The sequence below is a fragment of the Sceloporus occidentalis genome, unplaced genomic scaffold (genome assembly GCF_023333645.1).
Source record: "Sceloporus occidentalis isolate IW3139 unplaced genomic scaffold, rSceOcc1.0.p SCAF_51, whole genome shotgun sequence".
Taxonomy (NCBI): domain Eukaryota; kingdom Metazoa; phylum Chordata; class Lepidosauria; order Squamata; family Phrynosomatidae; genus Sceloporus; species Sceloporus occidentalis.
In genome coordinates, this window is record NW_028317031.1 from 1175648 (window position 1) to 1464005 (window position 288358).

The window sequence follows — 288358 nt, forward strand, 5'->3', positions numbered from 1 at the left end:
GCTATGTGTGACCAACATTAGACACACATATACACACGCAATCATTAAACACACATATATCAACCTCTCATTTTGACACCAGCTGCCCATTTCTATGCCTTTAATATGAGCTTGTGCTGTAGAATTTATTGTATGTTTTAGTTCAGCTCCCTTAAAATGTTCTGTGTTTATTCTCCTGTCTGCCCCCTCTGGTGTGTGTATATGTGAGCTCTCTCTTCGCTGACTGTCACTGATTCGTTTTTTCACTGTGTGGGCAGGAAACTGATTTTAACTGTCTTTTCTGGCTTTTCTTTTTTCATTCTATTCTTCCCCCCCTCCTGCTCTCCTTTCTCCTCCTTCTTTTACCATCTCCCCTCCTGTTTTTATATTGAAAATTATTTCCTTTTGGAATAGCACACTCCCTCACCAAGCCAACTGCAGAAGCCATGCACTGAATCAAGGTAAGATGCTACCTTCCTTTTTTATTGTCTGTGAAATCATCCAGATCTCCTTTTTCATATGATCGTCAGTAGTAGATGATCAGAATTAGTGTTTTCTTTTAAGAACTGATGCCTTGTGTTCTCCAAGCTAGAAATAAGCTCTTTTTGGCTGGATCTGGTATACTACCTGTTGTGGAGACACAGTCCAGGGAATGTCTCTTAACAAATCTTGTTGACAAATTCCCCCATCTCAACATTTCTCTCTCTGGCAAAAACACCCCAAAATGTATTTTTTCCCTTCTTCTAAATAATCATCATTGTAGATTTTCTTTAATTAACAATTTTCTTTCCCCTACATTTTCAACCATTTAACAAGCAACCTCTGGCATCCCGACTACTGATTACTACAACTCCTATCACGCATGATGGGAGTTGTAGTTATCAGCTGCTGGAATACTAAAATAAGGTCTGCTTTCGGCTATTGTTGGTAATATTGGGGATGTTGACTATAGATATGTGTTCTGGATTAACATGATCATTGGTAGAAAGGTGATCGAGTAGATGACTTCATGAAGCAGTTCAGTCCCATTCCTTTATTTATTCTTGTTTTGAAAACAAGACATTTATATATTTATAAATAAAGCTATTTGTTGTCTATAAATAGCTATTATGTTATGAAGAATGAATTTACCTTATGCTTAGTGTTATATATTGCATATACACTTTACATTTTAAGAACAGAGATGAGGGCTCTCAGGAATAAAAAGTTCTATTGAAATCTAATTTCATAGACAATGCCTGGGTTTTATTAAACTTTATCAATGTGGCTGTTACATGCTTGCAGTTGTTCAGTTACTGGAAACTAACAATGTATCCTGGCTTTTCTGATTTTTCTTTCCTTTGTAATTAAAACGATGTAGATTATTTTAGCAACTTTAGTGTTGGATGTTAGGTGCTATTTTTATTCTTGCAATGTGATTTGCATTCATTTAGTGAGTTCATGAAAAGCTGTAACTAAAGAGCACAGTCCTTCTATTCAGGTCAGAGAAACCTGCATCCACCCCCCGAGGTTGATGGACTGTAGCTCTCATAACTCTCAGCTCTTTTGAGGGCATTGGGATATGCACTAGAGCAACCTTGAGAACAGATGGCTGTGCAACCCAAGAGTGGTATAATTCTAGCAGGGTTTGCCCATATATTTTACCCCACTTACAGTGGACTGAAATTCTCATCATGCTCAGCCAACCTAGTAGCCGGCTGAACATTAGATTACATGTATTCCAAAGGATCCAGGATTTGTCTGTCTCTGATCTAAAGTGGTCTTTTTGTTCTACAGCTCACTGTGTTTATGACCTTTCCAAAGTGCTTGCTTGAGCTTATCATTTTTATTCTGGTGTAGTGGTTTGTAGTATTCATTGCTATGACAACCAATTTTTTAGGGGTGCAACAAAAGGCAGACTAATCGGCGTTTTCTTAATTCTGCTCCATAAAAATTCTCCAGCCAGGCTGACTGTATATTGCCTTAGGTTTGGTATAAATAATAAGTTGTTGCTTCAGTCCCAATTAATCACAGCCAATGACTAAGTGAAGGTGCTGGTAGTGAAGTAGAAAGTGCTTAGAATGACAGCTTCCCATGGAGTACAATGAACAGTGTGCACAGGTGTATCCCTATCATACTGGGGATTGTAGTCTATATTTTGTCTAGTTTGTCTCTTATATCGTGGGGTAAATTCACATGGCAGCATGTGCAAGCATCAGCTGTGAATGCATCAGCTATCAGCTATTAGTATTATTATTAGCTTTTATTTATACACCGCCGACAATTTACACAGAGCTTCTTACAGCCCATACATTCAAAGGGTATGACAAAACCAGAATTCACAGACTAGGTAAAGAAGGCCCTGCTCGCACGCTTACAATCTAGACGAAATGTGGAGATACCTAGTTATAATAAAGCATTCTGCATTTGAGATGGGTCCTACAGGTTGGATAATTAGCAGACTCCAGTCTATTTTTTACTTGCAAAGAGTTAAATTATGATTGATCAGAGTCAGCTTTCAGTAACTGCATATTACTAATCAAATTACCTTGCAGCCGAAGCACCTTTATAATATCCATGACAGGCTTATTTGCTACACAGGTATTGCATACTAATTTGACAAGCATAACACTATTGGATAATTTGGCAAGTGTTGCTTTTGCTTTTTGATTCTCTAAATTGCTCAGTTGGAAAAAAAAAGATTAAAACTAGCCAAGACATGAGATCACCACAAACACCAACTCTGTATCCATGTGCAATGTATGTATAGAACTACATAAACATTATATCTCACCTGTGCCCTAATTACATGTAGTCATATGTGTTCTCATTAGCACATTTCTGGTTATGTTATTATAAACCTTGTATATTCTATAAATATGTTTAATATTTATGAGAAATCCCAAACGCAAAGATGTGCGTAATTAGAAAACATTTGCGGTTGCTGAAACTCTTATTGCTATCTTTCTGCATGTGGTCCCCTCCCTTTGTGCGACCACAATTTTGATAGTGACCCTTTAATTAGTGAATATAAAAGAGACAATCATTGAATTCAGTACAGCTTTGCAGTTAAATATTATTCAGGCTCATTCCAAGCAAATAAATTCATATTGTTGACCTACATGTATATGTGTCCTCAAAAAGTGATTGATAGGCACTTTACTGCACGGCCCTATCTGATGGATAAATCATTCTCTGGATCAAATCAGTAATTAGAATCAAAGTAGCCCTCCTGCCACTTGCCCCTATTCTCCGTTTCTGAATCACCACTATATGGCTGATTGTAGTGGGTTCTAAGAATACCAGCATCTATTATACTATGGATTACTCTCTTCCTATAGGTTCCCTATCCATTTCTATAGTGTTATATGGCAGTAAGCATGAAGCACACATTGTACCCATTTAAACATTGCGGAATATCACATTATATATATATATATATATATATATATATATATATATATAATGTGTGTGTGTGTGTGTGTGTGTGTATAATCACAGACTAATAAAAAGACCTTTGGAAAGTGCCGTGCAACGTGTATTATACCTGAATATGGGGCAGACATAATATCAACCAGGGCTCTGAGCATGTGTGCATGGCAACTGAGAATTACAGGGGATAATGTGCATACAATCAATACTTTTTATTCACGTGGAAACAGAAGGATGGTTATCGGTGGCACCTGGAATGCCCTTTAACCATTTGGCTGCCAACGTGTAATGCTAAATTGGGGGCTATTGAAAACTGGAATACAGTGTACAATTTGCACAGGTGTACGTCCATCGTACTGGGGGTTGTAGTATCAGTATTTTATTCCTAGATACTGTTTCTAAACGGGTCTAAGAAAGCGATAATAAATTACTATAGATATGAATACCTGGCTAACACTGTAGATATGTTTGGAAGTACATAAAGCCTGTGGCCTTGGTTAATAAGCCTCACACTAACCAACCTCATATTTTCTCTGTGGTGAATCACTGCCTGCTTCGTCCGTATAGAAAATGTCACTTTATAATGAGTTTTAGTAATATTAGGACTTGTATAGTATAGGGGATTGTAGAACAGGTTTGACAGAAGCAGAGATTAACTCTATGTTACCTGTAAGCATTTAGTATATATGTGAAAAAATAAGTATACATGCACATTTTGTTGGAATTGTCTTTTTTTTTTTTTACTTGTTCTTCAGGGTTTGTATTTTAAAGCAGACATGGGGCTGTAAAGTTACATTTTAAGTGTTTATTATTACTATATTTTAATATTTTTATATGTCCTGTATTCTGATTGGCCAGAGTGGTCTTAAGATATATATATATTTTCTCCCATTTTTAAGATCCAGTTTACATGTGAGAGTGTCTTACCAAAGCCTTAAAGTGAACCAGTACATATCTTATGCAAAAGGCGGAAAAGATTCTCTGAATAACCTAATTGCACAAAAGTGTGGTTTTGAAACAAATCACTACTACAGCCCATATTGTAAATGATATGGGAGAATTATTAAATCAAATCTGTATATATATATATATTTTTAAACATTTACACAGAATTCCTATTAAATGTTTTTTCTCTCTCTACATTGGAAGTTCCACTCTATCATGTGCTGCAAAGCAATATATTACATACAAAGAGAGATTTTCATTGGAAATATGACACACATTAATGCCCCATTGCTAACTACATGGGCTCTTTCATTCTACTTGCTTGGCAAGTTCATTTTTCTCTTTGTCAACTTCACAGACTATAAGATGATCAACGTATTGAACCCTGGAAACTTGAACTTTTTTTTTAGAAAAGCTCATCTTTCCACGGAATCCTTTTAATGTTTTGAGCCAGTCAATTAATGTAGACAAATATTACTATTTAGTACAATATGTATGCTCAGATGTAACTGTGCACTGCCCGTTCGATGGATTTCCAGTAAACTAGGCGGATTTTATTTAATCTAGGCAAATCAAGGTAACTGATGAAATTGTCATCACAGGCAGAATATTAACCTTTGTGTATAAAATAGATACAAGGCTTGCTCACAAATTTGTCCGCTGGCGCACATGGAGAAAGAACAGCAATTTGATCCATCTTGATGCTTTGGCAGGTTTATGTGCAGCTCTTATTATGAGATGGTAGCTCGCCCATTAATCTACACGCTTTACATAGACAAGTACTCTAAAAATGAAAAAAATCTCATGTAAAAAATATATAATTGTGTTTTAAAACTAGATTCATACTCAAGGGATAAAATATTATAGTATTCTTTATTAGGGAAGTGGCAGGATTTGTACCATACATAAAGTTTTGTGGTGTTTTATTCATGTTCCTTGCTGTCTGTTTAATTCAATCTGTCCCATGCCTTATTACTAATCTTGATATATAAAGCTTGAAAATGTATTAATGCGACCATAGGAGAGTTGTGTCTCAGGCACCACTGAACCTCAATGTGCCAACCACTTGCACAAAGAATTGATGTGCCGCATGGGACACGTGGGGTAACTGTCGTGTATTCACTGTGACAAATTGTAAAGGTTGTTTCCCCAAAATAAGGATTTGGGTTTACGCCCCAGTTGCCCATCTGTACAATTTTTTTTGGATCCCATAGACATAATATAAATAAATAGATCATTAGGTATTTTGCATTGTGGATCATACTAGTCTTAAGACTGGATAGAGCCAAGTGGAACAGACATTTAGCCACATCTACTTGCCTCCGGTTGGAAAAGTGTTTTTCTTTAGTCAACTGTGTTTTCATGAACCCCTAAAAAATCCATGATGGACTGGATAATCCAATGGTGTTTGATGGAAATTAAGTTCTGCAGAATACAGACTTGTAGCATTATAAGATCATAGAATATTGATGAAGGTCATCTCTAGACACAAAGCCTAATGCGAAACCATGTCCTGGTAGCAACTTCCATTCTTATTCGCCCTCCCATTTTTCTGCTGTGATGGTAGATTCACCCATCATGTTAAAGAGTAAACATCCCTAATTGTGATTGCTTATGATTGCCTTAGTATCACCTATGTGTTCTTGTAAACCTCATCCATGCCATTATGTACAGGTTTAGGAAGCTGTTAAGTAAAATCCATTATTAAATGATATAATTAGGGTTAGTCTAGAACTGCTCTATGTAGCTGGCATCTTGTTTTCCAAAACACTCTCATGGAAGCGTGCTGATAATTATTTGAAGTGTCTGGTGGCCCTTTGCATCAGATGGGCTCGGCAGGAGAAGCAGGATGCATCAGCAGAGGTGACATCTGGACCCCTGTGAAAATCCCTGCTCCCTGCAGTTAATTGCACACTGTTTGTACTGTGTTTGCTGCAAGAAAGCAGCTCTCTGCTCCCTACAGCTAATTATGGAAGGCTTTATATATGTAAGAATAAAGGCTAAGCCCCCATCTATTTTATTCATACTATACACTGGGACAGAGGAACCTACACACTTAATAGGGAGGATGCAGCACAACAGCACAATGGCTATGATTTCTTTGTATGTATGTATATATATATATATATATATTAACCCTTTTTATATTGTAACCACACTTCTATTGCCAGAATCAAACATACTGGTTAAAAAGTAGATCAACGTTTCACACCTATTGCAGGATCTTTAACAAATACAGACTACTTTTTCATGCCTATTTTCATAAGGTCCTGTATTCTTGCTTAGTTTCTGAAACAGAGTGCTAATGAGCCTGTCATTCCTTTCAGAAGTCATTTTAGAAATGTCTAAATGTTAGTCCTCTGGAAACAGCAGATTTTGGATAATATTGTTTTTTACAATAAATTCATTAAATACATACTGTTTTTTATTGTTATTTTACTGTGTACTTAGGTTCCTACATGGTCACTGAAGTCCATTGTTCAATAAGACCACAGGGATGCTGAGGAACTCTTATGAACTTCAACCATCCTATTTTGTCTAATAATGGAACTATATTGTAAACTTGGTTTAACTGAGATGAACAGCAGCCATAATCATTTGTAAAAGCTTCAACAAATGGGGCACAATTGGCAGCCTGCCTTATGCTGGTGGAATCATATTATGGAGTTGTTATTTTTGCCATCTCCCAGGTTAACAATATTCACGCTTAGTGTTCTTAACCTACATTGATGTATATATATTATTGATGTGACCACAAACATCCAAGTCACATCAGGCAAATAATAACTCAAAGTCAGAATTGTGCAAGATTTACAAAAAATTCCTGTACCAAACGGAGTTTGCCTGTTAAACATCTTCACAAATGAGACAACATAACAACTTAATATTCCTTGATGAGTTTTCAAACTCTGCCATATGATACCTTAGTAAACCATCTGCTTCGTTGTCTACAGATGTTTTCATTTGAATTCTAAAAAGGTGCCCACCTTCTGGCAGTCAGATGGCTAAATGTACTTACCAATGATTGCCTATCCGTATGAGCATTTTCAGCACAGGGTAATACTCTTACCAGACTTTATAGGCTATAAAACCTTCCCTGTTGGTAATTAAATGGTAATTAAATGAACACATATCCATATTAACTAATCTCCAGTATCGTTTGGTAAGCAACACTGTGACCTCACCAAATATTTATTAGTAGCTAGAGAGTATTTTTAATGATTTGCTTTTTTAATCTCCCTCCAGTCACAAAGAATAAACATGTTTCAGAGCTGAACCACAATGTCTATTCTTAATTGGGATATTTATCAGTCCCTAGCAATATTTAACATTTTCACACTAAAGCCTAAGGCTAATTGCATTCTTAATGGAATCTTTCGCAGAATACATAGTTTTAAGTAAATACAGTATCTGTAAAATAAATGTATGTTTAATATAGGCCTTTCTAACCAGTGAATACTAAATAATTCGAGTTACTCTGCTCAATAAACACATTTAAAGTCTTCAAGATCCTTCGACATCCTAATTTAGATGGTTAAGATAGATAGGTAGGTTTTAGATACATTTTACACTATATATTTAATTTTTAACATTTTTAACCTAATAAAATGCTATCTAACCACTGATTAATGACTCTTTTGGTCACTGATCATTGATCGGTCTCACCGATCAATAGTCAGTGACGTAACCTGTAGACTTATGCATTTGGATTGGTATGAATTGCAAATTTAACACGAGAGAGAGAGAGAGTGAGTGTCAAGAGTGAATGTATACGAATTTCATGTCCAAATTTAAAAAGCCCACCCATTTCCCTACGAAACAAATTGGCAGAAAATGGAATTCATCGCCGGAAAACAAACGGGGCAAAAACAAACTGCCAAATTTGTGTGAATCAGTTGTGGCCCATTTACATGTTTATTAATCAGATCATCTACCTAGTATCTAACGTACCTTACGCTATCTCAAACACCTAAACTAACTGCTAGGTATGATCTCTAAGCTGATCTCTCTAGGTTAGTTATTTGCATGCTAAAAACACATTAGTCCCAAACAGGCAAGGAGAGGCGCCAAAAAAAAATAAAAAAAATGCACTGAAACCCAGGGAAGTAAAGACACCAAAAATAAATAAAAAAATTGCCCCGAAATCCAGGGAAGGAACTTTTGCAAAAACCATGCCATATGTACAAGAAAAAAAGAAATCTTGATATTCATCCTGATAGATGCAAGAAATGTCTAAATGTAGAAGAAAAAACCTTAATCTCTTGTGTTCCTGTTTGTTTGTGTTTGTGGCGGTCCAATTAGAAAGGTAAGTGGGGTGTCTTGATGTGATGATGTATGCCTTCCTGGTTCAACTGTAAAAAAAAAGTGAAAACCTCTGTTGCACTCTCATGATTTGTGGGTCTCTTGTGGCCGTGTTATCCTGACATATCACTTATATGTGGTATCTATGTGCCTATGAGAAATGGGAGATTATTTTTTTTACTGTCCTAGGTATTCCAGCGTGCAGGATCCATCCCAAAATGTGCCTGGCATGTGAAAAAGTAGAAATCTTCAAGGGGTGCGCTTTTAGGGAACATATAGCTTTACGGGTTAAATTGAAGTATGGGACCACTACTGTGTTTCAAATTAGATGTGGGCCCAGCAAAAAAACTGTGCGCATGTCCCAAATTTGACCCCAAATCTGAGAAACATGCATAGAATGCTCCGTTTGTATATTACATGTTTAAAAATTGGAAAAAAAAATTACTGCAATGTTTGGCACAGATTGGAACTAAAATGGTTAAATAAAAAGTGTTAAAATGCCCATGGTAAAATACTTTGGGTTCTCAATTTAAAAAAAATCTATACTTTTGTTCAGCAGTGCTGCTTTTTCTAACCCGTATTGGGGCCCAACTCCCAGTATATTACATTTTTAAAAACCTAGTTTGGAAACAGCAATGCACGCCATTCATATTTAGTCCTGTAGCTACCAAAATAGATGAAAATACTAGTGAAATTAGGGGTTTCTAAACTCAGGACAAATACCTAAATACATTTTTTTAATCTCATATGCACTGGCTATGTTTGTATTTTATAATGTGGCTTTTTTTGTAAATTTTTCTATTTTTTTTCATATAAAATGATGGTTTATATATATATAATTATTTTTTCAATTGCCCTGAAAGTATAATTTGTGGGGATGCACTAAATGAATTAGTGGGAAATCACAGTTGAATAAAAACATGTAGTAGAAACATCATAAAATACCCCCATCATGAAGGAGTTAAATTCTCTATTCTGTCACTTCTGCTAGGATGCTGTTCTACTGTTCTCTCCGTAAAGTAATGATAGTAAATGATCATTTAAAAAAAACCTGGCCCTTACCAAGTGTTCTTTAGGTAAAATCACTATGTTATTTCAATTGAATTTGCTGTAATGAGTTTAATGGACTTTGAACTTCTCCATGTGTGTCTTAAGTCATCTGGCTGCTTGTAGTTCATTATTCCATTAAAGAGGCAAGTAGTTCAACCAAGAGCCCTTAAGAGAAGTGTGTGTTCTTGTCCTTCCATTGCATTTTCCCAATGTGACTGAGCTCAGCAATGAACCCAGTGGCACGTCATCCTCATAATTATCATTGTTACATTGTAGACAGGCATCATTGTTTTATTTAATACATTTAACGGTTAAAAAAATAAAGCACTTGCCTATCAACTTGATAGATACTTTGAATCACCTACAAGCGAGACTGTGTATAATATGACCAAGGCATAGGTAAAGCATGGGAGGCACGAACTCAATCTAGACTGCTGACAGATGTCCCTAATCATCCTTTATACTCACTGTGCCCTATTTGAGGTTGGGTTTGTACGCTTTTAATGGCTACGGTTAGTTGATCATGCAAAAAGAGCAACAAAAAGTGCATTCCCACTGTAAAAAAAGCTCTCTAGAAATACAATCCTTTGAGGAATTTATCTAATATTTGGACTAAAATTACCTACATCCTACACAGACCTGATGTTGCCTTAATGTTTCTACAAAACACATTAACATCCAATATGTTAAATTGGTTTATTAAAGAAAAAAAAAACCCACATTTATCAAAACACTAAAGAAGAGAAATGAAGAGGGTGAGTGTGCGTGTTTAGTAGCAATAGTATCTTTATAGCACTGCCCAGGGGCCACAGGAAAGGTCATCTACACCCTTCTGGGTAAAAACATCAGCAATGTAAATTAGCATTACAATAAATGTCTAACGAATCAAGACATCTAACTTTCAGATGCCCTAATTTGCCTACAAGATGAGCTTTCAATATGTGAGTTAAGCTCCCAATGAAATAAATGAAAAGTTTATTTCTCCAACCAACCAGTCTTTAAAGAATCCACACACTGCAGTATAGTAATTTAATATTTCATTCATATACAATAAAGTTCATGCAGATATTTAGCTCTAAGGTTAGAAGCCCTGTACCGAGATGTTTAGGAAGACCATACATTTACATTTAGAATGAAACCAAAGTCACAAAGCATGTCTATACCATTTTTTCAGGAACGTCTTCTTTCAAGAGTTATCTATTTTTGGTATCGCTAGAAGTTTAGCTTGAAACTTATTGCAGTAGAATAGTTCATGTGCCTGCTAAAGTATACCCATTATATGTCCGTCAGAGTAAGAGGATTTCTTGTAAGTCAGTCACACATTAGTCTGGTCAGAGGGGAAATATTGGAAATGATCACTTGGAATGTTTTCACTTTTAACACTGGTAGGCCAGAGTTTCCATAGTCATTAAATGCCCTGTGAAATACAGTGAAATAGGTTTTTGTAGCTCTGAACACAAATTAGACTAAACCATGCTCTCATCTGAGGAATTCCTGATAACCTTCCTCGCTGGGGATTCTTTAGACCTGATATGTGCAAACTCTGATAGGACATGATAGGATATATTTTGTAAACTGATCTTCCTCCATATTTAGCTCCTTTCACCTGAACTACTCTTCCCACAACGCATCCTTTGATAATATAACTATGTATGTAAAAGTGAGCCATTAACCACTTTCTGGGGCATCTTAACAGGAGCACGGGGAATGTATGATGCTTCTCTGGAAGAACCATTTGTCCACAAGTGACCAGACCTTAATAATCTGCTATTAACATCATGAACCTAGACCTTCTGCTGATCCATTCCATAATCCCGGTGGCTGCTGTTTTATGGTAGCTTCACACACGCATATACAGAGGACTCACATTTTGACTGTAGAAACCCATTTTTCCAATGATCTGCAATGTAGTAACTCCTGATGAACATTAATGAGACTCACAAAGGTCCAAGTATATGACAGATCAATGCAAGCTTCTCTTTTACTAGGGCCAAGCTCGCCTTTCGTAGAGTAGACCTAATGTGGCATATCATTTGTATTTAATTGGGATTTAATTGTACATAATAATAATGCCTTTTGGGACATCCATGCAGCGAATGGGTTAAAGTCAGCCATTACAATATATTTTACTTTCAGTTTTAAAAGCTTCAGAGAGATATAAATTCTTTCATTCGCGTTCTGTTGATGACATTACTATCCATTTGCAGCTCTCCCTATTAAAGACCTTGAGTCAGCCCTCCTACTGAAAGACGTACACTGAGTCACTGCCTTTTCATATTATATTTTTTTATATACTCTCAGCCATAGCGATTTCAAGGGAAATTCTTGACAATTAAAAAAATAATACAGCCTTCATATTTTTTTTTAGTGGAGAGAATAAGGATTTTGTGTTATATTCAGAGCTTCGATTTCTAAGCAAAATAAAACACACATATAAGACCCTTGTATCATGCTGCCACCAACATTCAGTCTGCACCTCCTGCTGCTGCTTCATTTTCTTGGCCCTGTTTTGGCCCCATGTGGCACTTCTCCACACGTGGACTTCAAACATGGTTTTCTGACCTTTGACGTCAGCACAGGACTTTTTGAAAAGTTAAGAAGACACTCACTGGTAAAGCTGCTAGCAGTGTTTTCTGGAGGAACATGCTTAAAAAAAAAAAACTACTGAGTTGGGACATGAGAAAAAAAGAAGAGGGCACATGAAAATTAATATAATATATAACAATAAGAAATATGAAAAAAGCCAGGGGCAATGTAGGCACACATGGATCACAGCTAATACAAAAAAATAAATATAAAGGAAAGTGACAATAAAATAAAACGAGTCAAGATGAAATCCTGAAATAAAAAGTATATTTATTGAAAATAAAAGGTACTTACAAATATTAAGCAAACCGTTTTAAAGTGTTTCACAAAATCATACAGTTTATCCAAAGCCCAATGTCTATTACAGTAGCATAATATTTTCTCTTTATATTCATTTCTTAAAATGCCGCCCCCCCCTTATCTACCCTTCCTCTCCCTCCGTCCCTGCCCCCCCCATTATCTACCCTTCCTTTCCCTCCCTATTATCTACCCTTACCACCATCCCCCCCTTGTACTTACCTTTCAGCAGTCCTGTGGCGAGTCTCCCTGTTCGGTCTCGGTGCCGGCTTGTAATGCTGAGCGCCGGAAATTAGGTAATCTTCCGGCACTCAGCATTACTAGCCGGGACCGAGACCGAACAGGGAGACTCGCCGCAGAGGAGAGAGAGAGGGGCGCCGTGCTGGTACTGACAGCTTGGTAAGCGAAAACCACTCGGTGCCCCTTTCTCTCTCTTTCGCTTAAAAAAAAAATAAATAAAAAAATAAGAGTTTGGGGGTTTCCTTTATTATCAATATTGTCTTACAGTCAAGCAAATACAGTATATGCAAAAAGATAACATAATCAATTGATATAAACATAATGGATTGTAAGTTTGCAAGGACAGGGCCCCCTACCCTTTTCGTATCAGTATGATATGATGTATGTCAATGTTATTGTTCATTTTGCATATTGTCCATTTTGATGTTACTCATTTCCACTTGTCTTTTTAACAGCCCTATGGAATCTGCTGGTGCTCCGTAAATACATTGTAATGCAACGTAAAATCTATATACATGTATTAAGACTGTAGTGCATTATCCTTAAATTCGTTATCCCCATCTGTCCTCCTGTTTCCCCTGATTATTGTTTTGACCTCCCTCTACACCATCACACTTTTTGGGGGATTTGGTCAACAGAAACATAGAGTTAGACAGCAGATAACATCCAATCCACCCATTTTCGTAACATAGGGCTAGGGGGTGTGACTCTGAGTGATCAGACACCGGTATCCATGACCTATGACGTAGCCAGAGCGGTCTGTGGCTTAGACAGTCAAGAAAAAGGGCAAGAAGGGCATGTGCACTGAAGGGGGGGTAAAAGAAGAGGAGGTGCCTGCTAAATGATTGACATTATATATACAGAACAGCAGCAATGAATGGGCCAACAAGACTGGAGTTCCATTTCTGTGCAAAATAAAAGCAGTGATCTAAACCTGCAAGAGTGACTGCTCTGTGCTAATATTTAGTGCTCTGTACTAATATTTACTGCCGCCTGAATGAGCTGCCCTTCATCTACCGACATGACTTACTGTCCTACAGCCGTCAGAGCGGCGGGTGGTCTAAAATCATACCATTCCGTACAATTCCTTGACTTTCCCGCTCACACCACCTCCCTCTGCACCGGCAAGCCTCATTTGCATCTATTTTTTGTGTAATATTGGACAACTCGTGCAAACTAAGGAAAATATCGGTACTGAGCTGTGTGTGTTTACAGACTGTTTTACCTTTTGTTAATTAATATTCTTTAAAGCCACTGCTCGGAATAAAAGTGTTGCATGCTGATTTGCAGGCAGTGTCTCATGGAGATATGTTAAACAGTGACAACCACTGAAACTGAGCTCCGCGCTGCATACTGCTTTATTTTTAACCAGCGATTGTTCCTTTTTTTAGCTTCGTTTTTCATACATGTACATCTCGGGTGTATGCTGTCTTTTCTTACTTCTTTTACTTAGCCCTCTGAAACTCAGGGAGTTAAAAACCCCATGCTGCTGTTTACAGAAGAATTATTAACGAGCATATGAATTAATTACACATTCCTGCAGAAGGATTTATATTGTGAAAAGTTCAAGCTGGACTAATAGACCGATCATCACCTTGAAATTAATTGTCTTATAGACAAAAGAACAAGAGAATTGAATTTGAAATACCTTTTTTTAATGTTCCATTTAAAAGGAATATTAAGAATATCATTAAGGACTATTATAGTGTTCCTAGTAAAACTTCCTAGCATCCCATATTCATATTAAATAAAATGTTTCATGACCGGATTCATTTTAAAGGAAAAACACATTAGCTACAAAAATAAGAGGACCAGTGATTGATTTTGTTTTTATTTTACTTTTTATCTGAATCTACTTGAGTTACACTCTGCTGATTCTTACTGATCTGAGTTTTAGCTCCATGTCAGGAAGCTGGTATTAAGGGCAACTCACCTTGTGCAGAACCAGGCACTGTGGAGCTATACTCAACTTTATTCAATAATGGGACAGCTGTGGCTGTCTCACTACAATATTAACCATAAAGGGTCAACACACAGGCAAGTTTCTCCAACCAGGGGGCCTGAGCTGGCCCAGCATAATGCATAATTAGAAAGCAGAACTTGATAACCAATAAGAACCATCTGGTCCATCTAAGCTACCCATTTTTCCTGACGTAAGTCCTTAACCCCTTAAGGGCAATGGGCGGTCTCTAATCCCATTGAAAACTATGCATTTTGACATTAAGGGGTTAATCAATCTTGTCTTGGTCTTGTCTAATTTAGTGTGTAAGGAGACTTTGAATTATGCTTTATACGTGGCAAGCTAAGCTCTTCTTGTAGCAGAAGCTCACTGGGGTTGGACCTTATGATGTTTAATGAACTCAAGGTGTTGATACCACAATTATCCTACAAAATTGCCGCTTGTTTTAGTTGGGATACTGATGTTCAGATTCTCTAGGTATACATACATAAAATAGATGTGGGGACCTGGCCTGTTAAGCTGTGTACTGGCCAAACCAGCTCCATTAACCAGGTGTCCGAGAGCATTTCCTAAAAAAATGGAGCCTCTGCACACAACCTTTCCTACGATTGGAGGAACCGTGGGTTTTTCCTTTTCGTTTTCCTAGAAGCCAGAATAACAAGAAAGAAAAAAACAAAAAACATTTAACCATTAAAGCACTAGTATTTTGCATGCAAGAAAAAAATTGAAGAAAATTATCTATCATTTTTTAACTATTGCATGATGAACCGTTTTGTGAGAAAATGTAGGTTTACATATTTGTTTTTATAATAAAAACACACAAAGTGATTAATAAGATTATTTTTTTATTAAATGTTTTCTTACAGCTTTACAAATCATTGCTTGCTACACCAGCTAATTTACAATTTTGTAAAAATATCTCTAGCAAAAATGAGCAATCATAAAAATCAGAACCTATTAGGCATTTCCCCAAAATACTCTGTCACATTTCTTCATATGTAGCCAAAATCAACCTCTCATTTAAGCATTTAGGCTTAGCCTGAGAACCAGCATATAAGACTAACATAACTCATCATTATTTATTGGTTCAGCAACAACTATAACACTAGTTGACTTGTTTCATCCTGAGGGTGCTCGAGAAGAGACAATATACCTTGATGCCTCTGTGGAAAAAACACAGGCCTTGTAAATATTCTTTATTATTACCTTAAAAGTAATTCAGATTGCATAGGGCAAGCCCGTGGCTTACATGCCACCATCTACAGCCATACAGCCTGTAAAAACTGTAAAAAAAAAACAGAGCTTGTATAGATATGTAGTATATTATCATTATTACCGATACTTATGATATGAAATGTATATGCACTATATGGACAGAAGTATTGGGACACCTGACCATTACACCAGAGACTTTTATCATATTGCATTCTAAATACATAGACATTAATATGTAGTTGGCCCCCTTTGCAGCCATAACAGCTTTCCACAAGATGCTGGAGTCTTTCTGTGGGATTTTTTGCCCATTCATCCAGTAGAGCATGGGCGATGTCAGGCACTGCTGTTGAATGAGAAGGTCTGGCTCACAATGTCCTTTCCAGTTCATCTCACAGGTGTTCAATGTGGTTAAGGTCAGGGCTCTTAACGGCCAGTCAATTTTTCTACACCAAACTCATCCAACCATGTCTTTATGGACCTTGCTTTGTGTGCTGGGGCACAATCATGCTGGAATAGAAAAGGCCCTCACCCAAACTGTTCCCACAGCATTGTCATGAAATGCTGAAGGAGACATACCAAGACATCTTGGACAATGCTATGCATCCAACTTTGTGGGAATAGAAAAATATGGTGGGTCATCATTGTGTCTCCATCTATCAAACAACTATATGTAGGTATAGCTCGTTGTCTAGTAACTATCATAGTCTCTTCTGTAGTACATTTATTTTGTTTATTGCAACAAAGCTAATGGTATTTGAAAAAAACAGCACACATGTGTTTCCAGAATTAGAAGTGAATTGAAGTTAGTTTATTCTAGTTCAAGCTTCACTTGTGCTTCAACTCATTGTAATAATACATTGAAAATACTGGATTGAAAACATGCTGCTTTGTTTTCAGGGTTTCTACAGGCTGTGATTGAGATGTGGAAGTGAAACAGTGAGAGTCTAATGTAAATGTTTACTTGAGACATTTACTGTTACTCTGGAATATCAGCATGTTGGAAATATTTAAGGTTTATTTATGTTGTGTTAACTTTATTTTTAATCACAGATTAACCATGTATTTACATATGACATTTGGAACTTAATTTGAGTGGCCCACACCATGTAATAACTGTAGACATCTGAAAAATCTACAGTTGTCACATGGTTTAGAACATGTTTGGGCTCAGGATTTATGTGGAGGTCCCTGCCTGGGTTAATTTGCTATGATGGAGCTTTGGTTTCCCTGTTGTCAACATTGCCTTTGTTCTAAAATGTGTTATAACTTTCTTGGGTCTGTTCTTGAGGGTTTTACCTTCACTTCTGCAGCAGCTGAATTTTCCCCCCCCATTGACTGACATTGAGAGCCTCTGTTAGAAAGAATACAGTTACTATCACTGTAGGCTCTTCAGTATCAGATTACCACACATCCTGTAATAACAGGTCATATTTAAAAACAATATGAAGGACATCTACTTAACCCCTTAAGGACAATGATCAGCAGTCCTTAAACCCATTGAAAACAATGCATTTTGAGCCCGTACATGTATGGGCTTTGTCATTAAGGGGTTAAAAAAAACAAGTTTCAAAGAAATAACTTCATGGTACAGTATTGTCTAATGTGATTTGCATACCTGGGAACTTTCCAGGGTTTGACCTGGAGAAGCAGCGGTTCTCCAGGTCAACACCCAAACCCTCATGGTCGCCGAAGCGGGGTCTTGACATGCCCCACTCCCTGTCCATTTCCCCTTTAAGCGGGGGTTGTTTCCCATGATGTCAGCAGGAACGCCCACTGACATCGGCGGGCCAGGCCGTGTACCGCAACAGAAGGCTCCGGGTAGCCGGAGCTCAGAAGTTCCCAGGTATGGTGATGTGTATCCTAATGTCATATGTTTTGTTGTTGTAGACAGGGAACCATTTCTTTTTGTATCTATAAAAATTCTGACAACTCTGGCCTTCTCTTGATTGTCTTTCTTCTTTCCTTGAATACAAACGTGAGGGAGTTTTGTAAAAAAAGTGCAAAGTTTGAAAAAGTGGTCTTAGTTGCTATGGTGTTAACGTCACTCTTCAAACTTTGCTCAAGAAAAACTTTTTCTATTTAATTCAGTATTACCAGGATTCCTGTTTTTGCATCAGTCGTACCATAAACTGGCATAGCCTTGTCCTTCATCGCTTTTCATTATTGTAATGCAAAATATTCAACCAAATTAGTTTTTTAAATGTGTTTCACTTCTAGACAGTATGTTTTCTGCCAGAGATAAATAGATCTTCTTTTTGTTTTTAATTATCTATGGGTCACGAATCAATATGGATGTTGTATTTAAAACAAGATATATTTGAACGAACATTAACAAATGCACATTTTGGCATGGATGCTTTACACAAAAGTTATCGAGTTAGAACTCATGGAGGACGTGACAATGTTATTTCCTGTGCAGGATAGTATATATCCGTACATGTGATATACCAGCCAGCTCCATCATTTGATTTCAGTGGGAGCGCTTTCCTGACATTCACCGCCTGTGGACCACCGAGGGGGCATCTGCAGTTTCCAGCTGAGTTTTGATAAGAGTCTAGGCACACAAGAAGTGAGTCTTGTTGCAAACACTTAGATTTGTATGGGGTAGGAGAGTAGGGTGGGAAATGGTTCTGTCTGAATGCCAAACTCATGACTCTCGGGAGCTAAGCACCCTGACCCCGAGAATCGGAAAAGCTGCACTTTACCCGACATCTCCAGACAAAACACAGAGAGTTCTCCAGTATGCCTACTGGGCGTCTGTGCCTCTTTAATTATAAATTAACCTCCTCATCCCTTTGCACATGTTGGGCAAATATGAGTGGGTGACTGTCACTCCCAACCCCCAGCGATAGGGGTCTTGGGCACCATGTTTTACTTTTTAATTTAATAATTTGTAAAGTAGCAAGCACCATTAACAAGTTGTTTTGCCAGTATTAGCAATGTAATCTCAAATCAAGTCTGTTTGAGTCTGGTAAGCTGAGTAACTGCATAACTTCTTAGTAAATAGACCCAAGAGTTTTACCCCCCCCCCTTTTGTGTCCATGTGCATAAAACCAGTTATGACATTTAGTTATGTTTAGAAAGTGATATATATTACTTTGTTTATTCCTTTCCCTTTTCCTGATAAAAAGGTTTACCCAAGAGGAGAGAAATCAGAGAACCAAATATATTTTGTCCACTTATCACAAAAAATAGACATGAATGTTGTTTTAATTTAATCATAGCTTTTATAAATTGTAGTTTAAATGGTTTACTTTTTTCTGACTCCATATGGATAATACCCATTGCAAATTTGAATTGTGAGCTTTATATAAATGATGATTTTTTAGTGTATGTGTGCCCAGCGCCAGACTGAGGATGATGAGGTGATCCTGACACTTTAAGGACAGTTTCTGTGCTCACGGCCGGGCAAATCCAGCGGGTGGCCACACACTACAGCGCAGCACTCCCGAAGATCGGGAGAATGTATGGCGCTGTCTGCCAGTGGCCCAAGTGTCACAGGTCCATTCCAAGCCTGTGCACTCTTCTGGTAACTCTTTGTATTGATACCTACCATGCAAGTTATACTTCTTCTGTGTTTGAAGTTCAGATATAAAGCTGCTAATTTATGGTACTATAAAAAATAGATACATACATTTTAAGGCTGCTAGTGTCACCCCCTACAAAAGCGTGGGTCACTTTATTAATTTGCCCTGTGAGAATGATGTATCGTTATGTTTGCAGTGTTAATAAAACTAATGATTTCTTTTTTTTCCGGCTTGACCAAATCAAGATTATAGGTTTTATATAGGAATGCTGTTTTTTGTTAAACTTTCATTCCTGGTAATTTCTGACTTTATTATATTCTGCATGTTATATTCAGTCTCAAGAAAGTAGCCATTATATCATCTTCTGTGATTGCCACAATAGATTATTCAGACATTCCAGCAATGAGAATGTTAAAAAAGAACTCTAAAATATCCAGTATGCACTGGGCTTGCTCTATGTAGCTGAATATTAATTTTTAAACATCTCCTGCTAATTTAATCTCATTTGTTAAGCCTGATACTTAGCATCTTGATAGAGTGACAGTTAGAAGGAAGTCCATAACCATAATTGGAGTATCTCTACACTGCACATATTGTTTATTACCCTTTAAACATTGTCTAAAATGTTGCAAATATTTTTTATTGATAGAAGTGTTGCATATATTTCTTCAGCTGGTTTTATTTTTTTCATCTAAAAGAACACGTTAACAGAGCCAGACTTGGGAAAATGGCTATGGCTGGTTTTATCTAGCATGGGTGCGGCTATTCATATCCAGCCTGTGGCCCACCTGGCATTTGCCTGGTGTGTCAGATGGCCAGTCCACACTGGCCTGGAAACCATTATGGGGAAGGACAGCATGACTGGGCTAGATAGGATGAGCGGACAAGGTTAATGGGAATAGGGGGCTAATAAAACATACCATGCCTTGGTAGATTACTGGATGTTAGGATAGGGTTATAAGGGCCTCTTAAAGGGTTGAGGAGCCAACACAGACCACAATGATAATGTTGAACATTGCGAGCGGCTGCAGTAGTGAATCCAGTAGAGAGTTGCTGTCACCTGGAACCAACTCATGTGTCATCTCAGAGCTGTGGTTCACCTCCCTGATCTGGAGGAGGCTGGGATGTTAGAGCAGGCACATTGAGGAGAGCAGTAAGACATCTGCCAGGCAGGGCTGCCTAGGAGGCTTCAAAGAAACAGAAGAAAGCGACAATGGACTGTTGAAGTGGTGCAGGTGTAGAGGCCAGCCCAGGTCAGCCCAGGTCAGCCCAGGATTTCCGTCACAACCTGCAGTGGTTGTGCAGAGTGCTGGCTCTTTGAAATCTTGTACTCCAGCTTCAATGCAGGAGCAGGGGGACTTGCAAAGCCCTGCCTTGGGGAGGTTACAGGATGTCAGGATAGGGTTATAAGGGAGTTGGGGGGCTAGTACAGGCCTCAAGGATAGTGTTATATGTATATGTGCGCTTTGAAGGACCCTTAGGGAGTATTGTACGTTGCCCATTGGGGGGTTAGTAATATGTACCCAGTTGACGAATGGACAGATTATCCTTCTTTCTTTTGCATGAGGATGGTTCTTGGTTGTCCCGATTTGAATTGGTAGCTAGCGATCTTTCATAGATGTTTGGGAAATTTAGGAATGACGGTTCAGCTATTTGGTTCCCATTCTTTCTGTATCTGGGCAGCGACTGCAGGTTGGTTGCTCCAGAGGCAGTCATCAGAAGGATTGGTGGGAGTCCCACTGCTTTAAATCGTGTGTGTGCTTTCACCTGTTGCCATGATGTCAGCATCAGTAATGTCTTCTTTTATTTTGAGTTGGTGATGGGCGATTAGGAGGCTGGAGGAGCGTCTGGCTTAGCTAGGACTACTCTACTGGGTGGAGTTAAAAAGTAGCCAGGGGTGGCTATGGAAGCTTCTTGGTTGTCTTTAATGCTCATTATAATATGTGAATGCATGTATTCACACATATTAGTTTGTTCATTTAGTTTACGTATTTACGTTATTTATGGTAATAAAATAAAATAGAAAAACATGCACCTCTGGTATCTTATTGAGGAAGTTAATAAGAGAGGGAAACTTATTTGACATAATTAACATCAAACACCAGGCTGTTTTGTCAAATGGTATTTTTTAACAGGTACATTTTGAAAGTAAAAAAAAAACAGAGACCAAGGTAGCTGAATGTTAGGAAGACTGTTCCAAAGATAAGGAGTAGCTTACAGAGAAAAAAAAGCCTTGTAAGAATAAAAGGGATGTGTTATGGAAAGAGTATAGGTATTCGTCACTACGCAGTGACAAAAGCTTTTTAAATGACCGTATCCTTTTAATTGTGCAATAAAAAATGTATATACTGTGTATTAAATACTAGACTTGGGCACCAGGGGGCTCTTCGTGTTCGTCTTCGTGGGGAAAAAAATCTTCGTATTCCGCGAATATTCGCCTGTTCCTGTCTTCTCTTCGGGCGAATATTCGTGGACATTCTTCGTGTTCGGTTATTCTTCGTTTCCCCGGTTAAGGGGTTAATACGGGGTTAACGCAGCTCTGGCGCCAGGAGTTTAAATGTACGTATGAGATGGTTTTAAAACCCCAATGCTGCAACTTACCCGGCACATCCCACTGGTCTCCCTCCCTGTTCAATTAGTTAAATGTCCGTACGAGAGACTTTAGTGGAATGTGCCGGGTAAGTTGCAGCATTGGGGTTTTAAAACCCTGCAGATGCCACTGGTTTCCCTCCCTGTTTATTGGTCGCTCGTACGGACATTTAACTAATTGAACAGGGAGGGAGACCAGTGGGATGAGCCTATTGGTCACCTGCAGGGTCTTCCTCTGGCATTAACCAATTGGTTGATGCCAGAGGAGGTCCCTGTAGGCGACCAATAGGCTCATTCCCTGTAACCCGTGACGGCGAACCTGCGGATTTCCACTTCCGGGAACTGCTGCGATGCCGCGAAGACAAGGTAAGTTAGAAGGGGGGGGGAGAATGGTAGACGAAGATGAAGACGATCACGAAGATCTTCGTCTTCGCCTACGTTTTACCGCCACTGTCTTCTCTTTGGCGTGTCTTCGGAATGAACACGAAAACGCACTCTTCGTGTTCGTTTTCATGTTCGCCCGAAGACGAATGCACAAGTCTATTAAATACCCCTAAATGCTAGGGCAAGGAATTAAAAAGTTAAGACATACAGAAGATACGTCTGATTTGGGGATGTCTGCGCAGGTTTCAGATTGGCACGCAAGCAGGAGCATAAGGGCCATTATGCAGGCAAATTCATAATAGTCAAAAGCAGATGGCAAAATAACGAAATGGGTAAATAGGCCATGCATGAAAACAACAACACAATCCACGTAAGAATAGCAGCCCTGTAGAGGAGAAATCCGAAAGCGGCTGGCTGCTGATGGCTGTTGTCAGCAGGTTTAGATACCTTCTTCCAGGGCCTGATAGGTTAACAGGTGTTATGTGAACTTACTAATACTTTTTTCAGGGAATTTCATGTAAAAACAAATCTAGATATATAAAGGCTAGGCAGACTAGATGGGCTGGGTTCCTTTACACTGTCAGTTATATGCCTCTATTGACAAACACAGAAAAAAGGAATATTGTTTGATTTTAATTATGTTTAATAACCACTATTGTGATCAGGATGTATAATATAGCTGTTTGTTAAGCATGCTGTTCTTCTAAAGCATGAATAAAAACTATGAAACAGTTGAACTTGTTTATAGTCCTCACCCCTACTAATGTATTAATTACAGACTATGCGTTTGCCACTATTAAACATAAAGGTTATGTAATTTCTTATACAGTAGCTTCCAGGGAAAATACACCATAGAAGTTATATCGGTATACACTAGACTTGTGCGAATGGACCAGAAATGATTCAGACAAATGTTTGTTTAGTTTTTGGTCGGTTCGTTTTCAGACACCGAATTTCATTTCCTGTCCTTTTGGTTTGGAGAAAAATCGGAGAGCATTTTACATTCGGAAATTAAATTCACCCTCATTTACTCTCTCATACTCTCATTCATGTTCTCTCATGATCTCTCTGCAATCCATTTCCATGTCCCAGTCTCCTTGCCACGCAGCACCACTTCTTCTCTTGCATCTGCTTGTTCTTCTGTCTTCTTTCTTCCTTTGCTTCTCCTTGTGTCTTCTTTCTTTGTCTGCTTCTTCGTAGACACGGCCTCCCGGCGAACTTCCAATTGTTGGACCGTGGGAGAGGCAGCCCCCATGAGGTGCAGAAATGCTTCCCTTTCTCAGCAAATCTATCTGCATTATTCTGGCCTCTCGGTGCTGCTGTATGGCTTTCTTAATTACCTGAGCAACAATGGCTGAAAAAAGACAGATTTTTACTATAAACTATTATTTTTACTATTTAATATATCTTGTCTGTGTTTATGGATAATGGTTAAGTTACCGCTTCATATTGAGACATGGATTTCAAAATCCAGTATTTTGTTTTAATAATCGTGCATATTTTAGGATAAAGGCGCAGTAAAACAATATATTATACCCCTGGGTGCATCATCTTTGAATACAAAAGAAAAGTAAAAGAACACATGGATTTTTAAGGTGCAAAAAGACTTTTATCCCTTCATAAACTCTTATCAGGCTTATCAACAGCGACTCTATCTTCTTTTGAACCAATGTTTTTAATAGTCAGTTACATTTTTTGTTCTTTCTTTTTTACTGGTATCATAGCTTGTTTGCTCTGTTCTTCATCGCAAGTCACATGGTGTGGGGTTGGCGCTTCCCCATACCCTTTAGTGTAGTTGGGTTCTGAAATGTAACATAAATGCAGCTGGAACAGTGTCTTCAGAGGGTGTGAAATAAAGCCAAACATTGCAATGGCTTCCTGCCATCACACTCTCTCATCTCAAGCACCTGCACTTTACTCCCTATGTCGTCCAATAGATAATAGTTATTTTTTGTTTTAAAATCGAATATGAATTAGAACCACTAGAACAGTTGACAGGGTTTTGGAACCTCATGTCTTGGAACTGAAGTTTAAAAACACTTTGTGCTGTCAGGAGATGCATTGAATGTTTAATTGCTTCTTCTTGTGATGGTTTAGTAAGATGTGATTTAAGACAGCTGAATTAGCATCTCCTTCTTTGGAGATTGTCAATGTCATCCTATATGTAATTATTTTAGAGCAAGGTGCATACTGCAAATATTCTGGTTACAAGAAAAATGTAAATATTTATGTTTCATTAATATGGTTAGAGCAGGGGGGGGTTTATTAGTAATGGCAAACCTCTAAGTGGTAGGAAGTATTTTGCAAATGTATGGTACTCTATAGCCGCCACTTATCCTTAGATCTAACTTTTAAAAAAAATAAGAAAACAAAAATGTATGAATTCCAAGGCTACGTATTTTACTCCTTAGCTGAACTCAGGGGCATGCTAAGGTGGGTAAAGGGGGTGCAGCAGATGCACGGCACTCAGGTGCCCAGTAAGTATGGTGCTCAGCAGGGTCATGTTAAACATGTTTAAAAGTGACCCTGCAGTAGTAGTGTGGCAGCTTGCACATAGAGAACAAGCTTAATGAAGAGAGGACTGCAAGGTAAGAAGGACAAGGGGCGCTATGGGCACTGAAGATGGGAGAGGCAGGAGTTAGGTTACTCATAAATAAGTTTCAATAGCCCTTTTAACAATGTGTTGAGTGTTTACACCTATATAAACCATATATCTAAATGTGTGCATGTGTAAGTGCATGCTGAAAGAGAGTGAGTAGGTGTGAGTTTATGGTGTTAGCATGTGTTTATGTATGGTGTTAGTGTTAGAATGTATGTGTTACTGTATGGTGTTAACACACGTGTACGTCTATGGTGTTAGAGTGAGCAAGTGTGTGTTAGTGTACAGAGTTAGAGAGTGTTGTACTTGGAATGAGTATGTATGTTAGTATGTGTTTGAGTGCGTTAGTTACGGGAGACGATGAAGTACTGCACCCAAGTGCCACTAACCCTAGGCTCATCACTAGCAGAACTGCCTGATTCCCTTATAACGACACACACAAGTGCCTCTAGATAAGTGATTAAATTAGCCCCATTAACATATCCGCCTCATCAAACCCCATATTAAGGGCATTTTGTAAAGATAAGTATTTTTTAGAATGCCTGGGAGGGTCAGTATTGTCCACACATGTTTCCTTTAAAGGGAGCCTATTATATGAGACAATATTCAGCAGCTAGTCTGTTTCATGTTTGTCTTGAATACTGATCTCTTTCAGGGAGAAAAAAACAGGCACTAATTACATCTTAAATCTGTGTTCAATGGGTAGTTTCTTACTTGCTATTCCATAAATTGTCATGATAAATTGTACATTAATATTATGAATAAACAATTTGTACAGCTTCTCTGATATGTCTGTGATTTGGAGCCTTGTGTTCCAGCACTGGCATTAGCTAGACACTCTAATTAGGCAGGTCATTCATCATGTCAATGAGCAAAACAAACCCATTTGAACTTTATTTGTCACAATGCATCCACACTTCCTTGATTTGTTTAATGCCAGCAAAAGCCTGTCTTTTACAATTGGCCTTACCCGCAGTATATTAGCTTTCATAGAAAATACACGTTTGGAGTAGGAACATACCTAGAAACCTATCTAAAAATCTTTACATAGCCTATAGAAGCTGCCTAATCTATAATGATACTCAAAGGCATAATGCACATCATATGCGTAATAGTCACATTAACATGCATTCATACAGAGATATCTCTGAATTAATTTGTACACACCTGCATACACACTAACCCGCAGACCATGTCTATTACCGTAGATGGAGCGTCTAGGCTGTGGCATCCTGATACCTGGCACCGTAACTCTGAGCCTTGCCTTTTTTGCAAGCAGAGAGCCATGCAGCTTTCACACGTACTGATTGTAACATGTGACTACAGACAGAAATAAGAAGCTGACCGATACCTATTTTTGTCTGTGCAAGTACCCTTGCTGCAGGAGAGAGGCTTCATGCACCAAGGTGGTTCCTCCATAGACTCCATAGACTAGTAAGAGTGTCCTGCTAGACGACTTTGAGCCCTAGTATTGTTTACCACAGGCAGTCTCATAAGATATGTGTATGCTTACTAGTTTGATTAAGCTAACAGAGCTAGAAAGTAGACTTGTGCATTTGTATTCGGGCGAACGTGAAAATGAACACGAATAGTTCGTTTCCGTCATTCAAATCGAAAAACAAAGAAATTACGGTGTCAGCGGCAAAACATAGACGAAGATAAAGACACACAACATGAAGAATCTTTGTCTTCGTCTATTAATCTCCCTGGTCCTATCCCCATCTAGCCTACCTTATCTATGGAGGATCGCAGGGGTTAACGGGAGTGGAAATCCGTAGGTTCGCCTTCAGGGGTTAAGGGACCGTGCGAACAACTCTATTGGTCACCTGCAGGGTTGATGTCAGAGGAGGACCCTGCAGGCGACCAATTGGCTCACTCGCACGCCCTTTTTAACTCCTGCCGGCGAACCTACGGATTTCCGCTCCCGTTAAACCCTGCGATGCTGCGTAGATAACAGGAGCAGAAATCCCTAGGTTTACCGTCAGGGGTTAACTTGGTGCAACTTGGCCGGCAGAGACCAATAAAAGTCTGTACGAGCGACTCTATTGGTCACCAGCAGGGGGCTCGTCTGCCATCAACCAATGAAGTCTACTAGAAAGCATAGAAATGGCTAATATAAGACTGCCTAAAAGTTTAAAAAAAAATAAAATGGCTAGATATTTTTGAAAATGTTGTTTTATCTGAAACTAGTAATAAAGAAAATACTTAGAGTTCCCTTTAATAACACTCAAACCACCTGGAATGGAGTTTCTTGGGCCGAAGTGTCTATGCATAATATACTTAACATTTTGAGATAGTTTTTTCCTAGCTACAAATAAACACCTTTGTAGCAAATATATCTTGATTTCAGTTTTGAATACCTTATACAAAGAGACTGATTATGTACTATATATCATTTGAAAAATGGTTTCATATTTCTGACTGTGCCTCATAATTATGCTAGCATTTGCTATTTTCTCTTTCACTGCCAATACATTTTACCAGGGTGTGAAAATGTTGTATTAGCAGGTTTAATACAATCTGAGTTCTGGTCTTATCATTCCAATGACATATTTAATATTAACATAATTGTGTAGAATACAATGAAAAAAATTATATTTTTGATTTTTTTCTTATTCGATCATAAACAAACAAAATCTGTACTTGATAATGTACATAAAATGACAAGACCCTGAATAACCAAATGGGAGTCTGATGTTTGTAATCATAATTAAGAGGCAGTGCAATAAAATAATCACTCAGGTTAATACCAATATTTAAAGTGGACATGTCACCTTCAGGAAATCTTTCTTTATAGCTCATAAAAGTAAGAGATTAATTAAAAACCACCACTTAAACATACTTAAACTTACTTATTTTAGGTCTCTGGCTGCCTTTTAGCCATAATTAGGCAGGGGCAGCTGGTGGGAGACATAGATTTGTAATTACAAATAAAATTGTTCTCCCAAGATTCCATTTCCAATCAAAACTCATTTTGGAACTTAAGTTGCTTTTTGACAGTTTTTCACAATATTGAATTATGATGCTTCACTGTTGCCTGCAAACAGCTATTCTTGTACCGCTCTCCTGACCTTTAGTGAGTAAACTGCGTTTTGCTACAGCCAAATATTTGAAATTTTGACTAATCAGTCCACAGGATCTGCTGACATTTTTCCTTATCCCAGGTACTGTGTTTTTCTGAATAGTTATGTCGCTTGGCCTTGTTTCTGCGTCTTTTGCGTATGGCTTTTTGGCTGCAAGTCTTCCATGAAGACCACTTCTGACCAGACTTCAGACAGTAGATGGCTTTACCATGGTCCCACTTTTTCTGCCAATCCTGAGCTGATGGCACTGTTGAAATCTTCAGATTGTGAAGGAGAGTACACATGATGTGTCTTCCATCTGCTGCAACAAGTTTCCTTGGCTGACCACTGCGTCTATGGTCTGTTTCTTTGTGCTTCTTCAACCCCCTGTCTGGCTTGAAATTTCTGCCTATGAGAGACCTTGCTGCTGCGGTATAACAACCTTGAGCCTTGTTGCTGTGCTCAGTCTTGCCCTGATGTGGGACTTTTGACATCAAATGGCTAGTGGCATGGCTAGTGAGTTTGGCTATTCCTCATCCAACTTTATTCCTCCTACACAGCTGTTTCTGTTTTAGGTAATGATTGTGTTTCAACCTACATATTAAATTGATTATCATTAGTACCTGTTTGGTATAATTGTTTAATCATTCACCTAACTATGCGCCTACAAAACCCCTGACTTTGTGCAAGTGTTCCTAGAAGAATGCATGCTGTTTTAAAGGCAAAGGGTGGTCACATCAAACATTGATTTGATTGAAATTTTTCTTCTGTTCACTCACTTTGAATTTTGTTCAATGATAAAAGTAATCTATGAACTATGTCTATTTTTTGACAGTATTCTTACTCTAAAGCATTTTTCACACCTGCCTACATTTTTTGCACAGTACTGTTTATACTAGACTTGGGTGCCGGCCAACTCTTTGTGTCTTCATGGGGGGAAAAACATCTTCGTATTCCACGAATATTCACCCGTTCCTGTGTTTGGTTTGGGCGAATATTTGTGTACATTCTTTGTGTTTTTTGTTTTTTTTTGAAGGGGTTAATATGGGGTTAACGCTGTACGCAACAGCTTTGGCATCCGTATGAGCATCTCTATTTGTCGCCAGCAGGGGCCTTCTCTGCCATCAACCAATGAAGTGCAGCTGCTCATCATTGGTTGATGTCAGATGAGCCCCCTGCTGGTAACCAATAGAGTCGCTTGTGCGGACCTTTAACTCCTGAAGGCGGAACTTGGCCATCAGAGGTTCCAGGAGTTAAAGGTCCATACGAGCGACCAAGAGAGAGTGAGAGATATGTCAGTGGGCCTCTTAAATAGGGTTTTCCTACACCCATTCTTTGAATACCCAGACCTGACCTCTAATGGAATGTCCAGTTCCAAGTGGCCATTTTTGGGTCGGAATTCCTGAACTGGCCCTGTATATCCATACATCCATGGAAGACTGGCCTAGTTCTAGCCCAGAGTCCAAACTAATATTAATATTGAATTGTTGGCCAAATATCTATAAAACAATTACATTTTTTAATAAGTAAAATAAGAAAGCTGTTAAAAGTTTTGATTAAATAATATGCTTACATTTAAAGCTGCAATGGAGATATAGATTCAAAAATCTTTTTCAGATTTACACATTTGTTTGCATTTCTGTTTATACAAAAATACGAATCAATGCATGGTAATTTATCAGTATGCCACTACAGTGTTTAAATCATTTAATTAATATTAGATGTACATAACCATGGAGCACAAAACATAACTCAAAAACAACCTCTTATACCTTAGTTCATCGCTGGGCCATAAAACCTAGCAGGTGCCACTTTGCCTGTTCACGTACTGGTATGGTAGGAAAAAAAAGATGTATTTAATCTGAATATGTCCACAGTAAACTTGAAGCTGTGGGCACAAATTCCCCCCCCCCCAATGTAAGACTGCACAGCAGAGCACAGAATACCTGGTTATGGTGGAGGTGCGCCAAAAAGTGTCAAATGGAAAGCAATTAGCATTTCAATTGATTTAGCATGACAATAACTGCAGGTAATTATGCTATTTAACAGCTGGTAGGTAGTGTTAATTAGATGCTATATACCACAGTTGTACAGGTTTTGTGCATACAAGCAAATTACTTATGCACACATAAAACAATTATCCATAATGTAGTGTAGGTAACAAAACAATGGTAATACATTAGAGTACACAGGGTAACAAGGAATTTCATTGTAGTTACACAAAAACAAAATAAAAGAAAAATATATACGGCGTGTAATAGATACCAAGAGACAGGACCCAGGAATATATCAATTATTTTAATAGCATGATCTGGGCTTCCTTCCATCACAAGATGTGGTGACCCCAATTAATAAGGAATTCTACTACTCATTTGTTTTTTTATTTTATTTTAATTTGGGTGACAGTCATCATTTAGTTCCATTGTGTGATCATTCAATTTTTCTCCACGGCTGACCAAGAAACATGACACATATAGGAAACTGGAAGTTTGACAAAGCCTGTAGAAAGCTTTGGCTTGTGAAGTGTCTGGTAAAATGGAGCATTTGCATTCAAGTAGCTAATGAGTTATTCTTTAACAGAAAATGCATTGTAAATCTCTTATTTTGCTTTAGTTATTAAAGGGGCAGTCAATAGAGCTATTACTAAGTTCAGAAATTACCATGGGTTTAACACTCAACAAAAAGGGGAGCGCACAACCTAAAACGCATAAAAGGCATACGGATTCAGATTCTGGGTTTCTGCTGGAATAATAATATTCAATAACTAAACAATACAAAGCAAGAATTCAGCGCATACTCAGCACATGCTATTCAAAAATAACCCATCTAAGGCAAAAATGTTGGGGATTCCATCACACTATATGGCCGTTGTAACAGGTTCACCAATAGAGCTGTAGTAACTCCCAGAGATCACCCAGATGTATCCTCCTGTTGTCCCCGAAATCACTTCCAGCACCAGTCAGCATGCACATGTTGGAACCCTGATATGTGTACCCAATAAGTAGACACAACTACCTTGAATTGAGTACAGCAAGAATGAACATTTTATTGTTGACAGGTCATTCCGTCACATATCTCCCCTTTAAAAACAAGACTGAACTGGGGGCAGAACCCAACCAGGTCTGCAACCAGTTCAGCTGTGGAGCACAGCTCCGTCGCTCCTAGAGTTTTGAATGCAGGGGAGCTAGCAAGATGCACCTGTCCCACTAACCAGTACTGGGGTGCACTTGAAGACTGGGGAGTTTGGGTCCGAGGTGAGGACAACAGTCCCACTCACCAGGGCAGGGAGACAGGGTCCATAATCTGTGGGTAGCAGGGTTGCTTTCAGTCCTCTCCAGGGGCCCCAGTGACGGACAGTTTCGTCACACACTCCATCACATATCTTATTTTTCTGGGGGGAGACTGATGTCAGAGAAGACCCCAGACAGTTTGACTGCAAAGTCAGTCTGTAGATCTGGACCACCACTGCCAGCCACAAATTGGTACTCCTCAAAACAATTTTTCAACATAAAAAACAGTTCTCACCCAGCCGCACTCTGCTTCTCCCAAAGGTCCCCAGGTGCTATGTTTGTATGATCCACCACAAGGGGAGGGAAGCCACATGCATCCCCTCCTGTATACTCCATCTGCTGGGGAGAGATGTCAACCTGCCTCTCTCTCTCCCATTATCAACACTTCTGCTGGGGTTACAGGATCCATAGAAATCACCGCCTCAAGGCAACATTGCAGGGGTAAAGCCAGTGGAGCTGGGGTCACAGAAGGGAGCGGGCAGATGGAGTTCCTACCTGTCCTATCTTTGTTTGACAGCCAGGCTGGAGCCATCTCTGAGTACCTTGAGGCCCTGTATGACAGGTCATTCTATCACAGCCATGTGTTGCTAAGCCCGTCACTACGTCAAAGTACTCTAAGTTTGGCAAGTCCTATCTAATCTTTCATGGCTATGTTAAGCAAGCTCTATATATAACCTTGCTGCAGCCCATATGACACATCATTATCATACTTTCCATGTTTCTGGCAAGTTGGTTAACCTATCCATCTGACTTTGAAGTATTGCAAAAATTGGGGAATGTTTTAAAGATTCCAACTGCAAACAGCCAATTAATACTCAGAATTAAGACCAGTTTGACATTTCCTGGAAACATTTGGTTAAATATTCATCACTAGGCAACCTGCGGAAATGTGGCAGCCTGTGATCATAGACTAATCACGGCAGCTATAGTTTACAACGATTAGAGTGCCCCATGTTGCCTGAATGGAATACTTCAATACGATCCTTCAATATGAACATTCTAGGAATCGTAGCTGAGTCCCAATAAGAGTAACATTTGTTGCCTACGTCAAACAATGAGTATGGGTACATATGTATAAATGGGCAGATATATTGTTCAGTGCCTCTCAACACTTCATGTAACACTCTATAGCAAAGGTTTATCAAATTAGAGGCTACAATGAAAATACATGGTCATTCAATTACTCCTTCCATGGGCTGCATAGCCAAGTTTGCTTTGATATTAAGCTTACTCTGAATAAATGAATGACATGTTTCTTCATTATTAGTTTTGTGTTTCCACAATATACATGTACGCTTACATCAAAACATACCCCTGAATGTATATGAATCCTCATACACTGATATGTGTAGGTAGTTTTGATAATTACAAATGTAATCACTTTAAAAGTAGTCCCTGTGACTAATAAAATATTCAGACAATGAACTTCACCACTCAAAAATCAGTTTATGTGTGTAAAAAACATAATTATTTTAGACAAAAAAGACATCAGTTTTGCTTTTACATTCCACATACAAATTTGTTTTTGGAAAGGCGTACTGTGTGAGCTCAGTATATCTTGTAGTTGACAAGGACCACTGGGAAAAAAATGAATTTGTTTCTCTACTTTAGTAAAGCCTCTGCTCTACTGGGAGGCTGTTAAGATCCAAGGTCCAAGTTGGCTTGAGATGTAATAATTCATCATTATGAAGCAGAGAATTATTCACTAAATGACCCCTGGATCCAACTTGAAATAATTCTCTAGGTAAAATCATCAGGGGGCCTTTTGGCTACTCAGACCATGAAAAATTCCCCAAGAGCTTTAAGCTTGTTCTGGAAAAATAATTAGGAAAATTGGCAAGTTGGTGCACGTGTGGATTCAGCTGGTACCCCTGTGATAGAAGCCTGAAATGTAAAACAAAATGTGGCAGCCTTAGCTAGTACTAAAGCTTCTTTGTTGAATCTAAAGTCATCACTGGTTACATTTGCAGGACTGAGGGCAGATAGATTTGATTAAAAGACACTGGAGTTTCCCCATTAAAATAGCTTACATTTGGGGCATAGTACATTGCTGTTACATTTCTGAGAGAGACAAATGTCGTTCCTAAATCGTAAAATGCACCTCAGTTTTTCTCCTTACCTATAGCTGTGCTCAACTTTAGCCCTCTAATCACTAAAAAAGTGTCCTCTAAAATAAGTACTTGCCCACTTCACCATTATTTCCTTACAACCTTTAAATTCATTTTTCATCTTAAACATCATTTTACCACCAGCACACCCCCATGATCCCTTAAACACACTCATCTCACGTATCTTGAAGAACCCTTCCGTAGAGCTTACATTGATATTCCTCACCAAATCTTGCCGCCTTCTCCTGAAAAACATCTCACAAGAACATTCGCACAAGAGGAACAACAGAAATATTTATCCACTCCCTTGTGATATCCCGCCTATCTCCTTACTAACTGGTCTCCCCATCTCCTGCCTTTCACCGCTCCAATCCGCCCTCAACACTGCAGCTAGATTATTCTTTCTCTGTCACCGTTCCTCATCTGCTGGTCCTTTTGTGCCAATCGCTCCACTGCCTCCCCATAGCCTTCAGAGTCAAATTCAAACTCCTGACCTACAGAGCCCTTAACAACCCGAGAACCCCTTATATCTCTATCTCCACTATATTGAGTTCCTGATATTTCCATCATGATTGACAATTCTACTATCTACCACTATCTACCACAAAAATATGAAATGATTTGCACCTAGATTATTTTGATTTATTGGCCTCCCTTCTCCCACCCTGCAACACCCCAATCTAATCCCCTGTCACACTGGTTTTATCCCACCTCTCTTCACCTGCTGTGCCACTGTGCTTGTCCCTTCACTGGTTTACCATTCTTTCCAAACTAAAATACAATCCTTACTTACAAATTCCTTAAGAACACTATAATCATCTATATGCTTGGCTTGTTTCCAAATACTGCCCTCTGTATTCTAACCCCAAGGTGCTTCTTTTCTGAAAAGTTGTCCCTTCTTACCACTCATGTCTCAAGGTCTTTAACAATGTAGCACCTATTCTACCAGTATGTCTTATGATCGTTCATGTTATTGCATTCTCCTCAAACTGTAATAGCATTACAAAATCTGCTTGGGCTCTTTAAATAAAACGTCATAATAATAATAATACATTCACATGTGTGCCTGAAGTCACGTATGCACAGCAGAACAATGTAAATGTTCTGGTCTACGCTGGATGAGTAATGGTATGCCAAATGGGGAAAATTAACCATGCGTAAATAAAATTGTCACTTATATAAATGTGTTTACTGCCGCTTATATCATCTTGTCTACTTTTATCTTGCTAGTTTTATTTATTGTTCTTCTAGACATGTAGTGCTAGACTGGCTGTTAGCACCATGCAGTAAAATGTTTCATAGTGAAATGATTCCCCAGACATACACACTCACGCAACCAACATACAACCACACATATGCTGGCACCAAATACAAACACGTATTCATGCTAACACCACCATACACTAACATAAACACACAATGTAAAACCATATGCTGGCATGCACACTCACACAATACAGCAACATGCACACGCTCATGCTAACAGGATGTACTTTCCCATGCTAACATTATATGCTCACACACATTACTGCCATACAATAACACATGCTCACAATAACATACTTATACACATATACATACATGCAAGACTGCAAGCTGCCACACTGCTGCCTTCCTACTACCATAGGGTCACGTAACGCATGTTACACGATCCCGCTGGGCACCTCGTTTATTGAGCCTTTTCCCTTAAAAATACTTAATTTGGTTTTACAAGAAAATATGTATTAGCCTTCAATTATATTCACTTTGATTTGAGAAGTCTGCTGATCAGCCAGGTGATCAGAGAGTTCATCACTTTATATACGTATTATAACTGCACTGATTTTAAGACATTTGTATCTTTCAAAGAGTCTGTTATACTTAATACTGTTGCATAATACAAACTTTTCACCGTATGAGAGTTCACCCTGTGGGGACCACACAGTCTGAATAAGTCTATGTTATTTGAATGTGCATGAACTTATACACCGTAAATTATAATAAATCAAATAGATTTTTTTATTACATATATTGCTTTTGAATTGATAAAAGGAGGTCGATACTCTCTAAAGTGTGTATGTATGTATGTATGTATGTATGTATGTATCATGAAGAAGTACATTAACACCCCATAGTGTTTTTATTCCATACCTGGCACATTTTGTGTTAATAACAATATGTGTAGCAATATGTATCCCACCCATTTCTGGAAGTGCATGCTGATCAGTTAATGAGCAAGGCGGATGCTGTTTTTCTGAATACTGTGATAACTGGTTGGCTGCTGAGCCAAATGGAGCACTTTTATCTGCAAAAAAGGTTATTAATAAGATGCATGTCACATGGCTTTAGAAATTACATAAGTGGTAATACTCACATGTACGCACACATTCATTTACATGCAACGCATTATTTTGGTTCTTGCTTAAAACAATAGCTTCTAGAGTTAGTGGCTTTTTTGTAGGAAATAATGGGCCTTCAAATGTGTTCTAATTGTAGATCGTAGCCTATAAAAATGTAAATCAAACGTCAGAAAGAGATGTAGTGTATTAGTTAAATACATATTGGTTTGTTTGACTGTTAAATCTACATTCTTTTTCTAAAAATGTATCTGAGCCCCCTTTACATTTCTCTGTGTAGCAAAGACCAACGTCAATGTAGAGCTAGGTTAGGTACTAAATTAGGAGTCATTCAAGGCTGGACTGAAACAATAATTAGAGGCTAGTCTAGCCTTTTAGCTAAAGCTCTCCCTGCTAGCCATCGCTTGCTGTGGCCATTGGAAAGCATTGAACAACAGAAAGTAGGGGTGCTGAAAATCTACAGATTGTGTCACATGTAGACATCTGCTCACTGGCACTGAATCTAAACATACATATTTTGGTAAGCCTTATACACTGTAGACTCATCTTTACCATCACTCACATATTTTAAATAGTATTTGGCATTGTGGACTTTTGTACATTGGAAAATTTGGCAAGATAGCTTAAGTGTAAGGTGGGGGGTTCACACCTGGACACAGAGGTCTGAAGTCTCCTGGAAATTCCCTTTCTCTCCAAGTCTCCCTACCTTCTCCGTTGACCACTCCGACGTACCTGTCTCCCATCCCCCAGCTCAGCTTCTTTAGCTCTTCTTATTCCCCTGTCTTCTGCTTTTTCCTGCATCTTCTCTCGTTGTCCAGTTCTCTGTGGAACAGGCCTTCTGGAGTATTTCCGCTAAAGGCCGGAGGCCCTGGGGACACCGTTTCATTATCAGCAGCAGAACAGGCACCACGTACGCAAATCGGGACTGTCCCACACAAAGCAGGACAGTTGGGTCAAACATGCATATGCTAGTGTCTACTGCGTTTGTATATAGTATATCTGAGTAAACACATTTATACAATTTGTTTTTATGCCAATATTTAATAAACCTGTGTTAACAGACAAATCCGTTTGTAGTGGTATTTTAAGTGGTATTCTCTGGGTATGTGCTGAATTCTTGCTTTATGTACTTGTTGGTGTTTATTATTCTAGCAGCGACCTGGGAATCTGAATGTGTACGCCTTTTATGCTTTTTAGGTTATGTGCTCCCCTAGTTTGTATTTTTTGTTGTTACTTAAGTGTTTTCTATAGATTTTTTTAAACTAGGATAGAATAATACATTTAGAAATTCCGATGTCCTATTCCTTGTCCGATATTCTATTAGTTCTGATTTATCTCCATCTAGTGGAAGACAGCTTATTTTCCATTGCATTGTCATTTTCTGTATTTCCGCCCCATAAACTGCAATTGTGTATGGTAAGATTCAAAGCCGTTGCAGAGAATAACACCCATCATGCTCAACCACACCTTACACAATGTAATTATATTATTCTGATTTATGACTTATTCCTTCAGGGTCATCATAAAGCTGCACTAAAATAAGGCACATATTAGATAAGTATTTTGTATGTATTATTATTCCTGTATATTTATGCAAGGTAACAAGGCAGCCCCTAAATTTGAGAATGACAAACTTGAACAATGATAGACAACATTCCAAACTTCTTTGTAGGAATAGACTAATCTTTCTAAAAAAAAAAAAAAGAAAAGAAACAATTTCGTAGTACTATTTAAAAAGAAAAAACCTGCCATACTATATTTTGGATATAAGTTTTGGATATTTTGATTTCCTATTTTAAATTTGATGTTACATGACAATTACACATTCCTGAAATAGGAAATTATTTTAATTTATTAGCAGCTCCTACTTCCAAAGCACAGTATACTGATTTACAGCTGACATTATGAACATACCTGGGGCTATGTAAATGAACTGACCCTGAGAGCGTTAAAATACTTTTTCGTAGATCATCAAACGTGAAAACCAAATGGCTCTAATACTTGAATGAAGTAGCGTCCAGTTTCGGTACCTCTTTCACAAATAAAACAAGAGACACTTCTTTATTTCAAAATTTTATTAACGTCAGAATGGAATTATTTGTCCGCGGTGCGGACTTAAACACCTCAGCACCGCGACACTCAACCTTTATTAATATGTCATAAAGTGTCAAATATTATAAACACAACAAATTTGACACAACATATATCAATAATTATTGTCAAAACGAAAGACAACATAACCAATTGTAACCATTAATAACCAAATTAATAACCTGCTGGTATGGGCGTGCCCACCTGTATCTCTGCTGGAACTGCCGGCGTCCCCTAGCGCGGCAGTCACATGACCTTACGATTCACAGAGGCGCATGCCCCTGGAGTGTCCTGCACTTACACCTCTGTGCACCACAAGTAACCATACCTAGATGGTTAACTCCTGCACCGTACCAGCTTAACCAAACCAGAGTACCCGGCAGAGCCAAAAATTAGGGGAGGGATGGGCGGGAAAAATCTCTTTGAAAATAATTGCCCCTATAGGCCACGACCCTTCCTTATATATCCCCCAGGGAGGGTAATTACCCCCTCCCCTCTGGCCCTGCACGTGCCTCCAAACTTAACTCCTTCCGTGCTAAAATTTCCGCTTAGTCATGCCTTAACCCCTTAAACCGGCTTGACCATGGGTACCTCGTCCGCACTACATTCATGGGGCCCCTCTGTCCAATTCTTTCCCTCCGGGGCTGTTCTAGAAAACTTGACTTGTCATTATTTAAAGATATAAAGAGTTTTTTAGAAGAGTCACCTGCATTCAAGCAGGGATATCAACCATACTATACTGCTAGCAAATGCACTAATTGAGAGTCATATGTGATCACAGCGGTGTGAGTTTACTGTGTGAGTTTCTTAACTATTTTATCAATACTAACATTACACAAAGTTGATTTGTTTTTAAGATTTGATAAGTGAATATATATTTTATTTGTATGGTCACCCAGGTCTTTTTGCTATTTTGAGAAACTACTTCTAGTTTTCTTCTATTTAAAGAGACATTTGTGCAAAATTGATTTTTAAGTAAACAATTCTTAGGTTTGTCTTTTCTGACTGGTAAAGTAGTGGATTATTTATTGCATTGTAAACGAGAGCCATTATTCTCGGTAACCGATTAGAAGTGTTGGATCCCTTTGTTTCAGTCTATTCTATTCTGGAAAGGCTTTGACTCATGTGTGTAGAATGAGAGGACTTGTTTTTGATTATAAATCAAGGATTGAAAACTTGCTGAATTCATGCAGGAAAAAAGGGTGAGAGGAAGAAAGAGGAAAAACATTTTAAAGCGCGAGGGGGTCGGGGTCCAGTGGCAGGTTGGGTCCTGCATTGTGCGGATGTATAAAAAAAGTATATTTCATTTAGTGTTGGTATAGACCCAACTTTTAAAACAACAGTTACTTTACCCGTTTTTATTATTTTTTTTATTTATTTAAATTACTAGAAATACTTTTCTCATATATTTTTTAATGAACAGGCTAACAAATGTGCTTTACAAAGTTTCATTTTTTTTTTACTTTTTATGATGTTGCTTTTCATGAAATAACTTGTAATAACTGTTAGTAATATAAGTGTCATCTTGATATATTTTTTAAAAAAATGTAGAAAACAAAAAAAATGTTACAAGGCTCATCTTTGCAAAACGCTGACAAAATAAGCGCAAATATCCACTGATATCAGTCCTTCAACGTACATCCTGGAAGAAACGTAGTACATTTACTGCATTTAATGATGTGGCCTTGGCTGAGATATGCAGCTTGCCCTGTAATGCTTTGACAAAATAAGATCTTCTCTAGCGACGGAACTTTCTCCTTTTCTACTTTTATATTATTCTGAAATCTGTATGATTGACCGAGAAAATATCAGCCTCTTCAGTAAGATCCAATTTGTACGTTCTCACTAAAAAGCAACCTTTAATTATCTTTCCTTGTTTTAAAAAGACATAATACTTTGTACAGTTCTTTCTTAAATTCAGGAACATTCTGTACCCAATGGAGTCATTGTGAGGTATTTAATAACACTTTCCTCCATTTATCTATTGATTAAAAAACATACTGCTTTTGTAACCTTCTCTCCATGGATATATCTATATATATATATATATATATATATATATATATATATACAAATTATATTATATATATATATTATCATTGTGATTTATACTTATATACCAAAATATGTATGTATATATATATATATATATTATGTATACAAGCAGATCCATATACCCATCTATCTAATTATTATTATAAATACTATTAACCGATAGACAAGGATTATCCACTGCTCCTCCCTTTTGATTTCAAGGGATTAAAAGCAAATGCAATTGCAAACATTTTGCCAACCATGGCTTTCTCCATACGTCTGAAGAAAGATCGCAAAAATGCACTCAAAATAAAACCTCATCTAAGCTTAAAACAAATACACTGGAGTGACATGGAATCAAAGCATTTCAGCAAAACTCTGGAAAAGACTGCATTTGAAATGCACAATCTGCCTCTCTTCCTCTCAGTTTATTTGTCTGGGGAATATCTCCAAAAATACATTCTTCAAGTCTAAATGCTGGTGAATTGTGGAAGGAACATCTCAGCAGTTTTCTTAAGGGGATTGTGTAACAGAACAAAGAGAAAAACAACGAGGGAAGGATACAGAGGCAGCCTAACTTCCAAGTTCATATACACTTCATATTTAAAACAAAAGTGTCAGTTACACATTTTAGCATCATTACATTTTCCTTATTTAATGTACCAGTAGCTGATGCTTTTCAATCACCTTAATAATTCTGGAGACATTTGCATCAGAAATAAGACTATTTTGAATAAAGAAAACTGTGATTAGTGGCATTATGTGACAAAGCTAGAATAACTAATTTCTACCCTGTTGTGAATTCATCTCCTTTTTTCTGGTTCAAATGTTGCCAATTTCCACTAAAGCAGCAGCCCATTCATTGGTTAAAGTTAGAGGAGGCCCCTGCCAGGGACCAATAGAGTTGCTCTTACAGACCTTTAAATCCTGAAGCCGGGAGACCAATGGTGTCTGGAGTTAAAGGTTCGTACGAGCGACTCTATTGGTGACCGTCAGGGAGCTCATCTGGCATCAACCTTTCATCTCGGAGTAACTTGGCCTGGGGAGACCAATGGCTTCTGCATGAGGAGCTAAAGGGCTGTAAGAGCGACTCTATTGGTCGCCGACAGGGAGCTACTCTGTCATCAACCAATGAAGGGCAATGCAAATATGAGGGCAGGCAGAAATTCCCTTGAATTGTTTGAACATCTAGGAATTTGCTTAAATTTCCTACAAAGTATGTCAAATGAGGCTTACATGAACAGTAAGTAGATGTATTTAGGATGAGCATTTAGAAAATGCTATAACAGATTTGAAAAGACCAAGTGGCCTTAGACCTGTAATTTACTTCTATAGATATAAATCTTCAAGAAGACTCCAAGAAGAGAAAATGTTAATTCCAGCACAAGGCTGCTTTAATCTTTTACTGAGTGTAACATGTTTGATGGCAGTGTAAGGACATAATTCCCTGTTTTTTCACTTTTTGCATTTAATAAAGGGTCTTGCTGGAGGTTTGTAGGTGTCAGAAGGCGTTTAAATTACCGTGTATAGAATTATGAAGAGTGAAATCCAAATACCGTATTTGCTCGATTATAAGACGAGGTTTTTTTCAGAGCAAATGCTCTGAAAAATACCCCTCGTCTTCTAATCGGGGTCGTCTTCTAATCAGGCCTCAAATAGAGGTCTGATTATGAGACTAAGATCCAGATCCCCCGCACCGCTGCAGGGGACCTGGATCCTCCTGTCTCCCCCCACACACACACACACTTACCGGTGCTTCCTGCTGTATTGCCGGGGCAGCGTGTAGATGTCTACGCGATCTGCATAGACAACGTCCGCTGCAGCCGGAAGGAGGTGTGGCTAGCAGCTGGGGTTGTCTGCGTCCGTCGCGGATACCTTCCCTGACTGTCAGAGATCAGAGTTCCCCGCACCGGTGCGAGGAACTCTGATCTCTGACAGCCGGGGAAGGTATCTGCGACGGACGCCCGCTGCCAACTCCACCTCCTTCCGGCTGCAGCGGAAGGAGACGTCAACCCGCTGCCCCGGCAATACAGCAGGAAATTGGAAGCACCGGTAAGTGTGTGTGTGTGTGCGTGCGCGTGTGCGTGTGTTAAATGGGGCATTTCTGGAATGCCTTATACCCCTATATGCCACTCTGGCACTTAGGGGGTTAAAAGGCATATTATGGGGAAGAGTGGCATATAGGGAGGTATAAGGCATTTCAGGAGGCAGAGTGGCGTTAAGGGGGCATTTAATAGAGCACTCTGCCTCCTGAAATGCCTTATACCTCCCTATATGCCACTCTGCCCCATAATATGCCTTTTAACCCCCTAAATGCCAGAGTGGCATATAGGGGTATAAGGCATTTCTGGAGGCAGAGTGCTCTATACAATGCCTTTTAAGTCCCTTAATGCCACTCTGCCTCCTGGAATGCCTTATACCTCCCTATATGCCACTCTGCCCCATAATATGCATTTTAACCCCCTAAATGCCAGAATGGGATATAGGGGTATAAGGCATTTCTGGAGGCAGAGTGGCACATAGGGGGTCAAAAGGCATACCATGGGGCACAGTGGCATATAGAGGGTTAAAAGGCATATCATGGGCCACAGTGCCATATTGGTGTGGCAAGCCTGGGGGCAGATGTGCGTAACTGGGGGACAGGTTGGAAAATACAAGGAAATAAAAACAAAAAAAATATTTTTCTCAATCATAGCTTTTATTTAAAAAAATAGTTTACATGAATTAACATTTACTGGTAAAACTTTTTTCCTTTAGGGTTGTCTTATATTCAGGCTTTTTCTTTTTTTCCTAAGTTAATATTCAGATTTTGGGGGGTCATCTTATAATCAGGGTCGTCTTATAATCGAGCAAATACGGTAATAGAAATCAAATAACTTCTGTTTTTAAACTCCCACCTAGATCAGGTACACGTGTACATTATCCTATTTTAAGTAGGCCTTAGTTAGACTAACCCTGATCTCGCTGACATTAATACAGGGTACTCTTTATCAGCTTCCTCTCAATTCTGTGTTCAGTGATGTGTGCAGTTGGTTCTTTGTGCTTCTAGAATAATTAATCACAATACAAAAACAAAAACTATAATATACACCGATGCAGCCTCTGCTTGTTGTGCCTGCACCCGCATTGAACGGGTTGGATAGGGGGGTAGACAAGTAGCTTTGCAAAATGTATGAATGTTAATGATATTTGCATTCATCCAATATATTAAGACAATCTACCAGCATCATAATTTCCATCTCTCAAACAAACATATTAAAACATAAAGTTCGACCTGGGTGTGTAAATGCCCAAATAATCAGTCTGGAGCATAATTCCTGATATGACTAGCAAAGTATATACCAGTGAGCTATTAGGAGGTTTATGGAAAATGAATGTTTTACTTTATGAATGTTTACTTTATGTGAACAACTTAAATGAAATGAAAATGAAAGCATGTTCTCACTAGGTATGGCATGTATGGTGTTGACTTCTCCATATCACTGGTGGTCAGTCCTGCAGCCCTAGGCTTGACCCAGGGCAGCACTCTCAGCATTTTGGATATGTGGTTTGTCAGGATGCATATGTCATAATACTTCAACAAATAATTAAGAAACTATGTTGAGAAATATACTAATTGACTATGCTCACCTTGGGTTTATGTTTACCGATCGGACAACATATAAGGAATCTATATACCGGTTAACCTGTAGCAGCTTTATAGTCTCCAAAATCTGTGTTCTATTGTTTTATGTATTGCATCTTATATGTTCATTAGCTGTAGATGTGCACCGAGTCATATATTATTTTTTTTTGTCCTTACAGGGGATTTAATGATATCTCTGTGTGTATTGTTTTTACTTGGAAGCAACATAGTGATATAGTATTTTAGATTAAAAAATGGCCATCATTTCAACCCAGCTGTTGATACAGAAGAAGACAAAACCCAGACATTTAAACAATTTCTAATTGTGCCTCTAAAAAAAGAGGAAACATTGCTTCTTTAAGCTAAAGAGGCAATTTCATTACACACTGGATCAATAAACTATAACTAATCATGTCTTTATAACTGTTATTTCCCTGTATATTATTGATCCCATATCTATGGAACTTGATAGCACAAGTCTGCGGGTAGTGGATTCCGCATCTTTATTATTCTTGCTGTAAAGTATACTTTTTGTAGCTTTAGGTGAAAATTCCTTTCTTCAAGCCTGAATTGATGACCTCTTGTTCTTTGTGCAGTTCTACTAATGAACAGGTCATCCGAGAGCAGTTTGTATTATCGCAGTATCTATGATGTTATATCGTCTGTAAAATGCCTTTTTTCTAGTGTAAAGATATTGGCCAGGAATTTATATCAGGTTAATTTCAGTAATTCTAGATCATTCAGAAGGTAGAGTTTTATAGCTCTAAAGGTCACATACCAGGATGATTTTTATTGCTCTACTTACAGAATTAAAGTGGTTCTTACACAGACTTCTTTCTATGTTTGGCTGTTATTTTGACATATTCCAGCTATGCATCTGATCTATGCCTCATAGATACTTCATATACTTACTGGTATTTGTGGTGCACTAGATGATTAACTGATTGGCTGGTGCAGCAGCCAAGATTTTTACATCAGGCAAAATATACCATGCCATGGATTGCAGATACCCTGGGCCCAGGCTTACCTTGTGTCCATTGGGCCCCCTCAACATCCACCATACTTCTTAAGACTTTTTTTTATAGGCCCTGACTGGCCATGAGAAGTCTGATTTATAAGAAGTCTTAATTGTAGACTCCAGATTATATTTGTTTTTTGAAATTCGTATGGAAAATTGGGGGAAAATTTTTGTTTTTTTTAGTGTTGGTATGGTATTTTCAGCATTAAATATCATTTTTGATCTATACTGTGTATATTTTCTGATTCATGCATGTGTTTCCTCACACATTTTAAAACACGCACACTTCCTTCACTTTCTCTCCCTTTCTTCCTTTTCTCTCTGTCTCCTCTTCTTCTCCCTACTGTTGCTTTAATTCCCGGTGATTAAAGCCCAAGGTCTCCTTTAAGTTCTCCCTCTCAATGGTGAGCACTGGGATGTGACATCGTATCGTGGTACTTAGCATCGATAGCCAGGACACAGTGAGAAGGAGCACTGAAGTGAAGGTCTGTACGGACAAACCTTGTGCTCCTTTCATTTTGGGTCCAATTCACCCCGGGGACAAGCCCTTTAGAGGCCACAACAACTAATTATTCCCGAAAACTCACTTATCACATAAACTTCATACATAGTACAATGCATCCTGGTCTGCTGTATCTAACCAGCACTAATCAGAGAGCCAAATAGAAGAAGCATGAAGCTATGTTGTATTCCAGACGTGAGTTGTATATCAGTGGTCTATATGGGGTCTATGAAGCAAATTCGCTGCCTTAACTCTCGATTATTAAGTGTTACCCACCTCTCCACCGGAAGAACAAATGTTGTCCAAAAGCTCACCAATGAGCTGCAGATTCTGTAGCACAAATTAAGATATGTCTTCGAACTGATAACATAACTAAACTTAAACTAGAATTTGTGTGAAGTACAATTGGATTTCCTGAGTAATAAGCAGTTCATTGTTTATCTCACTGCATTACAGCTGGTTGGAAACAATCAACTTGTTCATTGAAGTGACAGTTAAGACTAATGCAACATTAATAAATGCAGTGTTGTGTTTGTCGTGAAACCATTTTACATGTCACATAAAACTCAGGTGTCTCTTACCTCTGCATCACGACAGCTTGGGGGAACATTTAGCCACTAAGCTCTGTTTTTAAACAGCCTTCACCTCCTGTCTGATTCAGCCAAGCAAAGATGAGTTCTGTTCTATCCTATTGGTTTGCGGTAGAATCATACATTTTTAACCCTCTCCACCTCCTACATCACATTTTTCCTTTCCTTTTTAATAGCAGTTTTTGTCAAGCTGGTATTTAGAGGGAGAATGTGTTAACCATGATTTGGAATAATTTGTTTCAGAGCTGTTAGCCACTTACATACTGTTCTGTATTGTGTTTTCTTGCAGAGAGATGCGTTCGGATGGTATTAAAGATGTTGGGATTAAGCTCCTGTTCAACCAGTGCTCATACCCTTACCGAACCTGACCACTCCAGCACACTAGGGATATCAGCACTTGATGCTGACACACAAAGGTATGTCTTAGCCCTTCCCGAAGCAGAGACATGGCGCAAGCACAGATTGGGTTTGACACAGTCCACCCACTCCTGTTCTCTTCTGGAGCCTGAGACTCTTTCAGAAACTCTAGTTTCACGCACAGCAAGCTATGATGCGTTGTATGACCTCCGTGCTCGTGAAGCAGAGACTAGCTTCCCTTTTGAGGGGAGCAGTATGTTTGAGGTGGCCACTGGAATGGATGCTGATTTTCCATTGAGCCCACATATAATAAAGCGAAGACGAGGAGGCCTCATAGAGCAGAAGGATATCATCAAAGCCCATGAGGCACATAAAATGCAAAGCACGCCCCAGGCACGGCGGAAGGAGTGGGAGTAAGTACTATCCTTTCTTGTCTTAAATTATAATTTAATTAGTTTGGTTTGTTGCATTATGTGTGTATTCTTTAAGGGATCTGTTTAAGGCAGATTCTATTTTACACATATTGTACTATGGATAATTATTCTGATAACATCCAATAACCTCACCATGTTCAACATGCTATCAGGTAAGTGTTACTCATTAAAAACAATATTTAAAGAGGTTCCCAAGATTGGTCTCAGTTTGAATTATAATTGTGATTGAACATTATTGTGAATATTGTTTTGGTGGGTACATGTATATGTTTCATAGTATAGAATAGTTCGATTCAAACACAATATTGTGCTTAGCTTTTTATATACGCTTCATAAATATATGATACATTGGGCCAGATTTAATGACATATATAGTTTTTGCACTCTTGCTGGAAAAAAAGAATGTTACCATGTAATCATTGATTCAGCTTCCCGGACACACAGTCAAGTTACATATGCTAATTGTTCAATCACAGATACACATTCAAGGCATGTATCAAATGAACACTGTTTTCAGTTAAAAAAACCTGCTTGACCAAGCAAATCAAAGCAAACCTCTGGGTAATCAACTGAGATTAAAGTAGCTAGCTTCAATTAAGATAAACTAGTCATCAAAATCTGTCCAGATACCCTTGATTCAAAACGAAGCTAAAGTACAACCTATAGACGATTACTGATAACAATAATGATAAAAATTATCATTACTATGTATATGTATATAATTTAATAACTACTACTAATAATACATGCATAATACATTAAGGACTGTATGGATCAAATTTAGCGCAGCCTGTCAATTTTCATTGCTGGAAGCCCCCTTGTAATTTTCATAGATACATTTGTAAGAAAGCCTGTAATAAAAATTACCAGGGGTAATAATGAGTGGGGGGAAAGGGGAACAATTTCACTCTCTATCCATTCCATTTGTTTTTGATTAGTTTCAAGCAAGGGCATGTGAGTTTCCATTCAACTCACTTTCCCGCCTGCAACCTTCCAAATTAAAAGTTGCAGGTAGTCCTATCCACTCATAAACAAATAATATATTATCAAATACATACATACATACCAGAAGAGATCATGAGCGGAAAATCTCAACACTGGATCACAAGTTTATAGGTTTCTTGCACAGGAAGCCAGACATGGGGTTTGTATAGTTTCTATATGATTTACCAGCTTTAAAATGAAGATGATAGCTTGTTATATGTAATTTTTCCATGTATTAAAGCATTCTATAAAAGAAATGCCTTAATCTTTACCATGGACGGTATGTTAGTGTTAAATGTTAGCACCATTAAAAATATTCTGGAACTGTTCCAGCACTTCAACACTCTGCGATAATTCTCACTGAGTTGTATAAACCATTTGGGCAGGCTGACAGAGTTTGTATTTCCAGTACAGTGGAAACAATGAATTACATTAGCATGTGTGACTTGAGGCCTTGTTTTAACAAGTAGGAGAAGATGAAAGATTGTAAATTGCCAGATGAGAATTTAAGCAATTTTGCAACAGATTTCTTTTCTTTTAACTTATTTTCTTTCACAATGCACAAAGTATCTCTGAGCTGTTGATATCAAGCGTTTTGTATTAAGACACAAGAAAAACTTAGACACTAATGTGTTTTCTTTAACAAGGGCGCTTAAAAGATTTCCATAACTATAAGTGGTACTCATGACAAACATATAAAAATTGCATTGAATTAATTTAAAAAATTAAAATTAATTAAAACTGCAGCAGTGTTTTTAATTAGGTTTACTTAAATTTAATAGAAAAATACTACTTTTTATAGTATGAAGGGCTGAAATAATTTGAGTTGAAGTTGTATCGTCATTTGATAGGAAAATAATTAAAAGCCAGCTACACTTTCATAACATACGTAATACACAATGATATAGAAAGGTGTCTTAGAAGCTCCCCCAGTACCTGTATATAAGTGAATTCCCATAAAAGCATTTTCAGATGGCTGACAAGAGAGCGCTTGTCTTTCTGTAGACGAGGAAATATGCAAACCATATCATATTTCCAACTATGTTTCTATTTTTTTACAGCACTGTATAATAAACAGAACAAAGGCATGTCCATATGGACAATTGCTATTGCCTGACTTAGACAGGATCATTAGTGGGAAAGGAACATACGACAGACAGAAACTAAATGCAGAACTCATCCTCCTTCTCAATAACGTTTTCTGTACGTTCTTTATAAATGGCTCTCTTGAGGACTTATGTTGATTGAGGGCAAATTGGCTGGATGATCCAAGGTGGGTTCATGCCTATGATCCTGTCAGCACACCCACCTTTACTACGCAAACCTGTATTAGATCATTTGCAGTATATTGGATTCAACAAAACATTTGAATAGGACATCCAAATTTGGATAAATACTGCCGAAATGTGGGTGTCCTTTTCCTAAATCAAGTTTAATGCCAGCATTTTAAAGGTGAAATTAGACAGTTGTGGTCACCCATTATGAATTGTAGCAAACTCCAGATAAACATAGCATTATTTTCTATCTACTATAGAGATCATCTTCACCACTTGGTGGTCTCCAACTCCTCCTTGTTTTATGGAGACCTTTTATAGTGTTTCAGCATACTTGGCTGCTTTGCAGGTGAACAGAATGAAGATGAATTCCAAAATGTTGGATAATGAAAGATTTTTATCTATCTGCAAGAGGAGACAGATTATCTTCGCAGAATTAGAACGATGAGCCATGAGTCCTATTACTACTGGGCTGAGTGGTTAAACGTGTATTTAACTATGTCACTTCGCACAATACAAGGCTATTGTGGTGAGTTAGATTGTCCTTTATTAGATTATTGCTCAGGACCCAGGTGTATGCAGGGATGAGTAAGAGGCAAAAAGTACAGTCCAAAGTTAATAACCAGGATAATAATTTATAATAGTAATAAATTAGAGTGGGTAAACCCTTCTACTTAAATTTAAAATAGTATAGACACACATACAATTATCACCCTTTGCCTCTATATCTACTTTACACATGGATCCTTTGACAGTAATTGCCTGCTATACAGGACAGCCTTTAGACAACAGCCAGACCATCAATCATTGATAGCTGTTTGGTCCTTAATGAGACTCCTCAGTATGAGGTTGTTATATTGGGTTAATACTTGAGGCTTGGGGTAGCCGAGAAATACCATTACATAAGTTATGGTGGGTAAAGGTGACGGAAATCCCTTCCACTAAAATTAAGGGGGTAGTAGAAGCATTATTAAACACTCATCTATAAACACCAGACAAGCCAGAAGGCTTGTTTTCCCCTCAGAAATCTCATGGTGCTGCCACAACGACAAGGGATTCTGGGTAGGCACATGCAAATAAGGTCAATTACTTTCAAGGGATCCATGTATAAAGAGGATATAGAGGCAAAGGTGATAATTGTTGAGCTTATTTGCATGTGCCTACCCAGAATCCCTTGTGGTTGTGGCAGCACCATGAGATTTCTGAGAGAAAAACAAGCCTTCTGGCTTGTCTGGTGTCTGTAGATGAGTTTTTAATAATACTTCTACTACCCCCTATATATATATATATATATATATATATACATATACATATATATATATATATATATATATATATATATATATAGATAGATAGATAGATAGATAGATAGATAGATAGATAGATAGATAGATAGAGAATATATATAGATATATATATATATACACGATAGACTATTTTATTTTTTACCTTTTAAATTGTCAGATTAAGGTCATTTATCTGGATCTTCCATTTACCATGCATTCTATTCATTGAGGCCAGTTATGGTAAAAATGAATACATGAATTGGTTTGATTCACTTTTAAGGTTGTTTCTGGGAAACAGTAAGCACATGCTTAAATTGAACCCTGAGACACAGTATTAACGCAAGTGATAATCCAAATAGAATCATATTTGTCACGCACGGCTGATCAGTTTACAACAGACTACTCAAGATTTAGCATCCAGAAGGTAAATGGTTTACAGTCTCCAAGGTAACTGGGAAATTAATACTCACGACAGGAATGGAAATTCTCTTTCAAGAAAAAAAAACCTTGGACATTGTTAGCCATTGTATAGTACAAACGAAATGTATATCTATGTATTCTTTAACCTAGAGAGGATATGCTGAGGTCTGTGAATGAATTTGGAATTTCAACAAATATTCATCTAAAATTAGGGCTCCTATTAACAGAATGTAACTATGTGTAATACCATATTCTCCATGTCCCTTGGAAATTATAATTATCTTCCCCATATACATTTGCCCATTTGCCTGCACCCCCTGTAATTTCCATACAATGATGGACATATGGCTATTGAGAGTGTGCCTTGATGTGGCGGATGAGCTTAATTATGCTTTGGCCAATTCATATAACCAAAACCTCTCATTTATATCATGTTTATATATTTGTTGCCAACTTTAGTAGGGTGAGAAGCGCAGACAGTTTTTGTTTTTTACCCACACACCAGGGATTAGAGTTCTATTAGACAAAGGAACAGAGAGTCCCATTCAATGCCATGAGTGAAAAATGTGCATTTTCCCTTTTTCTTTTACTTACATATGGTATAATCTAAACACACCTAGATAGTTTGGGACAAAATATTACAACATGTTTAACTCTTCATTTCTATAAAACGATTTAAGATGATAATAAATTACCCACCACTTGTTTATTGTAAGGTTAAAAGACCTTTTTTGTGATGATTTACTTTACAGTACTAATTTATTATTTCACAGGTCATTAATAAAATAACTAGAGCCACTGGCTAGTCTTATTTTGAATCCAGAGGTTTTCACAGCTGGAGACGTGCTGTGGTGATCTAGTTGCTTGACAACTCTCCTACCTGTTTTATCTCTTTTATAAAATAGATCATTGGAACTAAAAATACTCAAAATACCTAGAACATTTCCGCATACGCTTGGGGTTCCTACTACACTCCATGCATAAAGGATAAAGCTGAAAAATGTCCTTCTTATTAAACAGAATCGGAGTACTGACTTCAGTTACGTATACAATGCCCCCCCCCCCCCAGCAATTGTAATGAATGCATATTTTTCTTTGATGTTTTGGTGATAGATTCACTCTAAGCCTTCCTACTGGAATCCTGATCTTGACTTCCTAAATTAAATATTTGATGCTTTGTTCTTTGGCATCACTCACACTTCCCATCTGTTTCTCGCCCTGGCGCATAAATAAATAACGTTTCCCCATTTTTTTGTTCCGCCATCATAAATCTAGATCCCTTCTCTCCTCTTTCCATTCTGATACATTACAACCCACTTAGCAGTGTAGCCATGCAGATAGCACAATATTTTGAAAAGTAAAATAACCATGATCTGTCCTTGGGCAGTATTTTGTTTTCATTCAACAAATACAACACATTATGCTTTGTTGAATTTGCAATTAAAAAATATTGAATCTCATAAACGAGCCAGTGCACACCTCCGAGTACTGTTTCTATGTCTGCGTGAGGAGAGCCGTGTTCCTTTTCACATGGCTGCCTTTAATACAAATTACAGCTACAAAGAAAAAATATCCACTGTATTCAGTGCATTAAAGTTTAAAACGTTTCCAAGGATAAACTATCACTCCGCTCCTATAAATGTATTTATTCTTTCTACATTTAAAAAGCAGAACAATCAACAAAAGAGCAATATTAATCATCTTTGTCAAGAAACCTAGATATATTAATGTATGGTGTCTAGCTGTCTACAGAAAAACACAAAAGTCTAGATTGTAAGCTCGTTTGAGCAGGGCTCTCCTCTTTTTTCTGTAAGTCACATTGTTATGTTATATACTACTGGTTATGTCCTGTCTACCCATTGTACAGCGCTACGGAATATGATGGAGCTATATAAAACAAAAAATAATAATAATATGATATATCTCCTGCATCTTTTGCAAACACTCTCTCCGATGGCATGACTGCACTACTGCACCTTAGGGATAAACGTATACGTGCCACAAACGTTCATAGACCCATGAACACAATGGTCAGCACCCACATACTCTCACAAAGACACAAGCATTCTAGAATACAGTCTTCAAGTGCATAGAATTCATAGGCACTGAATGTAACTGGAAAGCAACTTCAAACCGTGAAAAATAAACACTAAAAGCATATGAACAGAGCACATGTTTTTATTCTCTCTGGGAAGATGCTGTTGAAGTTCAGTCATCAGTGGTGACAGAAACCCAAGGCATTTATTGCCATGGATGTACAACCTTTTCCTACCACATTAATTAAAGGTTGCCCTATCTCTCTATTAAAGGGTACTTGTGAAAGGCATATTGCAATCTAGTGTGCTAACGATTGCATTAAGCGTGTTCTGTAAATTTAGGCAACTCTAATTATCTACATGCCAACAAGAGCATTTCATTCTAATTATATTCAATACACGCTATCTAGAGAATTATCCACATTCTAGACACACTTGAGAAAAATGAATTTTATCTCTCTGTGAGGAGTTAGTATTATGTCACAATAATTTACTTAGCAATTCTCTGCCGAGACCTCAGCTGCAACGCATAACAAGCAAGTAAGCTTTTACGATATCATTAATGACATCATAGCAGGGAAACTTGACAGTTATCCCAGACAAGAAGTAAGGATTATTGAATGACAGGTAAAGAGCAAGTCCTATGTATCCTATGTTTCTATCCTAATCAAGGACTTGTTGGGATAGATGATAATGAACTTGTCTAACACAATTTCTTTAACTTGTTCACGAGAAACGACTCTCCTTCTCTACACCATTTGTGCAATTACCCTGTTCATTAAATATTATCCCAAATATTTTTCTTATTTACTTTGTTGACCCAGTAATTGCTCATTATTTTCACCTGGGAATTATCACCTGGATCTTTGTGAATAGGTCCTTTCAGCATATAAACCATTGTTTTTTTCTGGCATGACACCATAGTGTGAGAAACGCCTTGGATCTGTTAAAATACTTTTTAAAAGCAATTCTGTAGTTCTAAGAACCCCTTAATTTATATACCGTATTGGCTCGAATATAGGCAGCACTTTTTTCCCCCACTTTAAGTCTTTAAAGTGGGGGTGCGGCCTATATTCGGGGTCGGGCGCCGGGCAGGCAGCGGGGTTAGGATACAGATCCCCCGCAGTGGTGCAGGGGACCTGCATCCTACTCCCCGATACGCTCAGACAGCCTCCCCTGCCAGCACTTCCCACGGGGGGGGTGCCGGCACGGGAGGTTGTCTGAGCGCATCGTGCTGACCGTCCGCACGATGCGTTTTACCTCTGCCCCCCCCCCGACTTACCGGAGCAGACTCCCGGGTGTCTTGCGGGGCCGGCGGGGGACATCTACGCAATACGCGTATACAACTTCCGGTGCCGGCACATCCGCTGAGTGCCGGCACCGGAAGTTGTATACGCGTATTGCGTAGATGTCCCCCGCCGGCCCCGCAAGACACCCGGGAGTCTGCTCCGGTAAGTCGGGGGGGGCAGAGGAGGACAGTGGCAGCATATTCCGGGGGGGGCAGTGGCACCATATCTCGGGGAGGGAGGACAGTGGCAGCATATCTCGGGGGGGAGGAGGAGGACAGTGGCAGCATATCTCGGGGAGGGAGGACAGTGGCAGCATATCTCGGGGGGAGGACAGTGGTAGCATATCTCGGGGGGGAGGAGGACAGTGGCAGCATATCTCGGGGGGGAGGAGGAGGACAGTGGCAGCATATCTCGGGGAGGGAGGACAGTGGCAGCATATCTCGGGGGGAGGACAGTGGTAGCATATCTCGGGGGGGAGGAGGACAGTGGCAGCATATCTCGGGGGGGAGGAGGAGGACAGTGGCAGCATATCTCGGGGAGGGAGGACAGTGGTAGCATATCTCGGGGGGGGGGAGATAGAGTGGCAGCATGTTTTTTTGGTGCTTTTTTAAAGAAAAAAACTTTTTCTTTAAAAAAGCACCAAACTTTTAGGGTGCGGCCTATATACGGGGGCGGCCTATATCCGAGCCAATACGGTACCTAAAAAGAAAAGCCAGTGGGAAAATGTAATATTTTTCTTTTGAGCATTGGAAATAGCACTGTATAAACTAATGTGGTTTGGCATTGAAGAAAACTTGGTTTTATTTAATTTTCTTCCAATAAATGTCCTTTATCTGCAGACCTGGAGGCTGCCATTGTTGTTAGTTGAATAATAATTTGGGAGACTTTCCCTGCTGACCACACTGAGCTAATCCTTTACAGCAATGCTAATGTTATCCTATTTTTACAACGAAATCCGTTCCTCCATAAATTTTCATTTCGCTCAGTGTCCCCCTGGGTCATTAAGACTGAGCCATTTCTTAAACCTTAAAAATTCACATATTATGACATACAGTAGGAGGTTGTTTTACAAGATCAATCATCCTTCCAATACACATCTGTCCCAGAGCATCTTCAAGTCAAAGGCTAGCTCATTGCTGATAATAGATAGATATAATAAATCCCCATCCATATTGGAGACAGAGAGATTCTATAGCTTACCACAAGGCAGTATGAAGAGGAGTCAGGGTGTTTGCGTACTAGATTGGGTTTACATATACACATGACTAAAATGACAATATTATATTCTGAAAAAACTAAAATTGTTTAAAAAAAAGAAAACAGCATAGTATGTTTAAAAAACAATTTTAATGTGTTAATGGTATTAAGAAAAAATATACACACATATGATAGATACAGTTCCTCGATCCTTTATTAATGAGTATGTAGCAGGGGTACACACTATTGAATGTATTATATTAGGGCATAATATAGTTCTTCTCGATCACTACTTCTTTATTCTACTTGTCATTTTTTTATTGCAAAGTAGACCACACATTGAGTTACACATACAATGGCATGGCGATTGGCTCTTGCGGCACCAGAGTTTGCTGTAAGTTCTTCTAGGTCCAGTAATTAGATTTTCAAGGCAGCTCACAATTCACTTTCCGTAGGAATTGGCAATTTCCCAGGTGACGTACTTGAATTCATTAGTTCAATGCTGTCCAACTTTTTAATCTGAACAGCTGCATGCATTTCTGAAGCTTTTTCTGCAGGCAAAAGTAATTCACATTTAATACAGCAGAACCTTTCGGCTACTTAAATAAGAGGAGGGCCATACACAAACATTTAAGTGCTGCATCTGGCCAGGGATCCCATTTGGACAAAAGCACTAATGTCTTTGTTGGGAAGTCACCCCCAGAATAATCACTTTTCACTTATTGTCTGCAACCACTGCTCTTTTTGTACATAAACCACAATTTTAATTTGATTAATAATAAGACTATTAATAATAATACTTCCTTTTATTTTATTATTATTATTATTAGTGTTGTGTTGTTGTTGTACAATTAATGTTACTTCTTGCTACTTAATATCTTGTATTTAAAACAAAATGTTTCCAGCAACCACATTTTTCTAGTTGTATATAAGAACACTTGAAAATTGCAATTGACAAAATTATAGCTAAGATGAACTTCAGTTACAATGTAACTTTTAAACACATAAATATCATCCCATGACAATGGAAAAGTCAGCTACGGCAGTTTCTGGGAATTTAAACTTAGAGAGGCGCTTAGATCCAGAGACCTACAAATGAGTTTGATTATAAAGGAGTTTATGTTACAGAAACAAACCTAGATATTGAAGCACAAACCTGACAGCCTGACAGATCCCATAATCTCTAAAGGAGAGCAGAGGGAGTTTAAAAAAATATATATAGAGAAATACTGTATATATAAACAAAAGTAAAACATGTCTAGTTCTCTTTACCTTTTATAGAGATCAAGGAAGACTTTTCCCTTTGAACACATGGTGATATACCACAGAATTAAATTTTTTCCCCGTGAAAACAAACGCTGCTTTTTTAAGATCAATTGTACCCCCATAGCAGGCAGCCCACTGGAAAATTTCCCCGTTACCCGTTAGACCAGTCTGGCATTGATCATCCAAATCTTGTGGCTACTAACTCTTTGGTCACTATTGCGAAAATAAATAAAGGGTTAATAACACTTCATGAGACTATTATGAAGACTGCCCTGTAGCTCCATAAAAAAAGCTATGCAGTGATAATTATTCATACCTTTTAAGCCATTTTCTAGTTTTGTTATTGTGAAATATTAAAGTACCTGATTGAAACCTATTAATTATGGAGCAAATGGCAAATCACAATTAGGAAGAAGATAAACAGAGGCAATTTGCGAGCATTTAAAAAACTTCAGCATAATCAAAAACAAGCAAGTTTAAAGACAACATAATTATCTGAATGTCACTTTACAACATAAAATGACTGAATGAATATTCACTACAGGTGCAAGGAATCAAAGCACCCCTGGTGGGTGCAGGAGCCTGAAGTGCATACATTTATTTAAGCAGTTTACTTTATTCTATCAGAAAACCTTTTTTGCTTAAATTTGGTTAAAATGTAATTTATTCAGGAAATGGGATTGTGCAGCAGAATTTAGACAGCACACGTATAGACCAAAGTGCTAAATCCAGAGCAGTGTCACCTTGGCACCACTTATAAGGGACTGAACAATAAAAAGTGCAATATTGCTTCCAGTATAACCAGGATCACTGAATGCAGGCAAAGATATATATATATATCAATATTTATATTGATAAAACAACCCATACTTTTAGCCATATGTCTTGAGACTGGGGATACGTGGATGTTCCGATCTGATGATTTATTTTGTGGCATTTTGCTTTCTGTAATTAAATTTGGCATCAAATAATTAAGGTTTTGCTGCACAAACAGCTGAACTATATGTTTAAATGCCCATTCTCAGACAGTGTATGAGATTAAAATATAACAAATACATCTGTTGATACAGATGTTACTGACCATCTATCCCTCAATGCTCTTCCTTCTAGCTTGACTTGAAAGGCCAATGAAATACTTGAACATCTGCTGTTATGGTTGGCATATTTGGAGTCTGAACATGTTCTCCCCAAGGAGAGTGGATGTTTTTAATATTACAATAGAACCAGTTATGGTTGAAAGCTACATACATAACACAAGTTGCACATCAGGATAGAGAGTCCTGTCACTCTGCTCAACTGTCTTATAGGATTGATAAAGAGATATCATGTTCTAAGTAATGGCCTGAACATTATATGTTTTCATCAGCACGGACAAAAAATATAGGAAGGATGCTCTATATGAATACAGTGCATTACCAGCACTCTTCATTTTGTAGGGTACTCACGCTTCCTCCAGACTGTCTATGACTGGCAGAGGGTCGTGGGACATTAGGTCAACAGCAACAGAAGGGAGTTCAATATTAGAGTGAAGTTCATTTGATTCCTACAGTTGCTGGCCTACAGCTCCCAGAACACGACATTTGTCATTACATGGGCTCTAGTATGCAATGAAGGTTACCAAACCTTCGTACACTACGGTGGATGAACTTTTGATTTTGTTAATATGTCTTAGACTGAATTCGTTGGAGAATATGGATACTCATGGTTCATTGATAGTGCAGCCAAATTTTCATACGATGAGAGATATTGGGTACGTCAGAGAGTGTTGTATTGGTCAATGTTTCCATAGACAAGATAACTACACCTGCTTGAGCGAAAACCTTTGATGAATCCTGTCTTGTTGGACATTCCGACTATCATGTTGAGTTACACCAAAATTGCACTTACATTCAGCAATGTCAACTTTTAACATTACTGAGAGGGAGATTGTTAAGTGAAACAATCTTCCACCAACAGTGTTGGATCGCCATGGGATAGGCATCTAAGATGAGACCAAGGACTGATTAATTATTATTATTATCCCTTAGATGAGTTGATAGACAAATTGGTTGTCAAGTTTGGGAATTGAGTTTAGTGGAGTTCATCTCCGACTTATGACTCAAATTGATTCTGTAAAGTTAGAAACATTTTTTAACTCCATTGCTAACTTAACTCAAGTTGAATTACTGTGAATACATTTTATAGGCTATTGCTATGTGCTGGCAGGGTTACATTGAATAGATTTAGCTTGGACTGTGGTCAACCTGGCAGTCAGTTTCTCTTTAGTGAATGAAAAAACAGTTCAGTTAAGCTAGTCTTGGAACTGCCTATCACAAATTGAACCTTTGGGAACAGACCCCAGAATGTGCCAGTGAGTGTAGGTTATAGTGGAATTTGTAATTCCCATGTGAAAAATCCCAAATGTCTATTATAAGGGCTATCAGGTACAAAATACAAGATATTACATGGATCTTGTGTGGAATTATGGATGTCACTGCAGTTGTAGCCACGACCAAGCCAACAGTAATAAAGAGCTAGGTGCACTGAACCACCTGCATTCTTTCTGCTCATGGTCTGTTGACATCTGTAGAAGGTCTCTGCTTTGAGATTATGTAATTTGTCATTTCTGCACAAACACACTTTGAATACTTAGTTATAGGGGGCATTTAATTAGCCTGATTGGTAAACATGTTATACATGTGCTAATAAAATCCTTAATAGAATTTGATTCTGGAACTAAAAAGCAGATCTGAGGCTAAATTTGAAACAATAACTAGTGTGCCAGGTTGGGTGCTAATAGTACATGTCTTGGTCTCATGCTACAGCTTATTGTTTCCAAGCACAGGTGGTTTCCTATAGTGTCCATTCTTCTGTAGAATCATCTTACCTACAAAACCACAAGACAGCTCTGATTTCCAGAACCTTTTTCCAAAAGCATATCTGAATGTGCCCTTCCACCTGTGGGCTTTCTACGGGGTTCTGTTTGAGTTGGTAGTTGCCAACACTCTGTCCTGGACCTTTACTTATCATATGTAGGCAGTGTTGATGTTGGAATATATAGCACAGAATCTATATAGCGAGACAATATGCATCTTCAATGTTTGGTAGAACAATTTACACCTTACTCATGTGCCAGAAAGGTGTTTGATGACGCTATGTAATTAACTCTTTCAGGGAGAAAATCTAACGTGGGTCAATAATCTGGGAGTGAAGGGTGTCTTTACCCATACAGTTTTCCTTTTTGACTGTATCCCTGTTACAGTTTTCTTCAGAACCTACCAGATTCATTATTTTCATCTTGGAGGATCAAGACTGCATTAGAGACTTTGGTAGTGTTAGAGTTAATGTTGTAATTGTATAACCTTCTATTGTTCGGTTATAGACAACAATGGTATAATTACCATAATGTATAATGTATTTAGATAATATTATTTATAAAGTCATTAAAATGATTTAAGTAAAAAAATGTTTTAAGGTGGGTGGAACAAGGCAAAGTTCTTTTTAGTGTCATTTTGTAAGAATATACTTAGTATGAATATTCCCCAGCAAATCAATTTGTGAGCTTGGTGTTAGCGGGGAAGGTATTCTCTCTCCCACTTGACAGCTGTTAAATGTCATTGTATATTTAACATGTCTATTAGCTTGTTGCAGAGATAATTAGTTTGGAGTTCTTTTTACTTCTGGGACTGACTACTGTGAAGGAGGTCAGCTACCCAGGTCTTCTGGGTATTTAATGAAAGACATGTGCTGGTGAGATGCAAAAAGTGTTACTCCTGGTAAAATGAGAAACCTGTGTTCTTTGGTACTCATTGGGTTAACAGTAATGCAATATTGAACATAATTTCCCTATGCCGACCACATAATTCCTGAATATTGATGTCTGGCTGGCAGGGGACAGGTACTCTGTAAAATGGATTATTAGTCGTCATTTGGGTCATTGCAGGAAGCCATTGGTACACTACATAGACTAATGAAATGAGCACAGCATGTAGGTTGCTATCTAGCCCCCCTGGCAAAGTGAAGGCCACTGTTATGGGCTCCTCAAAGCATTACTGCATTACTAACTGGCCCACTTTTACTGTTAATTAAGTGTAAAAATGCTCACACGTTAGGATCTTATTGGTTATCCTACATAGGACATAGGAATCTTGACCAAGTTTTGTGGAGCTTTTGCAAAAATGGTGGTGTTGGCCCTGCGTGATACAGGGTAAAGTCAACGGACACAACACACCAGAAGTATGCATTATACATGGCAAACACAGCTGTAATTGCGGCACAGGTTTACAAGGCTGCGTGTAGTTTAATGTTGGTGAGCTGAAATGCAGCGAATTGGCGACCATATGCCTTTCCTCTGAGTGGAAGCTCTCTCTGCAAAAGGCTGGTGGCTCCAAGAATCAAGAAGTGTATGACAAATGACAAGCCAAAAGAATTTGACTTTCCATGCAGAGAATGTGGTTGTGGTTTCTATATGGGTGCAAGAAGTGTATCTAGGACAATGTTGGAAAAAGAGGTACTTTGCAACACTTTCGCTTAGGGTTGAATATTTTGAAAAATGCTAAATATTTAAAGGTGCCACTCTGAATTTCCTAATCTGAAATGGCTGAAAAACCTGAATTACTACAAAATTACTACAAAAGTCTGATCTTTGCCACTGGCATGATATAAAACTCAACAAAATAATCCAAGACGGCCTAAGAAACTAAAGCATTTTTTTTAAGGAAAGCAGCCAGTTTGTGATCAACATCTTAACAGAGAAGAACTCCAAAAAGTAGAGTATATTTTAAGCCAACTGCAGGATTTAGTGCACTGGCCTCTTTTGGATGAGAAGCTATGCATGGTGCCGGAAATGATTAAGCTTATTATTATTATTATTATTATTATTATGTTTTATTTATATAGCACCAACAATTTACGCAGCGCTTAATACAATACATATTTTCAAGGGGTCTGACAAGACAGACTAAAACAAACCGATACATTAGGTGGAGAGAGCCCGGCTCACAAGCTTACAATTAGACCAATCCTCATGCTGACCTGAAATATGTATTACACTAATTAGTAATTATTAGCTTATGTAAGGAGTCACAGTCAATGCTGTATACAAAAAAAAGATGGATTGACAGCTTTTCTATCAACAGCCTTGAATTTAGTACCTAGTCCAGGTGATATATTCACCATCTAAAACGTATTCCTGTTTACAATCCATCAAATTCAGTTTTTCTAAAATGTAAAGGACTCTGACGAATATCAAAACACTTATCACATGATTTTTTTTAAAAAAATCCCATGAGCTAACGATTTTGTCATCTGACAGTAACCATGTATGTTACTCACTGTACAAGTAATCACATGTGCAGAAATGTGAGGATCAGATGTAGAATGACCACTCAGGACATGGAGTGGTCAGGAGCAGCAGTACCCCCAGCAATTGCATTAATTCCAGTGACATGGGTGCAGTTTGAACCTTTGACATACTAGGTACATCATGTAGGGACATTTTTTATTACCTACCTGGGATGTCATCAGTTGTGAATGGGTTAATTGGCCTCAACAGTATAACAAAAAACACACTAAGCAATTCAACAGCCTGACTAAAACTCATAAAGCAACTCTATATTCCACAGTATGACCACACAAAAAATACTACATTGAAACCATAGATAACCTTACTAGACCTGATTGAACTATGAGGTAGACAGCCAAGACCCAATTAAACACACTGCACATGTGCAGTCAAGCAAACATAAACCTTACCATGGGCGTTTAACCCTTTCAATGGTGACACGTTATGCACCATAAGATATCTATCACACCGCTAACTCCTACACTACTTACATATTAATAAGCAATTACAAATGCTGTACTGACTGTAAGATGTACAAAATGTGTTTGTTAATGTTTGAAGATGGGTAAAGAACGGCATAGACATGACTTATTCAGGTAAAAGAATCAAGCCCATTATCTCTTAAAATGAGACCTGGGTAACACCACATACAACTATTTAGATACATATTATGGGATTAGCTTTAACATAGAGGCTGGCTGAAGGTCAGAATTCCCTTTGTACTTGTTAAACAGACGTGACCTATGTGTTTTTAACTAGGTAATTTCTCTTCCCGACTGTAACCAGACATCGCAGTTCATTCCTTTTAAACAACTCTGGATAATATTTTTGCAGACATCTTATTACTCTAAAGTTTTCCTAAGTCAACCACGTGACAGCTATATGGATGCTTTGATCATCACTTCACTAAATATGGCAATGTTTATAGAAATCGGTTCGAAGAGCAATGTGTGGCTCTAATTATTTTGGAAGAAGGGCAGTTCTGCGTTGTCACGCGGTCATTGAATGATGCTAAAGCACTACCTGCTTATAGCATATGCTCAAAGATTTGAACCTTGCCATGGAATTTTGGGGAATATATTGCTGGAAGCCGTGAGGGTGAGCTAAAGATGCTTGATTCTTTTTTATGCTGTTGGGTAGAAATTGTGTGCCTGTTGCTGTGTGTGAGTTTGGGGAATCAGATTTTGCATGCATAGTTACTGCTATGCAATAAGGCACTTTGCACCTTTTTGGTTCTACTTCCACCGGGAATTTTTTCCATGTAGGTTTTCCATGTAAGGACATTTGGATCTAAAGGTTTCTAAATCCACTGTATTTCCACAGTATTCTCAAGATCAAAGTCTTTCATATTTGTTTATTGGGTGAACAACTCTTCTATATGTACAAAGAATTCAGATTCAAACTTATACAATTTATTGTATATAAAATTCATTCTTCTGTGCAGAGTATGTGGGATTTATAAAAAATGTGTCTGATTTTTATATTTATTGTAAATGTTTGAAATGGACTGTGTTACAGATTTAGATATTAATCTGATATCTTTTTGTTTTTAGTGTTTTAATTGCTAGGCTGCAGAATCTCAGTGCTTTAGAGTTAAAATAATATAAATATACACATTGATATATTGGAATCTAGCATTTGACATTCTTACTGCTAATACTAGGGCACCTGAAAGGTCAGTACCATACGGGTGGCATATGGCATAACACACAATTCTGTTTAAATTGTATTGAATGCCCTAATCTATTTCTACATATTCTGTCTTTAATCCACAAAGCTTTTAAATTGTATTATGGAGGAATTAAACATAAAGCGGGACGTTTTGCATGAAAACAACACTGGTGCATGCCTTGTATTAAATAATTAGAGAAGAGATCAGTAACATAAGATAATGATGCCAGTATCAAAGGACCAACTTGTGCAGCCAGAAGCCAAAGGGTCTTTAAAAATCCTGAAGCCCCGACATTCATCAACGGTGCTGCAGGTGCTACGTGGCAGGGAAGTATTTTCCAGTGAAAGTAGCATTTTGTGCGGTTGTTTCATATAAAAGCTTGTGTGCTGCATATTAAATACCCCCACTGATGAAATGATGATGGTGTTCTTCAGGCTGATTAAAAGATAAACTGTAGGAATTGCAGATCTTAGTATTTCAGAATAGACTCTCAAAGAGTGACTCTATTAGGGGGGTGTCATTGTATATACAGTTACAACCATTATTCATTTTACTCTAGTTTATCTAGAGTGCAATTTGTTTGGATAAGGAGTAAATCGCGGCTGTCTTTTACCACGTGTTCTTCAGGTACAGAATCAAACTTTTTCTATGCACTGTAGCAAAACCTATGACACATATGTAGCCTTCTTTCACAGCTTCGTATATATTGCATTATATGTTATTAGTGGTGGAGATGTAAGAGGCATTTGTCTGTCAGTTGGCATTATATGGTGGAACCAAACGTTGTGCAATAAATTTGACTTCACTCTTCCAATATTAAAATTATGGGGTAGGGGTTGCTATTTCAATTCTTAGGCAAAGTTTTAAATGCGGGACAATTACAATGTGCCTGCTGAGTGCCTGTAGGACACTTGAGGCCAAGCATCTGACAACATGAATGGAGAGCTGACATTGTGTGAACCAATATCTGATTCATGAATCTACCGGTATATTTCCTTGATCTGGTGCGGGGACATTTAATATAAACACATGTACTGATAAACTGTAAAAGTTTAACTCGTTGGATTGGCAACCATGGATTGTTGTGCTATAATTTGCAACTGGTCTTTCTTCTGTATAAACATTATTTGCTTTGTGTCCATGTAGGGAGGGTGACCTGGGTACTAAGACAATTAATACTTACAGAGCTGTGCCAAACAACCCACTTTCACCATCTAATGTTAAAATTTTGATTTAGATTTTGCTTCCTGACTAGCAGCATTGCTCAGTGATAACACAAATGTTTGGTTAAATGTTAATTTTAAAATACCGCTACTAATATTTTAAAAGTACTGAAGTCATGAACTCAATTATCCTGGGATGGTAATTCTTGGCTCAGGTTACTGCCTAACCAGCTCCATTCTTGAGCAAGTGACATCATGGCTGCTTAGACCCATAACATAGCCCAACCCGACGCCACCTGACCCAATAAAGACACTCAACACCAATGTACGGGTAAGGCATTGACCACAGCTTTAGTTACATAGGCTCCCCTCCCCAGGCCAACAACACCAATTGAATACCAAATGTTAAACAACATGCCGGCTGCCAAGCTATGGAGCCTGACAGGCAGATCTTCAGAGAACACCTTGAACAAGAGTCCTAGTCCTAACCACTGGTACCATAAGCCCCCTGCAAGACAAGCCTCCCCAAGTCCTTTTGGGCAATTAGTTTTATGGGCGTTAAACTCTACCAGTCAACCCCAAATGGGAACCATCACCGCAGCTGTGACTACAAAAGAACACTGACCTAGACAAAGCCAGAGATTGGACAGTGAACATAACTCCCAACATAGTAGACAAAAAGGGCAGGTGGGGGAGCAGGTGTCACCTAAGTGATGTCCACTTTTCCCAGCTTCATACCCCAAAGCTGCAACATACCGGTATTTGCAGCCCCTCTCTAATAGCGAGTAGCCATGCGACTAACCTGTTTGTGGGCCAGCAGTAATGATTCCCCTTCCCTTTTGGTCCAGGGGGCCTCTTCATTTGCTTTATGCTTCCATAAAAATGATGAGGAAAAGACGCTCCTACAACTAAACTGTATGTGAAAAATATAACAATCTTCCTCAGCTCATTAGAAGTAAATCGGTCTTCAGTAATTACAATTTAAATCAGTGAGGTGTTACTGCTGGTAACTCTTTAAAGTTATGACCTCTATTCTGTGTTCTCCTACTCTGCATCTGTAAATGTATTATGTGTATGACAGCGTAGCATTTGACAGCAGATAGGAACCTTTTAGCCCATCTAGTATGCCAATTATTTCCTGCTGTACTTGCCTTCTATTCAAAGTATCTTTATATCTATCCATGCATGTTTAAATTCCCTCACTGTATTAACCTCTATGTGTTCTGCTGGGAGGCTGTTCCACTTCACTACCATCCTATCATCAGTGAGGTAAAACTTAGTTTAATTACATCTTAACATCTGACTCTCTAGTTTTACTATATGCTCAGGGCCGGCCCTACAATGGAGCCGAGTGGGGCAATTGCCCCAGGCGGCACTTTTGAAGGGGCGGCACTTTGCCGCCCCAATCGCTTTTTTTTTTTTTTGAAGCAGAGGAGAGAGAGGGGCGCCGAGTGCTCGGTCTCGGTGCCGGCTTGTAATGCTGAGCGCCGGAAGTGAAGTCAATTTCCGGCGCTCAGCATTACAAGCCGGCACTGTGGCAGAGCAGGGAGACTCGCCGCAGGACTGTTTAACGGTAAGTACAAAGTGGGGAGGGTAGATAATGGCGTCAGCGAAGTTTAAAATGACGCCCCCCCACCCAGCGTCGGCGGGGGGGGGGGCGTCATTTTAAACTTCGCCCCAGGCGGCATTAAGTCTTGGGCCGGCCCTGTATATGCTTTCTTCTTTTAGCTAAACACATGAGACACTCTAGTTCCTCCTGATAATCTTTAACCTGAATACTATTCAACCAAGGCCATAAATCTCTCAGCATGAATGAAGAACTGGCACAGAAGCATTACGTGCATATGTACTGTTAACTGGTTATGCCTGTTTAATGTTTATGGACTAAACTGACAGATACATTATGACATCATGACCTGTAGTGCAGATAAGAGATGTGGGGCCTTCTATTTACCTTAGAGCATCTTCTCCTCAGTGTGTTTTTCCAAATGCTCATCAAGAATGTATATATTTATTATCCACTGTCTTTCATTAATACCAACATGCCCCTTTTAGGCTATTGGCCAATTTATCCTCTAGACCAGGCAATCACAAAGTCTGATGATGTAGGTGCGGCTGATGGCTGGATATAGGCACGCTGAAGCAGCAGATCCAGTGAGTGTGCTGATGGCCAGGAGACCACTGGGCATTTCCAATGTATGCATTAACCCATGCTGTACATTAACCCATTTTTTTGTGTTGAAGTTTATTTATACAAAACTGTTTATGATAAAACAAACATTTTGTGCCTGTTTTGACAGAAGACATTATTCAGAAAGTCGATTAGCAGTACTGCAACGCAGCGCAATACACGTTACAGTACGACTTCAGTTACGGAAAGCTCAGTAATATACAGTAAAAGCAGTGTACAGTTACAATTCCAGATATGGCACATGTGGTTAGCACATTAGTGGAACACCGCCTGGGGAAATGGGATGGTCGGGGTGGGTGAGGGGGAGAGAAATAGGGGGTTGAGGAAAAAGGGGCTAGTCTTCAGCCTCTAGACTGTCCTTGAGAGAGTAGTCTCTCAGCAGGCTGTGGATGAGCCTGCGGCAGTCTCGGACTGTGACCTGCTCCCTCCTCAACACCAGGCGGTTCCTTTACACAGCACATGAGACTGGAATTTAGGGGGTAGTAGAAGCATTATTAAACATGAGATTTCTGAGGGAATAAAAAGTCTTCTGGCTTGTCTGGTGTATGTAGATGAGTGTTTAATAATGCTTCTACTACCCCATTAATTGTTTAATTAGTTGAAGGGTTTTCCATCACCTTTACCCACCATAACTTATGTAATGGTATTTCTTGGCTACCCCAAGCCTCAACTATTAAGCCACTATCACAACCTCATGCTAATAAGTCCCATTAAGGACAAAACAGCTGTCCATGAGCGGTGATCTGGCTATTGCACCTCTTACCCGAGTTTTGGCTAAAGGCTGTCCTGTACAGCGGGCAATTACTTTCAAGGGATCCATGTATAAAGTGAATATAGAGGCAAAAGGTGATAATCGTTGACCTTATTTGCATGCGCCTACCCAGAATTCCATGAGATTTCTGAGGGAAAAACAAGCCTTCTGGCTTGTCTGTTGTCTGTAGATGAGTGTTTAATAATGTTTTCTTTTTTATGCATATTTATGATGGGTACAGGTGCCAGACTCAGCCTGGATCAGAAGTAGTAGGAGGAGAGCTAGACATAATGTACTAAAAGGAAACTGTAGTAGGGCTATTCAACATTCGTATGGACATGTGCTAGAATCTGATAACTTAAGTAGTAGCCTCATTAGTTAGTCAGACTTTTTGCATCTGTCCCACACTGGAAGGTTCACCAATCGCTTTTCCTTTTTTGCTTGGGCTATTCCTTGGCTCGAAGCTAAAGCCCTACCTTTACCCTTGGACCTGACAAGGTCACTGCCTACAAATGATTCTATCTGAACAGTACAATAGGATCATATTTGTCATAAACTCCCATGATGAGAATTGAATTATGCTTTGTGACTTACACATCTGTGGCTTTTCAAGGTTCATTATCACCTCCTATCTGAGCACCTCTAGGGATTTCAATAAATGAACAACACTATATATATGCCTCATTATGCAGATATGTAAATAATAATCTTTCATGCATTTTACCCTCCCCATTGCTGTGATGCAGGAATAGATTTGTGTGATTATTTTATGGGAAACTTGAGGAAAAAACATACCATGATCAAATATCATGTTGCAACATACATGCAAGACTATTCTGTGGTCACTAGTGGATTGCATTGGGGCTAAATTAGGTGCATGGCCATAAGCATGGGGGCTTCACATAATGGGGTCTATTTCATTAGTAGAAAAGTTCATGTTGAAGACAACATTTACAAAAAATGGTGTGTGATTATTTGATATCTGGAATGACATTACTATCAGAATGCTAGAACTAATATCATGAAATAACTTCCTGTTTTGCTTAAAAATAAAATTATGCTTTAATTAAATAGACTGCATTATCAAGAAGCCTAAACCTGAATTAAACCCCCACTAATTTGGGCAAACACTACTAGAATTATCTGCTTATTATACTTTCAACATACGTGGATATGGGCCCTAAGATGGTATCCTTCCCATGGCACCCATAAATTCTCTTTTTTTAGTGATCAGACCTACAGATCATAGAACAGCTCCACAAAAATACACAAGTGCTACATCTGTAGCTGCAGATATACAAACCTTTTTTACTAGATACGGGGGGCAATTTTCTAGTAATGCTTTCATAGAGTTAGAGACTTGCATAGGGATTTCCTGCCTCATAAACATCCTATTTTCCGTTCTTCCCTGCAAAGATGTTTGCTTTCTATTTTCACAGTTGGATTCCATATTTAGAATGTGAGAAACAAATGTTTCACCAACATTTTAATGTAGATCATGCATGCTTAAAACCATCAAAATATTTATCTCATGGGAAAACGTATCCAGAAACCTTACAGGTTAAAAACATATCACCACGTGGAGGTAGCGTCCCCTTTTAAAAATCCATCTTTTACTTACATCTTGTTATATAAATATCTCATTACCAAGATGTAGATTATTTTACTTGAACAGTAAGCACTATAAATAATGTTGAGTTATATTGAGTGGTTTGTTAATAATATTCAGGATCTTAATACATGTGTAAGCGTATTAGTCACACACCTTTCTTCCATCTTCTTGTAAATCAGATTAATTTTTTCTTATGCAGGTTACTAAATTATGTTTCCATCATATTTACACCCATACATGCCCTACATCTAGGTTTCTTTGTGGTCAATCCCCTTTATGTCTGAAACACCTTTCACTTTAGGAGAAAGTGACTGGGATAGGGTTACCTGTTCTGCTGCAGCATCCAAGACCATGAAAGACTGGAAACCAACTGGTTTTGTCGGTTTAAGTACATCCACTTGGCTGGGCTCTAGTACATTAACATAGCAAGAAGACTAACCTAAACATTGTGCAAATTAAAGTTAACCTTGTACATGAAACTGTAAATTCACATATAAACTTATGTTGCTTTAGAAGTTGAACTTAATATTGTTTGTAGTTTCACCAAGCATTAACAGATTTAGCTTCTTCTCACCAAATAACAATGCTGATTTCCAGGCAGGCTGATGACACATGTTGGTTTTAAGAACCTATCTTGGAGGGGTAGTGGATTATGTGCAATATATTTCTCTAGGCATCCTATGAATATATGGCTGATTAAAGGTCCACTCAACAACATGGAGCCTCATCAACGAAGAATGCATATTAAACTACTTTGTAAGTGCTTTAATATGCATTCTTCATCATGTAAAAAATCACTTACCTTTAGGAAAAGCTGCAGCTTTAGGGCAATTACTTCTCCATGTTCTTTTTTTTTATATGCAGTTCCTATTAAAGCAGTCAATCAGCAGCAGGGAATCGCTCCCTTTGAAATCAAAGAAATAATTTTAATAAATCTCCTCCAAGCCAAATAGTTAGGAAAGGGGGAAGAGGCAAATGCATGTAAGAGGATTCCGCACAATCCTTTCATGCATTTGCAACAAGGATCACCTGAACATTTAAATGGGCTACACAGCTATCATACGCATTGATGTGCATATGATGGCTGGAGTGTTTCTTTAAACATGGGATGTCACACTGTAGAGTATAGCAAGTGCAAAACAGAGAACTAAACTCTTAGTGACAGAAAATAATAAGTAACATGGTACCTTTGTTTCCTAAATATCATCCCTGCCTATCCTTCACATCCTGTTGGAGATCAATCAAACATAACATATACAATAAAAGCCTCAGATTAACAATACATGTTCTATCTGAGTAGATCCATCAACTCTGCGTGAACTTACATTCATGACTTGCTGGTTCCTGCCAATACACTTAATTACTTTCCTCTATTTCTTTTTTCCTTCAACCTAAACAGTTCAGTTACCCCATTGAAAATTAGGAGACAGAGGAGGTTTGGCTGGCATAGATACTCGACAACCACTAAACTAGAGCTCTGCAAACTGTTCCTGAGGATATTGCTTTGTGTGCAACCACATACCGCAGTTCTGCTTGGTATAAACAACTTACAATCTAATTTATTGCTATTTAAATTACACACGTATAAAAGTAACTATTTAATGTTATTTTATTTGACCCAAGATCATGCATTATGGTTATAACCGTCAGTTAATATAGCTTAAGAATATTTTGTTAAAGGAGCTTGAAATAAAATGACTGCTAATGAAGACAGAAGAGCATAAATGTTTTAGCTTAGCAGAAGGTAAAAGTTCTAGAGCACAGAATACCTGAAAATTATGGTAAAGCTCCTTCTATGGGCCTCTGTCCCCGATTGGTGCTTGATGCAATGAGGCTTGTATGATATCATAGTCCTTGGACATACCCTGGTAACCTGTGTCAAAAAGACAATGGTTCATCAACATTCCTGTAACATACCCAGGGGTAGACCCTAGGTATTATCTTCTGCTTCTTACTTGACACAGAAGGATGTGTATGAGGTTGGAAAGGCAAGTTAAGCGACATACGCTGGTAGGGGATGCCTCCTGTAGGTGCGTAAGCAGTCAGAAAGTAGGCAGAATTGGGGTAAGAAATTGACAAACCTAATTGCCTATCCCCGCCTAGAGATTAATGGCTGCCCCAGAGGCAATGTAGATCTAATAATATTTCTGGATTGTTCACATGGAGTTATAATGATTTACCGAAAGCTTTCAACTTCACATCTGAGTAATGTATTACATGATTTCTGATTCATTCATGATCTCATTGTTATCATACCTCCTGATTTTTGTGGAAAAGCGCAGATTTTCTAGCACTGTCCTACCAAGCACTCCCACTGGGATTATTGGAGAGATAGTCTCCCCTGAATGACCAAGCAAGCTTTTGCAGTTCAAACCCCAATCAGAGCTTCCACGTGACCACCTTCCAGCACATTTCAGCCTGGCACTGTGAGATGGCTTGATGGCTAGGATAGGTGGATGGTTCTGTTATGGTCAGCACAGTGACTACCTTGCTATAGACAACAATGTATATTTTAGATGTTCAGACTTCCATCAGATACAGAAAGTTACATTTGGCATGCGTGTGTATGTTGTAAACTTCCTAAAGGTGCGTGGGCACAGAGGTTCACAACTCCCTCGCCTTCTGCTTGGAACAGGTGGTTTGTGTTGTGTGTATGCTGTTTAATCTTCTCTTGTGTGTGGGAGCTGTGTTTGCTGCTACTTCTATGCCTACAGTTCCCTCCATAAGAGCTGTTGTAGCCGAATCTAATAAATATTGTATAATCACTACTATCAAAGTCTCTTTCATGTTAAGTGTGTGGCCAGTTGCCCTTATGTATTGCACACAGAGGCGTAAAAACAAGTATTGCAGTCCTGCTTTTCAATGAACTGTTTAAATGTCAGTGAGAATACAACTAATTATGAAACAATGTATTTGTCACTCTTGCAATCTAATGGTTAATACAGATGACTCTAATACAGATTAACTCTTGAGTTATGTACAGTATCAGGATGTTCTTACTTAAACATTACCGAGTATGGTTCTTAGCTTTTTTAATGAGTCATTTATGAGTGCGACACCTTGGTTGGGGCAGTGGTTAATTTTTTTTTAAACGTACCTGTTTGGACCACCTCGCAACACATTAAAGTGCTCCATAGGTCTCCACTTGAGTCTTCACTTCGATAGGTCATGGTTGGTGCTGCTAATGCACAGATCTCCATGGTTTCTATAGCTTTGTAGGCCAGTCTGTGAAAATCATTTGATATCCCCAACCATTCCATGATTACCATTGGCCATAAAAGGGCGATAGTGGGGCGGCTTTTATGTAAAGCCAGGAAATCTAGAGTCCTCCCTCATAAATTGTATTGGTTGAGGGGTATGAGATGGTGATTATGGTTCTTCCAGTCTGTCCAGAATGCTATGCGGCCACATGCTACATTTTTATGTTGACATAGCGTGGAGCTGGGTGTATCCAGCCAGCGGCCGCCCACTATAGCACCTGATCTGCTGCTGGACAGGCTAATTAAACATGTTTGTTTTAATCTGACTTAATCTTATTTAATCATGTCAGAAATCTGTTTACATTAAAACCTTTGAGGCTGTGAGTAGCAAGAAAGTTGGATATTTATAATCTGTTACAAGTAACAGATCACAAGAGTCAGTGAAGAAGGGGCTTTAATATTTGACATGTACTACTTGTTATGTCATGCTTGCATTGTGCATTGCTTAATAATTTGATGAAGTTATGTAGGCCAATAAAGAAAAATAATATATAATATTAACTGGCTTCCTAATTGTAGACCAATGTACAATGCACAGACTTATGTTCTCGCTTGCTGTCTGATGCCCCATGTACACCAATGTCTACTGTGTGTTAGAACTGCCAAGTGGTCCCTAATAGGAGGTGGCTATCCTGATGGAAAAAAAATACCAAAAAAGATCAAAAAGTAACGTGCTGTGTGTGCATTTATATTGCAAAGAGTCTTCCACAGAGGAGGGCCAGGGAACAGGAACCTCGGGCTGGAGGTGAAGCCACCTCCCTGAAATCACTTTTCGCAGGATGGGATGTCTGCTCGTTCCGTTGCAGTGAGCTGCCGCCGGGTCCGTCCTCCTTCGAGACGCGCGTCCCCGGCGAGTTCGAGGGATCTTGACGGGGCGCGCGCCTCCACGTCGTGAGAGCTAAGCTAATGAATATTCATGTCACTCTTAAAGTGACATAATTTTTTCTCCTCCCCCTAATCAGGAGGATCTGTATTGTTGGAGGGATATTTAAACCCTCATTTGGCACTACACCCTTGCCTGTGTTAGTGCCTTTTTGCCTTCACTAGCGTTTGAATCCTGATTTATCTTTCCGGTATTGACTCCTGCTTGAACCTGACCTTCGTTGTTTCGCTGCCTGCCCTGACCTTTGCTTGTGACCCCGGCTACTCTATTGCCTGACCCCACGGATACTGTTATTATTTTTTGTTCCTGAGTTTCACCCTTACATTGCTCTCGGTGGTGAACGGCCCGTATCTCCAGTGCCCTGGTGGCAGTGCGTCGTCTCTCCACCAGGAGAATTCTTCCCTCACTGTGCCGTGTAAAATGTGTAGTGTTAGGTTACGCTTAAGAGTTTAGTAAACACTGATAGCTGGATACCCTCCAGCTTTTGGCCAATGGCTGTTTGTCTTTAAAAAACATTCCATTTTGGAATGTTAGTCACAAAATGCCGTACATTTAAAGTATAGTTAAATCTCCCTCTAGCTACAGCAGTTTTATGACATATTCCAATAACAAGAGCAATATATGTTGGTCATACATAAATTAGACCTTAAAGATTAACCACAACAGCCTCTGGGTTCTAATATTAAAAATGTATTATACATGCCACGTATTAAAACGTTACCAGAAGATTTTTTTAGTTTCAAAATAAATAAACTCATCTACATTTCCCAGACTGGTGACTTCTGGGCAAATATTTACCATAACAGAACTGATATTTTTATTATTTGCAGTTGACGGTACACAGGCAAATTTTTCATTTACATACTAATGAATTGAAGCATTTTTTTATATAAATAGATTATCTCAGCAAGGAATGTTTCTCATGTAATTAAGAATGCTTAATGCGTCTCTCTTTTAACTATTGTAATGAACATAGGATAGAACAGACTATAACTACAAATACCGTATTGGCTCGATTATAGGCCGCACCCTTAAAGTTAAGGGCTATTTTAAAGCCCCCTAGAAATGCCACTCTGCCCCTGTAGATCTAGTTCAGTTAAACAATGTTTAGTTGATATGTTATTTTGCATAATCAATATCAATCCAATACAGAGCATTTAACTTTTCCACTTTTTTACATTCAATGAGCAGGCCAGAAAAACAAAGCTCATTAAAGAGTGCTTGATCTAGACTATAGTGTGATGGAGATTAGAAAAACTCTAACTCTACACATATCTGAGTTATGCCCAAAATTTGGTTACCAGGTCTTATGTTTGGGAAAATCACCCATGCGAGCAGAAAGTATATTTAAAAATAGTTACTATGATGTATGACTATTTGCACCATTCCATCATCATATGATTTAGTGCTAGTTTATTGAAATTCAGTACCAATATTTGTTCAAAAATATTGATTGTTTTTACACTTTTATTATTATTATCCTTTATTTATATAGCGCCAACAGTTTACGCAGCGCTTAATACAATACATAAATTCAAGGGATATGACAAGACAAGAATTGACAGACTAAGACAAACCGATACATTTGGTGGAGAGAGCCCTGCTCGCAAGCTTACAATTTTAATAGTTTTTTCCTTTTTATACGTAGAAATGTATGCCAGCAGAAAATTGTGTTATTAAATGATACACATTCTGTACATATATGAAATATCATTCTGTAATGTAATGTAATAGAACTTAATGTTTTGTTATGATTTTTCACATCAGTGAAAATGTGGTTAATTTTATCAGCCGGGGAAATACATTTTTTAAGGGTGGGAGGTAAATTACAACAATATTGACTGTCCAATTGCAAGAACTAATAGGGTCACAATATGAAGGCTTCAAAGCTATCTTTCGCAGTTATAGTAAAGTGAGTTGATCAATTGGCACTTTTAAACTTTTAAAATCACTGTGGCTGTACAGTGAAGGGTATTTTAAACTGGTAAAAAGTACCAGTACTCTAAACTGCACACTTTGCAGATGAGTTTTAACATGTAGACCTTGCACCTTTTAAATATAAGAAGCTGATGCATAAAAAGAGCAATGTATTTAAAAGTTATGGAACATTTATATGACCAAAAGCATGTGGACACCTACCATTAACCTAATATGAGCTTTTAGACATCTTATTCCAAAACCGTGGGCATTAATATGGAAGCCTCCACTGTTCTGGGAAAGCTTCCCCAAGATTTCACATTGTTTCTCCCAAAAGAGCATTTTTGAGGTCAGACATTGATTTTGTATAAGAAGGCCTGGCTCACAATCTCCATCCCAAAGGAGTTCGATGGGGTTGAGGTCTAGGCTATGTGAGGCCGGTCAAGTTCTACCACACCAAACTCATCCAACCATGTCTTTATAGACTGTGCTTTGTGCAGTGGGGCGCAGTCATGCTCTTCAAACATCCCCATCAGACATGCATATAGTGAAGTGTTATTTATCACTCTAAAGAACATGTTTCCACTGTTCCAGTGTGTGGGATATATTAATACCACCAGGATAATGTGCCCTGCCACAAAGCAAAAATAGTTCAGGAATGGTTTGAGGAACAAGTTCAAGGTATTGACTTGGCCTCCAAATTCCCTAGTTCTCAATTCAATCGAGTATCTGTGGGATGTGCTAGACAAAAAAGTTCGATACATGGAGGCCCCACCTCGCAACTTACAGGACTTAAAGGATCTGCTGCTAACGTTGATGGGTCAGGAATGTTCTGGTGGCAAAAGGAGGACCTACACAATATAAATAAATAAATAAATAAATATATATATATATATATATATATATTGTGAGCTGGGATCATGTAACCACACAGTCTTAAGGTTTGAAATACCACATAAGGCTGAATTATTTTTAGAATTGTAGTCCTTTTTATTAAAAGGTCTGTAAACAAACATAAATAAAACAAACAAAAAGAAAAGCCTTGCTCTCTGAGCACTTACTGACAAACAAACTAACTATCGTTGGACGGCTTACCCGCTACCAACAAAAAAACATTTAGCACAGACCTTTTTCGTTTAGGAACCGTTCAGCAGATTTGTTTAGGAGAAAATGCAGTCTCACTCACTGCTTGTATGCTTCTCACCTGACTAACTTACAGGGCTCCTTTTTGTAGCAGCCCCCTGCTGCTCATTGGTAACAGGTGAGTAAATCTCTGAACCAGAACTCCTGGACTGGCTGCATCACCTGCTGCAAGTAAACTGTGGAGTGGAGCACTGGCCCTCCCTTCTCTCCAAATGCTCCACCCCAGGGACCCAAACATAACTACAACATTACCATTACTTTGCTGGTAACAAAACATTCTCCCTGGGGTTATCGAATACATTGCACTGCAGTATTTTGTGGGAAATGTACATGTTATCCACCACAATGCCCTGTTCCCTGTCACAATATATATATATACACACTTACAGGTAATGTATATATACTACATGAATTATATGCATAAGCTGTATGTATTTTATATATGTATTATATTTAGGATAGCCATATGCATGTCTACATTTACAATATTTAAAAAAAAAAGCTTTTCCGAAAGTAATGCAATTCACTCAAATATACAATACTTGATATTTTATTACATTAACTATCATCAAAATTGCATTCTTTTAGAAATGTTTTTTTTCTCTCTCAGAAACGAGGTATTTACAGATACAAATCTTTTGGCTGTAAGGAAAGATCACAGGTTTGTTCTTTCTGGAAGGAGAAGGCTGCGGTTAAGTGCGTAACACATCTGCCCCCTTCATTTAGCAAAGTGTATAATGGCTGAAGACTTATTTTACAAATAGATGCATGATTTTTTAAAGCACAAAGCTTTTTTTTTATGGTAAAGGATTAAAATAATTGAAAAAAAATGATTTTTTCCCTGTATTATTGTATAGAATTGGGGGCAATACATTTCCTTTTATAATTAGAGCATTCTCAGTTTTTTTAAGTAATGTATACAAGCATGTAGTTATCTATCAATAAAAAGAATGAAGCAGAACAAAGAAGCTGTCACAGCCCACACAATGACGCAAGCTGTTATTTTGTGCATAGTAGGTTAATATTAAAAAAATCCCACAATTGTACATTTACCAGGTATCCAAGTCAGACAACCCAGGTATGTTAATAAAGAAGCAATCCATGTACAGGATTCACCCTGGTGACTGCTACACAGCGATTTGTCTTTGTGAGTTAACTAAGCCTAAAAGTCCTTTGAAAAGGCATCCATTGTAATGTGTAAGCTTAATGTGTGTCTGGAGCAATTTAGGTTGCAGAAATTGCTCTGATCCTTGCTAATGTTTCATTTGTCAGTGTTCTCCCTATTGTGAAATGTTGTGTATGTGGGAGAAGTATTCATGTTTTAATAATGGCCTATATGCTGCTAGTTATATGAAAACCCTAATGTAAATGGCAGGGTTAGTTCCAAAAATATAATTCTGTGTTTCAAAGTAGAATTTATAGGTTTTGATGTTTTTGAAGGAAAAACCAAAAAAAATTGGTTTTTGTATTTTTTTTCATATGAAGTAAGTCACATATGTGGCTTTTGTGCAGAATGCCGTTTTCTAATCATTGACAGCGTGTGTCATTAATGAACGTGGAAAGAATGGTGGCCACTCATCCCTGATGATTAAATCTTCTTAAAGTGCTGGAATCTTGGATGGGTTATATTTGAGTGGAGGTGGATAAAAATAGACTGATCTCCACTTCACAGCGTAGTATAGGGTACTGTCCCCATAGACCGGGAATTCTGACTTAAATTCTGGAGCCTTTGGAGTAATTTCCAGGTAATGAAATGATGATCTAGTCCAGAACCCCTGTGTTGTGTTAAAGTTGACAAATTCAAAAGGTAAAAACTGGTCTCAATACAGCATATTAGTAACAGTGCCCAAAGGTTCTGTATTGCAGCCATGGGGCACATTGTTTAAATTATGCCATCATACACCCAAATAGTGCTCCCAAGTCTGCTCCCAAGCTGGCTTGGTGAACACTGCTGGTGGGGGGTCTGTTAAGACCCCCATGTGCATGTGAGGAAATCTACCCCATTGAAATCAACAAGCTTACTCTTTTAAAAATGGTCAAGTGCCAACCATTTATCTTGCATTCACTTGCTGTCAGTATAGGAAAGTACCCCTACCAGCTCCTGTTGGTTCCTATACCGATAAGACCAGAGTCATATTTACATAGAGAGCATGTAGACAAAAGTAGGCTTTAACTACCTAATGGAACATTTGCTCCAAACGGTATATTTCATCCTCTGTACACGCACACACTGTATGCTCTTGCTTTGTTTCTGATCCATTTCACTTTAAACATCCTGTGGCAATAATGCACTTGGAATAAGGTACTGCAGATGTAAATTATAATTTCCAATCCATCACTTGGTGACATTCCAAAAGCACTAGTAACTATGGAGACCATAATGATATAACAAATGTAGAATATAAACATGTATATATATATAGCCCTGTTTAACATATACACAGTATGGGCCTAATCACATTTCTCTTATGAAACTTCCTTTCATATGTCCCCTCACCATTCTGTTCATGGTTGAGTTACCAATTTCTGTTTTTCTTGCAATACTCTTTACATGGTGCAGAAATGGAAACAGAAATAATACGTACACCTTTATGTAAAAATAAATTTGCTCCTAAAAAAAAATACTGGCATTAAATTCAGGAATCCTGAAAGTATGCAGGAGATTTCTACATTACCAGTGACTGACTTTAGTAAGAATCAGAGCCATAGCTAGCAACTTTTGCGCCCAAGGCAAGAATGAAAAATTGTGCCCCCAGCTATTTTTTTACAGACGTTGTTTTATTTACACTGCCCTTACACATTGCCTGTGCACACACCTGTCCATAAACACACCCATACACTGCCTTACATGCTGCCTCTAAACACACACCTGCCCATTAACACACTGCCTGAGGCAAGTGTCTATCTCATCTCACCCTTCCTACAGCCCTGGTAAGAATTATCATGGGCCAACCCCATAGAACTTCTTCTGAGCTGGCCATGGATAATATGGGAATTATTAATAATAATAATTAATGACACACAGTAATATGGAGAGATTCCACAGATGTGATTTTGTAGGAAAATTTCTGAATCAGGTAAAATGTACAACTGGCTAGCAAATTCTTAGTTTACTGAACACACCTCATAAAGGTATGGTCCATAAAACAGCCTAAGGGATATCATGCACTTGATAGCTTCATGGTCCCATTACATTTTAATCTTTGTTACCAAATGCATGGGGGTATTCTGCATAATCCACTAATATGCATTTGCCCCTTTGCCCACCCCAGCTATTTTCTGTGCAAGAGATGTGTTTGGCTGAGGATATATTATCTCCAGTCAGTTACAGGGCTGGCTCTGTTCAGACAGCATTCCTATTGATTTCAATGGAGACACTTTCATGACACTGGCAAGAATCCTCAGAGCAAGAGAGAAAAGGGTAGCTGTAGGGCTGCAGATTCTACCTCAGATAACTAACATGAAAACGAACACGAAGGGTGCGTTTTCGTTGTTCAGCCCGAATACCGAAGAAATGAACATGATGGCGGCAAAACATATACGAAGACGAAGACACACAACACGAAGAATCTTCGTGTTTGTCTTTGTTTACTAATTTCCCTGGTCTAGCCTACCTTATCTACGCAGCATCGCAGGGGTTAACGGGAGCGTAAATTAGTAGGTTCACCGTCAGATATTAAAGGTCCGTCCGAGACCTTTAACTCTTGGAACGGGGAGACCAGTGGTCTCCCCCGGCCGAGTTTCGGCACCAGGATTTTAACAGTCTGTACGAGCGACTCTATTGGTCACCAGCAGGGGGCTCGTCTGCCATCAACCAATTGGCCATTACACCAACAGGGACTCTTATGACATTGCATTCTACATACATAGACATTAATATAACGTTGTTCCCCCCTTTGCCGCTATAATAACTTCCATTCTACAATATTTTGGAGTGTTTCTGTGGGAATTTCTGCCGGGGAGAAGCATATGAAGACAGAAGAACAAGAAGAGGCTAGCTGTAGTTTACAACCGGCTTATGAATACATGCCAGGATTACTTGCTACAAACCGATTGAGGTTCCTCTAAAGAAAAACCCCACCGTGATGAGAGTATTTGAAAAAGAATGAGGTGTCATTAGATTTTGTTAAGAAATCCAAGAAATGTCAAAAAGTAATAAAACACACAACACGCTCCATTTCACTAAAGATTACAATTAAAGCATGAACGTTTTTTGCTGGGTTTGTCTATTCAATTTTCATAAGGAAAACTCAAATATTACCCTGGAAAAGGAAAATTGAATGACATGATCACCCGTGTACCTCATCAACCAGCAGATGGCGATATCTGAGTGTGCAGAGACTGCAGATCGAAACATCTTGGTATGAAGAATTTAAAATGAATTTTAAAGTTTTCACGTACCATACATTATATATATATATATATATATATATAATGTATGGTATTTTTTTTTTTAAGTATTAGCTCAGTCTTTATTTGCTTTACATAGAGAATAATGGCTATGGACAGTGCTTTCATTTCACCCAGTCATAGCAATTTGAATACGCACATTATCTCTGTGAAGAATGGTGTAAATTTAGCTCCATACGTCAGCGTGATTACTACGGCCCTGGGAAGTGATTTAAGAGTACCATCACTTTTGATTAAGCTGTTGTGTTCACCATGGCCTCGGGATGGATTTAGTATGGTCTTTTTTATAGACATTATATAATTATATATATGGAATCCCACAGTAATTGGTTTAATAAGGTGTGATATATATGCTGATTACTTATATCCATAGTAACTTAAAAACTTTCCAAAATTAACCTAATAAAAATCCTAGCATAATGTGTAGAAGATTTCCTGGCAGGGTTACCTTTGTTTGTGCAGGTTCCCTAGACAACAAAGCAGTAGTTGGTGGGTGCCTGAAAAATCAAATCATGAGACAGGATAGGGCTGACAAGGGTTCATGGGGGTGGGAAGACTATTGCCTCCAAAGCTGCTCTAGTTTAAACATTTGGGGCACTACCTGAAGCTTTTTTGTGTCATACTTCAGATTCCACATGTATCCACCAGAACGCCTAGGGTAACAAGGACATAAGGCAACATTTAAAGCCTGACCTGATCATTTCTGTGCTCCCTTTATTGCAATTCTATTAAATCCTTTGCTGTAAATTTGTTTCGGACAGAACTGGAAAGCAGTCATTGAGCTTGTCTGACAGGTGTGTCTCAGGGTACTTTATGACTAGGTCACTTACCTGGACTTGATCCCGGGGTTGAATGCCGCCAACTCTCCCTTGAGTGGAGGTGGAGGTCTGTGCAGCCGCTGGCACAGAGCACCCCTACTACCTTCTCCATCCCGGTGCGCCCCAACAGCAGGGGGGCACAGTACACAAAATAGGAAGCATTAGGACACGGCTATGCTGGCTGGTACACAGACATCTCTTTCACTATGGCGGTTGTTGGAGGGGAGTTAAGAGGCAGCTTTTTTGGGCACCTAAATTATATCTAGGCCTTTCAAGGTCCAATTAAGGCTGTGGGATTTATCCATTATACGGGCTGATTAAACTACACATTATTCAGGACCTACTCATCTCTCCTTGCGAGGAAAAAAATACTGGGGTCGGTGCTTAACTATCCATAGTGAAGTCAGGGAATGCTTTAATGGTTAAACATCTAGTGATAAACTTGGTTCATTGCTTCTGTCAAATGATTAATAGAAGACCATACTGACGCCCCAGATCATTGAAGCTTTATATGCTGCTCTGTGATAAATCAAGACCTGTAAGTAATAAAATAATACAGGTATAATAGATTTTAAAATGTAAAATATATTATATTGGTTCAAAAGAGCATCTTTCCCAAAAAGGTAGCCTTTTTAAAGCTGGGATGAGGAAGGGGGGATACATTTAGGACCTGTCACATACCTGGCTGCCGGTGCTTCTGGGTCCTCGGACCGGCAGCCACCGAGGAGAAGACCTCCCACCGTGCCGCGGCAACCGCAGCCACCACGGAGAAGAGGGAGACCCCCCACCGTGCCGCAGCAACTACAACCGCCGCGGAAAAGGGGGAGACCTCCCGCCTTGCCGCGGGAGCCGCAACCGCCGCAGAGGAGAGGGAGACCTCCCGCTTCTCCGAGACAGCCTCCGCCGCCGCGAGGAAGGGGAAGACCTCGCGGTTCCACGCGTCGGTCGTCCTCTGCTGGAACCAGGTCCGGTCCTGCTGCGTGTACGCGGTCCTCTGCACGCCACCTAGTGGCGCCAGCCGGTACTACGACTCCTTTTAGGATTTTACGATCCGCCAATCCCTAGATGGCCGCGAACCGGAAGTGACATAACGGCACTTTGGATTTTTGGCGGGAATTCGGTAATTGATGCCTGGACTTCCTCGGCCTATATAAGAGCCTCAGAAACATCCCAACCTTGCCTTCTGATGGTTGTACCTATCTTGTATAGTGTCTGCTCAGTACGCGTTTCTGTTGATTTCCCGTTACCGACCCGGCTTGTTCCTGTTACCGATTCCTGGTGTTTGACTCTGGCTACCCTCACGACTACTCTGACTTCTGGCTTCCTGACCTCGGCTTATCCTGCAACGATCCTGACTTCTGGCTTCCTGACCTCGGCTTGCTCATCGGCTATTCTGTGCTGGACTTTTTGTGATCTGTCTATTGGACTTGCACACGCTGTTCTACCTGATTACAGGTTCTATTCTACGCTGTGCGTGACAGGACCAAGGCTAGGTTTGTACCTTCTGTCACAGATCCCACATCCCTTAAGTAAAACAGTTCCTTTATTTTAAACTAAATATCCCTTAAACAATTATACAGATAAAAAAACTGAACTTAAAGAAAGAGTTGAAGCCCATGACTTCTTTTTGCTTACTCTTAAGATGGATAGGAACAGCTTGGTTAAAAAAAAGATATTACTATTGTACAAAGCATTTGAAATAATGATCTACAGAATGTTCCTCATTAGTGATTATATATTGTCTTGGATCAATCCAATCCACCTAGAATTTATGTTAATTAAACTCCAGCAACACTTTTGTAAGAATAAAACTTTTTTTGATCTCAGAGTATGAAGCTTTTGGGAATGAAGGCCAAGACGTAAATGGTGTACTATGCGTAAAAGCAGAGCCTCGTTACTTTTGTGATACCCCATGACTTATTATTTTTACAAAAGATGATAATGATTATGATGACAATAAGCGCTCACTGGAATGAAATTATAGCTTTTCCAAATTATAGTTATTGTGTAATTGCTATGATCGACCGATAAAGAAAAGTGCAAGTAAATTATGACACAGAATATGTCAGAGTCTCTGTAGTCCCCGAGCATTAAAATCATTTTGCTTACAGTGGATTTCTAAGAAGTCTAAGAAGTTCCTTGAAACACTTATTATGAATGACTTATAATATTAGAACAAACCAAAGTGCAAGTGAAGTGCCTTATATGCTAACAAATCTGCGTTTCAAAAGAATTATTTTCTTCTTTGCTCTATACTAAAATGAAAAAAGGAACGGATATATTGTCTCACAGACCCCAGCCTAGTTTAAAAGCAGTGCTTCATTAGGTTATAATTACTATATAGCAATGGTCCCCTCGCCTCTCCTTGCCAGTCCTTCCCTACATCACGGCAGTGGTTCTTGATATAGAGGACACTAAAGGTAGCTTTGACTAAGTAATCATTGTTAGCAATAGGGTTGCCACCTGGCCGGTATTTAGAGCACCTCCTGATTGGCAGGAGGGGGAGCATCCAGAACCAGGGGTGGGACGAAGAGCTCAGGCACGGCCATTGGGGGGCACGGTGCATGCACGCCAGCCCCTTTAACTTCATGAACGCCGGCCTCCACCCGCTGCCCCCACCAGGCACTAGGGAGTCAGAAGCAGTAGTAAATCGGGGGGCGGGTAAATGTTCGCATGTGTTTTCTTTTGCGATTAAAATGATCAAGACTCGAGACAAATTTGTTATAGCTCTCACCGTTTCCTCCAGAATGTAACACTGTGGATTTTCAACTCGGTAAAGAAATAGTAAGTGTTGTATGTAAATGAGCCAATTACATATTTTGATGTCAATAATGCTTAGGATACTGTATGTTAAAATAAAAAAATATTGGTTCAGGTTTTATTAGCATCGCCCACCACAAACTGCCTGTTGGAAGGCTCTTCCCAATGCCAGGCATTATAAATTTCATCATACCAGCCTTGCACGGGGAAGTATATGTTTTACACAACGTCTTCATGTAACAGAAGTCTCAACACCAATCCAACCAAAGCAGTTTATGGTACCGAAGAAATGTCAATAAGTTCTGAATGCGGATATAAAGGTTTGCATGCACACTCAAATTTCCCCCTAAAGCCAAAATGAGTCTTCGTTGGTATAACTAAGGATAACACAGTGTGCCAGAGTGTCCATCAATATCTGAAGATCCATCTTGCCACTATTCAAAGAAAATAAGTTCACGTATTCACCACGGATCGGTTCACTTAGGAATTTACAATTCAAAAAGAACTACATTTGTAGAACCAGCCAAACGTGAATCTAATCACCCATGTTCTATGACATGGTGTATGTAGCACTTCACCCTTCACCCTTCACTCATGTTCTCAAAGTGAGCAATTTTGCTCATGTCTGGTTCTATTAGTTATACATAATAATAATGATTGTCACCATATAGTTTCCAGAAAAAAACCCAGATGTGAGCTCGAAAACAGATGTTTTGTTGCAGTGGAGGAACCGTAGCAGTTGTTAAAAGATATGTGATCCATCTACTAATTCCACTTCCATACAATTGGGGCTAGAGGTCAACAAGGTAGTGTCGACCCTGTTAATTAACAATCAAAACCAATGAGGTTCAGTGGGTTTACAACTTAAATATTGTTGCAGAGCAATGAAAAAGGCATGGAAACCCATCCACGAAAACTTACATTTATTAAATCATAAACTATAGGGATAATCACTTAAATGTATGTTACCTGCTTTTGTCCTGCTCTTATAATTTTCCCATTTTTCTTTTAAAATGCGTAACAGATGAAATTCCTGTTGGCAATCATGGATAGTTGTAGACATTATTGCTCAACCCAGCTTACCCCATAGATAGGTTTCTGTGGTTCTGTCTCACAAGCCCTAAGCAGATGTTGACATTTTATAGTGGAAATCTAAACTTGACCCTGTGCTGTTTAATAACTCCAGGTGAATGTAGTTTTGGAGATGACATATCAGGTATGTAATCGAGGATTTTATCATGTATGTATGCATTTCTGTCCTATACATTTCTATACAGTTCTTTTCATTTAAAAATACCCAAGCACTCTTACCCAGTTATTTGCATTTGTTTGTGGGCTATTTGAATGTTGCAAGTCATACACATACAACTCAGCCTCTCTTGCATATAAAGCTCAATGGAGTTGGCCCTTCATAATAATGCATACAGATAACTGGAAGCTGCAACATTCAATTATTGTGCATGCTGCTAAATAGTGAATACAACTCAAAGTATACCGTTGCCTAGGAACCTGAAAGTAAAAACCTTCTACAATGAGTGATGCATACAGATTTCTAAGATACAAAACCAGTCCGAAGAAGAGAGTTTGGAAGTGTAGCGTGCACACGTTCACCAGACAATTCATAGTGCCATTGGTAACATGGCATGGCTTTGTGTTGTATGTTAATTCCTAAAAAAAACATGCAAAATGCTAGCTACCTAATATCATTAAATATTAAGACAACAAATTTTCTCCAATAAATCTGTTTGACATTTTCAAAATAAAAACTTACTATTAATTTGTGGCTTTTTGTGCTAAATGGTAGGTTTCATGTAGGATCAAATTTTCTGACAGACCAAGGGAAGATTGGCATCTTTTAATCCAGAGGCATATCGGCCGTTAAGCAGCTGTTTAGGGTCCCCACTTAGTGAGGGTTCCCTAGCAGCAGTTGCCACTAATTTATGTATATCCCTAGTTAACTTTTTGGTTTGACCCAAAGTCTTCAGGTGAAGAGCTGCTTCCCCAGGACTCCACATCAGTTCCTTCAGTCTGCGGGCAAACCTACTATCCACCCAATACTATCTACTACCTGTTCAGTAAAGACTGGCTGGGGTTAACTCTGCCCCTACATGAAGCTACCCCTCACTGACCCTCTCGAGACCAGGAGTGGGCTGGTCCAAGGGGACAGGGAAGCAATTGCTCCTGCACCCGTACAAAATTCTTCAAACAGTGGGGTCACGTAATGTGATGTTATGTGACCCTGCAGTAACAGCACAGCTGCTTGCACAGTGTGCGAGTAGTCATAGAAGAAATGTTTCAGGGAGGGTCAGGTGTGATAGTGCGAGGTGTGGAGTGAGTAAGGATGTTTTGATGTGAATATGTGTCAGAGTAAGTGTGTATGTATTTTAGTGTGCTAGTGTCAGTGTGTTAGAGTGTGTAACTGTGTATGAGTTTGTGTAAGTGTGTGTGTGTTCGTTCGTATATTAGTTTCCAGGAGGGGAGCCAAGGTTTTGGGGTCACTTGGCTTTGCCTGCCCCCGGGCCTGAATGTGCCAGCCCTCCCCTGCTAGAGACAGAACTGGGACTCACTACCGGAAAGGGAGGGATGAGTTTAGCCGGATCTGGGGCACCAGGTCATGTGCTTTCTGCACCAGCGTGCCCAGTCTTAGTACATGTACTACCCCTGTACAGACCGTCTGGATATCCATCCTTAGCGACTTCATTATTACGTTCAAACTGATCAGACATATTCTCTTTGTAACATTTTCTTATAGGTTGCCAAGCAACAGCACATGCTGTAATGTAAAGCATTAAGCATTATTGTCTTATTTAAAGGGCAGGTGCTATGAGGGAATGCTGATCTGGTTTCTTGCCAACTCATTACATCATTTGGTTGTTAATCTAATTAAATCATGTAATGTTTGGTTCTCTCCGTATGTGCGCCTTAAATCTACATGCTAACACTTTGCAACCCCTATATGGTCCCACATACATTATGGATGTGCTCTCATATATAATGGGAATACTCACGAAAAAGTGGTTACTTGCTATGTGGTTCATACATCTCTTAAACACACCTGCAGAATGAAACCTTCTAAACTTTTAGTATGATATCCTATCTGGATACATTGCCATTGTGCTGTTTACATGCTTGCTAATGCATTTGCTTGAGTGTCAAAACATCTTGCAGATGCTAATGATCTATGCTTATTAATATGTACAGGCTTTCACAGCCTGAATCTTGCTCACTCTCCTGGGGAGATATGAAAGGGTGGACGACTGGAGACAAGGAGACAAGGAGTGTAAAATAAAGACTAGAGGGGAGCTGCTTCTGGCTGCAGGCAGCATTATACAGCCTACAAGAAGCACCTTCAATTAGAGGAGATGAAAGAGGAGGGGGTGGGGTGTGTGCACATTCTGGAGTTGTCTCCATGAGGAAGTGTGTGTGTGTGTGTGTGTGTGTGTGTGTGTGAGAGAGAGAGAGAAAGAGAGAGAACATTTTGGCGTCAGGACATCTACATGTTAATACTGCCTGCAGTACACAAGCAGATCAGCACGGGAGAAAGCACTAAAGACCTGCTGCACAATGTATGTTGCCTTTCTTTCTTTTTCCCTGTAGATTATCTTCATTGCATGAGTTACATGTGGTTTTTCTTTTATTTTTTTCCTTTTCTCCGTACATTGTCTTCATTGCGTGAGTTACATGTGGTTTTGTTCTCTGCTTGCATTGCGCTTCGCTGGCTGCCTAGCCCATTTTAAACTGATTTAATTATGTCTGATTTCCCCACCCAAGGCTGCAAAGGCTATTTGGCGTCTCATCGTGTCTATTCCACGCTGCCAGTGTTTTTTTTTTACATCCCCTTTGTGATTTGTTTCATCTTGTATGAGTGCGTACTAATTCTGCCTGGACTCCTGCATGTGGTGGTTAATCTCAAAATTTCATTGTCAGGAAGTTCATCTCTTTGCGCTTTTGAGCTTTGCCTTTCCAGGCTGCTCTCCCTCACTGCCTGTGGTCACCTCTCAGGATTATGGAAGGGTCTTATCGAGACATTTGGACACAGTCTGCTTAAATGTTTTCAGGCTTAAATCTTCTTTGTGATATTTTTATGAACTGATCACCCCTTGGGCATTTGGGATACATCTGGATGAACCGGACTGGGTTTTTCCTTCAATGAAATTACGGTAACATTGTTAAACCGGGGAGCAGTTTTATGTTGCTTGAAATTGCCCGTTAATTAATTAGACGCTTTGGCTACTTATACTGGATCCACATCCCTTCTTGTAGCAGGGTTATGGTGATCGTGTATTCTTATACCTTAGGAATTCTTGATTTCTATCTGCTTCAGTGTTGAGAAAATTCTATATATAACTCTATACATATCTTCCAAACAGAGTGAGTATGATAAGCCTGGTGGTTATTGGATTATCATTTAATAGCCCCCTTCCCTTTTGTCAGTCTGGCTCCTCTATGTGGATTAAGCCTCTGTTTTTCCCTTAAACTTGTAGGATGGCTCGTTTTGGAGAGGCGATGGCTGGCAGGTTGGGATCTGGAGATGGAGGATCGGAGCGAAGCAAAACACTTCAAGGGTCCCCAGCTGCCCCAGTGGGCACCCAAGCAGCATTCAAACAATCCAAAGCCCAAAGAGCAAGGACTATGGCTTTATACAACCCCATCCCAGTCCGACAGAACTGCTTCACAGTAAACAGGTCTCTCTTCATCTTCGGAGAAGATAATATCATCAGGAAATATGCGAAGAAGCTAATTGATTGGCCATATCCTTTACACTGTGCCCTGGAGAAAAACCCTGTTTCATTTCTATGGTATCTGCAGCATCTATGACGGGTATCCATCAATACCCTGATAGCATAACTGCAGATGCAATGAGAATATCTTTAAATCGTAAATAAGGTAAGACAATCGGTACAATGCAATAATCCCATTTGTGAATCCACACACACACTGCCACTCAGGCTCACATTGTCTTTCATTTCTAATCACAAGATTGTTTGATCTGCTCTTTAATTAAGTTGTATACTCTGTATGTTAGTGTTAGCATTGGTGTTTTTTTTTTTTAAACATACCTATGATTACATACAGACACAACTCCCTTATTTCGTTTTAAGTTATTCCCTGTCCTGCTTGTCAGTATCTGCATACATACAGGCCATTAAACTGCTCCCTAGAAGAACTTCTCCTGCCCCATGCATCACTGATGCATCTCCAATGCCTGTACTATAGCAGGGCAAAAACCTTCATAGCTACCCCCCTTCTTCTTAACGCAATTATTAATTATTAAAAGCCTGGTGCTCGCAGATATCCACCGCAACAGAAATAACAATCACTTTTAGTACAGTGATGACAAATTGTCCGCTTTCCAGATGAAATCATGCTTGACAAGTCTTTGAGATACTAACGATACACTGAAATGATAGATACAGCGAGGAGAGGGTGTTTGTTAGGCTTCTGCGTGTGATGTGTGCCAGGAAAACATTTTCAGCACCACAGACAGCAACTAGTGAGAGGCTAGAATTGTACATCTGCCGTAGAGTATCTCTGAACCGTGCATGGAGATGCTGAAGTTCTACTGGGGAATGACTATGGGAAGTATGATATGATTGTCTGATAAATTATATTATTATTATCTTTCATTTATATAGTGCCAACAATTTCTGCAGAGCTTCTTACAGTCCATATGACAAAGCTAGAACTGACAGACTGCTGCAATTGCATTAGGTAAAGGGTGGCTTGCTTGGAAGCTTACAATCTAAAAGATTGCATTTATGTGCTTGCTAACCTATTTTTATACTGGAGAGTGATTTATACTGCTGCGCAGACAAGTTGGTTGTCCCTGGAACATTTACTGTACATTTATCCTTCCCTTCCTCAGACTAATCCTCTTTGTCACTGTCCCACGCAGCTCATTTTGTATACAGCACCCCAGGCAAAACCAGTAACTGCTCTTCCAGTATCCCCGCCTATTGGTCAACACTCACGAGCCTCCCGTAATTATAAATATTCCATATGGAGCACGTTTTTAAAGAATCCCTGGGCAAACACGCTTAATGAGAAAATAAGGTCAATTCAGTTTTCTGTTTCGTGATAGCTGTACTGGCAGTAATGCTAACCCTTGCTGTGTTAATGTCACACGTTTTATTCCCACCCCAATAGCTGTATAGTACAAAATAACCTAACTACGGCACTTTTCCTAAGTAATGATGAAGATCACATCTACCAATGAAAAAAAAACACGGTGTTACTATTTGGAATAATTTTAACGGTTTTAATGGGTTATTTTTTTTTTCACAATTTTGACCAATGAGATAGAAAGGAAGTATATACTTTGGATAACGAGGCAGCCCTGGCACTTTAAGGCCAGCGGCCACCTAATGCCGTAAACACAGACGACAGATGGATGTGGCAGGCCACACATGACATTTTATGCTCACGTAGCGTGTGGCCAAGTGTATCCAGCCTATGGCCAAACACTGCAGGTGCCTATGGAGCAATTTTGGGCAGTGCCCAGTATGCCAGTTGGCCAGTCAAGGCTTGTGTACATATATATATATATATATATATATATATATATATATATATATATATAAAATATATAATATGTATGTATGTATGTATGTATATATATATATATATATATATATATATATATATATATATATATATATATATATATATATATATATATGCCATACACTTTTGCTTTTGTTTTCTGCTATTGCTAGTGAGCTCACTAACAGCAGTCAATATTTTCACTTAATTATCACACTGTATTATGTTTCATTACATAATGACATGTATGTAGTTACATGCATATTCTAGTTCATTATTCTTTTATACAATATGATGCCGCACTGTTCCCTGGTTAATAGGGCATTTTTTTTGTATGGGTCATTTTGCTGGCAGCAATATGTGAGAAATAAGCTAAACTGTGTTCAGAATGCATTAGCGTTGAATACGTTGAGGATGCAAATATTTTGCCGTAGGAGGTAGAAGTGTACATTTCACTAAGCCATTTATAGCGGCTCCTTCTTTTAAATTCCTTCTCTTTCCGCATGGATTTAAGGAAATTCTACTGGATATAAATAATTATGTTCCAAACACCAGGGATCTTTCTGTCCTGGAGTACTGTTAGAAACAACAGGCTAAATTAGGACAAAAATAACTAGGAATTATTTTCTACCAATGCCTTAAAACAAAGAATACTAATCACTGACTAACAAAGTTAGGTATTAACTTGATTAGAATTATGATATATTTAGGTTACATAGTAACTGTTGGATCCATACTGTTTCCATTAAAAAAACTGATGTGGCTTATAGAATACTTTATTTTGCCTTTTGTTGTCATTAAGGTCTGGTTTCATAGCACATTGTAAGAGTTTGTGAGACCAGAGGACTACAATATCCATTATAATCCTTGTCTCTTCATCCAGGCAGACGTTTAAAGCAATCAAAAACACATTAGTTTTTAAAATCTTTGAGGAAGAATAGCAGCTTATCATTGCTGTTAGTCTTAAAGGTTATTCCATATTTTGTATCCCAAACTTTTGAAGCAAAATGATCAGTATGATCCCTTCTGCACCAAAACAGGAATGTAGAAAATTCAATTCCCTATTGTATTTAGTTAAATTTTTATTCTAGAAATCCTGCATGTGTTGGGTTTCATTGTATTTCTATATAAGCGACCCATTGTCCACTCTCTTCATACACTACCCACATGAAAGCCTGATGATGCAGGTTGTAGTGGCAACTACAAAGATGGCTTTCTTTTGAATAAAATAAGCCAATACAATATAATCAAACCTTTTTCCATCACAGTAAGCCCTACTTAATATGCTAATGTATCAAGGGAGAAAAGAACCATTTACTGAACCATACAGAGAACTTTATACCAATAACAGTCAGAATTGACCCAAAGTAGATGCTATCTATATCACTCCTGACATCTTGGCCAGTTGGGCTCCCCAATGCTGGTGCCTCTATCCTCGTCCCACATTGTTTTATTTCTGGCAGGTTACTTTTATCTACCAGGACACTTTGCTTTTTTAAAGTGCTGGAGGAGCGTAAAGGGCCACTTGATGTACATGTGCGTGCCGGCGCATTGGGTCATCTAAAGTCGCGTGACCTCAGGCATTAGTGTAATGCCTGTTAAGCAGAAGTTGTATTCAGAATGAAATCATAGTCACAATCATATACCTCACTACAACCTCACATGTAAAGTTATGGAAAGATAAGCAAATGGTTGGGGCGCAGGTACATGTAAGGGAAGAAAATAAATATATAGTGTGAAAAGTATAAATACTGGAAAATTAGTATGATTGTGGTTACACTCACAAACGGATAAGATGCTTCAGGCCCTTCAAATTGTGTTGAAAAGAATCTTTAATACATCTTCATACAGAATCTAAAAGATAAAACTGAACATGGTTCAGTATCCTCAGTAAAACAATTATTGCTATTCAGAATGCACTCACAGTTCGTCCATACACTGAGTGCATATAAAAGCGATGGGTTAAAAGTCGGCCAAAAAATCAATCAAAGGGGGGGTCCCGTGTGATCCTTCTGACGCGTTTCGCCATATAGGCTTCCTCAAGAGAAGAATTTTTGGTCCGACCCGAAGACGTCCGAGCGCGACCGCATTGAAGACGTCAGAGTATGCGACGGGACACACATACGAGGGATATAAAAGAACAGCGATACCGAACACGGATGAATACCGACCAAAAATTCTTCTCTTTATATGCATGGACGAACTGTGAGTGCATTCTGAATAGCAATAATTGTTTTATTGAGGATACTGCACCATGTTCGGTTTTATCTTTTAGATTCTGTATGAAGATGTATTAAAGATTCTTTTCAATACAATTTGAAGGGCCTGAAGCATCTAATTCGTTTGTGAGTGTAACCACAATCTTATACTCATTTTCCAATATTTATACTTTTCACACTATATATTTATTTTCTTCCCTTACATGTACCTGCGCCCCAACCATTTGCTTATCTGTACATTTGCACCCTGAGGAAGAGTGCCTTTTGGGCTGCTGCGGTCATTTGGGAAGTATATCAAATTTTTTCTTTTTCACTTTTACACACCACACTTATAAACACGAGAACTAAGCATATTGTATCTTGTCTATAAAGTTATGGAAATGCTCAAACTGTAGGAGAAAACTTTAGACTTAAAGTGAGTTCACTAAAGGTAGAATTGGCAGCATCAGTACAGTACTGGGCACCAGTGTACAAGAAAGATATAGTGGAGCTGGAGAGGGTTCAAAGACGGGCAACCAGAGTAATAAGGGGAATGGGAGGACTACAGTACCCAGAAAGATTATCAGAATTGGGGTTATTTAGTTTGGAAAAAAGACGGCTTAGGGGGGACTTAATAACTATGTATAAATATATAAGGGGACAGTACAGAGATCACTCCCAGGACCTATTTATACCCAGGACTGTATCTATAACAAGGGGACATCCTCTACGGCTGGAGGAAAGAAGGTTTCTACACCAGCACAGACGGGGGTTCTTTACAGTAAGAGCGGTGAGATTATGGAACTCTCTGCCAGAGGAAGTGGTGATGGTAAACTCAATAAAAGAGTTCAAAAGGAGCCTGGACGTGTTTCTTGAAGGCAATAATATTACAAGTTATGGATATTAGATTAATAGGGACAGAACGTTGATCCAGGGATTTATTCTGATTGCCATATTTGGAGTCGGGAAGGAATTTCCCCCTGGTATGGGGCAATTGGCATCTGCTTCATAAGGGTTTTTTGCCTTCCTCTGGATCAACACAGTAGGGACACAATATGTATATAGGTTGAACTTGATGGACTTTGGTCTTTTTTCAACCTTATGAACTATGTTACTATGTTACTATGTTACTATTCATTATGAAGAGAATTCTAAGCTGGCCCTGTATGCTCCATTATTTTGTGTAGGGAGAGTTTGAAGAAATTCTATCACTATACATTATGCAGGGCCAGGGATGCAGCAGGAGGTTGTTGGCTTTGAACCATCATAATATATATATAATAAAGTGATGGAGCTCAACTATAGCTCTTCTGCAAACAATTTGCAGGAATGGGTCAACTAGCATTTATATTATACTTTTTGAGCCACATGTTAAAAAAAACATAATAACACAGACCAACATTACTCATTAACAAAATACTTTCAGTTATTGTAAGCATTTTTAAAAGATAATTAAGATCCACTTATTGTTTGATCATTTCCCCTTAAAGTTGCTTGTTTATGTTCTAAGGATTTTATAGTTGATTATTTATAATCTGCATCTTTTTGAGTGACATCTTTTCTGCATTTCATGATGTCTGTAACATATGCTGTTCTGTATAACAATCTGTAAGGTTTAAAAATGCTTCATACTTATTATTCTTGAATTTGGTGTAAAACATCAAACAATAACACAAATACTTGTATAGGATTCGCAATGGCATAACCAAAGGATTCACAAGCGTTGGAAGTTGGGTCTCGATGGCTTTTTTGAGATAATCTACATTGATTGCCAATCCACTTTAGATGCAAGTCAGTGCAAGGGAATTTGACATAATACTCCAGTATCCTTGGTTACCTCTGGACCCTCAGATTCCTCTCTTCCTCTTATTAGGCCATCAGAAACTAGAAGCCGAGGGCAGCAAGAAACTTGAATTACTTAAACTGAATTACTGAATGTAAACTCAAGGTATGCCTGGAACAGGATTCAATGAAATCATTAGACAGTATTTACCATCTGGTGGGGCCAGACATTAATCTCCATGCTATCTATTTCATACTAATGATGGGTTGTAGAATGTTCATGTTCTGTTTGTCCAGTAATAAGTAACAATAATAATAAATCAGCTCCTTGACTTCTCTTTTACATTATGAAGGTCTAACCTAAGTGACCTTCTGAAGCTGGAAGAGCTTGGCTCATCCTGTATAATGAATAGTAGAACCAGTGACATTTCTTCAGCCTCTTCATCCATAGGAGCAACTTGCCTGTATTGGTTGACTTGTGCACATGGACCAAAATAATTCAGACTAATTTTTCAGAAACAAAATGTGTTGTCAATCACCTTCACTCGCTCAATGTCTCTCTACCTTCTCCGTGTCTCCATAGCTCCGCTTCCTGTTCTCTGCATCTTCTCCTTCTTTTTCTTCCTGTTCTCCACTTTGTTGTTCTTCCTTCTGTGGTGATCTGCTTCTCCTGCTGATCCATCTGCATTATTCTTGCCTCCTGGAGCACTTCCGCATCAGGTCGGAGCCTTGGCTCACATCATCCGGCCAACCCTTCATCCGGATTAGAGGTTGTGTCCATGGTGCATGCCAAGGCTCCGAACTGATGCGGAAATGCTCCAGGAGCCAGGAATAATGCAGATGGAACAGCAGAGAAAGAGAAGTGCAGAAAAGAGTTGCTAGCTGTCGTGAACTCAACTGCAGCTTACGTTTTATTTAGTCTGCTTCAGGCTAAGTTAATGGAGGTGATTTTAAATACATGGCAAGGTGCACCAAATTACCTTACTGGCATTTTCATAAGTAAAATGAAAATTTAAATTTACAGTTTCAGGACAACATATTTGATTAATGTGTTCAAGCGAGATGAACACTAACAATAATGCTTCTTCTTACGTCAATCCGTGCTTATCCTGCATGTATCTTCTAGATTTATTACACATAATTTTACGTAAAATAGACGTGGTATTTTACTGTAAAGTATGAATTCTTCACTGCACATCTTTGGATTTTGCTTTCCTTAAAAATAGAAATAAGAAACACAGATTTGGGAAAATAAATGAAGCATTTTTATGCCTAAAGTCTCAAATCTATTAGCTTCGTGCTTTAGCTCCAGTGCTGTTAATCTTTCAGACCCACATGAGCACCCATTTATCAAACATGGACGTAGCCACGTACTGCATACAGCAGGACAAAGAGGTAAATGGAATGGATGCAAAGAGTGTTAAACATGGCGTTAAAAGCACGGATGAGGCTTTGCATTTGCCTGTAGTCTTAGGTTCCAGCATCGTTAATGCTGGGTCAGTCTGTGTAACTTGTACAGAAACGCCATAGATTAATCAGATGAGTGTTTAATTAGTAAGTAGAAAAGTAAGAGTGCTAAGTATTGTATCTCACATCTAGAAGGTGTAAATATATCTGACTCGTTAAACGTGATTTAAATTTTGCTAAAGCAATCCGTTTGCTGTACTCTAAAATACTTAACAACTTCTTTGTGCTGTATGTGTGAATAAAAAATGTTAATAACATTCACTCCACTTTATAGGCAAGAGGTGAGGGAAATGTAAGATGCACAAGATCGATGATGCCTAGAAATATGTTATCTTCGTAAATGTTTGTCTCTGGTTAACAAAAAGGCTGTATGACTCTAAAAGCCTGCCTTGAATCTGCTTTCAATGGCTCTGGTGCTGGAGTACTTATTGCAAAGAAGGGATAGACATGTTGCATTCTGGCTGCCTTTGACAAAGCATCTTGTAGCTATCTATCAAAAGCTGGAATGGCATAGATTGCTCATGCCAGGCTTACAGGGAGTAGTTAGCGGAGGATCATGGGAGCTGTAGTTAACAGATTGAGAGCACCTGGTTTGAGGGATTAGCTGTTTTACTTTTAAATCCGGCTTTCTGGAAAGGTTTGGGAATTAGTGTAGCCTATCACCAGTCTTGTTTGAAGGCGGAGCCAGATGTGGTTGAAGGTGGTACCTGGTTGGAGTGGCCAGAACCAAGTTGGAATAAATATCTGGAACCCAGGAGTTTTAAAACTGATGAGTTATTGCGTGTGACTCATCTCTGAATTCTGCCTTGTGCATGAAGATAACACAGCAAGATAACCAATAAGTAATGCTTTACAGATACCAAAAGCCTTTTTAGGGGCATTATAGGATATGGATGTGGCTTTGCACTAGTCTGTAGTCTTAAATTGCAAAAGATGCGGAGAAAATAATCCAATGCTGCAAAACTGCCAAGCCGAACTCAAATTCAAATAACTCCATCAAAATCCAGCGTTGGATTATTTTTTCTGCATCTTCATTTTGCATTGGTTTTGGCTTGGACGCCGGATCTGAAGTCTGCCCCCCCTATATTTGGAGCGATATATATTGTTTTATATAGCTTGTTATAGTTTGGTGCTTTTCCAGTTTTTTTGGTATAGTCTTAGGTTCCAGCATCCGGAATGCTGGATCAGCTCTGTAATATGGATATATATATATATATATATATATATATATATATATATATATATATATATATATATATATATGTATAAAGATTTGCGAGTGGGCAGTACATACACTCAGCTTTACTGACTAATGTCATGCTTTATAACTAGGTTATCAAATATTTTACACACCCATTATATGTCATAGTCATTAGCAAACCTCCTGGTCCATCTTCTCCATATCAATGTAAATGAATAACTGTAGCAAAAATGTCAGATGTGCAGATGAGGATCAAGGTACGTGCAGTAGGTAAATTAAATATTCTTAGACCTGGTATGATGCGAGACCATCAATGGATAAACAACATGCTCTTTAGCAAAACTTATGGAAATTGTATTGGAAACATTTTTTGAAATGTACGAAACTAGGTGCTCTTTAGAAACAAAAAATAGGCCTCAATGTACATTTCTCCCTTGGAATTTGCATTGCTCTTATTTATACCAATTGCTTACACTATTAATAATTACAAACCACTGCAATACACTAGTAAACCAGATGTAAGAAGAATGAACCATTGTTCTCTACTCCATATCTTAAAACAAACAAGTTTGATGTCCTTGTGGACATCAATATTTCAGTGGAATGGATGTCCCTGGACAGGTCCAGGTCTGTCCCAGAACATTATCCTTTTTCTCTAACCAACTTTTGTTTTTATCCTATATGCTCAATTTTTATTTAAACGAGTAAAAATCTATATTTGAAAGGCAAGACACTCTAAGAGTTGTTTTATTGTGCCTTCTGACATGTTTTATTAAATACTGTACATTGTAGTCATTGAGTGTGAGTTTCTCATCAACCAATAAAATGTAAGTTTTTACAATATATAGGTCCTATCTACTTGTCAATAAGAGTATATGGATGGCAAAATCTTTGTGTTTTCTTTCACTATCGTATTTAATTTGTAGTGTATGGTCTATGGTTCAGTTTACTTGAAACACGTCCAGTAGCCTGATGCCCCCACTGTTTTTCTCAATTAACTTTTAACAGTTTTAGATGATTAGCATTGATGTTGCATTCATTTGTTCTTGGAAGCGATGTGTTGGTCTTTCCAAGCTTGAAATGTTCATTTCTTGTAAGAATAAGGGTGGGGCAGTTAGTTCTGCATTGTATGATTTGCAAGTGGTTTTACTTTGCTGCATAGAGACTGCTACATGAGATTAGGATTCAACCCAAACTACTCCAAAGAGATCATTCAATTAACTTGTGCTAAAGCTATAACATGATACATAAGTCATCAGTTCAGTTAGAAACAGAAACAGCTTTCCTCTAATATGATCAAAACAGTTAAGATGTATTTCATTGTAGCCATTGCTGCATCAAGAAACATCTGTTCTAGTATTTAACCCATTTAGTGCTAGATGGCTAGACAGCAAACCCTTTTACTCATCCCTTTGGCACCCAAAGGCAATGGTGTTCATAAGTTAAAGAATAGATAACCAAAGACCATTGTTAAAATGTAATTGTGGGTGTTATATAGTTATATATATATATATATATATATATATATATATATATATATATATATATATATAGGAGCTAAAGCCATCAATAATAAAGAGAGATATATTTGTTCTTGGCGATCTTCAACTGCATTTTCCTAAGGTATATCAGGTGCAACCAGAGAATATCTACCTCTTTCTGTTTTTCAGTTTCATAGAGGTTTGCCCATAGAATCTAGGAGGTTCATGCAATCAGGGCATGACATCTATTAGGGATATAGGGCTGATTGGCAACGTTTTGGCACAGTTTGAGCTTAAGAGCAAATTAAGTAACATGTTTATTGATATGAAATTCATCTGATATTAAAGTTTTGTTCATTCTCTCAAAAGGTTAAAATATGTTACTGTCTATTTAATGGCACTTAGAAAAATCTATTTTTGCTTATAGGGTAATATGATAAATGCATTTCAGAGGATTTTTATGATGTTTTACCATGGTGATTTATATCATTACTTATTTTTATAGATTTGTATAATACCACCTTGACTTCTATTGTATGGGCAGCTCCATTAGCCTCCCATGCACAATGGGATAATGGTATATCCTTTCTAATACACTTACTTGCTAGCTTACAAAAGGAATGCATGACATATAAAGACAGCCATCTCTATCATCAAGAAATTTAATCGTGGAATGAAAGGTCACTGGGAACATGAATATTTTGGGGTTTTTTTTGGGGGGTCGTTATGTATATCTTGCACAGGTTAGAACAAAACTGTATGTAGAAAGCGGTGTAATTATTCCTGAAGGTTATTACTCATTTCTAGAGTTTTATTTAGAGTTCAAAGATGATGTGAAGTGTCTAACAGCAGGAAGATCACACAGGTTTTGTTCTACACTAAATTATTCCCGGCAGACTTGTAACATATCACAGGGCATGTGAACACCAATTTGTATTGATGTCTATTTATTGCTGTCTTATGGAATCAAAGGAAGATATATGATGTTCTTTTCATTGTATTGTTTTTACCTACATAAGAAATCCTGGTTTACTACAAAAAATATATATTGGTCTTGTTCAAGTATAGAACAAATAAGGCAGTAAAAGCCAATATTCAAAAGACAGTATACTCATTGTAACCATGACATAATTAACAATATCTTCTTATGGGATGGAAAGTACATATAAAGAGGTATCCCCTTCATGTCAGTTACTGTGGTTGGCAATAGGCATTTTGACTGTTAATCATTGACTTAACATTGGTACTGCACACATGCATGGGGTAGGCATAGGTTTATCCGAAGCATATGATAAGACTAGGGCAAAAATAGTGTTTTTTACAGCAGGAAAAAGTGTAAAGACACTTATAACTGAAGCAGAATCTTTGTAGGCTTTATCCAGCCAGCAGACGATTAGTTATAAACATTTTCTTCCTGATATATCATGAGTTAATAGACCATTTGGATTGGTTCTCTGATAGGCTTACCATCCTTGCCATTCTCTTGGTACAGTCGTGGCTCACAGTATATAACAAAAAAAGTAAGGGTTATCAGCCTGCTTTACATGCAATAAAAGAAAACTGGCCTCTGAATATATGGATGCTGTGTGGGTGTTTGTGAGAAAAGAAGCCATTCTCTGTTGAATTTCCGCTATGACTTGTTACCGCGCTTCTACCGAGTGTAAGAGCATTGTGAAATGCAATTGTATTCCTTGATATACAAACTTCAGATTTTTTTTATGTTCTGGGCATTTCTAATTATTTTATGAAATCGTATTTTGTATTTAATCAACAGCTGTTTCTCATAATATCCCCTCTCACCAATTTTTTGTATCATCCCCTATACCTATGTAATAATATCCCCGTCAATCTCCTGTATCTACACCCTTCAGTTTCCTGCATTCACCTGCCTCCTACCCTACAGAACCCCTGCTAATCCAGTATTGAATTTTTTTGAGTGACACACAAAGTTTTTTCCCAGCTGTGCAGGCTTTACAGCGATACTGCCCTTTCTTTGTTCTTTGATGAACACTATTTTATAATGTCACCATTGCTGCATATCTCTATGTATTGTTTTCTGTGTTTGCATCCAATTAATGTATGCTTTTACGTGTGAAATACCGGCGTATCACGCATGGATTAAAATGATCAATGTGCCAGTGAGATCTTTTTTGTTGGGAGGACTGTCGCCTCACAACTGATCAAGGTCTGCAGGGTGTTTCTATGTGAATTGCTCTGCAAAGCACCTTTATACTTGATGGACTGTTAGTCCGTTTAGCATGCAACCGTGTTGACTCTATGCCAGCAGAGTTCAATCTTGAACAAAGCTGGTAGGAAAGTCATGTTTCTGACTTTCACTGAAAGACAGCTATTAGTAAGGCAAATAGTGTCTGCGCCACTCATCCCTAAAATGAATAAAGCGTTGCTGCCCCTTTAACAGTAGTGATTAGAATTATGGTTAAAAATACATTTTGTGCAGATGATGCTATGTAAGAAACAGCATTTTCTCAGGAGCGTTCCTGTCGTTATGTAGTCATGAAAGTGTAAGTTTGTCTTTTATTGAATGATCTCACCTGCTCTTTAACAGCACAGATGCTGTCGAGTGACACAATGTCAACTGTTATTCTGGGACAGGCTGTGAGCTGTTGCTGTATGTGATGTGGAGGAGGCTTAGAATTGGGTCACATCTTATTTTTTTTATGGTATATTACATATTGCTCTCGCCATTTGTTATTTGTTATGTACCAACAGGACTGCTTATGACGTTAAAGAGGCAATGATGATATAAAGGTCTTTGATACTTTCCTAAGATAACAACTGAAGCAGATTTGTCTAGAACAAAAGAGAATTAAAAAATATTAGAAATTCCCTATTTCTTTCCTTCACTTTAATATCACTATTAAAATTCAGCCCACATTTTACTTTAGTTCTCTTTATTTTCTTTGATTCCCTTACATTTATTTACTACAAACCATCAGATGGGTATCTATCTCCATTATCTGGGTGCAATCATGAATGAGTGATCTTGGGAAATTATGGACTATATGTAAGAAATGTTGGAAGCCATGTGTGTCCAATATGTTGTCTTATTGATGATACACTTCTGGGTGCATCCCCAACATCTCTCCATTCCTTGTAAAAACATTATTAATCTAATGTCATGATATATGGTATTGCTACAGCAGAAATGATATCTAAGTATTGGACTGTCTAGATAAGAACACTTGCCAACGCTGTATGTACCAGTATGAGCATATGTAAATGGGAAGCCTTCAAAATGTCTAGTTGTGTTTCTATGGGCTCTATTCCGTGTGTCAGCCAGTAACCATGGTGACATAGAATATTAAGATGTGATGATTTAAGTGCTTAGAAATCATGCATTAGATATATGTTGTTGCTCTGAGTTGAACACAATTTTAAGGGATTTGAGTACTTAATGGAATGGTTTGGAACATCTACATCAAGTCCCCCAAAAAACATTTGTTCTGCTACACAAAAGTTGAATGAATGAATAGTAAATAAATATTTTTTTGTGTAACTATACATCAGGCACCCCAAGCTGTATATTCTTATATCATTTTCCCTGTGTGTGTGTGTGTGTGTGTGTGTATATATATCTCATCCTTCTTTTCTTCTACCTTTTTTTTCTTTTAGGATGCTAGTCACATGCAAATCTGTGCTTTAAATCTCTTAGAAAGCTATTACACTGAATAGCCACTCAACCCAAAAAAAAAAATAATAGTTATACTTATTATTATGTCAAGCTTATCATGAAACTTCATACGAGTAGGCTAATAGGTGGTGAGTACTATGAAGATCTGTCTCTGGGTTATGGCATAATTGCAGGTCAGTCGCACTGGTAACCTGTGTGCGATATGATCAATTAGCAATTACCGCTATGAAGGAGTAGAGTTATTCGCTTAGGCCTCTAGATATAAGACATACACCACCACCTTGTGTAAGTGGCTGCATTACAGCAGGCTTTTTGGTGGAGTTAAATTCTGTTGGTATGTTTGTCTTCAGGGTGATCGCTGATATTGTATAAATCTCCGGATAGTTCTAGGGATCTAAGGAGTGCTTCCATGCCTGGGACACATTTATAAATCGTCTCAATAGTTTAGATCAAGCGTTATTTGGTATGTTGGGTTCCTGAATTTCCGTTTCATGTACGTTGTGGGCTGCTATTAAAGACAATAATCTACGGGTGACATGCTAGTAATTTGATTTTAATTTACTTTTTGCGCCTTTATAATTATATAGTGCATGTAAAATCAAGGTGTGTAAGCTACTGTAGCACTACAGTTAGAATTCTTTTAGTGTGATCTTTGGAATGGAGCACTGTGTTAGCTTTTAAAGGTGTTAGTGTGTGTGTATGATACTGTTTGTGTGTAAGTATGTTAGAATTTTACTTGGACAGTCTGTGTAACTATATTACTGTGTATATAAGTTTCCATGAGTGTGTGTCTAAGTATGTTACTATGTGTGTGTGAGTTAGTGTTAGTATGTAGGTATGTGTGTTACTGTGTGCTTGCAGGGGGTCTCCGGCATTTTTTGTTACGCCACTGGAGGTCAAATATAGGAATGGAGGTGGGCATTGAAAAAAGCCTTACAGGTAAGGAGTAGGGGTTTTTTTTTTTAAAATCAACTTTATGTTCTCTATAAATTGCTTTTATAGATTAAAATACCTGGATACATATTGTTGGCTTTTAACCTGGCTCCTTTTGGGGGGGGGGGGGTGGTCTCTCAATAGTTGCAACTTTATTATCTTGCCTTGGAATATGCTCATGCCTGCTCTTTAGCACACATCGTAGTTGGGGACCCTAAACCTAAGCAGCTGTGAGCTATGGCTCAAAATTGGGTCATCTGGAACATCTTGTTTTAGAAAATCTACCCTCAATAGAAAAGTGATTCTACCAGCAGTACAAATGCAATTGTAATTTCATGTGTATGTATAACATGTCTCATAGAAGGCTATGAATACTTAATGATAGCTAATCAGTTGAGCACTCTAATTCCAAAAGGGAAATAATTCAAATTTAAAATAAAATACACTGAGGTATAGCCCATTTTAGTGAGCCTGGGCCTCACTCCACTACATAAATAATAAATATTACATGGCAGCCTGCCTTATATACAAAATAAGTAAGTTATCTTATCCTTATATGCACTACTGCCCCTTAATTTAATCATTCACTATTGATGTGTCTGAACTCCCTAAAGAAAAAGAACATTCTGTATGCTAGATACACTGTGCTACTTTTGTGAGGACTGTAGAGCTGGTGGGTGACGTCGGAATATCTGCAATGACTGATTTGCAGATGTGCGGCTGGATCTGAGGTCTCACGGGAGTACAATATTGTCATTTCCAGTAGGCCAACTGCAGTGCCAGATCCAAACGGTAAATTGTTCTCACAGCAGAAGCTGAACTGTGCCAGACAACCCCTGAGAGATGATCCATTAACATGAGTGCTCACTAAACGAGGCTCACTAAACCGAGCAGTGTCTTATCAGTCCTTTCATCCCCAGCAGACCTGTGCCACCCCCTAGCAGGGTGACCAAAAAAAGCAGGCAAGCTTCAAATGACTTAGGACAGGTACTGCTTAATAGGTCAACAAACACTATATTACTGTAAGATAAGTGATCACCAGAAATGTACACTCATGAACTTACCTGTCACAAGTATGCAGTTAAGTTCTATGCAGAATTTCTCAAGGTTGGTGCTCTTAGGAGGCAGGAGGGTGCATTCAAAACAATAAAGGGGTAGACCTGGCCCAAAATCACCTTAAAAATTATGCAAAGAATAAGTTGAACCTGAGCATACAGTAGGTATGGCCAAATGCTTCTCCCCAGAGTGTAAACACCCTAACCCAGACACCCAGTAATCATTTACTTTGATCTGTGCCAGGGAAAATCTAGAGCGTTCACGGGTAAGCTAGTAACTAGTTAAGCAGACCGTTAAAGTGCAGTGCTTTTATTTAAACATTCACTTTTTTTTATTTAAACTTCTAGGAGTGAAAGGACAGCCTAAATGTGGACCCTTGCTCACAGTCAATGAGCTTGCTTAGGATCTTTCCAGTGTAGGCAATCTGGTACACAACTCTAATTCTGTGCAGCTGGCTGCCTTCAACACGTGGGTTTGCTTAACAGTAGTGAACAAGTGACTGTTAAGTAGTGAATGTGGCTTCTACTTCCCACCACAAAAATATACACACTACCCTGGAGAGATCCCGGGTAGGGTGAGGTAGAAACTAATTGATTCATTAGCTATGTGACAGACTAAATGTGCATGTAGAGCTTTGGGTTCTCATGTATTAAAAATATTTTAGTGTTTTAAAAATTCTCACGATTATTTTTTACCTCTGTAATCGTGCAAGTAAGTAAACAAATTGCGTCATTCCTTGGTGGACATCATCCTGAGGGAGTCTATACTATCCTGTCCTACTATCCTAAGTCCTGTCAGGTTTTTTTGGTGAGCATATCAGAATAATTTGTGAATTATTTATTCTTGGACTGACTAATATATAAAGATTGTGTATTTAAAATGAGATTGCCTCAAAGTTTTGTAATACGGTATTAAAGTTGGAGTTACCAGATGACAATACCCTCACGCTTGCATAGATACAAGTAAATGTGTAATTTGAATCTTATGCTTGAAAGAACATGCACTCTGTAAGACTACTGCTTAAAAAATCCTGAGCACCAACATATACAATCAGTTTCAGTGTCTGTCTCTAATTTATCAGGGAACCATGGAGCACTTAACCAATAAATACTCCTTTTAGAAGAAAATAATGGCAAACTAGCCATAATCATATCAGAGCAGAGTCACAATTGAATGGAAGTTCTCCCCCTTGCTAGACTATGGACAAAAACAAGACATTTTATATTATGTTTTGTCATGGAATGGATGTTTTCTTTCACAGTGTAAGAGGTCTGATATTGGTGATTTTTTTTATTTTCAGTAGTAATAAAGAAAAGCGTAGTCTTACTCACCAACCTGGACACTTTATGGAAAAATAGGCTTCATTAGCTTTGCAATGGAGAATCAGCACAGTATAGTGTTTGGAAAACATGTTGCAACCTTTTAATGAATAACAGATCTAGATCTTACATCATAATGAGATTCATTCACTACATTTTTTAGTTTGGGTGTGATATTTAATCTCCCTGATTAAGCTATTCATTATTCAGGATCAGTGCTGCAAGCTTAATGAGCTTAATGACTGCTGTGCAAACTAGTCTCCCTCGGAGAACCTTTCCTTATCATAGTTATGATAGCTTAGGTCTGACCAGTAAGCATAGGCTTAATTTAATCTACACATTTGCTTGTAATTGCCGCAACACAAAACTAAAGAGAAAGTTCGTAGGAGAGTTGTGGTTTCAACTCCCTCACTTTACTATTCATTATGAAGGACAGAGCTGGCCCTGTATGATGCATAATTGAATGAGTAATGAGAACTCTCGCTGATGTAACTATACATTATAGAGTGCCAGCCAATCTCTTTAAGTAGAGATAAGCTTGTCAGGGGGGGACCTCTCTCTCTTTAGGAAATAGATCCCGATGTTTAGATCCCATTGTACCTTACACAAAATGAAGACAAGTTCTTTAGTGTGGGTGACACTTCTCGAAGTCCACTTTGATCTCCTTTTTAATAACATATCAGACCTGTGCACATATCCAAGATGTTCAAATAAATAACTTTAATTATTTTCATTGGAAATATATATATATATATATATATACATATATATATATTTCTATTCATATTTCATCCTGTTGAGAGTTTCACAATGTTTGACATATCAGATTATGAAAGGACACGAACATTCTTCTCTACATTGTAATTTAAAAGCATACATGTAAAGGCTTCAAATCCCTCCTACGAAAACCGATTCTTTATGAACCATTGAATATATTCTATCTCTACAAAATAGGCAGATATTCATGTTAGCGGTTATGAGAAGAATATGTTCCACGATGCACCAATTATATGCTAACATCCTTTATGACGCCTGACGGCCATATTTACTGCTCAGCAGTGGATTCCTCACGACCTCAGCGTCTTTTCTAACCCCCTCCTGCTGTCTCGCATTTTTTTAACTGGAGGGCATTCACATCCTTGCTCAGTTCCTTGACGACTAAAGAGTGTTTTAGCAGTGAGGTACTGAATTTAAACTGTCAGGTGTTGTCACGGCAACTCTGTGTTGCATCTTGCTGCCATGGAAACCAAAGTTAAGGAATCTGATGTATCTACAAAATCGCACAGACTGGCTTTGTTTCATAAGTTTGCAAAATTATAGAGAAAATCTCATATATCTAAGCAAATACCTAGAGAAAAAAAACATATTTTTATGACAATCCCACTGATATTTAACACAAACAAAGAAACCTGAGGTAAACCAAGGTTTTTTGCCAATAACAATGCAGTTGAGGTCACAATGATGATGATGCTTGTGATGCCATAATACAGTTTATTCGTTTTAGCTAGATCTAAAATAGTTTTTTTCAATACTAGAACATTTCGAATTATAGGTATAACAATAATGCTAACTGTGCGATTATTTATGGAAGCTACTGCCACTCTATAAATAAATGCATTTGGTTTTCGTTGGTAGGCCTGATATGATGAAAATTATTTGAAACAAATTAAGAAAATAAATATTCACAATCTAATAAAATGTTATATTGCTTATAAATGACCCTCCATATTAGTCTTTAATCCCATATATCAATGCAAAAGTATTATTCACATTTGTAATGTCCATTCATTAAACACACCTCAAAATCAGATCCACACAATTTAAACAAAAATCTTATAGGATTCAAAAGTTGCCTGGAATATACAAATAGCAATCCCTAAAATATATTATTATTGACCAAAACCTGATTTTGTAAGATAATTTACATTTGGCCTTTTTTTTTCTAAATATACTGCATTGTTAATCATGCTGCTTTTTCTTCTGTCCCATAATATTCCCTGTATCTTTGTTTTTAATGCCCCTTGGCCATATGTCTTCTGACTATAATGGTTATGGGATTTAATCCAGAAACCTAAAGTTCAGTTCTTTACTTCTTCAGTCAAGAAATGGTTCTTGAGATTTTCTTGTAGGGCTACAGAGGGACACCAGGTCCCCAACCCTATTCACGTGCCACACTCCCCAGGGGGATATGAAGCCCCTTCCTTCCCTACCAAAGCCAAGGTAGAGAAAGATCTTGTTGGGTGGTAGCCAAAATGGCTGAAGTGTATTAAAGATAAAACATAATCCCCACATTTAACTACATTCATCTGATGTTACATGCTGCTTGCGTCTGGAATTACCAACAATCTTGGTGGGCCAACATAGTTAACTAAAGGCTATACAATCATTCTACCTTAATCTATATGATAAGTAACAGTTTCCAGTAGTAATGTGTCCGTATATTTATGGAAATGTAACTTCTAATTTAAAACACTTTGCATATCATGCTCAATCGTTCTGAAAAGGAGATCGTATTTCATCAAAGTAATTGAATCACTTGGGAATATTTAAATTAGTGCATTGATGAGGGTTTTATGTATATAATTTCACATATTTAAGACTGATATGGCCATTTTCTTCAAAGCACGTATGCAGAAGTGACTAACATATTAACAATTGGGAAAGTTTGAGCACTTTATTAGCTATTTCATCAGGCTGCAATCTGTGTGATTAACATGTTGCATCAGATCCAATCTATAGTATTCAATTTTCAAGCTCCATCACTGGCATCAGTTTATGGGTCACTCTAGGGAACCACAAATCTGATTTAATTCCCACCAGTTGGTGTTCACTCGCACACTTATTATCATCTAAGAGAAAAACCAGAGTATACACAAAGGAAGGCAACTTTGATTTTGCCATGTATGGGAAAAGACACCATATCCTGCAAATGTTTGGGTCGCTACCTGTTTAGTATTTGAAAGAGCTTCTCAGAGATTTCAAAGAAACAAAGTAATCTGAATACTGCTCAATGGAGAAAAGGCAAATATTAATAGTGGTTCAACTCACCCTGAGTGTAAATTTGAATCCAAACATAAACCTCCTCTCTCAAAGTTTGCTTTGGGACGGTCTTTATTTGTAGTTCGGTAATTTGTATATAGTGTCCACTCGATTTATGATTCATTGGCTCTTTATGTGTGCATGTTCGCAAGTTCTTTAAAATAATAAATGAGTAGTAATTAAGCAACCCAGAACTTTTCTTTTTACTTATGTGGGGATAATCAGATATGTTGATAGAGGACTAGTTCTATGTAATGGCACAAGAGAATTAAAACTTGGGATGTCGTTGAGCAGGGATGCACTGTAGGGTAGGCTGTTTAGTTACTGCCTGTCCTCGGTTGAGTTCTTCTCATACCTTTTTGTATGCAAAAGCTACAGTATTAGCATTGCTTGTTCAGTCAAAGCACCATCAGGGATATTTGCATATTCCCCTAAGACAAATATGGTTTGAGCTTCTATGAATGGCTTACAACAAATTCCCAGGTTACATTATATGTATTAATTAAAAACAGTCAGGAAATGTTCTTTTTTCTGCTGGTTCTAAACCAGGAAGGGATGTACAAAGACATAGCAATGGTTGACAGACACACAATTTTACCAGAATTCAGGAGTAAATTATTTGCAGTAGTGCCAACCGTTGTTAGTTTTATATAGCAACAAAGGAGTAGTATCAGCAACTCAGTACATTTTTGTGATGTATGACCTTTTTCGGGTGAGCTAGTCTCAAAATACAGTTAATTCTCTTTGTTCTGTAGGTTATTCTAAAGAACACATTAAATATGTCGGCCAAAACATGGCGGTACTTCCCGAGTGGGCAACAGACTGTAACTCAGAGTATTTACCCTAGTATTGTGAACAAATATGGAATAATAAAGGTAAATAACCTGGTTTACCAGTTTATATATTCCAGGGTCAGCCCATTGTGTACATTTCAATGTAGACTGTTCAGCAGTCATTATATAAACTGCCTGTGTCTAGGAAAACACGTTTATACCATAATCTGCTTTCAGAGCACTTGGGGATAGGTACGGGACCTTGTACAAGTTTTTTTTGAAGTTTTATAAGAACCTATCCTGATCAATAGCCATGTTGAGGGTTTATATCTAATTATCCTTTTAATCAACATAGAGCGGAATATAATAATGTTGCCATAAGAACAGCAGATCTATTGTCCTGTTTGTAAGGTTCAGACCACAATTAACACTTTCATTGTTAGAACTGTGTTCAGTATGTTGCTCCACCTTGAATTTATACACCGTATTACAAGTGTTAAAATGTTTAGAAATGAAGAACGAGGATAGGAAGTAGACAAGTGGTGATTTAAGTGTTGACGTCATGTGCAGGTCCCTTTTGTCTCAGCCGACACGTATTTCTCAAGAAAATATGTAACTAACTCACTTTTGAAAAGCATATGAAGGAGATTGTCAACATGCATCAGATTGGAGTTAATGTGTTTTTTTATGCTGTATGAAAACTAGAGATAATGACTCCATGAAAAGATAATTGATTCATTGTAAACATAGAGGGTGCTGTCACTATATTGGCTGCAAGACTTTTGTATATTAAAAAGAAATATTATGTTGGGCAGGAATTAATAAGCTTTACGAAATTAAGAATGGTTTGCACTATTGCAAATACTATATTCCTGAACGCGGGTGTTCCAGGCAAAAGGCTGTAGCTGCAAACCATTGTTATATCTTTACACAGCGAGGTCTCCTAGACAGGCTACTTTAATATAAATGGCCCATAACATTTCTGTAATTTTTTTTTGGTTTTAACCTTTTAATATGTTAATTGATATGCAATCATGTCTGCTTCCTTAAAGCCAAAATAAACGCCTCATTAAATAGAGCAAACGAAAAAAAATGCCTATATGTTGTGCTATCATTTTTAACACACCATATGGCACTTTTTGATATGTTCATAATAAATCGTTTCAGTCAACCTGCTTGCAATGTACAAGCAATTTTCTAGGAATCAGGGTGATGTCAGGTAGTCTTCTCTAATTTTTGGGGCTAATATGTTCTAGTTTTTGATGATATTGTCCATTGAATCATACCTGTTTAATGCTGTAAGTTAAAAAGGTATAAGGTAGCCTCTTTCCCATAAATATATTCTATTGGTGAATGTTTCATTCTGAATTGCAGCTATCTTAGTCAATCTTGAAGAAGCTAACTTGGTTCCCTTGCTTAAAATGCCTGTATAACTAATTAGTGTATGTAGATTTATTGGCAAATCCTGGTAGTGCGTAAAAAATAACGGATGTCTTCAAGTGACTGTGGGAGCCAACCGGTCAACCCAGATCCTCGAACAATAAGGTCTTCAAGGACCTGGCACCACTGTGGCATTTCCAGCGTGTGCATCGAGTGAATAGACTCAATCAAGCAGGTAGTAGTGCACAAACAAAAAGCAAAAAAAAGTGACATTACCACCCCAGCCTATGGGTGTAACAATCACCAGCCAGCCATAGACTGGATAGATCCAAGTGCTTTGGGTGTGCTTACCAGCCCAAAGGTGTGCTCAGGTATACCCTTGTCACAGAACACCGCAGTGGTGAGGACTCAGGGGGATCCAACCCCGATACTCCAAAAACACCCTAGGCTTCTTTCCATCCTATAAATTAAGGCCAGATGATCAAGCTTCCCCCTTGAACAGGTACTCAGGGATTGAAAGAATATTGCCAAAATAGCCCTTTGTGTGCACATCAGTTTGTGAGGTTTAAAGAGACATGAACGTTATACTAAGATCAGTTGGCATGTCGTACATTTGTCATTCCCTCTATCTATAGTCTTTGTCTGTGGAGGCAACTGGGATATTTATGTTGTTTTTGTTTTTAATGTTATTTTTGTAGGCATAGTCATGTAGGGGGAAAGCAGCAGAAATTATAGATATGGCAAATCCCAAGCTTTTAGTGTTGATTAAACGGGTGACTGCTCACAGCAGAGTATGTGAAGTCCCAACAAGTTATCCGAGGGTAGTCCGTATGTGGTGAGGCATTTAGTATAGTGACTCGGTAACAGCCCTTAATGTTCTCAATGTCTGGTGTGCTGTCAGGAATATTTATTCTCTTAATAAAGAGTTACAGCTAATGTGATGTTCTATCCTTGCTGTCATTAAACAGAGCGGCAGCAGTAGTCGATGCTGGGGATGTCTGATGGCACCAGGTTATTACGCTGCAGTCTTGGCTCGACTTTCAAATAATTTACCTCATTTTCCATTGCTTGGGTGTAGACACTGCACTTGCTACTGCAGTTGTAATAATCTTTTCTGTTTCACATTTAGTGGATCAATTTAACATGCACTGTATTTCTGATCCACTTGGTGTTATTTTAATAGACAAAATTTGTCTTTCTTTCAAAAACGAGTGTATATCATGAGTCGTTTTTATATTTGAGTAAACTCATCTTTTTATAGCTTTACATACAGTAATCCATTTTTAAAGAAGTCAGAAATGCTTATGCTATTTATGGGGAGAAAGGGGGCATTACTTTTATTCTATATGATTGTCTGGCCTGGTGGGAGTCCATGGGAGTCCATGTACAGGGGCAGGATTGGGACTGTGCTCAGGACAGACAGGTATTGCTGTGTCCAGTTGCAGGGGGCTGTCTGCTTTAGCTTTTGGCTTTCTCTTTGGCCTCATCTGTAGACACTAGCTTTTGGGCACCAAGGGATCTGTAGAGCAGGCAAGTATGAGCAGACTGCAGGTGGTGTCTGTAGCATGGTACCAGGGGATGATCCAGAAAAGTCAAAGTCCGCAACAGATAGGTCAAACTGCAGGTGATCCAAATCAAACGCAGTACAAAGGGGCAACGTTAGATCAGAGTCAAAGTCCATGCCAAGGGTCAAATCCAAATAACAAGCAGAATTGTTATAAGCCACCAAATACAAGTATGGTAGATATCCAGTCAACAAGGAAGCCTCAGGTATTGTGCCTAACTTTGGCGAAAAGGGTCTGTTAGGTGGCTGTGCTGTTTAACGGCCACATTGTGTGCCCATTGTCTAATTGTCCTTCTTCTGGGGCCACACTCCCCGAAGAAATATACAGCCCTTCTTTCCCTCCCTGGCAAAACTAAAGGAGGGCCAGTTCTTCTGGAGCTTCAGGGAAACCATTGGGGTCTTCAAGTTTGGGATCCAAACCATTAACCTACATCCTCTACCAAAAAAAACCCCAAAGTCTTCAGGGACCCAGCACCACCGTGGTATTTCCAGTGCAGATGTTCAGTAAATATACTCAAACCAGCAGATGTCACACATATACAAGCAAAAGAGTGCAGCATGTGTATTGTGCATATAGGTGTATGAATAAGTATCAGGGATTGTATAATATGTAGCCATTTCCCTTTACGGGCAGCAAAACACCAGCTCTAACGAGTATGTGAATCATAAAAAAGTTGCAATCTTCATAACTTGCTCATAACTTGTCCATGTCTGTGCGATGGTGTATAACACAGCTTATTTAGACTTCCAACAGGCTCAGATTGGTAGCTCAACATCCAACCACCAGAGGTCTCAATGGTATACTTACTATAGCCAAGAAATCATAAGTTAGAATTACTTCTCTCCCTTTAACCCCTGCTTTGACACTCAAGGTGTTGCTGCTTCTGGTTTTGGTTCTGGTTTTGACTTTGGCTCGGTTTTTCATTATGGGGTTTCTTGCTCATTTTGGCTTAGATGCTAATGTTTCTATATTGACAGGTGGATTTCAGTGTTATCAAAACTTTGGTCAACAAATCCTAAGTCAAAGTGACATATGATTGCATGTGGCACTGCTGCTTTTGAGCTACAAGTAACATTATCCTAAACTAGCATGTGATGACATTTTCTCTCGTTTCTTGTTTAATACACAAAAAGCAGCTTCTGAGAGGCCGAAGTTTGTGTCGCACAGTTTAATTATATGGTGTTTCCCTGCTGTATTTTCCCCCCAGATGTCAAACGATTTTCAAGAAAAATTGTCTGTCATGTGAGTCTCCTTTGGACTACAGCCAAGAGCAATGTTAAGATTATTTTGTTCACAATGGCAGACGATTCACACTTCATGACTAAAGATGTTGAATTGTATTTATTGGATTATATCTTTATCCGAGTACACAACCTTAGACTTTTCTTGGCTATAACAGAAAAAATACTGTATATAGGGAGGACACAACCTCTCCATTTGTTGTTTAGCTGCAGATTCAATCCATAATAAACCTTTTATTAACCAAAGCTGACTAAAAATCATAAGAGTTATAACTACATGTGTATTCTATATCTGTAGCCAACTAGTAGATCTCCATGCTTTTCAAGGAAACCTCTGAAAACTCAGATGTTGGTATAGAAAGTGATTCTCGTGAAAGGTAGTCTTGTCAGATATTTTATGATAGAAAACATGTATTTTATATATTCTGTATTTTACATGAGCACAAAATGGAGTCAGAGCCATTTTATTTTACTTAATCATATAATGATTATTTCTTTCTATCTTTGTTCCCTCTATAATTGAGAACAAAGAAGTATTCATGTATATAGATGTTTCAGTATATATGATCCAATTAACGTTATCTTCCATGAGAAAGTTAAGGAGTAGACACTACATATCCTTAGGAATGTAAATTGGAATGGGGGATACGTCGTAAAACCACCAAAACCTAATTTACTACCTAGGAGGCAAGCTCTGGAGATATGGGTGACTACAAAGACCTGATTTACTATCTAGGAGGTAACATCTAAAGATAAGGTGACCAAGGATAAATTCCTAACACATATGTAATGGTCTTAAGTTATTTCTTAGACCAGAGCGTCTCTCGCAGGTAAATTAAGAAATTACAACGATGTAAATACGAGTAAAAGTCCTAATTATAATGGGTAAAACCCACCATTATGATTGGAGAATTCCAATCAAGAGGTGGAGGCTATGATAATAAGCCCTGTCTTTAAAAGCTTAGGTTTTTAATAATTAAGGGTGGGACCTTAAAAAAGAAACGGACCTGAAATAGACAGACCCTGACGGACTCATTTAAATTTACCCCAGAGAATTGGAATCTTAAGATCCTGGCACCATAATCTTACTCTTAGAATTACTTTGAGTCCCAACCTATATAACTTTTAGAAAGTATATTTCTTTCCACTTAATTTCTTGCCACTGAACCTGGATTAACTTCTACAAGGACCAGTAGGACAACAGCAACAAGTGGTGGTAAATATAATTGTTTTATTATGCTGAATAGAGATAAATTTTGTCTTCTTCATATAGAATTCCCTGTTTCTGGGAAATAAATAATATATTGCATTATTGTATATGACGGCTTGTGAGACTGCAGCTTATAACCCGTGATAGTGACAATAATGAAAAGGTATTTTTACCTGTAGATGAAGTTTGACATTATTTGCATCTATTAGGAATTTCACTAAATACTCTTAGACATTATTAAATTATTTTAATCTGTCATATTAGTTGAACTAATATATACAGAGTTAGTGATCTTTTTATTACTGCCCTGATTATCATTTTGGTTGCTGAGTGGGATGGAAATTAATTGTGCGTGTTAGACTCATAAAGTAGTAATTCATATTGATAATATCGATAATATATTGTAATTGGAACTGATTCAATTTGACATGTTTTAAGAATTTTGTGTTTTATATCATGCACTGTATGACTCATATATATATTTTATAAATTGTGTTTACAATAAATAATATTTTTGATTGATTATTATTGTGATATATATATCTAATTTGAATTATAATTTTCGGCGATCTGAAAGGATTTAGGATCGGAGATAAAATATAGGGTATCTCCTTAAATTAACATTGTGGATGTGGTTCTACAATCTTTGGTAGCGTCGTTATTTTGCGTGTGTGATAAAATATTGGTTTTACCTATTTTGTCTCATTAATATCCCTAACATACTCACCGACATTACAACCAATGGAATTCTCCAGTCAGTAGTAAATTCCATTGATAGATATGACCATACCTGGGAACTCTCAGGGTTTGACCTGGAGAACTCCAGGAGAAGTGCAGGTTCTCCGGGTCAACACCTGAATCCTCTGGGTTATGTGAGCGGGGTCTTGACACTCCCCCCTGCCGCCCATTTACCCTTTAAATGGAGGTGTTTCCTGCGATGTCGGCAGGAACACCTTCTGATGTCAGTGGGAACGCCCCCAAAGTATCGAGACCACCCCCACATCAGGGTAGGCTCCAGATAGCCGAAGCCCAAATGTTCCCAGGTACGGATAAGGCAATAAGACCATGTTTAGTATCAAAGTCAAGTCTTACACATAACTTTCCATATCTATGATATTAGATACAATATCCTAGCAGAGATAGTTGAACTAGCAGGTGAAACAAAAAAAAAGGTTTTTGTGATCTTTACTTTTTCTTTACTCCGTCAAGATTTTTAATTGTCCTCTAAGCAATAACCATTTCCCTGTTTCTGATTCATTCTGTTTATTCACATTTAACCCGGAAACACAAAAATATTAACGTCTGTTCCTCCCTTGTTTACCCTCAGTTTAAAACTAGGTATTCTAAATAAGAACTTGGCATTTGACAAACATATCTTATAACATACAAACACACCAACCAATACAAGGAGGCAAAAAGCGAATGGTTATTTGGGTTAGAGTCTATGGATGGAGAATAGAATTGAAAATGTGCTTTCATTAGAACGTGGGCTGCCACCTCTCCAAGACCTAAACCTCTATTACTGACAGCATGGGGTTAAGGTCTTAAGAGAATAGGCTCTGTATATAACTCTTCACACTGCCCCTACTAAATAAAGAAACTGTCATTTATGGTATATAGGTGTAAATGCATTATTTTTACTTAATGAATTCTAATCTTTGATATATGTAGATTTTGTTTTTCTTCTATGCCATCTGTGTACTTACATTTTCACAGATGTAAGAAACATAAGAAACTGCATAGGTCTATCTTTACCAAATGGGAGGAAAATAGATTCTGTTGGGGGGAAACTTATGTTTTTCCTTAGATACTTGCTGTCATGGAGGTCTGTCTTTGGAAACAGAAAGATTATGTCTAGAAAAAAAAGGTCATGCTTCTGGATTTGACTTTGGCTTGGTTTTTGATTATGGGATTTCTTTGTCCTTTGGCTAAGATGCTAGTGTTTCTATATTGAGGTGGCTGCAAACTGGAGGACTTTTGTTATCAAAGCCAAACAGAAAGATTATGTCTAGAAAAAAATAAAGTATGGAAGTATGGATTATGATTAACTGTTGTACATGTGAATGTTTTAATAGATTATTAAAAGTGTAGCAGCCTATTGTCTGTATTGGGCACCGGCCCCCAGCGTCTCACCGGACTAAGTTGGCCAGTCTGGGCTTGGTTGCGTAACACTGTCTTTTTTTGTTTTTGTTCATAATCACTTTTCCATTTTAATGTCTGCCTATTCTTGATTCATTAAATACATTTTAAGGGGAAAAAAATGATGCAATGCAGCAGACTGCTGCCATCCAACAGTAAAACTACAGCCTGCCAAAAACAGGATAAGTCTTCTATTCCTGATATACTTTGAATATTTTTGTATTTCGTATTTATGTATCTATTAAAGCTTGGAGGCAATAAAGTATCTGAAAAATCTCACCAGTACCTCAGAATTAATATTTGATGTTTTACGTGTTGATTTTCTGCTATAGTGAATTCGATCTGTAGCCATATGTAGTTGCTTTGGTCTTTCAGTCAGCTAATCAACATGTTATCTGTCTTTGCTGCTGCTTCCACGGCCCTGAATTTATTGGATTACAATAAATTACCAGACCATGCGATTTCCAACTATATTTGTCATCTATTACTTATCATGTTGTTAAGGTTATCCCGACTTTTGTTTCTGCTCATGGAAAAATGTAAACATGCTGCCTTTGTTTAGAAATTAAAGGAAAATCACTACGAGGGGTTCCAAATCGACACGGTATCCATGCTACTGTAAACTACATAGCCGGCCACAGGTTCTGTATCATTTAGATTATCTGACATTTGGAACAACCAAACATATTTTGTAGCCTAAAGGGTTAATCGCTGTATAATGCCAGTAAAATTGCCTCCAGCGTGACACTGGTTATCAATCAATATTCAGCAGTGTATTTTACTTTGAAGGTAAGCGGGCATTTCTGCACTGGGTTCTTCCATTCGAAAACAATGCGACGTCATACTGCATTACTCAAGTCTGTGTTATTATAGAGATGTAGGTGCTTATACAGAATATCCACCGTGATTATTTATAGGATTCTTCAACAGAACACTGAAAACTTATAGTGAATGCCTGTTTATAGCAGAAGGCACCGAGCTTGTAGGATGGCTGTTTGGCGGACACATTGTTGTAACGCTGTACGTTGGGACATATGGAACGACTTATTCCTTCTCCTCTGGGCTGAATAAACCTCACAGTACCAAATATCGACTTTTGCCCCTGGCTTAATTAGCATTTTCACAGCCTTTACATATATGACAATTTCTAGAACATGTACAGGGGAACATTACTGCTGGTTAGTCTTTCATCCACAAGTAACTAGATGTTCAGAATATTAAAGAAATGGCCTTCAGGATCCCATACATAGCTTCACTTTTATAGAAAAAAAACATTGTTATGAAATACAAAGTAACAATTAAATTGTCAAATTCATAAAAGGAGAAGAGAACAATGTTATGCACATGTAGCAAAAAGACTAATGTACTTTTCCTTCAAGAATAAATATTTAAACCAGTGATACATTTGAGGGCAGGTACTGTTATAGGAGGAAAAAATATAGGAGAGTTGGCAGCTATGCTCCTATTTTTTATTATCTTCAAGGAGACAAACAGAAAAATAATATGTATTATTAATAACAAATAGAGTAAATGGCACCACGACGCATAGAGATGAAAAAAATAAATTACAATTTACTGTAAGCAGGAGTGGAATTTTAAAAGGCTATGGTACTTTTTCCAATGCATCGTTTACTCCTTTGGCATTTATATTTGTGGATAGTTCAAAACCCGTAGAAATAGGCGATTTTAATACATAGGTTTTTCCTCTTATAAAATCATAAGAGGCCATTAGCATCTAAAGTTTAATTTACTGGCTCACTCAGCGCTCTCTCTGATTCATGCTGTCCTGCTGAAACTAACCATTTCAGTTGGCCTAAGCCTCCCCCAACAGCAGTTGAATAAACCAAACACTTTAAATTATTTCCTACTTTAATGGGGATTTTAGCTCATATCCATCATCGACAGCTCAAAGGTAAATCAGAAGCACCAACGACCATCGCTTACTCAAACACACAGCATGGAAAGAGAGTTGGGTGGTTATTAGTAGGGAGTGAATTGGCTGCCTCTTGTAGGTCTTGCTAGCATAACCTATTAACCCTTTGCTCATCTCTCAGCACTTCTCATTTAACATAAAAAGAAAGGGGGAAAAAAAGACTTGCGCAGGTGCAGTCATTGAGACTCCATTGCAGAGACTTGTGTTGCTAAGGGAAACTAACGAGACAGATGCAGCTAGAGCTAGTGCGAGCGCACCTTTACTGGGAGAGAACAGATCAATGTGGGGGTCTCTTTATCATCACGCAAGCAACTCATAAATCTTTAAAACCACAAACAGGGAATTGCTTGGAATCTGTAAAGTCGTTTGGTTTGAATCAGAGGAACCGCAGTTCTTCAGCTGTTTTTGAATTCCAACCACTATCTGCATCAGCCTAATGGCTGAGAGCTATGGGAGTTAATTAGAACATTAGGTAAAGTGAGGACATCCAGCTTAGGTCTGAAAAAGGTAATGTTAAGATTATCCACAAAGTAATTTAAGATATTACCCTAAAAAGTGGAGTAATGTACTATGGACCACTCTCAATGTTTTATGGCCATGCATTAAGATTGCCGCTGCAAGCAGGGGGGGTGGATAGGCATGGGATAAGCATAAAGTTATCCTGTGTGTAAGAGAAGACCGAGGACTAATTAAGGTCTTTACATCAAGAAAAAAGGGCAGGCTAGATCGGCCAAATGGTTATTTTCTGCTGTCGTATTCTATGTTTCTATGAATTACAAGGGAATTTACAGACTAGATGAAGTCGCCGTTTTAATTCCATGAGCATATACATTCCACACACCACAAGGCAGCACTATAGGAGTAGGTCAGCAACCTGTGAAAATGAGATGTGTCCTGGAAGAAATGGCCGATGAGGTTAAATCCCAGTGTAAAATATCTACATTAAATATCAGTTCTGTCAACAATAAGTGTAGCCCCTTCGTAATCACCGGTAGCCCCCTGCTACATTTATGGCTGTGAGTGCAGAATACAGTAAAAAATCATAGGGATACTCTGAAATTCATCTATTATTGTGTGACAGCCCACTGAGTTTACACTGGGATTTATTTGTAAAGTACCCTATCAGCAGAATGGATAATATGCAAGAAACTTGTTGAAACTTGGGAGAAAGGTACAATTGGAGTGTGAAATATCATATAGAACATTTTTACTGGCTCTGGTATCAGACCTCATAGGATAATTATATAATCTGTGTCATTTAATAAATCTCTCTTCCTAAACCAGATATTTAACTCCCAAATAAATTGGTTAAAACATAACGCAATTGAGTTTGGACAGAACTCAACTGGGGTTTCCAAAAAGCAAACAAACAAAATCTTCAAGGAACTTGCGCAATCCAGTTACACCGAGCACCCATTCACCTATATACAGACTACCAGTTCAACGAGTTAGCAACCTGTAATAAATTCTCTCATCAGCTCTTTGAAGACTTAATTCTGAGTGAAAAACAAGCTATTATTGGATCCCACTTAGTCCTATTACAACCGCTGAGTGCACTTTTGTGAATAAGAACTCAGAGGAGAGACAGGTACCCACATAATTATTGTTTAAGTAATAAGGTATGGTAAAAAGTGGTTAAATTATATCACATTCATATTTAATCCCTTTAACAGAGACCCATATAGTATGTCGGCCACACTGTCAGCACCCCTTTATTAGGAAGATGTATGATGGCTTTGGCAAACAGTTTAGAACACCTGGCCATATTAGCAGAGATACTTGCTTCCACATTTATTCCAGCCATCTGCACAGAATACATTTTTTTTTTAACTCAACACCTTGTTACTGAAAGTAAAGCTAGTTTGTTTGACAGGTGAAATAAGAGCACTCTCATCATGTGTTTGTGGGAACCTAAAATCAAGCAGAACATGGAAGTTTTTTGAAAAAAAAAATACAATACAGAAGCTCAGGTTTACCTGGAGCCGGTCATGGGTGCAGCCCTCATAAAATGACTAATGGGTGTTTTAAATATATGTGTGCTAAAAATGGTAACCATAAAAAGGGAGAGTACAAACAAACCAATAAATGAGTTGTGCAATTTTAAAAGTAACATTTTTTTTTAATTTTTTGTATTAATGGAATCTAAGTGTATTTATAACACTACTGCCTACATAGACACCTGCGTCACTCTGTGAACACAATGGTAGTTTTTCAGTGAAACATATTACATAACGGAAGGGAAAGGCAGTGTTTTGGCCCCAATATAATCCTTTATCAGTCGGTTATTAGTTGGCTGACAAAGGTCCAGACTAACAGTTGTCACTCACTTACGTGTGTAATAAAAATATCTTTATGACCACAGAGGTTGTGTGACCTTTTGTACTGTTAGTGTGATAGTGGAACTTGGTAGACCTCTGCCTTTAAGCACCTATATGTGAGATTATACATCTTTACAATATGATAGGGGACTCTGTACCCCATTGACAGATTTGGCTTCCAAGGTTTATTGTTCATTCTAATGAGAACAATGGGACACCTCTGAATTAGGTGGGATCTTACAGCTTTTGAGTATCAACCTGAGTTTCTGGCAATTTGAGGTTGTAACGTAAAATCCCTGCTGAAGCCACTGGTAACTCGGTTCACTCAAGCTTTGAAACTTATAACTTGTAACTATATTATATTTGTACTTGCAGAGTCTCATACATATAACTTATACATTGGGCTAAGTCAACAGCCCCCTAAATATACATGAAACTCACATCACACTTTTTTGTAATTTGTGGGTTTCAAATGGGAATTTAATGTAGTTTTTTTCTGCTACGATCTGGGTAAACGCTAAGTGAGATTCAGATTTAATGGGATTTAGCCAAAGCTTGCTGTTTAATGCAAATATCTGGGTAGCGACAGACAATGCATGAACTGGCTCATCACGTAGAGATATTATACCACATCCTTGATAGTTGAAAGAAGCACCATACCCACAATTGCATAGTTACTCTGTGTTGTATTTTTTTTGTTTGTTTGAATGAATTATTAATAAAGGTTTTATTTTCTATTTTTAATTGGTGGGAATCATTATGAAAAAATAAGAAAACCACAATATGTGTTTGCAGAAAAACCACAATATCCTCATAATTCTAGTACATAGAGTTGTGGTTTTTAGTCTTGGAATGGCAGGCTATATAGGTCAATTGGTTCTTATCTGCCATCAATATATATATATATATATATATATATATATATATTTGTTTAGAATGACTTTACTGTTGCTCTTTTTTACTGCAATTAAAATGCCCTACCTGAATCCTGAGTAAGTATCTGATCCCCGCATATCATTCTTTGTTGGATATGTCCTCAGGCCTTTATTATGTGCAGGTTAGCTGGCCATATCTGGCTATAATTCCTTGTTCGGGTGATATTTTTCTCATTAATATTTCCCAGAGTATAAGATGACCAAATTTCTGCAGAACCAGAAACAGGATTCAGGAACATTTTTATCCAGTAAAAGTTTACATACAGCAGTTGCCAACACTCTGTCCTGTTTGGACAGACTGAATATGAATGGCGGAAGCTTTTTTTGTCATGCTTTTCCTACAATACTGAACCTAGCCATGGTACACTACTGCTAAATATATGATTTTAATATTCAGTATTATTTATATATTATTAAAGAGTGATATTTAGTGCAACTCTCTAATAAGTGTTTTTATCATGCTGTAGATTAAGCTTGATATACATCTATTTTTAGCATTTAAAATCAAAACTAGCCTAGTTTCCTTTAGACTTAATAGAGTTCCAGGGACTTTTCTGGAGATACATTATACTTAGCACTGTCTCGTAAAAAAAAAGCTAATTCCCCTAACCCCAATGTCACTTCTACAATAAAAATCAGCATTCAATTAATGTTGTATGTAAGGAACTGTGTACAATATGCTACATTAGGTGACAGGTCAGGAGTCAGAAGACTTTTGCAGCAGGCTCAAACTTGTTCCCTCTGCTTCTTTTTTACATAGCCACAGTATGTTCTTGATATAATGTTTCAAAATACAAACATACATGCAGTATATCATACATTCTGCCTCTGTTTCAAGTCACATTACACAAATGTGCAAACATGTTACTTTCATGTATACACACCAGATTCTTTAGATATGAAACACTAGACTAAACAGATACACTGATGTCAAATGTGTATGTGATATGAATGTACTTTGAAATCAAATGCAATGTATGATGGTGTTAATTCCACATGGGCGACAAGATGCTTACTTTGCCAAAGGGATTCAGGTACCTAGTATTGCATTGATTTTATGGGTTATAATTATATTAACAATAGGTTTTTTTTCTGACACACTTCAAATTATTCACTGGTGAGAGATGGTATGGTGCTGCACACATATTAGCATACACCTGGAGTGGACTATGTAGAACATGGAAGTGTGTTGTGCAATGATCAGATGTATTCCAGAAGTTTCCATGGTGGCCGTTGTACATTTAAAACTTTGCCCCAGACCTGTCTGTAATAATATGGCCCAATATGTTATGATGAAATGGCAGTAAAAAAATATTTATAGACTCCGGTATAAAGTTTTGTTCTTACTGAAATAATATGCATAGCTTTCAAAAGAACTAGGAGTGAAGGTAAAATCTCATATTTGCAAAGTTGAAAAAAAGGACTTCTTGCCAAAAGGATTATGATTCTTCCCTGAGACTAAGGCAGACAGATTGGTCCATGGATCAACTTCCATCTTACCACGTGTTTACCTTTAAAAAATTAAGTTGACCTATCTTTGAAGATGCAGGATCAGTAATATCCTTAAGCTGAATGAACATTGTAAAAAGTATAAAAAGAGCACCAAAGGTCAACCTGACAGTTTCCAATGTAGTTTATCTTTGTTGTAGTATATACTTTACAAATATAGGAATGTGTCCATGTAAAAGTATATTTCCAGATAAAGCGACGCATATCTTCTGATAACCTGGTGGAAGTTCTGCTGTTTGAATGTTTACACATAGTAACGTATTCTCTGGATCATCCGCAAAACATTAAAAATTAGAGCAGCTTAACCACGCTGTAGCATAAAGAATGGCTGCCCATATACTTCATTCAAGTGTCAGGGTTTGAGGGCTTGTTTAATTAACATACAATTAGTAAGCTAATTTGGGACTGTACTGCTAAGCAGCGATTGAATAATTACACGCTCCTCATTGGACTGCAAATCTCTGGCAGGGCAGGTCAATGTTAACGGTTGATTTAGGCTGGCCTGTTGTACCAATCCTTCTAAAGAGTCAGCGTGCAACCGAACATGTTCAGACGCAAAGGTATGATTACTCGGCTTCCGTTTTTTTTGATACTGTTGAATTACAGATGTTTATGTTCATTTAGAGACCAGCAGTCCACTGTGTAAAATTTGTCTTCATAGTTAAGCTTTCACCAGCTGATGTAACAGGCATGGCAGTGTATTTGAGAAATGCCTATCGTTACCTATTATGTATTTAAGGCCGTTGTGGTCTATTATTGCTTGGAGCCCAAAATAGCCCACTGGGTTTTTTCCCAATAGGTTTTTCTCATAGTATTAGATTATACTATATGTATCGAGGGGCTGTTTTATTTTTGGTAGGTAAGTTTGCCTTTAAACGTGCCCCAGACCTATTGCTGAACAATCTCTAAAACTCTGGTTTGGCCTGAGAGGATATTGGCAAGTGGCATTCAATTAAAGCAGTGAAATGGAATGCAATGTATAGAGCCAAGAGACAACATATCTACACATGGATTCTAGGACAGGTGACAAAGGCCTGGTAATCAGCAAACCCAGAAGGTTCCCAGGAATACAGGTGGCTCTTCCAGAAGTTTGGACATGACTGATAGTTTAGTGGAACATCTGGCAGCACTGCAGAAAAACAGCATAACATGCCGCTGCCTGTAACAGTATACAGTATGTGCCTCTGTGTGTATCCAGCAGACACCGCACTTACATCATCTTATCATCCACTGGCCTTAAAGTGCTAATATCCAAGGATCCAAGGAGCAGTAGTTTAGACGCCCACATTTTTTCACAACACAGCAACAGCAACTTAAGTTTCTTCCATTAAAAGGACCATGTTGGATCATCGCATTGCATATTTAATGCTCTCAGAGAGATTTTTTCATTTTTTTTATATACGGACATTTTATTTGCGGACTTCCTCCATTGTGAGCTGATAAAACTTTTTCTCCTGAAGAAGCCTACCAGGCGAAACGCGTAGAGAGACATCATTACCACATTTGTTTTCTTTGGTTTACCTATAGATCTGCTTGCATAAAGTTTTCTGAAGAGCCTCTATTACTGCTATCGTTTGTGAGTGCAACCATAATATTTTTATTATATTTATGTACCCACGGGATTACACTATTATACTTTGTTTTTCCCCTACATGCACATGCGCCCCTGTTCTTGTGGTACCAGATTTTTTCATCTGACAACTCTCCATCCCCCTCCTAGGGAATGAACGATAATGGTGGTGTAGGATTATGATTTATGTGTTGTATCTTTAGTTCATATCATCATACTCCCCTGAGGATCCTCTGGAGTCATAAGCAGCTATGTTTACCCATGTAACTGTTGAATTTAGTTGTAACAATGGCTTCTGTTTGGCGTATTCATGTAATTACAATCAGATCATATGTCCCAGATTAACCTTGTAGAAACTACATATTGCTGTATTTGACTTCTTATTACCAGGTGTCTAAATGATCTCCTGAAGTAAAAAGATCCAGCCCACTGAGGCTGAATCGCAGTAAGGCTCATTCATGGATAGATACTTCATGATTAGAATGAAAATTGGCATTAAACCAGCTTCTGCTGCTTGGTGCATTGCCATGGACTCAGGTCTGACATAATAAACCAGAGCCTGAGTCTCCAGCTAATTACACAACTACAGGGAGCAGAAGAAGTAAGATATATGCTAATTCAAAAGAGGTAAGAGGAGAAAAACATTAAACAGGCCCAGAACAGTTTAGACTATGTGACCCTCCTTGCCAGATACACGCTGCTCTGTAGTTAAAGGGACACTCCAGCCATCATGTGCACTTTAAGGTGTCCCCTTTAAATTATCATTGTCTTCTCCTTGCAAATGCATGGAGAGATTCTGCAGAATGCCCCATTGCATTTGCCTTTTTCCTTACCCCCAGCTCATTCTTGCAGAAGATGTCTTTGACAGAACACATCTCCTGTTTGCCACTATACCAGCTGCCAGTCAGTTCCAGTGCTGTCTCACGCAAGAGCAACGAGACCAACAGTGTGCATGTGGAAGAAGCACTCTGGTTGCACGGGGAGTGCTTTTCTGCCACTGGTTGGCTGCTTCAAGCTGCCAAAATTACACAACAATTATACAAGGTTAAGAATGGATCTTAAAGGACTTACAATGTACTTTATTGTGCACTCTTCATTGCTGGTGCTGTATGGGACCCTAGACTAGTATATGGTGCTTGTGATCAATCTGCACACTTATGGGTCTTCCAAAGATGCATGTGTTGTAGTTTTACTTAGTTGATGTTGGAGTTGTTCTGTTATTATAGGATGTCTCATCCACATACAACTTATTTATGCCCCTTTTCAAAATGTGCAGTGCATATGCAACGCTGTATATGCAAAGAAGCCAGCAGTCCAATAAAGGAAAACTGGCCAATTGACAGCCATGACATAAGTCAGGCCTGTTGGCAGTCCCCATTATATGCATGTGATATATGTATATATAGTATGTGTATGTTCCTGGTTTGGGGGATGTATCTGGATAGTGTTATCTCCTATTTCTGTACTAGCTCTTCTCCTTGCTTCTTTTTTAAATTTATGAAAGCTTCCAATTTGTTACCACAGCGTGTCTGTCTCCATTTCTGCATCTGTCAGGGGATATTGTCCTTGCCTCTGGATAGTAATGAAGTTATGCTGTTTTTGAATGATTCCAAGTTGCATGGGATTCGGAAATGGTTTTGACTGCATCCTGGCAGCACGGTAATTTTAAGCAAATTAAGAACTCAAAGGATACCTTAAATTGTTGCTATGCCTGATGCATTTAACTCCATCAATACAATGTGACTCGCTAATAACTAGAACAGCCCCAATGCATGGGATTTCACCTTTTGTTCATCCATATAAATCTCTTATACCTTTAGTTATGATTAGTCTAAGGGCCTGATGAGTTAGGAAGCTGCTTGTGGCACCAAAACCAAAGAGGCATCAGCAATCACCACCAGAAAATATTGTGTAGAAGCGGTAGTTTGGTGTCTGACCGAGGCACAACGGAAGCCTTCACGCTGTATGGGAGATGTGCTTATATTTACATTTTGAAACTATGTTTAAGTTTGGTTAAGGACTAACGCTGCTTTTGGGAATGTCTAAAGGGTCTGTTCACTAAACCCCAATAGGATTAAAGATGAAATGATTCACAAAAATGAAAAGCTGGTGTGAATGTTGGCAAGAAATTTGATGACACTGGTTCAGTGAGTTGAATAAGCAAGAGCTTCTTTATTACGAGTGTACATGGGGGAGAGTCCAGTCCCCGTAGATTCTATTATTTATAGCCCAAAAAACACAGATCAATCAGCAAACACCTGGTGACATGAAATACATACAAACCCCCCATACCCAGTCTATGGTTATTTATGTGCTATTTTAGTGAGGGAGAGGTGATAACTTCTTCTTTGGTGTTGGGAGCTTTCAATTCTTTCACAACGAGGCACTTAGAGCAAAATGTATATCACACATACACATTTAACTCACCAATTCCTGTCAAAGACACAAGCGAGACAAGCCAGATCAAATGGTTGCTGTTTGATTCAGGCAAATCTTCAACTTCCACACTGGTATTAGTTAACAAATGCAAGAGAATATTGCTGCCTTTGAGATCAGAGGGAAAGTAACTCTGAGTAAGTCAAAGTCAAGCCCTATTGTCCACTTATGGTAGTTTGCTCTGCCTACCTCTCCATTCCCACTCTTATTTGCCAACTCTCTTATTCCCCTCCCCCACTTGATGATGCCTTTGTCAATGCTCAGGATAATGCAGGTCCACAGAGACTCACCTTAAATATCGAATTACGAAAAAAGGGATAGGGACAGTTGGGTATTATGATGTTTATAGAAAAGGTCCAAAAAAAGGACTCTCTTTATTTGTGTGCACAAAAGACAGGGAATGAAATGAAATAATAATAACTTTGCTCCCCTTTCAGTTTTCACATTTCGACATTATGCAGCATATTGTTTCAGAAAGGATAATATAATACAACATGTTTTGCGGTTTGTGCGTAAAAATAAATATTGTCATATTTAAATATCTTAATATTCAACCTCCATACATTTTTAAGGATGTATGTATGTATTTGTGTGTGTGTATGTATGTATGTATGTATGTATGTATGTGTATGAGAGAGAGACTCCCGTCGGGCATTACATTTTGTGAAGGTTATCTGAATGACATCTTGCTGTTTATATGAGTGGTTTGAGTTCCAGTATTTGACATCAGAGCTTATTGTATTTCAGTTTTATACTTTATTACATTTGAGGTAAAGGTGAAGCATTTTTCACATTATTGTTCCTCTTGTATCTGGTATAAAATTACATTTGTGATGTGTAAGAGTACATTTCTCGGCTGGATTTTTTAAGTGAGGAAGATGAACACCAGTTTTTCACTTCTAAAACCTATGTTTTCAAGGAAATGCAATGCTTTAGATTGGCAAGTATGTGTCCCAGGGTATAACAAGAGTTTGGGCCTTGGCCCCGGTTGCACGTTCTTGCTTCCCAGCAGCAACATTCCCTGCTATACATGCAAGTACTTATCGTATAAGTATATCTTGGTCGAGACAGAAGCACCAAAATGTACAAAAGTGCTTAAAATGGAAGTCTTGTGGGAAAAAAAATATTTGGGTTTTAGTTACAGCGTTGAATAGAGTCATTTAATGTAACTCTAGAGAGAATAGGGTTTTGTTACATTCTGTGCCATTAAATTTTGTTTATCTTCAGGTTTGGAGGTTGCCATTCTTGTGATATTTTGGTTACATTTCACTCTCTGTCACACTCTCATTCACACTCTCTCTCACACTCTCTCTCACACTCTCTCTCACACTCTCTTGTACTCTCTCACACTGTCTGTCAATGTCTCCTTGTCTTTTCTGCCAACTGCTTCCGTGCTCCTGTCTCCTGTTCCGCAGCTCTGGTGCTTGTCTTACCTCTTCTTGTTCTTAGCTTCTTCTATCGTGGGGGCTCCTTTTTAAAGGTGCCTCGAAGCAAACTTAATTGTTCTCCAGCTTTTGAAGCACATATATACCTTAGTAGATCTGGTATTGTACTGATGGCCCAACCACATGAAAATAATCTTTTAAGAATGTCTTTTAGTTTCTATGGAAACAACCTATCAATGCCTGCTTTTGTGCCACATGACAAATGTTCCTAGAAAAAATAATGAATGAAGCAAAGTTTCACATAGAAACATAGAATATGGTGGCTGATAATACCTATTTAGCCCATCTAGTCTGCTCATTTCTTCCGCCTGTAAAGACGTATGCTCTCTAATGATACATTAAGTTACAGAATGTCAGCAGAGTACGTGAAACTGCACTTTTAATTATCAGGCATATATATATATTGATTGTCTATGTTCCCATGTCTTAATTAATTTGAGTATCTTCCTTGTCTGCCCTTTTAGTGAGTATAGCTTTAACCTGTGATTATCATGGACTTGGTGAAAATTCCTAACATTCAGTTCATAGCCCTGTCCACGCGTATCTGGTACATATTTCAAGATTGCACCATACCACACTCTCAGCAACATCTCCAATTATAAGATCTGTGCACTTACTAATTAGCATGGGAAATGTCACCACCTGGTGAGTCAGTGTTTCTTACTATAGGAAAGTAGCTTTTTTTATTTTCACGGTTTGTTGGGAAGCCAAAATTAGCATTTGGTTTCTTAAGCCTTTGATATCCTATCTATTCAATTTATCAGTTAGGGTTCCTACGCCGCTGCCTTATTGATGCCTAAAGGATGCTATTCTTGATCATATCATTAAAATCCTGAATGGTAAGCTGTGTTTCATCATATAATAATCAGGGGGCCCTCTTTAACCCTTGCCAATTTAGCAATGTTTTCACATCTTAACAATGTCTTCTATATAACTGCATACATAAGCTATAGTGAACTGCAACAGCAACATAAGTGTGTCAGGTTGTTTTGGATTTTCAGCACGTTGCACTGGAAAACGATATCTAGGTCAGCACGAAAAAGTCAACATTGGAGACTTTAAAAAAGCTAAATGGATAATGTTACATTCTGGACATGGACATTTAAGATAATGTTTTGTCTTATGTAGAAAACCATGCCTTTGGCACCTGTTTTGGGAACACAAAGACTGCGCAAGAAATGTATTTGAGGCATCTAAGGTGAGCGATGTTTGTAAAAACATGGCAGCAGAGTTTTCCCATGTGGGCAGGCAGGTGTCTTATGGTCATTGGCACACAAGATGTGAACTAAAATGGGGTAGAAGATATCCCTGCTTCCCCTGTTAAACGTACAGGTCGATGTGTCACATAAGACACAGAGGATCATTACTGTTACAGAAAACTACATTATTTGCAGACCTGGTAGTTGTCCATATTCCCCATAAAGCAAACTAGGCAGACTTGTTGGATGTTAAGGCAATGGCATGTAGTGGCAATGCCAACTAGGCAATCAGGCTTGGTGTACAACTGCTTAAAGGGCCAATGTAAACTATGATGGTCTGTGCCTAGAGGCGTCCCTAGGGGGGCTACTGGGCTGAGGCCCCAAATCTCATCTTCACAGCCCTGAGTAGAGCATACCTTAGCCCCAGAGTCTTCTTACGGGGCTATGGGCCGTTTGGGGAGATCATAGATCTCCCTGTAACCTCCCCAAACTAATGCCAAGTGTTGAGATATCATGCCATATGCTCAGCCCAAGTGGTGTATTGGGAGGGAGCGGTCCACCCCGGGTGCCACTCCCCGGTGAGGGAGTCCTACAATTGCCCCAGCACCGGTTATTTTTGAAGGATTGTGAACTGGCCCAGGGGGGCAAGAACTTGCATGGTCATGTAATGTGAGGTCACGTGACCCTTCTGCTAATGTGAGGCTGTTTGTAAGCATAGATGTCTAAATGTGTGTTAGCATGGATGTGTATGTGTAAGGGCATGTGAACTTGTATGTATAACTGTGTCTGACCATGGATGTGTAAGTGCGTGTTGTGCCTGTGTTTTGGCGTCATTTGTGCGCGGAGTGTCAGAATATGACACCATACCAGCAGTATTTAGGACAGCCAAGGAAACATTAACGTGCATATGATGGATGGAGCGTTCCTTTAACAGTAGTGCCACCCAGTTTTGTCCAAACCAATCCCATTTGCTGCCATTGTTCATGCTACAAAACCTGGTGGCGTTCCTCTTTAAATATCGGGCCCATTATTCATGTAATTTTTGTTGCAATAATTAATGTTTCTTATCAGGCATTAAAGCAAGGCACTATCAGATGGTCTTAAAAAACACTTACAAGTACATGTTTAATTAACAGACAACTTTAAGGTATTTTAAGATGCGCTTATCAGGTACTTAAAAAGCATCTTCCTATCTATTATGGTTTTCATTAATTAAGTCATTTTAATGCACTTATCACCCATTTAAATGACCAATATAAACACCCATGCATGAAAATATTTGACAAGTTCTTTAAATAAGAGCCTCAATTAAATAAAGCAGATTAAAAAGTATCAAAAATAATTAGAAACTAATTATAGTTACCAAAGGCCATACTTAGAATATAACCACATTTAAACAAGTGTACATAAAATAATACATTCTGACCATAAATGCTCTTGTGAGCTTACAATCTAAGGGAGTAGTATGAGTAACTGAAACAAAAGGGAGGGGTAACAATAGAGTTTGGATACATTTTTGATTCTTGCAAGGACCTCTTTTCAGATGGTGGTTTGCAGAGGGACTATTATTATTGCTTTGTCTTTTGGGTCAGTTAGAAGTGTAATTTAGTCCATTAAAATAACATCAAATTGATCAGAAATACAGTTTTTTTCTATAAAAACCCCAAACTTTTAGACAGCAGTGTGTTATGAACTGGAAACTGCACAAAGTATAGAATGTATGTGAAAATCTTTATAGATAAAGCAGTTTTCAAACTATGATGGAAGATTGTTTTGATGAAACATTGTCAAGCTATGGTACTTGACATTGTATTATTGATTAAAATAATATTTTGCCCTGTTAGCATAATATTGCAGATTCAGCAATCTCACCAGGATATTCATAAATCAAACCCTTTCCTAATTTGCTTTGCTTTTTCTTATCCTGCATTTAAAAAATAAAATCTATGATATATATATATATATATATATATATATATATATATATATATATGAGAGAGATAAAAATACTGTGCCACGTATTCAAAGTTTGCAAATTGCACAAAATGTGCCAAATTATTTTTAGCAGGATGTTCCTGTTTGACCATGTATAGTTGAGGTTTTTTGTTTCTTAAATTAATATACCTTTAACCGATATGATCAATTTTAATGGAATCTTTGCCCAATGTTATATAGCCTTATAATTTGGCAGATGTTCAGTTCCCCTGAGAGATCCTCACTTTTATTCATAGACCGCGCAGTACAATGTGGTTACATACTTACTAACTGGTGCTACCCAGAATCATTTTATTCCGCAACATCTCAGAAACGGCAGGAGCTTTTCATATTCAAGAGCACATAATGTAAAAAAAAAAAAGTTTTAAAGAAGAAATTACACCTTAATAACTTTTTACATAATTAAATTCACATATTAAAATCACCTAGAGATTGTGCTTTTGATAACATAATGGTGAGAGGTAGTCATGCAGATCCTCAGAACAGAAAGTTAAGATGTCTGTTTCCATGGTACACATAGGGGGCTGATTTTTAATACAGATCTTGCCCGTTATAATCTGTAAATGCAATTACATGGATTTATTTAGTGTACTGCGCTTAAAATGCAGAATTCAGGAAAAATTGTAGACCTACCATAAATAGGTAGGCTTTTGACAAATAGCTGTTACTGGTCTCCCCTGATTTTCTGTTGGGGAGTGAATGTCTATTAGCGCACGTTTGCTTTCTAGTTCCTTAAATCTGCCTGTCTCTTGTTAACTTCCTGTTTGTCAGTGACATAATTTTGTCAGTTTTACTCAATCTCTACATTGAAGAAGGAGGCCTGCAGAGACTCGTCTGGGCTTCTTTGTATACCTCAACAGTGTATAATACTGTTAACCAAGAATAAAACCACAGGAAAACCTCAGTAACCTGCTACTTCCTATACATCCTTCAAGAAACAACTAAAAACATTTGGTTAGAAATTATACCTCTGCCTTTTTTTTAAAATTGTAAATCATGTGAAAAAGTGAAGCGGTAAATTAACGGAAATTAAGTGGGTTATACATTGTTCTTTTAAAGGTACAAAACGCCATCTTATGTGTGATGTTTATTGCTTTCTCGGTGTTGTTTGGATTTGCTTCACAGTATTTCAGAGAAAAGATAGTTTTCTCCTTAAGCATGAAATCTCTGTATAAAGAAAAGTAAGTTAGCATTGATGGAAAACTTGGCCTTATCTCATTTTGCTCATATAGGCCTTCTTTACTTGCAGACCTGGAGGCTGCCATTGTTGTAAGTCATGTAATAGTTTTGTTTATCTTCTGTGCTCAAACACTACTCTGAGCTGATTATTTATGGGATTGCTAGTCTGTTCTTTAATGGACTCTCATTACTCAGTGTCTGGGTCGGGTAATTGAGACCGAACCAGTCAGGGTATTTGTCTAGTAGACTGGGCTAAGATAACAGAGCTAGAACACAAAAATGACCAGTATGTAACTGCCTGGAAACATTATAGTATACAAAAACTGTTTTTTTGTTTAAAGAGAAAACCGTACAGTATGGTTGAAAGCATATTTTTGATCAGATACTGGTAAAAAAAAAAGGTTAGTGGGAGTTCTGTTTGAAAATGGAACATTACATGAAAATAATTACACAAAGTTTATGGCAACATCACAGCGCTCACCTCATCTTCCTTACACAACACTCTTCTTTTCCTTCTCCAAAGAATTACATTTAAAATCGTTGTGCTAACACATAAGGCCCTCCATAACACTGCTCCTCCATAAATTTCTGCCTCATAAACAAATACTTGATCTTTACTTTCTTCCCATGGAATAAAGCTTTCCTCTTCCTAAATATTAATAATACTTCTCAAAACCCACTTCTTCAGGAAAGCCTACCATCTGTGTAGTTAGAATTCACCTGCCTCTAACACAACCTCTATACAACCTCTCCCCTTTCTCCATAACATATATTTCTCCTAACCCAATTTCTTCCAGGGCCCTCTTTACTTAACGTTTGTCTAAGTCTGTCAATTCTAGTTTTGTCATACCCCTGAATTTATGTATTGTATTAAGCACTGCACAAATTGTTGGCACTATATAAATAAAAGATAATAATAATTAGTATTTTATATTTTTTTCAGTTTGAGGTTCAATTCTGTTTTTCCGCCATTATGACCGTTCCTGTTTAAAACTGTGCTGGCATGTATAGCAGCTATCTTATATATCCTATATGAAAATGTAGACCATGAAATAAAAGGTGAGCCAATGAAAAACAAATCACCTGGGTTCGTTCACTAGCAGTAAATTGTTGACAAGTTGTGGTAAAATGAAGCATTTGAATTTAGTACGTTATCTTTACAAATTGAAGCACCAATACTGGTAAGTTTATAGCGCAGGAAGGGCAGAAGTGGACGCAAAGTTAATGTGGTAAGTGGGCATGGACTGGTCATTGGGCAAGCCTAGAAAAATGCTTGGTGGGCTGGTGCCTGATGGTGCTTCTCACGGACCTTCATTACCACTTGTGAGGCAGATCTAATGCTTTCAAGTATGGTTGCTGGCTGGATTCACATCGCCAGTCGCTGCAAAAGTGTAAAAACGCAGCATGGGGCAGCCTGTACATTATTTATCAGTCACTGGCCTTAAATTGTTATAGATGATTTTAATCTCTGGTCTGGCCCTGTGGTAAGGATAAGTTTTCCATCTCACCACAACTCACAGTTTAGTGAATAAACCTTAAAATCATGAACGCTGTTGGGTATTTACTCACATAATGAGCTTCCATTCTATGAACAGTTAAAAGTTAAACAAAATAAACACAACAGAGTACCATTATGTATCGCATCCTATTTCACAATCTCCAAAAGTGAGGGCACAAATAAAAACATTGCACTATGTTGTAAAATTCTGTCTGTCTTTTTATGTATTTTATTCCTTGACTCCTGGCTCCACTCCCTTTGAATACATGATTCTGGCCACAATTATTGCAAATTGTATTGTCCTGGCCTTGGAGCAACATCTACCTGGAGATGACAAGACTCCTATGTCTCGCAGATTGGTAAGTTACCATTTTTCTTCACTTTTAACATTCTTTTTTCCCAGGAATATTCCATACAGCCAAGTTTTCTGTGTGACATGTCCAATCGTGAATATAAATGCTTCCTTTACATAATACTACAATTCATTTCAGGAGAATACTAGATACTTTTTATTAGAGTGCTTCTCATGGAAATCTACGATCAATCTCTGAATAAAGAGGGCGAGCGTGTAAAACAGTTCTTTGACATTCATTTCTTTTCAAAATGTGGCTACCTGTAAAATTAGGGCAAGCAGTTGTAAGATAAAAGCTTAAATTGGCTTGTTCCTCATGGGTGTCATTGGGACCAAGGACCTGACCTTTCATTGAGCACACTGCTGTTATATCTAAACAAATGACTCCACATACACGATTTTAATGTTTTTATGTACTGTAAGTCAAGTTATTTAATTTCTAACAGCGAAATTAAATAAAACTCTATCAATACCAGTAAGAAATAGCTGGCCTGTTCCACAATTTGAAACATTTTTTTTTGTTGTAAATCGCAAGTAAAATTGACAGAGCATTTAAAGGGCACTATTCCAGGCTTACATCAGGTCGATAATGAGAAGCCTTTCTATCTTATTGAAACTAAAATATTGACTGGGTATTTTGGAAAAAGGTTTGCGGACCTTAATGAATGGTACATGTTATTGATTCCCGATGTGTGATCTAATCATCTTTGACTCTGGTCATCGTTATAATTGGTCTACAGAACAACCATATCTCCATGTTCTCATTCTTGCTTTTTGTATTCAGGACGGTACATACTTCATATCGTCTTCCTTATCCTAGACATTTAGTTGTTAAATTGGGATGTTTTCACAAATTTAGTTTTGACACTCGACATTGGAAGCCGGAGATTGCCACTTGCGCTCTCTCATCTAAGGCTGGCAGAGCATTGGGAGTTCTAGTTCAGTGACTTTAGGCTACCTACCCATTCCTACCAACTCCTGTTATTACATTTTCTCCAGTAATTCAAGCTGTTTCTTTCTCCTAATTGAAAGCATCTGCCCAGTCCCTTAATGGATTAATAACCATGACTGTTTCAAGTATGTTTGGATTTGGAAATGGCTTGAAAATACCATTTTCTGAACTGAGATATTATTTTAGAGTATTTTAATTTATTCCCCTGGCAAATATATAGATGCAGTCTCTTTTGTACTGAAGACATGGAGTGGGTAGCACAGAATAAGTAGCTGAACAAGGGTGACCATGATAACCAATATTAGATTCGATGGTCCACCCCATATGTGTTACCCATATGTCTTGGCTACTAAGGTAGAAAACTTTATATTTGTCTAGAAATGAAAGGACATATTTTATGAACAAAGTAGCATTAAATAGCTAAAATTACTTATCTGTAGCACTCCATATTTCAGAGAAGTGTTTTTATGCTACTATAATTATATTGTTTCAATGATTGCAAACAAGATGACCAAACGTAACAGATATGGTGCTGATTACTACATCTGAGAATTACAATATAGAGGATATGGAAAATGACAGTACCATTTAACCCCCTGTTTTTGGGTACTATAGAGGGGGTAGGAACAATAACGAAGATTTTCATATAGTTAATATAAGGTAATGGTGGCAGAAAAAGGGTCTACATAGAGTGAAACATGAAGGACATCATAGAGTGAGAGCCCAAGTATTGTTTCATTCTTGCATTATATTGGGAATCACTGCTTTTAGTGGCATAAAAAAATAGAAGAAAGTTATTTTTCCATTTCGTAATCACCTTATATTTCATCATATACAAACACATTATGTTCTGGATTCTATGTTCTCACAATGTAGCACTTAACAAGTTTTTGTTATCATTCTGTTATGTGTTGTTACCATCTCTATTGTACGCACCGGTAGCATGATGGAAGTCATTCTTATTTATTAGACAGTAAACTGTCTGTGTATATCTTACATATACCATATTGTGTAGCCTGCATCACGTGTGTGCCATAATACCCCCGGAACAGCTGAAGAACCAAACGTTACCTACTGTTGTCACCTTTCAATGTGATTTCTGGTTATCCCACCTGTTTAATTTCACTCATTTATCTTAAAATGTTCCCTTTTACTTGCAGGAAAAAACTGAACCCTATTTTATTGGGATCTTTTGTTTTGAAGCTGGAATAAAAATTGTTGCACTGGGATTAGTCTTTCATAGAGGTTCTTACCTCCGGAATGGTTGGAACGTCATGGACTTTATTGTAGTACTCAGTGGGTGAGTGTTTCCCAGAAAGTTACTTTTACTATCATCCAGATGGATGCGTGTTAGTGTTCCAGATTGGAACACATTTACCCAATGAGAGATTAGCAGAACGGATGCCATTTCTTATTGGTTACATGTAGTTTGCCAGTCTGAAGCACAGCTTTCATTACTCTGATTCTGTATAAGATGCACAAACTATTAACCATCACCAAGACATGTTAAATGTGGGTTATTTGTATTAGTGTTAATAGAATTATTCTGACATTTTAACAAGTTTACGGTAGGAACATTTGAAAATGTCATAACACTTTGCTGGTTTTATTGTCTGTTGAAAAGCCAAATATAACTACCATTCCAATAATGTACGTTGATGCAAATTATACACAATCAGGAGAAAATGTCACTTTTATTATACATGAAAGATAATGTACAATTTCGTGCAAATCATCATTTATGGAGAACTACATGCTAAAAACTACCCATGGGATCACATTAAGTTTTGATGTCATATCTGTAAAATCTGACTATAAAAAAGTCAGATTGGTGATAAGGCAGTAATTATAAATAAATAGAAAAAACATTTGGAAATTCAGAGCTAGATTGATCTTAGACGTGGCTACATTTGAAAAAGTGTTGTTTTTGCTGTACTCTGTAAGGTCATTTGTCACTTTGTAGCTCACAAAAAGCATACCAAATCTCATGCATGAGGGATTTCTCTTCTATTCTAATGAGGGCTGATAAGACCAAGTCGCTGTATACAACTCGGGCTCATGGAATTCCAACTCAGCCATGCTCAAAGCTATATTAGAATATCATGGGATCAGAACTCAATGTTAACATCCATAACAGCATGTGCAAATAGGCAGTCTATGTAACCGTGGGCATGGAATTATAAAGTTAATTACACTTATTTACATGTCCCCACCTAGAATTTCTATAGTAGTAGTACTTATTTATCTCTTCTTTACCTGAAGTGGTAGCTTGCGCCACCTCTCAAAAGCATGTCATGAACATGCTAGCTTTGCTTCCGCAAACAGTACATGCACTCAACAAGAACTTAAGATAACATTCGTGTGTGATGCTGAGAACTTCGGACTGCAGCCTGGTAGTGTCTGACGAAGTGCTTACGGCACCTGATAGAAGGTATTTTTTAGGATTAAAAGTAAGTTTTTCTTTATACCAGTGGTTGGGGAGACAGGGCAGAGGTGAATTGTTTCAAAAGTTTAGACCCAGATGATGATTCAGAGGAAATAACCCAAGATAATTCAAATAATGTCAAGTTGTTTAGAAAACCTTTTGTCTGACTTTTTTAAATACACAGTCATATCAAAATTGTAGCCCCAGGAGAACACATTAGAAACATGCAAATACCGGTTTGTCTTCTCAATGCCTTTGCACGCCTACAGAGAAGACCTGGCTCTGTGTGACTGGAGATAAAAAAAAAAAAAAGGTGGCCTCGGGGATTAGCCCAAAAAAATAATAAATCAGAAATAATTGCCTCATACTATTCAGATGCACAGGCTGAAGCCTGGACACTAATACACCAATTATGTAGAATCTGTGGAATTTTCAGGCATGTTGAGACCTGGGCTCTGGCTGGACACTAAATTGTGTTCGACACACTATCCAGAAATAGAAACCTGAGATATTGTTGTTTTAATAAAAGAAGGAGATATTAATACATCCAACGTCTTCCATTTATTTAAAAATAGAGCTTAATCCTCTCCAATGAGGCTTAAAAATAGTCCATATTAAAAAAAGCAAAAAACAAAACTAGAATCCCATTTTAAAGGCATTTTCTAAATTAACTACTCAAAGCTCCCGGATTAAAATTTAGGCTTACTAGAGAGATCAAGTTGGTTAATAAGTATTGCTACTCACTTTGAGAAATACATTTATGTCATCAAAGCATTAAATAACATTTTATTCTTAAGAAATATAAAGTTATGAACTAAACGGTAATCACTTTAATCTTAATAGTTGAATAATCATGTGTAATTGTTTTAAAAACCTAGGATGGATGAATTAGTCTCACGTTGAGGCAATTTTCTCCATGGTGAATTGCAATTATTTTTTTCTACCGATCAATAGTAATAAAAAAAAAAATGGAGAGAACTTTGTTGTTCTTTTTTCTGAGGCTTGTCACTAGGATACAAAGTTAAAGGAACACTATAAAGGTATCAAAATGGTTTCATTTCCACATGTGCATATTTTATTATACATCATTGAGCAGATTAATTGCATTTATTTATCTGTTTTTCCTATTGAACGTTTGACATCCCTCAACTTTCTGACTGGTGGAACTACAGCTTTATTTCCCTTTATGGCCTTGTTTCTGTAGGTCTTTTATACAGAGGGGGATCATAATGCTTGGAGAGACTCATTTCAGTGTCAGTAAACACCCATGTCTAGATTAAAAACCCTATAACAACTTGGTCAGAGGTTGAAAGGAAAGCACTCTCAATTATTACAGGATTTTTTTGGTTGACCCAATATGTTGTACAATACTGCTTGCATTGTACAGTAGATATGAATGAAAGCAAGGTTAAAGCATTTGGGCGTATGTAGGCTATTTGTTGCTTAGTGCTAACATCTTATCAAGACATTGATAGCAGCTCTTCCACATAGAGGCTGGTGTGTTCCCGACGTGACTAACAATGTTTCACACCATTTAGCAGATAGTTATCTGATATGGCTCTTGCAGGTGTTGGAGTTCTTCCTGAACAAATCTTGTTACTGATCACAAATCTTATGGGAAACTGCTGTGTAACCAAGTAAAAAAAATATGTACACATCTTTCTGTTCCTGGTTTGATTTAAGCGACATCTGACACCAACCCATCAGTCTCAGTCAATAGGGACAGCTATGGATCAGAACTGTGCTAGCTCAGAACAGCTGGTGTGCCAAGCTCATCAAAAGGGAGCAGCACACGCTAGAAGTGGATAAAATGCTCCCTCTCATTTGTTAATTGGGTTCTCACATGTAACTGTATGGCCTCAAGCAACGCTTTATGAAATTTAGTTGGAGAGTCTTGCTTGGCTTGTACACAGTTGGCTGAGCCTTGGCTCAGTTTGTGTTGTGATAGGAACTGCTATCCATTACTATGTTAAATTAGTGCAAGGTTTATGACTTATAGGCTAAAAACAGTAACCAAGGCATACTATCGGGATTCAGCCAAAGAAAAGAAAGGCAAAACTGTTACTACTTTTTAAAAGCGAGAGATTTACTAGCATTGCTGTGATCATTCAGTCGTCCTTTATTGAGGTTCTTGGATCATCTTCATTGCACATATACCCCCAGAGATGCTTACTTAATTAATCAAAACCTATGATTCAGTCCCCTCGAAGGATCCTCACATTTCTGTTGAGTCCTTTATATCTAAGCCTAAGAAATGTATATGCTATTTAAAAAGGTATATTTGTTTTATCTTTGTATGCAAAGAGACATAAAGCATTGGCCATACAGAGTAGGAAGAAGAAACCGTATATGTGCAGGGATCACAGAGCATATAGATGGCACAGTGTTGTATTCTGCAGCCTGCACTGACCTGTAGTGTATCACATTGGGGACAAACAGCATGTCGGCTTGTGTAATACTTGGCTCCACTTTCAGTTATTACTCACTTTTAAGCACGTACCCTCTCCTTGTATAGTGTCCCCATTTCCAGGCAGGATGCCAGGGATTCAATTGTCCATGAAAAGCTGTTAGTCGAATACAATCAAGTCTACTGAAAAGTCTGGGGAGAAACCTCTCCTGATGTGCTTGTTTTATCATACTCACTGGAACCAACAGTAGCTGGTCTTAACACTTCATTAAAATGGATTATGCCTACAGAATCTGTAACAGAACAAACCCGATTTGAATGTGTAAAAGAGGTTTCTCAGAGGGGAAGTGAAAACATTTATGCTTGAAAAGGAATTCATGTTTGTGGAGAATCTCATGGTAAACATGGTTTTGTACTTTCAAATGTCCAGCTGTGGCAAATGATTTGGTTTTCTAGCCAATATCTGTTATACTTACTCTTAAAAAAAGTTAATTGATCTAGAGTCTACTGCTTAAAGCCAAGATCCGTCTTTCTAGAGTCCTTTATGAAAGAAACACACTTGTTCTACCAGACATATACATTACATCAGTCAACAGAATAAGATGTTTTCTATACCAGGGTTCACCATTTTGCATATGAGAACTAGTTTGGAAAGAAAAACCCAGTGATGTGATCTTGTGGAGTGCCATTATGTAGTTTAGCATATAATAGACCAGGAGTATAGTGAAGGATGTGGTTGTATTTTGTAATGGGCCAACACAGGACTCACAATTCAGGACATAGAGTATGAGTGTGAAACATTTAAATTATGAAGCAACTCCCTGCCCCAAAGTGGTGAAATGATAGTGGTATCTGATATGTTCATGGATTACAATCTCTGTGATGGTATATCTAAGAGTTACAGTGTTCACATATATGCTTAATAATAGCTGTCAAAATGAAACCCCCAAGTCTGTTCAGAGAGAATAAGCTTGTGCTTTGTTAGAGTACTTCTCCGGCAGCTGAAAGGAACTATGAATACCTGAAATGCACACAATAAAGTTGTTGTTCTACCTGCTCCACCAGTCTTTAACGTGTGTGATACTTATACCTGTTTTAAGAAAAATAAACAATAGGAGGTGGGGTAATTCAACAAAAAATGTGTAGTGCTGAGCATCTTGGTTTTCATAGAGGAATTAATGGGGCCGTATTAGTGTCAGGTTTCTAAACACTTTCACTCAGACGGTGTGACCCACTTATGGTGCACATCCTGATTCATCTCCATAGAGGTACTATAAAGTGTCTACCAACTGACTGCAGCAGAGGGCGACGACACCGATAGATAGTAAGAGAGCCAAAAGCTGTGAGTAACAGGGCATTGGATATTTGACCAGTTTGCCAGCATGGCACTCCTGATGACCAAAGAGTGAGCACAAGCATGATATCAGCCTAAAAAAACATAGCGGGGCCTGTGGACATTTTTATGGACATATAGTAAAATGTGTTCTCTGTGACCAAAAGCTTCACAAGGCTAAAAGGTCACTAAGAGGATGTTTGAGGTTACCTGAATTTACCTATTATTTTACATTGTCCTTACTCTCCCATAGTGTGCTTATCTCTGTATTTGTGCTTCCCTTCAATAGCTTTTATCTTCTTCACTTATTTGGTTAAAATACTTTAAAAGCATTTCTGTCACCTCCCATGTCAGATAAATTGCTGAAATGCAAATGCATCTAGTGAAAAGAAAAGGGACGTTCCAGGCCTCCCCTGCTACTTTCTGATTTCCTCGTATTCTATTGTGAGGATTCACTGGAATTTAAAAAAAGGGAACGGAGGGCCACTTTAGTATTGGTACGGCAGGATTGGTGAATGAAAAAACTGTTTAATGTACAGCTTTAAGGTGCAACATAATTATGGCTTTACACACTTCAAAAATATTGTTCCTATTTTGACTATATCTCACTTATTTTGCCTTGGCTCAATAGACAATCCACCTTTCCCCCACCTACAAAGCCTTTTATTATATATTTTTTTCAGGTGATCATTGGGGTATCAATAGTATTTTAGTATGGAGTGTCTGGTTTGTAAATCTAGTCCATCTCCTCTGTGTATGGAGTTCCCAATATCAACTGCTAAGTTGAATGAAACAGAAGATAGTTAGGGCATGGCTGAAAGAAAAAGAACCCATCTACACAGGGAGGCACGAGGAACATTTGGACAAAAATTATACTTTAAATCAATCATCATTAATAGCTACCGTCTTGGCCATTTGACACTAGCCTCAGCAGCACAGTGAAGTGGGAAATCATATATTGATGTATGAACAATTATTCTACCGTGTACCATAATATCTGCATGACTGCTGCAATTGTTTTCCATTGGTAATGAGCACATGTTGGTGCTATATGAAAAATGTAATACACACAGTATATGGTATTTGCATGCACATTAATCAATAATTGCACAGAATACTTATTGGACTTCTATCTGGATGGAATTTTATGCAGTGCTCCCTTCTCCTTTCCATAAGAGGATCCGTTACGTTTATAAATATCCAACGTTACTGGCTTGAGACAGTAACTATAGTAGAAAGTTTTGTTTGGAAACATATTGTTACTACCAGTTGTAACGACCCGGTTGTGTCCAAGGCACCAAGTATGACCCACCTAAATGGTTATTAGTGGGAGAAAATATTTATATGCTTGACGATATGCAGCTGCTGAGCAAAGATACAATAAAATGTATCAATGAAGGCTTTGGCAGTTGAAGAGAAGTAGCATCCGAATCGGGAGAGAAATCAAATCTTTAGAGTCTTCTGTACAGTATGTTGTTTTTTGAAGACTTTGTTCTTACTGTGAGTAATAAGTACCACAATATGTCAGAATGAATCATTTCAATGAGAAGCTAATCATTTTCATAAAAAGTATATGAAAAAAACAAGTCACAATCTGTTATGCTCTAACTAACTCTATTTGAAGGAACGCGACTATGCGGGATAACAGCATATTACAGATTGCCAAAATAAGGGGAAGTAATGCTGATATTCCAGAATGATGTTCCCATTTGGATAGTTATCAGGCATAGTGCAGAGAAGTCCTCCAAAAAAGCTGAACTTTCATTTAGCATCAAGAGATTCATATTGTAATAAATAGAAGCAAGAATAAAATGTCATCATATGGCCTACATTTTAAAAGCTGAAACAAATGTTATGCTGTGAAAAATCTCTATCCTGTCTTAATCCTGGGACTTAATTATTCTGAGCATTTTACATCATTTATCATATCTGCGACCAGGCGTTTTTCTCTTGAGAATAGAATGACCCAGTCGGCAACTCCGGAATGCGTACTCCTGAGGCTGAATTGGAGCTCAATTGACACCTGGATAGCTAAAATGTTGCTTTTCATTACAAAATTCCCACTTACCGTCCAGAGGGTGGGGGTAGGACAGGGAACAGAAACTCTTTACGCAATTCCTGCTACAAACACGTTTATAACCAATGGAGCACTATATGCTAAAGTGAGGGATATTTTGGATAATGATTCCCCAAGCTCCAGCCCTCAAAGCACATCATCAGTTCAGGACCTCGGCTTCATCAGGTGGTTTTGTCATTGAGTCAGATACCTGCCCTTAAGTAAAGATGAACTTCGTAGAATAGTTTGAAAACATGCAGTATTTGGTTGAAGGATTAGATGTTCGATGTAATCCCTGATATAGGACAGAGACAGCGTGGGTTAGCGCAGAGAACCCAAACCTTTTTCTTACCTCAGTTAAAGGTTGTAGTCATCTTGCTACATGCAGGATAACTGCTCCAAGGCTATGGAAACTTTATCAAATAATACTTTTTTTAGCTTATAAATCTATCAATTATCTATCGTACATAAATGTTCACTAGCGAGGTGACTCATTGCCTGCATTAGCAAACTGCGGAGTACTAAATTAGGCATTTTTTTCCCTTTCTTAAACCATGTGAATGATCTAAATGTGTACATTTCACAATTACACCCTAACTTTAACCAAGGGAGGCTGGCATCATCTGGCCCAGAGGGGGGGGGGCAGCAAGTTGACCCATGTTAACACAGCAGAGCGGAATATATTCGTAATACACTATAGATCTATCAAATGGGGCTATCAAGATTCTAGATCACATAATATGAGCATGGAAAGGACCCAGACATGGTGTTAATGCTCCATAAAATCCACATTAACGTAGACACTCTTGAACCAGGAATGTTAAAATGAGAGCAGCCCTGGGAGCAATTGCCCCTCATGACCCAGCCCTCCCCTGGTTTTCACATACTTGGAATACTATTAGATGGATAAAACTAGCAACATATGAAGCACATTGATTTGCGAACTGATTTGCGATTCAGGAGTTTATATAGCGATGTGATGTGGGTTTTTCATAGTCCATTTCCGCTAAATTTCCATCCTGATTAAAGAGATGCCCTGGTTTCTGTAGAGGACTGTAGTCCAAGTCTCATTTAGTGATTACGTATGGTCCTCAAACTACCATATACTGGACTGCAGGCCTTGGAACACAATATCATGTAGGCCTCCACCTAACTGATGTTGGACAGCGCCAGTCTAATTGAAAGATGGCAAGCAGAGGGCTATGAACAGCCCCACTAATATTTAAATGTCAAATACATAAAAATCAAGTATAACAAGATCACAAATAGTGGAACAGAAGCCAACCTATTTCATACTTTATAGCATTTATGCCTGGGGGCCCCGTCGTATGAAACACTGACTTTGCCCATTTAAAATATATACTTCCTGCACATGATGCTACATTAGAGGAGGAATTAAGTGTACTTAACTAATTTACTGTCCATAACTAGTATCTCTGTTCCCTTTTAGAAGACAATATACAATATGGGGCTTGGATCAATTAATGTGTGATATAGTCATGAATATTCATTTGGCATCTGCTTGCAGCTACGTAACAATTGAGACAATTCTTTTATTCCCAAAGTGTTTTGAAGGACAGAATTTTTAAATAGAATTACAATTATTCAAATACGTATTCAAATTCAAAAACAGATGTGTATCATGGGAATGTTTTATCTATTATTTCAAGTTTAATGCGTGGTGGAAAAAAAATGTATGAAGAAAAAGCATGTAGAAGAAAAACTATTTGCCTAATAAATTCTATAGCTGTACAATTTCATATTTTTCTTAACTGATATACAGTAAACCATAAACAACTCGACTGCCCAGATCTTGCCAGCAGACCTAGGCCAAAACCCTTCCCCTGCCTTAAACAAATGAGCACATGACACGGATTGTGGGTAATAGCATTGTGCACAGCTTTATTAATTCCCCAGCAGCTTAACAATAACACAAAACATTACGACCCAACAGCTTTTGGGTAAAGCCCAGCAGGGGGTTCCAAACGTCAAAAAACCAAGAGCCCCAGTGCCATAAGTCAGGGGTCTGTCTCCCAAACCTGTCCAGGCACATTTACACCACCGAGCTATCCGCTACATGCTGGCTAAGGAGAAATAACCAACATGGTATTCATTCTACTGTAAACAGCGTCGCCAGACACAGGTTCTGTATCATTTAGTTTACCTGACAATTGCAACCATGCATGGCATGTACTTACAACCCAACTTTTTCAACCTAATCAGCAGTTTTGGGTGTTGTCCAGGTACGGGGTCGGTTGAGGAAATCATGGATCTCCCTCTAACAGGCCCAAAATAAAGGAAGCGCCATGTCTGTTTCTTCAGACCTCTGCGTCATCGCTCCCTAGCACTGTGGGGTGGCAGTTGTTGCAGAGCTCTGGGATATGAAGGGTCGTGAGACTGCTGAAGAGGTCTTGCTCTGCCGTTACAGAAGAAGAAAGCAGAGGGATAAAGGAAAGAGATGGGGAGAAGGGTAGGCAGAGGGAGAATGTGTATACGGGCAGGCATGTGTAAGGGCAGTATGCAGTATATGGGTGGTATGTATATGTGTGGATTGTGACAGTATATCCATCCTATTACTGTGTTTTATCCTAACTTAATGGTATATTTAATGCATTAACTAGTGATATACTGAGAATCAATGCTCCAGTAAGGCCCCCGATTAACCTTCAGGTCATTAGTTGGATCTGCCCTCCATGTCAACTTATTTTATACGATTCATTTATTGCCAATTTTAGTTGTAATGTTTAGTTAGAATGTATATAAAAATGTAACATGCATAGGTTTTTTTCTGGCTTATTAAAGTATTTTTGGTTTTTTTTATTTGTAGTTATTGTGCACTATATATAATTACACAGACACCTAGGATTTGGGTATAAAGCAAAAGTCTTATTTTTTTTTTTTTTACAAAGCTGTTAAAAAAAAAAAAGCTACTCCCCTAACACGAAAGTGTCCAGCGCAGCAGCAAGTCGGTCTGTGAACTTGGTGATATAAGCTGCACCATAATAACTAGGCGGAGCTAAATTATGCCTATTGTGGGTTGGGCAGAGTAGGTGGAGCTTAGGTGCCGTGGGTGTGGTAAATTTTAAAGAAAGTTATTAATAGCTCTTCTGCAAAGCGTCCCTGGAATATTTTTCTTTGTAAGAAGTGTTAGCCGCTCTGCATATTCAGGAACACAGCTCACATTTTGAAGCAGTTTTATTATTCCAAATGACAGTACTTCAAATCAAGTATATAATAAACAATCACAGTTCAAATAAAAATTAAACAGCAGCAAATTATCTCTCTACAGATCAAACAAAATTTGTAAAGATGCTAAGAGGGCCCCAAACCTGCCCTAACACAACCCCTGTGAAACCAGATTTATAGTTTACTGAGCCAATGGGCTGGCCCCACCCAAGCGTGTTAACTATATTTAAACTGGGAGCAGCAATCTGTCACCCTCCTAAATTTCATATTTTAGAATAACAGTGTTTATTACATGATCAACACATAAACATACATGTACCGGAAGCACCTCTTATTCACTAAAGTGGGAGTCTGGAGGGGCGTTTCAGTTTCAGCTCGCTGTAATTATGCATTATGAAGGGCTAACCCTGGTGGGTTTCTGTTTAATGCATAGCTAAAGAGGTATTACAAACTAATACAAACTAACTTTCTTTTGCAGTGAAAGCTTATTGGAGTTAGCCCCATAATGCGCAGCGACATCAGGGAGCTGGTATGAAATCCCCTTGCATACTTCCACATTCTATTGGAAAATTATGTCACACAATTGCATTTATTTATTCCTTCCCATTAAGGAAAGCCATTTCTGCCATTAGGAGCAGGGATAAGGGAGATACATTCAGTCTGGGAGGTAATTGCACAAAGTTTCCACAAAAGTGCTAAAACAACAAAACAAATAATTATTAGTTATTGACTTCTCGTCCTTTCTAGTTTTTTGGATATGGACAAGAATAAATATCTGGTACCCCTGATTATTATACACCAGCTGTGTTAACATTGTCTTAATAAAGAGTGTCCCTTTGCTTTCTTACTGTGCCTTTTCAGTTAATTTTACATTAATATACTAGAATTCAACATCAGGGCCAGACTGGTAACCACGAGGCAGCCCTGGCACTTTAAGGCCAAAGGCCTCTTGATGACGTAGATGTTGCTGAAGGCTAGATATGCACAGCCACACTTTACGTTTTTATGTCTATGTAGCCTGCGGCTGGGCATATCCAGCTGGCAGATCAGGGCATTTGCCCGGCCTGCCAGATTGACAGTCCCGGCCTGTTCCATATCCCTACTTTCTTAGCCATTATGTTTCATTAGTTTGTACCTAATATAAACCACATCTGGAATAAATTAGGGAGTTGGTAAATATATGAAATTTTTTTGTATCATAAAAATAACAATCCAACATAAAAGACTTGTTAAATGCTATACCGCACTGTTGTTCCAGCCCTTCATATTTTTTTTTAAATAAATCCCAATTTGGAGAAAAAAAAAATCTATTTTTGTTACATAACTGATCTATTGACTTAAGCTTTTTTTTATTTATTTTTTTTAAACAAAGTTTAATACCCATGTATTGAACTAGAATTTGTGTCAGCATAGTGATGTAATAGCAAACAATGAGCAATTGAAATCTGTGTGTGTTAAGACTTGTGTAGTTTTGCATTGAACTAACATACGTTTTTTTTGTGGTTTTTTTTTAACTCTTCCTATTCACATCACAATTTATGAAACTAGCAATCTATGTGAAATGGACATTGGGTCTATATGCAGCCATACTCTAAAATTAAGCTTAATCACACCATTATCAAACAACCCAATTAATGTGCCTTTAACATCAGAGTGTGCCATGTAATGGAACACTAATCTTGACTCTCCCATTCATCTGTTGCCTGGTTCTTCATTTTTTGTTCATTTTTTTATGTTCATGGAATTCCTGAATTCTCCTGTGAAAATAACCATCTTGCACTTCAGTGGTCTTTTCGGCTGCTTGAATAAGAATTGAGAACATTTGCGTCCTTACAAAAAGCTTGAGAAATCTCCGTATGCTTTTGGAAGGCATGGCTTTCAAGAAGGACTTCTCCTGGAATCCACGCACTCCCCCTTTCCCGGTCTTAAAGTGGGAGGAATAATGTCCTATGACTTTAATGAAGAACTCCATGAACATCTCTGAAATTCCCTTGTTGAGCTCTTCTGATGACTGTGGCACCTGCTGTTGGCCTAAAAGTGAAGTCATCATGTGGTCTTCTAGTTTTCTTGGCAAGAGTTCTTCCTCATCTCCAACTGCCCTTAGCAATTTTCCATCACATAAATCCACTACCAGAACCTCTTCCATGGGCAAATCCCAGATTAGATCAATGAATTGTTTCTGCACCCCAACAATAAAAGGTGTTGGGCAGCACACAGTGTCTATTAAAGCTGGTGGGAGAACTGGGATGAACGTGTGCTCCCATGTGAAAGGGTACAGCAGAGCTGCAACAGCATGAATGCACTGAGATAACACACTAAGATCTTTTGCAACAAATATAATCCGCCTCTCTAGCACAACAGAAGCAAAAATGTGCAATATCTTCTTGGCACTTAAACATTGCAAAAGGGTTTTGAAATCAACATGTTCCAGTCTAGAATCTAAAGGTCTTGTGAGTTCTATCATCTCAGTCCCAGATCCTGGTATAAAGCTCTTAATCTTGACAGTTTTACCTGGTTCAGGGAAGGTAGCCTCTCTCAGGCCCTGCATGAAAGGATATATAACTGCTGTGGCAATCTGTCTTCTTTTTTCCACCTCATCAAGTATTTTTGCAAAAAGTCCAAAGCAGCCCAAACAACTAATAATGCAGTAGACTTCAGGAAGTCTAGGACCTTTCCCGGAGGGCAGGAGTCTTCTGCAGTACCCAAACTTTCTACTGCTGTCAACATTTGTCAGGACAAACGAGAAGGTCTCGCTGGTATATTCCGTAAGAGGAGTCCAATTATTCCCTTCTGGGAAACAGAAGACTGGGATAGCCTTCAGTAATCTCTCCTCTTCTTCTCTTTGGAAGCTTAGGAGGCTCTCTCTCTTTGGGAACTGGTAGGTTATCTGGGGCGCATAACCCCCTGCTGATGTCTTCTTAAGAGATACGACCACGAGGTACTCAAAGAAGTTCTGGCCGCCGCTCAGCACAGCAGTCCGTTGGTCGGTGGCAGCGTGGTGGGGATGCGCCGCTTTTGCCCCGTTAGAGATCTCCTGGTTGGATTCTTTGGAGGATTTCCTTCGGAAGCTCCTGCGGATGATTCCGGCCAGCTGAGCCATGGCAAGTGTCAGGGGCAGAGCCGCTTACCGTGTCCGCATTATCCCGCACCGCGTCTCTTCCGCACTCTGCCACCTGGGCCACTTCCTGGAGGTTGTCTCTCGCCTTCTCGGTGAACTTTGCTCTGCTCCGGTTCGGTGACCTCTGCTTGGCTGCAGACGCACCTTGCTGGCTGTTTCCTTTCTCTTTTACTTTCTATCGCAGCGCGGTTTAAATGTCCGTAAAGTGACGGGCTGCTGCTATGCAAACGGACAGCGTTATTAATATCGCTTTGATCGGGATATTCCGGCATGCTAGACGTGTCCTGGCTGCCGCGGTTGATCACATTGAGCAGGCTACGGCTGGCTTAGCATGCTGTGAGCAGTAATTAACATTCCTGCAGTTGCACGAGTTGGCCGAATGATTCCCGATAGGATAGTCCCACTCGCGATCACATGACACGCACCTTTCATGGCTTCAGTGGGAGGAATGCAAGGTGTAACGCACATTACTAATTAACCCGATCCGTGTACAGACCGGTCTGACTACTAATCAATTAAAGACTTTATTTTCTCTGGACACCATCCCTACTAATGTCTCAGGCTTCCGATGTAAAGTATACATTTAAGTGTGTTTATGTATGTATGTATATATGTGTATATATATATACATACACGTTTTAGGGTTTTTTTATTATAATAATTATTTTACCCGTGAGTTTGTATGATCACACAATTAATAAAGGGAATATTTTTTTTTGGGGGGGGGGGTTCTTCTTTAGAAAATTGCTTCTATTAAATGCAAAGTATTTGTTCAAGGATAGTTTTGTGTTTATAAGGAAATATAACCCAGGTAATGGCCCTGGGACTCGAAACTCTTTCTTTTCTCTGAAAGGTTTCTATTGTCTCTTTTTGTGCAATATAAAAAAAATCCCTATTTTAAGGAAGAAAGGGTTTTGTGTATTTAGCAGGGAAGATGATTCCACATATATGGGGGGGCTGCTCCAAATTAAAGGGACACCAACATGGAAAATGTTTGTGGGTGTAATAGTGTCCCGTGTTACATTACTGACACTGAATGGGTTAAATGTGCAAAGGCACAGAATAAAGGGTTAAATAAAATGTACTTTTGAAATTTTCCTTTTTTTGTATTTTAAGCCTTGCTGATCACATGACCTGCTTCCACGCCCACTGTGCTGACATCACCTGCTCTCATGTTATGTCAGACTTTTTTCAAAGATTTTTCATGAAGCTTAATTTCCCCCAGGCGTCTCATATATCAATGCTGTATAGGTATTTGTGGATATACCTGTGGATATACCTAGACTAATCTGTCACCTCCTACAGGCAGATAAGCGATAAATGCATATGCTAGGCAGGATTAAAGAGATAATAGTTTTATTTTGTTGCAAACAATAGCTTAATCACATTGTATTGAGATTTACAGAATACATTGTATCTCTACAGAGATTGTGATGTTGTTCATGACAATGTTGTGTAACGAGCAATGCGAAAGTTTTATTAAAAGTTTATTAAATGTGTCTCTTACCAACTAAAAAAAAGTGTCCCACTAAACTTAGGCTGTGTGTATATCTCAGATAATTGACAGTACCGGCCCTTTAAAAGAACATAGAAAGCAAAAAAAAAACAACAAATACACATGGCGAGGAAGGCCCAGCTGTAGATCAGTAGGAGAACTTGCCCCTTTATCAAACAACGCCAGGAATTTCTATTAACCAGCAAATGTAATGTAATGTTTGATAAGCATACTGGGCTATCCCGTACTGAGGATAGGCCTGGTCTACAGCATGTGTCTCACACATGGCTTTTGCGCGTAGAGGGTTAAAACCAGAATTACAGAATGACAATTACTAGCAATAAACTAGAAAATAAATGGGCATCGGATGTGCGAGGAAATTTAACTGAAAGCCATGGCGGTTTCTCATTGCAAAATCTACTGAGCACACACTTAGACAACGGTTTGTGCGTAGATGATGCAACAGGAACACAGCGAGGTTTATTTATTAAAGGGATTGCTGAAAGGAGAGCTGTGTTTCAGCTCCCTGACTTCTCTATACATTATGAAGGTCCAACTCATTCTCACTCATTGAATTATGCATTATACAGGGCCAATGAATAGTGAGTACAATAAAAAAAACCCATATATGGCTAGCACTCAAAAGAATACAGAGAAATCTAATATATAAAGCAAATATACATTTTACTTAAAATAGTCATGAAATAGTATAAATACAGATAACATACCAAATATAATAAGTATGGACAGGACAGGCTGACACCCATGAGATTCCCCCAATGAATAGCGATGCCAGGGAGTTAAAACCACAACTTTTTAATTTAAGGTGCCAAAAAAGGTGGACAAAAACATCAATTTTGGTAGAACAGCAGGCTATACGGTAGACAATGAGTGGTAAGGTAATGTCATTCATAGAATGGAAGGCAGAGCTAAACGTTTGGGGCAGGACAGCCAGAAGGGAAGACACGTAATGAAATGTGTTGAAAGTGAAGGTAAAACTATTCTTTCAGGTATCTCTGGAGGTGAAGCACCAGAAGGTATTGTGCTTGTGTTATAAAAAGGTATCAGTTTTGTGATTGTACAAGGTAACAAAAAGCCAGCAACTTTTGAAATAAAAATGATAAATAAATGATCATCCTTCATTAAGATGAACTGGTTAACAGAAATACACCAGCTTCAAAAGGCTGCAGAAGATGAGACTTAAAAAACCAACATGTACCATATATTGAGTAAAACAAGCATAACAATTAACATTTGTATATATGTTGGCATCAATTGGTGTCTTAACACAAAAGGTTAGATAATCTCCCCAAATGGCCCAGGAGAAGCGGCTCACCGGAGAAGAAAGAAGACGCTGTGAACACAAAAAAGGAAAATAACAAAAAAACAAGAAGCAGTTCTCTGGAAAAGGAGATGGAGAAGATAGGGAGACATTGAGAGAAAGAGAGAGAGAAGATATCCCTGCATGAAAGAACATTTTGTATGAGATCCACATTATTTATTTCAACAGAAGCATGAAACTGCATAAAGAGTATATATTCACATGTTAAAAAATACATAAAAAAGGCGATAAACCAGTTTCCTGCAGAAGGTGTTATCTGGTTCATGCACTTCCTCCCTGCACTAGAACTGTCTAAGCAGCCAGATGCAGAGAAGAAGCTATATATATATATACACACACACACTATATGGACAAAAGTATTGAGACACCTGACCATTTTATGACATCACATTCTAGACACATGGACATTAATATGTAGTTGGTTCCCCCTTTACAGCTATAATGGCTTCCACACTTCTGGGAAGGCTTTCTACAAGATTTTGCAATGTTTCTGTGGGAATTTTTGCCCATTCATCCAGTAAAGCATTTGTGCGCTCTTTAGTGACCTTGCTTTGTGCACCACTATATACTGGGGTGCAGCCCCAATCCTTAAAACCAGTATCACAACCTCATGCTGACGAGTCCCTTAAAGAATGAAACTGCCATCCTTGAGTGTTGATAAAAGGTTTTACTATAAAGGTGACCATTATTAACCTTGTTTGCATACGCCTACCCAGAATCCCTTGCACTGGTGGTAGAACCATGAGATTTCTGTGAGAAAAGCATGTCTTCTGGCTCGTTTTCCCCACCATGCCTAATTATATATATATATATATATATATATATATATATATATATATATATATATATATACAGTTTTTCCATTGCACCTGAAAAGTTGCTTGTTTATTGAGCTTGGGAAGGAATGCGTTTTCAGCTATATGTAGCAACATGTGCATTAGGAAATCCGCATGTGGGTGCTGAAGCTGCCAGGATTTAGTTAATCTGTAAGATGGTGTTTCCCATCAGGGCACTGCTGGCATGGAAAACATGTGTTATTTTTTATAAATAAAGTAAGTACCGTATTTGCTCGATTATAAGACGACCCTAATTATAAGACGACCCCCCAAATCTGAATATTAATTTAGGAAAAAAAAGCCTGAATATAAGACGACCCTATAGGAAAAAAGTTTTACCAGTAACTATTTTTTTTTTAAATAAAAGCTATGATTGAGAAAAATATTTTGGTTTTATTTTCTTCTATTTTCCAACCTGCCCCCCAGTTATGCACATCTGCCCCAGAAATGCCTTATACCCCCTATATGCCACTGTGCCCCATGATATGCCTTTTAACCCTCTAAATGCCACTGTGCCCCATGATATGCCTTTTAACCCCCTATGTGCCACTCTGCCTCCAGAAATGCCTTATACCCCTATATGCCACTCTGGCATTTAGAGGGTTAAAAGGCATATTATGGGGAAGAGTGGCATATAGGGAGGTTTAAGGCATTCAGGAGACAGAGTGGCGTATAGAGGGTTAAAAAGGCATTTCTAGAGGCAGAGAGAGTGGCATTAAGGGGGTTAAAAGGCATTTCACAGACACTCTGCCTCCAGAAATGCCTTATGCCCCCCATTTAACACTCCCTCCCCCGCCCTCCCCAAACTTACCGGTGCTTCTGACTTCCCTGTCATGTAGCCGGGGCAGCGTGTAGATCCCACGCACTTACGCTGCAGCTGGAAGGAGGCGTGGCTAGCAGCGGGGGTTGTCTGCGTCCATAGCGCAGACCTTCCCCGACTGTCAGAGATCAGAGTTCCCCACACCGATGCGGCACCGGCATCGGTGCGGGGAACTCTGATCTCTTACAGCCGGGGAAGGTCTGCGCGATGGACGCAGACAACCCCCGCTGCTAGCCACACCTCCTTCCTGCTGCAGCGGAAGTTGTCTACGCGAATCCCGTAGACATCTGCACGCTGCCCCAGCTACACCCCGGGGACTCAGAAGTACGGGTAAGTGGGGCGGGGGGGGGGGGGAGACAGGAGGATCCAGGTCCCCTGCAGCTGCGGGGGATCTGGATCTTAGTCGTGTCATAGTCAGACCTATTTGAGGTCTGATTATAAGACGACCCCGATTATAAGACGATGGGTATTTTTCAGAGCATTTGCTCTGAAAAAAACCTTGTCTTATAATCGAGCAAATACGGTATTTAATTCTTGCAATAGTATCAGTTGTGCTTGGGGGATATAGGCAACATGTGTGGGTTTATTATTACCAATGAATGATCCTTTGAAGGAAATAAACCTTAGCAGATGTGTAGTTTGTTCCTTTCTTTCTGATGGTTCAATAATGGTTTAGTAACATGAACATTATTTCAATTTCCATGGCAACAGTATCTTTTTTGTGTAACATGACAAGCATCCCCTGAAAAACTATGAATAAGGCAATGTCATGAAATGAGGCTCCAGGGAAACCGGGTATAAAGATGCCTCCGGTACCCGGCCCTGGGGTAAGCAACAGTCGAGAAGAGCGGTCAGCCTTTGTAGGGCAGACCTACAGGTACAGCTGTACTTCGCTGTGGCTAAGAGTGCAGCACACTTGAGTGGCATATCTGGTGCTTAAGTGTGTGGCCACCAGAAGAATACATGTGGCCACATGCTGAGTGAGTATTAAAGAGTATGAAAGCATTTGGCTGCTTGTATCCAACCAGTGGCTAATCGTCATAGGGAAAGGGATACTTTTCATTAGACTTGGGCGCCGGCCAACTCTTCGTGTTCGTCTTCGTGGGGAAAAAAAAATATTCACCCGTTCCTGTGGTTAGTTCGGGCGAATATTCGTGTACATTCTTTGTATTTGTTTTTTTGTAGAAGGGGTTAATGCGGGGTTAACGCGATATGCACTACGCAGAAGCTTTGGTGCTAGGATTTTAAAGGTCCATATGAGCAACTCCATTGGTCACCAGCAGGGGGCTCTTCTGCCATCAACCAATGAAGTGCAAGGGCTTGTCTTCTTTTACTAATCTCCCTGATCCCTTCCCCATCTAGCCTACCTTATCTACGCAGCATCGCAGGGGTTAACGGGAGTGGAAATCCGTAGGTTCGCCGTCAGGAGTTAAAGGGTCGTGCGAGCTGCATACAAGAAAATATATCAGGCTTTAAAAGTCATGGTAATTAAAATCAGTCTTTTAATATCTATCATTCACCTAAATTCTAAATTAGAGACCAGCCCCCACTCCATCTTCCTTTCTCTTTCCAGGACAATTAGAAAAAGTGTTTGGTCTTTGGTTTTGATGAATAATTCATTAATATTCTATGTTAATGATTTATGTACCATATGCCGCTAGCGCAGGATATATGTGTAACACTGAATAGCTTATATTAACCCTTCATGTGTGCTACCATTTATTTAATCACCCCATTTCTGCTAGATCTCAGTTATACATTCTATATGGGTTTTTTTTTGTATTTTTTTTTTTGTTCTGTATGTAGCCTTAATCACACCCTGAAAACCATTAGCACAGCTTAGTAAGCAAGGGTCTACGTGTATAGTCTACGTTCAGTTTTTCATCAAGTCACAGATAATGGACTTGGAAGATCTGAGATGATAACAAGCAAAATACATCTGTGATGATCATCCATTAGAGCGTATTACCTTCGTGCAAAACAATTTAGATAAACAAGAAAATGGCTACAATAATCTTTAAAAATAACATAATTGAACGAATTGTAGCTGCCGGAGAAATAAGTAGTGTCATACTGAATACAATGCAACCTTTTTTGGACCTTTGTTTTTGGCGTTGCACACTTTTTCTGTGAAAAATAAAAAGATCACTTGTAATTTGTGAATATTTTAAGAAAAAAAACCCCAGAAACACTTTGCCAGTGAATAGTCACATTGCTGCATGCCACAAGGTAGCTATAAGTAGCAAGTGGCCAATGGAACCCGACAGAACAGATACAGAGAAGTGTTTTGGGTTTAAAAGCTAGAATTTATTTGGATTGGGACATTTACAGTTACATTGCTACCAAGTTCGATGTTCCATGCATTAGCCAGTCCAAGTTCTTCCCACTAGCTCAACAAAGGTCACGATTCCTCTAAGCCAGGCATGTCCAAAGTCCGGCCCGAGGGCCAATTGCGGCCCACGTTCCGGACTGATAAGGCCCCACAGATAAGTTGCCCAAATATAGATCTGTTTTTTTTATATTAAAGGCAGAGTGATTTGACACCTGTTTAGATTTGTCATCCAAGTCACAAAGTGAAAAGTATGCCGTTTTCAATAAATTTCTTATGAACAGCTTTTTACAAAAGCTACCGTACTAGTAGAATGTTTCAGCTGGGTCCTTTCTTTGGTTGCTATGGCGATAAAAGCACTTTGTACCGGGTCATTTTTTAAGTATAATACCCATTGAGTATTTCCATTAAGTATATTCAGAGCAATATAAGGCTGGCCTTAGGTGTTCAGGCACTCTGATTCCACCCCGGTGGCACAGCCACTCTTACCCTAGAGTCCCTTTGTCCCCTCCTTCACTGTGCTACACCTTTTTTTCCTCCCCCATGTAGTTCAGGTATAGAGTAAATAAATAATGCATGGAAACATAGCAGTTTAGATATAGATCAACTGAAAAATCACATGCAAACTCAGCATTGAAGGTACAGATCTAATAAATAATGCATGGATGCCCTAAATTGCAGACATAGATCGCAGGTTGCACACTGTAAAGGTCAGCCTTGGCACCCGGATTGCACACATAGGACTTGCCCATCACCCAGATCGCATGCACATACTTGCTTGCCCCTAGACATACTTGCCCTGACATACAAACACTTTCAAAACACAAACACATACTATGTCTCTCTTCCCTTTCTCATTTTATCTCCTCTTTGTCATTATCTCTGCCCTTTCTGCCCATCTATCCACTTTCTCATTACTCCTTCTCTTTAATCCTCCCCTTTCTTAGTATCTCTCCCATTTCTCTTTAACTCATCTCTCCCATTCGCACACTTTTATCCCCATCTCTCTCATCGTTATCTCTTCCCTTTCTCTTTATTTCTCCCTTATTATTATTATTATTGCTCCCTTTTTTCTACTGCTTTCCATTCTCTTTCTCTCTCCTCTTCTCTTTACCTATCCATTTTCATTATCTGCCCCCCTTCTTGCTGTCTCTTCCCTTTCTCCCTCTCTCCTCTTTCTAATTATCTCTCCTCCATATGTTGTTCTTTATCTATCCATTGCTCCATTTTTTCTCTTTCTCTTCCCTCTCTCTCCATCTCTTACCTTTCTCCCTATCAATTTATAATTTCTTAGTTTCTGTGATGGCAGTAAGAAGTCTGGTCATACAGACCTCTGCTTTAGTGCTGATATGATATTCCGGCACTCAGCAGCAGTAGGTGGCACGTTTCCCAAGGAGCAGCGAAAAAGAGGTTTTTATTAGCAGACCTCGCGTTTCCTTTATTTTGGCCCAGTTTGAGGGCAATGCTGGCAACTGACAATGCTCCTCCAGCAGCAGGCAGTCCATTACATTACATTTATTTATATAGCACTAGCAAATTCCGTAGCTGTTACAATAGAGTCAGTAAAATAGCTTAAAATCACACACAACAACAAACTGGTACAAAGGAGAAGAGGGCCCTGCTCTTGCAAGCTTACAATCTAGTCGGTGGTTGAGGGAGCAGTGAAACAATAGGAGAGTACTGCTTGGACAGGGATGCGTTGTTCAGGATGATCTGGAGAGGTTGTTGGTCGTTCAGATGGCTTGATTAGGATCCTGGTTGAGTGTTAGGGTAAAAGGTTGTACACTTCTTGAAAGCTTTTGAAATTGCCGTGCAAGGGAGCTAGTCTGGTGGAATGAGGTAGGAAATTACAGAAAAGGGGGTACAGCATGTGTGAAATCCTGAATGTGGGAGCGGGAAAAGGTAATGACGGTAGAATTACCTCTACTATAAGCAGTGAGTGGCCTTTTGTTTTAGCAGTGAGGAGGATGTTTTAGTGAGTGTGGTCTTGGTGGAATGCTATGGACGGAAGCCAGATTGTAGCATCTTTTTGTTACATGTGCTTTCTGATTTTTTTTTTTAAGGTTACCTAATATCACCTTTTAAGTGTTTCCATTTTCGTTGCTGAAATTTGAAAGGGTGAACAAATCTTACACTTTAAAGTGTGAACTGAGAACACTGTTTTAGAGCCAAAAAAATAATTAGCAAAGTCACAGCCAGGGCTAAGCTGTTAAAATAAAATAATAAGCCTTATTTCTGCAAGTGCATTTTGCAAAGGAGCAGAATGAAGAACTGTGGTGAAGTGAAGCAGGGTAGGAACTCAAAATAAAACAAAACATGAGAACAGAAGGAGGCACCACGTAACAGACCACTGTCTAACCCCTCAGTAGATCAATGGAGGTGGAACTCCAATAGCTGCACTCTTTCAATCTCCGCCAAGCATTCACTGACGGATTAAAAAAAGTTCTAATTAATTGATCTGTTATACAAGGTAGAAGAATGTAAAAGAACTCCAGGAACAGGGACCATCAAACTCGCTTTGTGCCAAACACTAGCTCTTAATCTTAGTCAATACACTTTATTTATTGGGCTCTTTGCTGGGTAATAAGGGCCCGTATTTATGGTGGGTTTTTAGACAAATGGCAGCCTTTTAATACATTAACTCATTATCAGAGATAACCTTCACTTTTAGGGTCACTGGGCATCTCTCGTTTTACATATTCATCTATTGTAGTTCTACCTCTAGTACTAGTTCAGCTACATAGCATCAGCTCACAGGGGTCTACACACTGCAGTTGTGAATGCCAAATGCTTATGTCACATTTATTTTATTTGAACAGAGGTTGTCCAGGTAAATGATGTCTCTGGTGCCACATCTGGAAGTGACATTCCTACAAATATAGGAGAGAACCTGAAAGCAGAATGCCCTCCTTGCCCTGAATTTTGAGTACCTTGGGGATTATCAAATATCTATTTCTGAAAGTATTAATAAATAATCAAAAATGTGGCCTGCCACAGCTATAAAAACCAAGTGAACTTTGACTTAATTTGTTGAAACTGAAATGGTCATTTGAAAGTATTTTTATGTTGTCACTTACTGGAATATTGGCCCTGAGAATTGAGCAACTTGAAACTGCAGCTTGTGCAGATTCTGCCAACAGGCTGTAACGGACATTAGTCACAGACTAAGTGTCAGGATTAAAGGTTACCAGGGCCGGCCTTAGGGGTGTGCGACCGCACAGGGCGCCATGTTTGCAGGGGCGCCTGACCGGGACTTAGATTAAAGCATCCTTTTTTTTTTTGTTTGTTTTTTTTAAACTTTATTTAACATCATTGATGTTAAATAAAGTTTAAAAAAAACAACGATGCTTTAATCTAAGTCCCGTTCAGGGGCGCCGAGCGGTTGCTCGTGAAGTTCTCAGCAACCGCTCGGCGCCCTTTACTCTCCGTGACTCCGTTGCGGTGCCGGCATCTCATGTTGAGCGCCGGACTATTCCGGCGCTCAACATGAAATGCCGGCACCGCGGCAGAGCGAGAAGACGGATGCCTCCTGCTCTCACCGCAGGACTCCGGCAACAAGGTAAGGGGGGGTGTAGTTTGAAGGGGCAGAGGGAGGGGGTGTAGTTTGAAGGGGCAGAGGGAGGTGGGTGTAGTTTGAAGGGGCAGAGGGGGGTGTAGTTTGAAGGGGCAGAGGGGGGTGTAGTTTGAAGGGACAGAGGGGGGGTGTAGTTTGAAGGGGCAGAGGGGAGGGGTAGTTTGAAGGGGTAGAGGGGGGGTGTAGTTTGAAGGGGCAGAGGGGGGGTGTAGTTTGAAGGGGCAGAGGGGGGGTGTAGTTTGAAGGGGCAGAGGGGGGTGTAGTTTGAAGGGACAGAGGGGGGTGTAGTTTGAAGGGGCAGAGGGGAGGGGTAGTTTGAAGGGGTAGAGGGGAGGGGTAGTTTGAGGGGGGGTAGTTTGAAGGGGCAGAGAGGGGGGGTAGTGAGGGGGGGCGCCAGAGGAGTAGTCCGCACAGGGCGCCACAACGCCTAAGGCCGGCTCTGAAGGTTACACAAGGGTAAAAAGAGGGTTTGTCTGTTAAAGTACAGCACTTTTTACAGGAAGTGTCCTCCACAGTTTTTAGTATCATTTTTAGTATCATTCCATTAATGATTCAACTAATTAAAACTACCTATAGCATTTATCGGCATTGCGTATTTTAGGGTTGTTTGGTTTAAAAGTAAGTGATAAAGCATTAATGTTTAGAAGGCCGGGATCTGGATGGCAATATTCTAAACCCGAAATCTGAAGTCACAGATGTTTAGGTAGACGAGCCGAAGTCAGGGCAGGTAGCAATGCTAAATTAATGTATTAATGTATGTTCATTAAAGACGCAACAGTATTCTTCTTACTATGTAAATTATTTTATTTCTGACTGACTTTTTTTTGTCAAGTTGCTGCACAAATTGGTAATAGTGATATTTACAGTTCCTACCAAATCCTTATGGCTCTCCTTTCTTTCCTTTCTTTCCTTTCTTGGTGTATATATATTTTCCAGCAGCTTATGGCTATTTCCATACAATAAGAAAATTGATTCAGTTGCCCATTGATGAGTGTGGTGATGTGGGAAGGTCCATGTGTATGGTACTAGGTTGACCAGTGGGCTGGTTATGAAAAAGAGTGGAGAAACCTGGCCCTAATAGAACAAGACATTGACATTGAGGTCCACCAAATACAATGTATGCTCATAACACGTCTTTAATTACTGTGCATGTGTAAGGTTGTGTAAACATGAACGAAAGTTTCTAAAAGATTAAATAGCTATGGGCAACCCTTGAGATCATATGAGTAATATTTTGAGAAGCCATTCCCCAACTATTTTCCTAAAATCAAAGTGCCTGATCAATTGTGACCCAACCATCAAAGCTGCACTTAAAAAGTTACAGCACAGCACATGTTCATGCTTATATTAACCATGATAACAGGTACTGGTAATTCTGTTACAGTAGTATACGTAACAAACGAATCCATGGTTGACATCTTATAAACTGTTCATGTTGTGGTGGCAAATTTTTTAACGCTCATCATACAATTTAATCCATAAATTTATATAAAATATGGTCACATCCAATGCTGAATTGAAATAACTTACTGTTACTAATGGGTCTTGTCAGTAAAGAGATGGAGTGGTTGTAAGGGCTGGCTTTTGGGAGGGAATTGGATTGCTAATTATAGAGCTTGCTTCAGTCACAGCATGGAGAGCAACTGTGGCCTGTAATTAAAGAAATTAGTCAAACAATGCCCCAATTTAAGATTTATTGACGGCTGGGATCACTCCAGCAATTTCTTACCCTTAAGTTGTGTCAGATGCACTACATCTACTATTTGTCATGTAGATGCACATTGTCCTTTTTGGATTTCTATATATTGAAGTTCATAACCAGTCCAATTGACAAATCTCACTGCACATATGTATGGAGTGTTAAATGTTTTTTTTTTGTAGCACTTACATACTCATTTATACAGCTTCCTACCATTCATACGCTGAGTAGCCAGTAGCTATTGCCTGTGGCCCCTGGCTAAACAGTGGGTCCTGCCATGGTCCACAATAAGTATTATATTGTTGAGCATGGTGGTTGCAGCACCATGTTGCGAACTAAGCCGGACAGTGTAATCATGGGTGGCATCTTAGTCCATATACAACAAGACAAAGCAAAGATTAATATCCCATAGAATAAACAAATTATTGTGGAAGGATTTGAAAAACATGTGGTCTGTGATTGTAATGACCTTGATAATATTTATATTTTTTCTTTATTGATTTATAGAATCTTGGCTACGGCTGGAACTCACTTTAATACTCATGTGGACCTGCGTACACTGCGAGCTGTCCGGGTTCTCAGGCCGCTGAAGCTGGTCTCTGGGATTCCTAGTAAGTTTTCTCATTGTCATATTTATTCCTTAGCTTCCTGTTGTCAGAATTTGCATCATTATTATTATTAAGATATTATACTCTTTGGAATTTGCTTGTCTCAGGATGAGGAGAAAGGAGAGAGCTAAATTTGTTTTTGGAATATCATATCTGTACTTCACTCATTTTTAAATCAAATATCTCCAAAACAAATATGATATCCTGTTGTGCATCTATGTATGTTAGTGGGTATGGGTCTTGTAAATGTGTCCCTGGATTGGGGAGTCATCAGATTGGGTTTGGCCTTTGACTGTTCACTGTATTTCATTTCTTTTGTGCAGGTTTACAGATTGTGTTGAAATCGATAATGAAGGCAATGGTCCCCTTGTTACAGATTGGATTGCTGCTCTTTTTTGCCATCCTCATGTTTGCAATCATCGGCCTTGAGTTTTACAGTGGAAAGTTGCACAAGGCCTGTTACAGGAACATCTCTGGTATAATTACTTTAGAGATATTGTTTACTCTTATCTGGGAATATTTCTCCGTCAGTCTACATATACAAGCTGCAACTGACTAGGGCTAGACTGGGGGGCTTTTTGTGATGGCAATAGACAAACAAGCATGGAGTAGGCAAATCTAAGCACTGAGGGGAGATCCAACACTAAGGGATATGAGACAGACATGGCAATCAGTTGATACACCAAGAACCTCAGGGGAGAATCCAGAGAGCTCCAATGTGTAAATAAGCTTGAGACTAAATAAGGCTGAGACACGGTGCACCAAATGACAGGGATGCTGGTCTGCTTTCCCGCCTCTTCTCATGATAATGATATTTATGAAAGGGGTAGCCTTGCTATTGTTTTACGTTTTAATGAAATCCAAACATTGGGAAACATTGTTTGTTCTAGCACTGCTAATGTCTGTCAATTAGCATTGCTGGGTCTCTGCTTATATATGCACGATTGCAAATGAAAGTCCTATCATTGGGAGCTCGAGTTCATGAGCTTACAATGCATTTTCGCCACTAGCTGCTGGGTTCAGGGTGGCGTTTAGCACCAGCTCATCTGTATTCTTTTAACGATCCCCTGAGCATTATTTGTTCCTATTGCCAGATGTCATTTGGCTTTATGTGTGCTATGAGCTAGGATACAGTTGTCCAAGTGGACCTTCATGTGATAGAAGTGACACTCAAAATTCAGGTTTTATTTTTGTTCCACTCTAGGATGGGAGTTGGAACCTATGGACCCACCTCATCCGTGTGGAGTGCCTCGCTGCCCATCTGGGTATGAGTGCAGGGAATGGATTGGACCCAATGATGGAATTACTCAGTTTGACAACATCCTATTTGCGGTGCTGACCGTCTTCCAATGTATCACCATGGAGGGTTGGACCACAGTGCTGTACAATGTAAGTAGCTTCATTCATAGTTCCTTATCATGCTTAGGGTCAAAATGAAGAAATTCACCTTGTTCATCCACCACTAACCTTTTTATGCGTCCTAGTATTTTCCACCTAAATGTTGCTACTCTTAGAAAGGAACAGGGTAAATGTTTCCAATTTGAGTTTGATTATATCATAAAAATCCCTTAGCCCTTCATGCCAAAATGTTGTTGTAAGCATACCCCAGAACGTCCCAGGACAGGAAAAGTGTGCATCTACGTAAAAAAGGTTTTAAGTGTTACAAGGCTCAGCGATGGTATGGGACTGTATTAACTTTGTAAGATGTATTTGACAGAGGAAATATGATTTAGGTCTGTTTTTAAATGTATTGGGGTCATAAAATCCCATAACATGTATCGATTTAACAAAATTGTTTTATATCAGTATCATCCAAAACTATTGTTCCACCTTTTGAAGTTGTTATTTCAACATGGTGACTTAACAATGTATGCAAGCTGCTTAAACACCCCATGTATGCTGCTTCCACATGCGGTGTAGCTTACAATTGGCAAGGTTTGTGGATAATGGGATATGAAACGTTATGGACAGATCAAAGTATGTTACATAATAATATGTATAGTCTAATAACGCAGAATGTGAACTCTTTATTCACATTATGTGAAGATTGAAATCGACATTAAACAATGCTGTGTTTCACGTGGTAAAGACTGTTAACAGTAAAATAGCGAGGGGTGTGTAGGCTTCTATCAGCACCTACAGAGATTGCTCTCATCCAGCTGCGCTTCCATGAGCAGGTGTACTCTGTGGCATAAGACTGCTACAAGGTAATTCTTTTGTGTGTCAGACTAACAAGTATTTTAATGTGCCTCATTTTGCTTGTCATCACAGACTTATTTCGATGCATTCTAATGATATACGTGGTAATGTTATATAACTAATCCCATGAGACAAAAGGGTGAGGGACCCAGAGAAGATGATAAAGCAGAATTAGAACAGTTTGTGTGATGTTTAAAGAAGGAGGGCAATAAGGTCATCTATAGTGACCAATGGCATGATAGTAAAGTTTACAAGAGTATGCAGGTAGGAATGGTCCTCATGTCACAAGAGACTCAGCAACTCTTTCCCAGTTGTGGGGCCCTGTTTTCCTACTGGGCCATTGCAAAGACCGATCCTCTCTACCCGTGTTCTCTCTGGTAGCGCTGCAGAAGTATTTTATACAGGAGAAATCTAACTGGTCCCTTGTGCTCAACATCAACAGATGGACCCTCTCAAGAACACGCTTCCGTACACAGATAACAAGGAGCATATGAAATGAGAAGGTTACATATAGCACCCCTGATAACCTCCTGGCATAGAGCCCATCACCACCAGGTCCAACCACTGGCCAATATCTTGTTGGAGAGCAGAGACTTGTTTGATAAATGACTACACCAACAGGTCTGATAACCAGCAGATGACCACTAGGGTCCATGGTAGGCTACAGGGTTTGAAGGATTGAATTAAGATTTATAGCGTTATAACTGAAGACATCATCATCAAAGGTATAAGTTTATGTCTATCAAAAACATAACTTGACTTTATTTACCTGCTGCTACAAGATTCCTGGTTATTTGGACTTGCAGAATCCAGAGCCAAATTCTAAAATAATGGGAAAAACTCAGCTCAATCTCTTAGTATATTTTTTCTTCCCACCACATACAGCTCTAGACCAACCATGTATTGCAATTCAGCAGTGCTACAAATACCTAGAAAAATAGGATAAATATTAATTACATAGGATAGTCTACGCAAACTGAAAATGTTAGTGAAGAGAGTCTTTTGTCTATTATATGGTTTATGATCATAAACATGGCTGTGCTGCTCTAGATATTCTAGCTTGTTTGTTCCATAGTCATTAATTTAGTTTTCCTTTATTTATCTCAAGAGTGTAAATCCTTTTGTTGTGAGATCTCAGGCGTAGGCAGAGCCTGGTCTTGTTCAGATTTTTCATCACAATGCAGCCCACAATTTGAGAAAAAAATATTCACTCAAGAACTCCCAAGAGATATATATGAAATTCACAATCTGAATAAGATGCACATTAGCACAGAATATGCTACCCAGGAAGATTCTTCCCAATCACAGAGCGGTAAAGCAATATCAGCCATTTGGGAGATTATTTTCACTTACAATTGTTTGCTGTTGAACCCATAGCTACAGGGAATAGTCCTTGTTGGCAGCACAACAATGAATCCATACTTTCTGTTACTCCAAGGTTTAATACAAAGACACGTTTCAATAAGCTGAACCTCTTTGTCAGACCTGAAAAAGAAACAAAATAGCTATGTTAAATGGAAAGTGAGTTCCTAATTTTCTCAGGTTCAAACTATTGTAGAAATACTGCAAAATATAGTGTTGCAATATTTAATAATGCCTTAGTTGTGCTAATATTCAATTTAACCACCTTAACACAGAAAGAGTGTGCATTTGGGAAAACTTAATTAATAATGCAATCATCCATCTGTATTTTAAAGAAATGTCCAAAACGGTCCTTCATAACCCCTAGTGGAATATGTGAGGACAAGGGCCTTCCCTAGAAGGGAACAGAATGACTTCACCAGGGCTCTTCATCTGTGTCTTTCTACAATCACATAAGGAAAAGACACTGAGGGTTGTACATGATGCGGATCATTATATAGTGAGACAGACACAGATGATGGTAAAGCATAACTCCCATCATTATATACTGAGCCAAGCACTGATGGTGGTACACCATAACTACCATCATTAGAGAGTGATCCAGACACAGATGGTGGTACAGCATAACTCTCATCAAAATATACTGTGACAGGCACTGATGGTGCTACACATAACTTTCATCATTCATAACAAACATTCTGAGCTCCTAAAAAAGGGGGACATGGGGGAGGAAAGTGGGATTTGAGTTCCTGAGATTGATAGTATGGACTACTAGTGGTAATGTATAACTACAAATTCTTACAAACATGATTTTCAGAATATTTAATCCTAGCACTGGCAGAGCGGGGAGTTGGAAATGATTGTTGGGAGTGCATCCCTAACTTGCAAGATGGTATTTCTGATGTGGATATTTTTATAGTTTGGCATGTTCCATGTGCTTCATAAGTACTAACTATGGCTGAACATCGCTATCTTTAAAGCAACTATAGCAAGAGATTGCACTCCATGGTTTTAAAATCATGACATTTCTAGGACACAGGCATGTTCAACTGTACGAAACATTGGCAAAGATATATTCTTTTCCAATGACTTGTAAAAAAATTATATAAACATCCCTATTATACCAATTTGGAAGAGGATTCTTCTTTTTGGATGTAATATTTATGCTGCTCCATAATGTACTAATGTATCTATGGCGGGTGGGTTGTAGATCAGTGCTTTTACCTTCCTGATCATTAGAATGCTGGGAATTTATAGGCTAGAATTGTGCTTATCTAGTTCAAAGTGCACATAAAATGCAGACATATTTTAAAAAACATCACTGCCTAATAATAAATTCATCTTATATAGAACAACATGTATAGAGATTTTAAAATTGCAATTTAAAGGTAAAAATTCTGTTTACCTAAGTCATTTTCTTTGGACACTTAAACAAAGCCATTATGTTTGTTTCTCTTCATATGTATATTAAATTGAAGTACATCAAAGAGTATTCCTCTGTATTTAACATCTCCCTATTCTTTCTATTGTCAATCTTGCTCATCTGTGTCACTTGATAGTTAATCCATTGTTATCCTTGATTGTGATATTTGTGCGAAGAGCACTGGTGCCATATTACGCAGCATGATCTTCCATTATAAAGAAGACGTTCTTGCTGCCTTTATTGTCACAAATAATGTACCACCCTGCCCAAGTCTTCTCCTCCCCCTCTCCTTTCCTCGTTAATTAATGTAATTGGCCACTGAACGTGTTGTTGGCATAGGCCGCTGAGTGTCAGATATGCTGTGAGCAGCTGTGCCTCCATGCTGCTTACCATCAGGCGCCTCCTTGCTCTATGGTAGCACTTGGGGAAGGGAAAGAAGAGTGAAAGGGCCCAGTGCCCAGACATTGACATGATCTCTCCGCATTCTGCAATAACATTGTACACTGGAGGTCTGTGCGCCCACTCTTTATGCTTTTCTTTCACTAAAATTGCTTTTGAAATAACACAGCACATTGGCTCAAAGTTAATGTCATTGGTCTTTTTAACCCATGAACTTTTTTTAACATTAGAAGAATAGTCAAACGAGTAGAGAATTTAAACATACATGGGGGTATGCATATGGCTAAGGTTTTAAACTTTACAGCAGGTAAAAAATGGAAAATGGATGTTTCAGATGGAATGAAGAGACCTCTGAGCCCCTGAAACCTTATGAGATTTTACCAATAAAATGTATCAACTTTGACTAAAGACTCCAGCTACATACCACAAACCAAGTCAAACATTATTATTCATCCTACACAGCGCATGTGTTATGTCATTGTTTATGACTGCAGTTAAGAGCATGACCTCGATTATTGTATGCATTGTAACTGCATGATGTTATCACATTGCTAACTAATTAAACAGCCTCACCCTCGAGTCTCATTGCTTTATGGTGCAAACATGTTCCAGTTTAGATATATGACATTGCAAGTTGTCTTTATTTCATAAATCCACATGGAACATCTGTTAAGTCCCTTGACACTTAATTATAGTTCCCAGACTTTGCCATAGGTTCCTTTTACAATATTTCTCTTACATAATGGTTGTTATATCTGATTAAATTACCAGCAGGTATGACTGGATCTGATTGGATTTAAATGTTCTAATACATTTGGGAGTACATTTATTTCGCTCTTCAATCTCATGAAGAATAAACACGTTATTTGCTTTCCTCTTTTTGCTGAAAATATATCTTTCATAAAACAACTATTACTGTACTACTGAAATATTTTATCTATTAGGCACATTGCAGTTAGATCTGTCTCCAGTGCATATGTTGTGTATTTCAAAATAAGTTTGATATGATGGCCATATTTTCTATAACTTTTTGATGTATGTTTGAGAAACAAAGCAGGTTAATATATGACCTCCATGTAAATTCAGCACATTCCACCTATTTATCATGAAAAATTCTAGAAGGGTGGAATAGAGAGCACTATTCACATGGGAATACTGAGCTAGGAATGAAAATTAACATCAACTAACTTGTAATTTTCGTCATAAACGTATGAACTTAAATATGTTTTATGGATAATGCTGATCTTTACCTGGTTTTAATCTTTTTTAGACCAACGATGCCTTAGGAGCCACCTGGAACTGGCTTTACTTCATTCCACTCATCATCATTGGATCATTCTTTGTCCTGAATCTTGTTCTGGGAGTTCTGTCTGGGTAAGGACAATTTTTAGTGTAAACACTTTCTATTTAACTCTGTGGTTATCACAAAATGTACACAATGATCGGCATATTACTGCTTCCATTACAATATGTACATTAATTGACCACATCAAAGTGAAAAAGACTTCTATGTCTACTCATCATCTCGAATGGATCATGTGTGGTTATATGTAATTTGTGAATTTCCATTCTGGTTCTGGTCACCCTGTTCCTCTCACTTTATATCATATGAAACCACAACACTTTGACATCACTGTTAACAGAAAGTGTTCAAGAAAGGGCAAAGACAACATCAGCCTTACCCACAATAAAATGGCTCCTACAAGCCAATATGACTTTAGAACCATTGATTCTGGAGGTGTTATGGGTCTCAAAAACAAAAATCAGTGGTATTATCAAGTGTATCCAGGGCCGGCCTTACGGGTGTGTGAGCTGTGCGGCCGCAGGGCGCCACGGCAGCAGGGGCGCCGTGCGGCCGTCCCATCACCAACAACGAGGCGGCAGGGAGAGGAGAAGAGAGAGGGGCGCCGAGAGCCACCGCTCGGCCCCCTTTGTCCCCTCAGCTCCCTACCGCTGCCCTGACCGGGGTGGTGGGAGCTCGAAGCCTCTGTCACGGTACGAATATGTTTAAATGATTTGTGTTAATGAGGGAATTAATAATTGTGTGAAGGAATTGTGTAAATGACAGATTGAAGGAGTGACTGTATAAGTGATTTGGGGAAAGGCAAAGATGGCATAAGCAGGGTGTTTATGGGACAAAGATGGCACAGGCAGGGTGTTTATGGGACAAAGATGGTACAGGCAACATGTTTATGGGACAAAGATGACACAGGCAGGGTGTTTATGGGACAAAGATGGCACAGGCAGGGTGTTTGGGGACAAAGATGGCTCACGCTGGGCTGTAATTTGTGTGTGTAATCTGGGTGCTGGTCAATTTCTATGTGGACACCAGAGCTGGCTTTGGGGTGTACAACATGTGATCTATGCATGTAATTTAGTGTTTTTTTTTAATCTATAACTTTAATGCTGAGTTTAAATGTGATTTCCAGTTGATCTATATCTGCCGGATTTGTGTGTTATTCTGTTGATCTATATCTGAAATGCTATGTTTCCATACATTATTTATGTATACCTGCAAATACTGGATTTGTAGATCCTATTCAGTTGATCTATACCTGCAGTGCTGTTTCCATGTGTTGTTTATTTGATCTATACCTTCAGTGCTTAGTTTGCATGTGATCCCTAGTTGATCTATACCTGCAGAACTGGGTTTGTGTGTTAATCTGTTGGATTATAACTGCAATGCAAGTGTTGTTTACATGTGTTGTTTATTTGATCTATACCTGAACTATGGGGAGGAAGGAAAAGAGTGAGGGGACCAAAGGACTCTGGGGAAGAGTACGGGATAGAGGACCTTTCAAAGTCACAGTAGATTCAGGAGGGAAGACTGCACATCTGCAGTCAGTGTGGAAAATAATTGCATTATAGGGTGCGTGGAGGGGGTGCAAAGGAAATAATTGCCTAGCGTCCAGTTTTTTCAATATTTAATGGGAAATGTTTTTGTTACAAAGATTGCCCTGTTAGCTGTCTTTTTTCCTATATTTAATGTATTTAAGGTACATTATTGTTACCAGTGTTTCCAGTTATATATTATTGTGCTTGTTTGCATTTGCACATAAATAATCTCTAATTAAAACTAGATTTATTCCCTTTCTTTTTTGTCGAGGGGGGCGCCAGAGAAGTAGTCCGCACAGGGCGCCTGAACACTTATGGCCGGCCCTGAGTGTATCAATCTTATGTATTGAAAAAGAGAACCCCAATTCTTTCTAATTTTAATTCTCAACACACTTCTTTAAATGTCGACATTGCAACACGACCTAGTGATTTACCATTTTAAAACCTCAGCGTGTAACCCTGTTGTACATATACTGTGAAAATTCTTACGAGAATTTTCAATGGTATATAATAGCATCATGTTTATAAATAATGTAACTACATTAAAAAAAACACTTCAATCACTAATACGGTATATATTAGTCTTAGCAATCATGCATAATGTGAACGAAACAAATGAATTTCCCTGTGAGCCATATATTTTTATTCTGTGATGTTGTGTTGTGTTTTGTAAGCCTAGACATGTGTCTGTATGTGTGTAGGTTGCACTATGGGTCTGTGCCTTTGTGTGACCCTTTATCACTGTGTGTGTCTGAAAGAAGCTGCGTATTTCTGAATAGCAGTGTGTGATGCTGAATACCGTTAGATGTGTTAGAAATGTTTAAGTGAAGTCAGATCCTGGCCTATATATTTTTTCGTAAAAGTCTTTTTTTATTGAAAGTGGAAATCCACTCTAATTGACAGAAGATACAAAGGCAATGCATATAACAGGTTACATAAAGATATACATAAATTAACCCCTTAACGACAAAGCCCTTACATGTTTTCAATGGGTTTAGGGCCCGCCCATTGTCCTTAAGGGGTTAAACATTCAGCATCTTCTTCTTTTGGTGGATCTGGTATGACAGATTTAGATGTGTGTTAACCAGTTCCTATCTATGGTATTCATCCAAAAACAAATTTCAACTGCCTTTGGATTGGATTGGATGGTGCTAAAATAAAATGGTTTGCATCGTGCTCGATGTTAAATCATTGGAATCATGTTTTGTTTTGAGGGAATCCAGCTGGGAGAGTTGCTTGGGATTACAAAAAGCTTTATAGAAAGATTAAATTTAATTCTGGAGGGTGTGGAGAGCCGGTGGAGGTAGTGTCACAGTGGCAGCAGGGGAAATGTGATAGGATAAGAACATTAGTCTGACAGCCTGTTCAGGATGCATTGGAGTGGTGTATGGGATGAGAGAAGAGGAGGCCGATTAGTAGAAAGTTGCAACAATCCAGGCAGGATATCACAAGGGAATGGATTAGTGTTTTATTAGATGTTTGTGTGAGGAAAGGACAAATTTGTGAAATATTACACAAGAGAAAATGGTAGGATTTGGTAAGTGACTGGACATGAAGGATGAACGTGGTTTGTTAGGTAGATTGAGGAATTCTCAACAGTAATGGACTTGCCTCTTCATGTTCTTCACTTCTTCTGTGCTCTTTCTTGATCCGCTTCTCCCCGCTTTCTTCTGCATTACCCCAGCTTCCTGGAGTGCTTCTGCAAAAGGGCAGAGCCTTCGTGCACACCCTCTTCCCCTTAGGAGGAATGGACAGAGGCTGTCCCTGTGGGCGCACCATGGCTCTGTCCTTTTGCAGAAGTACGCCAAGAAGCAAGAATAACGCACACGGATCTGCAGAGGAAGAGAGGAGTTTCTGAACCTCTCTTTCTCAGTGATTCCGTCTGCATTATTCTGGCGTCTTGGAGTAGTTCTGCAAAACGGTGGAGTCACAAGGACAGCCTCTCCCCTGTTCCTTCAATCAGAGAGAGGGTGCATGGAAATTCTGCCCCTTTTGCGGGAAGAACCAAACCAAGAAAGAAGACAGAATACTGTAGAAGAGGCAAGACGATGGGGAAAAGGAGACAGGAACATGGAAGGGGTTGCATAGAAAGTAGGGAAATATATCTGAGATTCAGAGCTTTAATTAAGACCTTTGAGGACTTCAAGGTATTTGAGACATTTCATTGTTTGAATACACTGACCAATAAAATTCGTCATGAATTTCTGCAGACTCTGTATGTTACCAAAGAGTGCAAAGAGAGAACATATTGGATCGGTACAAACAGTAGCATTGCTAGTGCATGCATGACCTGGCTCCGTTCCCAATTCTTGGGTTGTGCCGTTTCTTTTGTGCACAGCTGGCCCGCAGAATATGTGTAAGCCGGCAGTAAGAGAGTCATTGTTCCTGTGAAAGTCTGACTTATATGTTTGCTATATTTACACTGTTGTTCCTGCCCCTTTAATTAATGCAAGTTCTTGTCTTTCATTAGCTAACTAAAATTGTACAACATCCCTGATTTAAATAATGTTTTCAGATTATTTTTACAATATGTCTGATTTGACTCCTGTGGTTTTATGGGCAGAGTTGGATGTGCACTCCAGGTGTTCAGACCCAACAATATGGGGTCTTCTGTGCGGTTCAGCAATAAATAGGCTTTAAAGGCCCTTTACTATACCTTTGTCAAAAAAATCATATTACATCGTTATACTTACTACATAGAATCGTCACAATGTTGTATAAAAGGGTTTTCAATAATGGATATATAATACATTTCTTACATATACAACTGCGTGCATCATTTTATATTTATTTATCTAGATGTTAAGGATTCTGGGAGGATAGTATTTTAACTCTTGCACCCCATTTCCAAACTATTGAATATAATCATTGGTGTCTTCTACTTTCCTATATTATCCAGGTGCTCCGCCGCACACCTCTGTAGCCCCATGTGTATTAAATAAAAAATGGAGCAACTTAGATGGGTGTTAAGCAGATAATAGATAGGAAGCAGGCAGATATTAAATGAAGGGCACACCACTTGGGCATGAGTGAATGAGGATACTATTAACCCTTCAACATCACCTCCTTCACTTACTCTAATGGTGCTGTGAGGACATCTAGGCTTCCTGCTGGGAAACTGTATGGATGAGTGCGGTTGTGTGGTTATACAGCTGTATTTGGTTGGATTTAGTTATTTTCTTTCGTGTTGCAGTGCACCATTGGGATTATAACATTTTTTGTATGGATGTGCATTTGGAAAAGTGTGTTTGTTTTATGCAGCTTTGTGTGCGTTTATGTTTGTGAAAGTGTCTGGTTGTGATACAGAATGAAGCTGTTAGCACTCGTATAATAAACTTGCTCATCCCAGTAGGATGCATCTGACTGGGTTTCCATGGCAACAGCAAAAGCTCCAGAATGTGTAAACAGCTCTGTGTTTGTACTGCAATGTGAGTTTTTTGATGGGGGGGGGGTTAGGGTTTGTGTTTGATGTGTGAGGAAGTGCGAGGGTTAATGCAGCACCGGTTAGGATCAGTATATAAGCACAAACTGGAAATATGCAGTGTCTATAGGGAGCAGGGTACAATGCTGCGAGAACTAGACTTGTGCATTCGTCTTCGGGCGAACATGGAAACGAACACGAAGAGTGCGTTTTCGTGTTCGTTCCGAAGACACGCCGAAGAGAAGACGGCGGCGGTAAAACGTAGGCGAAGACGAAGACACACACCACGAAGATCTTCATGATTGTCTTCGTCTTCGTCTACCATTCCCCCCCTTCATCTTACCTTGTCTTGTCTTCGCGGCTTCGCGGCATCGCGGCAGTTCCCGGAAGTGGAAATCCGCAGGTTCGCCGTCACGGGTTACAGGGCAGTGCGAATGAGCCTATTGGTCGCCTACAGGGACCTCCTCTGGCATCAACCAATTGGTTGATGCCAGAGAAAGACCCTGCAGGTGACCAATAGGCTCACTCGCACGGTCTTTGTAGCCCCTGACAGCGAACCTATGGATTTCCGCTCCCGTTAACCCCTTCGATGCTGCGTTAACACAGCATCGAAGGGGTTAACGGGAGCAGAAATCCATAGGTTAAAGGGCCGTGCAAGCGACCAATAGGCTCACTTGCACGGCCCCTTAACCCTTTAAAAAAAAGTTAACCCCTAACTAATTGAACAGGGAGGGAGACCAGTGGCATCGGCAGTGCCGATGCCACTGGTCTCCCTCCCTGTTCAATTAGTTAAATGTCCGTACGAACGACTTTATTGGTCGCTCGTACGGACATTTAACCCGGCACAGACTAACTAATTGAACAGGGAGGGAGACCAGTGGCATCGGTCTCCCTCCCTGTTCAATTAGTTAAAGACCAGTGGCATCGGCAGGGCAAGTTGCAGCATTGGGGTTTTAAAACCCCAATGCTGCAACTTACCCTGCCGATGCCACTGGTCTCCCTCCCTGTACAGAGTTAAATGTCCGTACGAGCGACTTTATTGGTCGCTCGTACGGACATTTAACCCGGCACGGACTAACTAATTGAACAGGGAGGGAGACCAGTGGCATCGGTCTCCCTCCCTGTTCAATTAGTTAAAGACCAGTGGCGTCGGCAGGGCAAGTTGCAGCATTGGGGTTTTAAAACCCCAATGCTGCAACTTACCCTGCCGATGCCACTGGTCTCCCTCCCTGTACAGAGTTAAATGTCCGTACGAGCGACTTTATTGGTCGCTCGTACGGACATTTAATTAATTGAACAGGGAGGGAGACCAGTGGGATGTGCCGGGTAAGTTGTAGCATTGGGGTTTTAAAAGTCTGCACGAGCGACCAACAGAGTCGCTCGTGCAGACTTTTAAAACCCCAATGCTGTAACTTACCCGGCAGATCCCACTGGTCTCCCTGTTCTATCAGTTAATAAATTATAGAACAGGGAGACCAGCGGGATCTGCCGGATAATTACGGCACCAGGAGTATAACAGTCTGTACGAGCGACCCTATTGGTCGCCAGCAGGGGGCTCGTCTGCCATCAACCAATGGCAGACGAGCCCCCTGCTGACGACCAATAGAGTTGCTCATACGGACATTTAAACTCCTGGCGCCAGAGCGGCTTTAACCCCGTTTTAACCCCTTAACCGGGGAAAACGAAGAAAACCCGAGCACGAAGAATGTCCGCGAATATTCGCCCGAAGAGAAGACAGGACCAGGCGAATATTCGCGGAATACGAAGTGTTTTTTTTGCCGAAGACGAACACGAAGACGAACACGAAGAGCCCCCTGGTGCCCAAGTCTAGCGAGAACCCCTCGTGGAGATGGGTCTGAAATAAAAAGAGAGAAAATATTCTGCTCATTCCTGGCTAGCGGTGCATTACAACCCATTGTCTAAATGCAGGTTTACTTACTATCAACAGAGTTATGCAATGCAGTATTTTATTTGTATCCGTGGCATATTTTTGTTTAATTAAAGATATGGTATTATTATTATTATTATTCTTTATGGAGCTATCCACATAACAATACATTTTTTTTAACAATACATTTTATTCTCAGCAATATACCATTTTTAGGAGAATGCTTGTGAAAACTGCATACTGCAGAATGCTTTCCGCTCCACGTTTAAGAAATGCAGAGCCACATTGAACTGTACAATTTGTCATAAACGATATGAAAACTTTACCAGCACCAGCTCTAATAAAAAAAATTACGAAATATTGTCAGCTTTTCAAATAAGTAATGGTGGTTTCTTAATCAGCAGAAAAAAAAGAAAGAAAACAGTACAAAAGTTCTAATTTTAAGAATGCTGCCCTTTTCCATTAACTCTTACAGATACCCACATAGTCCTTTCATTTCATTTGTTCACAAAATACATATTTCCATTTGTATGCATCTAATGTACATTTGTACAGCGCTGCGGAATCTGTAGGCGCTTTATAAATGAAGTATAATAATAATAATAATCTAATTAGCTATTTTCTGTGCACTTTTTCTTATTTACTACATGTGAAAGTTGTGTCTCTCCCAATTCACAGTGAATTTGCCAAAGAGAGGGAGCGTGTGGAGAATCGCCGGGCCTTCATGAAGTTGCGCAGGCAGCAGCAGATTGAGAGGGAGTTGAATGGTTATCGAGCATGGATAGATAAAGCTGGTGAGTTTTTTAACTCATGAAGATGAATGTGAGAACCAGTTCTCCATTTGCAAAGCGTTCCTTAGAGACTTTAGCCGAACTTGATACCTTTTTGTGGTCCTAAAATAGAAAAAGATGTAAAGTTAAATAAGCTTTTAGGACCCTTGAGGTTGTTTCAATCCAAAAAAGCAACCTCTAAGGTCCAGAAAGCTTATCTTTACATCTATTTCTATGTTTCAGAATTCTCAAAATATAAACATATACCACCTTTTGTAGAAACTATAAACCTAGAAGTTTGCTTTCTATTTGCATACAGAGGAGGTGATGCTTGCTGAAGAAAATAAAAACTCTGGAACCTCTGCCTTAGAAGGTAAGACACGTGTCCACATTCTACAGGAATGGTGTATAGCAAATAATGACTTCTCAATCTGTTTCCCCAATGTGTTTTAGTTCTTAGGAGAGCCACCATTAAACGAAGCAGAACAGAAGCCATGAATCGAGACTCAACTGAGGACCACTGTGCTGACATATCTTCTGTTGGTGAGCGGTGCTGAACCAGGCTAATAACAAGAAAGGGCTAACGATTAAGGAACTAACACATGTAATAACCAATGTCTCCTCTGTTACTTCCTTAGGCACACCCCTTGCTAGAGCCAGCATTAAGAGTGCCAAAATAGATGGTGCCTCTTATTTTCGTCACAAAGAACGGCTACTGCGCATTTCTATCCGTCACATGATCAAATCACAAGTTTTCTACTGGATGGTTCTGGGAGTGGTGGCTCTCAACACAGCTTGCGTGGCTATTGTTCACCATAACCAGGCTCCCTGGCTGTCAAACATCCTTTGTAAGCCTGCTGTTCCATTGTTTTTTTCAATGTTTCTCAGTTTTTGATGGAAATGTCAGTGAGGGCGACATTAGACATGGAGCGATGGTAGATATGCAATTAGAGGTGCATTTAAAATTGTATTATTAAACTTTAGCATACAGCCCAGCATTTGCATGTAAATGTTTGTTTTCTTGTAGACTATGCAGAATTTCTGTTTCTTGGATTATTTTTGGTGGAGATGTCTTTTAAAATGTACGGAATGGGTCCCCGCCTTTACTTCCACTCCTCCTTCAACTGTTTTGATTGTGGGGTAAGTCTTTTTGTTCTCTTCCCAGTCACTGAGCTCTTCAATACCACTCCTTCTACTGCCAATGTTTGTCTATGAAGATGGCTCCCTATGTGTTTGATTTCATACACCTGTTAGCAATGGGTTTGACTGAAACACCAAAACTCAATAATTTGGCGGGGTGTCCACATACTTTTGGTCATTTTGTGAAGCTGATGCTAGTTTAATGTCACTCTCAGAAATATATTATTTCCAGCACATGTACCCATCACAATCAAATTCATCTTTCAGGTGACAATTGGAAGTATATTTGAAGTGATCTGGGCCTTATTTAGACCTGGGACTTCTTTTGGGATTAGTGTCCTTAGAGCTCTCCGGCTTCTGAGAATCTTCAAAATTACTAAGTAAGTAAAGTTCTATTTTCAGATTTGTGGTTCTATTAGGCACTACCACCAAACTATCTGCGTAAAGTCATTAAGCCATCTGTTCAATATTCAGCTTTATTATGAACTAACAACCCATATTCAGCCTAGCTGTGTTCATGGATTAATAATGGATTAATAATGTTTTACCATATTTTCCAGATATTGGGCCTCATTGAGGAACCTAGTGGTTTCATTGATGAACTCTATGAAGTCAATCATCAGCCTGCTCTTTCTTCTGTTTCTCTTCATTGTGGTTTTTGCCCTGCTGGGAATGCAACTGTATGGTGGCAGGTAAACAATAATACCCAAATAAAAAAACAAAAAACCGCGTGTGAATATAAATGACAAAAATGAAAATACTTCCCACAATGAGAGCAGCTACCAAACAACACTCTTCCTCAAAGTGTATACAGAAGCAAACCAGGAATGATGGAGCGCATATACATAGGGGAAGAAAAAAACAAATACAATAGTGTAATATTATTAAAGAGGTGTGTCTATATAATATGTAAATTCCACTCACAAAAGGACTGGACAAAGCAGGCTCATCAAATGTTAAACAATAATACCCGCCAGTTATAATTCTTCTTGCATAATGTGCTAGGATCATCAAGGACAGTCATGCCTTAATAAAGATTGACGTAAGCATGTGATCAAACCTATAATAAAAACTTATGGAATCTAGATTTTTCTGTCAATATGTCTATGTACCTACCTACCGTTCAACAATGAATTGTACACTCCTCTTACATTTAATGGATTAACACGGGTAACGGTGATAAAGTAGACTTAATAGAGGTTGACCTATGAATACTAAATACATTGTTTTACTAGTGATAAGATAAGTGAAACAGTGATGACAATTTGAACTTGCATAGGACAGTCAAGACAAAGGTCTGAGTCTTTACATCATGAGAAACAGTGGGACTAGATGGGCTAAATGGTTTTTATCCACAGTAAAATCATGTATTTCTGCTGACACCACACACCCAGGATAGGCAAATTATTTTCCCTCTGTGAGAGATATTGGCTCTGGGATTAAATATAATGATAGATTACACTAGAGCTTTATTTTAAAAAAAAGTATTAATATATGTCTCTCTTTACTGACAGGTTTAACTTTAATGATGGTACTCCATCTGCAAATTTTGATACATTCCCTGCAGCCATCATGACAGTGTTTCAGGTAAGATGCAAATCAAAGGTTTTAATATTAAATTTAAGATTTATGTCAGCTGTATGTCAGAGAGACATATGCTGACTCTCTGATAAATCGGTTTAATGTCAAGTAAAAGATGATTAAGCAAACTAATTACACATTGGACTGAATTGTCAGAGAGCCAACATATGAAAGTCAAGATGTATGCCAGAGAGTCAGCATACTGTATTTCTCTCTGACATACATCCTATATCAATCTTACATTTTTGACAGGCTGCTGAGCAATAGTGCCCCATACTTAACCGATCTGCTGGGCCAGCGGCAGATCAGATCCAGCAATGTACGGCCAATGGCTGCGAGAGTATAAAAACATAATCTGTGGCCGAACCTATCCAGCCAGTGGCCACACATACATCATTTGTAGGCTACTGGCTTTGGGTGCTGTGTATTTAATGATAAAGTCCCTCTAAAGGACATTAGTCCTTGTGGCAGACCTCCTGCCCTAACTGTACTTCCCTAATATTTTTTAAAATATTCTTGTTACTTTTGCTCAGATTCTGACTGGAGAAGACTGGAATGAAGTCATGTACAATGGAATTAGGTCCCAGGGTGGCGTCCGATCTGGAATGTGGTCTTCCATTTATTTCATTGTTCTCACCCTCTTTGGAAATTGTATCCTTGTTTTTGTGAATACATATTTTATTTGTCATAGCACTGGTTATTATTATTGTTATTACTACCAGTAAATTTGAATGTGCCCGCAAGTTCCTCAATATGAAAACAAAATGCAAATCAACATACCTGAAAGTCTTGTTGTTTTGTTACCCAGAGTCATTCTCTTTCCTTTATACTGCAAGGCTGGACGCAGGTGGTTAGGAGCCCCCTTCCCATATGTTATCAAACTTATAGCCATTGGAGCAAATCTGAAGACATCCAAGTAAATAGATGAAAGAGGATATTATATAAGTGTCTAATAGTGCCTTGTGAAAAACCATGACCATCATATTCTAGTCCAATACAATTGCTAAATACTATACTTATCCATTGTGCATACTAACCCAGTGTTCCGGTTTCAATAGCAATACTTAAAAAAAAGATCAATTTATGTCTTTCTTTTTAAAATGTTTTTAATTAAAGCATTTGGTAGATGCGTTTTACTGCATTTGTCCTTTAATCCAACCATCTAATTATCACCAGCAGAGAAAAAAATTATAAGCACATTTTCTTTTTTACTGCTTTGCACGTTATTATGTAAAACAACGTACAAAAATGTGTGAAACTGAAAGTGGGCTGTAAAGAAGAAAAATAAGCTTCAGTGTCAATGATAACATATTTTTCCCCCCTCCTTTTCTGCAGCTCCACGCTATAATTTAGGGTTTAGGTAACTCTCAGGTTCTGTGCACACAGTTATCCATAGTTTTTCACTTGCCCAAATGCACTTTATTCATTCCTCTGTCTCTAAATAAACGAAATCATACTCTACTAGGCTAATAACAGTAATATATAACCTACCACAACACTCTACTGTGATCAGCTATACCTTTTCTGCTGATAAAACCTTACACCAGGTCACAAATAAACTCCAATCCAACCATACAATGAGTGGAGGTTGAGTAGTTCTCTGTCCTGTATCATCCCCAGGACCATATAAGATAAGCCCCCCACCTGCCTACAGAAATCTACATCCGGACTAAGATCTTCTAAAACTTCATCCAAATACTACCTACCCTATGCATGCAGGCAGGCAACCCACAGAAAACCTGAAGAAGACCTCAATGTTCATCATGGTCTTGCTGCAGTTCAGCCACTAGCAAGGGTTTCATATTCCTAATGATTTTACAAAACCCTGTTTAGTCAGTAAAATATATGATCGTTCCATAAAGGTAAGAATTTTAAAACCAAAAAAATATTGTCACATAAAAATTAGATTTTATTCAAAAGAATGTTTCAATCTTCATAAAATCATAAAGTACTAGACTCAATTATCCTTTGAATAGACACCAATACCACTTCAATGTGAAATCGTGAGAGAAATTCCCTTTTGAGGACATTTATAAATATGTAATGGTGTTTTCGTAAGCTTCTAGCGCATTTACTACATTATGTTTAGAAGGAACAGAACCCCAATGCCCCCCCAAATATACAAAGCAAATCACTGTGTATCCCAATGTTGTTTCATAATTCTTCATCTGTTCCCAGTGGTCCCAGTGCATTCTAACTTCTCATGATGTTTTCATCATCCGGATTATAATGTTGTTCCTTAACTGTATCAGATACACTGTTAAATGTATTTCTTGCCATTGCTGTGGATAACTTGGCCAACGCACAGGAGCTGACCAAGGTACGTCCGCTATGTAACCACTAGACTATAGCCATCTTTTTTCTTCATCTGTCTTGACACAAGGAACAAGCCTGGTTAATATAACAATAGGCTCTGGCAGTGAAGAAAAATAAATCTTATTGTGTAATGATATCTTCTCTGTGAGTAACTACCCGCTTTGGGGGAATAAAAAATATGATGCATTGTTAAGATTTGGCTGACAGTTTGAAGAGTGAGCAGTACTGCAGATTGCTGAGCGTGCTATGTGGCATGTCTAGTTAGATTAGAAATGGGATTAAACACCAGGTCTAGCCTGTGAATGCATGCCGAGAATGTGAAAATTGTCTAAAATGCGCAGGTATTTCTTTGTAATTCTAGAATTAAACGCATATTATGTCACTCAGGAATTATTTAGCAACCTGCTCTTAAAACCGCTTTTTTAAAACAGGAATCAGCAGACAAAGTAAGAGCTTTGCTTGCAAATCAGGAAGAGTTGTTAAATGAACCACTTTGTTTTTTTTTCACAAATCTGTCAATTACAAGAATTACACTTACTGTTTAAAGATGTTACCGTGTTGTTGAGGTCTGTAGTGATGCCTTTATTACAAATGTTTCTATATAGGATGAGCAAGAGGAAGAGGAGGCATTTAATCAGAAGCATGCCCTTCAAAAGGCCAAAGAGGTCAGCCCAATGTCTGCACCAAATGCATCATCCATGGAGTAAGTCATTTATTTATTTCTTTGCAATATGCTTCTGCTTACTTACATTACATGCAATAATACTAAAAATTAGCAATATGTCCTTCAAATCATGTGAGCTTTGTTTTCACTGTTTTTAGGTAGAAAGATGCCAAGCATATTTACATTTAAATACGGTATATTGATGAATTAGGTAATCAGGTAGTAGGCTATTTGTACACTTTATCAGTTTAAATTATAATTACATTTTTAAATCAAATTAAACATTCAAAGTTGTAATCACTGCGAGTATTTTCTAAAGTAATAGATCTTCTCAAACCATGACTGTATTCCTAAAGTCTGTTAACATTTATAATGCAGCATAGTAGATATGCACGTTCTATAATGTTTCATGTGGATTGTTGTAACGTCTATCCTTTACTAACTTTTTGGTCCTAAGAAGTTATATACCTGATCCTCATGATACAATACCATAGACATCCTTGGTGCCCATGCCTTTGTCAAGAAGTTGACTTAAGGATAATGCTCTCTTGTTTTCATCGGTCTATCATAAAATCAACTTTAGAGTCTTAAAAGGTACAGAGTACTATTTTTTGTCTTTGGTGTAGAAAAATGTATCAATTCTGTCAGATATTTTGTGGTTTTACGTAAGGTGCTGATGGAAAATAGCACTTTTACACTACCAGAGACCTTACACATGCTTATTAAAATGCAGGTCTGGCCCATGCAAGGAACATCCATGAACCTATGAAACCCCGACTTGTTTGATGATTTTATGGTTGTTTTTTTAATCTAGGAAAGAACGTAGAAAAAGGCACACCATGTCTATCTGGGAACAGCGCACAAGCCAGCTAAGGAGACATATACAGATATCCAGTCAAGAGGCTATTCAAAGTGAAGAACTAACAGCATTGAACCCCCACTCCAGCATCTACCGCAAGAATAAAACAGGCAATGAAACAACAGAAAATGTAGAATCTAATCAGGAAGACAAGACGGCAGTAAATTCTGTAGATGGTCAGAAGGAAGGAGAAGAAAGCCCCTCTCACAAAAATCTCAGGGAACATTGGCGCCAGAAGTCCAGACATGGCAATGCTGAGCACAGTGAGCCAAATGGAACGACACCAGAAGATGCAATGCGGCGTAGACATAGCCAACGGCGGAGCCGTCACAGGAAAGCGCGTATGGAAGGTCGAGAGGTTTCTAGTGTTCCGAACAGCAACTCAGTCAGCCGTGAAGGGGGACTTGACAAAGTTTGTACAGAGGATGGAAAAACACCTACAGACGAGAAGGGCAATGGAGAAATTAAAGAGGTGCAAGGGACAGAAGAAGAACCCCTTAAGAGTTGCTCATCCTCAAGGTATTGCGATGAAAGGTTGGAGAAAGTACAATGCATTTCAGTGGGTCTGTAGGAATTTTGTGTTCTTCTCTTTTTCTTTTGATTTATAATCACAATGTGAACTTGTAAATGCTGCATTGTTGTCTTGGACTCCAAGTTATTAGATAAAAAAAGGAAAAGTATTGGGGGGATGCCTGGAGCCCTGTATTTATCTATGTTCCATACTTTCCATACTTGGGACTCACAACCTGTTTATATCTTTGGGCCACCTTCTCCAACTTTGTGTGTTGCCTTATCTTCCCCCTACTGATTTGTATTCATAGTGCTACCTACAAGACAAGACTGTTTTAAGATGAAGGGACTGGTTTTGAAAAGTTATTACAGGATACTTACTTATAATACTTCTCTTTAAAGAGACTGGATTGTGTATTCACCAAAGATCAAGGCTGTGCCTAGTCAATTTTCTAAGTGAAGGACAAGTGGTCACAGAAAAAGAAAGAAACTTTTTTCTTTCACACTTCTTTTTCAAACTCTTTTTTCTTCACTTAGGCAGCCTGGCACACAGTTGTTTTATGCCCTAATCTTCCACCAATAATGTGTCTAAACCACCGTACATCTTAGATCTCCCGTGTATAAGATGTAATAATGTATTGTTATATAATATAATATATACATCACCGTGAAGAGTGATGAATAATACTGCAGATCAGAAACTTGAATGTGTTCCCATTGGCTTCCTTTAAATAAAAAAAAAATATCTGAGAAGGTGTGTTTCTGACGCAACAGCCATTTGTCAGTAGAAGCTACGATCTCACAAGTAATGCTAAAAATCAGCGGGTTGCACATGTTATTTACCAGTCCTCCCTTCATCAGATTAATTACCATCCTAAGTAGCTCATTACTACTTCTTAACTCAAATATGAAAATAATTTAATTGGTAGAAATGCTTTTGGACCACCAAAGTCCTTCCATTCCTATCATGCCATGGTCAAGATGCCTGAGCCCAGTAGAGCTGACTGCCAATAGTGGTCACAATACAAGTATTCTTCTATTTATGTTGTATGTGATCATTTCTATTTACTGCTTGATATCTTTTTCATCTTCTTGTTCCTTTGCTCTTTTCCTCTTTTACACATTTGCTTGTAGAAGAAATGACCGGTCATCTGGATGTGACAGAACATCTACGAACACCGCACCCCTGCAGGAGCTTAGTCGAGGGAAGAATGGCAGCCACCCTGATTTGGATTGCAGTGAGCAGGCCTTGCTGGGCAGCCCGCGGAGCCAGACAGAAAGTCCCAATCCCACCAGCTGTAGTCTAGCTGATGTGTCCAGCAGTACAGAGCGTGTTACGGAAAGCACCGTCATCACTATACCAGATGCCGGAGGGGCTGCCGACTGCACGGTGGTACAGAGTGAGGACTCATCTCACCCTATGTGTATTTTCTGTGTCTCATCATTAATATGGCTACCCCTCTACTCTATACACCTGAAGTAGGCCACTTAAATTGATCATATGATGGGTAATCACATCTCTCCAGTTGCTCATGAACTATAGCCATATCATCTGACATACATTTGTGGGAGTTGTAGTTTAAAGGTGCAGGAGAACTGCCAATTACCTACAACTGCTATTAATATAACCACTCATATTTTGATAGTTGTGCAGCTATTTAGCTCACATTGTATTTTGACTAGTGATTCACACAATATTCCTAGAGGTATGCCAAGGTACCCAGGGGCACACAAATGATCTGGTATGACGAGAAATACCTGAGATCTTGATGAATCTCAACATTCTAGATATGCTTAGCAATAATTGATTGCACGTTACACATTTCTCTATGTTATATGTTATTTTTTACAGTTTCAGAAGGGAGAGACGGAGAAGTGAGTCTTGTGTCTCAAGAACAGGAAAAAGAAGAAGAGGAGGGAGATGATGGAGAAGAGAGGACAGTGAAGCGAAAGGAAAAGGTGTTGGAATCCCCCAAGTCAATTGTGCCCTACAGTTCAATGCTTATCTTCAGCTCGACCAATCCGTACGTTTCTATCTTATGGGAATCCCTATTTTTTTTCTTTACATTATCTATTTTTCTACTTAATAGTCTCTTGTTGTATAAGAATCTTCTGTATTTAGGTTTCAGTTTAATGTGTCACTTCATATGTTTAATCTTCTTCTGTGCAGGATAAGAGACAGTTTTGCATTTTCCACCAGATTCATTTTTATACTAAACTTGAACATCTAGTTTCATATAAAATAAAACGCATTCTTTTTTTGTTAGGTTAGAGTAGCACTGAGATAAAAAATAGCCATCTTGTCTCTAGATATTTTCTTTGTTTTTTAGGGTAAGAAAAGTGTGTCATTACATTGTAAATCTGCGATACTTTGAGATGAGCATTCTGTTGGTAATTGCAGCTAGTAGCATTGCATTAGCTGCAGAGGACCCGGTGTTGACCAACTCAGACCACAACAAAGTGAGTACAAAAGGACCATACATTGGCTTACAAGAACCATTATACATATTAGCTTAAAATACATACCTCTATATTCTCAATATAGAGCCCTGTACTACCTCATGTCATAACGCTACTCCTAATTACTCTAAGACCTTTCCATAATTGACCTACTTATTTCTATGTATCTCTCCATAATTGATATAGTTGCTAACCTCTGTAATGTTCTTATGGTTACTTGTCTTTTTTATTTTTGGTAGTCCATACACTTTTCATTTCTTGTAGCCTACTTTGATTATTTTCTGGTTTGTTCTGATTGTATTTATTTATTGATTTTTTGTGCAGGTCCTTCGCTACTTTGATTATGTTTTTACTGGTGTCTTCACCTTTGAGATGGTGATAAAGGTAAGATGCAAGCTCACATAACATCTGATAAGCGATTTTATATAAAAAAGTTGCCTAAGTTATTTTTCCAATCACTGGTGCACACCTAGTTTGGCCAAAAATGTAGACTCTTGGCCTTGAATATAGCATATCTTAAACCGGAGTGGTAACCCTAACAAAATTAAGTTATAGTTATCATCTTTATAATCATTAACTAAAATATCTATTCAAATATCTAGTGTAATACATATACTTGTGCTTTGCTGTTGGCTGTAAAAAAATCGTTTTTAATATGTAATCTGTACACAACCGTCTGAGTCTCTTATTTTTAACACAGATGATTGACCAGGGCTTGGTCTTGCATGACGGTTCCTACTTCCGTGACCTCTGGAACATCTTGGATTTTGTGGTTGTGGTGGGAGCTCTGGTTGCCTTTGCTTTGGCGTAAGCAATTTCCTTTTTGCTTTTTCCACAGTAATAACATTCAAGGAAAACAGGAGTGGTATTTATCAAAAAAGATAGATTGTTCATTTAGTAGGACTTTTTTTGTTTGGTGTTCTGGAGATAACTTTGGGGGGGGGCATTTTAAGCGTAACGCCCAGTTGAAGAAAAGCTTGAGATATTTTAAGGTCTTCTCTTGAAAACCTTTTAGCCATATGTTGAATTACTAGAAAACCAAATTATTTACATCAGAGCAGTGCATAGGACAATATCGTCACGCCTTACCCAGCTTTCTTCTAGGCGACACTAGAAAAGGAATTAGGGAGAAACAATAATTTAAAATAAAAGCACTGTTTCAATATGCTACATTTTTCTACTTTCCAGCAAGTTGCATTTTCTGCTCTGCTGTTTCCTTAATCATATTTAACTGCTAAATATTAAATTATTTCCTTTGCATCTTACACTCTAATGTTCCATTAAGTATGTTTAAGATCTAAATGCCACGGTATTTCATTTTTTAACCCATTCTTACCCGTGTATTTTCTTAATTTTTGTCCCTACCACTCACTAATTGCTGCTCATTTCTTGGAACACAAACAGGAATGTGTTGGGGTAAATATGAACATATATGTTGTAGGAAACCATTGTGAATCCTTCTATGTCACCATTTTACATAATACACAGACATAAATGTGCATTTTTGTTTTTGCTGAGCTGTTGCATATCAGGGAAGTACACGTGTGTCCACTTTGTCTGGCGATGGGTCATCAGGGATATGCAAAACAAATTCAGCGCATACCCGGAAAATATATCTAAGGCATAAATAAAACCCTGCAAAACAAACCCTGACACTTTCATTATCTACAGTTTTAATTCATTTCATGAAACATAGTAGCAATTTTATTCATTCCCTTCTCTTGCTGTCACAGGGGGGGAATGCAGGCTTTAAAATTCTCTATGTCAGTCATTGATACATCTAGCAGCGATTTTTTTAGACCCATCATGCATCATTTGTTTCTTTTTATTGTTTGTAATTTGATTGTACTTTGTCTCTTAGGACTAACAAAGGCCGGGACATCAAAACTATTAAGTCTCTACGTGTGTTGAGAGTTTTGCGCCCACTGAAAACAATCAAGCGTCTTCCAAAGCTGAAGGTACTAAACGTATGAGAAAGTCAACAAAGAGATTTATAAAACTCTCACATCTTCAAAGCTAGCACATAAAGTATGCCTTAGGATGCATTGCTTTAGGTGATATATGTTTCAATAACTGTGCTTCTGTTAAACAAACTTGAGTCTTTGTTCACTGGGTCTGCAGTAGTCTGGTTTCTTCTACTATTGTACTGATATTTAGACCATAGTGACCTGTAGCAGCGTGTTAGTTTCATTATTAGTTGCAAATGAATAAAGGTTCCTTTGTTGGAGCAGTAGAATGCAAGACATTACAAAAGGGAATTTTTTGAGAGAATGGTAGGACGTGATGGTAGACACTCCAGCTGCTTATGACTAAAACGGCATTCATGGTTCTGGTGGCATATTGAGACAGCACTGATGTTATGTGTGTTGCCTGTTGTGGAAAGCGCTTGTGGGCACCTGGTATAAGGGCAGACTGAGAAACTTTCAGATGAACCCCAGTGATATAGTAGCTGAAATAGCCACATACCACATACTATATCCAAAACTCATTGACCCGGCTTGACCAAAAAGCAAAAGCAATCACCAAAGTGAACATCATTTAAAGTCTTTATAGGGAGGAAAAACAGGGACCATCCAGTCTGGTTACACGTTTTATATTGTCTAAAGAATTGGCCAAAAGTTAATCTTGAAGGTCCTGGCAAAATAATGCATGTTAAAAAGCTATTTGACCAAATTCTTCTGAATAACCGCCACCTACCCCCTTCCCAGTCAACCCATGCTGTGAAGCAGAAGATTAAGCAGCAACTAAGATTTGTCACTTATCTATCTCTGAAAACGTGATGTTGATTGGGAGATATCTAAATACGGTAGCGTTTTTTGACACAATCTCATTCCATACCCCAGAGCACAAAAAAAAACAACAAATAGATTCCTGACTCTATATGGATAGGGAGCAACCAAGACATACAGTACGTGAGAACAGAGGGATAATGCAAGTTACTAGCACTGCCTAAGAATATGAAATGATTTTTGATCAGACATGGGAGCATGAAACAATGTTACAGAAACACAGAATTTGACGGCAGATACAAACCTAATCAAATTGACAACATCTGCATTCGCCTAGGACCCTCTATGATAACCCACTTCAAAACTAAGTTCTCAAGATAAAAAACTGGGTAGCTGCCATAGGATGTTGGGGCAAATGCAGAGTATTTTGTGTATTCTTAGAATAATAATAATTAGTTGCTTAGCAATTTGAGCCCTGATAAAAGCTGGGTGAAAAGAAATCATATTGTTGAAAATAGACTCAAAGTATGGCTTTTCTTTGAAAACCTTTCTGGAAAACCTCCTGTTTTTAATTGATTTAAGTACTTCAAGGTTGAACTCAAGTACACATTGTGATACACATGTCATTCATTGAGAAACATCATACAAGGGGATCTCCAGTGAAAGCTGTAGGTATGGCCCACCACCTGCTCGCCTTACCTTTTGTCTAATGATCAGAGGTCTGATGGTATTCACTAATGTATAGTCTCATAACGTTGTGTGACTTAATTAACACACAAGTGGAGAGCACTAGAATATGACTTGTGCCTGTAAAACACAATGTGCACTTGACCTGTATGTACAATTTGCTTTGTTTCATTATTGATCAAACATTGATCCTCTCCCCAGGCAGTCTTTGATTGTGTGGTTACGTCTCTGAAGAACGTCTTTAATATACTCATCGTGTACAAACTCTTCATGTTTATATTCGCCGTCATCGCTGTTCAGCTCTTCAAGGGCAAGTTCTTCTACTGCACAGACAGCTCAAAGGAAACAGAAAAAGAATGCATGTACGTCTTGAGAATTAATGTGTCTTTGGGGATAAGCTGATGCTGTAAATTGCAATTAGAAATGTACAGAGAACTTTGCATGCCTCAACCGATCCCAGCGAATCCTTCTTGTAATGCGTACGGTGCCACTCTTGTGACAAGGGCAGAACTGGCAGGCTGTTCATATTTTAAAGTGATGCATGGGATCAAAGCCAAGTACCACAGCTAAAGTGATAGTGAATACATTTCTTCTTGATTATGTGGCTTTTGAAATGCAGAGCTCATCTAACACAGCATGATGTGATGGATACGATGTTCTGGTTCAAACTCTCCTTCCATTTCCAGAAACAAAAGATGATAATATAAGTATATGTAAGAAGTCATTTTGGATATTTTGGGTTGCATAGGTATATTTACATTTATTACAGTGTTATGGGCACATCTGTGTGTGTCACTCATCAGGGTCTGATTATAGAGCACTACATGAAGAATATAAAATGGAAGGCAACATTGAAGCTGTCTACTAGTATCGATTTTTTATTTAAAGACTACTCTTCATCCTCAGGAACAATATTTATGCAAGTATTATGTGAGTCAGAGTTTTTCTTGAACCTCAGTGTTGTTCTTTAATCTCTTTAGAGGGAGTTACATAGATCATGAGAAGAACAAGATGGAGGTCAAACGAAGAGAATGGAAAAGACATGAGTTCCATTATGATAACATTATATGGGCTTTACTTACACTTTTCACAGTTTCAACTGGAGAAGGATGGCCTCAGTGAGTATTTTGAGTATTTTTACTCCAGTGCTTTGACTTTTTACAGATTATATATAGATATATATATTTATCCCTCTCAATATAACCCTTGATTGTTTTTCCCGCACCTAGGGTCTTGCAACACTCTGTAGATGTGACTGAAGAAGATCGGGGCCCAAGCCGCAGCAACCGCATGGAGATGTCCATCTTCTATGTTGTCTACTTTGTGGTTTTTCCATTCTTTTTTGTCAATATCTTTGTGGCTTTGATCATCATCACCTTCCAAGAGCAAGGAGACAAGATGATGGAGGAGTGCAGACTGGAGAAAAATGAGGTGAGAGTTCAGACAGGTAATCTGGGTCCATCATGGGAAGGGATTTGCACTTTAACAAGGTAAGATACCTTACAGTCATCAGCTGCGGAATCTGACCGGTCCTCACTCATTTTGTAGGCAAAACTCATAGTTTACTGAGCACCCCCACCATTATATCAATGGAAACACATGTACCAGACATTAAATTATTGCAACTTTTTCTGGTAAAACAGAATATTCATATTTCCTGATAAATTTGGAATCCATTTAATGCAGTGTCCAAAATAGTTTAATGAACACCATTGGTACAAGCTGAATTAACAACCCTCAGTCCAATTTAAGGACCATGGAGAGATGATTATTCACAATTAAATTAAAAGTCATTTATAATAATAATCCTCAATCCTGATTATAACTAATTATATCATTCAAGAAACCCTGTCAACGCTCATGGTTTTCAACTTTTTTTATATTATTTGGTTCTTCGACAACTAACATCAAAAACATAACTTACTCTCTAACAGTTAGACAATGGTCATGGTCATTTCATATATAATATGCATGCAAATACCTAAATCAAAACCCATTCTGAAGCTGCATAATTTAATTGGGGTTTATAATTTAATGAGAATAATTATACTTGTGCTCTTTACAGTATCATAGGAGTAGAGGAGATTATTTTGTCCTGATTCTACAACCATATTTGAATAATCTCATATTCGTTAAACACAAATTTAACACTAGTTTTTTTTTTGCATTGTCCTGTTTGGTAAAGGGATTATAATGGTCTAATTTTATGCTAAGTGACACATTTCTGCTTTCCCTAGAGGGCCTGCATAGACTTTGCTATCAGCGCAAAGCCGCTCACGCGATACATGCCACAGAACCGTCACACGTTTCAGTACCGTGTCTGGCACTTTGTGGTCTCGCCATCTTTTGAGTACACCATCATGGCTATGATTGCTCTGAACACCGTGGTACTAATGATGAAGGTAAGAGTGTGGTGTTAAATGCAACAATTGAAACGTATTGCTAATATTATTTCCCTTTATGCAGACATCAGGAGATAAATATTTTAATATGGTAAGCTTGTAGAATCACAGCTCAAATGGCCATATATAATAGTTCATGTGTCTTAATATTGACCAAATGTACAGGAATTTAGGTACTTGCCGAACACCACTGTTCATCCAAAAGAACGCGGGTAGATTCGCCATAAACCTCCGCTTTTAGGGGAGGGCACCAACTTTTACCTCTAACCGTTACAACGTAACTTGCCACTCCCAACATAATTTTTAAAACTCCTCCGCTGATGCCTATTCCCCAGCACGGGGAGGGAAGAAGAGGAAGCGGAAAACGAGGGCAGGTGGGTGGACGACTCTCTTATGTGGGGTCATGAAGTTGTGTTTGTCTATTTATTATTCTACCCCCTAGTCACTGTCCTCACCCCTATCACTGATCCTGTACGTCCCCTGAGTTAACCCTTTGTCACCAAACACCTGGAGGGGAAGAAGGGGTGACCGTCCTTTAGTGCCGGCAGAGTCATGCCCCCCCTTACTCCCATGACTCCGGGGATTTTCTTTATGGTTTAGATATAATATTTAACTCTTACTGTAGGTATCCAAACTGGACTTTGTGAATGGCTGTATAAATTACTGATTAGAATTACTAAATTAATAAATAAAGTATTGTTTACATTTAGGAATCCATAAGATCTTTCAAAATATTTATCCTTCTATCCCCAGCAGACCAAAGAGATCATATGTATAATTTGTTCTTCAGATGTTTCTCAGTCATCGTTGATCTTGACATCGGGCTTTGCTTCGGTGCATGCGTGTTTATCTTCTAGTTGTTCGCTTGCAGGTTGTAGATTGGCTCATACTTCCTATAGGTGCTTAATGGATGCATATCACACTTGAAGGACTTAATCTGTTGTCTGACTTTACAAGAGCAAAACATATGCAACTTCTATATATATTCTAACTAGGTTTTAATTTCTTCCAGTATTATTCCGCTCCATACACATATGAGCTGGCCCTGAAATATCTGAATATTGCGTTCACTATCCTTTTTTCCTTGGAGTGTATTCTTAAAATCATTGCGTTTGGATTTTTGGTGAGTAATTATTAGCGCCTGTCTCGGCTACTAGTTCTGCTTTATGGCTCATGTATTCCTGACTGACATAGAGCTTCTTCTTCATTTGGATAATTTAAGGAAGTGTATGTGCAAGGGAACACTTTTTTAAGTTTTTAAAAGAAATAAACTAACACCTACTCTGTTTCACACAGAACTATTTCCGTGATACTTGGAACATTTTTGACTTCATTACTGTAATTGGTAGCATCACAGAGATAATTCTTACAGACAGTAAGGTAAGATGTTACCGTTGTAAATTGTGTGTAGGTTTATATTTTGTTGTTTAAAATGCATAATGTGACATACACACAGCTGTCTTTGTGCAATATGGAATAAATGAATATTAGAGATCAGAATTTCCTCCTGGGGTACAAACTCTCGGTGGAGACGAGTATAACAAGGCACAATCAGCTTAAAAGGGAATTTCCCCCACTTTTTTATTAGTAGTATCAGATTAAAAAAAGTTTTCAAAAATAGTGTGCTGTTTTTGTTTTCAGGCGGCTACACACTTGCCATTTGTATTTGTTCTAGTCTCATCTAGACAGACACTGTGCCGTATGATAAACCATAGAATGGGTCATTATTAATCAACCAGCTGGACACTCGGACTCATAAATATCTATGGAGGAATAGACTTCATTGGCAATGCTACAAAGAAAGAGCCCAGTGTGGTGTTTGAGCAGGGGAAGTCCCATGACTGACAAACATGGCAGCCTCCATGTCTGCAGATAAAACACGTTTATTGGAACATAAAGCCAGGTTTTTGCCAATTCCATCCTACATAACTGTAGTTGCATTGTCCATGGGACTTCCACAGAGGTTTAGGAACATGTATTTTTAGATGGTGATGTTACCAACTTCTGTTCCCCACTTACTCTCATGATTAGCAGTCTATTCAGAATGCCTTCATTTACAGTATCATATTATGGGCATTCCTTTACCTGTTCCTTTCATCTTGTTTGAAGTCTATTCATAGGAAAATGGCCCACATTAAAAGAACAAACTTGCATATATCCTAGAAGACCGCAAGACATAGCTGTATGTAAATATTTTGCAAGATGCATCATATATCTGAGAGGAAGATGTTAACAATAGGAAGCAAATATATTGGTTATTTAAGATTAAAGGGGCTCTTTTACCTATTGGTTGTTCACAGTGTAAATGTATACCAAATGTACATTCAGAAGTGCAAAATTAATCATTTAAAATGGATTTTTTTATTGTTAGCTTCTTTGTTTGGCTTGCTTGACATGCATAGGAGTCTCTCGATCTTCTTTACTCTTATTCTATAGCTGGTGAATACAAGCAGCTTTAACATGAGTTTTCTGAAGCTGTTCCGAGCTGCTCGACTCATTAAACTTCTCCGGCAGGGATATACCATCCGTATCTTACTATGGACCTTCGTTCAGTCTTTTAAGGTATAGAATAATTGAGCCAAAATTCTTTCCTACAAATATGAGAACGTATGAGCCAAACAAATGTTTGTACAAAGTTCTTTGCAGTCTGTACAATAACCCTAATATTTTTGTCACACTATAACCTCCCTTAATTTTAATTACAGGCTCTGCCATATGTCTGTCTTCTCATCGCAATGCTGTTTTTCATCTATGCTATCATTGGGATGCAGGTGAGTTAAGAAGCCTAGAACCTAATTTTAGATAATGCTTACAGGTCCAGGATGAATTGAAATAAAAAATACAGCCTTAACAAATTTATAAACTATTTTCTGTTAAGTAATATTATTAAAATATTAAGTGATATAATAGAACTATAACCCTAAGCCAATTACCAAGTTCCTAAAAATGTTGTGTAAGAGACACAGTGTGCTCCATACTGTAGGGTAATATTAAAAACACTAGACTAGAAGCAATGCTCAATATCTTCTAAAAACATTTCAGAAGAGCCTGTGCGCCCCAAAACATTTGTGTTGTCCAGACTTACCATTGAATACATCTTGGGGGCACAAGTCTGCCATTGAAAGGTACTTTCAACAATCCAGTCACCCTACAGATCAACTTTGCTGTAGAACCTGTTTCTTATACTTATAAAAACACACCAATGGACTTTCACAATTTTCATTTCTTGTATTTAGGTGTTTGGAAACATTCGCCTGGAAGAGGATAGCCACATTAACAGACATAACAACTTCAGAAGCTTCTTCAGTTCTCTCATGCTTCTATTCCGGTGTGTGGCAAAGCATTATACTGCATATCTATACAGTGCATATAGTGAAATACTAAGATATGCTTCCCACTGTGGGGCTCCTAATTTGCATCGCTCATCCACCGTGGAACATTGCCATCATAGGTGACATTCAATGAGAATATTTGCCTGGCTACTTAAAATGTTATACCGTATACTTACCGTATACTTATGATTTGAATGGGTCCGAATAATGCTTTTGTGTAGGGTGCCAGCCCTTCCAATTTGCTGATATTTCTCAGCAAAATATGTCCAATTGTAGCTTTCCTAAATGTTATAACTGTACTTAGATGCAATATTTATTAGGAATGATCTCAATAATCAAATAATAATTTTAGGTGCATTACAGTTTTACTGTGCCAAATATTTGTCTCCTTCATAGACCTGTCAGCAAAAATGGTAAGATTGAAAATGACAATGAGATGAAATCATTGGAAGAACGTTTTGCATTTTTCTCAAGATTCCTCTTTTACTTAAAATATGAATGAATCTGATGCTATATTGTGCTCTGATTCAAGTTGCTGGACAGCAACGTAAATAGTACAGAGGATATTCACTTTGTTTCTTTTTCATTATTTTCTTTATATTTCAGTATTTGTTTTCTAATGGAACAATTGAAACAATAAACATGAATTATAACAACATGTATTCAGCAGATCTGAACTGATTAAATATTAAAAATACTAAATAAGCAAGATGCTGCACTTTTAAATTACTTGACCTTGGAGATCGTATAATCTACAATAATGCATTTCTCAAGATGACCCCATGGGCGCTCCTTTAAAGGACTGAGTTGAGTGTATTTTCTATCGATAGGAGTGCCACTGGTGAGGCTTGGCAAGAGATTATGCTGTCATGTCTTGGTGATAAAGGTTGTGAGCCAGATACCACAGCACCCTCCGGGCACAGTGAAAATGAACGATGTGGGACTGACCTAGCTTACGTCTATTTTGTTTCATTTATCTTCCTCTGTTCCTTCTTGGTAAGTTCCAATGAGTAAATCGAGCTTTATGAAAAACATAGACTTGCCCGCTGCAGCTTGATTGCATTTAAGAACAATGATAGATATGTGTGTATAGGTCAGTTGCATATGAAACGCTAACATTGGGTAATTGGTGCCATAATATTAGTTTTATAACGGAGGAGATTGGAATTTATCATTATTTTTCATATTGTCCTAAACATTCTCCAATGGGGAGACAAGATGGGCCGAATCATTATCTGCCATCAAATTCTTTCTGTTTCTAGAACTATGTGTGTTGTGTGCTGTTTTCAGATGCTGAACCTCTTCGTTGCTGTCATCATGGATAATTTTGAGTACTTGACGAGAGACTCTTCCATCCTGGGTCCTCATCATCTGGATGAGTTTGTGCGGATTTGGGCTGAATATGACAGAGCAGCATGGTAAATCCCAATGTTTGCCTCAAACCTACACATAGGCTACAAATTTCAGAAAACGTTTGGTACCACGCACAGGTTTTTCCATCAAACTGGGAAAATGTATGAAATAACCGTAGACTTACATAGAAAATGTTTACTTTGAAAATATTTTTCTCACTGTAGTATTCTTTTTGTAGGAAATCTAATTGCTGGTGAAATGTTCCGAGGTTATTTTCAGTTTATTCCCCCACTCTGGCCTTACCAGTATTACCTCTGCACCTGTTTGAGGTGGTTGGGGGTTTTGTGCTGCCCCAGGAGCTCTCATGGTGCAGTGACTGAAGTTGTGGGGGACTTTCCTCAACCCGTGGAGATATCTCCATCTTTCTGGTTCTGAGCTTTGCTCTGATTAACACACATGTGCTTCTCTTCCAGTGGCAGGATCCCCTATAAGGATATGTACAAATTAGTCCGAGTCATCTCGCCTCCGCTCGGCCTAGGAGAGAACTGCCCCTACAGGGTGGCATGCAAGGTTTGGTGCCCGGTCTCTCAACCCCTTCCACTCAGCAAGGGCACAGCTTACCCTCCTGCCTTCCCGCCTTACCCTTCACCAAACTTTCCTTTCCCTCCACCGCTCCACTACTGCACCATGCAAGGGACCTCGGGCTGCTACCTCCCGGTCTAAAGTTTGACAGTCACTCCCTGACTTTCCCACTAAATCAGCAGCTGCACCCAAACTAGTCCCTGGGCCTCACTAATTATTATATGATGAGATGGGCAGGAGATGGTAGCCAGTGTGCAACAGGAGAGTAACAGGAAGAGAAGCCGTAGCTTCTGAAATGTAGAGAACAAGTTGTTTAGGTCACTTCACCTATGAGGGTAAGTCTGTCAGTCCTGCCATGTAGGCCTCTGCTATCCAACCCTAGTCCTTTCCATCCCCCGAAGGCTTAACTGAACTGGTTAATCTTGGGGTTTGTGGATGGAAGTTTGGTTCATTATTCTGAATATCCTTGAGTGCCCAAGGGATGTGCCATGCATAGACCACCCCTATGGCACAAAAGGGCCTTAATGCAGCATCCACACACTCCAGAGATCCAGGTTGGCTGGTGTTGGGAGGCAGCTGGTTGACATTTTTAAACTTCAACTTGGCATGATGGTGATGAGACGTGTGGGGAGAATGCATGTAAACTTTCCTTGTATGCAGTCCACAGCATGTTTTGCACTGGTGCATGCTGGGAGCTACATAACACAGCCAGGAGGAAGCAACTGTGGGATCCCGTACCCTACAGCTACTACTCACAGCCTCTCTGCAAAAACATGTAGGAGGGAAACACGGCTTCCATTCAAAAGTCCCAACTCAGAGAGCGCACCATGGGTACGACCCACATGGAGCTGCATTCCTAAGTCTGGGTCTGGAGATGGGTATCTGAGTTGTATACTAGCCCAAGCTGTCACTAGGAAGACAGAAATTCCCGAAACAGAAGAGAGGAAGTGGGTGTGGATGGAAAAAGGTCTAATTGCGGGCATGAGTGAGGTATAATCCTTATTCTGCTCTGGTGAGGGGGGTAAAAGCATTTATTAACCCCTCCCTCTTCTCTTCTGTTTTCCCTCTTTTTCTCCTGTTTCCTCTGTGTTTTATTTGTCTGTTTGTTTTTTCCTTGGCTTGATTTTTTGTTCGCTTGGATATGCTGCTTTTCCTCAATTTCCTACTTCTCTGCTCGTTCCATCTTTCTCACCTCACTCCCACCCTCCCTCCCGCCTTTCTTCTCTGGCTCCCCCCTGTCCATAACCAGTGGCCGTATCCATTACACAGAGATGTATGACATGCTGACCCTCATGTCACCACCTCTTGGTCTTGGAAAGAGATGTCCTAACAAAGTTGCTTACAAGGTACAGGTCACCCATTTATATATCTTGGGGTCATTGTTTCAGAAAGTGGAGAAAGAACATCATAAATAAACAGATCTAGGTGGTAGTCTTCAGAGCAAGAAGAACGAAGGATGTGTATATATATATATATATATTACTGAATTAAGACCTTATGTATGCAGTGGCTATATTAGATTAAATGACATATAGAACACTCTATTTGCAGTATGGGGCAAAACACATCCCAGGTCATATTACAAATTGCAATGTAAAATAAAACATTGCGGAGGAACATTCTATTTGTTTCTCTAGTAATTGTTCCATATCAAGACTTTGTAAATGTTTATTAGAATTATGGCTCATAGTTTTCCATTTAGTTGTCTCGAATTTAGCAGAGCAGTGAAAAAGAGATTTAGTTCAGCATTAATTCTGCCACCGAAGTTCTAATGAAATGTATCTTGCAGCACCCGTTGCTGCTTCAGATTGTAGTTCCCTGATCAGTCATCGTTCTCTGTATGAACCGGGGGGATACCAAGTTACCAGACCTCATCCCGCATGCGCCCTTTGTGGTGATACATCGGTTATATAAGATGGAGCTGGGGATGTGGAGGGCAGTTTGGGAGTGATGTTTCCATCCTTGTTTTGTGTATGGCGTAGTGATTTTGTGCATACATGTGATTGTTTTGCTTTGAGTCCCCTTGTCGATATGTCTTCCCATATATTGGGCACCCAATGTTTTTGTGCAGAGACTGGTCCTGATGAATATGCCAGTAACAGAAGACATGACAGTACATTTCACATCCACTCTCATGGCTCTTATCCGCACTGCATTGGATGTCAAAATAGCGAAAGGTATGTTTTCTGCGTAAATATGTTGCATGTTTGTATGATAGAAGTTGTATGGGCACAATGAGCTAAAATACGAATAAAATATAAGCTATGGAATGCCAATGAGGTGAAAAATAATTCTATGTATGACGTTACTGTAGGGTTGTGTGGCTGACATTTGTATAAACCTTTGAATAATATCAGGGACTATTTGTCATTTTTTTGCTCCAGATCATGATGTATTTTTAGGGATCTGTCTTTACTTAGATAATATTGCATGAATCACAGATGGGCGATACCTCCACCAATCAGCCCTCTTATGGTTCATCTGATTTGATAACTGAACAGTCTACAACAAAGCATTCAGAGAAAATGCAGCGATGTTCCTATGTCCTGAGCTATGGTGTATCCCATAAAACAAAGATTAAGCTAACATCTGCAATGGAACCGTGACGAGCATTGGTATATTTGGAATATCTGTAACTAGCGTAATATACATTACATATCATGCTGCGCGTTCACATATTTCAGAGCGTTGTGAGTTTTGTAAACATTCATCGCGAGTTGTTGACATTTCTAGATAATTATCACAAGTTCTGGTTCATTGCAGGGGGTGCAGACCGACAGCAACTGGACGCCGAGCTGCAGAAAGAAATACTGGCCATTTGGCCAAATCTCTCCCAGAAGATGTTGGATCTACTTGTGCCAATGCCAAAAGGTATCTGTTTGCAATAGGTCTGTAATAATCAGTTTGTAATATGTCATTAATCATTTCTTCTGCCAGCTCTATGGAAAAAGTGGTAAATAAAACTGTGCGTGTGCATAGATCTTGCAGGGGTTGAAAAATATGGCTGATTTCCTTTAACCGATCAATTTTCCATATCCGGAAAGGGTCCCTTAAAACACAGACCTATTTCTCAGTGTTAATTCTAAATACTAACAAGCAGTCCCAAAAAAGTACTCTAGTATTATTAATAGTGCTCTTAGTATTGGCATTTTATGTCATACTGGGGCTAATTGCCATAGTAGTATCCGTGTGCTCGGTTTCTGTACATGCGCCGTTACAGTGCATTCTGATCTGCCCGCTTCTTGTAAACTCATTCACGGTGATTTGAAGCACAGCTTGTTTTAACTCCGTGTGAAATTAGCCGAAGCTCTGTGCACCTTCACTTCTTTACGAGTCGGAGCGAAAGATATGCGAGAAATCACTTAAGGCGCATGAGACCTCATAAATTAGCTTTATACACAGTTATACAGCTTGTGTTAATATTCATTATAATGGCAATTAGCAGAACAATCAAGTTTTGCATATAAATCAAACATCAATGGAAGACAAGGAACATATTATTGAGCGATCCAAAGCAAGTGCTTTATATATTATTATTATTTTAATGGACTACACTTGTGACCATTTTCCCCCCAAATTATTGGTCATAATACTAGTATGGGTCTAATAACTGGGACTTCACCGAGGTTACTGTAAATCAGGTTTATATTTTCGCATGTATGTAAGTATGAGGATCTATAATATATAACATCTTTTATTCAGGTCAATATATATTATCTATGACAGGTCATATTATTTAAATATGTTGGGCCATTTAGCCAGGCCTTGGGGGTCTTATGATCAGGGGGGGTTACATGGAGCCTTAGCTAGCCAAATGCATCAGACCTAAATGATAAAATAGCTGTGGGTGATCTTAGGGACCTCCAACAGCCCTTGGTTGGGAGTAAAATGACCGTGAAACCCTACTGGAAAGGACTGCACGTCTGCGCAACTGCCGCTATTTTACAGTCACCAGAGTAACAAGCAAACTGACTGAATCTCTTCTGTGTTTATATGTTTTTATGCATCCAATTTCTGAAAATGTGTTTTGGACTAGACAGAATAAGTAGAACTACTTACTTTTCTTCCAAATGACGGTTGGGCTACTTACTTAACGGGCCACCTGGTTGGAATTGCCTCCCCTGAGCATCATCTACTCCCAAATGCAAAATGTATGCCACTGTGGATTTTACTTGTGTTTCGAGTTGGACTGTTACTTTAACACACCGGGAGATTATTGGCCTACATTTTTTAGTTTAAAACGCCATCAACAAACACCCGGCACCTCTATATGATTGATATGGAAACCTGGGAATACGTAAGTCTAACTTCTGACTTTTCCTGGCTTTCCCAGGATGGTTACCAATCCTCCCAGATACCCCACTGATTCAGGCAACACCATTACCCACCGTATGCCATCATGAACCACAGTATATACTTCTGGGAGACATTATGTGCATAAGAATTCCATATTCAGAATAATTCAGAATCACGTCAAGCTTTAAAATCTTTCGTTACTTAGGGTGAGATCCTGCCGAGAGAGACATACTGCTGTTAATTCACAAGCGCAATAACATTGAGCGTCTTAATCCAGGCTACTCACTCCATTTAAAAGAAGAAATGCTGTTTTCAGAGTTTTTTTTTAGTATAAATTTTAGTATAAATTGGTTTAAATTCAGTATACTATGTATCTACTTAAATATATATGTAAAAGTATGAAAATAAATGTAATAAATATCATAATATTGATTTATTTTCATATAACAGTAACATAGAGTAAGGAATGATGTCTTACATTGTACATGGCTTACTACAACCAATTTTCCAGTTTATCTGTATGGCAAAGGTTGAGACTGTCCTCCGGTCTGTTTGTGTCCAAAGCTGTACTCTAAGCTCTATTATTAGAGTATTTCTAACCTGGTATCTGCATTCTCTGCAGCCTCTGACCTGACAGTGGGAAAGATTTACGCAGCTATGATGATCATGGACTATTATAAGCAGAGCAAAGCCAAGAAGCAGAGACAACAGCTGGAAGAACAGGTGAGGAATGGTTCATCGCAGCAACGCCTAGAGATATGCCTCCTTCTGGAAGAAAAGAATGAACAGAAGCATAACTTCTCAATGCTGCTTTAATACACAGAAGTTATTTTTTAATCACGTGGAACTTGTGGCTAGTGATAACTATCATGTCTTCATTTTACTTTAATAACTGAAAAGAAATCTCAGCATAATAGATGTATGGCGGGAGGAAGAGACTCTCCTTAAGGTGGGTTGTAGGAGTGGGTTGGAGCACTGCCATGGGTCAGGGCCATTAGTTACCCCCATAAATACACCACTGCAAATTAAATGCGGTGTTACATAAGGGTCTATTCACTAATGAGTTCTGCCATCAAGTGGATTGTGAGAGACAAACTCTTGCCCAGTGCCTTTTGCCAGTCTAATGATAAATTGAACCCAGACATACCCACTCCCACTCATCTATTCATCACACTTCCATTCCTTTTATTAGTCTAAAGTGATTTGTTCCATTTTCTCTACTTTACCCTGCAGAAAAATGCACCAATGTTCCAGAGGATGGAAGCATCATCACTGCCAGAGGAGATCTTATCCAATGCCAAAGCCTTACCATATCTACAGCAAGACACCCTGTCAGGACTGTGAGTTCCAATTTAACCCTTCATGCGCATTCACCTACAGTCCTCCTGTGTATATTCCAAGTTTGGGCATCGCTTCAGTTGGGCTGCGGTCCCCATCACCCTCAGTCAGCTTGCAGTTGTACTTTTGCAACTTGGCCCCCATGCATCTGTTCCCACAGGAGCCCCTGTGACATTATCACCAGGCATATACAATTATTTGACATCGCACATCTAGGAATTATATTTGTATAAATTAACACATTATGTTTGCAGTGTCTGTTAAACAATTAACTGTGCATCTTCAAGTGTTGGATTCACACATATATAGCCGCACGTTCTTTACTTCTGGTGGGTCTTTGCTGTACATTGAAAAGCAACTAAAAGGTAATGGCTACATCTAGAAAATAATCTGCCGCAGGCTTGCCGTACATCCTTATGCTAAATGTTTTTTCAGGGGTGGTTTTCCTTCACTCAACCCCTTGTCTCCTGAAGAGATATTCCAGCCGCCGTGTCTGGACAGAGAGGACGAGGACTTTGAAGAACAGCTGTCTCTGGTAAATACTGAGAAAGCCCTGTTAAGGCTGAGGAGGTTTTGCATTGCATCTGGCTTTAATGTATGTATGTGTATCTGTATGCTAAACCTCTCAGCTTTGTGAGTGACATCTGACAACCAGGGATTTGCAATAAAAGAAAAAAAAATGTCTTTTGAAAATTGTTGTTTGCCAACAAAGTCAACAATTCCATGAAGCTCTTGACTTCTGTAATGATTGAATTAGATGCCTGAATTTTGAAGTACTACTATGTCACAACTTGGAGAACTTTTACTTCTGTGTTGAGGCATTAAACTCTATGATACCTAATTTCTGTAGAATAACCTGCCACGATAAAACTCACTCCAGCTTTTCCTTCTAAGTGCATCAAACCAATGGACCTGGAGACATATTTGTCCCTGGGATAAAATATGTCCATTTATATTAACCATCCAAGAGTATGCATTTTATAACGATCATGTCGGCAAAAAAAAAAAACAATATATCCTGAGCTGAAGAGACTAGTCAACTTAATATTACCTTGGCCAGGTTCCTGCATCTCTTCAGGGTTCCCTAGCTTTGGATAACCCATGGTGTCTATCCACTAAACCAAATGTTGGCCTGTGATGGAGGGAATGATTAAATTAATCGCCAAAAAATCTCATCTGCAGCATTCGCTAATGTAAACTCCAGAGCACTCTTCCATTTAACCTGTCAGCACATAGAATATAGAACTGTGTAATCTCCACAAAGAGCTGATGGACATTGTACTTGATGGGTACTTTTACCTATTTGCTACCTAGACCTTACTATAGTTAGCTGCACATCTGGATCCCACATAAAGTCAGTTGAGACACATCAACAGGACATTAAAGTTCAGAGAGTTTAATTAAACTGGCCATGACACATAGGCGCTAATGTATACATTGGATTCTGTTGCAAAGTTTAAAAAAATATAAATATCTCTCATGTAATCAAGAAATGTGATTGACCCAATGATACCATCAAATGGATGGAGTCTCATTCATTTCCCTACTGTGTAACGTTGGAGAATGCGTATGATGCAAAAATGCTATGTTATACCTGAATGTTCTTAAAATACTGTAAATTACTTTTCTGCTGTATACATGCCTCTCATTTTGTTGTATGTGTATATAACACTGTTTTAACTATGGCTAAGATGTGTATATGTATGCTGTGGTTGCATTTGTCTACATGAATTGTGTATGTGTCCAGAGTGACTAACACAGGGATGAGTGACAACACGGTGCTTGTATATACTGTTGGGCATTTAACAAAATGCACTCACTGGGCAATTGGCAGGCTGATAATAATTCATGACGTTTGTGTCCTAAATATGTTATCACCTGACAGCAAAAAAGGGAGAGCTGAAAACTCCCTGAATGTGCAATCTGTTTTCATCTCGTTGATTCTGCCTGGTCACTGCAGTGTTATAGCTGTTGTCCCCCCAGGGTAGTAGCGCTGATGTTTGTCCCTGTTGCAGTGTCATGCACTGTGTGTGTCTACAAGCTCTATCTACTTCAGTAACTCCATGCGCACACAGAACAATGTTCTCATAAATATGGGTTACTGATAATCCTCTAAACACTAAAGAAAACTACAGCGCCCACACAAATATGGGCACCCTTGGTAAATATGAGCAAAGAAGGCTGTGAAAATTGTCTTTATTGATTAACCTGTTGATCTTGTCTTCAAACAATACGCAAAAATACTTCACAAAATGGAAAGTGGCTATAGGAAATAGCAAAAGCATTGAAAATGCTCGTTTCCACCATCAGGGCAATAATTAAGCAGTTTCGGTCAACTGGAAATATTAGGAATCAGTCTGGAAGAGGATGTGTGTCTATATTGTCTCGGTGGATTGTGAAGAGGATGGTTCAGGTGGCAAAAAATCTTCAAGGATCACAGCTGAAGAAATGCATAAATTAGTTGGGTCATGGGGTCAGAAAGTCTCCAAAACTACAATCTGACATCACCTACATCACCACAAGTTGTTTGGAATGGCTTCAAGAAAAAAGCCTCTGCTTTCATCCAAAAACAAACTTCAGTTTGCCAGACATTACTGGAACTTCGAATGGGATTGGGTTCGATGGTCAGATGAAAACAAAATGGAGCTTTTTCGCAATAAACCCTGGGTTTGGCGAACACAGGGAGGTAGCCGTATGGGAAAGTACCTTGTGCCCACTGTTAAAAATGGTAGTGGCTCTTTAATGTTTTGGGGCTTTTTTTCTCCCAGGCCATTTAGTTACAATACATGGTATCATGGACTCAAATATCAGGACAGTGATCCAAAACATAAATCAAAATCAACACAAAAATGGTTTACCGCCCATAAAATCAAGGTCCTACCATAGCCATCCCAGTCCCCTGACTTGAACCCCAAAGAAAGCCCGTGGGGTGAAGTGAAGAGGAGAGTCCACCATCATCGACTTCGAAATTTGAAGGATCTGGAGAGATTATGTATGGAGGAGTGGTCAATAATTATAATTAACAATTTTTTTTGGATAAACCTGTGTTGTGTTTGCAATTGTTTGCTATCCATAAGAGCAGAGTATTACTGTGTATTGTTTGAAGAAAAGATCAAAGGGTAAGACAATTTTCCACAGCCTTCTTTTCTCATATTTATCAAGGGTGCCAATATTTGTGGAGGGCGCTCTATAAAATTAAACCCACAAGGCCCCAAACGAAATGCAGTGTCAAAAAGCGCAATTAGCAATCTTTGTAGCTTTCTGTGGTGCCATGTAATGGGCACCGATAAACAAATGTGCCGGATCTCCTGTGATTACATATAATTCAGTAGATCAGATGTTCTTCTGTTATTTTGTTGCGTCCAGTCATTTAAAGCCAGTTCTGGTTTTGTTTTGTTTTTTAGAACATCACTACTGCTTAATAGACACAAGCTAAGTGCTACATTAGATACTGTACCCCATGCTTCCAGATGCCGAGCCAATATATTGGCCAGCCTGTAGCATAACTTTTTGAACCCAATTTTTTATTATACAGTGTCTATTGAAAATAAATAGATGATATAATTCAATCTATGCAAAGGGATAAGTATTCAGGAATTTGCAACTTCCTAAATTCTGAATTAAAGCTGGACCATTAAGTTTAAGTTTTTTTTCTACTCACTGCAGTGAGCATTTAGAATTCAAAAATTACTTTTCCTAAACTGCAGCATGTTCTGAAACCCTGCAGCAGTAACGTGCCACAGCCTACATTAGCCAGTGATTTGTATATAGTTCTATCTGCGTGAATTGGGTGGGTGGCTGTCTGCCACAGGGGATACCGCAATGCTGGCTGGTGACAGATTTACATGTGAGATGGAAAGCTGGTCCCATGAGCTGGCTGTGTCTTTGTTTCCAGGAGCCCGAGGTTAGAGAGTTTAGCAGGGAGCAGCTCCCTAACCAAGGCAGCCTCATCCCAGTGGAGATGCTGGAACGCCCAGCGTCTGTGAGAGCTTCTTCCATGCCACGTCTGGCTGTGCACCCCCAGGTAACAAGGCCACCCAGCAAAGTGTCCCTACTATTATACAAAGCTATTACAGTTATTTCATGCAATTAAATTGTTTAGGGATTAAGAAAAACATATTTAATTGCTGTACACTTTGAAACCGACTAGCTTTCTATTCCCCATTCCTGGTGTGGGTGGTCACTAGCTGTTTAGCTGCTGTCTGAGGGCAACTCCCAGCAATCTAAACCATAAGTTAACTAGTAGCAAGGGTGCATCCCCTATCCTCACCCTCCATTACTCTCTTTTTGCACAGTTGTCATGGTAACATGCCCACCCAGTTCCAAGAGATGAGCAAATTGCTCTGTTGCTTTTACTGTGTCCGCTTTTTTGTTAGTTTTATCTCTACCATATCATTTGTTGCGTAGGTTTCTGGGGGACTGTTTTGTTTGTTTTTGTTGGCATTATGGGTTGTTGCTTTGTTATTTTGTTTGTTTTCCCTTTTTTGTTTGTTTTCCCTCTATATACTTGTGATGTTTTATTTCTGCAGTTTTTATTTCTATGGGAGGTCAATCTGTTGTAATTGGAATGATCGTCATTATAATTATTGTTTTGAAGATATAAATACCATAGAGTATTTGTATGAAATTGTTGCAAAATCCGAGTCCTTTGGGTTCTCTTTCGGCTGCTCTGCTTCAACACACATTTCCCCATAATATCAGAATCTATTTGTTCACAAAGGAAGAGCGTGCTAATGTGGACATGAGATTTGTTAGCATGCTAATGTAAAATATACTTGTAGCACTTATAATTCAATCCTCAACAATACATTGTGTATACAAACCTGGTATCTTTTTGTTAGTTTGACAAACAGATCCAGCCATAGGCAAAAGCCATGGGCACATACGAACTGCGTTAAATGATGTGTGTCTAAACCATTTTTAATACAACTTGTTTGGCCAGACCAACTACAACCTTGGAGATCTAGCTGGACTTAACATCATAATATCATTTGCTTCAATTTCATACATTTACATAAGAGAATGCAGCTAGTGCTGTTCTGTCCACCGACTCATTTGAACAACATCTGATATAGGCTCTATAATATAGAAGCCCAGCATAATACATAGCCAACGCTAAGTAGGTGCAAGAGGCCAAGTTCAGATGAATCCACTGTCTGAGCAAACCAACAGGATGCTTCATATTGAGCACTATAAGCAGAATTATACCAGTTTTAGTGTTATCAGGGCCAGCCCAAGGCAAAATGCTGCCTGGGGCGAATTTTAAAATGCCCCCCCCCTTATCTACCCTTCCTCTCCCTCCGTCCCTGCCGCCCCCCCCCTTATCTACCCTTCCTCCGTCCCTGCCGCCCCCCCCCTGTACTTACCTTTCAGCAGTCCTGTGGCGAGTCTCCCTGTTCAGTCTCGGTGCCGGCTTGTAATGCTGAGCGCCGGAAATCTTCCGGCACTCAGCATTACAAGCCGGCACCGAGACCGAACAGGGAGACTCGCCACAGAGGAGAGAGAGAGGGGCGCCGAGCGGGTACTGACAGCCTGGTAAGCGAAAACCACTCGGTGCCCCTTTATCTCTCTTTCGCTTAAAAAAAAAAAAAAGGGCTTGGGGCGGCAAAGTGCCGCCCCTTCAAAAGTGCCGCCTGGAGCGGTTGCCCCACTCGGCTCCATTGTCGGGCCGGCCCTGAGTGTTATGCCCTGTTATTCTCACTGATCTATAGTAAGCAGCTTATGATATTTTACTTTCCAGTTACCCTAGATTAGGCTTCATTTGTACCTGACCACATCTAAGAGTAGGTTAAAAAGTTTGTGCGGATATTTTTCTCTGTTTTTGTCTTTCTTTTACCTTACAGGTTCTAGCAGATGTCAGCTCCATGCGTCGTTCCTTCTCCACAACCGCAGACAAACGTGCCCGCAGCTCCTGGTTAGATGACTTCACGCTGGACCGAAGCGGAAAAGACAGTGGGTACAAGCAGCAAAGACGCAGCTACCATGCATCTTTGCGGATGTCTGCAAAACATCTGAATTCTGATACAGGTTGGTTCGGTGGACATCCAGTAAGTGTCCAATAGATGATGATTATACTTTATTTAGAGATGGGCATCTTTCTTTAGATTTTGCACAGGGCACCTGATATCCTAAGGACACATTAGCTGATGCAGCACTATCTCCATTGGATGTGGAACTGCTCCCCCTGGCACGTACTGGACTATGAATCTCTGAAAAATCAAATCCCTCTCTATTATCTCTAATGTCTTGCAGGCCACCGCTCAGACACCCATCGCTCTGGGGGAAGAGAAAGAGGGCGCTCTAAGGAGAGAAAGCACCTTTTGTCCCCTGACCCTTCACGTTGTAACTCTGAAGAGAGAAACCCACAGGCTGCTTGTGAGCTCAGAGAGCACCAGATGTCTCCTGGGCACACTCACAGCAACATACAGGTAAATAAGTGAGAATTTACATCACAGTCTATAATGAAAGAGGATAGAGATCAGATCTGGATCAGCAGAACAGACAGGTGATCCAAATAGGCACAAGGGGGAACTGATATGCCCAGTGGAAAGGAAGCAGTTTACAATTTACTTATCACTTCTTACAATAAGTATATTCAAGGGCTATGACAAAATGATAATTGACAGACTAAGACGATCTAATACATTAGGAAAAGAGGGCCCTGCTTACAATGTAGAGCATGCTAGAAATTAATATTTTGCACAAATAATTAACACAGTGCTAAATTAAAACTCATTAACATTGAGTCTAACCTGACACTTTTTCCTTTAGGTACAAAGAGAAATGTATTTGATCACAAGAAAGAGCTGTCCATTTCTCTTACCTCCATGAGTCTGAGATAAAAGTACCTAAAGGAAAAAAATTAAGGAAGCTGGGTAAAAGCGAGAGCTCTAAGTAAAATAGTGTTTTGTTATCCAGCATTAACATGTCATCTAGCTTAGAACAAGCTTAAGTTTCTTCGTAAATTGACCCTCGGGAACCTATAACCCTGTTGTTAACCACCCTAATTGTATCAGGATAGAATAACAAACAAAACTGCGTTTCCCCCCTGTAGATTCTTGAGTCCCTAAGTGAAAGCTGCACCCCCTCTGACACCAGCACGCCAAGACGTGCCCGACGACAGCTACCTTCTGTACCTGTAACACCAAGACCCCTCATCTCCTTTTCTTCTTTAATACGGCGGCAGAAACACAGCTCCCCACCACAGAATGGCAATGGTACCCCACCTCCCTTATGTGACCCAGGCCTGAGTGAGTCTTCCTGCTCCCTCCAGGGACGTCAGAGTTCCCAATCCACTCCCCAACACTACATCTCAGAGCCTTACCTGGCACTACATGAAGAGATGCATAGCTCAGACTGCCCCACTGAGGACACACTCACATTTGAAGTGGCAGTGGCTACCAGTTTGGGTCGATCCAACACTATCGGGTCTGCCCCAGCATTACGCCATGGCTGGCAAATGCCAAATGGTCACTACCGGCGCCGAAGGAAGGGAGGAGTGCCGTCTGTGATAGCCTCTCGTGAGTTAAGTGACACAGAAGAGGATGACAGATGTTGAAGGAGATGGAGCTTGCATGCTGTACCACAGCAGGTGTTCTTCAAGTGGCCCCTCCATCATATTACTAAGCTTCTTCCAGAGTAGTCACACAGCACTTACTGCCAACGCCCTAACCAAAATCACAAGATGTGAGGCAAAACCAGGCAATTCCTAAAGATCCATAAAACCTTGTGCCAAAAAAAAAAATGAAATTGACCCTAGAGGACATCATTATGTGCAAGATATTACTAGGGACACATAACTGGAGAACATGGTGATATGTCTTATGCTAAACTTGTTTAGAAGAAACTGTTGGGACCACCACATGGGCAGATAACTGACTGATGGCCTATAATCGCCTGCCATCAATGAGACTCCTGTCTTGAGGCTGTTGACTGCTTCGTACAGTCTAATCAATCAAATTGATCATCCAGTATAAAAGCAAGTGTTTAAAATGACATTTAGATTGGTGATGAAAACTGCTTTCGTTAATAGCTTGATTAGCTCATTTGTTGGACAGCTGTCAGGATGTTTGTTTATTAATGAACACACAACTGATTGAACGAGTTTGTGTGCAGTTATGTGATATTTATATAACAATGAAATGCAACAATGTAGACCTAATGGTTATAAAGAATCTGTAGCTTCATGTTAAGTGCTATCCCCGAGGCCCTGAGACTTTGAGTACAGGTAAGGAATCAAGGGACTTTGTTATATTCACTCCATAAAAAACCTTGAGCCAGTACCGTCCTGCTTGGTGTTGTTTACAACTTGTCTACTATAACAAATGCCATAACATAGAAGGGACAAACTGTACTTTATGTAGTGCCATACGGAGGGTCATTTTGGTAAAATAAGGTAACGTATCTGGATGTGTAGCCAAACACTGGAGATATACAATGTAAGGTACAATTGATGCGCTAGATAAAGCATTAACATTAATCATTCATCTGCTGCTCTACAACTCATGAGAGTTTCACCTTAACAGTCAAAGGTGTGAGAAAGTGAAGGCTGTATCCTTTTGTATCCTTCCAAAAAAGATTGTTTTAAAAATACAGTATATGTGACACACTAAAGTCTTTCCTGTCAACAATTATTAAAAAGAAGCCTTGCTGTAACAGGGCAAATCTCAGATTTCAACAATTGTGTGTCGCATTATGGACCCCAGTTCAGAAGATTATTTATGGAGTTTTAATGTGGAATCCCAAATCACCCCAAGCTATTTCTTCCCGATAGAATTTAGATGGTGCTTCTTACTATAGTGCAGGGTGTATTCTTTATAAGGTTTATGTTGTGTTTTGCTAAAATTTTACCGATTCTTCTAAAAGACCCTTGAGCTGTCATAATGTGTGCCCAGCTTACAGGGGTTGGTCAACCCTACAGGGGTTATTGTGCGTATAGTAAACATTATTGCTTTAAATAACCTTGTTCGTTAGAGACTAACTGATGATGTACTTATTTTTTTTTTTTTTTAAATTCATCTCCATACTCTCATTTAGGGAAGGCAACACTTAAATAAATGCTGGTGCTATATTCATCTGCTTTTCACTATAAATATGTAGACTATTATTTCAAACAAAATTTATACAGACATATAACACAAAAAAGGACACAAGCAGAAGATATATGCACATATATAGATGTAGGTACACAAGCATTTATCTGTGTGTGTATATATATATATATATATATATATATATATATATATATATATATATATATATATATAATATCCAAAAAAAGGAGTAAATCACAAAAGTGACGGGAAACTCAGAGAATACCAAACCTTCGATTATCATGCTCCACTGTCTTTAGCTTTCATCAGCTCCTTTCTTTTATTGATGTTTCATTATATTTCCAGAGCATAGTACCAATACATGCTGTACCTGTGTGCCTATGTAGGTTGATGTTAAAGTCACTTGTTTCTTCCACTCTTCTAAATGCAAAACAATCCAAAAAAAAAGCCATGAGATGTTATTATCAACAACCTAAAGTCTGATATAATGATGCTGTACACCATGATCACATAATGACTTGAAACTTGAAATTGGCCCTCAAGAGGCAAATAAAATGTACTGACAGATCCTAATGTTTCTCTGCACATCGGTGCCAAGCTGTTGGAATATTGGCATAAAACCACAATTTAGAGACTAAAGGGAGATCCTTTAATATTGTGTTATAATGGAGTGCAGACTGTGACCATTATGGATGTGTTTATTCACTAAGCTATAAGTTGACGTTGTTGCTTGAGTTGAAGATCAAACAAACTTTCACTTGACTACTTGACACATATTTGAAATAAGTAGTCAGGCACGGGATGTCATTGCATAGGTATCTTTATGAATAAAAAGTGTTCAATATCATTTCAAAAGTAATAAGGACTCTATAGGGATAGGGATAAGGTCTCACACAATTACTTTATAATGTCCAGGATTGCAGCATCGAGTCTGTATGGATCGAAACACTATTGATTGCAGTTGGATTTACTGTCTACTGGGTAATCTAAGTCCATTTGTGTTTAATGTTAAAGAAGTCCATGCTTTCGTATGATAACATCTCTAGCCTGTAAGTAAATGAACTCATAAAAGTGCTACTGCCCTGGGCCACCCCACAGAGCAAACGTACACTGCCTGTTACTGCATTCAGCATAAAGGATAACAGAAAATGTAATTCAGCAGCGACTGTATTCAGAGCTGCTGCAATGACAGATGGCATATTGGAAACTGCAGTGGCAACACAAAGTCTATGGGGGAGAAGAATTGCCAGAACTCATCCAGTCCTATCTATTTGTGTATCATCTTACTTTGTTATCACTAGAGGGCTACTATTTTTGTCTAGTGATTCACAAGAGCAATCTGCATGTGTAATTTGGCTTGAGCAGAATCAGCACTGGTAGAACAAACGCTTACAGGAACGAGGCCAGGAATGTGAACATACAGAATGGTACATTAGGAAATCCGAGGATAATGGATGTGTGGAGCATCCTACATAGTGAAGGAGTTTCCCAATGGTATAGACATACAGTAAATGGTATGAATAATAGGATTTAGACTGGTAAATGTGTCCTTTATGAGTATGAGCTTTAATAAAGGAACATATTAAAAATCACCAGCAGTGGAAGTATAGTACATTAGAAGATTATATATATATATATATATATACACACACACACACATACATATATTTTATTTTACAGATGGCAGGGGAGGACACACTCCAGCCAAATGGCCCAGTAATAAATCGCCAAAACTGTACACAACATACCCGGTGTACACTGTCCAGTCTTTCTAAAACGCTTTGCTGAAAGGGATTGTATGCAATACCCGCAATTGAAGCACAGGAAGGATCCAGTCATATACAGTCTGTATAACTGCAATAAAACACACACAAAAAAACCTTCAGGCCAAGGCCCAAAATATTGAAACACTATTACATCTACTTATTAACTGCACTGAACTTTAAATGATTTGCATTAATCTGGCAAAGTTCAATGTACTACAAATGTTTGCAGAAACGGTCCTACTCCATAGTACAATAGCATTTATTCTGGCTGCAGATCAAAGACAACTGATTTGTTAAAATAAACCGTGTGTATGATACACCTAGTTTCTCATCAGCAGTGTAACAAACAATTCATATTAACTCAATACCTCCATTAATGCCCAGTCCAAGGGACTGAAAATAATAAATGCCTCCTCTATAAAATTAAAGGAAACTACTAAACGCAGAGGTAACAATAATGTGCAAATCATCTTTTGCAGATGGAGCGATGTTACATTAGATTTCTTGGATAAACTAATTACCCATCTGGTGGGTTAAACTGGTTAGTTCTCTGGTTGATCTGATGGACTCTGTTGAGACAAAAGAGAACAATGAAAGATGAGAAAACCAGAGCTGGAGAAACGTAATGAAACTCACACGTACCCCCGCATAATGGGGATTCGTGCATATTGGTTTTTTTACATGATGGACACTTTACGTGAGTGCTGTAATAATCATGCAAATACCTTACTTCACAAGAGAAGATCAGGAGAGAGGTGGGAGATTGTAAAATAAGCACCTTTTGGTCCAAATTTCACAATAAAAATATCATAATATTAATATGTGGGGTTTTGAAAAGGGACTTTTTTGTGTGAAAGAAAATATATATAAAAAAAAACAAAATTGTATAGAATTGATTCCCAATATTTCTTGTCACTTTCTGACTTTTTCAGTCCAGAAATAAAATTTGATAAATGCATTATTTGTGTGAATGTTTTTGATAGACATAGTCACATATTCTACCCCTTTTTAACGTGATACCTCCGCTATCCAACCAAAACACCAAGTGCGCTGCTTCAGTGTCGCACTTAACTCCAGTCCCTCACCAAATGCTGCCGCCTTCACCCCCGTGCTGCACCCATTCTCTGGAATTTCCTTCCCTGTTCTGTCAGACTTTCTCCCTCGTATGCAAAGTTCAAAAGCTCTCTGAAAACCCACCTCTAAACCATCTGAATGACCAACAACCTCTACAGCTCATCCTGACTCGACCAACTCATCCAAGAATGTAAATGTATTTTTGTTGAGATTAGGGCGATTGTCATTCTTTTATATTATATTATTCTCCTTTATGTAGAAAACAGGCTTTCCATGACAAAGGCACATTAGAATAGAATCCTTATGTGTCATTCACCTGTCTAAACAAACATGTTTTTTTCTTAAATCTGAATCCCATCTGGCTCTAGCACACAAGGTCATCAAACAGCTGTCTTATCAAGCTCTTGCATGTCACCTGTGATAACTCAAACATAAAATAAGTTAAGGGTAATGTAATGTTACTTGAAGGATGAACTGTATCAGGCAACTGTCAAACTGCTGCGTATCCACCCAACCAAAGGGCACTTTAGCAACCTTTTCAACAGAAACAATCATGCCAAGTATATAGAGGGTCCATTCACCAAAGGGAGTCTTGTGATTTCAAAACTCCCTCCCTATTATTCATTAGGAAGGACCAACTGGTTTCCCCAGCAAGAACGGCTGAGTTTGCCCTGCGTAATAATGGGCGAGAAGAAATCTCACTGATTTAACTTTACATTACACAGCAAAGCTCTTCCTGAAGCAGAGGCTCACTGGGGTTGGACCCTCATTATGTCTAGCGAAATAAAGAAGCTGAAACCACAGATTCTCTGCAGACTCTTCCGACAATCCTCCTGTTAGCGGGATTGTGTTTTCCGGTTTCAAATTATATGTCTCCATGTATGATGAGAGGCTTGTTTCATAAATACAGTATCTCACAAAAGTGAGTACACCCCCCACATTTTTGTAAATATTTTATTATATCTTTTTCATGTGACAACACTGAAGAAATGACACTGCTACAATGTAAAGTAGTGAGTGTACAGCCTGTATAACAGTGTACATTTCCTGTCCCCTCAAAATAACAACACACAGCCATTAATGTCTAAACCTTGTTAACAAAAGTGAGTACACCCCTAAGTGGAAATGTCCAAATTGGGCCCAAAGTGTCAATATTTTGTGTGACCACCATTATTTTCCAACACTGCCTTAACCCTCTTGTGCACGGAATTCACCAGAGTTTCACAGGTTGCCACTGGAGTCCTCTTCCACTCCTCCATGACGTCATCACGGAGCTGGTGGATGTTAGAGACCTTGCTCAATAGGGTTTAGGTCTGGAGACATGCTTGGCCAGTCATCACCTTCAGTATGTCATGTTTGGCATTCATGTTCCCTCAATGAACTGTAGCTCCCCAGTGCCAGCAGCACTCGTACAGGCCCAGACCGTGATACTTTCACCACCATGCTTGACTGTAGGCAAGACACACTTGTCTCTGTACTCCTCACCTGGTTGCCGCCACACACACTTGACACCTGATATGATGGAGATTTTTTTTCTGTAAATAGAACTAAACTTGAGATGCTCTTAAGAGGGGATGCACAGCAGGACAGTCTATGAAGGAACTGTCTGTTCTTGGTTAAGCTTCTCATTTCAACTAATCACATATGTTTATTTTATGTCAATAATCTGTATTTTAATACAGCGATGCTGATAGATGTGTTAAAATATATACTCTCGGACGAGAGATATTATTGACTCACTGGCAGGCATAATATCTGTAATATGAGAATCCAGTGTTTCCAATGTATATGATGGAGGATTTATGCACACTGCAACATGCCAGCATGTGCAATTTGTGTTTGTACTTCCAAGAAATTTAACATTTTCCACTTAGAAAGTTGAAATTGATTTAGGCAAAATACACTTCATGCCACACTGGCAAACAAACAGCTGGTATCTCTACAAGGATTAATCATCGGGCAACTTCGGATTCAATGAATGTAGAGGCTGCAGTGACACCCAGTGGCTAGTAATGGGAAGTGCCTATATTCTGTTGGCTAGTAAAGGGAAGTGCCTATATTCTGTTGGCTAGTAAAGGGAAGTGCCTATATTCTGTTCACACTCAAAATATGTTATGGTGGAGAGAAGAAAGGTGAAAACCCCTCGACTTAAAGTTAAGAAATATGTTTAGATTTTTGGAGTTATGCTTAGATATCAACCACACTTATTTAATGGGGACTGTGAAGCAGAAAATATGTGGCTGGAGTTGGTGGTTCTCTTACACAGAGGAAATGTCGTGTTTTGGTTCTTAGCGGTTTAGCTTCTTGTGGTAGGATCAGCCTGATATGGTAATAGATTTTTTTTCTGTGATGGTTTAATACAGTTAACATTTGAGATGCCTCTAGAGGGGTATGATATATCCCATTAGCCATAGTTCTACCCAGTTATTCAATGAAGATAACACTTTCACTCTACTTGTTTCCAGGACTTTCAAGGTGCTGTCACATAAAAACATGAGGGATGCAAAAATCATGATAAACTGCAACACATTACTGCTTGATACATTCACAGTATAGTTAATGTTTAGCTCTATGTAAATATGTTACCAAGTCCGCTGGTAAGACACCCCCTTATATCACTAGCCTCCTATCCAAACACACCTTAACCACCCTATTTGTCATTCCCTCTTCTCACTCCCGCATCCAGGAATTCCCCCCGTGCTTCACCCATTCTCTGGAATTTCATTCCCGTTCTGTCGGATTTTCTCTCTCTTATGCAAATCTTAAAAGCTCTCTGAAAACCCACCTCTTTTAAAAAGCATACAACCTTTCCTCATAACCCTCTCAGCCACATCCCTGATGAAGTGGCCAGTGAGCATAGGTTGTTGCCACACCAAATGAAAACAATTTCTTTAAGTGTGTGTAGTTTTTTGTGATTGAACCATAAGAAGAAACAACACAATGGCAAATCTGCTAAGGCTTTTTTGTAACATACTATACAGACCAATAAATGGAACAACAAAAGTACCTTATCAGTCAGACACACAGCATATATAGTGTTTCGGGTAACGCTGTTTGCTTACTTCTTCCAGTAATTAATTTAGAGAGTAAACATACCTGCTCCTCAAGCAGACTACAATTGAAAACATACTTTACAGCAATAAACTATAATAAGAATTAATCAAAATAAAAAAAGTGCATCACATTTTATATTTCTGATACAGATTTTATGGATGATATGGTTTGATCAAAGAGTTATGGTAGCCTCTCCAGCTACATTAAATTACCTGCCTCCATGAACACTTCCCCTCCCCCATTTAAACCTTACACTGTTGATGGTCACATTGACAGCAAATAAAGTGCACCGACAAAATGTGGAACCGACAAGTGCACCAAAGTTCTTCCTCAGAACATCACCTTCATTAGTTTTCTTTCCTCTCCATTCTGGTTCTTTATATCACTCTCCATATCAGCCTATTCTTCCTGTACAAACGCTTTTGGTCAGGCATTCCACGCTGCAACAGTTCATTCTCTGCTTTTATCAAAAACCTAACAGAAAAGCGAACACAAGAAACACCTAAATATGTAAGTCTTACTTAAGAGCAGAGAAGAATGAAGCGATAGTGAGTAAACGAGGGTAATATGCCATTTATGAACCACCAATGTCATAAGATTCACCTTCACTGAGCAGCTACTTCAGGGAAGCAGATGAAGTGGTGCCATTAACTGTGCAGATTCATTTGTGTAAGTACTTTTTTAGAGCAAGATTAATTAGGAGAAGCATGAACAAAGTCTGATTTCAACAGAGGCGCAAGTCAGGCTGAATGGAGGGGAGGAAAAAAGATGGCATAAGGAATTGAAAAAAAAAATTACAAAGAGCATTAAAAATAGGCACTAGCAACAGTAAAAAGATGAAAGAAATGGGCTGGAAAGGACAAGACCTCACTTAGTGAGGTAATTGGTAACAAGAGGGGGCAGTAGGAATCAGATGCCTAATTTTTAGTACATCCATAAGCGATCGAAAATGTATGTATCTAAAGAAAGCCCTGTTTGTCCTGAACAAAACAATATATAATATGTGTGGGAGCATGAAATGAGAAAGAAGAAAATCACAGCGAACCAGCAACACTGAAAAATGTTAAAAGAGCCATTGTCCCACAATATACTACGAGTTAAACACCCGAGCAAAATGTAACTCTCCGGTTCCCTGCAGTTTGGTGGCTGATACCCCTATCACTAAACTCAAACAGCCCAGAAATCCTCACACATTATCAGGCCCGGACTGGGGTACCGGACGGGGGGCAGGAACGCGGCGGGGTCACGTTACGTCAGTATTAAGGCAATGTGCGAGCGCTAAAGAGAAAGCTGTGGGAGAGGTAAGGGATGCTGGAGCGAGTGTGAATAAACGAGTGAATAAACGTATTAGCACGGATGTATTGTGTTTGGTGGCTCCCAAGGACATACTATAGCACTGCTGTTCAACACCCCCTTTAATACATTCTGGCCAATACTAAAACAAAAATTCCCATGGGAAAAAACAAGCATTACATGCTCGTTTTGCAGACGATACTAAGCTCTGTAACGTGGTTAACACAATAGAGGACAGCGCACGATTACAAATGGATCTGCATAGGTTGGAGGCTTGGGCTGGGATGTGGCAGATGAGGTTCAACACAGATAAATGTAAGGTTATGCACATGGGGAAGAAAAATCCAGGCTGGGAATATGTATTAAATGGGAAAACACTGGGGACGACTGACATGGAAAAGGACTTAGGAGTTTTAGTTAACAGTAAATTTACCTGTAGCGACCAGTGTCAGGCAGCTGCTGCTAAGGCAAATAAAATCATGGGGTGCATCAAAAGGGGCATAGATGCCCACGACAAGGAAATAATTCTACCCCTGTACAAGTCACTAGTCAGACCACACATGGAATACTGTGTACAGTACTGGGCACCAGTGTACAAGAAAGATATAGTGGAGCTGGAGAGGGTTCAAAGACGGGCAACCAGAGTAATAAGGGGAATGGGAGGACTACAGTACCCAGAAAGATTATCAGAATTGGGGTTATTTAGTTTGGAAAAAAGACGGCTTAGGGGGGACTTAATAACTATGTATAAATATATAAGGGGACAGTACAGAGATCACTCCCAGGACCTATTTATACCCAGGACTGTATCTATAACAAGGGGACATCCTCTACGGCTGGAGGAAAGAAGGTTTCTACACCAGCACAGACGGGGGTTCTTTACAGTAAGAGCGGTGAGATTATGGAACTCTCTGCCAGAGGAAGTGGTGATGGTAAACTCAATAAATGAGTTCAAAAGGAGCCTGGACGTGTTTCTTGAAAGCAATAATATTACAAGTTATGGATATTAGATTAATAGGGACAGAACGTTGATCTATGTTGACCTTATGAACTATGTTACTATGTTACATACTCTGCAGCAATGTAGTTTATCATTTTGTTTCCTTCCAATAAACCCCCCTATATCTGCTAATTTGCAGCGGTCGCTATGTCAAATATATAAAAAAAACTAGGGCTGTTTCCAAGAAAATAAAGCAATATTTATGGAAACACTGGTATTTGCTAATAATAATAATAATAATAAAAAAATGGTAGAAATCCCCTTTTAATGGTTGTAGAATTTAGGGATCAGAAAGACTCATAGAACCGAATATCTTTATTTTTTTTAAATGTATCTGAAAATGCCACCCCTGTACTCAGACAGATTCAGCTAATCCCACGGGGCATCGGCTCAGTGATCCCACGGGGCATCGGCTCTGTGATCCCACGGGGCATCGGCTCTGTGATCTCACGGGGCATCGGCTCAGTGATCCCACGGGGCATCGGCTCTGTGATCCCACGGGGCATCGGCTCTGTGATCCCACGGGGCATCGGCTCAGTGATCCCACAAGGCATCGGCTCTGTGATCCCACGGGGCATCGGCTCTGTGATCCCACGGGGCATCGGCTCTGTGATCCCACGGGGCATCGGCTCTGTGATCCCACGGGGCATCGGCGCTGTGATCCCACGGGGCATCGGCTCTGTGATCCCGTCTCTTCCAGATGTGATTCATAGTACCCTCTTATTATGAGTCCTCTTGAGATCTTGAACACCTGTTTTGTGGTGACACTGACATGGACGCCATACTAAAAGACTAAGATTCCTAGCTTCAATGGAATGGACCTAGAAGACTACCGCAGACATCATAATATATTCCTCAGAGGTACCCAGCAGACACACTGTGTTCTATTCAGGTTTTCAGACATAATCCTGGACAGGGTGCCTAAAGCTAGGAATGTTTATGCTGTCCTGCCAAGAGATCTGATCATCTGGTGCGCTTTTATTTTATAAAATATGTAATTTTAATGATGCATGGAAAACAATGGGGGCTCCCCGACAAATATGCTTCATTGCTGATCTGTGTCTGCTCCCTTTGCAAAAAAGAATTGGAACTGACCCATATAACCCAAACCTTGGGTAGGTATGTCCATATCACCGGGGCTTCCCTGTCAAAGTAAGAGGCTTATACAGTGTTTGTCTCTGGATGATGCACAGGATTTACCTTTTATATATTTCTTTTTTATTTTTAACTCTGTCCCATATTCCATGGATATGGTGTATTGTTTGGGGTTGTTTTGTGTAGCTAGTAAGCTCTCAATGGCATATGCAGTGAACCCTCTGCAGCTGATACTGATACTTTTTGAGACTTACACTCCTCAGAGTTCACAGCTGGGGCAGCATAAAAAAAATACTACACCCAGGTGCTATTAACTCTAGGGTCACTCTTGCATCACAACGCTCAATTTCAAACAGTGCCTAGATGAAATGATCATCCCTGGGTGTCAAATGTGCTAGGTACCCCACTGGGAGTCAAGGAGGGGTTTTGACACCAATGTTGTGGGCTCACAGCAATTGCATGTTGCATGATGATTAATTTAGAACAACGAAATGTTACACAGGACAGAGGCTGCTTGTGCTTTGGGCTATTCCTGATAATACGTTTAATCATTGTCTGTTGTTTTGAAAGGGGATCTGTCACATTCTAGTTAATCTCTGATATTTTACATATGTTAGCTTGTTTATTGAGTGCTCAAACACATTCACAAAACCACCCAAGATTGTGGTAAATTATCCAGACAATTTGCCTGGGATTAACCCATACATAATTGAACATACTGTAAAATGTGACCTCAACAAAGTGAGTTTCCCCCCCAAAAAATGAATAAACAAACATAGAAACCAAAATTCAACCGACAGATTAGTGGAGAAAGAGAGGTGCGTAAAGGTTTCTCTTTGTTTGTGAATGTGTCTGGAATATTTTGGCTTATTCAGAGTACTTCCACAAAAGAGCAGAGTAACGGCAACAGTTTTTCCCAACGTTCCTCCAGTCTGGGCAGCAGGTGTGCCGGGAATCTCTGCCCTTTTGTGGCAGTGAAGAAAGAAGACAGAACAAAAAGATGCAAGAGAAGCAGATCTAAACCCTAATTATAGCCTGCACACTTAATTTAAATATTTAAATTAGGGGGAGAAAGATGGTAATGTATTTCTAATTTCTTCACAACGCGTATATTCAGTGAGTTGTAACTTTTTTATTGTGTATTCAACACTGCTATTGTTGCTTATGTGCTTTTAAACATACTCAATGGAAAAAAATCTCAGAAACCAATATATTCATAAGCGAAAAGGGAGCCACCATACTGTATTGTTTCTATGGCAACAAATGGATTATTCTGTGAGTGCAGGTGATTCTTTCTTATGTCTGGCTTCATGCCTCGTAAGGTGAGTAGCTCGAGAGAATGTTTTGCCACAATCCTGGCACTGGAAAGGTCTCTCCCCCGTGTGGACCCGTGAATGCTGAGCCAGCTGAGCTGCGTGTCGGAAAGCAGTCCCACAGTCAGGACATAGGTAAGGTTTGTCTCCTGTATGCACCCGCTGATGCCTCTTCAGCGTGGAGCAACGTGTAAATGCTTGCCCGCAATGGTCACAAGCATAAGGACGGTCCCCGCTGTGGATCCTCTGGTGGCGGGCAAGCCTGGAAGACTGAGCAAAGGTCATTCCACATTCTCCACATTGGAACGGTTTTTGGCCAGCGTGTAGTGTCTGGTGCTCAAACAGGTTAGATGACTTAGTGAAACGTTTGCCACAGATGGAGCAGGAGAACGGGCGATCTCCTGTGTGTACCCGCTGGTGTTCCACCATCCTGCTGGCCACAGCAAACTCCTTCCCACAGTCTGGACACTGGAATGGTTTTTCCCCTAAATGTGAACGCTGGTGCCTAAGCAAGGATAGAGGTTTGTTAAAGGTCTTCCCGCACTCCCCGCAGGGAAAGGGCTTATCGTTGTTGTGCATGTTGCGCTGGTGCTTGTGGAGATCGGATGAACGCACAAAGGCTTTGTCACACTCACTACACTGGTACGGCTTCTCACCAGTGTGTGTGCGAATGTGCTTTCTGTAATCAGAGGACCATGTGTAAGACTTGGCACAAAGGGGGCATTTATAAGGTCTTTCGCCTGTATGCAGCCTGCGATGTTGCTGTAAGGTACCCTGGTGAGAGTAAGCCTTACCACAAAGCTCACACACGTGAGGTTTTGCCCCACTGTGCGTATCAATGTGGCTCAGCAGATTGCTGGACTTCTTAAATGAACGGCCACACTGTTCACACTTGTAGGGTCGATCCTCTGCATCCTCATTTTTTGCAAATTCTGTATTAGTAGATGGACTATTTGTCATGCTTGAAGACTGTATTTTGTTCCTACGAATCCCATATGGTTTCTTTTTTTCTGTTGGAGTTTGGTCACTGACACTAGTGTCTGGATCAATCGGGTCATTGGGAGACAACCTACTGGGCTTCGTTCCAACATTCTTTTCCACTTCCTTAGTTTCATCCTTCACATCCCTGTCCTCATCTATAAGGTTCTCACTCACACTTACTAGCATATTTAGCTTTTTTGCAATTCCAATGGTATTTGTGAGCGTGAGCCTTTTACACAGACCCTGCTGGACATTTTGCTGAAATCCCTTTGAGACGCAGTCATCAGTTACACAAACACTTTGAGATCCCTCTGTTAACTGCCTCCTGTTCTCGCAATCTCTGTCCTCTGATTCCTCGTCGTCTTCACACTGCATATTCTTAACTCCTTAGACCAGGACTGCCTTATACTGACATCTGTTCCAAGAAGGCACCTTGGAAAATGAAAAAAGATGTACAGTGAAATATCTGCAGTGCCCATTTACACATATCATAATGAGACCGGATCATATTATTTCTATAAGAATAACGTCATGGTGAAAATGGTATGATGAGACGGATTATCTGAAAACTGTAGTAGAACACAAACTGGTTTTTTCCCCACAGCGGTTATACTGTGTTGTCGTAAAAAATATTGTTTTATATGTCTGCAAGATTGTCATTAAACGATTAGAATAAATAACATATGTATGATAGATATTTTACTACCGAGCAGTTTTAGCATAATAACAACTGCAGGTGTAGCACGAAATAGAGTTGTGACATGATTAATCACTGTGCACGTTGGCACCGGGTACAATGCATGCTAGCACGGGCTTTATACGGGCATGTGACACAAGAGAACCGGATGGGAGGTATCTATTCCAAAAATACGCATGGTGTGCTTATTTACCCAAAAATAAAGTAAATAAAAACACACTTTTTAAAGGCAACGTAACACTTTTACACTAATAGGCTATATCTGGAGTAGCCAACAGGTAGAAGTTTACATTTTCTATTAATAGCAGCTCCCAAGATCCTCAGGCAGGCACAGTGCTGTTGGAGATATACCTAGTGTACCAGGTTTTTATTCTCATTCCACTATGCAAAATAAAAACACTAATCGCCAATGTCTGTAAGGACCAGATGTGTATGGGCGTTACAGCTCCAACGTGAATGGATTTTAAATCTATATGGATCCAGCTGTTTATGGATGGATTGGCATAATAACTCCCCAAAATCACATAGCCTCTCTACATTTCACTTCCACCCCAATTTATAACATACACATTTTCACAATAAAGAAATTATGTTATGGTACAAACATATGGAATATATGAAGTGGATAACAGACGGCACACATTAGCTCTAGAAATTTGTCCTTCACTTTATTGTTTCTGATTTATTAATCAAGGCGCTTCTATGCACGTGGCAGCCGTTAAATGCCCAAACGCATCCAGCTCACCTGGCACCTTTACAAAGGAGCACCAGGATCTGCCACACGGAGACGGCTGCCCAGGTCACGTGTTCAGACGCATCCACCCACCTGTTACCGTACTGATGATTACACCAGAACGCCCACACCTCACTTTAACCATTTCTGTGCCACACACATCCCGTACAGTTCGTTTCAGGCTGCTTCACATCAGCTCTCCGCAGACCGGTCTTCACACTAACCTTGCAGCAGACAGAGCTTCACATCATCGCTGCATGCCCACCCCATTCCCTGTCTGCTGCCCTCTTCTACTGCATCCTGGCAGTGCCACTGGTGCCATGCCTAGGAGAAGGCTGGCACTGAGGAGACAATATGCGGGGGGCGGCTACATAAAACCAGGCTTTATTCAGAATCAGGGTCGTCATTTGCCCCTCCCTCAGGCATACTTACCCCTCCTGTGCCAGATCCTGCAGCTCAATAGTGCATTAGGGTCAGGGGCAGCGCTGGAGTGGAAGGAGCTGCCTGGTCCTTATTGCGCTGTGTGTTGCTGCAATGCTGCCGGGGAGGGGCCAGCGCCGGCACATCTCCCCCCTTCTTACTGTTTACATCACAGTAGCACTGAGCAGCTTCAGCTGTTTGTATAAAATCATATCTAGTAGTCACCCCTTGGTCACTGACTGGATCCACAGTCCGATGTCTTGGAACTCACAAGAGAAACCCAGAGCTTGATATAAGTGGGATTTCCCTTACACGTTAATATTTTACACCATGTAAAAATGAGGTCAACATTTATAGTGAAGGAGGGAAATATTAAATAAGATTTAAAGGGGTAATTTCCCCAAAACAAAAGCCAACCATAAGTATTGGTAAGGTGCTCAGGTCTTATGCATGCCTAATAAGCTCCTGTGGGTCGCTGTCTGGGCCCCTGGCTTGCAGGGATAAGGCAGTGAGGGATTTCCACTGCAACCCTTGCCTGGTAGGACTTAAAAGAAACCAGGTTGTTATCCTGGGAAAGCCCCATTTAAAATCATTACATATGATTAAGATGATGTATGTTAGATTATCATATGAATGATTATTACATGAAAAGAAATTGAGACATCAGAAATCGGATCTCATTTGGCTGCAGGGCAAGGTTGGGGGTCTGGCCAAGCTCATGCCCTGGTTCTGATGGCTCGCCCACCTGTAGGCTGTAGCAGTATGAATCCTTTGGTGATTTGTCAGGTCAACGCTAGATTACAGATACTGTTATTAATAATAGTCTTAGTCACCGACTGGGACAAGCTGGGGCTGGAAGTCCAGGAACCTCCTGGTATCCTAGTTAAATATTACAAAGAAACCGTGGCATAGGTAAGAAAACAGCAGTTTTATCCTGGGATATCTGCACTCGCAAGTAAAGTAACCAGACAATATTATGCCAAAATATTGATAAGAATCGGGCAGCTCATTCAGTCAGACACAAGCTATTTACCGCTACTATTTAATATGATAACCTTGCACTGTTTTGTATACCTTTTATTGGGCAAACAGAGAAAAATATGTAAAAGATAAAAGTTTTCGGGACTCTGGGACCAATACAAGGCATCAACTTTGATAAAGAACAACAATGTACAAACTTTTATTCTATGGCTAGTACATTATTCCCCAAATTATGGGTTTATTTATTAAACTGTGAGTTGTATTTGTGTTGAGTTGCTAAAGCCCATGGCATTAAATGGGTTACACCGCTAGCTAATTCCTGCTCTAAAATACATCCATTTAGGTTAAATTAATAATCTTCACACTTAGCAGACATTTTGGATTACTTTAAGGATAGAAGATGGTTTAACTTGGAATTTTGTGTTGATAAAAACTGTGCTTTATAGTCTGCAATTTTCTCATGTAAAATGTAAACTTATTTGTAGAAAGGCTGAACAGAATGTGGAAGCAATGTGATATGAGTGGTAGACTGTGATGTCATGTTCTTCCCCTTAATGTGATAACATACATTGCCCTTGAAGTGCCTCATTCCTGCCCACTTTGTGTATGTTCAATGCTCTTTTTGGCATGCATAGCTTTAAAACTAAGAGTAATAAACATCTAAAATATTTTTTTATGGTTTTATATTGAAAATCATGTATTCAGAAAAAGGAATCTGTGTTCTGATTTAGTTGGTACCCATTATTGTCTATTAAACTTGTAAAATACATGTGAAAATGTGCAAATAACCACAAATAACCACAAAAAGGTAGGGAACCATAAACCCTTGCCTCGCTATAGTTTGCCTGATGGCTCTGTCCCTGTTTTATATTTACTGGGAATGTTGGCTATTGCAGTTTATAAACCGGTTCGACCATTTTCTCAAATCCCTATCATGTTGTGCTTTTGCATTAGCTTTTATGAAATATTTTTACAGCCTTTTTAAACAAGCTTTATGATTATGTTTCTGCTAATTGTGATTCTTAGAGGGCATATCAGACGTTTTGGTCACAGGTCATCTACATTCTTACTTCTTGATCAGTAGGAAGGAAGAGCGAGGAGAATCACAGCCTGAGCTTTGGTGAGGCTGGCTCAACCATTCTGCACAGTAGGAATGATCACAAGTTCTTTTATCTGTTTGTAATTGTTCAAAAACATGCAAGGCTTTGTGCTTTTTTAACATACATCAATCTTTTTGCAAGCTGATGGCGTCGCTCCTTGGTTCCTCCGGTGATGCTGTGCAAAAGTGAATAGGTCTTAAAGTGTCTTTTTGCCAAGTAGACGTCCATTAGGATGATTTCCAGTACATGTATTCTAATGGATAAATGACGCCTTAACATTGAGGCCTGATGGCATCTGGTGTTCGCACAGAGCAGAGGAGCTGCTTAATGTTTTGCCACAATCCAAACTGATGGAGAAACAGTCTACAGAAACGTTACTGTAACCTTATAGATGGAGCTGTTTTAATTCTAGCTGCTTCTTAGAAGGTTGATGCTTTTATATGGTCTTGCGCAGTACTCTACAGACCTAACCGTGAAGTGGGTACATTTATGCGTTATATCGTGTATAGTGTGGCAAAGTGTGGCGAGTATAAATGAGCTTCATGGCAGCATGATGGGAACTTTCTGGCTCCGGAGCCCCCTTACAGGAAGTCCTGCTGATGTCGCTGTTTAAGGGCTAAAAGATTTCATCTACAATTGATTGTAAGATGAAAAGAATATATACATAAATTTAGACAGTTTAACCAAGGTACCAGTTTTCTTGGTGCAACATCTTCTAGATGCCAGTCAGGGATAATGCTATAGCTCTAGGTCTGTCAGAGTTAATATCAATGTTTGCCCTAAAATCACAGATTTTTATTGAAATGTCACCTGGAATAGGCAGATACAGAAAAGGCTGCTTCAGAATATGCTGGAATGTCACAAACAACTACAGTTATGTAGTTGTTTGTGACACTGAAGTCTTCAAGGGGGGGTTGTGGCCAAAAGGCACAATACCCCCTCCCCCACCAAAACATTGAGTCTTCAAAACCAGTGCGCAAAAAACAACTTAAACAAGTATGAAGTGCATGATTCAATCATAGATAATAATATATTTTTTAAATGTCACAATATTAAGGATGCTGATCTCATGCTGGGGTCTGTTAAGCTATCATTTATTTTCAGAGTACTTCCCTGTTTTACCACTAGGTGGGGCTATTGACTGTGTAATAACACAATTACTTTGTTGTTTGGCATAGATGTTTGTATTCTTGATGTGCCAGATATTACTAGGAGCTGGTACTATAAGGGCATGAAATTACAATATATACAGTCTCCGCCCCTGTTACAGGGTATAGAAACCACGGTGGGGTGAGAGGAGCAAATCATCCCGCTTACTCATTTTCTTGCCTTAAAATCTAAAATAGAAAAAAATACATTTTGTGTGCCTTGTGCAATATAATCTACACCCAGCAGATGTCAGCAAACTATATTGTTTACATGCAGCTAGTCTGTAACCTGCCATAATATTTTGTAAATAATGACTAGGAAAATTACTTTTTATTACTGGAGAGAAATAGATCCATGAGGGAAGTATACAAGGGATAATTACATAATTCTGGAAATGGAGAGCGTAATTATGGGAAGCAAGACATTAAAGTATAAGGCATGGAAAAAGTGATCTAATTTAAACAGAGGAGGCAGGTAAGGAAGGGGGATCGCTCGTTTAACAATATTCAATAGATATTTTTTTCAGATATATATACACTCTGACATCTAAAAAAATACATTTTTTCTTTTCCCTGTTTGCACATATTTGAGGTTGTTGGCTCCTAATCAGTCTGGTTGCAGCTTGCTGTCCAGGGGTTAAATGGGAGGAGGTTTAATTGCACCTCCCCCATCACATTAATAAGGTTTTGGTAGCAGTATAAACTGCTTTGTGTGCCCACTATGTAGGAGGTGAGAGTAGGTTCTCACCCTATTGAGAGTGTGCCTTGATGTGGCGGGTGAGCTTAATTATGCTTTGGCCAATTCATATAACCAAAACCTCTCATTTATATTATGTTTATATATTTGTTACCAACTTTATTAGGGTGAGAAGCGCAGACAGTATTTTGTTTTTTGTATCTAAAAAAATATCAACAGAACTTAAAAAGTGGTGCTGGGTGAAATACGTTATCTTTAAAGGACCCTGTTTAACACTGTTGGGTTAAACCCTAACCCTGGAACTCTACTGCCCTTTATATAACAATAAAATATGCTGAAATGTTAGGGATTTTTGGTCCTAAAACACATTGTCTTATATTATATAAGTGCTGTTTGAATATGCCATAATTATACGGATGCCTTGTACTTAGAACTGGTGGGGAGTATAGGTAGGTGGATGTGCTATGAGCCGGGCCAGAGCACCAGATCTGAGGTTGGTAATGGCTTCTTTCACCTGGGGTGAGCCTGGCGTTAATGTTTTTTTGTGTGGTTACAGGGCATTTCTGAAAGTGTCCAGGACCTCCTCTAGACAAGACCATCTATTCGTGGCCATTCTCTTCTTGGAAACTGAACGATTTTAAAGTCCAGGCCAAGCAATTTGATGAATCCTTAGCAAGGATTTTGGCAAGGTAAAAACAGAGGTTCTTTGAATAATCTAGTACAAATTGAAAATCAAAGAATAATCCAGTAGTTGTCTGCAGAGGGGTAAAAGGAGGTATGTCCACAGTGATGCCATAGTTATGAAGATGTTCTTATTCACAGAGCGCTTTTGAATGAGGGATAGACTAGGGAATAATAATTGGGAAACACTATTTGTCTCTATGGCAAACCATAATGTAAATACTTTTTAAATACATAAGGAAAGTGAGAAGAACATGGATAGGAATGAGTGTGATGTTATTCAGAATCAGTCTCTATGTAGTAACATTTTATTGGTGGTGGTTGATGTTGTGAACCTTGTCATTTTCTATGTAATGGAAATGTTACCAGTACAAAGTACACCTTTTGAAATTATAATAGAAATAATAGCATTATTGTAGCGTTATCACTTTTCAACCTAGTATTTTAGAGGGAACTGATTATGTGCCTGTTTCCCTGTAGTTATTTTGTTGCGCCAGTGTGGACGGACCCAGCTGGCAGAGCACATGGGGCAGAGATCTGGACGCCTGAACACGCTGGCACTGATTCCCTACATGCTAAGGTTAGGTTAATGAGGGAAAGAACATTCTGCCAGAAAATCTGTTTGTGTGAAGTCAGCGTAAATGCGATTAGTAGGCATCTAGAAGTGCATGTCTATATCTTATTATAATTATGTGTGCACGTTATCTCATTCATTATGAATATATGCACATGTGCCCGTCATTTACCGGACAGACCCCTTCCCTTCAGTACCCAAATCACCTTCTTCCTATTTTTTGTGAGAGGTAAAATTCTTTCATGTATACAAATTTAACACAATATTCTATAGACCTGGAACTCACAAAAGCACCTGTGTATATATTCTAATCCTGTATACAAGCAGGCCGTCTAATCTAGACCCTAAAGCCTGGTCCTGTATGGAGTTTATTAGACAAGGTTGATCAGAGCCGGCCCTTGCATGGTTCCCAATGGGTCCACGGGATCTCTTTAATTTCACGTTTTTGTGCAAATCGTTCCACTGCAATGTTATTTTATAAAGTGAGCTTTCACCCTTTCTCTCATTTTGTTACAGGTATGTTTGTAGTGTATATAATTGTGTACCGCATGTCATATCGTTTACTTTTGAATTTACAGAGTGTTTTTCTTGTACAGTTAATGTTAAAATGTATTTTTTTCTATATATTCTATAATTAACTCACTAATTACTTTGTCTATTCAATCAGAATCTGGAAAGTTATTCTGTATGTTGCCTCTTCCCTTGGCATGCATTAACAATATGTAATCAACCCCATTTTCATTTTTGTTCAGTGTGTGTTTTTACAGCTTCATGACATCAGCTGGATTTAGAATAGCGTCTAAGTTTGTTCAGCATTTTTAGCTGCTGTTATTAGCATGAAGCAACAACAACGTCTTTCATTTCTAGGTCTGTTTCATAAAATTATGAGATTCCACTCGGTCACCCTTCACAGCATAAAAAATTATCTCTGTGCAAAGAAAAATACCCTGTGTGTAGTTAAGTCAAATAAAATAAAGAATTAATAGTAATTTAACTGATCGGATCAACCTGCACAGCTCGTGGTGAGGTTCTTTGTGAAGGTTCCCTCTTGTCTGTTTTATTTTAGAGGAGACAAATTCATTAAATATACTTTCACAGATGGTCATCCAGCACAGCTTAGAGTACAGTTTTATTTAAAGGACTCTCATCCGTGCCTTGGGAAATGTTTACAAACAGATGTTGTCTTCTGTCTGGGACATATCTTATGAGAACAAATTTAGTCCTTTAGATTTGGTAAATAAAATAGAAACAAAATAGCCTATAAACTTATTTCCAATAAGAATTTGATTTTTAAAGTCCAGCAAAGATCCTTGTCTGAAAAACCTAAAATAAAGCAGTGTTAGATGAATGTAGAACGATCACATATGGTCCTTATTTATAGCTAAACATTGCTTTGCAGAACAGAACATGTAATACCCGCCCTGACATTTCACATGCAGGCACTACTAGATTTTGGAATGGTTTATAGCAGAGAAGGATTTCCAGTGGAAGACCCCGTGTTTCTTAATCTGCCCCTCCCTGGCGTATGTGTGTTGACAAGGGAAACTCATTCTTATAATGGTACAATAAATTAAGTTCATATGGTGTTTATTTATTGTTTAGTGTACTGGAGAAGCCACAAGATTTAAGATACGTGTGGGTTTTAACTATTCTCATTCAACGCTTATGACTTTTGCCATGTTGATGTTTCCAGGGTAAATGTCAGGAGATTACGTTACTGATATATCAAGCGGCTTCTATATATTAAAGGAACGGTTTAATGTCCCCGACACCCCCCACTATAAACAAATACATATTAAGTAGCCCTAACCCTGAAACTGAGGATGCAGCCCTGCTGCAGCAGCTGCCCTCCTCCTCCATGTGGCAGAAAGCTGATCCTATGAGTCTAAACAGTCCCCAGCTAGCAGCGTTTTGAAAGAGAGTTCTGAAATGGACTGTAGGTTATTATATAACATGCGCAGAAATGTCTTCTCCTGGATGGTATTAAGCTGGGGGTTGGGAAAAGGGCAAATGTCTATCTTAGTGCACATGGTCATTAGGTAGAATCCCTCTGTTTATACCTTAATGACAACTTCTGGGCCAACTAAAAATATATAGGTGTAACCATTAAGATTATTGAACAATTTGATTTGCTCAACTTCTTGTACAGGTTTAAAAAACATGGCCTTATCCTTTTGAGTATAAAAACCATAAGCCCAAGTATTCTCTTTACCCCTATAAAATCAGACAAATCAAGTATCAAGCCATTCCTGTAATAAATCTACCAACTGGTTATATTACTCAATTGTATAACAATGTCTGTGTGAAAATAGGTAAATATGTTATTGGAACCTGTTGCATCCAATTCTGGTGTGTTTTCAGGTCAGTATGTATATACATGCAAATGTGGGGTTAATTGCTCAGAATGAGGGTGTGAATAGAGCAGAGTATGACGTTCAATAGAACATGTTACCTCAATGTTCTGCCAACACCTGTTAAATAATATTTACACAATTAAATCTGGTCCCATTGAGCAACATAACATCTCAATTACCCAGTCATCCTTTAAAGGTACTCTTCTTCTTACAACCATGAAGTTCACTGTCTAGTATTAGCAGATCAATTATTTTGTTAATTTACATGAAGGTTTAATGACATAAAAGCTACATTGATGCTTTTAAGAGATCTTGTCATTTTTTTGTGTCTCATGACCATTCCCGACAAAAATGAATGTGGCCATGTTTTACGTGATTACAAATTATTTCTGGAAGTATCAAAAAAAATAAAGAAAAATATTGTAAAAGTGGTATTTAGTTATAAATGTGTGATGTTCAGCTCAAAACCACCTCTTAATCTTTATTTTTTAGATTTTTTTTTGCTTTAGGCTTAACAAAGGGATTTTGCTTATCTTGTACGTAGGGTATGACTAACTGTTTCATAAACACAAGCAGCAAGAGGTTACATTACAATGAGTGAACCCGATATTTTGTTGCATCTCGAGTGAGGAAGGGCTGGGTGCATGCAGTTTTAAATGTATTACATGTTATCGCTGGGCGATGTTGCTTTTTTAACCGAAATAAAGGATTATTGAACCTTCCAGATGCCAGATTATTCATAGTCTACCGTTTGTGAGCATGCAATCCCCAATATGTAGAATAATCCAAGAAAGGTACAGGCAGATGTCACAATGTTACTCACACACAAAATTCTGTATAGCTATAAATCCTACCATTCCTTGAGCCAGCAGTTGATAAAAATAACAATTCCTTTTTTCTTAATGTGAAGAGTAAAAAAACCCCCACTAAACAATATATTAATTACAATAGTTTGGTAAGCAGGTACCAGTTTAACATTAATTTATATTGTAGGTCATTTCCTGTCAGTGGGTCATTGTTTTTGCTCCATTTATTTTTATTTTTCAATTATACTACTAAAATATCTATTTCCTATGTATCATTTCAAAGAAAAGATAGCCTGTTTTGTATTTTCCTTGGTTTCAACCAGATAAATAAACCTAAGGGTTTTAGTTAAAAATCACCGGTAGAAGCCTTTTTCAGGTGAAATGCGTTGTGTGCTATCTCCAGAACATTGGCTTGTGAGGGCAACTATTAAAGATACATTTGGATTGAAATACTATACTATATTGTCTGTTTTTAATTTACATATATGAATAATTATTAAGACACAAGTTCTACCTGCAAATTGACATTTGATCTTTTTTCAGGTTATTACATTTTTGTATTTGAGGGTCGCACTGGGCGCATGTAGCTCTTTGTTGTTTTATGGAGGTTAACTAAGACGCCATTCGATGCTTTCATTTTTCCAGATCCTATTAGGGCCTCTGAACCCCACACCTCACTGGAAAGAGTTTGACAAGTAAACAATGTAGCATTAGCAAGTGCTGTGAGAACGCTAGGAGGATCTGAGAAGCCTCTGTTCTGACTTGGCTCTGGTATCCATAGTGGTTCAAAGTGACACAATGAAGGAGAGTTGAGGGGAGATGCCGTTTAAACACTCTGCATTTTCCCACACTAGATATCCTCCGAAACTCAGATATAAAAGGAAGTTATATGCTCGTTCATGTATTGCTGGGAGTGCCAACCCGTGGCTGTAGCTCATTAGCAAAAGAGCTAGATGGGGGCTCGAAGTGCTTCCAAGATCCTATCCTGTGATTTTCAGGTCTCCATGCCAACTGCACATTTCACCCTTTCTGTCTGGGTAGGACAACACACACATTTCTTTGAAAGCTGCCTTCGCATGTAAAGAGTTAAGCTGTATATTTTTTAATATAGATTAAGGCTGCTGTTAGCATTAAACTATGATCATATCCCTGTTTCCAGAGTAACTGCAGGAAGGCTATATGTGTACGTCTGTGATGGCTGGAGCTAAGTTTGAAATTTGGACTGATTGTATGAATATTGAGAACTTGGGGGGCTTGGTTAACTAGTTTGTATTTATGTCAATACATGTTTGCAACCACATCTTAGTGCCTTAATACACATCAGACCTGTGCAAGATGCTATCAACGTGTAGTCAAGGTACCGAGAGACATAACTGTAGTACCAGCACAGAACACTAGATGGCCTTACTTGGCATTATTGCGATGTGTTATGTGTGCTGTAATTTGGAATGCTAAGATCTACAGAGGCTAATGTGCTTCCTTGTGAATGTTGTTTTGTATCTTGCTGTATCATGGTGTGATATTTTCCAAGAAATATTGTTGCAGCAGTAGCTACTTCCTAGAGTGTTGTGTTCTGTTGCACTTGGCATCCAGTTGCTGACCTCATAAAATAGGGAATAACATTGTGATGTTATGAATGAATTATACGTTTGGCTATGATCGCAAAGTGTTTTGTTTATAATGTATTTGGTTGAATCCTCTACGTAGCTAATAACGAAGATGGTTTAGAGTCTGAGTGCATATTTACTGCATGTAAGGCTGCCACCCTGTCTGTAATTAACTGCCAGGAAGGTGAAACCATGGCTTCAGGCCAATCCTAATTATATACAGGGAACAGGATTACAGGTATTTTTTAATGCATGGTGCATCTAGTCTACACATGTTGCAATCCAATCCATGGTTTTATTAGTTTATGGAGTTTATATTTTAGGTTATATTTCTTGCAAATCACTGACTCAGTCTTTTGTCTATAATTTCAGATTCTGTGTTTTTTCGGTAAAGTAATGCTTCTGTTCGATAGTCTCTTTGGAAGTGTTTCACCGGGCCTTTCACAGTCCAGGTGCCCCCCTCATTGTCATGGTTGTCATCAAGCTCCTTCCCTTTACTTCATATGGTACCACTAAAAGGTGGCTCTGTAGCCACATGCTTCATTTGCCTTAAGAAGAATGTGGAACTGCATATTAATTTCTACATTTAGTTTATTTATTGGAGACTTTAAATGATAATGTGTAAGTATTTTCTTGGGGTAAAGATGTCAGGCCACCGTTGTGGGGAAACTAAGTGTGTTTTAAGAATTAAAACAGAAGTGCCGCCCTTTGACGTTTTGAAATGTTGGGCGTCATACTAAAGGGATTAGGTGAGTCTACGTTTATTTGCACTCTGAGAACTGGTGCTTTACTTTAATCTGTTTGTTGCTGTAGGGAAAACACAAAAATTATCAAGCTACATGTTATTGCATTGTATAGTTTCCTTTTCACGCCTACAGATATGAAACCAGAGGTGGACAAATTTGGTTTGGATTTAGGAGTAAACCCAAAAAATTAGGAGGCAACACTTTTTTTCTTCCCCAACCCCTGGTCTGCAGTCAAAGGATGTTTATTAGGGCAATAAGACATCAAATCCACATTCTTTCAGTGCTGTGCCACTTTGTACAGTACTGTAGTTAACTCCTTCATGACAAGGGGTATTTTACCACCATAAAGACTCAAGCTTGTATATTTCACTATTATTCTTACACACATGAACACCATACAGACATATGCTAATATTCTGCACGTATGCACATACACATGCTAACACCATACACTAATATACACACTCATGCTATTGCCATACTGTAACATACACATCACCATGCATGCTAACACCACATTCACACACTTGCCAACAACATACACACACTGGCTAACACTATACATCTATAAAAATACACACTCTAACACTATGCACACATACACACTGAATCTGGCACTTCAATACAGTAGGCATACTAACTCTATCACTATACATATACACACATACACACTGACTCTGACACAACATTATACACTCCAATACCCCACTCCCGGTGTCACATTCTTCTGCCATCATGAATATTGCACCCTACACTTTCCTGCTTAAAGCATAGAGTGCTGGATTTACGATTGTGAAATGCCAAATGGCTCTAATATGCCGTCAAGTTCTATGTTTCTATGTAACAATTTATACTGGAGGAGTCTGGCTGAAATCATCTGTGAGCTCATTGTGAACATGGGCAAGGCCATTTAATCTGTGTTACAAAACCCCAGGAAAGGTGGTGAGTAAAAAATAGACACATTTAGGTTTTTTTTAATTATATGGTCAGGGCTTCACTCACATAAAATTCTAGGTGTTATTTACACCCCTTTTCATCCTCGGCATGAGACCTACCGAAAAACATTTCATATTTTAAGCGGTTCATTAAATAACATGATGATGACAGAACCTACTACAGGTATCAGTATCACCAGTTATATAAATATTACGCTAGTGACATTTATAAAAACCATAATTTTCCATGCCCTGTGTAATGGTGATTTTCTATAACACATAAATTGTTATAGCTTGGATTCATGTTGTTTGTACAGAAATTACAAGGCTGCTTATGTGTTTAAATGACCTTGTCCAATCTGATAATCGTGTGATTTGGTTCTCACGTGCTTTGGAATAACGCAGTCCACATTATTTTTTACACTTTAAATTGTAACCTATCAGCATTCAAAATTTCATATCACTCCTCTTTCTTATCTACCCAGAATTTGCTTCTGTATGAGTAGTAGGGGTGTTTTGCTTGTAGTGATAAAGCTTGACAAATAAAAACGCTTAGGTCACTGTAGGAAATTTTCAACCAGAATGAAGAACAGCTTTCTAGTTCTGTATTAAACTATTGTATTGTTATTATTTATTGATATAATTCCACGGTATTCCACGGTACTGTGCAATGGGATATCATACAGATGTCATTTTACATCAAAGTACAGATTCTGTTTATGGTAATGCCAAGCCAATCATTGTAATAAAAAGCAAAAGCCCTCCAAAAAGCAGTATATACAGATATTTGTATTGTGTGAAAGGCTAAAAACACAGAGCACTTAGCCATTAGGGCCGCAATCTTACCCATATTGCCACACACTTGCTCATATGTCTATTATTCAGCCAGTGGCTACACGTACATCATTTGTTATCATCTGTCCAGGTTTCACCTTGACAGTCCTAGAATGGAGTGGCAAGTCTCTGATTCCAGCTTTACCTCTTTATGTCCAAGAAAATGTATAGAACACATGTAGATGGGGCCAACATTCAGCGTGGGCTACAGTATTAAGGCGTGCTTATGACTGAGATGTACTCATACTCTGTATAGCAGAGTAAAAGAGAGTGTATCAACCTTCCTTTTCGTCTCCCAGTCTGGCATGATACACTTTTTGCCCTTTCTGTCCTTTGAGAGACGGAGGGCATATAATGGTTCCCCTGTGATATAGAAGTGACTCGGAAAGCAAATGGGTTTAGTTTACTACTTAATACAGTCAAACTGTAAGGTAATTTAATGTAATCTGTGCACTAGACATTTGCTTGCATTCTTTTATGGAAATAGTTAAATAAAAAGTATGCTGTATTATATTTTATTCTGATTTGTTTAAGCCAATAGTCCCTGGATATAATTCCTGTGTCCCCATGGCTAGTTATTTGTACCACCTTAGAAATAACAATGTCTGGGAGATTTCAATGACTTCTTGGTGGCTCTGTTACTGTTTAACTGCAATGCAGCTACATTCTACTTTATGCAAGAACTGAAATCTCATTTTAACTCTTACTCATTAAATAGGTGTTTTATTCTAAAGCAATGCAATGGTTCTTATCACTGCCTATTATCATGGATACTCTTCTTTCTATAAAGTTCAACTAGTCTGTCTAAAACCTATTATTCTTTTTTATGGATTCTAGTGAAAACTTGTGCCATCACCTTTAGTGCCTGGGGACCAAAATGATTGACAGTGCAGTCAGTGCTGAGTCAGTAGTCATGCTCAGAACACGTTACTGATGTTGATGGGGATTTATTTTCCCTTAAAGAGACCTCTGACATCCTATAAACTTATGTAACTTTATATTGAGTTCTATGTAAGTCCAATGAAAGGTCTTCAACTAAAGACTTTTCTCAGCAATATCCATTTTTAATTTTTCTTAATAAATACCTATGAACAACATGCATTTTGCATGTGATCTGTTAAAATGTTAAATGTTAAAGCCCTCTGCTTTAAATAAAGTTAACTGATTTATTTATAATTACTGCATATTTCGTAGACTCATGGGCAAGTTTATCAGATCATATAAAATCGCTGAAAATGAATGAACTAAGAACTTGATGTAAGTTCTATCTTATTGTAAATTAGAAACTACCATGCTTATGTACCATGCGTGAAGCGACCTACTTTCATGTTCACTGGATTTGCATGATACTTCCTTCCAAGTTACTCTTGAAGAAACTGATTTTGGTTCAGGAAGCCTTAGAAAAGGGAGTAGAGGAGTAACTTGGCAGCAGTGAGAACCAAAAAAGTTTAATCTCCAGAAGAAATATCTTTAGGGTCCCAATAGTACCACTCTCCCCTTTTCTGGAGGGTAAGTCAGGCTTGGCAAGCTTTGGCAGGTTGTAAACTAAGAAAGGGAAAATGTCTCAACGCCCAAGTTTCCCAAGCTCCTCTATATAGGGCTTTTGGTAATTTGAGGCAATGTACCCTTCAAGAATCAGGAATCAGACAGAAAGCACAGGTCCTGGACAAACAGGAAAAAAAGCGAGATTAGCTTAATCAGAGAACAGAGTTTCCAGGTGTGACTAGAAGCTTTAAGAGAATGGTAGAAACCAAATGAATAAGTGACACCTGGAAGTGCCTGCCCAGGGCCCTTGTCTGGGGCCCTGAACCAGTGTGTGTGTATGGGGGAGCCACCTATGGTCTTCTCTCCTGTGTTTACAAGCAAAATGCAAGCAATGTAAGGTGCCAGAGGTATCATTGGGTTGGAAATAAAAAATGGTTAAAGCAGAACAAGTACTAAAAAACAATGGTGCAAAATATACCATAAAACCTAGCCAGATATGGCAATATTGTTGTGTACTTTGTTTACAAACTTGTAGTGAGAACACTCCGTAACGCGTGAAGCATCTTATTGCAAGTTTACTGCGGATAACACTTTCAAAACTCCTTGCACAAGGGCACATTGTTGAGTCAGGCATGTGGGTTTGGGCCTGATTTACACAACTTGTAAGAATATAAATTACTGCTCATGCTGTCACTTCACAGACAAGATATTGAAATCAGAAGCATCTTGGTTAATCCATCACAACCTCATTTTTATATATATATGAATATGCAAATATAAAAAAGGAAACAGTGTGGCGAAAGCAGACGGCTGTTTTGCCTACATTTTGTGTAAGATGTCACACCCAAGCATAACTAAATGAATTTGTAGTTCATTAACATTCAGGTATGTCTTTTTATTTATAGAGTGTAGAAACTTATTTTCGCGCAGTATTTTCCACAGGAAATGTACTATGCTGATACAGCTAGTTTACTCCTATTCTTTAGTCATCAAAAAATAAAGCGGATGGCCAGGGCCAAATGGGTATGGCCAATATGCTGGTTGAGCTGCACTCTCCCACTAGATGCTTTAGCAAGGGTAGTGATGGTCCCCTCCCTTCATACAGCCATATTTAACTCTGTGAGGCCTCATTGGCCCAGACCTAATTGAGCTGGATGAGGAGGGGGTGACAGAAGGCAAGATGCCTCCTGCACTGAGAAGGAGTATGATCACTATCTTGTACAAACAGAAAGTTGAGAAATATGACTCAAAGAACTGGCTTCCCACCTGCTTCCTTAATGTAGACCACAAGATGTTGGCTAAGGTACTTGCTTACAGATTGCAGTCGAATATTGGACAGATCGTCCACCCTGACAAGACCTGCGGCATTTCTGGCCATAAATAGCAGACACAATCCATTACATAGTGGACCGCAAGGTCCCGGCTGCTCTGGTAAGTCTTGACCAAGAAAGAGCTTTTTATCATTTATCCCACAAGTTTATGGATAAGGACCTGCAAAGGTCTGGCTTAGGAGAGGTGTTCTACTCATACATCAAGCGCATGTATTGAGACATTTCCAGCCTGATATTAGTTAACAACTGGTAAACTGACCAATTTCCAGTTTGTTCTGGATTCAGAAAAGGCTGCCTTCTTCCACCTCTCCTTTTTGTCTGTTACATAGAGTTCTTTCGAGACTGCATCAGATAGAATGCTGAGATGAGAGGGATCACCATGCCAGGAGGCAGGAACAAGGAAGAGATAAAGACCTCTGTCTACATGGAGGATGTCATAGTCTCCTATGCAGATTGCCAATTAGTTTTTGCACTCATCCTGACATACAAGGACTTTGGCAAAGCTGCAGGAAGTCAGGGACCATGCTCTTCAGGACTGCCCTTCATCATTGCATCAGACTTCACTGGAGTCTGGTTTGATGAAGATGAATTGGCCAGAAGAGTTGGGAGAGAAGAATAGTAAAGTCAAACAGCTGATTGGACTATGGTACAGCATATATCGAAGATGGGAAATCTATGATATCTTATAGATTGACTTAATTGCAACATAGTTTTGTAATAGAAGGTTAAAAATGAACAAATAAACTTTTACAATGTTTTATGATTTGCTTTAGATCTTACAATGTTATGCAACATAGGAGTGCTGAAATTACCCTACAATTATTTCATGTTGACTTTGTTTTTTTCTGTGGAAAGTCACACAGAATGTACTGCAAAAAAGAAGATTTTTGTGACCATGTATCCTCACATTATTGCAGATAAAATTGGTGATTGTCACCTAATTTATTATCACAAAGAAATAAAACCACTTAATTCAAATCTCTCTTTGAACGAATAGCCCTTTGATGCCACCTATATGGAAGGGCTGCTTGTTATATATATGTTTTCATTGGTTTTCAAATGAGATACATTTGTATGCAGGGCCACACTGAGAAAGGTGCACAGGGTGCATTTCACCCAGGTGGCAGGGAGCGGAGGAGAGGGGCGCCAAGCACCTCGTTCATGAAAAAGATTTCAGCAAAAACTGGGCACTCCTCGCTTCATGCTGAGTGCTGGAGTATGAAGTCATATGCCAGCGCTCTGCAGTGAAGCCGAGGGCACTGCGAAAGAATAGTGACACAGAGGCCTCCCACTGCAGCACCACAGCAGGGTAAGTGAATTACAAAGGGGGGGGTGGTAGCTAGTGAGAAGGGGGGGTAGATAGTGAGAAATAAATATTGAAATAAATAAATAAAAACATATAGGGGAGGGATAATGAGGAGGAGAAAGAAATGTGGCAGCTCCTGTGTGTGCCATCTGGGTGCTGGTACAAGTACTTTGAGTGCAATGTGTGTGCTGGGGCAAGTCCTATGTGTGCAAGCTGGGTGCTGCAGTGTGTCCTATATGTGCAAACTGGGTGCTGAGCAAGTCTTTTAGATGTAACTTGGGTGTTGAGGCAAGTCCTATGACTGCAACCTGGGTGCTGGGCAAGTGCAGTGGATGCAACCTGGTTGCTGGGCAAGCCCTATGAGGGCAACCTGGGTGCTATTTTTCACTTGATTTGATATACTTAAACTGGCCCTTAATAATTATTGGACACAATACAGCTACTTGGTGTAAAAACTAGGACAGCTGGAAACAATGGCCTAGAGAATAAAATAAAAAAGTGATACTAATATACTGATGTGATATTGTACCACTGTCAGTGTCTGGCTCAGTATATAGTGATGGTAGTTAGGGTGTATCACCATCAATGTCTGGCACAGTATATAATAATGAGAGATATGGTGTACCACCTTCTGTATCTAGCTTGCTATAATGATACACTGTACCTCCATCAGTGTCTGGATCATAATATAATGATAGGAGTTATACTGTTGTGGTGATGGAAGTTGTGGTATACCATTGTCAGTCTCAGTATATGTATTGATGGGAGTTATACTGTACCACCGTCAGGCTCAGTATATAATGATGGGAGTTAGGGTGTATCACCGTCAATGTCTGACACAGTATATAATAATGGGAGATATGGTGTACCACTCTCTGTATCTATCTTGCTATAATGATATACTGTACCTCCATCAGTGTCTGGATCACAATATAATGATAGGAGTTATACTGTTGTGTTGATGGAAGTTGTGGTATACCAGTGTCAGTCTCAGTATATGTAATGATGGGAGTTATACTGTACCACCGCCAGGCTCAGTATATAATGATGGGAGTTATGCTGTTCCAAAAACAGCTAGCTTAGGCTTTGCCCCTCTCGCACATCTGACACATTTAGTATATTGCTGTTTTGAAGGCAAGGGTATCACTGACAACCTGTTTGGGCCCACATTGGCACTAACAAGCTATTTGGGGACAAAGCTGGCACTATGGGAAGTGAGCAACATGTTACGTGGTGGAGTAGAAAATGGGTGTGGTTAGAGGGGTTATGTTTGTTTCTTTAACAAGAGGAAACCAAAATGTATGGAGACTTAAAAAAGGATCTGTGGTCTTGTAAGCTTAGGGATAATATGGTCCACTTAAAGTATTACTTTAATATGCATTTTAAATAAATAGAACATTTATCTGAGCCAGAACCTGACACCCTGCTCAGAAAATAATATGGACCTGGAAAAAATGGCTCCACCATAATTGCAGGACAGTCACAGGCAAAATAGGACACTTTGCAGCTCGGAAGCCTGTGTATTTTTAGCTAGGCTACTAGATACTAGATGCTAGTTAGCCATCCATTTTTTTTGTATTACTGTATTTTTATATCATTACAAATGATTGTGCGGCACTGTACAATATGACTTTTAAGTTGTAACTAACAGCTGCCTTGAACTGTTAAAGATTAGAGCATGAACTTCACAAGTGCCCTTTCCCTCCTTGATTTTTAGGACATTTCCAAGTAGACTTTTTTCTAGGAACAGATTTTTCCCAGCTGTGTTCTTCAGTCTACAAAACAAACTGTTTTGGTCTCCCTTCTTGTAATCCACCCCCTTTCCTTTTAGCAAGCTAAATACGCAGCTTCTCCTGCCTCAAGTCTGCCTGGTAACAAGAAACTGCCCAATCCTGTGCACTATTAAGAATGTACAGATCAGGTTCCCAACAAAACATGTTTTCTTTTCTCTCCCTGTTCTTTAAACAAAGTCAGGTTATAAAAATCTGGTCATTATTAACCTCTGTCAGCCCATACAGTATGTTAGTACAGCAGTGAAAAGAGTTAACGTCATCGTTTTTCTTGTAATATGTTTCCATGAAACCAAAGTGTGTGCAAAAATGTAAAAACTTCCAATGTCTTCTCTGTTTTCGAAAATCTGCAAGCTCGCGAGCAGACCCCCCCTTTACCTAATGTATCGGTTTGTTTTTGTCTTTTAATTCTAGTTTTGTCATACCCCTTCAATATATGTTTGTAAGAAGCTCTGCGGAAATTGTTGATGCTCTATAAATAAAAAGATAATAATTTGTTAGAATCTATTAATTCTATTAATGCTTTGATATTAGGTCATTGACAGTTCTTCATAGGGCAACCAGTTACTTAGAGACCACATATTTACAAAACATTGTTTATAACATTTGTTTATTTGCCTAAGAACTAAATATGCTATTGTGAGTGTGTGTAGGTATGTTACTGTGTGTGTGGGTATGTTAGTGAGGGTGCATGGGAATGTTAGCATGGGTGTCTGTGTCTGACTATGTGTCCAGTTGTGTTAGTGTTGTCAATAAAAATTTTGTTTAGTTTTTGGTCCATATGTTTTCGGACAACTCATTTTGTTTCCTGTCCTTTCAGTTTGGATGGAATTCTGAGAGCTTTTTCAATTCTGAAACGGAATTTCTTGTTACTTACCGTCGCTCACGCTCTCACACTCTCACTCACAGAAAATGCAGAGTTGCAAAAGACAGGGACATGGAAACAGTAGGCAGTGAGACAGTGTGAATGAGAGCGTGAGCGAGGATGATGTGTTACATCTTAGACTCTACAGGCCTCAGCATGTTAAATGTTAAAAGTTCATGACAGTACAATTAGAAAAAGACTGAACAAGTATAGTTTGTTATGAAGGGTTGCCAGGAGAAATATCTTTTCTCTCTAAAAAGAACATGGCAGCATGGCTTAGGTCTGGAAAGTTGCATCTCAAAAAATCACAAGACTTCTGGAACAATGTCCTTTGCAGCCACATGACCTGAGAACCTTGCAGTCATTGTGTCCACCATGAACTCCTCTGTATACCAAAGTATTCTAGAGTCAAACGTGAGGCCATATGGCTGAAATTGGGTCATGCAACAGGACAATGATCCCAAGCACATCAGCAACTCTACAACAGAACAGCTAAAAAAGAAAATAATCAAGGTTACAATGGTCCAGTCAAAGTTCAAACCTCAACCTGATTGAAATGCTGCGGGAGGACCTTAAGAGAGCTGTGCATAAACAAATGCCTGCAAACGTCTATGAACTGAAGCAACATCTTAAAGAAGACTGGGCCAAATTTCCGAAAGTTATTCTGGAAGTCATTGCTGCTAAAAGGTGGTTCTAAAAGCTATTGAATCAAATAGTTTTACACATGGCTTCTCCATTTTGGCCTTATTTTTGTTGAACAAATCATGACACGGTGTAATATGTCATGTGTTGTTCATTTGAAGTTGTATTTACCTAATTTTAAGACTTGCTAAGGAACAGATAATTGTTATTATGTCCTAATATGTAAAGCCATAGAATGGGGTTTTAATAAATGTATACATTTTATGGGACACGACAATGTGTTTGTGGTTATCTTTTCTTTTTTAGGTGACGTTGCAAAATCTGTATGTACGTTGTATATTGCTTCTATATTTGTGGACCCATCTAGGACAGATGTTTTTAAACTGCAAATGTCTTTTATCTTCAAATTGTGCTTTACCGTGATAACATGTATATCCCCTTGTGCAATGCTGGGGAATATTATGGTGCTATATAAATCAATAGGTAAAACTAATAGCGATATAAATGTTTTATATTTAACTGAAAATATGTTGGTTGAAGAGTTAATAGGGAATCCTCTGGAAAACGCATTGGTTCAAGAAATCAAAGAGCCAGCAATAAGTATGAGGGGAGGAGGAGGGAGGCTCAAGAAACTCATGGAACAAGAATAGGCTGCAGGGAGCATGAAGGAACATCATAAAGAGGGCTAAGGGAACATTTCATGTGATTTTGGGAAGGAGGGGTATTTTTCGTGTTGCTTCAGCCCTGACCAGTTCTGGCCAGTTGCTGAAAACATAAGAAAGTTGTTTTTGCACTGAGGGAGCACCCTGCTGGTGTGTTCTAGCTGATTGCCTTATCTTGGGGAGGGGGAAAAGACCTTTCACCCATTTTCTGTGTACATATAGAACACGAAGAGACAGAGGCCCCTCTAGATACTTGGCGTTCAGTTCTTCAAAATAATACCAAGAGGCTTTAAATAATAGGATGACCATATGACGCCTATAAATGGGGAAAAAATGCTTCATGCAGAGCAACAAGGACCAATATATGTTTTCAATATACAGTTCCCATAAGCTTATGACTCCACTGCAACAATTGTCTCCTGCAGATGGCCCGCTGTGTAGCAGAACAGGTTGCCAAACTGTATATGTTGGAAAAGCTCTGCACTTCTTTTTTGTGTTTGTGTGTGAATGGTAATTTTAACCTTTTCACAACCAGCCCAAAACATGCACTGCATTATAATAATTTACATTGCAACATTATTATTGCTTCTACAAAGACATATGGTGTCAGTTACACTTATCAGCATTTCATTTTCTTTTCCTTGTACATTATGCTATTTCCATGTCTCTGCTTGTGCGTCATTTTCTAAGTTTGGGAGAGGTGGTAGGAAAGGTTTGAGTTGATCAAGTTAGTCCTTGAAGTTCCAAAATGAACTCAAGGAGTTAAAACTGTTTATCCTGGGGCAATTTCACTCCTTGTGCTTACGTCGCAAAATTTTCTTTCCTTATTGTCAATAAACCACACCAACTTTGTTTTGGCGCATTGTCAACACTTGATTAGCAAGAACCTTTTATTTCATGCTGTTTAAGCCAAGTGGCTAATGTTTCAGGGCAGGGGTACACAGATACTTTTAAACTACTGCTGAGATTCTGGCAGTCCTGGGTTAGATACTGGGAATTAGACTACAAATTACAAGCAGGTTTACCACTGTTGGGACACTGCCAAGGTTGTGCTTGAGGTGTTTTAAAGGATAAGAACATTGGTAAGGGAATTAAGACATTCAGGGACAGGGATTCTTTGTGATCCATGAGAAATGCTGCCTTCTACTGGGTCTGCCCAAAGTCCAGAATGCTATGTGCCATTGACAAAGTCACCTGCTGTCACAAAACATAGGGTTTCTCCATTGATATAGGAAAGAGTGGGGCATTAATATTTTTTAATCAATAAAAATAAATATCAACTTACTGTTCAACAGTAAACTTGTGCTCATCTACAAACACAATTTATTAAAGGAGAAAATATACCCACGTAAACCACGGATACTGGTTTACAAAACATTAAATGAGCTCTCAACATTAGCAGATCTCCCATTGCTTTGATTAATTACATTAAATAACAACAAAAGAGAATATGTTTGTTTTTTTTATATGGCAATGGCCTATCAATCCCTGTTTTTGTGTCACAACTAAGTATTCCCTGCATTTTTACATAATTAATTATTTTGCATACGTGTTTTATGTTTCTAATGCAAGACATTAAGAAGTCGATAAAGATGCTTTGTCAGCTATCTAGCAGAATTTAAGAATTTTTATAATTGTTAAATTCTGCTGAATAGGTGGGACAGCATCTTTATCAACTTACCATGTTCTTGCATTATTAAGTAGAAGAAATATTTTGCTTTCGGCAGCAGGATTGCAGCAATTGGACTGTGTGGGAAGTCATGCACGTGGGAAATGGCATAATGATCGGCATCTTGCTAACACTTGACTGTAAATAAGATCAGAAAACGAGGTCAAGCATTTCACCTGGAGTGATGTTTTGCATAAGGAAATAGGAAGTGGAACCTCAATGCAAATGGTTATTTATTTTATTTATTATTAGTCAGCAGTACACCAACCCTAGTTTTGACCCAAATCCCTTCTTCTGCAAAAGCCTTTCTTTAAACAAAAATATATCAGTAGTTTTCCTGATAGGTCTTCTATTTGGTTAATGGTAGTAGTAGGCAGTTTTAAAGTTGTTCACGGCCTTTAGTTGATTGATCAGACTTTGTCAGCCAACTGTGAAATCTTTGATATAAGTATAGTTTCAATTTGAAGGCCAATAAAGAAGATATGTATTATACCACATAAAATGTTAAAAGGATACAAAAATGTTAAGGAAAACAAAAAACTTATGTTAGATTACCCAGAGTCTGCTGCATTCATTGTTAATATAATTAGAATAATTACAATTAATAATTATAATGGACTCAATTTGTTTTTCTAGCTGTTTTTTTGCTGTCACATTTGTACAGTATAACTAAAAATGAGGGTGCTGAACTGTAGTCTTCGAAGGCTGAATAAACATCATGATTTGGGCAAAACTGCGCAATGTGTAAAAAATGGTTTCTGTTGCAAAGCTGAAACTTGAACTTCTTATGATGATTTTGATAATTAACCCAGATGATTGTGTAATTAAATGTTAATTAGAGAAAAAGTATTTTGGCCCCAGGTATCACTTTGTCTACTTGTTCTAGAAACTAGTTGGGCTTCATATAATTAATAAATATACGGGCCATAATTTGTGTCATAGGTGTAAGCACTGCTCCTTCAGCGGTCCTATTGTAGCATTTGATCATTCTAAAAACCCCCTTGAAGGAACATCACCCACCTGAGCTGCCATAACCCCTTTGGGGACCCAACCCTTCTTCGTGGATGGCCCTCATAGGGATGTCAGAGATAAAATCATCTATACCCGTGTGAAAGGATGTCTATGGAGTGTCAGCACCCTTTGAGGAAATTTACCCTGTGAACTCAGCTAACCCATCTACTGTTCTTCTTCAGTAAGCTTTCACCCATGTTTATAAGAGTTGGTGAATTCATATTTGGTAAAACATTTCTATCCGAGAACACCTATTTCTTGTTTATATATTTATGCATTTAAGATGTCTTGTGCAATATTGTTGTATTTTTCCATTGCTGCCATATTTCTTACACTGTTTAAAAGTTTTACAAAAAAAAATATTGAAAAATTACATCTGTGAGGGTGAAACCACAAAAGAAAGGTGGAAGAGACATGGTCATGATATGGCTCGCTAAGTGAGGGGCATGGCCATGGGAGACCAATGATTTTTTGGTCCATGGCATTGGATGTTCTTAGTCTGCCCCTGAGTAAACTCACAAGCACAAGGATTCTGCAGAAGCTCTCCATGCATTGGCAAAGGGAACGGAAAAATAATTTAAAGGGGCCACCCAAATATCATGCACATGCAACGTCTCTAGTGTCCTTTTACTTGTTTTCTTGTCTTTGATTATCATCCATCAAACAGGTTGTTTATGGGACATTCTTGTATTTTTTTTTTGCAGGGTATGCCTACAAAGGCTTTTATCATTTTAATACAGATGTAGCAATGCACATTTCTAGAGTATAAATGTAACCAACAAGATGTGGGTATTTAACAATACTACCTTTTCATATAAGGTTTATTTTCGATATGGTTTTGTTGAGGTACCACACCCTAACAATTTTATGCTTTATGCTTCACGTTAAAGTTGCTGGGGTTGCTTTGTAAATAGTACTGGTTATATAATGATGGAAAATTACCAACAGGTTTCTCACTAGCCAGTGTACACAATAGTTCAGTCTAGGAGTGCTTTCTATTCACAGCAGGGACTCATATTGTCCAGGGTCATTGGCCTACACTCTTATTAGCGTTGTTGTATACATTTACATTTGGATAAACACAGCTCTATCTGACACAGATTGGCTGTAAAAATTTAGAGATAGGAAATAACTGCTGCTAAGAAAAGAACCACTCTGAGAACTAGCTTGCTCATCATAAGTGAAAGGTTGGAACCATATAATTAATTGCATCTAAAGCAGGAGTGCTATGTTAAACATCTAATGGTTCAAGAGGCATTGTCCGGATGGAGACTTCTGTTCCAAACTAACCATTTTATGAAAACCTTACCTTAAGAAATGTAGTGTCTGCTAAAGGTAAACATTATGTGCTAGGCTTTCTCGCTAATAAAAGGGGGTTTCTGCAAGCTTGAAATTAAGTATGTAACTTTAAACTGTGTCTCATGCAGCCTCATCTACAGAGCATGTGTATTAAAATACTTGAAAGTCCTTTAATATGCCTCATTTGACCTTTAAAAAGAAACAAAAAAAACATGCCTTTAGAAGAAGCTCAAGCTTCAGATTTGCAGCACAGCACCCCTTCTGTTGAAGTAGTCAATCAGTGGCAAGTAAATATTCTCTTTGAAATCAGTGGGTGCGCTTTCTGTACATGGGATGGGGAGGATCATGTTAACACTCAACCCCCAACTCCTGCCGAGCCAGAGTGTATCGTGTGCCCACAATCCTAGGAGCTAGGAAGCATGGAAAGGGGCAAATGCATATTGGCAACATTTGGCAACACATGGGCAACAGGGACGTAGTGTCACTTTAAAATGGCATTTGCGCTTAACTACTGCCCACTATAGAAACTACTCTATCTCGGGTATTGTACATATTTTCTATACTGCTAGCATCTGTTTGTTTACAGAATTATTCTTCTGAACATTTGCTAGTGGTTTGTCTAGCACTATACTGTATATAAACGCCACCTTAAATGAACGTCACTTTACGGACGCGCAGTTATGAGATTATGAACATGTGATAATCATTCACAGTAGTTGCCATGTAGCATTATCTAATGGGGAATGTTACAACATGCTGGTGAGGAGTGGATACTGTGACGCAATAAGTTTTATTATTTGTAATTGAAGCGTAAATAATGTGATAATTAATGCAGGTCAATGAGCTTCTCCATCACAGTATTACCATTATATAAAAACTAATTTCATCACTTTACAATTTAGAAAGGATATATTTGTACCCTTTACTGCATGTACAATGTGGTTGATGCATGTAATTAAAGGGAGAGTTTAATGTCCCCGTGAATACTTTTAATATGCATTCTTCAAACACAGAAAAGCTAAGTTAACTAGCCAGGCAGTGTTTTAGGATGAAGCACCATCTGTTTAGTGAGAAATGGCATCAGTGGAGAAAATGCTGTGTGCTTCACTGCTTCATGGAACGATAATTATGTTTAGTTCTAGTGAGGGGTAGTATTAATGTTACATCATACAAACACATTTTAGATAATGTATGCCTTTTCATCCAACATCAGTGCCTGACCTCACAAATTATCTTTAAGCTGAAGAGTGGCGGGACAATTCCACATGGTTTTGGAATGGAATCCAACACGCTTACATATGTGATGGTGAGGTGCCCACATAACATTATGACAACTGACAGGGGAAGTGAATAACACTGATAATCTTGTTATCATGGCACCTGGGTGGGATATATTAGGCAGCAAGTGAACATTTCATCCTCAATGTTGCTGTGTTAGAAGCAGGAAAAATGTGCAAATTGTGATGGCTAGGCGACTGGCTCAGAACACCTCCAAAACTGCAGCTCTTGTGGGGTGTTCCTGGTCTGCAGTGGTCAAGTCCAACAGGCAAGCTACTGTAGCTCAAATTGCTGAAATAGCACAGTACCTTGCTGTTTGTTGTGTATAGAGTTGCGTAGCCGCAAACCAGTCAGGGTGCCCATGCTGTCACTGCTGAAAGAACCTACAATGGGCTTGTGAGCATGAGAACTAGACCACGGAGCAATGAAAGAAGGTGGTCTGGTCTGATGAATCACGTTTTCTTTTACACCGGATTGTGTCGCTTACCTGGAGAACACATGGCACCAAGATGTACTTGAAGAAGGCAAACCGGCCGAGGCAGTGTGATGCTTTGGGCAATGTTCTGCTGGGAAACCTTGGGCCCTGTCATTCATGTGGATGTTACTTTGACACATACCAGCTACCTAAGCATTGTTGCAGACCATGTACATCCTTTCAGCAGGATAATGTGCCCTGCCGCAAAGCAAAAATAGTTCAGGAATGATACCAAGGTCTTAATTCCCCAGATCTCAATCCAATTGAGCATCTGTCAGATGCGCTGGAAAAAACAAGTCCAATCCATGGAGGCCCCACTTCGCTACTTACAGGACTAAAAGGATCTGCTGCTAATACCACAGCACACCTTCAGAGGTCTAGCAGAGTCCATGCCTTGACGGGCAGGTGGTCATAATATTATGGCTGATCGGTGTACGTTTGGTCATATAATGCACTCTTGGTGAGTGCAGCGCGGGTTGCCAATTGCTATTTGAACATTGTTTTTTTTAATTAAGTGGGTTGCTGCTGGAGCCCCCAACCTGCTCTGTATAGAGCTATTTTTTGTAGGAACAAGGCTATTCCTCTTCTGACACAGCAGGAGCTGCTTTGCTGGTGACTTAGAGACAGATACGAAGTAGTAGATAGCACTAATCAATGCCTCCATGTGTGCTGGTAACACACTACAAGAAAGCAAAACCTCCATGCATGTGGGTATTTAACTTCTGAAATATAGATGTGCAATGGCATAATCTAAACAAAGTGCCAAAACAATGGTGTGGGTGTGTGGTACCATGGCTGCAATACAGCGTGTTGTGGTGTTGTTACCCACTTCTTAAGTTAGGGCCAGTTTTTTTCCATTTTGAATTGTCAAAACACACCTAGTGCCGCTGTAGGGTGTGAATATGTTCCTTTCCCCCATTCTTGATTAAGTATGAAATTACATCATAAGACACTGCTGTAAGGGTTACCTTGTGACTGGGCATACCTCCCAATTTGCAGAGGAAAGTAGAAAATTATATGTAAAATAATCCCGTAGGAGAAAATGTGCTGACGAAATGAACCATTGGGTGCGGTTCACACCTGCTAAGAGAACAGCAGCTCGGCCCTGAGGTAATAATTCACACTTCCCTGCCTCAGACAGTACAGGTGTGCAACACCCGCCTGACCTAACACTTATTTCCTTTGGTTCACGTGAAGGGTGTTTGCTTGTCCATTCCTTAACCTTATTAAATGTAAACATAGTAATTTTCACTAGGGCTGGATGATTTTTTAGAGTGCTTCAGGAAGTCGTGATTGACTACTTTGCTTCCACATGATTTTTGAAGCCTAGGTCAAAACATTTTCCCCCTGTTTTTCTCATTTAAAGCCTTTACACATTTGTCATACACTGTGGTCTGTTGAACAGAATGTCTTTTTCTTCTATGACCTGCTAATATATATAAAAAAACTTCTGCACGTGACACAGTTTATACAAAAATACCTAGTTGTATGACTATATCATATACAAAATCAGTTCATATTTGAAAAATACTTTTTTTGTACTGCTCTATCATCATTACATAGACAGATTCTGCACCAACCTAAACAGATATATGGTCTTAAAATACTTGTTCAATGTTAGAATTCTTACCATAAAGTTTATTACGCTGATATTGGATTCTACTTTAGAAGGCCTTCCAACAATATGGTGGATGTGGTGTCATGCCCTGCTGTGAGGTGGATGGGTTGAGAAGTTGGTACACATTATAATGAGCATAACTGGGAACTTCCCAGGTCTTCACAAAGAAACTCCAGGTCACGGGCATGGGCGTTGCAACACATCTTACTCGTTGCCCATTTCCCCTCCAACTACGCCAGTGTGGAGCTAGCCCTGGATGAAATGTCAGTGGGACAGCGCTACCCACATGCCACACGTGGAGGGCTCTGAGTAGCTAAAGTCTGGATTTTCCGAGGTCTGTGTTACATCATACACCAGCTGTGAAACAGTGATCAATCAATAATAGCTGGTTTTACACTGTCATGAAAAATGTCTTTGTTTTAAAGGGTTAACAAGGCATCTTGCATGAATTAAAAAAAAAAAAATACCTTTTTCTTACGGCACATCCTGCTATAAGTATTATTTGGAAACCTGGCTAAACCCCACCATAAAATGAATGGAACATGAAAAGCACCCATACAGGGCATCTTTAAAGGATTGAGTGATAAAATCGTACAGGAAACTAGGCACACAGAGGACACAGCACATCTTCAGAGTTATGATTTGAGTTTCCATAGTGGAATCATAACATGAAGATGTTCTTTGTGCTGACAGTGTGACCTCCAAAATCATAGGAAACAATTGCAGGAGGGCATTAAATATTTTTTTGTAGTATTGATCTCGTTATCAGTTCTTAATCAGATATCCACTTAAGTTCTACCTACTTTGAATGCTACAACTGTATAACTAGATGGTGTATTATAAACACCATTTGGATCACTATTGAATGTCAAACCGCTCTCTGTTGCAGAAGGTCTAACACAGACCTAAATGTCCCATTTAGATGTCAAGAGCTGCTCTCCATGACTCTCTCTTGAAGAGTATCAAAATTAACATAAGACAAGTACAACGACTATTTGAAAGAAAGACTTATTGTTCTTGAAGTAGAAAGGATCAGCCTAAACCATTTAAAACTCACAACCTCATCCAAAGTAAATACTGCACAGGGCTTCAACAGCCAAAGTAAAATCTTCTTTCCAAATTGATATGGTTAGAGAAGTAGGTGGTGCTGTATATTTTATATATTTCATGTAAAGATGGGTGGTTTGGTGGTTTTAATTGGTTTTTGAATTATATTCTTTGTACTTTCTGAAACCGCCTACTGATTATTACCCCATTAGAGCTAATTCTAAAAATATGGTGCAGTTACATGACGCAGCATATTTTTAAATGGATGAACGCCTGGACTCCATCAGGAAAATGTTTGTAAAAAATGTGAAGCCTGCAGCGAAGAGGACACACATTTCCCTTTTCCCGCTTTCATCTAAATAAAAAACAGTGAAATAGTCATTGATTTCTATTTTAAAAAAGTGCATTTTAATTTTTTTCCTGAGGGGTTAGAGAGAACAGAACTCTGTGTTCCCATTTTTTCTTGTTATTTTAACGTGGGGCCAATTTATTTACAAATAACTATTATGCATGAAGCCCTTTGGACGATGCAGTGTTTATTTACGGTTAAATCACAGGTCTTGGTTATAATATTATTTAAATTGCATATCATGCTTAATACGTTCAAACAATATACCGGTAAGTCTACAGGTTCTTGTTTTCCCAAGAAAGAGATATAATATATATATATATATATATATATATATATATATATATATATATATAATTATTATTGCAATTGTGAATATATTTAAGCAAGTTTGGGCAAAATCAATTTTCTGAAGCTACATATATCCTATCTATTATTGTTTTTAAATTAAAAAGAAGCAAAAACTATTTTGCTGCAATAGAATTGAGGTCACTGACAGAGAATGGCAAAACGTGCCAATGCCCTTTATGACTGCCAGAACCAAATCAGCTTACACCAAATGGTAGGAGCAACAAAATGGCAAGGAAGAAGTTAAAGTACATTAAATGGAGGAGCAGCTGTGCAAATATTTTGACAAATAGTTATGATAACGAATCCTAGGGATATACTTTAAACATTTATCAAAACACATATATATGCACACTCTTACATACGTTTATGTATTTCCCGAAAATGTAGGATTCAAGCCCTTAAAAGTTCCCTCTACAAGTAAAAATACTTTACCGCAAACATATATTGGAAGCTCAGGGTTTAGGTATGAGGCTCTCGGAATCAGAGTTAGGGCAGTTTTCTGTTAAAGAGAGTGGTATTTGGCTCTTCCCACTTAGGTTGCATCCACTCTGTCCTCAAGTATATTGGGGCTAGCACTAATGGTGTATTTTTGCCTAGGATAAGGGAACCTGGCCTGGGGGTGACTCCTCTGCAGTAAAACTGGGGGCAGGTTAGACCCAATGTGCTGTTGCTCAATTAACTGGTTACAAAGGAGATCTCTGATTACCCATCTGCGCACTAGAGAGGGCTGTTACAAAGCTCCATTGGCTTTAAAGCGGGCCTGGGGCAGCTCCAGAGATAAATACATCACTGGCTAGCACTGCATCCTTGAATAGCTAAGCCTATGTCAGCCCAGGGAGTGATTCAGAGCCTGACCTCGGGAGAGACACTCACACTAACACACATCCAGACACTTGCACTGACGCACACAGACATTCAACGCTAGCAAACATGCACACACAATCACATACAGACCCAGACACACACAAACATACACAGATACTCAAACTAACACATCCAGACACACACATACTAACAAAGCCTTGTGTTCTACATCGGCTATAAGCTAGTTAACAGAAAAATATGTTATAGTGTGGCATTTTGCAACTTTCTGGCACTTATAGGGTTATAACAAGGGAAGTAAGAGAATTGTATAAGTAAGGGAACTAGATGGGAAAGATGTTTAACTTCATATGCACTCTACTAAGTATTTTAATTGGTTTCTACAAAACACCCAAGATACACTTCCAGTAAGCTCATGTGGGTAAGTTTGCTCAGCTGCCTGACCCAAATAAGAGGCAGCCTAGTGACTACAGTATGCAGTGAAACATTGCACATGATTAACAAGGGACTTGTGCATTCAGAAAGCCACACATGGAAAAATACTGCCACATAATGATGAGTCAGCATTGAAATGAAGACTATATCTGACTAAGAAATGTACCAGGAGCACTTTTTCCCTTTTTTTAAGTCTTTAAAGTGGTGGTGTGGCCTATATTCGGGGTCTAGCGCCCGACGCCCGGGACATGCAGTTCTGGGCGCCGGGCAGGCAGCGGGGTTAGGATACAGATCCCCCGCAGCGGTGCAGGGGACCCGTATCCTACTCTCTGATACGCTCAGACAGCCTCCTCTGCCAGCACTTCCCACGGGGGGGGGGGGGGTCCCGGCAAGGGAGATTGTTAAAGCACATCGTGCAGACGTGCCGGCAGCGGAGGTTGTTTATACGCATTGCCGCAGCCGGTGAACATCCGCACGATGCGTTTTACCTCTGCCCCCAAGACTTACCAGAGCAGACTCCCGGGTGTCTTGCGTGGCCGGCGGGGGACATCTACGCAATACGCCGGCCCCGCAAGACACCCGGGAGTCTGCTCTGGTAAGTCGGGGGGGGGGCAGAGTGGCAGCATATCTCGGGGGGGGGGGGGAGGAGGACAGTGGCAGCATATCTCGGGGGGGAGGAGGAGGAGGAAGACAGTGGCAGCATATCTCGGGGGGGGGGGGACAGTGGCAGCATATCTCGGGGGGGGGGACAGTGGCAGCATATCTCGGGGGGGGGCAGTGGCAGCATATCTCGTGGGGGACAGAGTGGCCGCATATCTCGGGGGGGTGGAGAGTGGCAGCATATCTCGGGGGGGGGGGAGACAGAGTGGCAGCATGTCTATTAAAAAAACTTTTTCTTTTAAAAAGCACCAAACTTTTAGGGTGCAGCCTATATACGGGGGGGCCTATATCCGAGCCAATACGGTAGATGAGGGGCGCCGCTCAGGACTCGGCCAGGACTTGTATCAGTATGGGTGGTACCATGTCTCACACTTAGTGCTCAATTAGTTGGTTTTTTTTAGTGGAAATTATTGAGTAATTTCCTAGTTATTTGTAAAGTGACAACTTGTTAGAACAGGCCTACAAACACATTTTCTTGCAGTGATCATTAAACAAATTGAAAGACAATTAAAACCTGACTCTGATAGCTTACAATTTAATAGAGGGTGAGATGTAAGGTTGTTGGGGGGGGGGGGGGTACATGTTGATTATGGCTCTAAAAGCCTGGCTCATAATAATTTTTCTTAATATGTGGGCATGCAAACATAATGGGTGGATATATTTAAGTGTTTCCCATAAGAGCCCCTTGCCAGCGACCAATAAACTCGCTCCAGGCTTAAGGTAGTAACTTAAGCCTAGTATATATATATATATATATATATATATATATATATATATATATATATATATATATATATATATATATATATATATATATATATGAAGATTCTTCGTGTTGTGCGCCTTTGACTAGTCTAGTAGTAGAAGTCTAGTACAAACAGTCCTCATAACTCATGACTCGGGCACTATATATTAACATACAGTTGAAACACATAATTAAAACACAAGAGACATGAGGTCGTTGGAAAGTGTAAGGCCAGAGCGCTTTATTACTGTGACAAAAAATGCAGGAAATTGGTAAAACATAAACATTGTTAAATAACATTTTGTAGGGATATCCCGCCAAATACCATACGGGAACCGTTGGGTCGGAACCCGTGGAGAAATTAACATGAACATACGTGTTGGCAAAACAGCCAATTGTAAACATAACACCATATCTCTCAGAATTCAGCCATAGACTCCTTTTAAGATAAAGAAAGGTGAAAAATTTGGGGACGGAGGGCGGGGATTCACTGCTTTTCACGGATTCTCTGCTTTATAACTCTGGCAAATATTATCTGACCAAAGACGGGAAAAGGGGGTCCCATAAATAGACAGCCAAAAAACCCCTCCCAACAGGACAAGGAACCCTATAGGATGTCCTTTAGATGACCCCCCTTACATCCTGACAACCTGCTTACTGTTAATATAGGCCCAGTCATGCAGCCCTTTCTCTTAATATCCAGGGCCTGTCTATACATAATCTTTTCATTCAGAGACCAACAAACTAGTGCCACTCTTGTCATTCTTCCTAATAACATTGTGTTTAATGCATGTAATGTTTAAAGGGGAAGTGCATTATTTAATCTTTTACCTGTCCTGAAGTTCTTTCCTTTCTCCTCACTTACCCTTACAAAGACTGTCCAAACCAATCAACAACAATCAGGAAATCGACAACAGGGAAGGAAACTAATTAAGTAATAAGTATGTTGTCTTGAGAATGGGATATACGGTATATATATATATATATATATATATATATATATATATATATATATATATATATATATACATGCATATATCTGTAAACATCATTACATAGGTTTACTTTATGTACTGAACTGTAAAGTGTAGAATTTAAGAAAAGTGACAGATCCACTTTAAAAATATATACAATAGCTTGAACTTTGTGGGAAGTATTTTAGATTCTCTATTGTACATTGATTACTTCATTGTCAGCATCCCCAATGCCCCTAACTGTCTTTCATCAATTCCAAGAGGTCTCTTCACCTTTCCATCTACATGTTAATTAGTGTTAGACCTCAGCAGACTATGGCATAACTCTCACCAGTCCTGGTTTCTGTCTCCAGCATGGGCTGGTTGGAGAGGTTCTCTAATCTCCATTGACCAACCTAGAAAAGTAAAAAAGCAATTGAGGTCTGTGCTGTAGTATACTAATATGCTCACTTCCAGAACTGACTCTGCCCATTGCCACATCCTCGAACACAGATGTCCTGATTTGGACACCTAAAAGTGTTTGGGGTGGGGTATACTACGGGTAACATAAATTATATAGGTTAAAAGGTAATAGCAGCTACATTCACTGTCATATATGATCCAGGCAAGCAAATTCAGTCTGATTATCACGTCATATTATGTGACAAAGGTGGGAAGAGAGGGGTATATTGTCCAAGTCTTAACAGTATCTTTAATATGGCCATGTTTGCAGAGTCCCAGACTAATATCAACTGGATTGCCAATCTGTGGTAAGAGTTCCTAACTTTCTCAAAGGAAATACTTTTATATAAAGGATTTATGTCCGCTCTGTCAACAACACACATTGTATCTGTGGAATTGCAATAAAGTGCATTACATTCTGGTTGTAATACTACTATGTGGCACAATATAAAAATGATTTGTAACGGAGGATAATTGATTTGCATAAGGGACTGGAAAGTCATAGTATGACTACTGTTCCTGTGTTGTGATGTCATCAGAATGGATAGCCAATAGTTTGTAAGGCAAAACAGTTGCTCTATACCTTTGTGTCAACTTTGTCTTATACAGTTTGTATGCTTTAACATGGTAACCACTGTTTACGCAAGCTCTATTCCGTATTACTGGGGCCTTTACTGAAAAACAGATTACGAAAACAAGCATAAGAATAAATGAAAGAAATAGCAGTGCTGGCACCAAGGAAGGCATAATAAAATAAGTAAACAGAGAATAAAAGAGAAGCGTGGAAAGCAGGATATGAAAGAAAGGACAATCAGGTTGCAGACATGTGCTGCACAGAGAGTTCTTACAGAACAATAAACAAGTTTTTGTTTTTTTCTTCAATGGAATTTGTTCTAATTTCTAGCCTTTGTGCTCTTCCCTTTAAATCCTCAGTAGGGAACAAGAAGATCTTGTTTCTCACAACCCAGCTGCTCCCCCTCTGCACCACCCTCTCCTCTGTGATAAGCACTGTTCGGTAACAGTACCACTTGTCTGTGATATCAGAACCCACCATAATAGACATTTCAGAACCAACTACCCAAATAATGGACACGTAATACAAATTTTACTTTCTTATTAAGACTATAATTTTTTTTTCAACCTTTCAGTCTGGCCTGCCGTCAGGAAACAAGTTAATGATGGGACAAATAGGACAATTAAACAAGAACCCTTTCTGGCAAATAAACAAAAGCTAGAAGTGGCCTGTATGGGCTAGCGTGCAGCAGTGGCATCTAGGAAATTAAACATGGATGAATAAGAGACAGATAATTATTTCCGTATTTAGAACAGTATCGGTCAGATAATTATTTTCGTATCTAGAACAGTATCTGTCAGATAATTATTTCCGTATCTAGAACAGTGGCGGTCAGATCAGATCAAATTGCCCCTGGGCCCCCCAACTTCAACAGCTAGTCTGTGTCATAATTGCCCCCACAGTCTCGTCTGTGCCTTCTTTGACATTTGCTTCCCCTTCCAACATACAACAAATATAAACACACACAAATTACACATACATACTCACACTCACTAACTCCCTCCACTTACACACGCATGCTCTCACACACGCACACAAGTACACATGCATGCTCACTCACACACAAGTACGCGTGCATGCTCACTCACACACAGTATCCTATTTACCTACAAATGACCATGTTTTTTTTCTGTCTTATTCTACGCAATGGAAAGTGGGTCAAAAATAAGCTGGGATTGTTTTATTTCCAATTTATAAATGCAGACATGTTGACGATTGCCCTGGACTCTAATCATGCCCCTCCTGAAGACTGTGTCCTTATCACACCCAACAGAGGCAGCATTGGCTTTCATACATGCTGTCATTCTTCCCCTTCCTTTAGAGACAAGTCGACCATTGATCTTTCTAATCATTTATCCAGATTCATACAGAATGAGTATATCATGTACACATTCAATGTAACACAGTGCTGTGTGATGCAAGATGATAATAGATGATTTCAAAATGTAAATATTAAGGCCATATAATTTTTTCTGCCAAAAGTGAAATTTAATGAACTTAATTATAGCATGGCAACCACTTGTTCTAATATCATATGTGCATTATGAAATTTATTTCTAATGCCAAGATGTTAATATAAGGAAATATTATTGCATTATAAGAAGGAAAAAGATCTTAAATTCAGTATTTCCATGTGTACCAGCTACCCCAGATTATCTGGGAAAGTCCCTTATTATTTCCCTGTATTCTGCCATCTCTGCAACTACCCTAGTTTTCAAATTCTTTTGTTTAGGAAAGCTTTCCAAGGCTGGTTCAATACAGCTTACACATCATGGGTTTTAGATGCATGTCTTCATATACGATGTAGATTTTTAGCTCGGTTTCAAGCGTTTTTACTTGCTGACATGGTGTGTCGTGTAGTGACAGCATGTGTCCAGTCCAAGAATCCCTGGTGATGTTATGCATACTGATGGATCTGAGCTCTACTATGCTAGAATGAAGCTAGCTTTAGCTATGGAATTAACCATTAAAGGGCCCAGGGAAGACAAAACAAACTTGAGAATCCTAAGGCTATTTGGCTTTGCTAGAAATTGTAAAGATGTGAAAATACCAGGATGGCATACAAGGTGCCTGACCCCTTCAGTGAGAGTTATTGGTGAGGACATTATAGAAGGATGAGCAGCTAGACTAATGTGCGGCACAAATAGGTCTAACAGTGAACCACCGTCCTTATATTACGCCTAATGTACCTTACATCTCAGAGGCAAGTGACATACTATAGTTTGTGATTCTACTTGTTGTTCACTTTTATTTTTTTAACAATAGGAGATGGACAAAAAGAGAGTACACCCTGACCCGTTGACTGTTATATAATATAGACCTTATATTTCATTTGTATTAATTGGCAGCTTAGTAGTGTAGGCGGAATAGGTATCTTTAGCTGCAGCAGCAATTTCGTCTGCCAAACTATAAGGGTGTGCACAACAGCTCTAATGTGGATGCCGATGTGAACATTAGTGTTTAGTTAGGACACCTCTGTGTTATGCTATTGTTTATGCTCCTACGATATTATACCTTACGATACCCTCTTTTGCGACAATAGCTTGCACTATTAAAAGTGTCACGTTTTGTATTATAACAGTAGTAGTCGTCAAATCCTGTGCATTAAATTTCTGCCTAAATAAAAACATATAATGTATTCTACACTGCATAATATTATACATAAGGAATGAGTCCGACACTTGATTTGTGGTATTTATGCCTTATCACTTATCGCTATAGCACTTTGCCAAGTGCATACACCGATCAGCCATAACATTATGACTACCTGGCTAATATTATAGGTCCCCCTTTTGCTGCCAAAACAGCCCTGACCCGTCGAGGCATGGACTCTGCCAGACCTCTGAAGCTGTGCTGTGGGATCTGGCACCAAGACGTTAGCAGCAGATCCTTTAAGTCCTGTAAGTTGCGAGGGGGGACTCCATGGATGCATCCTGGTGCCAGGTGTTCTCCAGGTAAGTGATGGCTGATGTGTCTCTTAGTCACTAAAAGGAGCCCCCATTATTACAGTGGGATCCGGATCTAACACAAAGTTAAAAACAATGCAGAAGACAAGTCCACTTGCATCATCTAATTCATCTGCCCTTGTTAATAACCCAATTTTGTGCAGACTTAGAAGCTTTTGTTTACAAATAGGTTAAGCACCAATACCTCCCAAATGACCCAGTTCAAGAAGAGAAGATGGTTTGCATTTCATTAGTTGATACACCATTAAGTATTGAAAGATTTATTTTCAATGTACAAACTCCTCAAGTATGATAACTGTAAGAATATTTTTTCCTGGTGTACCCCTGGGAGGGCTAAAAGTCTAAAATCTAAAATAACATTAATGACACATTAAATATTTATTGAGCCTTAAATACAGTAATGTAGTTTAACATCATAAAATGTTGTATTATTTCATTGTATTCCAATAAATATTGTTTATCTGCAGACATGGAGGCTGCCATAGCTGTCAGTTGCGTGATATTTTGGGTAACGTTCTCTGCTGAAACACCACACTGAGCTGATTCTTTATGGCAATGCTAACGCATATGGTTCTTCCATAGATTATCATTATTCTGAGCGTCTAACTGGGTGATTAACCCTGAGCCATTCTATCGTTTACCACAGGCAGTATAATAAGGTATTGGTGTGTTTGATCACTATATTAGGCAAATATAACAAAGCTAAAGCACATTTATACATGATAACTATAGAGGGCATATATGAATTTATATAAATTTTGTATATAAATCTCTCCTTTGAGAAAAACTTCTAAAACGTCTATGCTTTTTTAAAGGCCATGGTATATCTAAATGCTTTTAAGAAACAAACAGCTTAACATCACTTGAATATGATGAGACAGCATTTGAATAAATAAAGTATGTGGTTACACAGCTGACCTAGCCCAGTCCTGATACGTGTGTGTGTTCTGAGTTGGCTTGGTGTTCTATTCAAATTATTTCAAAGAATTTACTGCCACTGCTTGACAGACCAAGCGTTTGCATATTATCAATCACATAGAGGACATTAATTGTGCAAAGATGGGCTGGTACCTTTTAGATATCCTAATCCTCCCTCCGCACTTCATAACAGCTTAACCTCCAACTGGCAACTGGTTCTACTGTCGTACCTAATGTTCCATTCCGCTAAACATCCATCCCAGAGCATTCCATTTCACCGTTAAAACTACCGCATAAAGAATCTAGACTAGCCCTATGGGCAACTCTGCCACTGCTTCCTAGGTCAGCCCTCCCCTATTCGTGTGGACTACAAAAAACCCTACCAGATCCTTTTTACCTGTTTTTTTATTACGATATTTCTAATAAAATATTTTACCATACCATTGCTAAAGGAAATGTATAGGAAACTCATTAGTATATAAAATCAAGCTTTGCAATTGTTTCTCTGCAACTTTAAGGGATTAAAATCTAACCAAACATGAAAGGGTTAGAGTTAAAAAATTGACAGTAAATTAAAGTCCTTCATACTGTGCAAGATATGATGATGAACTGCGTGCTAATTTTACCTATGCTATGGATATATATATATATATATATATATATATATATTATATATAAATATATGTATGTATATATATATAATGTGATTTGATCTGCATTTAAGTCACAAGGATAGACAAACACAATGTGCTTAAGCTAATAACACACAATGATATTGTTTTCATATTTTTATTGAACACACTTATTCAACATTCACAGTGCTGGTGGAAAAAGTGAGTGAACTTGAGACTATACAATAAGATCCAACGCATAGAAAAGACGTTACTGAACATTTGGTTTTGTTATATTGCTTATATGCATATTCAAACAATCATCTATAGCCAATTTGACTATACAAATATCGTAAACATTAGTTTATTACAGGGGTGTCCCAAGTTTTTTCTGCAGTGGGCCACTTCATCAGAATTGTATAGGTGCGAGGGCCGCACTCATTTTTCACTGTGAGAAAATATGGCCTTTAATAAAATATGCAGATTAAAATAAAGTAAATAACACAAACCCTTTACTTTTCCTCTCACTGATTTCTGGGCCTAGAAAGTTTTGTGACTACAAATTCAGGACTCAGGATAATTAAAAATGAAATAGTTCTATTTATTCTAGGGATACACCAAAATGAAACTTCTGGACCAAAACATTCACGGTTCACTTAGCCAAAACCGAAAATGACCCCCACCTTTAAAAATAATATTAAAAACTCACATTTTTAATAAAAGTAGGTAACACACCACAATTGGACAAAAAAAAAATAGCAATATGACTTGGCATGATAGGAGTGTCATTGCTAACAGCAATCACAGTCCCATCATGCCCAGGTTCCAGCACTTACACATCCACACACACTCATTCATTCATATACTCATTCATCCAGATTCATTTTTTTCAATCGCACACACTCATTCAAACACCCTCCCCACCCCCTTACCTGTACTGCAGCTCCTCGATGCCGCTCACAGACTTCAGCAGGGGGCGCGGCCTCCCTCTGCGTTCTCTGGTACTGCACAGAGGAAGCAGTACTGGAGTCATGTGATGTCACGTGAACTCTGCTGGGTTCCGCTTCCTCTATGCAGTACAAAAGACCCTCCCACAGGTAAGTAGCAGGGCTCTTGTTGCAGCAGGGCTCGAGGTGCGGCCCGCGTAAGATCGGTTGCCCGTGGGCCGCATGTTGGATGCCCCTGGTTTATTAGATACTCATACTCACCAATGGCAAAGAGAAAGTGTACTCTTTGTTATCTGTGATTGGTGGCACAATGTACAATTTCACGCACACATTTATATTTAAATCAACATTAAATAGGAAAATATATTGAGATGAATATTGCATATTGAAGACTTTTTGCCTTAAAATAAGTAAAAGCTGATTACATAAAACATAAGTGGATGCATCACCTCTGGACAGAATGGTGACACTTCATTTTGCATTTTGACATAACATCTATCTGTGCTTCTTGCTAGATCTTGTTACAGTAATCTTAATTATGAGTTGAATATGCTGGCATAACATTAATGCAAGGTCATTACAAAGAACATTCCATTAAAAGGACTGTACAGATGACGCAAGGTCATTGCTTCGAATTAGAGGAAAGGAGATTTCAATTTAGGCATAACAAGTATTTGTTTATTAAAATACATCAGATAAATTAATTCAGCTCATTATTCAGAAAATTGATGTGAATAGAAGGCAAAAAAATGATCTACTAATAAGTTTACAAAAAATTATATAAATCTAAGCTCAATAATGCCCCTATTCAGCCCTAAAAACACTGAGTAAAATTCCATCTCATCCTTAACGCAACTCACCAAAATTTTGATATATATATATAGATATATATATATTTGTAAATTGGTCTTATCATTTTTAGCTACCAACAGAATATTCATGGTATTTTTTTTATCATACCTCCAACATTTCAGAACTGAATACAGGCTTGACGGTTTGAATTTTTTGATAGTAAATATTGTTTCGTTCGACTGCTGGTCCTATGAACTTTCCTCAATAGTTTTTTGAAAAGACAACTTAATATAATTCATTGTACTGTATTGGACTAACTACATGACTGAGGTTGATGGGAGGATTAGGTTTACAAAGTCTACAAAAGCCTCTTTGTTAAAATATAGAATAGCACACAATATATTAAACTTTGTTGAATATAATAATGAAAACAATATATAGAAGGTACCCATAAATAGGGTCACCGACTGAGATATATACCGTAGTCCAGGTGCAGTGATCATAAGAGAAGCTGCCTCCTTCCACACACAAGAAACATATGTATAAAAAAACACATACAAGAAAAATACATATAAAGAAACACACGTCAGAAACATAAGTATAAAGAAACACACACCAGAAACATACGTATAAAGAAACACTGGACACATTGGATAAAGTAAAACCTTGGTCAAGTATTTTGTCTGATTGCCGAAAGGCCCATATTGAAACTGATAAACATTGTTTCATGGATGAAATGGTAAATCATAAAATGAATTACATAGATCCTACAAGCCTAGACAAATGTGAGAAAAAAAGGAGATGCAACATGAAAGATGTTTTTGAAATGATACTTGTGGAATTTATGTGCCATTGTTGGGCACCGACCCACCATGCGTTTGCCAGACGGACAGTCAGGGCCTGCATTAGTTAAGGCTAGTATTACAACCGCAGAGGTGATTGATTTACTTCTTCTAGTCTGCATTGCAACTACAGTAACTAATCTTTATAAATGCATGGGAGTAACCGTAGTAATGAGTACCACACGCCTGGTTGTCTTCCCATTTGCATGCGTTCCTGTGTCCTAGAATGTTGTGTTTTTGGAAGGGAAATCCTAAATTGATCAATCAATTGTATTAGATTAACCTTTTTCATTTACACATTTTCTGTTTCTTGCACAGAGACCAGTTGCAGGTAAACAGAGTACAGGATGAAACGATGAAACATACATTAGGTACATAATGAAGGTGGAGTGGAGTGATTAAGGGGTTTGGATTCAATACTTATTATTCAGTAAAGCCTTAGGCAGATCAACCTCACCATCAAACAAACCAAAACAGGTAAGGTGATCAGTGCATTATGCATGGCACAGAGGTGCCAGGGTAATTATACATTTGGATGCCATGAATGAATAATGATTTCATTATGCACCACCGAAGCAAAGCACAAAAGGCTATGTGTGCCTGTAATTACATTAAATTAATTTATATAGCTCCAGCAGATTCTGTAGTGCTTTACAATGAGGGGAGCATGAAAGAGTAGGAGACGACTGCTTGGATGAGTTGGTTGAGTCAAATGGCTTAGACAGGATGCTGGCTGAGAGCGTTATGTTTCCTATCAAGGAGTCAGTCAACCAAGAGTCTCAAAAATCTTATTTTCTGGAAGAAATCCCTTCCATTGGACTCTGTAAGGAGACCCAGGAAAATGGAAGGTAGAGAAATGCAGAGATGCGTCAAGCTCAGCTAATTCTAAGGTTCATAAGACCAGCTGTAGGTGATCCAAAAGCAAAAGGAGGTGTACATATCATTCTATTACCAGCCAGCCATCACGTTAGGAAGCAACAGTGGTCACCAACCAAATGATGCCATGACTATTATCAGAATTAGACCGAATTTTACCGTTTTGTCCATTAATCCGAATAACGAACCAATGAACAAAAGAAGAGAAAAACGAACGTGCGAGATACAAAAATCTTCGTTCATTCTTCCATTGCCGCCATTTTAACTACACTAAGAGGAGGGACATTGAGTGAGCTGATCTTTGTGGAGGGGAATCGTGGATTTACAACCATATGGTAAAAATTATAAAAAAATATTTTGGCCCTTTGGGTATGAAAACTCCTAGGCCTGAGTGGTTAATCTATGTATTATGCACTGCCAGCTTGGAAAAACAGTTTACGCAGCTCTTCTAACAATACATACATTCAAAGGGTCTGATAAAACTAGAAACGACAGACTAAGACTAACTGATTCATTTTGGTGAAGAGGGTCCTGCTTGCAAACTTACTATCTATGCACAGTAAATTAAGAAAGAAACCTGGAAACACCTGGTTTAGTGATTAGAGCCCCTGAGATGTAGGGGAACAGTATGGACACAGCCAGAGCTTGTATTGTGATCACCTCTACCCACTGGGAGAGAGAAGACACACAGTGGGGAGTGGACATCATTTTCTTAGGAGTGAAAAACAAAACAAAAACTTTACTGTATCTTTGAACTTTTAATTTTGGGGTAAATTCACCAAATAAGATGTGAGGATTTGGGATGTTTCAACACAATAGGTAGTAGAATCATTTTTTCACCCAGAGAGAGAGAATAAAACATCAGCAGAATATGAAGGTTATTTAAAGCCCATAATCTGCTATCAGTTTGCTTAATGAGGGAGCAGATGTGTTTACCTGTGTTTCCATGGAGGGAGCAAAATACAATTAAATGCAAACACCACTGGCTATTAATTACATAACATATCTTCTTGCTTTTTAAAATCAATATTCCATGTACAGTCTTCATATAACATAAATTCCTGTCATGTCATAATGCTTTAAAGGCAATCGAATGTATAATCAGCCAGTGAGTGAAAGTAAAATCAGCCAATAATATTCAACAAAATGCCTGGATGCAACATTCTGGAGGAGCACCCCACACCTTGGGTGGCTTTGGCATGACAGGGGACCCTTACAGGACTAATGGTCTGCACCTCTTCCCCAGATAACCCTTCACACTACCAAGATTTTCTCTCCTACTCCTCTTTTTTGGTGTTAAAGATGGCACAGGCAAGTTGTTTAGGAGTACTGACAGGCTGTTTCATGGCAAAGATGGCAGACAATCTGGGGGCACTAACAAGCTTTTTAGGGACAAAGATGGCACAGACACATTTTTGGGGGACAAAGAAGGCACAGACATTCTGTTAGGGCACAAAGGTGGCAGCGTAGGTGCAAAAACAGGGGTCACAGGCTGAGGTCAAAGTTTGTCCAGGGACAGAAGCCAAAGGTCAAAACCAGGAAATCACTTTAAGACAAAGCTGTAATGGAGATAGGGTAAAAGGGAACAGCAACAAGATACACAGCTCAATTTGATATAACCTTTTGCTCCTGTCTCACTTTTCATCCATCTCCATGTCCACAGGTGTCATTTCTGCCTCAACCCACACTCTCTGCCTCCCCCCCTGAACTGTTTTATTGTTTTTGCCCCCCATGCACTGTTTTTATTATTGACTGTATACAGTATACTTGATTATAATCTCTACGTTCTGCTTTGTGTCCCAGTATGCTTTGTATATGTATTTTAGGTGTTGGAATAAAGTCAGGTTTCACACAAGGAGACTACGGGCTTCACAGGCTGGAATCATGAAAGTTGCCTTGAGGTTTGGGTGAAGATTGCCTGGGATTAGCCGGATGTAACGATTTTTCTTATACAATGGCATGAGTAAAACTTCTTTCAGGTTATGATGCTATTCGGTGTTGTATTCAGGCCTAGGTCAACAAGGCTTAGGGTGACAGTTTTAGGTGTGTAAGCCACAATGCCCCCTATTGGTCAAGGTGAAAGTTGTGGCTATCCATTTCTGCTACTATAGGGTAACCAAAGGGGGACACTGTGCTAATAGTAGGGACGCTAGGGACCAATATTCTATATAAGTAAAATCTAACTTTGCTAGATTAAGATCCTCTGTATCCCATAGTCACATGGCTTTTTCTTCCTCTCCAAGCAATAAATAAGCACACATTCACTTATGTTTACCTGTTGCCTGGCACATGGTGGAAATGGCCATGCTAGTGCCATTATGACAAAAAGGGGTTCCAGAAAATACCAGAGGCATTTGAATTTAAGACAAGTAAAGACGTTAAGGAAAAAAAAAGAAATTCTCTAACATTAACTCCCCTCACCAGATAGCAAGTAAGAGAGACAAAATATGAGGTCATGTGGCAGGCCACTCCTGTTATGTGAGACATGTTGTGACATCATAGTGCACTTTGCCCACATAACTTTGGTAGCAACACAACTTCAGATCAAGAACCCTATATGAATGCCCCCACACTTTTTTCACTTGCACAGTGTTGTCAATGCAAATATGTAGATGCCAGTGCACCAGTTGCATATTAACTATAGACTCCATTAAACATGTTTACATAATGCTGCTGGCATGGTCTAACAGTTTCTGTGCTGATAAAATCTGTATAATAGGAAGGAATGAAAATTAATTACAGCTAAACCACCTAATTATACAATGAGCATGCCAATAGATTGAGTCACATCATTACCTATCATGTGAACTTTCCTTTTGCATAACACTATGGGTGCGCATTAAGATTATGGACAACACATCATTTATGAATTTGTGCATTGCTCTACAAAACAGCAGAAAAGTACCGGTAATTAAAATATTAGGGATTCTCACTGATATAAAATTGTGGTAATCATTTATTAGTTTCAATAAAGGAGCAGGTCTTGTTGAAGGGTTTGGTTTGGGGAGCCACAGATGAGCACAGAGGACTGGCAGATTATTATTATTTATTGTTTTATATAGCACCATCAAATTCCGTAGCGCTGTACAATGGGTAGACAGGACACAACAAGTAGTACATAACCCAACAATTTGACTTACAGAAACAGCAGGTGAGGAGGGCCCTGCTCAAACAATCTTACAATCTAGAGGGATTTAGGGTGTATTACACAATAGGTAAAAGTGCCAGTGTAAGGGATGGACCAGCCACACTAGTAAAAGTATTGCAGGAGAGGGAGTAGGAATATGGGAGGGCGTTAATGTGCTATGTTGTAAACGTCTTTAAAGAAGTGGGTCTTGAGAGATTTCTTGAAGGAATAAAGGCAGGGGGAGAGACAGATAGACCGGGGGAGAGCATTCCAGAGAATAGGTACTGTAAAAAATAAAAAATGGTTCTGCACTCAACTCCCAGGAAGCTGGGTGCTAGCAGGAAAAAAGGGACAGCATAAACCCTCTTGAAGCACACAAACAAAGAAAGGGAATCCCAGCACTCCAAACAGCTTCCAATTTTTAGGTTACTTTATTTAGAGAAAGCAAAAAAGCAATATTTCGGCCAAACAGGGCTTTTGTCAAGCAATGTTTTTAAGATGGAGACGGCAGTTTTTAGAGACAGCTGAATGTGGGGGGTGAACGAGAGATCAGAGTCAAGGGTGACACCAAGACAGGAACCATGAGGAGACAGGGAGATGACAGCACCATTAACATTAAGGGAAACTGAGTTCAGTTTTGGAGAGATTGAGTTTCAGGAAATGTGCAGACATCCAGGTAGAGACAGAGGCGAGACAGTTAGTTACATGATCTAAGAGGGAAAGAGATCAGGAGAGGATAGATAGATCTGGGTGTCATTAGCATACAGGTGGTATTGAAAGCCAAAGGATGCGATTAGTTTGAGAAAGTGTCAAATGAACGGAACAGAAGGGGTCCTAGAACTGAGTCTTGCGGGCCCCGATGGAGACGGAGACGCTGAAGGTACGATCACAGAGGTAAGAAGTGAACCAGGAGAGAACAGTGTCACGGAGACCAAGAGCATGAAGAGTTTGAAGGAGAAGAGGGTGCTCCACAGTGTTGAAAACAGCAGATATGTCCAGTAGGGATAGCATGGAGCAGTGACCCTTGTATTTAGCAGTGAGTAGGTCATTTGTAACTTTATAAGCGGTCTCAGTGGAGTGTCGAGGGCGAAACAGATTGAAGAGGGTCAAGTAGGGAGTTAGAATCAAGAAACTTAGTTAATTGGGTATAAACAATTATTTCAAGAATTTGAGGCGAGAGGAAGCAGAGAGATTGGACAGTAATTGGACAGATTAGTCAGGTCAAGGGAGGGCTTTTTCAAGATTGGAGTAATGGTAGCATGCTTGAGGGAGGATGGGACAGATCCAGTAGGGAGGGAGAGGTTAAAGATGTGAGCTAGAGTAGGGACAAGAGTAGATGAAACGGACTGGGTGAGATGGGAAGGGATCGGGTCAAGTAGACATGTGGTTGGGCAAGAGGAAAGAATAAGCGCATTTACATCCTCTTCAGCGACAGCAGATAATTGATTTAATGTGACGAAGGAAGAAGAGGTAAGTGGGTAGGAGGGCACAGAGGAAGGGTGAGGTCAGGGTGGGGACTGTGCAGATATTTCATATCCTAGAGAGGATTTTGAAGAGTCCTTCTATAGATGAAAGCACAATCTGGATTTTGTATTCCTGAATTGTGGTAATATTTTGAAGGTTTTAATTCCCAGTTGCTGGACAGGAGAATGTATGCTGCTAAACTATTTATTTTCATCGTGTTGGCAGGAGGATTCAGAAAGAGAACTTGGATTCCGAAGCCCGTTAGTATGCCATCAGAAATGTAAACAACTGTACATTTTACAGCTGAATGTTTCTTGTACATGCATTGTTTGGTGAAGAAAAGTGTCAGTTTCAGCCTATCACTCTTCAAATTAAAAGCATTGGAAGAAATACAAATACAAGGATATTCAGATTTAGTTTTTTATTATAAAAAGAAAACAAAATCTATTTAAAAAACAAACTATGTCAGATTGAGATGGCAGTTAGAAGCAGCAGATCCTAACCGGCTATTAACAACAGAGACCCATCCATAAAGAAAGGGGGGGCAGTTTTTATCTGTATAGCAATTTTTTTAACAGAGTTTTTTCATGGTAATTCATATCCTTTTTGAATGGCTCCTTGGTGATGGCATACTGTCAGTGATGGAACAGGAAAGATTCTTATTTGTTTCCCTTTTGGATATGCCTCTTACACAATTGAACATGATCAGGCATTGTACAAGTTGACGTGGACATTCAGATATAACTTATTTTCAGATTAGATCCTTAATGAAAATGTAAAAAGCACAGGATAGAAAAAAATATTAATCAGACTAACTTAAAATTCCAAACCTTCAAGACTTTAATGCCACCGGAGGGGAAGTATGATACATCATTTTGATTTTGCTTTCCAAAACTAGCATTTCAATGTTATTGGTGAGCCTGCATCCAATACATTTTGTGACCCTCTCTTTGTTGAAGAGTTGATCGAAGCACCTCAAAAAGTCATACTTCAGAGCCCAAAAAGGTTATTATGAATCTCCATTCCTCTGTTTTCTTAAGCACCAACACAACTTTATTTAAAATTGTAATCACTCCACAACCCTTGATATAGATTATCTTGTCCCCAATCTTATTTTTCCAAAAGACTAAATTTACATTTAAATATAAAAATACTACACATATGGACCCAAATGACAACAATGCTATAATTAATCACCGTCATAGCATAATGACTGTAGCTGGTAAAACTGTTAAAAAGTCCTGGGTCAGTTGATACACGAGAACCTATCATAGGCACGCAGGAGATCCGTAATATGTCAACTGATTGGAAGTACCTGGCAAAGAATGGGTATGGATGGAGACACTCCTGCTTGTTAGTGGTTATATGTAACGGAGGTGCATTTTCACATCTCCCCTGAACTTCTCCATTGGGCCCCCCATTCTTTAAAGTCCCGTTCACAGGGTAAACCTAGCAATAGAGGATACTGAGTCACTTGAACTCTATACGCTGCAAATGTCTAATGTACTTTCCTGCCGGCGTTGAAAATATCACCCCAAAGTCCAAAAAAGCATAGTTTCACAAGATGCCGATGTTCCCTCTGGCAGGAAAGCTCCTCAGTCAGTCCTGTTTCTATTACATAATGCCATTTTTTTTTACCTTATACAACTTATGTTATATGTTTTCTACAAACATCATTAGAAGCTTCTATCCTCAATATATATCTTCCAAATTCTAGTAAGACTGAAAATAGTGTAGGGATTGCAGTGGATAGAAGCACAATACATGCTGTTAGTGAGAGACTGGGGTAATTGTTCTACTCACTCCCACTAAAATGGCAGACATGAAAATAGACATTGGTTTGAGGTATGAGGAATAGAAACAGAACTGGCTAAAACTGTACAAAGAGGGCAGTATAGCTATACTTTTACACGTATCCCCATTAATTCTTGTATTCAAAAGGTTCATCTCCAGATTCATGCAGCAAGCAGGTCCGGATCAGTGCTTCTGTCACAGCATAGGGGTCACAGTTGGCCGATGGACGGCGGTCTTCAAAATAACCTTTCTGCTCTTGCCCCACAGTGCGCGGGATGCGGATACTTGCACCGCGGTTTGCCACCCCTGCAGAAAACTCATGGATGCTGGAGGTTTCGTGGAAACCTGTGAGGCGACGGGCATTGTCTGAGCCTCCCTTTGGATCATAGATTCTGATGTGGTACTCATGGCGTTTAGCTAGATGCTCAATTGCTTCTTCTATGTGTCTGGAAACAAAAATAAAAGGAAAATTATTACTCAGACATTCATCTTACCCTTTCTTTCATCTCCAATTGGCGCTTGAATTATCTGTCCATGCAGCAAACCTCTGATACCCACAGTATTTTTCTGCTATTTTTACTACAATGTTGTCATTATCTCCATTTTTACAGCCAGTGACATTATCATTGCAAGTTACTTTCAATCTGGGACATTTTAAAATATATTCCTTTTACTTACTTCAGGCCACCTTCTTCTCGCATGGACTTTGTGCTAAAGTTAGTGTGGCACCCGGCACCATTCCAGTTTCCAGTGATTGGCTTTGGGTCGAAGGAAACAATAATGCCAAAATCCTCACATACTCGATGCAGAATAAAGCGCGCAATCCAAAGATGGTCCCCCATTTCAATGCCCTCACATGGTCCAACCTGGAACTCCCACTGTTGAAAAAAGACCGTTTCATATTTTATTATTATTCCTTAAAATAGCAATAAGTTAATCATTTCTCATCTATGTTTCCTATTTCCATTGGGAAAATCCATATTACCTGTGCTGGCATCACTTCGGCATTTGTTCCACAGATCTTCACTCCAGCGTAGAGACATGCCCGATAATGTGCTTCCACAACATCCCGGCCATATGCCTTATCTGAGCCAACTCCACAGTAATATGGACCTGCAAACAAAAAAAAGGTGTTTTAAACCAGGAGACCTAGAGATTTTTTAAAATATTTGTACATTAAGGTGTCTGATGTTTGACTCCTAAACTACCATATAAAAGTGGAGCAAATATCACCTTTGCAGAAGCTGGTGCACCACAAGGGTAACAGGAGCTGGAAGTTTGTGTTTATTTGCTTTCTGCATTTACAACTCTTATTACCAATGTATTTGGTTTTCAAGAGCAGTTGGTATGTCTATCATTTCACATCTTTTAAATGTCCTTAATTAGATGTTGGTGTTGCTACTGTGTGAGTAATTACTAGTTTGAAAAACAGCTGACCTATGTCCACAACGCCGCTGAGCCTATAAAGGCTTGTATTATTCGGTGTTATCAAGTTTTTCTATTCACGATAATCCAAAAACATGTTTCCCCGGTTTTAACTTCATTGATCTCAGCAGACTAGCATATAAACAATAATACATTGAAGATTCTGATCATACCTTGGGGTCCTGGGAAGCCATTAGAAGGCCAACCAAAAGGATGTCCATCTGTTCCCAACAATGTATATTCTTGTTCCATCCCAAACCAAGGGTGTTCATTATAAACCATGTCCATGATCTGTTTACATGTGTGACGTAGGTTTGTTTCTAGGAACAGAATTTATGAGCGTTAAAGAAAGATACTATCTATCTATCTATCTATCTATCTATCCATCATCTCCATTATTCTATCTGTCCAGGGCAGCTGGACAGCTCCAGGTGCTACAAATAACGTATCTATGCCTTACACAGCATAAAATAATTTCCAATATATAATGTTTTATCCTTTGATCAGCCAATACACATATTATTAGAGTTGTTATAGTCAGGGAAAATATTTATGTTTAATATCTATATTTCCATCTATCTACTGCATAGTGTTGAACTCTTTATATACTATACACTGCATAAGTATATTTGAATTAAATGGATTTTCGTTTTAAAACCAAGAGGACCCATCATTACCAGTCCTACTGGCCATACTACAAGCGCAATTGGTCTTCTCACTAAAGCCTTTCCAGGAAAAAAATATAATGTAAGCAGGAAATCAAAAGCGACACCGTTTCTCACCTGCTGTCTTTCTGTTGTACTTCAAGACTTCGCAAAACACCAGTTTGTTGGGATCTCTCCTAAAAGGGTCTCTGAACATGGCTACCGGGATCAGGTACATGTCACTATTTGATCCCTCCGACTGATATGTGCTAGAGCCATCGAAGTTCCATTCCGGGAGATCTGCACAAGGTTAGAGCCATATTGTAGGCAGAGCAAACCCTTTACGAGGCAGGATGTATTTTTCTTTTAGAAATAAGTATTTTTGGGGTTCAAAGTTAAATATGCATGTTTTATCTACAATATCATTTAAGCACAAGACTGTATATATATATATTATCATAATGGGATCTTTATCCCTGAAAGCTCAGCCTGGGTGCACTGTTGAGCCATTAGTTAATGTTACACAGAATGAGTATGTATATAATACTCAGCATGGAGCTCTATCACGGGACAGAAATATACATTATTTTGACAGAGGAAAGAGTCAATGCACACCTTCAATAGATTTGGGTTCGGAATCCAGGGTGCGAGTCTTGCAGCGCAGACCCTCCCCTGTCCCATCTATCCATATATACATAGCTTGAGCCTTCTCCCCTTGAGGCAGATCCATATACATCTTCTTCACCTCCTTGCTTAGCTGTGCACTTGATGAAGTGGCCATGGCTGCTGTAATGGAGGTGGATCTGCAGGGCGAAGAACACCAAAAAGGTTATTCTAACTGCATTTAGAGTCAGAAACACGGGCAAAAGGACAAGCCAGTGAGCAAAAAAGCATGCTAATAAAACAGAAGCGATAAACACAATGGGAGTTATCTAGGGAAACTGACAAAACGTGGCAGCCTTCATAGAAAACATTCCATGGGTTGCTATAGTGACTGCACCAATCCTACTACTTTACACCAAGACGGCTCTTTGTACACAATCCCAAATCCAGATTTACACTACACGGTTGTAGACAATATCAGGAAAATTTAAAGGATGTTCGGATAATTTAAATCTGCAGTTTTTATAAATTGACTCAATACCATATATATGGTATATTCTATTTTAAATAAAATAAAAATAGCAAATAAAATACATGGAATAAAATGAAATTTGCAATTCTTTTACAGCACTCTATGCATATAAGTCATTCATTTTGGGAAAAAAACAAAAACGGAAGCTATTCGGACGTAAGAGTTAACTCGACTACGCATTACATATACGATTCCTGTGCATGCCATCCAAGGTAGCACATAACAATAACAGTTTTAACCCCTGACATGCCACGGCAGATCACTGCAAAGAACATTTCTCACTGGAGCGGTAATACAGGAGTCATTGTTCGTCAAAATAATTTGTTACGGTCTACTGCGTTTGCTTAAAACAGAACCCTTCAAGCACCCTCAGGATATTCATCGTAGATGCCCGTGTTTAGAATAAATCGTTTGGGTTACGACAGCCTTAATTTAAAATTACAGGGTATAAATGAACACGCTGTGAACTTAACACGCGTGGAAATGGATGTACATGCCTGGCACAAATAACTACACAGGCGTGTAAAAAACAGTGATGCAGACAGAAAGCGCAGCGCACACCTACAGTAAGCCATGGAGGTGTTAAAAGGGTTAATATTTAATACAATATATCCTTTCAATGAACTGATAGACAAATGCCCGGAATCAGCAAAAAGAACGTTATCATTTAACCCCTTAGGTATCACTCATCTGGATATTGAGTAAGAAATATACTCAAGTATAAGACAGCTGTAAATGAAATGTATTACTGGCCATTTTGGGTGTAAACAATATTTTTTTTTTACTTCCAGATATGTCATATCTCCGCATATCACAATACTGCCTTACATAACAGGTAATCATTCCAGGGTATGTGACAGTATACACAGACAATCAAACACAACAGGCAAACTGTGACAGAACACACAAGAGACAAGAACAGGGCGAGGAACACACAGGAGAAAGGAACCCAACAAACATCCCTGGGATCCCTGGAGAGCAACCTTACTCTAAGATATAAACTGCCTTCCAGTATGGGCAAGGCTGCTGTACAGCACCGAGAACAATAGAGACATGATCGATCCCGCACATACTGTATGGTTCTGCCGGAGACAGATGAACAGACATACAATGTAACTATAAAGAAGCGATCGCTCACCTGTATCACAAGAGGATGCTGAGGGTGAGGCTAATGATGCTGCTATCTTAGTTTTCGGCTCCCATGCTAAGGTTTGAAAGCAGCTGTGTTCTGCTGCATATATTCAGGATCTTAGTGCCGCCCCCCAGGTTACTGATTGGTCCGTGCACAGACGTGATCTCCGCATGCCATGCTAGAGCCGCCCCTATGGCAGCGTGCCATTGGTCAAGAGGAGAGAAGGCGCAACCCCATCCCAAGAACTCTACACCCCCGTTATCCGAGAAAAACAAGTGCAGGGGGGGTCAGGGAGGAGAGACGGCCATGGACCACAAAGAGAAGCAAGTGAGAGTTACATTGTATGGAAGAGACAGACAAAAGCACATAGAGAGTGGGATCTGGGATCACGGGGGGGGGGGGGGGGCTCTGGTCCACAGACAGCAGAACAGAGATCATGGCTGTAGAAAAACAATTAGAGATTACAGGCTGTGATGCCTTTTGGTGAACAGTGTAGTATGTATTCTGATTTATACCAGTTGCAGGTTACTATTTGTACAGTAAGGGGGTATCAGTCCTGTAAGGAATAAAACAACACATCTGGATTCACTAAGCGGTGGAAAGGAATATTGCCCTTGGTTATTGGCAGGCATTGCAGGGCTGCTTTTTTCTACTTGGGTTTGTAAAAGCTTCCTGGCTCAGAAATCAGACGGTTACTGGAAAGTTCTGGAAAACCAACTAGTTACACAAGATGTCAGCTGCTGTAATATTCCTGAAGGGAAGAGCAGACAGTGAATAGACAGCTCTTCTCCAGCATGTAGGCGTTAAACCCATCGTACTGCGCTGTGGAATATGATGGTGCCATATAAAGGCCAGGCTTCAATGTGGGCAGCTCAGCCTCTGTGGCGCCCAAGCAAATGCTTTTATTGGGAAGGCTGGCAACTTCCAAGAAGGGCACGTGAACCCAGACCCAGTCCATGGCCTAGAAATGTAGATGTAAATGTGCAATGTCCGCACTGATCCCCTCCACCGCCACTACATAACAACAGAGCATAACTACTTCCCCTAGAGGAAGCACATACGGGATCTAGTAACAGAAAATATGGGGCTATAGCTCTGCTACCCCGTAACAGGCCGTCAATAAATTCAGTCTTAAGTATTATTTCAGAACAGAGCAGAATTCAGCTGCCATGTGAAACTGTACTAGCGTTTTCACTTAAGCCTTCAAATACATTGATTACCCTTACAGTTACCATTATAGCTTAATGTGGCCAAATATTTAAATAGTGGTCCTGCCTATATCACCGCACGATGTGATGGAATTCTACAAATAAACATCATTACATAACTATTACAATAACCGAATAACTATAGGACAACAAAACTGTTTCATTAGATTCAGCAAATCAATTTGGATTATATTTAAGATCCTTACATAGGGTTTTTTTTTTACTTTGGGTTTTATTTAGTTTGACACAATAAAGTCTAGCTAAATGTGCATTAGGGTGTGCATACGGTTTGAATAGTAGGAAGAGGGTACCCCATAAAACAAAAAACAGCAGTTTTAGGCCATTGGGTCCCACCATGTGGGCTTATGTAACCAGCCCTGGCATAGTTTAAGGAACACAATGTCCTGCCTCTCCTCCCTCACTACAAAGAGTTCTATCATCTAGAATAGGATCTTGTTTACAGGACAAGGTGGAGTATAGAAATCCACAGTGGGTATCTACGAAGAAAGAATGTCAAGGTGCCACCAAGTGGCCATGTGCTGAAATTACAGCTTGTTTGTTGGTTTATATATTTTTTCACATTATTCCAAGACTGGAATGTTCTCTATTACTTGTTAATGTACCATATTGACACACTTTATATTTACAGATGGATCAGAAACATTTGCAAAAGTGCTAAGGCTGTCAGCTAACAACTCAAAGACTGTATTAGTAAACAACTAGCGTTGCCATCATACCCCTACTTTGGTAAATGAATATTCATCACATTGCTCTGTGATGCAATTCTTTAGATCTGAGCAAACTATATCACATCACTTTCCCAGAAAGCTGCCTGTATGTGATGTCATGGCTTCGCCAGATAAGACATTTTATTATATCTACAGAAAGTATTAAAGTTACCCAAATCTATGTTTTTTAGGCAAGACCAGAGTCTAGGATTTCAGAAGTATAAACACAATATTTGTTCATGGCTACGATAAATAATTTATGTGCCAGTAGAGCGTGTTTATGTCGTGCCAGAATTGCAGTTATTGAAGCCCGGCTGAAGATTTGTATGTGTTTATATTTCAGAGTGTGTATGAGCCTACTAATATTCTGTTAACTATATAGAAAATATATATTTTCAACTATTTTTTCCTATTCTCCAATGAGAGGACTGGCATCACAGAATGCACTGTGCATGATTTCACCTGACTTCTGGAAGCAAAGATCATTACGAGAGCTTATATTTAATTGAGTGCTAGTCCCTAAATAGACCTGCAACAAATCAAATACATTAAACAAAGAGTGTATCCAGAAATTTGGAGAGGGAGATCTTCTCACAACTCCCACTATAGAGTAGAATTGCTGCTGGTAGTACTGTTACTCTTACTGGTTCTGTCTGTGATAATCTGGTGAAATCTGGATTCTATACCCATAGGATAGGAATGAAGTATGACTCATTTGTATAATATTGTTTAACTGATATCGTCTGATATGAAATAAATATTGCCTCACGGCATTTAAATAAGATTCTTTGCCCAAGAATAAGATACTAGAATAAATTGTGACTGGGAGAACGGCGAACCAGGTGCTAGGTCGCCATCTGCTGTGAAATTATGAGAATTACGGGCATTTTCATGGGAAAGGGTGATGATTTTTTCAAATGAATCTGTCACCTTTCACATTAGTGTCTCTGTTTACGTGCATTGAAATATATATAATATGTATGTGCGTGTTCAATGTCACAGTAGTGAAGATATATTGGTGAGCGACCGATATTGTACTTGGTGATCTGACCCAGGTTATGACCAGCTCACTTAAAAGATGCTGCTAAATCTCTTAAAAATGGTTGGCCTATTTCCATTTATGTCCCCTAATAGTTGTATTCTGTATCACTATGTATGAGATGAATGTCCCAACTCCTGAAATTTACCATGTATAATAAAAATTCTGGCCATGTCTCTCCTGCATAAGTAAACCAGTTGGCCAATCATAATGGATAGTTAATATAGGAAGCGTTCTGGTAGTCATCTAACTATGCAGTATACTTTTCTAGCTCACCCCCCATCAAGCTCATGGATAAACCACTTTATGTGGTTTGCACGGAAGTTTAGCTGTAGTCGGGTTCTCCTGCATCAATGACCGGGGACATTCCCCGGCTTCAGTGGGCAGTCCTGGCCGCGTCCCGCAAGGGAAGGCTCCGGGTAGCCGGAGCCCAGAAGTTCCCAGGTATGAAAAGGGGAGCGTATGACCTAAAAAGCATAAAAGGCATACCCACCCAGCTTTATTTTGTGTACTTATCGGTCATTATTCTAGCAGCAACCCAACAATATGAATGTGTATGCCTTTTTTGTTTTTTAGGTTGTGCACTCCCCTAATTTGTTTTTTGTTTTGCATATTTGCAGGTTCTGACCAAACCTCAGGGTTGAGCAGCCCCTCCTGCCACACAGGTGCCTCATTAATGGGGTCCAGGGAAGGCTTTAAGTTGCTTGAGGGTCACTTTTGGGTTAAAATGCAGTGCCGTCTTACTGACTCAGCTCCTTGGTAAGCATGCAGTGCCGTCCTACTGGTTCAGCTCCTTGGTAAGCGTTATAGCCATAAAAAAATTAGAACTTGCCAAACTTGGGGTACTTTAGTGGCCATATAGTGTGACAAAATCCCCAATATTTATACACAATTTGAATATTCGCGTGTCAGCTCTAATAAGCCGAACATTGTCTTTGTATTCCAGTATTCCCAAATTTACTATTGGATGCTTAAAGTGACTCTCAAAGGAAAACACTTGTCATTTCTAAAGTACTTTATTTGTATGGGCTGTACTATGTGTTACCTTGAAGGATCTGTTGATGTGTAATCATTTTGCATTAGTCATATAAACCTTCCTTTTGGCATCAGGATGATTTCAGTGACATTTCATAATTATGCGATGTGTGGCTGTATACCTTATAAAAACACTGCGTCAATGGCAACAAAACCGATAAAAGAGGGAATATATAAAAAAATATTACAAGTACCTATTTAAAGTGTGCTGTCAGAGAGAAATTCAGGTTTTAAAGCGGAAGGTCACGGGACCTCTGTTAGAATGGAGAAACAACGTGTAAAGTATGTGTTTACAGAGGAAGAAGTTCTACTTGAACTCTCCAAACAAATCCAGGGGACCCACTGGGATACACCCAAAGTTATTAAAAGAGCTTCAAAGTGTCCTGACAAAACCGGGCAGATTTAAATAACCGGTCACCATCGACAGGAGTGGTTTCAGAGGATTGGAAGTTGGCTATTGTGGTCCCACTTCACAAAAAAAGGTAGCAGGTTGTATATCTGGAGGAATGTCTTGGTTTTTAGTGGGATACCTCAGGGATCAGCATTGGGTCCCGTACTTTTTCATATTGTTATTAGTGATATTGCAAAATGTCTTTTTTTTGCAGATGGCACACATGTCTGCAAAAGAAAAAAAGCAAGCTGGATGCTGGGTGATATAGCTAGAGGCATTAGTAGCACAAAGAGGGAGGTGGTTCAGCCCACTTTATAGATCTCTGGTCAGCATACCTGGGAACTTTCCGGGTTTAACATCGAGATCTCAGGGTGAAGCACCGATTCTCTGGTTCTCAGGGTCAACACCCGAATCCTCCGGGTCGCGCGAGAGGGGTCTTGACACGCCCCTCTCCCCGCTCATTTCCCCTTTTAATGGGGGTGTTTCCCGCAACGTCAGTGGGACCACCCACCGACGTCTGTGGGGAGTCCTGGCCGCTTCCCGCAAGGGAAGACTCAGAGTAGCCGGAGCTCCAGAAGTTCCCAGGTATGCTGGTCAGATGTTACCTAGAGTATTGTGTACAGTTCTGGTGACCCCATCTCGAGAACGATATTGATACATTGGAGAGAGTTCAGAGGTGGGATCCTAAAATGGTAAATGGTTTGCAGGATAAAAATAAGTGCAGGAGGAAAAAAGCTAGAGCAAGAAGTCTTAATCTAAAACTAGAGGGTCAGATGTTTAGATGTGATGTAAGGAAGTTTTACTTAACCAAGATAAATGGAACATCCTCCCATCAGTAGTGGTAGGTGAATAGAGTTAGGGAATTTAAACATGCATGGTAGACTTGTGCATTCAGATTTGTGTGGATTTTAACAAAATTTGCCAATTTGTTTAAACAAAACAAACAAAAATACAGTAGAAAAGAAAGTTTTCATCTGAATTTCATCTGCAGTCAAATTCTCTGTATATGGTTGTCAGTGATTGCTAGATCGATGTAGTGCTTACATTTATCAAGAAAGGATTCACCCTCGAAAATATGAATAACATAACATAATATATGTTAAAAAAATAACTAACATACTAAATTCCAGCTTTAAGGGATAAAGACAGTAACAGGCTTATAGTGGTCAGTATGAAATTTAAACCAGTAACACCCAGTGGTCCAGTTTACTACCCATGGGATACACAGAACTCACTGGGAAATTCCAAGCGGTCAGTCAATTGTATAACGCTGTTTGTTTCACGTTGGATATGACTGTATCTTTATTAAACATTTAAAGAGCTCTTACGTCTTCACAGAAGACAACCTTGTCATGAGGTACATGCTCACAAGTATCTGTTACCATAGAAACGCAAAAAGACCACAGGCATGCAGAAGCTCAATATTAAGTGCAGCTGTATACGCAGGCAGAAAATAAATATATTAAAAACTCAAAAATAGTGTTTCTATTCTTATCAGGATCTGCTGCTGCTGATAACCGGTCTCCTTGGAAACAGCAAACTCCATCTGCTGGTCTCCTGATTGCACAAAGAAGCATATTATTCAGTGGATATGGTTGTGTGATTGGCGAGGAGGTTCTGTAGTAACAGAGGAGGAGCTAGTAGCAGAAATGGAGCGTGTTTTATGTGGATTAAAAGAAGGTTAACTGTTATGCAGACGTAGCATAAACATGTTATATCCGGAAAGTACATCAGCGAGACATCCCTTTAACCATCAGAGTTGCGTAAACCTATTTAGAAGATACCTCAAACTGTCAGATAGCTTAGACCATAGTTTCTTGATGTCACCCTCTTTTTAGCCAGTAGCTTAACAATTTCCAGGTTATCTTTAATGATAATGGGATCCTGAGCAAGCCTCATCCAATAAGCCTCCAAGCCTAGTTGTACCTTCCACCACCAGCCAACTCCGAAGCCACAGCCATGCAATGCTCTGATGTTGCCCATGCATACAACAGGGGGTACAAGACATAGTTGCTCTGGGCCCCTAATTTAAGCCTAGGGCCAGGGAAACTGCCTCTTTTGCCCTTTGTTAAAGACAGTTCTGACTTTCATACAACCAAATACTAAAGTCAAGTATTGCACCGATGTATAATCTATTTGTGAATGCTGCCCCACCATATGCAACAACCTGTGATGCACTGTGTATTCTGACACTTTTCAGAATCAGAACCAGCATGAACTTTTTTCAGCCATTTGAGCTACAGTAGCTCGTCTGTTGGATTTGACCACACGGGCCAGCCTTTACGTGCATCAATGAGCCTTGGCCGCTCATGACCCTGTCACCAGGTCACCACTTTTCCTTCCTTGAACCACTTTTGATAGGTACTGACCACTGCAGCTTGGGGACACCTCGCTGCATTTTTGGAGATGCTCTGACCCAGTCATCTAGCCATCACAAGTTGGCGCTTGTCAGAGTCGCGCAGATCCTTACGCTTGCCCATTTTTCCTGCTTCTCACACATCAACTTTGAGGATGAAATGTTCACTTGCTGCCTAATATATCCCACCTACAGACAGGTGCCATGATAACAACATTATCAGTGTTATTCACTTCACCTGGTCAAAATGTTATGGCTGCTCGGTGTAAATGATGTATGAATTAAACATATAAATATAGTTATGTGCATGTCATTTTCCCCTTAATATTAAATGCAGTAAGTAAGATCTGCTGTATACATTAAAATAAAATATTTGTTAAATAAAAATATTTGTGTTGACACAGTGGAGCCTTCAGCTCCTCGATCTAAGACAATCCAAACGCAGTAGGTCTAGCCTTAATCCTCCCAAAATATATTTTTAAATTGCGGAAATTTTTGACATTAACTCAGATATTCGCCCCTTGCCATTTAATGATAAACTCAGCAATTATCTCTCCCCCACATACTTCATCTTGCGTGAAGCTTAAACTTAATTTTCCACTTCAGGGACATTGCATTGAGAGCCAAAAGAATAATTTTGTGTAAAATTGTGATGCAGGTGGAATGTGATCAGTGGAAAGCTACGCTACAGCATGAATCGCTCGAGAGGAAGAATGCGGTAGGGGTGGATTAGAGTGGAATAATACACCAACAAGAATAAGAGATAGGGGAATAATGTAGCAAGGACAGAAGAGCAGAATTATACTATCTGGCAGGAATTTGGATAGTGGAATAATACTTCGTGGCAGGTGTAGGGTGAGCAGAATATTACCCTGTGGTAGGAATAGTGGATATTGGAATAATATTCTGTGGAAGGAATTATGGATTGTGAAATAATACCCTGTGGAAGGGGTAGAGGAGGGAGTAATAGGGGGCAGCTGAATAATACACATTGGCAGTGGTAAGAACTATCATAGGGACTTCTACATAGCAGGCAGGGTTTGAAGGAGTAACATTGTACAACAGGAATGTGGCCAGTGGGTTGATACTGTCCATCTGCGATTTCTATTACTAGTGGAATAATATGTCACAGTGGAATAGAGTTGGGTTTCGTGTAGTGATGTTGTACCTCTTAGGCATGTAAAATGCATTGATACTTTATTGTGGAATGATGCTTTTTAGAAACAGCATCTTTAGCATCTAAATGAGGAGTTTGAAGGCACCAATCTTACAGGTCCAGATAATGTAATCAATCACAATGTATGGTTGGGATTATGATTTTCAAACTTCCAGAATTGTGTGGTATGCCGTATGAGGGCTGAGGTTTGATTTACCTAACAGCAAGGGCCTGGCAGCTTAATGCTTGGTGATCTAGGACATGGTTATCTCTTATCATCTTGATCTTCCACCAATGCAAATGCAGACAACCTGGAAACACAAGAAAATAATTAAGGTTGTAGGGACCAAAAAACAAGCAAAAGAAGTGTGTTGAACCAACATGGATTGAACTAAAGTACATTGGCTTACCCAGCTATACTACATCTATTGAAAATTTGTACTTGCTTTTGATTTTGACTGCTGTTATCAGTAGAGACCACAAGGGGGTGATACATGTAAGTGCCTATAAAGAAAAATTCCACGAGAAATCAGGACCAGAAAGCACAACAAGACCCCATTCACACTCAGCATGCACTATCACACAAACTAGAACTCCAACGCATCTCCGTTTAGCAGCTGTTTGGATCCACTTGTTAATCCTTTAAGGGCTTGACTCTGTAGCCCTAGACACTGCAGTGTGTTTCAAAACATTACAATAGTCATCCATGCTGGCACTCATAAGGTTAACAACATAACCCCC

The 288358-nt window shown here is 38.9% G+C and overlaps 3 protein-coding genes and 1 pseudogene across 3 annotated transcripts; 1 reads left to right on the forward strand and 3 right to left on the reverse strand.

The window, feature by feature from the left end:
- The first annotated feature begins 46142 nt into the window (after nt 1-46142).
- LOC149288404 (voltage-dependent R-type calcium channel subunit alpha-1E-like) lies at nt 46143-211818 on the forward strand. The gene is made up of 48 exons (XM_089491619.1): nt 46143-46510; nt 88671-88937; nt 135436-135541; nt 137647-137786; nt 163614-163717; nt 164038-164190; nt 164919-165103; nt 170368-170471; nt 177920-178035; nt 178331-178384; nt 178465-178554; nt 178650-178859; nt 179039-179151; nt 179419-179531; nt 179712-179843; nt 180666-180738; nt 181266-181383; nt 182985-183052; nt 183654-183751; nt 184527-185090; nt 186216-186481; nt 186934-187105; nt 187412-187541; nt 187866-187925; nt 188242-188348; nt 189403-189499; nt 191159-191319; nt 191938-192075; nt 192187-192388; nt 193195-193359; nt 194372-194482; nt 194656-194739; nt 195796-195921; nt 196065-196130; nt 196596-196687; nt 197522-197687; nt 197982-198109; nt 199876-199972; nt 200698-200803; nt 201390-201497; nt 203545-203645; nt 204156-204262; nt 204696-204795; nt 208156-208284; nt 210104-210287; nt 210513-210688; nt 210757-210765; nt 211315-211818. The coding sequence occupies exons 1-48, from the start codon at nt 46353-46355 to the stop codon at nt 211816-211818; spliced, it is 6858 nt and encodes a 2285-aa protein (XP_089347745.1). The 5' UTR covers nt 46143-46352.
- On the reverse strand, nt 149605-150993 carry LOC149288405 (DENN domain-containing protein 2D pseudogene; annotated as a pseudogene).
- Nucleotides 211819-223863: 12045 nt separating the features above from the next.
- Nucleotides 223864-225264, reverse strand: LOC149288406 (uncharacterized). The gene has a single exon (XM_089491620.1). It carries the CDS (start codon nt 225262-225264, stop codon nt 223864-223866), a length of 1401 nt encoding a protein of 466 aa, XP_089347746.1.
- Nucleotides 225265-275495: 50231 nt separating this feature from the next.
- Nucleotides 275496-278218, reverse strand: LOC149288407 (glutamine synthetase-like). Its single transcript, XM_089491716.1, has 6 exons — nt 278053-278218; nt 277576-277737; nt 276967-277113; nt 276354-276481; nt 276047-276246; nt 275496-275814 (listed from the first exon to the last, which is right to left on the reverse strand). Exons 1-6 carry the CDS (start codon nt 278216-278218, stop codon nt 275496-275498), a joined length of 1122 nt encoding a protein of 373 aa, XP_089347842.1.
- Nucleotides 278219-288358: the final 10140 nt, after the last annotated feature.

Coding starts and splice junctions, on each gene's coding strand:
- LOC149288407 (XM_089491716.1), bottom strand. CDS start 278,218: ATGGCCACTTCATCAAGTGCACAGCTAAGCAAGGAGGTGAAGAAGATG. Junction 277,114..277,575: donor GTACAACAGAAAGACAGCAG/GTGAGAAACGGT, acceptor TTCTGTTCCTAG/AAACAAACCTACGTCACACA. Junction 276,247..276,353: donor CCGAAGTGATGCCAGCACAG/GTAATATGGATT, acceptor TTTTTTCAACAG/TGGGAGTTCCAGGTTGGACC.
- LOC149288406 (XM_089491620.1), bottom strand. CDS start 225,264: ATGCAGTGTGAAGACGACGAGGAATCAGAGGACAGAGATTGCGAGAAC.
- LOC149288404 (XM_089491619.1), top strand. CDS start 46,353: ATGTTTGAGGTGGCCACTGGAATGGATGCTGATTTTCCATTGAGCCCA. Junction 200,804..201,389: donor GGATGTCAAAATAGCGAAAG/GTATGTTTTCTG, acceptor GGTTCATTGCAG/GGGGTGCAGACCGACAGCAA. Junction 204,263..204,695: donor CAAGACACCCTGTCAGGACT/GTGAGTTCCAAT, acceptor ATGTTTTTTCAG/GGGTGGTTTTCCTTCACTCA.